The following is a 209,906-nucleotide window of genomic DNA, read 5'->3' as shown; positions in this document are numbered from 1 at the left end:
CGCGGCCCAGGGCAGGCAGGTGACAGTTCCACCTGCCCTTAGGGTGGCCAAGTGGCCTCTCCTGGCTGAACATCAAAGGTCCTGTGTCCCTGGAACCCCCTCAGTCCTGGGCAAACCACGAAGGTCACCCTCCCTGTAGTGGCCTCACAAGTAACCAGAGGACGTCCCAGCCGGACTGAGGCCCTGCCTTACCCACCTCCGGAATCTGGGCTCCCCTCACATTCCCTGGGCTCCCTTCTTTCGGCATGGCCGCAGCTCGTCATGAAGCACAGCCGTGCATGCTGGCACGAAGTACTGGAGAAGCCACAGCTCCATCCGTCTGGGCTAGCGTTTGCAAGACGTATTCCTCACAGCGAAGCTGAGGGTGACAAAGGACTCTACGGAGTCCTGCCCCAGGCGAGGGCACGCCCCAGGACAAGAGAACCCAGAGTCTGCCCACACACAGCTCCTGTGCAAGGCCACAGGCTGGTGGCTCTCACATTGCTCTGGTCACTTCGGTCATGACCCCCAAAACAGGCTTTTGCGGGAGCCGGAGCACGAGCTATCAATGGGACGGAGCTGAAGGAAGGGCTTCCCACGCTGCCTGAGCGGCCACCCCAACTCCTTTAACTGCCACCAGGCCACACGTCGGGATTCCCTCCCTCTGCTGTCCCACTGTCCAGACAAGAGCCACCAGCTGGGCCACCGGTCAAGTCCTCAGTGGGGGCCACTTTTCTGCAAGTGCCCCAAGAATGCGGTGGGGCTCTCTGTATCAGTGCTATCCAGAGAAACAAGATCCGGTATGGTGTGCAGACAGAGATACAGAAAAAGAGGAAGGGAGAGACTTTTTTATTTTTTCTTTTTTGAGACCAAGTCTTGCTCTGTCACCAGGCTGGAGTGCAGTGGCACAATCTTGGCTCATTGCAACCTCCGCCTCCTGAGTTCAAGTGATTATTCTGCCTCAGCCTCCAGAGTAGCTGCGACCACAGGCACGTGCCACCATGCCAGGCTATCTTTTGTATTTTTAGTAGAGACGGGGTTTCACCATGTTGGCCAGGATGGTCTCAATCTCTTTTTTTTTTTTTTGAGACAGAGTCTCACACTGTCGCCAGGCACCAGGTTGGAGGGCAGTGGCACAATCTCAGCTCACTGCAACCTCCACCTCCCAGGTTTAAGCAATTCTCCTGCCTCAGCCTCCCGAGTAGCTGGGACTACAGGCGCACACCGCCACGGCCAGCTAATTTTTGTATTTTTAGTAGAGATGGGGTTTCACCATGTTGGCCAGGGTGGTCTCGATCTCTTGACCTCGTGATCTGCCTGCCTCAGCCTCCCAAAGTGCTGGGATAACAAGTGTGAGCCACCACGCCCGGCCCTGGTCTCAATCTCTTGACCTTGTGATCCGCCCTCCTCGGCCTCCCAAAGTGCTGAGATTACAGGCGTGAGCCACTGTGCCCAGCCCAGGAGAGACTTATTTTAAGTGGGGGCCAGCAGGTCTGCATTCTACAGGGAGCACCCTGCTGGAGACCGAGGGAGAAGCTGACACCGCCCCTCACGTCAAAGCACCACGCTGGCAGCCTTCCCTCCTCCTCCAGAACCTCTGACTCTCCTCTCAAGGCCTTCAACTGCTCAGACGAGACCCACCTACACCATGAAAGGTCATCGGCCTCACGCACAGTTCCCTGACTGAAATGTTAACCTTATCTAAAAGATACCTTCACAGTGACATCTAGACTGGCACCAAGAAAACACTGAGAACCAGAGCCCAGCAGAGTTGACGGACACCAAGCATCGCGGCATCTCAGAGGCAGGGGCAGCACCAGGGCTCTGGCTTACCAGCCCTCCCTCCTTAACAGGCCCGGGAGCCCACAGGAGGGGCTGGCTGTTACCTCTGCCTCCCACTGGATAGTTTTGTTTTTTGGAGATAGGGTCTTGTTCTGTTGCCCAGGCTAGAGTGTAGCAGTGGGATCACAGCTCACTACAGCCTCGACTTCCCAGCCTCAAGCCATCCTCCTGCCTCAGCCTCCTGAGTAGCCGGGGACCCAGGCATGCACCACCTCGCCCAGCTAATGTTTTAATTTTCTGTAGAGACAGGGTCTTACTGTGTAGCCCAGACGGATCTCAAACTCCCGGGCTCCAGTCACACTCCCACCTTGGCCTCGGGAAGTGTTGATTACAGGTGTGCGCCCCCGTGCCAGCCCTCACTCAATGTGTCTTAATGTTTCCCGGAGGGCAGTGGGGTAGTTTAGGGAGCAGCTGAGCAGCCAGCACACACAAACGCACCCCCACACCCGCGCCCCCACCCTCCCCTCCGGGGCCCCCTGCTGGTGCCTCCCGTCAGCCAGGGTGAGCAGGGCTTCAGCCAGCCCAGCAGATTATCATACTGCCCCCAGCACCCAAGCCAGCAACCCAGCTCCCAAACCCCGGGGGGATGCTGTCAGCCAGTGCAGTCCTGTGCAGCTTCCTGCTTCGCCTGGCCCCTGGAACCCCGTCCCACCCGTGTCCCCGAACACCTGCTCTCTGAGGTTGGTGAGCCTGGCCCAGGGCAACCTCTTGCCTCTCTATCCAGATTCTGCTGGGATGCAACGAATCCCAGGGGGAAGGGGGTGGGCGTTGAAGTCTGAAAAAAAGGGAACGCTCCGCCTCTCAGGCTGCAGTCCAGGCTGCCTTCCACAGTGGCTTCCAAGTTTAATTCCATCTTTTCCTAGATGTCCCCACCCCACGCTTTGGGAGCCCACTCCTTCCCCACCTGTGCCCTGAACCTAGCAAGAGGGTTCACCCACCTGTGCCGCCCTTTCCACGAGGCCCTGCACCTGGCTCTTGCCCTGTCTGTCCCGAGGCTCTGAGAGGTGAGGAAAGCCTTCCGCGTGGGCACAGAGGTCTCCTCCAGGAGAGGCAGCAGCTAAAAGCCCTGTTCAGCTCTCTCAGTTGTTCCTGTTAGACCTGGACACTGTCTTCTACCACCCCGAGCCATGCCAAGATTCAGATGATGTGCCCTTGGGGGAAAAAGGTCACAGGCTCTTCCGTCTCACCCTTGCAGATCCAATGTTACAAGGGCAGATTTCACACAGTTTCTTCCTGAGGGGCAGGGAGTACACTGGGTCCCCAGGCCTGGTCGTGTCCATAGAGGGGAGGTGAGGGCTCCTGGTGATGTTGCCAGGTGCCCTTCACTTTAGAATCCACCCCTACCCACGTACCCACCAGCGTTTCTCCACATTGCTCCATTCCTCCAAGTTCCTGATCCTGACCCCTGCGTGCCACTCCCTGGGAGACGGAGGTCAGTGTCTCATCACCCCATCCCAAGGGGTCCCAGGCCTTCATCTGCCCTCTCTCCCAGGCTCCCAGCCATAAGCCTCTGCCGGGACCGTCTTGAAGCCCTGCTGGCCAGTGCTGCCTTGGGCAGGAATCAGTTTCCTGGGATGAGTGGATCTCTGCAGCTCTCCCACACCATTACAGGTAGATCACACGAACGTCTCCAGCTGTGGCTCACACACAGCCAGGCGTCCTATGTGGTTCGTCATTCACAGGTCATGTCCCTTCCAGTCTCAGCCCTTCCATGGCACCCCCAATATTCACAACTCCAGAGTAAGAGCTCCGCTGCAAGCCACACATACCACATGCCCAAATATGGGATAAATAAAAAGCTCATAAAACGTGAAATGAAATCTCTTCTATCCACCCACCTTGACAAACATTCCTTTAAAACAACAGAACTGAAAAATACAGCGAAAGCTATGGCTTCTCATTTAACCAAACAAAAGCAACGTGTCAAAACCGACAATGTTTGCGGCCGGTGCTTGGGGGATGGCAACCGTCAGCTGTGCCTGCCTGAGTAATAGCAGAGGGACGCACACTGTTCACAAACGATGACACTTTATTCCCCAAAAGAACTTTTCCTGCATTCATTTCAGCAACATCTCTAATTATGTTGTTATAATCCAGATTTCCATATAATTTATGTGCTATTTTCAATTTGGAGGAACTTTTCCCTGATGAAGCAAGAAGCAAACATAACTGTCAATACCACTTTTCAAGCAAATATTTATAGTTGGAAAAGAGACACAAATTTTGTGTATGAATTCTAACATTATTATGGTGCTGCCTATAATAGATTATTGTTGTCATAGAAAATATTGCAAACTCCTTACTTTTTTTTTTTTTTTTTGAGACAGGGTCTTGCTCTGTTGTCCAGGCTGGGGTTCAGGGGCACAGTCTCAACTCACTGCAGCCTCAACCTCCCAGGCTCAAGGGATTCTGCTGCCTCAACCTCCTGAGTAGCCGGGATTACAGGCGCCCGCCACCACACCCAGCTAATTTTTGTATTTTTAGCAGAAAGAGATGGAGTTTCACCATGTTGGCCAGGCTGGTGTTGAACTCCTAGCCTTAAGTGATCCAGCCATATGGCCTCCCAAAAAGCTGGGATTACGGGTGTGAGCCACTATGCCTGGCCCAAACTTCTTAAATCTCATCACGGAAATCACTGTGACGTATAGCAAGATTTTCATCATCTCTTAAAGCAACACTAGATTCATACAGTAGTTTTTTGTTGTTGTTGTTTTTTTTGAGACAGAGTCTCATTCCGTCGCCAGGCACCAGGCTGGAGTGCAGCGGCGTGATCTCGGCTCACTGCAACTCCGCCTCCTGGGTTCAAGCAATTCTCCTGCCTCAGCCTCCCTAGTAGCTGGGACTACAGGCACATACCACCACACCCACCTAATTTTTGTATTTTTAGTAGAGACAGGTTTCCACTATGTTGGCCAGGATGGTCTCAATCTCTTGACCTTGTGATCTACCTGCTTCGGCCTCCCAAAGTGCTGGGATTACCACAATGTTATTTTTATTGCTTATTTTACATGCAGTCTTTGTAGTAGACAAAAACTATTTTCTCTCCAATTAAAAAAATATTTTAAAAAATTTTAGGCCAAGCACAGTGGCTCATGCCTATAATCCCAGCACTTTGGGAGGCCAAGGCGGGCAGATCACCTGAGGTTGGGAGTTCAAGACCAGACTGACCAACATGGAGAAACCCCTTCTCTACTAAAAATACAAAATTAGCTGGGTGTGGAGGCACATGCCTGTAATCCCAGCTACTCAGGAGGCTGAGGCAGGAGAATCACTTGAACCCAGGAGGTGGAGGCTGCGGTGAGCTGAGATCACACTATTGCATTCCAGCCCAGGCAACAAGAGCGAAAATCCATCTCAAAAAAAAAGAATCTAAACATAAAATAGTCAACCTTCTTTCTTTCCTTTTTTGGGGGTAAGCTTTTGCTAATGTTATCAATAGCAATTAACATATCAAATGACTGGGACAGAGCATGTCTAAAATTAATTTCATTTTTCTCTGAAGACCACAGTTTATTTTTATCTGAGACTATTTTGCTATTTGCCTTAGCTCTTCTAATCCATTCTGAATACTGTATAAATTCAATCCAATTGCTTTAACAGCATTTAGTTGACATTCTTTTGTGGTTCTAAAGGTGATTATAAGGTCAAATATGAAACACATTGAATCAAGATGTTCCATCTTTGGGCAGATGCAGAAACTATCAAATATAGCCCTTGGAGTATTCCAAAGCACGTCCTCACTCTTGGCATCCTCAAAACCACGTCTCCTGACAACAGATTCAAACTCTGCGCTACACTTGGCCCAAAGGTGGCTTCCAGGCTTCTGGCCGCTCTGTTGGCTTGTGTACCTCTTCCTTCACCCATCATGATAGCGCCATTATCACAGCCTCCCCTTGACAATCTTTATAATATCTAACTAAATTGGCCAGGTACAGTGGCTCACGCCTGTAATCCCAGCACTTTGGGAAGCCAAGGTGGGCAAATGACCTGAAGTCAAGAGTTTGAGACCAGCCTGACCAACATGGTGAAGCCCTGTCTTTACTAAAAATGCAAAAATTAGCCAGGCGTAGTGGCACAGCGTGCCTGTATTCTCCACTACTCAGGAGGCTGAGGCAAAAGAATTGCTTGAACCCAGGAGATAGAGGTTGCAGTGAGCTGAGATGGCTCCATTGCACTCCGGCCTGGGCGACAGAGTCAGACTCCATCTTAAAAAAAGAAAAAGAACGAAGTAAATCTAAAATCGTTATTTGATTTTTGAAAATTTAATTGCATCTTGTTAAATTAAAGGGCTCACTTGCTGCCAGTGTGAAAGCGAGAAACTCTGTGCTGTGTGTGATGTGGCCCCGTCTCCAGATAAATGTAAGGACCCCCAATCTTACAAAACGCTCCTCCACCTCCACGCAGCCCTGTAGTGGCTGGTCTGCTAAGGCATGAGAGTCTCTGGAAACAATCACAAATAGTTATATGAAGAAAAGCAACATAAATAGACACTGGTGCTATTAGAAAACAGAATTTCATTATGTGAGACTCTGTGGCATTCATGCCACCTGAGGGGAAGAATGAGACTAGTTCATTAACTCTTCCTTTACCCTGACCTGAGCAGTTTCGACTATACATTTCTATGAGATTAGGACTCCAGGAGATGCCAGGACATTTTGGTGGCCTGAATTCCCAAGAGAGACCAGCCCTTCTTATAGAATAGAGGGTGGCGGCAACTTCCATCCCTGGAAGAGGAGGCTGGTCTGTATGTTAAAATAGCAGACGAAGGAGCAAGCCTGCCACAAAACGGGAGACCGAGAGGAGGAAGAGAAAGCAGCCCAGTCCTAGAGGATGCGTCACGCAGCCCAACCCGCCCGACCGCTCCCATCCAGCCTCCACTTCTGCCATGAAAGCAGTGATGGGGGAAAGGCTGGGAAGCGGGCAGAGATCACTCAGTCCTCCACATTCTCACAGTGCTGCAATTCCACTGCTGTGCCAGAGTTAACAGGTGAACCAAATATGCCTAAAGCCAACCCGTCCTAGCTCAAATACTGACAAGATCTAAAAAGGCTGCAGTGGAAGCCGGACGCAGTGGCTCATGCCTGTCGTCCCAACACTTTGGGAGGCCGAGGCGGGTGGATCACAAGGTCAGGAGATCGAGACCATCCTGACCAACGTGGTGAAACCTCATCTCTACTAAAAATACAAAAAAAATTAGCTGGGCGTGGTGGCGCACACCTGTAGTCCCAGCTACTGGGGAGGCCGAGGCAGGAGAATTGCTTGAACCCAGGAGGCAGAGATCGCAGAGATTGAGACACTGCACTCCAGCTGGGCACAGTGAGAGACTCCATCTCCAAACAAACAAACAAACAAAAGGCTGCAATGGAACGGGACATAGAGGGTTAGGCCAGACATGGGTAAACGCAATGTAGTTAATTTGTGGCCCGGCCCCAAAGATTGACTTTTAGAGGAATCTGAATGAAAAGCCCCTTACCCAAACTGAGAAAAGGGTTTACATTATGTCGGAAACATGGATAACAAAATCAAAACAGAACAAAATATTAGCTATCAGTTTCCACTGTTCATTTACATCTAATGTCTGGAATGAAATAAAAAATTACAAGACATGTTAAGAAGTAGGAAAGTCTGACCCATAATTAAAAGAAAACACAATCAAAAAAATGCAGGTCCAGATGATCCAGTAATGGGAATTAGCAGACACATAATGTAAAAAAGTATTATTAATACATAAAAGAATGTACAGATAAAGAGGCGTGAAGATGAAGAGATGGGGCATACCAGAAGATAAGTAGAAACTCTAATAAAATCTATTTTAAAAATTCCAGACCAAAACCCACAATATCATGATATCTGAAATAAAACATGTATTGGTGAGGCTTCTGTGCACTGCAAAAAAAAAAAAAGAAAGAAAAAGAAAATCCAACATAAATAAACCAAACCACAAAGCACAAAATGGAATAAATAAAATGAAAAGAGCATCTGTGACCTGTGGGATAATATCAAGTGGGGCAACATATGTGTAATTGGAGTTCCAGAGAAAGTACAGATAAAATGGGGAGAATCTAAAGAAATGGGTGGCCAAATTTTCTCAAGCTGGATTTTTAAAAAAAAATCATTCATAGATCCTCAAAGCTCAACAGATTCCAAGCGAGACAAGTACAAAGAAAATACACCCAGGGACAAATTGCTGAAAACAAAAACTAAAATCTCAGAAGCAGCCAGAGGGAAAAATGAGGTATTACATACATTAGCACAATAATACAAAGGATGGCAGAGTTCTTATCAGAAACAATGAAGCCCAGAAGACAAAAGAACATCTTTAAAGAACCAGGAGCATGGGAGGTGGGACTGTCAACTGAGAATTTCTATATCTAATGAACACATCCTCTAAAAATGAAAGCAAAATAAAGGTGTTTTCAGACAAACAAAAGCTGCCATGAATCCATTGCCAGTAGACACACACTATAAGAAATGCTGAAAGAAATTCTTTAGGCTGAAGAGAAATAAAGGCAGAGAGAAACTTGGAACTACACAAAAAAAAATGAAGAACAGTAGAAATGGTAAATATATGTGTCTACATAGATTTGTTTTCCCTTTCTTCATTTTTTAAAAGAAAAATTGAACATGTAAAGCAAAAATACTAACGATGTATCATGAGGCTTATAAAAACATGTAAATTATATGCAACAATAATAGCACAAAGGATGGGAGGGAAATGGAATTATATGTTGAAAGGACTTTACATTATACAACAAATAGCATAATATGATTTCAAAGGAGATTGAGGTAAATTAAGAAAATATATTAGGATCCCAAGAACAATTTCAAAAAGATAATACAAACAGTGTTGTAAATGTAAACCCAATAGAGGAAATAAAAGTTTTAGTGTTGAAAAGTCAATCAAAAAGAAGGCAGGGGCTGGGCACAGTGGCTCACCCCTGTAATCCCAGCACTTCGGGAGGCCAAAGCAGGAGGATCACCTGAGGTCAGGAGTTCGAGACCAGCCTGGCCAACATGGTGAAGCCCTGTCTCTACTAATAGTACAAAAAAATTAGCTGGATGTGGTGACAGGCACCTGTAACCATGGCTACTCAGGAGGCTAAGGCAGGAGAATCACTTGAACCTAGAGGTGGGGGGTGCAGTGAGCTGAGAACGTGTCATTGCTCTCCAGCCTGGGTGACAAGAGTGAAACTTCATCTCAAGAAAAAAAAAGCAGGAAAGGAGAAACAACAGTGTAAAGAACAAACATGAAAGATTGAAAACAATTATCAAGATTACAGGTAGTCTTAAACCCAGCTATATCAATAATTACACTAAATATAAATGGGCTACATAAGACAATTAAAAGACAGCATGTCAGACTGAATTTAAAAACCAAACTTCCCTATATTCTGCTTAAAAGAGACACAATTAAAATATAAGAATACATTTAGTTTAGAAGTAAAATAATTTAAAAAAAAAAAAAAAGGAAATACCATGGAAAAATACCATAAGAAAGCTGGGTGACGATATCTTCAAATATATGAGGCAAAAATTATAAGAACTAAAAAAAGAAAAATAATAAGAGGTAAAACCACCCTATAGCTGAATATTTAACATTATTCTATTATACATTGTTGGGAAAACCAGACAAAGTAATTAGTAAAATTGTGAAAGATTTTTAAAACACCATCAAACAATTTAACCTAATTAACACATATAGAAAATTACACCCATCAACTACAAAATAAATACTCTTTTCAAGTGCACATGGCACATTTACCAAGAAAGAATATTTACTGCACCATAAAATAATCTCAATTAAATGCTAAAGGACTGAAGTCATACAGCATATATTCTCTAACAGCAACAGAAATCAGTAACGATGTTTAGAAAAGCATTCACTTCTAACAACGAAGTCATATACTTCTAAGTAATTCATAGGTCAAAGAAGATACCACAAAGAAAATTAGAAAAATATTTTTAACTGAATAGTAAAGAAAAGGCAATATGGCAAAATTAGTGATACATAGCTAAAGTTCTTACAGAGATACTTACAATTTTAAAATGTTTATATTTAAAAACTAGTTTAGCCGGGCGCGGTGGCTCAAGCCTGTAATCCCAGCACTTTGGGAGGCCGAGGCGGGTGGATCACGAGGTCAAGAGATCGAGACCATCCTGGTCAACATGGTGAAACCCCGTCTCTACTAAAAGTGCAAAAAATTAGCTGGGCATGGTGGCACGTGCCTGTAATCCCAGCTACTCAGGAGGCTGAGGCAGGAGAATTGCCTGAGCCCAGGAGGCGGAGGTTGCGGTGAGCCGAGATCGCGCCATTGCACTCCAGCCTGGGTAACAAGGGCGAAACTCCGTCTCAAAAAAAAAAAAAAAAAACTAGTTTAAAGTAAATGATCTGAGCTTCCACATTAAAAAGCTAGAAAATAAAGAGCAAATTAAACTTAAATAGAAGGAAGGAAATGATAAAAATAAGAGTAGAAACCATTGATATGGAAAATAGTCAAACCACAGGAAAAAACAAGACAGCCAAACATTGGTTTTTCTTTTTTCTTTTTTCTTTTTTTTATCTTTTTTTCTTTGGAATCCTTTTCCTCATCGTTTCTCTGAACAAATATTGGTTTTCCAAAATGACTGATAGAATTTATCAACCCTTAGTAAGACTAATGAAAAATAGAGAGAAGCCTGGGCACCGTGGCTCACACCTGTAATCCCAGCACTTTGGGAGGCCGAAGTGGGTGGATCATGAGGTCAGGAGTTCAAGACCAGCCTGGCCAAGATAGTGAAACCCTGTCTCTACTAAAAATATTAAAAAATTAGCTGGGCATGGTGGCAGCTGCCTATAATCCCAGCTACTTGGAAGGCTGAGGCAGAGAATTGCTTGAACCAGGAGGCAGAAGTTGCAGTGGGCCAAGGTCACACCACTGTACTCCAGCCTGGGCAACAGAGTGAGACTCCATCTCAAAAAAAAAAGGAAAAAGAAAAATAGACGGAAAATTGCAAGTTACAAACATCATCAGGCTATCACACTGAGTCTACAGATATTATAATAAAAGGATAGATAGTAAGAGAATAGTACAAACAACTTTATAACAATAAATTTGACAACTGATATAAAATTTAAAAGATCCTTTTAAAAATACAAAAAAATTACACAAGAGAAAATAGAAAGTTTAAAGAGCTCTACTTCAATCAAAGAAATTGAATTAGGCCGGGCGCGGTGGCTCAAGCCTGTAATCCCAGCACTTTGGGAGGCCGAGGCGGGTCGAGAGATCGAGACCATCCTGGTCAACATGGTGAAACCCCGTCTCTACTAAAAATACAAAAAAAATTAGCTGGGCATGGTGGCACGTGCCTGTAATCCCAGCTACTCAGGAGGCTGAGGCAGGAGAATTGCCTGAACCCAGGAGGCGGAGGTTGCGGTGAGCCGAGATCGCGCCATTGCACTCCAGCCTGGGTAACAAGAGCTAAACTCCGTCTCAAAAAAAAAAAAAAAAAAAAAAAAAGAAATTGAATTAATAATTAAGAACTTTAAAGGAATGTATCAAAAATAAGATGGAATGAATAGATGGATAGATATGTGATAAGGAAAATAGAATAAAATGTCAATTTATGAAATGTGCATGACTATTCATTAAATAATTCTATTAATTTTTCTGAGTGGCTGAAATTCTTCATAATAAAAATGTTGGGGAAAAGCCAACATTTCCACAAAGAAACTGATCCAGAAATGAAACCCCAGGACCATGCGGTATTGGAATGGATCAAATCTTTAAGGAAGAGATAACACCATCCTTACACAATTTATTTTCCAGAAAATAGAGAAAAATGGAACACTAGAACTTATTGTATAAAACTATATAACCCTGATATCAAAACCTAACAATGACGTCATGAGGAAAAGAAATTGCCGCCCAATGACCCTCATGAACACAGACACAAAATCCTCAGCAGAATATTACTACGTTGAATCGCACATCATGAACAAGCGCAGTTTACCTAAGGAATGGAAGGTTGGTTTAACATTTGAAAAGCAATTCTTTAAAGTCACCACGTTAATAAAAATAAAGGAGAAAAATATTATGGTCATCTTAATAAATGCAGAGATACCATTTGTTAAAATTCAACATCCATTTATGATCAAAACTACATAAACTAAAATTTGAAGAGAACTTTCTCAATTTGTAAAGGGCATCTATGAAAAATCTACAGCTGGCCAGGTGTGAAGCTCATGCCTGTAATTCCAACTCACTTTGGCAGACGGAGGTGGGTCAATCACTTGAGGTCAGGAGTTCAAGACCAGCCTGGCCAACATGGTGAAACCCCATCTCTATTAAAAACACAAAAATTAGCCAAGCATGCTGGCAGGCGCCTATAATCCTAACTACTTGGGAGGCTGAGGCATGAGAATCACTTGCACCTGGGAGGCAGAGATTGCAGTGAGCTGAGATCGCACAACTGCACTCCAACCTGAGCAACAGAAAGAGACTCCATCTCCAAAAAAGAAAGAAAGAAAGAAAGAGAGAAAGAGAGAGAGACCTACCACTAATGTCATACTCACTGGCGAACAACTGAATACTTCCTCCCTAAGATCAGGAATAAGGCAGTGGTGCTGCTCTCAGAACTTCTTTTAAACATTGTACTGGAGCTCACAGCCAGAAAATAAGGCAAGAAAAAGAATTAAAAGACATATAGATAAGAAACTTGTGCTTATTCACATACAGAAAAGAAACTTGTCACCGGGAAGATGTTACTGTAAATATGGAAAGTCCTAAAGAATTACAAAAGAAAAAGCTTCTAGGATGAATAAGTGAATTTAGCAGGGTTGAGGCTACAGATGCAAAAATCACCTGTATTTCTAGATATTAGCAAAAAAAAATAGAAAATCAATATACTGGTGAATAAATTTAATAAAGGATGCATTAGCTCCAAGTGGTGAGATAAACCATGTTCATAAACTGTAAGACTCAATATTTTTAACACGTCAGTTCTTATCAAGTGGGGCTATGAATTCAATTCCATCTCAATCAAAATTTCAGCAGGCTTTTTGGGGATAGAAATCAACAAGCTGATTTAAAATTTATACAGACTGGCAAAATATACGAAATGGTAAAAACAATTTTGGAAAACAAGAAGTTTGGAAGACTTACACTATGTGACCTGAAAACTTTCTATAAAGCCACAGTAACCAAGACAACGTAGACACACAGACTAACAGGGCTGAATGGTGTCTCAAAATAGACACCTTTGGCGGGGTGTGGTGGCTCACACCTGTAATCCCAGCACTTTGGGAGGCTCAGGTGGGCAGATCACCTGGGGTCAGCAGTTCAAGACCAGCCTGGACAACATGGTGAAACCCCATATCTACTAAAAATACAAAACAAATTAGCCCGGCATGGTGGTGGACGCCTGTAATTGCAGCTACTTGGGAGGCTGAGGCAAGAGAATTGCTCGAACTCGGGAGGCAGAGGTTGCAGTGAGCTGAGATTGCACCACTGCACTCCAGCCTGGGCAACAGAGTGAGACTCCATCTCAAAACAACAGCAGCAAAAAAAGACCCACTTTTGTTCTATGAATTGTTTTTTCGACAAAGGCACACACAATAGGGAAAGGGAAGACTTTTTTCTTTTCTTTTTTTTTTTTTTGAGACGGAGTTTCGCTCTTGTTACCCAGGCTGGAGTGCAATGGCGCGATCTCGGCTCACCACAACCTCCGCCTCCTGGGTTCAGGCAATTCTCCTGCCTCAGCCTCCTGAGTAGCTGGGATTACAGGCACGCGCCACCATGCTCAGTTAATTTTTTTTGTATTTTCAGTAGAGACGGGGTTTCACCATGTTGACCAGGATGGTCTCGATCTCTTGACCTTATGATCCACCCGCCTCGGCCTCCCAAAGTGCTGGGATTACAGGCTTGAGCCACCGTGCCCGGCTGGAAAAGGAAGACTTTCTAATGAACCGTTCTGGAATCACAGAAGAATCATGTGGAAAAATGGCCCTGATATCCATTTCACTTCCCACAAAGCAACTGAGATGGACAGAGACCCACACGTAAGCCCTATGGGAAAATCTCTCCATGGCCTTGGTGAAGATTTCTTAGGACATAGAAAGTTTTAGCCATAAAAAAAATTAGCTAATTTTGATCTTATCAAAAGCAAAATCCGTCCAGTGGAAACAAACCATGAATTCCACTTTCCCCCAGATGAGCTCTGGACTCACCCCTCCCCCGTCCCTGCTTCGAATGACTGGAAAACTGAACACAACATGGAAACCACTGTCTTCAGGCCTTGGACTATAATTCCAAGAACAGGAGGCAGGAGTGAGGGCGCCTTCCTTCTGAGGGCCTGGGGCTCCCCAGACTTGCAGATGTGCCCAGACTGGAAGGTCGTGGTCAGCCCGGCTGCGGAGGCCCAGAGTGGGTGGGCTCCCCAGTGGGCGCCGTCTGAGGTCACAGGCTCAGCGCCAAGCCCTGAGGCTGTCGGGCGGGCGGACCTGGGGCTGCATTGCAGGGGGGACGGGCTGACCTTCGGGTCCAAAGTCCAGGACGGGGTCTCCTCCACCTGACCGGGCCAGTCCCACCTTCTCACTTACGGGGCCGCTGTGGAGGGGTCACCCAGGGCCTGCCTCCCACAGCACCCCCCCAGGTGCCCCGGCTCCCGGGCACAGCTCCGACAGGGAGGCTGGTGCCCACGCAGGGCCCTGGCTGCAGCCGCTCGCTGGAGCGCTGCTATTCTTAGCTGTAACCTAAGCAGCTGCCCATTAAAATTCCATTAGTTTCGAAGGCTGAGCGGCAGTTGATATTTCTAATTATTGTGAAATTAAAATTGTCCCTGTAATTTAATGATAATTACGCAAGATGCCAGCTGGCACCCTGGGGAGCCACACTGTTCCTGAGCAAAACTTGGAAAGTCTCTTGAAAGTTATTTGAACAGGAAAAGACAAAGGCGTTTCAGAAAACGAGGGAGGTGGGGGGTCAGGCCCGTGGTTGAATCCAAATTCTGAGCGTGAATGGGCTCCCTGAACTTGGGCCTCTGCCCCAGGCAGCCGGGCAGGGAGCAGGTGGGCTGTGGGGGGTGGCCGGACCCCAGACCCCACCCGCCCTGAGCTAAACAAGGGAATAAGTCAGGACTCGAACCCTGCAGGGGATTCAGGAACACATGATCAGTGCAGCACAGTGGGGAAGGTTCTAGAAGCTGCCAGAAGCCCTCTGTGGGGTGGAGGGACTGCGCCTGCAGGGGGAGGAGCAGGAGGAACCGCAGCCCCTGCGCCTCCCCTCCCCCACTCCTCTTACTCAGGTGGGAACAGGGCTCCCAGGTGCACCCTGGAGCTGCCTTGTCTCAAAGTCCCTCCCTGGGGAGCCAGGCTTCGAGGGGCTCAGTGGACAGAGCCCCAGACCCTGGATCCCAAGCAGTACGACAGAGCCAGCCCCAAAGAACCCTGCGTAGCTGGGCGCAGCCACCATGGCGCGGTGCCTGGCTCCACTCCTGGCCTCCTTCCTGCTGACTTGGAGACCCTGTGCAGGCATGAGGCGTGGGGTACGTGGCCACCGCCTGGGACCCTGCATCCCCCTGGGCGGCCCTGCCACTGTGGGGTCCTGACCTCATCCCACCACCCTACATCCCTGGGTGTAGGGTCAGAGCCCGTCTAGGGCTGTCCAGGGACCCAAGCCTTGCCCTCCCCTCTCCAGCCTTGGGGCCCTCCTCTTACCCCTGCTGCTAGGATCTACAACCGACGCCGTGCACCTGGGCTGCCCCTGCCCTCCTCACGGGCTCCACGACGCCACCTGCTGTCCCCAATCTTCCCCTCTCTGAGGGCCAGCCCACGGGCCCCTCCCCCACAGGCCCACTGCACCCAGAGCTGATCCAGGCTGGCTTGAAGGCAGGATGGGGTCAGATCTGACTCCGTGTCCTCAGAGTCCGTGGACTGGACAGTCCCCAGAGCTGGGGCTCCGTGGAGCTTACCGATGATGGTGTGTGCCTAGGACAGGACCCTCCTGCCTGCAGCCTGGGGACAGCCCTGCAGAGCTCTAAATCACACCTGCCTTCACAGCAGGCCAGGGACAGAGACAGTGCCCTAGCCCAGTGCCAGTTGTGCCACCCCCGCCACTGGCTCTGGCCCAAGGCCATTCCTTCTTGGGAACTTTGCTGACAGTGGCACCAGGTTCTGAAGGTTTTCCTGCCTTCCCCTGGCGCTGCCCTCTCGGCTTGTGAGTGGCCTGCTGGCCCAAGAGGCCCAGGTGACAGCATGGCCACCCGTTTGCCACCACATCGGCTTTCCAGCCCGCAGCGCGTGGACCCTGACCTCCACTCCACGCCCGTCGGGAGCCTCACTGCGCAGGCGCCACGACGCAGGAGCTGAATCTGTCATTTTTGGCACTAAATTTCCTCTTAAAAATTGCATTTGATGGCAAATATGGAACTAACACTGGTGCGGTTGGGATTTTTATTTCTCTCTCACACAGAAGCAGCCAGGCCCATGTGACGGCCCCAAAGTGCCCTCAGGTCCGAGTCAGCGGCCTCTGCTCTGGTGGGCATGGCTCGCATCCCCAGGACAGCCTCAGGGTCCTAGAAGACTGCTGGAGAACCAGCCATCTTCTCCACCTCTCCCGTTTTGAGTAAGAAGCAATATGGAAATGGTGAGGAAAAGGCTACCTACCTGCCCCTTGAAGGCAGTTTGCCAGGGTTTGCAGGAACTTCCTCAGGTGTCTCACTTGCCACCTGGGACCCTGCAGGCTCCTGGATAAGATCACTGGGTCCCTGCGGCTGCCACCTCTGCACGCTTCCCCGGGCGGCCTGAGGTCGGGGCTGGTCCGCAGGGCCGGTGGGAAGGAGGCTGTGCACAGCGGGAGACACACCAGGGCCTGCTGGACGCCTGCGTGCGCCCGTGTCCTGCTGCTCCTGACCATCAGTGGCCTCTCACGGCCATGGCCCTGACCTCCCACCCCCCAAATTCCCGCTGCCTCACCTTTGACCCTGGCCTCACCTTTGACCCACACTGGGAGGTGTGGGTCCCCTGCAGATGACGTCAGTGGAACACTCCAGAACGTGGCGTCAGAAATCGGCCTTGGGCACTCAGAGGCAGCAACTGCTTAGAGAAGGAAGAGCAGAGGCCCCTGGAAGGAGGGGCCGGGCAGGGGGAGGTGAGGGAGGGGTGCCCTGGAAGGGGAGGCACTGCCTGACTCTCGGGGTGGAGATGGAGGCCTCTCCTCCCAGGACGCGGGGGTGGCACAGCTCCAGCCCCCTTCAAACCCTGGCCCACGGATAACCGTCATCCAGACTGCGTGCTGTTCAAGTGCTGTCTCGCCCTTTTTTTTTCTTTTTTTGAGGCGGAGTTTCGCTCTTGTTACCCAGGCTGGAGTGCAATGGCGCGATCTCGGCTCACCGCAACCTCCGCCTCCCGGGTTCAGGCAATTCTCCTGCCTCAGCCTCCCGAGTAGCTGGGACGACAGGCACCTGCCACCACGCCCAGCTAATTTTTGTATTTTTAGTAGAGATGGGTTTCATCATGTTGGCCAGGCTGGTCTTAAACTCCTGATCTCAGGTGATCGACCCACCTCGGCCTCCCAAAGTGCTGGGATTACAGGCGTGAGCCACCGTGCCCGGCCTGTTTCACCTTTTTAAAGCCCTTTGCTATACAAAAATGTTTGGAATAGTGATCATGTTAGACGCGTTTTCACTGTGTGCAGTCAGAAAGGGCTCAGCCCCCGAGGCTGTGGCTCTCCACATTTCCTCTGGGAGATCTCCATTTTCCCATGTGAGTCTTCAATCCACCTGACGCCAACTCTGAATAAAGAGCCCATATGTAAGGCCACGTGTGAGGTCGAACGGGTCGTTATTTTTCGTGCCAGCACGCCTATGCACCGCTAGACGTGAGGGTGACCTCGCGGCAAGCTGGGCTGTCCCTCTGTGGCCACGCATGCCCCACGCTGTTTGTTCTGTAGCTGCCCCACGTGGCTCTGAGTGCCTGGAGGGGATACAAGTTTCGCTCCCTAGTGAACCGGCCCCGCGGCCCTGCTCCACTTTTCTGTCACTTTCTTCCACAAGAAGCTTAAAGTCGTTTCATCCCACTTCTGTTTAGGTTCAGCCTTTTCCTTTAAGTTAAGCCAAGCGTCCACACCTCCTTTTTCTGCTCCCCTCCCCTCGGGCCTCCCCCTCCGCAGGCCCCAGTGTGTCGCGCCCCTGTCCGTCCACACCTTCTCATTGTTCGGCTCCCGCTGCTGAGATGTGCCAGGCACTACTTGGAACGAGGTTTCCATCCTGCCGCAGGAGCTTGGCGTTGGCTTCCTGTCCTCCCACACAAGAACATGGCAAGTGTCCCTTTCTGTTTTGTTTTTTTGAGAATCAGTCTTACTCTGTCACCCAGGCTGGAGTGCAGTGGCACAATCTCAGCCCACTGCAGCCTTGATACCCCAGGCTCAGGTGATCCTCCCACCCCAGCCTCCAGAGTAGCTGGGACTACAGGCATGTGCCACCATGCACCGCTAATTTTTTGTACTTTTTGTAGAGATGGGTCACACTATGTTGCCCAGGCTGGTCTCGAACTCCTGGGCTCAAGTGATTCACCTACCTCAGTCTCCCAGAGTGCTCAGATTATAGGCTTGAGCCACCAAGCCTGGCCTGCTTTGTACTTTTTAAAAATCTGATTTTGGTATTAAGGCTTTGATTGGTTAGTAACACGAATGGGGACATTTTTCTCTTTTTTTAGGATCTGAAATTATTTAAATAGCATCTTAAGATGGCATTTGGACAAAATCTATTAAAAATCTAAATGCATCCTCCTTTGATCCAGAAATTCTCTATGTAGGAATAATACAAAAATATTTGCTACGGATTTCTCAAGAAGTTAAATGTGGATTTACCATATCACCCAGCAATTCTGCTTCCGGGTATTCCCAAAAGCACTGGACGTAGGGTCCCTAAGAGACTTTTGTACACAGCCCACGTCCACAACAGCACTATTTACAATAGCTCAAAGGCACAGCAACCCGCGTGTCCATCAAAAGACAAATCAAGGCTGGGTGCGGTGGCTCACACCTGTGATCCCAGCACTTCGGGAGGCTGAGGTGTGCAGGTCACTTGAGCCCAAGAGTTCCAGACAAGCCTGGGCAACATGGCGAAACCTCATCTCTACAAAAAATACACAAATTAACCGGTGTAGTGGTGAGTCCCTGTTGTCCTAGCTACTGAGGAGGCTGAGGTGGGAGGGTCACCTGAGCCGGGGAGGTCGCCACTGCAGTGAGCTGTGAATATGCCACCGCACTCCAGCCTGGGTGACAGTGAGACCTTGTCTCAAAAAAAAAAAAAAAAAAAAGGATAAACAAAGCGTGGTGTAATATTATTCCACCTTGAGAAGGAAGGAGGCATGGGGGGCATTATGCTGAGGGAAACAGGCAGCACGAAGGACAAATATCATGTGACTCCGCTTACATGAGGTCCCTAGAGTAGTCACATGCACAGAGACAGAAAGAATGGTGGGAGCCCGGGCTGGGGAGGTGGAGGATAATGGGACTTCGTGTTTCAGGGGCACAGTTTCCATTTGACAAGGTGAAAAGAATCCTGTGGGTGGTGGAGTTTCCGTGACAATGTGAATTTAATGCCACTGAATTGCTCTCTTCAAAATAATTAAGAGGCCAGGCGCAGTGGCTCACGCCTGCAATCCCAGCACTTTGGGAGGCCAGGGCGGGCGGATCATGAGGTCAGGAGTTTGAGACCAGCCTGGCCAACATGGTGAAACCCCGTCTCTACTAAAAATACAAAAAAATTAGCCTGGTGTGGTGGCACGCACCCGTAATCCCAGCAATTCGGGAGGCTGAGGCAGGAGAATCACGTCAACCCGGAGGGTGGAGGTTGCAGTGAGCCAAGATTGTGCCACTGTACTCCAACCTGGGCGACACAGCAAGACTCGGTCTCAAATAAATAAAATAATTAACATGGTAAATTGTATGTTGAGTGTATTTTACCACCACAAAAAGAATATGAGAACATGCTAAAGACATAAAATACCTACTTTCTAAAATGAAAGATTTATTAGACCAGGTTTCAAGATGTACAGTATTCGGCACAGTCTGTCCTGGATGAGAAACCTCATTATCAGGGGGCACAACGCAGACTCCAGAAGTGGCTCCCACAGCCACGCCATCCGTCTTCAAGAGTCCAGAGCCATTCCACGGCCGCAGGGCAGCCTCTCCTACAAACGGAGCTGAAACAAGGGAATTCTGTCTGGGAAGAATCGATCTCAACCCGCCCCACGCGTGGCTCTTCCTTTCCCGTACAACCTGTTGTTTCCCCTAGAGTTAGGAAGTGTTCTGTCTCATTTTTAAAACTTGCTGCTGTGCACAGCTTTGTACTGCCCCACTGTTTACCGCAGACAAAGCCTGGCACCACCTCTCCATCAGTGAGCGGCCCGTGGGACTGCCGGGCCACCACGCGCTGGAGTGAGGGTCTCCCGTTCGAAAGGAGGAGGCCGTCCTGCCCGCGTTAGCAGGAAGCAAACCTTTTTAATGCAGGGATGTTGCAGAAAACGACAAGGTTCAGAGCTGCACGGACCTGTGCGGAAAGAGCCTGGGCGGGGGAGAGACCCACACGGTGCCCGCGCTGGTTCTCAGCAGCAGACCAGGCGCACGGGCAGGAGCTGAGGGGGTCGGGAGGGTGCAGCCGCAGCGCGTGTCTCTGTGAGGTCGGACTCCGGCTGAGACGCGCACACCCTGATTCCTACGGAGACCTTCCCAGGGCTGGTGAGGCTTAGCTCCGCACTGCGGGGCCTGCTCTGTGCTCTCCTGGGAAGAGCTGTCCCAGACCCCAGACGTCGCCCACCCAGCACGGCTGGCACGGGCGTGCGCCGCTCAAGCCGCAAGGGTGGCCCAGAGCCCAGCGAAGCCCTCTCTCACCCAGGTGCACCCTGAGCTGTAGCCTGTGGGCCGCCTGGAAAAAGGATCAGGGAAAACACCCACATGAGGTCTGCGTGTGGCTCCAGCTCCGAAGCCAGTCCCCAAACGTCACACCCTTTCCCAGGGAGTGCAAGATGTGGGCGCCTGGCCCCCTGGGGAGGGCAGACCTGAGGCACTTGTGGGTTTTGTCACACTACTTGCACACCTCCCCCTCCTGTCCTCTAGGTCTTCCATGGGGTAAATATGACACTCGTGGGGGATGAGGGGCTCATGTCTGGACATGGTGGTGCGGAGCAGGAGAGGTTAGCCTTGACGGAAAGCAGTGACACTACGCCAGCGCCCTGAGAGGCCGCAGTACACAGAGGGCAGCAAAAGGCACCAGGCGGACCGCTGCGTGCCGGGAAGAGGCTGCACGGGGGTCCCACTTCCCTAAGCTGAGGGGGGCCCACGGCTGTCCCTGCACCAGCCACAGATGTGCCAGGAATCCACACGTGTACAATGTTCAAGGCAATGCTGGCCGTATCCCCCAAAGATGTGTCAGTTCTTGGCTTCTATTTTGGAAGGCAGGGTGGTCCCAGGGGCTTCCAACTGGCCTTTTCTACTGTAAAAGGCTCATGTTCTAGGGTTAGGGTGTCCCTCCCACCGGGGACGGGCGGAGATGAACTTGGCCCGGAACCGCCTCCCACGCGCTCCTCCTTGAGCGCCTCTGGCGTGTTCTGAGTCCTGGAGATTACCACCTGGAGATTACCCGCAGAGCCAGAGCAGAGAGGTCTGGGTGTTTCCCCATTCCCGGGCAACAGCAAAGGCCTGTGCCAGTCCGACCATCCTGTCCTCACCCAGGCCAGGATGCCTCCTGAGCACCCCTCACCCACCTCAGGGCTCCGCACCCCACCTCATCCCCTTCTCCAGGACCGTCTTGTCCCAGCAGAAAGCAGGGTGTTCCTGTCCAGGTCACTCCCCTCAGAGCCGGCTCCCTCCTTGACAGTGCCGTTCCCAGGGCCCAGGTGAGGGGACCCCTCCCATCCCATCTGCTCACATGACATTTTGGGGAGGCCTTCTGTTCCCGCACGGCCTGGATCCCCTGCAGCCTACCCCCCTGGAAAGCACTTCTCTCCTAACATACCGGACACTTACGTGTTTAGCTATGGTCTAGCCCCACCCTCAACTCAAAACACGTAAAGACAAAGATTTGTATTTGCTTTCCGCCTGACTCTGTATCCAGTGCCGAGGACATAGCAGGGGAATCCTCTGGGGCCTCTTGGGGGTACGGTTCCCACGCCTTGTCCGTGATGACCGCACTCAGCAGCATGGAGGGGCCTTCGTGTGGCAGCGCCCGGGCGTCCACCCACCACGCCAGCAAGCCAGCTCCAGGCGCCAGGCAAGGACAGACGAAGCTTGCTCGGGTCACCTGTCTGCATGCTCCAGCACTCAGCCAGGGGTGTTCCGATCTTGGCTGGTGGGCCCCCGAGGGTCCCTGAAGCTGCAGCTGCTTTCATCATAGTCTGATGATGACAGGGTCTTCCCGGAGCTGATGTGTGCACTGCGTGGCGGGTTCTGCGCAGGAACACAGGCAGGCCCCAGGCCCTGGCACCGCCCTGAGGCCTTCCCCACCCACAGCTGCAGTGCAAAACCCAGTCACTTCCAATGTCCTTGATGGAGCGAAATGTTGCATGTGTGAGACCTTGACCCCCGAGTCCACATCTCTTCGGCGTTCTGCCTGACCCATCGGAAGACGTGCCTGTGGAGCTTCTGCCCCAGGCCCACGTTGAGGAAACGCATTTATGCCATCGGTTGAGCTGCCGTACGGAACACACGTACGGAACACGCTTTTCACTGGAAAAAAGGATGTGCAAAAACTCAGTTGTTCAGCCTTGGGTGTCCTGGCGGACTTTTTTTTTTTTTTTTTTAATGAACAAAGCGAGCCTGTCACATTCAAAGAAAATAGCTGACAGCAAATAAAATTCAAGCTTTCATGCAAAAGTCAGGATTCTGAAAAACTTGTATCCACTACCTTGAGCTCACGCCCTTTCCAACTTAAAGACTTTTCTGCTAAGATTGGTGATATCGCCAAAAGTGATTTTAAAATACTGATTAAGGAACTGTCAGCATTTGGAAGATCTGCCTAACTTGGTGAACCAAACGCCCAGTGTGGGAGGTCACGAGAGCGCGGTGGACGGAGTCCTGGAAGCACGAGACGGACCAATGGCTTCTCCTGAAACGAGTGAAATCTCACTGATACCGTTTCAGATTCCACATCACAAGCAGCCTTTAAAAAAGCCACCGCCTGTCCAGCGTTGGAAGAGGATCAAGGAAGAATATCCCCATTATTTGCAAAGGTTGCTAACATGTTCCTTTTGTTTTCAAATACAGATCTGGGTAAGGCTGAGATTCTCCATTTACCCCTATACTTCCCGACCAAAACACCCCACAGCAGATGGACCCAGAGCTTGATGAGAGGCCAGCGGGCTTCTCTCAAGCCGGAGATTTACCACAATGTAAAACTATGTCACGCTTCTCCCTCAAACTTTTTGTTTGGGAAAACATATTTTTCGTACAATTGTTATTTTTGTTAACATGTCATGGGTTTATTGCTATTTTGAAATGAATACAGGTTTTCCAAACGTCTCAGGTTTAATTTCTAATAAGGTATTCTAATGCGTATTACTATCGGTCATTAGAACTCACACAAGCAAAAGCTCTTTGGCACTTTTCATGGTTTTTAAGAGTGTTGAGGGGTCCTCAGGCCAGTCTGAGAGGGGCTGCCCCAGGGTGACATGTCTGGGAGTGGTACCGCCCAGGGGAGGAATCTGGGTTTCTTCAGCTCCGGGAGGGGCCACCACATTGCCCCTGGCAGTGGCTGTTCCAGTTCACACTCCGCCAGGCACGCAGGAGTTTCCATTTCCTGACGTTCTTCCTGGTCCCCAGAAGCCCCGTGAGCTCAGTCTGCAGTTCCCCCTCCCCAACCCCGAGCGGGGCTCATCGGTCGTTTCATGCTGATTGGCCTTGGACCTTTGGCCCTGTTCTTTTTTCGTATGAATTTAAACATCATCGTGTTCATTTCAAAACAAAACAGAACAGAAAGCAGTGTTATTGAGAGTATGGTTGGAATCACATTCACAAAATGGCGACACGGTACTCTGGCGCTCCCGGGAGTACGTTGAGCCTCTCTGGTGCTCAGGTATTCTTTCCATGTTTCAGTAAGAGTGCATCGTGTCCTCCGGTGTAGATCCTCTCCCTTTGGGGGTAAATTCATTCCAACTCTGAATGGGATGTTTCTTCATTCACATTGTTAACAAGTTCAGGGTGGTTTAAGGAGCTCCCGAGCTTTCCTCGATTTGGCTTTCCGGATATACAAAAACGAGGTCTGAAAACAAAGGTAACTCTGCTTTCTTCCTCTCTTATCCTGCTTATTTTGCTTGTTTATCTCAATGCATTAGCATCAAAACAACACGGAACACTAGAGCCGAAGAACAAGCTCACCCGCCTGGCTCCTGGTTTGCGTTTTGAGTGCCAGCATGCTGCTTTGCGGAATCTCCTCAAATATTTTGGTATTAGGTGACATCATTTTTTCTCCTTAATGGACCAACAAACTAAGGAAGAAATCAGAACGTTGTTGAGGACATGCTGCCGACGAAAGGCACTGACCCCAGGAGGTTCTGCGGCTGGCCTCTGCTGGCCTGAGACGACGCTGCTGCAGGAGAAGGACTGGCATCCCGGCCCCTGCTGAGGTGGCAGAAAGGGCATGAGTCAGCAACGCCGGCTAGAGACGGTGAGAAGCCACTTCTAACCCAGCACAGCGGCGACCTGTGGCGTGCTCTAACGGATGCCTGGCGGTTACTGGAGCACAGCGCGTTGTGACTGCAACTCCAGAGAGGCTGCGAGGTGCAGAAGTTGCCACATCATTGAGAACCTCCATCTGTTACCTCTCGCGGAGTGTACAGCCCAATCACCTTCCTGCCAGGGCTGCAAGCACCCTCTGCTCTCGAGGGCTTGGGGCTGGCTCCCTGTTAGGAGGCTCGGGAACCCCACACTGGCCCCGTGGGAGCGGCTAGCCAGCCGCAGTGGTCAGCAGCTGGGGCAGGTGCCTGTGTTTCCAGCATCTAGGGTGGCACAGGTGCCCGGTGGGAGCCCAGTGCATTTGTAAGCAAATGTTTTCTTGGGTGGTGTCTTGCCTTCGAGGCAGGTGGGTACCTGAGCTGGAAACCCACCTGAGCAAACTCCCAAAACTCAGGTCTGCATCACTAGATGTGTCCACATCCTCTGTCCTCCTGGGGCAGCTTCCGCTTCTCAGCAGGTGCTGTGGCCGCCACACTGGCTTGCAACCTCTCTGCACCTCTTCCTGACTGCAGGGTCAGCAGCGTCACCTGGCAGCTGGAAACTAGATCACAGCACCGCTGCCACTCATGAAGCCCTGGCGACACTCTGCCTCTCATCCCACAGCCGCACGGCCCGAGTCCTCGACACACGGGCTCCAGGGAGATCACTGAGCAGGGCGGAATGCCCAAGACCCTCAGAGCGAAGTGAGTTCTGCTTGCCCAGCCCTCTGCTGGCCTCTCCTTCACACAGACAGGCCTGGGCCGTGTCTAGTGGAGCCCAAGCTGCTCCCGTGCCTGGCTGACCTCAAGACTCCTGAGAGGGTTGGGTGAGCTGCTGCTGCCTCTCGTGGGATGACCACAGCACTGCCTGGCAGGATGGCTGCCTCCATGCCTGCCTCCTGCCTGTCTCCATGGTCTGCCTCCATGCCTGCCTCCTGCCTGTCTCCATGGTCTGCCTCCACGCCTGTCTCCGTGGCCTGCCTCCACGCCTGCCTCTGTGGCCTGCCTCCTGCCTGTCTCCGTGGTCTGCCTCCACGCCTGTCTCCGTGGCCTGCCTCCACGCCTGCCTCCATGGCCTGCCTCCACGCCTGCCTCCTGCCTGTCTCCGTGGTCTGCCTGCATGCCTGTCTCCGTGGCCTGCTCACCCCATAGCCAGAGGGAGATTTCTGAACCCTGAGTCAAACCATGCTGCCTACCTGCTGACCCACCTGCCACAGAACCTTCCATGGGCAGCAACTTGTCTAATTCCAGGAGATGACTCACAGACACCTGGCCCCAGCCTCCTTAGCAGCCGGACAACCAAACGCCCAAGTCCCGGCCAGCGAGGCTTATAGAGAATTCAGCTTCTGGAACTCTGGAACTTCTGGAAAGAGTTAGCACCTGGTAGAAGGGCTGCAGTGAGGTGGGCTTGTAGCTGTGGCCGCTCCACCACGCGCCTCTCCCCCGTGGATGTCATGTCCAGAACTGCAGTAACACTCGCAGTAAGCTTGAAAAACACGAACACTCCTCCGCACCGGCTGCTCGGCCCTCTGTGGCCTGGCTGCTGGTGGCCGGCCCGCTGCTGCGCCTGGGGCTTGCTCCGGTGTCCTCTGCCTCTGGGCCTTCGCACTGGTGATTCCCTGCGTGGCTGCTGTTCCCAGCTCAGCTCCGTGTCTGTCTGGCTCCGGGTCCTCAGACCAATCCCCTCCCTTTCAGCACTTATCACAACCTGCAACCATTTCTCTATTGACTCATTTGTCTTCCCCCCACGGGAAGCGTCAGCTCCATGAGGCTGGCCTTTGTGCCATCCACCATGACGTCTCCAGGGCCTAGAACATTCAACAGGGCTGGGCACGTGAGCAGGTACGACTTTTATTGGAGTCATTGCTAAGGAGGAGCGGAAACACCTGATGTTCCAAACAGATGAATCAAAAGCCTCCCGGAAGTCCCCCTGGGGTTTCCATCAGGCCACTTAAGGACAGAGGCAGAGGTCCCAGTGAAGGAGGACACGGGGTTCCCTTTGGGAGGGAGTTCACCCCAGCTCCAGCCTGCCCCGGCCTGTTTCCATCTGCTTTCATTTTTGGGATCCATCCATCGGGACATCCTCACCGTGCTTTCCAGGCAAGAATGAGAAAGTATACACTTCCTATCAAAGCCGCTTCAAGTAACGACGCTGGAGAGTTGATCTCGGACGTCCTTACTCGGAGTGAACCCCAGAGGCCCCGGCCTGTGTCCGAGGAAGGGCATTCATGCTGGAGACTGGAGCCTCATGGTCCCCAGGGCCTGGAGGGTCCTCAAAACACCCCTCAGAAGGGATCCTGCCAGAGGCCGGGTGGAAGGCGGTCCCTGCTCACAGGGCAGCCCCCGTGCCCGCCTGCCTGAGTGGCCCGGCCTGGGTGGCCCCATCAGCGCCACCAGCCACCCGGCCCTGCCTGGCCCCGCCGCCGCCCGCCGGCCTAGACGCTGGACTTGGCAATGATCCTCTCCAGCAGACTCATCATGCGCTCCTGCAGCTGCAGGCTCTGCACCTGCAGGATGTGCTGCTGGTCCAGCACGCGGCGCACCTCGCGGCAGGTCTCCTCCACGGCGCGGCTCAGCCGGCGCTGCTCCTCCACCATCGCCTCCAGCAGCCGCAGCTGCTTCTTCTGCAGGTGGCAGCTCTGCACCTTGCGCTTCTTCACTGGCCGCTCCTCCGACCTGGAAGGACAGCAGGGCTGTGGATGTGCTGGCCACAGAGCCTGGGCACACAGGGGCCCCGCCGGACCCTCCCAACCATCCCACTAGGCAAGTGGGGAAACTGAGGCCCCAGGGAGTCAGGTCACTCACTATGTGCAAAGGAGGGGCCAGAACCCACCCCCTGCGACAGTAAGGAAGTAACGGGTGGCTGGGCGCAGTGGCTCACGCCTATAATCTCAGCACTTTGGGAAGATGAGGCAGGCAGATCAGGTCAGGAGTTCGAGGCCAGCCTGGCCAACATGGTGAAACCCCGTCTCTACTAAAAATACAAAAATCAGCCAGACATCTGCAATCCCAGCTACTCGGGAGGCTGAGGCAGGAGAATGCCTCGAACCTACGAGGCAGAAGTTGCAGTAAGCCGAGACTGCACCACTGCACTCCAGCCGGGGTGACAAGAGTGAGACTTCACCTCAAAAAAAAAAAAAAAAAAATGGCCAGGCACAGTGGCTTACGCCTGTAATCCCAGCACTTTGGAAGGCCAAGGTGGGTGGATCACGAGGTCAGGCGTTCAAGACCAGCCTGGCCAAGATGGTGAAACCCTATCTCTACTAAAAATACAAAAAAATTAGCTGGGCGTGGTGGCACACGCCTGTAATCCCAGGTACTCAGGAGGCTGAGGCAGGAGAATCACTTGAACCCGGGAGGCGGAAGTTGCAGTGAGCCAAGATCGTGCCACTGCACTCCAGCCTTATGACAGAGTGAGACTCTGTCTCAAAAGAGAGAGAGGGGAAGAAAGAAAGAAAAAGAAAGAAAGAAGGAAAGAGAGAGAGAGAAAGAGAAAGGAAGGAAGGAAGGAAGAAGGAGGAAGGAAGATAGGCCCACAGGCATTGCCGTCCTTTGCAATTAGCAGGTGACCCCAATGACCAAGGTCCCAGGACAACCTACACCCCTTCGGTCTGGAAAGCTGGGGTGTTCTGGGCTGCAGAGCGGCACATCCTGCTAGGAGTACCCCTCACCCACCAAGCCGGGCAGGCGGGGGCTTAGCCCCAATTGGGGTCCATGGGTGGAGAGGCCACCGCCAAGGAGAGACGAAGGCTGGGTCGGGGGTGCTGGGCAGTGTGGAGTACTCAGGACCCCTGCAGGGAAGCCAGAGGCCACCAGCCCCACCTGGCCTTAGGCAGATAGAGAAACTGTGGTCCCAGAAGGAAGGGCCTGGGATGTGAACCCCTTTATCTCCCGGTGGCCTAGAAATGGGGCCAGCACACCTTGGGGTAGAGAGGCGGAGGACAGGAACCCGGAGGGTGTGGGTCGACAAGAGGCCAAGGCTCTCTCCCAACAACCCTCGACCTCTGGTAGAGGTGGGCGGTGAGGGCAGCGCAGCCCTGAGACGTCTCCTAAGTGCTCTGCTGCTAGGGTAGGGGCCACCTGTGAGCTCAGCAGACCCCACTGAAGGGCAGGGAGCTGACAGACCCCAAGGCCCTGCTCCAGAGCCTGCTCGTCCCTGGCCCACACTCTGCTCTGAGCTGAGAGGGTGCAACCAACCCCAGGGGTGGGAGCAGCACTTTGGGCCTGACCAGGGAGGGCAGCCCCCACACCCCAGCCCTGTGCAAGGCCCCAGGCAGCTGAGTCTGGGAACTGGGCTCAGTCCACGGGAACAGCAGCCATCATCTCAGGCCTCCTGCTGGTTCCTTCCGGCTGCCAGCAAAGGCGTTTTTGTCTCAGGTCTTCAATGAGAAACCCCAAGTCAAGCAGCAGCCCCTGGCATGGGAGGTGTCGGCTGGGCGACCCTCCTCAGAGACGCCGTCCTCACCCACCTCCCATCGGAAAGACCTGAAGACCAGGGCGGGGAGAAGCTGTGACCAAATCCACAATCTTCCTGTTCTCTCCTCCAAATGGCCAACTTCTATTTTACCTTGAAAGCCTACCCCAGATGTCCCCTCCTCGAAAGTACCTTCTCTGGACTCCCCGGCCACCCCACAGGCGTCTGTCCTGCATGCTGCCTGGCTCCCAGCTGCCCCATGAGCATCTCCAGGCACGGTCATGCAGCCGGCACAGGCCAGGCCTGGGGTGAGGTGTGGGGTGGACGGCGGAGGGCCTGGGTCATGCCCACGGCACCGTGTGACAAGGCACAGCCTGACACCCTCCCCAGTGCCAAGAGGGCAGCCGGCCTGCGCGGGTGGGGCCTGTGTGGGGCGAGGGAGGCCAGGGCGTGCTCTTGGGTCTGGGGCTCGGTCTCCCTCCGTGTGCCGGGCCCCTGCTGCGTTCCCTCTCCCGCGAGGCTCCCAGCCACCCTCTGAGAAAGGTACTGATTTATCCCCATTTTGTAGGAGGGGGACTGAGGCCAGAGAAGTCAAGGAACTTTCGGTGCAGCTCAAAAGTGATGGAACTGGGAGACACACTCGGTCTGCCCGTGGACACTAAAGTCCTCCCTGGTCCGAGGCTGCCTGTCCCTGGAGGCGCCGCCCAGGGCCACGGCCACGGCCACGGCCTCCGCGACCACCGAAGCTGCCTCTGCGACCACCGAAGCTGCCGCCGCCCTCGCCACTCCCAGCCCTTCTCTCTGGAGGGTGGGGGCAGGCCGAGACACCCCAGGGCCGGGGAAGGGCGAGCGAACACACACTACCTGAACTTAAGGGACAGTAAGCTGGAGGAGCTGTCGGAGCGATCGTCCACAAAGCGGCCTTCGTAGGAGCACTGGTTATACGGGAAGTACAGAGGGGTGGACTTAGCGGGCGGCGACAGGGACGCCTCGGTCTGGGACGTGGAGGGCCCCGGCGGCTGGCTGTCCGGCAGTTTGCCATCACAGGACTCAGGGACCTTGGCCAGGATCCCGTCAATGGCTAGGTAATAGGGCCAGTCGGGCGGGGCGGACTCGCTATCTGTCATGCATTTTAATTTCCTGAAACGAGAGACACAAGAGCCAAGGGTGAGAAACAGCGAGTCCCAGCCCCTTGTCCTGCCCGGCCAGCGAGGGCCTCCCCTGCAAAATCAGCCAGGCTCCGGGTCAAGATGACAGTGGGCTTAGAAGGAAGCCAGGCTTCGGGATCCACACGGGCTGGGATGTGACAAGGAAGCACCCGCCCCGGTCTTGCTAAGGTGACCTGTGCGTGCTGGGACCTCGGGCCTGAGCCTGTCGCCCCCCTTTGCTTTTCTGTAGTTTCTAAACTCTCTGCAATGAGCAAACAACCGCTTTTTAAATAAGTCACTTTGAAAGGGAGAGTAATGAGGTCTGATTGTAATAATACGGTATCATAAGAGTTTGTAAAAGTACAGGGATACGACTTTGTCTACAATGACTGTGCTGTGCGGGAGAGAACGGCTCGGGGCGAGAACCCCTGGCGTGAGAGCACGGGCTTCGGCGTCCACAGCTCTGAGTCAGCATCTCACTCTACACCTGGCAGTGTGACCTTGGGCAGGTTCATTCACCTCTCTGAGCCTCTGTTTTTATATCAGTGACGTGGGGATGATCAAAGTGAGCCCCTCCCCCAGAGGCAAGGCAGGGGTCATAAAGCAGCAGCAGGCCGGGCTCCCACGCCACGGCCGGTTGAACCTACGGTCTGCGCAGGAGCCTGGACCCAGCACTGGAAACTGCAGCCTGCCTGGGGGCCCCGGCGCGGCCTGATGGGCCCCTTCCCACGCTGCCTGACCCTTCATTGCCCCTGAGGTTCCCCTGCGTCCACCTCCTCCCACAGACAGGTCCTGCCCTCTGAGAGACTGGGGGAGTCCCCAGGCCTCCCCTGGGCCTTGGCTGCCCTCTGGGAGGTCAAGGCAAGGGAAGAAGCTACAAGATGGGGGTGGGGTGGGGGGGTCTCTGCCTCATCAGACCCAGTACCCCATAAGGTCCAGAGCCCACCCCCCAACTCTGCCTTTGAGGGACAGATGGCCCCAAGGCCGGGCTCCAGACCCGCCCCGTGCCCAAAGAGGGCATGTCCTCTCTCCTACTCTTGTTACCTTCCGGTGTTGCCACCGGGCGCTGGAAACAATAAGCCGCTTCTGAGTGAGGTGCCCCCAGCAAGCAGGCACGGCCAGGGGGTGAGCAGGGGCCGAGAGAGGACGCCAGCACGGAGTGTCTAACGGCAGGCGACCTCTGCGCCAGGCTTCTCTCTCTGCCCTGCTCGAGCCAGCCCACTCTTTGGAGAAACAAGAAAAGGCCTATTCTCAGCATAGGACGTCCCCAGACTGTACTCCAACAGCCTCACTCCACAGAACCAGCCACCCTCTCAGACTTCTTCAGCCTGACAGCCTTAATATGTAAAGAGCTCTTGATTAAAAAAAAAAAAAAAAAAAAAAAAACCAAATAAGAAAAGCCTCTGCTATAGGGAGGCTGGGGGTATAAAGAAAGGACGAAGAATGAGTCACCTGGCCACAACTTCCTGTTAAGGACTATGTGGCCTTGGGCAAGTCCCTCTCATGCTCTGGGCCTCAGTTTCCCCCTAGGTGAACTAAGGTTGACTGTGGCAGCTGTGAGGGGCTGCGGTGCAGAAGTGCGTCATAAACCGTGAGGTGCTGTGCCCTTGGCGCCCCCAGACTGCGGGGTCGGGAGTGGAGGCCCCCACCCGACTGCACCCTCATCTCCCAGCCTCTAGGAATGGAGACAGAAACCCTCCCCTGGGACTCTGAAGAGGCTTTCAGGATAAATAATGAATAACCTGGCCAGACACCAACCAGAGGCAGCTGGTAGGCGGTGCCCGTGAATTCCTGAGTCAGAGGGGAGCCTGCTGGAACAGCCGCAGCCACCTCCCACAGCCCTCTGCGTCCCTTCCTCACCAGCTGCCTAAGCAGGGCCAGGAGGCTTCGGGGACAGTGGGGCCGCAGGGACAGTGGGGCCGTGGGGACAGTGGGGCTATAGGGACAGTGGGGCCGCGGGGACAGTGGGGCTGTGGGGACAGTGGGGCCGCGGGGACAGTGGGGCTATAGGGACAGTGGGGCCGTGGGGACAGTGGGGCCGTGGGGACAGTGGGGCTATAGGGACAGTGGGGCCGTGGGGACAGTGGGGCCGCAGGGACAGTGGGGCCGTGGGGACAGTGGGGCCGCGGGGACAGTGGGGCCGTGGGGACAGTGGGGCTATAGGGACAGTGGGGCCGCGGGGACAGTGGGGCCGCGGGGACAGTGGGGCCGTGGGGACAGTGGGGCCATGGGGACAGTGGGGCCGCGGGGACAGTGGGGCCGCGGGGACAGTGGGGCCGTGGGGACAGTGGGGCCGTGGGGACAGTGGGGCCGCGGAGATAGTGGGGCCGTGGGGACAGTGGGGCCGTGGGGACAGTGGGGCCGCGGGGACAGTGGGGCCGTGGGGACAGTGGGGCCGCGGGGACAGTGGGGCCGTGGGGACAGTGGGGCTATAGGGACAGTGGGGCCATGGGGACAGTGGGGCTGTGGGCAGCTGCCTGTGCCCACCAAGATTCTGCAGACACCCAGGCTCACACCTCAGCCCTCGTGTCGCAAGGTGGCAGCTCAAACCCAACATCGGTCATGCTCAGCACCCTAGGTCCCGGCTTTGGGGCCTGGCTGGGGACCCTGGGTAGGGCCAGGCCCTGGACCCCTCCTTCAAGGCTCATAAAAAGTCAAATCAACACAACTGAAAGCGGAGACCCCACGGCCTGGTGGTCAGTCCGGGGCCCTGCTGGGCCTCTTCCCTATTCCTGCCAGGGCTGGGGGCTGGGGCTCCCCTTCTGCTGTGCTGGAGGCGGGCTCCTCACCTGCTGGGGGAGTGGGGGTGGCCTTTCCCACGAGTGCTCAGGTGCTCCCAGCCTCCCTGCCCCGGGCTCACCTGCCTGACCTGGAGATGGAGCAGCTGAGTGAGGCACCCCCAGGACAGTCCCTCCCACCCTGGACACTGGAGGCTCCGGGCAGCCCCAGGCCCAGCCCTGCCAGGCTGCCCACAGGGCCATTCTCCCCCTGTGGCTTCCAGCTAGTGCTGCCACCCTTGCTCCAAGCAAGACCCTCCCCACACCCAAAACCACAACTCCACGCCTGTGACCTTCGCCCCAGGCCCATGACCTTCACTCTGCAAGACCCTCACCCCACCGGTGACCCCGCCTGTGCCTGTGACCTTCACCCCACCATGATCCCCACCCGTGACCCTGTCCTATAAAGTGCTGGATGTGTGGGACCACACCTGTCCCCTCCCCTCTGGCCTTCCCTGCAGGAAGGGCTGACCTGGAATATGGCAGGCGGCAGAGGTGGGGCCAGGCTGGGAGCCCCACACTGGCAGTCCTGGGCCAGGGCGGGGCTCCACCTCTTTCTTTTTCGCACAGTAAGCCCCGCCCACATGTTGACCAGTCCTGCACCTCTGACGATTTCTGGAAATACCCCTCTCTGACCCTAGGGCCAGCCCCAGCGGGGCTCTTAGGCTCATGGCAGGGGCTCAGTGGATGCTCAAAGTCTCAGAGCCTCCTCCTCACCTGCAGTCTCAGTTTCCCCCAGTGGCACAGGGGAAGCTTGAGGACTTGGTGGTGGGGAGGGCGCTGGCAGCCACAGCCTCCTGACGGGGAAGGAGAGTGTGAGGTCCGTGGGCACCACCGTGAGTGGGGCTGCTTCCACGGGACAGTGCCCAGACCGCCCAGACACCCCGGGAGCCATCCTGGTCTCTGCCCAGCACCAGCCCCAGCCCTGCTACCCCTCAGCTCTTTGACCAGCTTCCCGCCCTTGCTGGGCCTCAGTTTCCCTACTTCCCCAACAGAAGGCTGCACCCAGTTTCCGTGGGCCCTATCTCACCCAGTGGAGGACGACAGGCAGGCCAGGACCCACATGCCCTTCCAACTCAGCGCTCTAAGACAGCCGGGAGCGGCCGCCACGCCCGGGCCCACCAGCCCCGCGGGGCCCACGCCCAGGGCGCCCACCTGTACTGGAAGGTCATGTTGGTGATCTTGATCTTGATCTCCTCGCCCAGCCTGCGCTCGCCCGTCATCTCGAAGAGCTTGCTGGCCATCTTCTCGTACACCTTGGCGTTGCGCTTGGTCTGCTTGAGCTCGTCGAAGAACTCCTCCCAGACCAGCATGAGGCCGCGCATCTCGGCGTCCGTCCAGTTGCGGGCCCGCCGGTGCTTCTCCGCCTGGGGGGACACGAGGTAGCCGGGCCCCTCGGCCGCTGCCATGCCGGAGGCGCCTGCGGGGTGGGACAGCGCGCTCAGCGAGGCCCCCGGCCCGGCCCCACGCACCATGGGCGGAGGCGCCGCTCGCGCGCGCTCGAAGGCAGCTCCACGCTCAAAATGGGGCCTACATCTGACAGGCAGGAATTTAGTTAAAAGCTTTTAAACGGGAAACGTCATTTTGATGTCACGTTTCCATAGCAACAGAGCAACTGCATAAGCTACAACAACAGAAACCTTTTAACTGAAAGCACAGGAATCAGGGCCGCACTGACGGGCCATCAATATCGCAGCTCGGGGCCAGGCCCAAACCCGGCGCCCGGCTCCCGGCCCTGCCTCCCACCGCCGCCCAGGCGGATCGGCCCCCAGCCCAGAGCCACCCCGGCTCAGGCAGGCCAAGAGGGGGACTCGGGTGGGACCAGGCCGGCAGAAAGGGGGCAAGAGGTGGGAGAAACACAGAGGACAGGAGATGGGGAGACTGAGGCTCCAACGCTGGCCGCTGGCCTGGCTGGGGTCCCGGGAGTGGGACCCTCAAGCTCCCTCAGAGGGCCCCAGCCAGGCTACACCGGGGCTGGGCCCACACGAGAAGCCCACACCCTGCCCTTTGCTCCTTTTGCTTCTCTTGCTTCAGCCCCCGGGCACCCTGGGCCTCGGGTCTGTGGACACCGGGAGTGCAGGTTGGTCAGAGCCCAGCCCTGCCCAGAGTTGCAGATGCAGGGTACACAGACCCTGGCCTCTAGCACCGGCTGGCAGGGACAGCAGGGACAGCAGAGGCGAGCTCTGTTTGAGACACGGGAGGAATCAGTCCAGCAAGCCCAGGGGAGGCCACAGGGGAGTCCTAGGAAGAGCCACGGGCAGGGTAGGGCACAGCCTGGGTAGGCAGGGAGCTGACAGGCTGCCAGATTTGGCACAGTGTACAGAGACAGCTCTAGAGGCCCGGGCTGCAGAGCAGGCCCTGTGGGGCTGAGGGACTGAGATGCCCCAGGCTGGCCAGGGGTGGCAGCCTGCCAAGAGCCCCAGGTGCAGTGGAACAGGAGTGCGTGGCCTGGGGGTTCTGCCCGGAGAAGTGCTGCCCAAGGGCATCAGTGCCCAGAACGTAATACGTGCAAGTCAGGCAGGGCTCCGTGGAGCCCACGGCACCTGTGCAGGATGGGCCGTGCTGGGCATAGTGTTCCAGGCTCAATGCCACTGTGGTCAGCAGAGGGACAGTGGGCACCCACCTCCCCTCCTCAGGCCTGGCCAACTGCAAGAGAATCTCAGGTGTGGGCAGCACCTCAGCCTCTGCCCACTGCCCCTGTTGTTCTCTGAGGCACCTCAGAGGTGGGGCTGAGGTGTATCAGGGGAAGGAAAGGGCTGGGGCGTGGCAGGGGTGTCCGGCCCCACTGTGGGTGCCCAGCGTGGAGAGGCCGGCCTGGGGCTCCCTCTTGCCTGCAGTCAGGATAGGAAGTGTTCCGGGAGGACCCCAGGGATGTGTGAGGAACTCAGAGGGGGCTCTGCACCCCTACACCGGGCCCTTGTCAAGGTCAGCCCCATGAGACTAGTCCAGCCCCTTCCTTCTGGGCCTCAGGAGACACCATTCCTACTGCCTAGCACTGTGCCAAGGTCAGCCCTAGGTGCTGGGGGCTGGCACAGAGAGCCCCACAGAGTGGCTGCAGGTGAAGGAGTGAGTAGAAGGCCCACCTCCTCCAGGAAGCCCCAGCTCCTCAGGAACAGGGTTTGTCCTGCTCCAGTGAGGTTGGGGACCTGTCCAAATGCCCTCTCCAGAGCCATGACTCCAAGCACAGAGGTGGGGCTGGCTCCCAGCATCTCTTGGCATCTCCTGGCACATGGCACATGGGGTAGGCAGAAAGGCATGGGGGCCCGGCAGTGTGTTCTGGGTTGTAGCTTTAGGGACTCAGCGTGGACCCTAGTCATGTTCTCCCCGCTCGCCTCCGTTTCCTCACCTCTACAAGGGGAGTAACGGGATCTGACTCTATCACCCAGCATGGCAAACGCTGGGGTGCTCATGGGGCCCCTCCTTGACCCCTACAGCCTTCCACAAATCCGCCTTGGAGCTGCTGGGGACACAGCGTCAGGCCTGCTGTCCTAACTGAAGGGGCAGGTGCTGGGCAGTGGACACCACTACCAGGGCTGGGGGCCCCCACCTGGCAGCTCTAGAGGAGGCACCTAACTCCTGCATGCCCGAGTTCCATTGGGCACAGAGAAGCAGAGCCCTGGCTGGCAGGGTGCCACCCCACACCCACGCCACCCTCCAGGCAGCATTTCCAGGGCAAAAGGCTTAACTCCAACCCTCTCTTCCCAGGCTCCGTGCACACGGGAGGCCCTGGACAGGGCAAGCTCCGCAGCCTTTCCTGAGGCACAGCCTTCACAGTGACCTCCAATGACAGCAGATGGCAGCACCAGGCACCCAGCTGCCCCTGCCGGGGAGGGTCCCTGCATCTGTCCCCTGCTGGGGGGCAGGGCTCGTACCTTGGCACTGCTGCACGGCCTGCTGGGACCCTCGGTCGTTGCAGGGTCTCCTAGGGCCAGGGGCTGGCCACCCAGCAGCACCTGCGGGAGAAGGGATAGGTCAGGCCTCGGCAGGAGCTGTCCATGGTGGAGACCTGGGACACGGGCTGGGGCCCTGCTGTGCTCAGACAAGGAGCATGCTCCCGAGGTCTCTCCCCTGCTAAATAATGAGGCGGGGCCCAACCAGACTCATCCCACTCAGCATTTCTGGGTGGCGTCTCTGCCCCACTTGCAGGACACGGGGACTAAGTGACCAAAGGTGGGGGCAGGAGGGCTCCCCAACACAGTAGACTACAAAAGAGGTGGGCATCCCACCAAGGGGCACCTTCCAGGAGTAGCAATGGTGAGCACAGCCTGTGCAGATGGGTGGGGATCTGGCAGCTGAGGAGCTTGGAGCTTGGGTGAAGGCAGAGAAGCACATGGAGTCCTGGGTCCAAGTCAGGGGGGATTCTGGGCAGGCTGAGGGGCCTCGACTTCCCCAGAGCAACTGGGGCCAGGAGGTGAAGGATGTGGCCGGCACTGCCACCACTGAGGCAGGGTGGTAGGTCGGGTGGGTGGGCTCTCCGGGGGGTACAGGGGCCAGGAGCCACTTCAGGGCCAGCCTGTTCCAGCAGTTTTGGGGCCAGCTGCCTGACCAAGCACAGAGGGCAGGGGCCTGTGCACACAAGGGGAACCCAGACCCGCAACTTTCAGTCCTCCGCCTCCGAGGAGACCCTGACCCTGACCTGATGGCTCCATGGGGCCCACCCATGGCTCAGCCACCAGCAACCAGGATACATGGAGGCCTGGAGTAGGGTGGAGAAAGCCGGCCCCACCACAGGGACCCCAGAGGGTGTGGCTACAACAGGGCCGGGCCCTCTGGGTGGCGTGAGCCACTGGCCCAACAGGCAGCCAGGCTGCTGGGGCTGCAGAGCCCAGGGGAACCGCAAGGGATGCCCACAGGATTTCCCAAAAGAGGTCTTGGTGACGCCTTGGCACAGAGAGCCCCAGGGAGTGGCTGCAGGTGAAGGAGTGAGTAGAAGGCCCACCTCCTCCAGGAAGCCCCGGCTCCTCAGGAACAGGGTTTGGCCTGCTCCAGTGAGGTTGGGGACCTGTCCGAATGCCCTCTCCAGAGCCATGACTCCAAGCACAGAGGTGGGTCTGGGTCCACCTCTGTGCCCACGGGCACTGTCACGGTGCTCATGGACCAGACTTGTGGGCTCGCGGAGAATGCCTCTTCCCTCGGGCTCCACTGCAGGCTTCCCTGAGGGGTGTACCCCACACCACCAGGAGCAGGGCCTCCTCGGTCCTCGGCTGGCTGTCACCTCACGAGGAGGCAAGGCCCCTACCCAGTCCCTTCTGTTGTGGCTCCACCCGGTACTCATCTCGAGCTCGGTACTTCCCTCATCTGACGTCCGGCTCTCCACACTCCACACAGGGGAAGCGACTTCTAGATCCTCTTTGGAACAAAGCCAGTAGCAGCCAAAACCGAATACCACCGAAGGCACAGAGCACAGCCCTGGCAAGGGACAGGAGGGATCCTCAGCTCTGCAGCCTTGGAGCTGCCCGCACCGCTCGGGTGGGGACAGGGTGTGCTCTCCAAGGAGGAAGAGGGAGGCTGTGCGAGGACATCTCTGCCGTGACGCCAGGATTGCAAAGACCACTCACGAGGGGCTCACCACTCCTTCCCACTGGACCCAGCCCCTTTTCCTTCTGAAATTACCAGCCATGCCAGTGTGCTCAGTGTGCCAAGGGTCTGGCTGTCCACACCTGAACCAGGGAGATGGCGGTGCTCCATTTCCCTGAGGCGACCAGGTCTCAGAGGCCATTGGGGGGCCCTGGAGCAGTGTCACCTATGAGGAGACGGATTTAGGGAGCCCAAGTGGCATGCTCCACATCAAATGCTTTGAGCAACTGGGGAGAATTGTACTTGGCTGGGCCCGTCCACATCCTTCTGGCCAACTGGGCCCGGCTCTCCTGGCACACACAGCACAAGGGAGGAATGGGTGGAGATGGCCCCTGCCAGTTAGCCGCAACCAGACAGGACCTCAGCATATTGACTGAATGCCCTGCAGCAGAGGAAGCCACAGGGCTTTCATTCTTGCAGGTTAGTAAGATATGTGCGTCCCAAGATGACGACACCACCGACTACCAAGGCTCCCCAGAGGCTTGGCCAGAGCTCAGAAGGAGGCATCCCTGCTGAGCTGAGGCTTCTTGGAGTAGGTGCTGGTTCAGAAAGAAAGAACAAGCTATAACAGATGTGGCAGGCCCTGAGAACACACAGCAGCCCAGGCCACACCAGAGGTGGGACACCCAGCTGCGCTGGGGAGTAGCTGGGTGCCGCTGGGCCAGGGAGACAGGTGCCAATGGCCAAGGAGGTGGAAGGGGGTGACGGGCCCTGGGAGAACACAGCTCACCTCTGTGCCGGGCCTGGTGACCTGCTCCAGCGCCATGAGCCAAGTCCTGAGGCTTGTGTATGCCATGTTAAGCTTTTGATGTCTCGTGACCACGAAGGCTCCAGCAGCTCTGTGCGCAGGACAGGAAGACCACGTGCACCGTGGTTTGTGAAGGCCCTCGCTGCGGCATCTAGCCAGGCCCAAGCCCTGGGGCCCCTTCCTCATCTCTGGCTACAGGAAGCACAGGGCTTGTCCCTGCTAGCAGCTGCCTGGGGGGCCCTCCGTAACGTCAGGTGTTAGCTGGCGGGCCCGTTTCTGCCCCTGTTGGAGAAGTACTTAGGAGACTGTTTCCTAAGACTCCAGCTCAGCAAGGTCTAGGTTCTCATGAAGCAAAGCAAGCTGTACAGCAACTGGTTTAAATTCTTTCCTTTAATTTGGATGTACAATGTTTGCAGCAGTTAAAAAAAATTAAATATCCATCTCTCGTCCGTCCTTCCCTTTGCTCTCGGACGCAGTCAGGTCCGGGTGGGGCTCCGGGACTGGCCCATCACAGCCCTGCTGGCTCCAGGGGAGCTCACGCTCAGCTGAGTCCCTCTGGCCACAGTGCGAAGCAGGGAGACCTGGACAGGAGGCCCCTTGGGCCAGCGCCCACCCTCCATAGGCAGGTCCCTGTTGGCCACAATCCTCCAAGGCTGGCAGTCACCACCCAGATTGCGGCAGGAGACTCTGCTCCTGGAAAGAACTCAGGGAACGGTGTTCCTTCGACTGCACCAGAGCGTGGCGGCACCCGGGGGAAGAGTGGCCCCCCGGCCTTCAAGGTTGCCTTCCGCTGTCATCCTGCGCTCTGGGGGCTCCCTCCTTCCCAGGACCAGGACCGGCGAGCAAGTGTGCTCTTCTCGTCTGAGCCATTGCGAGCTCTCCAAGGCGCCTCGGCAGCTCTCGAGGGCTTCCTTCCTCTCACTCCCACACACGGTCCCCTGGAGGACAGCTCCAGTCTACCCTGGCCAGCAACTGCGGTCCCGGGTGCTCCCCGCAGAGCGGGGAAGGGAGGGAGGGAGGGAGGGAGGGCCAAGGCCCGGTGAGGATGTCTGCTGGGAAGGACACTCACAGGTAGCAAGAGGCAGCTGACTCCAACCCCCAGACACACAGAACTAACCTCACTCTGGCCCGCAATGCGGGGAGGTCCACCTGCCAGGCAGCCACAAACTGAGTTATTGCTGTTTACAATCCATCCGGAGCTCCACTCGGGGCTCATCTCAGCTCCAAGAGGAAGAGCTATTCACTGGCTCCGAGGGCTCTGAAACGACCCCTCCATGAAGAGGGGGCGAGGGGTGTCCTTCAGGGCACGGGGCCTTCACAGATGCTACATTCTGGGTGTCTGGAGGGGTTTCAGCTTCACACTTTCCTCCTGAAAGGACACACGTGCTGGCAGAAATGAGGGTAAACAGTAACAAAGGGCACTTGGCAGCTGGAAACGTCACCTACATAGACTTAGCCAGGCCCGCAGCAGAAGGGAGGCACAATTTGGGAAAGAAACACGCTTCAGTGCATTGCCAAACAATTCTACCCTGGTTTCATTAAAATCTCTCCTGCTATTACCAGCAGGAAAACAAAAGCAATCTCCCCACAGCCCATCACCAAAACTTGACAACCAAATAAATAACATTTTCAAAGAAATGTGGATAATATGATTGGTGCTTGCCATAGACTCTTAAGAACGTGATAGTCTCCCTCGCTTCTGCATAGAGTTGATACGGAGACCATTTCCTCCAGCGGGATCCTAGTGAGCAATGAATGAGCCCTGCTCTGACTGAGTCCCACGCCTGGATGTCCGTCACGCGGCTAGCTTTACCTGGCAGGTCTCAGGAAAGTCAGTTTCCAGGAAGAACCCACACGGGCACTCTCAGAGGCCAGGCAGCTCTGTCTTGAGATGTGTGTGTATAAAATTACAGGTATGTCTATATGCACGTGCACTTATACATGGGTATAGTCAGTATACTAGTGAGCTCATACTCATCTCCGGAGCACACAGGCAGGTCTTTGGGGTGGAGGACACCTACTGCCAGAGCGGGGTGTTGAGCCCCCTGCTAAGGACTGTTCTAGATCACAACGTGAACAAGAGGAGGACAACTCAACTCCACGTTGAGCCCGGCAATATGCATTCTCAGGGGAGTGGCTCCAAATTTTACATTCACAGTGTTATTTCTTACAAATGTAAACATCTAGCCAGGAACAACATCTGGCTGGTGACGCTTCTATCTCAGAGCTGTTGACATCACCCGCAGCGGAGGTGTGTGGGGAGCAGCAACAGTTCTAAGAACTTTCCCCTCATTCCCAAACCTTCTAGCAGCCTTTCCAGAAAAAGCTAGGATGAAACAGGAGCCCCCAGCCAAGAAGGAAGAATGGTGACTTTCTTGTTGTAATTCAGTGGCTTCCCTTCAGGGCCTCCTCAAACATCGGAGCCCTTTCTACCACTCCTGCTGCCCTGCCATGAGGACAAGGTGGTCCTAGCCGTGGGAGGCCTCTGCTGGGAGCTGGGGGGAAAAGTCTCATCCAGGCCTCGCAGAGGAGGGGCTTGCTGTTGGCCCCCCTCATGCACGTGGGCAGCACACAAGCCTGCATCCCAGCTGCTGTCCAGCTGCCACAGAGGACAGGGACAGGTGGAAGCTTGGGGGTCTCAAGGCAGCACCTGCAGAGACTCTGGAAAACAATTCCAACATTTCCTCCACTCACCATATTCAATACCCAAAACTTCCACGAGACAGCCGTCTACCTTGCCTGGCTCACCTCTGGGGCTCAGGAAGTGGAGCCCCTGCCCCATCTCACAGCCAAACGGCAAGCAGAGCTGCCACACCCAGCTCCCACGTCGCCGGCAGCCCGACGTCCAGGGTGCACTTGCACTTTCATGGCTGGCCTCCTCTGGGCCTGTAGACAGGAGGCTGGTCCAGGGACCTGGCCTGGGGACAGGAGTGGTGGCTCTGACTGTGTCATGGAGGGGTCTCCAGTGAGCACAGATCTGCCGTCTCCTGACTAAAAGGGGGCCCAGCACAAGATGTCAGCTGACACAGGGGCAGAAGAGCTGCTGGGCTCTGTCACTAACAGCACCAAGACACCAAGCTTTGCTCTTGACCAAGAGGGGCTCAGACAAAACATAGCTGAGTGACACTCTTGGAGCATGCGTCCATGGAGTGGCAGACCCCACCCCAGGGCCAGCAAGGAACAAGAGCGGGAGGCCCATGTCTCCAGACAGCAGAGGCTGCTCACAGTCAGGGAGGGCTGGCCTTGTCAGCTGAGTGACAGGGAGGCTGCTGTCCCTCACTGGTAGGTGGAGAATTCAGTCATCTGTGCCCAAGGAGGAGGGGCTCCAGGCACACATGCCCCTAGGACAGTGGCGCCTGTCCTCAGTCCTGCTGTGGCCACCTGCACAAGAATGCCTCTCCACATCCCAGTCACCTTGTGAATGCATAAACGGGCATGTGTACAATGGAAATGTCAGCAGGTGCTCAGGAGGGCTATGCCAGTGGCTACAGGAGAGGGAGCGTGGCCAAGGGGCCCTGCCCACCTCCATGGACGTTGCCGCATGCAGCACAGGCTTGCAATTCACATACTTTACACGGGCATAGAAAGAGTTACGTTAAAATTAATCTCTTTACTGATATAATTGAATTTTAAATCCTGAGAAGAAAGAAGGGAGATGGCGCTGGGTGTCTAGCGCCCCCAGCCACTGGCCCAGCGCACGCATGGCATCTGTGCGTCCAGACACCGGGCATGACATGCACACCCCGGCGGGGAGACGCAGGCCAGTGTTCCCAGAGCCTGCTTGTGGCTCCTTCTACTGCAGGACAGCAGGGGGCCAACAGCCAGCCTGCAGGAGGCGGGGACTTCGGCCCAGATGCAAGAGCAGCTGCAACCTGGCACCAACCAACAGGTGAGTGTGAGGAGAAAGGACACCAACTGGTCACCCACGTGGCGTGCAGCACAGCCGCTCCTGCACTCTGGAAGGCCTCAGGCTCGGCGCCCCCAGGACTGCAGACACTCCCTGCCTGGCCACTATGCCTCCAAGAGCACTTCTGCCATGTGGCAGAGACGCACGCGTTTCCTGGCCGCCCGCGGCATGTGCGGAAGCCCGCAGGGACCGAGCCAGCCCGGTGGAGGCAGGGTGCAGTGTGCAGACTTCCAGAAGCTCCGGCCCCAGCTGCCGCCTCACGGTCTCTCCCACCATGGCGCTCAGCAGGTGGAGACCTTATGGACATTTCGCAAACAAGTCAACAGCCGGTGGTATGGGCTTCCTGGAGCTGCAACCATCTCAAACACAGACTGGAAGGCCCTGCGGTCGAGCTCCTCCTCTATCTGGTGTCTGTAAAAGTCTGTGGCGACCAGGCAGAAGAGGTTCACGTCCACCTGCTCCAGCTTGCCCATCCTGCTGATGACATGTGGGAGGCTGGGGCAGGGGTTAAGGGAAAAGGCTGGCAAGTGAGGGAAGCTGCCTCCCCGTCCTCACCTGGGGTCCTCTCCTGAAACAGCCTAGAGGGGCCCGGGAGCTGCCGGGTGAGCAGAGAGCCCCGGAAGGGCCACCTGGACGGCTCCAGCTGCAGCATTGCCTCCACCGCCATTCCTGCAACCCTTGGCTGGCTGAGCACCCTGCTGTAAGGCCAGCTAGACGGCCAGCAGGGCGGAAGTGAGCTGGGCAGAGCTGGCCAAGGGAGCAGGAGCCCTGAGGGCAGGCACCCACTCGGCAGCACTCACCTGGCCTGGCTCCTGTGCAGTGCTGGTGGCCAGTGCTCCCGTTGGCCCCCGCTAGCCCTGCTCCAGTGCAGGGAGAGCAGAGCCGTGCCAGGCACGCTGGGCAAGAGTGTGCTGTCAGCACCAGGACAACCGTGCAGCGTGGCGGCTCTTGTGTCTGCCTTGGGAGAGGGCTGTGGAAAGGAAACTCCTGGCAGCCAGCATCTGGGGGTGGGAACTGGATCCTGACTGAAGCCTTTCCCCGAGAGGGTGATTGAGGCACAATGACCATATGGGGGTGGGAACTGGATCCTGACTGAAGCCTTTCCCCGAGAGGGCGATTAAGGCACAATGACCAAAGCTAATGAGAAGCAGTGTCAGGAGAAGCCCAGCCACACAGAGCCCGTGAGTGGGCGGGACGTCTGCAGAGACCACCGCCCTCCCGTGCTGCCCTCGTCCCGGCCCTCCACAGAAGGCCCCTCGGCTGCGACCCTCCGCCATACGGCAGCCCCTCTGAGAGGTCCTGGTCAGCAAAGGTCTGGCTGTTCTCCTTTCCGTGCCCCTGTCAGCATTTTACTCCCTTGGGGATGAGGGCCTGTCACCTTGGCATATGTGGGGTTTTTGCAAAGGTTAGGTTTCAAAACTTTATCATGAAACACAAGCCTGTGTTGACGAGGGAAATGGGGCAAGCACCAGGGACCCAGAGAGGATACATCGCCGCAACCCACGGGCTGGTGGACGCGCTGACGAAGAAGCAGGAGAGGCTCCATGTGGCCATGGCGACCGGGGTCCTCTGCGTGAAGTTGGAGAGGGACAGCATGACCCAGTCCCGGACCATGGACGACTGCCCGGTGCTGTGCAGAGTCTGAAACACCTGCAAGCGCGTGTCTGAGTGTCAGGACGGGTGGTCGGGGGAGAGCGGAGGAGGTGGCGGTGGGAAGCACTTGCTGTGCCTGGGCAGTGAGGCTGGGGTTGGGGCCAGGGGCATCGCTGCTTTAAAGGGATAAGCTGGGCCCTAATGGCGAATCTGCGGGGAAGTCAGGCGACTCCACCTCCGGGCTTCCCCATTCCCATCCCCACACCACACGCAGACCACCTCACCTTGTACACCACGGTGGCCATGAACTGGGGGTATGGCTGCTGGTTAGACAGAAACTCTCCGATGACTTTGTTCATGATGTCCTGGGGTGGGAAGAAGTCATCTAGAAACTGGGGCAGGATCCTCGCCACCACTCTGGCTTCACAAGGAAAACCCTTCCTGATCCTGTGGGAGGGGCACAGGTCAGAGCCTGGCGCCAGCTCCCACCGCTGCCCAGCCTGCCTGCAGAGCGCCCTGGCTCTAATACTGGGCAAAATGCTGATGTGAAATCAGGACTGGGAGGTACCCTTGGCTGCGAGGAACTTTCCAAGTGGGGTCAGAGGCTAAGCAACCGGAGTATGAATTTTGAGACCAAACACCCAAAGCCCAGCTCTTCCTCTGTCCAGCTCATGTGGGGCAGTGGGAAAGACATCACAAAAGAGACTTTAAAAATCGTAACTCAAGAACCCGTCCTCACAATGCTTTTGTTGCTTTCCATATCCGAACGCTCCACAGAGATTTCCACGTGCTCTAACAGCTTGTAGCACTGCTGTCAACCAGGACTTTTTCCTTGTTATCAAACCTGGACCCCATCTGTGCTCTCGCTGCTTCTCTCCTTACCAGATCCTAAAACCTGCCCCTTTAGCAGTATCCTGTCCCATCAGCGCACACGTGCCAGCGTGTGAGTGAGACGCATGAACAGCGGCCCAGAAACTGCACCGCACTTCTTCACGGGGCTCCTGGCTGCAGCTGCTCTGAGGAGGCTGCTCCACAGACAGTGATCTGTGGTCGACTCCGAGGTGTCCCTGCAGCGTCTGGACAGTAGCCGAGTGGACGGCATGTACCACTCTCCGGACCACTCACCGCCTAGCACTGGACCACTAGACTGCAAGCCCCGTGAAGGTCAGGACTGGTTGTGACGCCTCCCTGTGCCGTCTGCCGGCTGCTGTGGTGCTCAGTGAACATGTAGGGACTGAAGAATGATGCAGATGTACATTTTTAAATCGACATGGAGGCCAGGAGCGGTGGCTCACGCCTGTAATCCGGCACTTTGGGAGGCTGAGGTGGGCGGATCACTTGAGGTCAGGAGTTCGAGACCAGCCTGGCCAACATGGTGAAACCGCATCTCTGCTAAAAATATAAAAATTAGCTGGGCACAGTGGTGGGCAGCTTTAATCCCAGCTACTCGAGAGGCTGAGGCAGAAGAATCACTTGAACTTGGGAGGCGGAGGTTATAGTGGGCTGAAATCACACCACTGCACTCTCTAGGTGACAAGAGCAAAACTCTGTCTCAAAAAAAAAAAAAAAAAAAAAAATCAACATGGAAACATGGCTGACCAGAATACCTCATCTGGTCAAAGAATGGAGAGAGGCCCACTTGAGAATGCTCTTGAGAAAAAAGCCAAATGGCTCCCCACTGGCCACCCCAGTTGGAAATCACAGGCAAGGCAGTGCAGCAAGGCTCCAGATCCGCCAGGTGGCAAGGACTGAGGCCTGAGAGCAATCGGGGGGCCCTGTCCTTGAGAAAAAGCCCTACAAAGCTCCTAACCCATTTCCAGAGCAGGCGAGCAAAGCCAATTCTAAACACAAATGCACACACAGCGGAGGGACAGGGAGGCAAAGCCATCGACTACTGGGCTCTCAGAGACGTGTCTGTTTCACCTTCATTCTCCTGCCGCTGCTCCCCACACTGCTTACAGGCGCCACGGACCCCTCCCACGGCCCCACGGGCTCCCCTCTCACGACAGGCAGCCAGCCTGAGCCAGCTCCTCATCTCTGCACAGGCTTCTGTCTCACCCTCCCAGAGGCTGGTCATTCCTGCTCCCTGCCACACCGCCCAACTGCCAGGCACTGTCCCGAGCCCTCACGAGGGATGGGCAGGTGCTGGGACAACCTGGGATTTGGTCAACACTACACCTGAGTGCTGGGGGGTCCAAGGACCACCAGCTTGCCAGTGGAACCCTGAGCCAAGGCAGAGCACAGTCAGGCTGTGGTTGGGAATCGCTGGCAGGACCCCAGCGACAGGGCTGGGGGATCAGTAGACACACACAAAAACACAGCTTCAGGCCAAGTTCCTAGGGCAGCGAACAGCTGAGGATGGGGCTTCGTTTCTTACCTATCGAAAAGAACAGATACCCTTTCCATAGCAACAATCACTGACTCGCTGTCTGGGGCTACAGGATTAGGGTCTGAGGTTCTGCCAGGACTGATCTTCTCCTTTCCTGTAACAAAAGTGTTCGGTATGAAGCTGACATCATCCATACAATGCAAAAGGCTCTGTAGACAGTGCTTTGTACACAGAAGTCCAACGAGTCCCTGGAGAAGATCTGAAAGCCCATGATGTGAGCCCCTCGAAAGCCCAGGTCCCAGCCCAGCTTAGCCACATGGGATGAGTGACCAGAGGGGTGCCAACCCTGAGCAGGTGCTCCTGCCTGGGCTCCAGAGCCTTTCTTGCAAGGTGATGGGGCTAGCTTAGGGCAACAGCAAAGGTGCCACATCAGAGGGCGCCTGGTCTAGGTCCCTTGAGTGAGCATGTTTCTTCCCGTCTCCCTTGAACAGGACTTGGGCCGGCCCTGCGGGTACCATGTCCACACTCACCTGTGTACATGCAGGTGAGCATCAGGCCCAGGGCCGCCATAGCCCGGTGCGGGCTATGCACGTTCACTCTGTCCACACTCAGCTTGACCAGGGACTCTGCATCCAGGCGGGAGAGCTGCTCCGAGAGCAGGAGGCGCTCCAGGCCTCGGAGGGCACAGTGGTAAATGATGGAAGGGGTGGACTCCTCACTTCCGGACAGCATCACCCCACACATCTGCACAGGGCAAAAGGCTTCCGTGTCAAAGAATCACTGCATGGTCTCAGGTGCTCACGCCTCCTCCCCCCAAGTCACAACTGGCCCACTGCCACAATCCTGCAAGGAAAACAGAAGGGAAGCCCACTCCCGTGTGCAGAGGAAGACAGCGAGGGCCCACTCACCTGTATGATTGACGCTGAAAATTCTGGCCCTACGTCCAGAGGATAGTTCTCAATCAGGTAAAACGCAGTGGCACACATGACCAGTACGTGCTGCTGGCTGTGAGTGTTCACGCAGCTGAAAGCGGGAGACAGGCTCAGCCACTCCCAGCCATCGTGGAGAGAGCCCCACAGCACACCTGGCCCCACACGGGAGTACAGAGCTCTGGGCCAGGCTGGCTCCTGGGAGCGCCCGCCCTGTGTGGCTCCCCGGGCCCCTGCAACCTGGCCTGACCCTTCAGCCTCTGCCGGACCAACCACTCTCTGGGTGGCTGAGCCCGTCTACCACCCCCGATGCCTTGCCCTCTCAGCCTAGCCCACCATCCCCTGTGGCCACCACACATGTCCTCTCACTGTCCCTCAAAGAGGCCTTGGATTCGCACACCCCCAGCCAGTCCCCTCTACTTCCTGAGTGCCCATGCTTTTCCCTCGTGGCACATGCCACCATGATGTGCTGCCTGTGTGATCCCCATCAGTGCCTGCTTTTCCCACAGCACAGCAGGAACCCTAAGCCAGGGACTGAATGAGTGGCCACTGTCAGAGGAGCCAACATGATGCCCCCTCCTCCCACAGAAACAGGCCCAGGGATGCTTACATCCATCACCACCTGGTCCATCTCCACCTCGAAGGCACATGACACAGCCCCTCTGCCCATGGTGCTGAGGCCAGCCCCATGTGCCATCTCCACTGGATGCCACAAGCTCTCTGCATCCCAAATGCAACTCCTGGGCCATCTCAACTCTCCTTCCCTGTGTCCTCCGTGCCCAGAGCACCAAGAGCCACACAACAGCCCCAGATGTCAGCACAGCCAGGGCTTCTGCCTGCGTCTGGGGCCCGTTCTGGGCTGCCCCACAAAATCATGTTGCTAACCAACATATGTGCCTGATTTGCAGACCTGAGTCCCATGTGACCTGACCCTGTGCCAGGCTCCAGGGATGCAGAGATGGGTGCCAGCTGTCTGCCTGTCCTGCCAGCACAGCACCCACTGCCCAGCAAGGATGACAGGTGAGAAGGGCCCTCCAACGGGCTCCTGCCACTCTGGCCTGGTTGAGCAGTGTCCCTGCTCCAGCATGTCTCAAGCTCTGCTGACGGCCACTGGCACATGCCCTGGCTCACAGCTCCCTCCGGTCTCAGCTGTGCCCACCAAGACCTTCCCGTCTCACTGCAGGTCTCCCACTCAGCTCTGACCCAGCCCCCATCTCCTGCCCACTTGTCCAAGGGGATCACTGGCTGTTCCTCCCAGCCCCCTTCCCATCTTCCCCCATGTGGGTGGCTGCTGGAATTCCACCTTCTCTCTAAAGACAGCTCCTTGTGAGGCACCTGTGACTCAGAGAGGCTGGTCCCGTCTCCGCTACAAGCCTCTGTGACTTCTGGAGTGAGAAGGTGGGACCGGGTGTCACAGAGCCCTCCGGACTTGTGGGACATTGTTGGGAAGAGCTTGTCTTGCTCTCTAAGGGTTTGTGCCACCAGCCGCGCTCTGTCAAGGACACACCTGTGCAGAACCTACCATACGGCAGCTTTAAGATAAGGTGAGGTTGGGGCCAGGCGCGGTGGCTCATGCGTATAATCCTAGCACTTTGGGAGGCCGAGGTGGGCAGATCACAAGGTCAGGAGATGGGGACCATCCTGGCCAACATGATGAAAACCCCGCCTCTACTAAAATACAAAAAATTAGCCAGGCGTGTAGTCCCAGCTACTCAGGAGGCTGAGGCAGGAGAATCACTTGAACCCGGGAGGTGGAGGTTGCAGTGAGCCAAGACTGCACCACTGCACTCCAACCTGGCAACAGAGTAAGACTCCATCTCAAAAACAAAAGATAAGGTGAGGTCGGAATCCTAGTGGAAATAAGAGGGAGGTGAGGTGCTGGGCCAGGGCGGGGAAGGAGCAGAGAGGAGGCTGGGCCTGGGCAATGAGAACAAGCTTCTGGGAGCAGGGAACAAGTGCCACCGCTGGCCTTGCAAGCAGACTCAGGAAGACATGTGGGGGAGTATGCTAAGTGCCGCGTGACACAGCAGCAGAGGCGGGAGCTCCAGCTAGCTGGGGGTGCCCGACGAAGCCTCCAGGACGCAACTGTGCCCTTGCGACTCACTGACCTCAGCTCTGGTGCCCGCCTGGGTTCCCACTGGGCATTTGGAGAGGTGTGACACTGCTGCCCTCACAGCTCACTCCGAGACCCCCGCCCTACCCCCAGCCAGGCTCCCACTCACTGGGCGAGTCCTTTGAGGCTGGAGAGGAGATAGTCGCTGATGACCGGGATGAGCTGCTTCGCAGTGTCGTCCAGCAGGTCGCACTCCAGCACATAGAGGATGCCGTGCAGGGCTCCGACCCTGCTGGGTAGGTGGCTGCTCCTGAGCGTGCTCTCCAGCAGGCGGCTGACGGGCTCCGCCACGGCCTTGTCCTAGGCACACACACACAAAGGTTGCTGCACACCACCAGAGCTCATGTCCCAGTGGCTCCTCCCCACAGCCGGGGGGTGGGAGTGAGGGGTGCTGCCCTCATGCCAAGGAGTGCAGAAGCAGGCCCCAGACTGTATCCTGAGGGAGGCTTCGTGCAAAGCTGGCCCCTGGCTGGTGTCAGGACAGGGCCCACCACCATCACTGAGGAGGGGCTCCCTGTGCTCAGCTGCTTGTGTGGGCAATAGGGTTTATGCTGAGAACCTGCCTTCCCTTCCCTCTATGAGTCCAGAGTATGGGCGCGAGCCAAGCAGAGGGTGCCCATGTGCCCAGCCCTCAGTAAAAACCCTGGCACCAAGTCTCCAGTGGACTTCCCTGGTGATGACACCACATACGTGTTGTTACAGCTCACTGTAGGGGGATTTAAGCGCATCCTGCGCAACCCCACTGGGAGAAGATTCTGGAAGCTCGAGTCTGGTTTCCTCCAGATATCAGCCCCATGGCCTCTGCCCTTGCTGATTTTGTTCTGTGTACTTTTACTGTAATAAATCTTAGTAAAACCTCGGGTCATCTCAGGGATCCCTGATATCAGTTTACGCTAACTTTGACCAAAATGGCCTCAATTTCACTTAATGTTCCAAACCTAATGGGGTTAAGCATAGAGCTAAACTCTTGGCCCACATTCTTCACTTTCAATCTGCTCTTTAACAGTGAGGAGATCCCTGCAGAAGTCAGCAAGGAATGACACACTCCTTCAGTCCAAGACTAAGGGGACACAGAATTCCCATGGAGGGCTGGATGGTCAGGCGGCCTGTTTTTATGGAACGAGATGAGGTTCTCGGCAGTGGCAGGAGCCTCCCCGTGGGGGAAATGACTGGAAGACACAGAAGCCACTCCCACCCACCCCAGGAATGAAGACTGAGGGAGGAGCCCGTTCTTTGTCAATCACTTCCTTGGGCTCCCACCTTACCCTGTGCTATCCCCCTCATATGCACGATGCCACGCGGCACCTCCCTGAGGACTGTGTCTCCCGCGGCCCCAGGTCCCACATCTAAAAGTCCCACATCAAGACCCGGTCTCTGGTGGCACAGATTTCACAACGGTGGGCAAATATCTCAAAACAACATGCTCTGGATACGTCTGTACCAACACATGACACACTTAAAACCTTCACAGAGGATGATCATCTTTAAGGCATACATGGGCGCACAGAGCTGGGAATCGGTGTCCAAGCCCATCCTGCCTTAGGATCTGCTTTTCCAAATTATTAGTTCTCATCTGATTACTGACGACACAACACTTGCCTAGGGGGATCTGGGCCTGAGCACAAAACCACAGTTGCAATTCAAGTTAGCCCAGCAGCTGAAACACCCCACAAAGGAGAAGGGAGAAGGCCCCTTCCAAGAGCCACTTTGACATCGTGTGGGCAGCACCCAGAGGGTATGCGAAGTGAAGAGAGCTGTCCACACAGGGAACCCACGCACTCATTGTCTCCACTCCCTGGACGGCTGCCGACTCACCAGCACGGCACCAGCAAGGCCACCCACAACGGAAGACAATTGGTGTTTGGGCTCAGGGAGAACAGAGTCTAGGCGAGAACAGTCAAGACTTGCAGGGAGGGAGTCAGGCTCAGGTCACAGACAAGGGCTCACCCCGCCTCTGCTGCACCTTGTGTGACCTGGACAAGCCAGTTAACCTCTGACCTTGGCCACCTTAGACTGTCTGTGTCAGGTGGGGGTGCAGGAGCAAGAGCTCTGCACATGCTAGAGGCTGCAGTGATGGCAAACATCACCATCACGACAGCACCATCATTACTGACAGGCACACACACAGCACGGGCAGGCAGGCCCAGATGGGCACCACCATGCCATTCTCACCAAGGGCTCCAATGCCTGGCACACGGCAGCCACTCAGGTGCTTCTATTGTTATTATAACATGGATTACTGGGTAATGCCACAGGACAAAGAACCAGAGGTGCCAGCTCTGACATCTGACATCCTTGAATATGCATCACCAAATGTTGGGGCCCACGGGTAATGACTTCATGTGTACAGCTGAAGGATGCCTGGCAAATACCACGTGGTGATGTGCCCACAGAATATAGCTGCCACACACCTGGATCCTGATACACCAGAAGCACAGTAAGGAGGAGCTCCAGAGGATAGCACTCAACCCGTGCGATGGTCTGAACGTGGTTACCTCCCCAAAACTCCTCCAATGACACCTCATCTGCAGCGCCACAGTACTAGGTGAGGCCTGGGGAGGTGATTAGGTCATGGGGGTAGGGCCCTTGTGAATGGGATTGGTGCCCTTCTAAAAGACCCGAGGGAGCTTGTTCACTCCTTCCACTGTGTGAAGACCCAGCGAGAAGGCACCATCTGTGAAGCACAGAGCAGCCCTCACCAAACACCAAATCTGCTGGCACCCCGACCATGATCTTCCAGACCCCAGAAATGTGAGAATTCCCACTGTTTATAAATTACTCAGTCGAAGGTCTGTTTTAGCCAAAACAGACTAAGACAACTACCATGTGAAAAAGAGACTACAGCACCCAGATTTGGGACTGGAAATGCAGGGTCACTGTGACAAAACAGCCCCCAGGAGACAAGTTGTCCAGTCGGGAAGCTCAGAGGGCCTGGAACGTAACTGAGAAGGGGCGTGGGGCGGTCAGGCTGCAGGGCAGAGCACTGGGAAGCCAGGGGCATTTCACCATCTATGCTGCCTTGGCGCCCCCGTACACCATGGTTCTGTGGGGATGTGGTGCTGCACGGCTGTCAGGAGCCAAGGGATACGGGACCCCAAACTACAGCTTGGCCGCCAGGACACACATCACAGTGACCTGTGGATGGCACTGACCATCGCTGAACCCCCTCCAGCTGAGAAGCGCTGCAGCTCACATGGGCTGTGGAGTCTGGTTCCTCTAGCCAACACCAGGTCCCGAGGCAGATGGGCCCACGTGGCTTCAGCATAGAAACCTTTGTGTACCCTGTCACTTACCATCCCAAGGACGGCAGCTGCCTTGCAGGTGGCGGGCACCAGGTACTGAGCGAGGATCTCGTCTTCTGAAGGGTGCACCCTCCGCAGTTCTGTCAGCGTCACATACATCAGCTCAAACTGGCTGCGTTCAGTGAACAAGTCTGAAACTACCAGAAGCTGGAGACGTGGAACCCAGGAGAGCAAGGGAGAATCGTGCTGTGAGAATCGAGGCAGTGTATCCAGAATGCAGCTACAGGCAAGGTGTGTTCTCATGCCCAAGAAACATTATTGTGCGGGATACGTGTGTGTGTGTGTGTGTGTGTGTGTGTGTGTGTGTGTGTGTGTGTGGTGTATGCAGGTGGTGCATCTGTGAGTGTACATGGTACATAAGGTGCATGCTGTGTGGTGTGTAATTGTGCTGTATGTATGGTGTGCATGTGTGACGTCTGCATGTGGCATGTGTGGTGTGTGCATGTGTTGGGCATGTCTGTGTGTGGTGTGTGTGTGTGCATGTGGCATGCATGGTGTGTGCATGTGTGTGATGCATGTGGCATGTGTGTGTGCATGTGGCGTGTGGGGGGCATGTGTGTGGTGTGGTGTGGTGTGTAGTGTGTGTGGTGGGTGTGTGTGATGTGTGGTGTGTGCTTATGGTATGTGTGTGCATGTGTGTGGTATATAGGGTACATGTGTGTGTGTGGTGCATGTTGTGTGTGGGGTGTATGTGCCAGGTGTGTGATGTGTGTGGCGTGTGTGGGCTGTGGCATGTGTGCATGTGTGTGATGTGTGTGGCATGTGTGTGGGCTGTGTGGTGTGTGTGTGTGCATGTGTTTGTGTGTGGCATATGTATGTGTGGTGCATGTGGTGTGGCGTGTGTGCATGTGTGTGTGCATGTAGCATGTGTGGTATATGTGATGTGTGTGGTGTGGCGTGTGTGTGCGTACATGTGGTGTGTGTGGCATGTGTGTGTGGCATGTGTATGTGTGGTGCATGTGGTGCATGCGGTGTGTGCGGTGCGTGTGTGTGGTGTGCGTGGTGTGGCGTGTGTGTGCGTATGTGTGGGGCGTGGGATGTGTGTGCATGTGGCATGTGTGGTGCACGTGGTGTGGCGTGTGTGTGTGTGCATGTGGTGTGTGGGGCGTGGGGTGTGTGCATGCATGTGGTGTGTATGGTGCATGTGGCCCGTGCAGGTGTAGGGGGAATGGGAAGTCTCACTTACGGATCGAACCACCTCGCTGATCAGGATGGCTGGGGTCCTCCTGGCTGAGCTGGACGGCAGGATCCAGCGGCTGTACAACTCGAGCAAAAACTGTGAACAGGAGTGGATGTCAACTCCAGCCCGGTGCTTCCTGCAGAACATGTGAGGTGGGTATTTTCCGGGTATGTAAGGGGAGAGGCTCATTTCAAGAAGCACCTCAAACGAATCAAATGACTGATTGAAAATGGGCAAATTTCTGAAAACCTGGAGTTGACTGGAGACATGGGCGGTGACGAAGGTGCGGGGGTGTCGGCCTCCTCCTCCTCCTCCTCGCCCCATTCCTCCTCCCTCAGAGGTGTGATGCTGTTCCCCAGCCACACAGAGTGTATGGAAACCTGCCACAGAAACGGGGCACCAGCTCAGTGTTGCAGCCACGGTGTCAGGCTCCTGGCAGGCGGGCGTGCCCCTGGGACTCAGCACAAGCCTGCTGTGAGAACAACCCGTCCCTTAGCAAGGGTCGTTCAGACACCCCAGGTGACCAGCAAAGGAGCTCAGAGAGGGCGGGGCGGGGGCTAGACTGCTGCTGGTAAGCTCCAGCGCACACTGAAGGCCTGAAGCAGGTGCTGGCCAACCCCACCGCTGAGGAGGGCGACAGAAAGAGGCTCTAAGGAACACTTGCACTCCTAAGTGCCAGCTGAATGGAGTCCCTAAAACATGGAACCAACACGTGGGATTTCTTTTCCAGTCTCCCTCAGTGGTAGTCATTGTGGTAAACACCAGGCTGGAGCTCCCTCGTGCCTGTGACCCAAGCTCCAGATCACACTGCTACCACGCGGTCAGCACACCTCAGCTTTCCTCCTTTCTGCCTGGTTCTCTGGAAGCCTCGAGCACTTGGCGCAGTGCTGTGGGCTGTGTGCCCACAAAAAGGTGTTCTCCATCACCACTGGCACTAGCCCCAGTCACGCTCTTGGCACCAAGGGCCATTTCCCAGGGGACCCAACACCCTGCAGGGAGTGAGGAAGGCAGACTGGGAATCTGTTCGAACAACTCTCCGGCCAAGGAACGGCCCCTGCGCTCCCCACACCCAGACCCCCACCCCCGACCCCCCTCTTTCCCAAAAGTAAGTAGTGGCTCAGTCCAGTGGCATCTGGGGATGAATGTCCCAGACAGGGCAGGGGTGAGACTGTACTCGAGCCCCAGTGTGATCCCCTGACAGTCAGTTTGCAGATGCCTGACACGACGCAAACACTGAAGGATTTGGGCAAATGCAGCAGGCCAGGGGAACAGGGAATAGCTCACAGTTCAGGCCGGGCCAGTGTCCCTGGGCCCAGGACTAGGCCATAGGCACCCAGTGAGCACCAGGCCTCTCACTCTCAGCCTGCCCTTCAGAAACACTTCCACGAAAAATACAGTGCCTCCTAACCATCGCTCACTTATCCTGGGGTTGAAACATCTGTCAAAGCTGAAAGGACAGAACTATGTCTAGAAAAACACAGGCTGGTGCAGCAGCCCCCTGCTTCCTGTCACCGAAACCAGCAGGCACAGAACAGGACAGTACAGGTGGAGAGCAGAGAACAGAAACCAGGGGCGTGACATCATGGGGTTTCTGCTGTGAGGGCTACAAGCCAGGAACTCAGAAGAGGAAATCCTCAGAGCTTGTAAGTGTTTCTAAACGCTGTTCTGACCCATTTCTACTGAAACAAAAGCTAAAAAGAGAACTGTCCCGCACAACTAGTTTCACTAAACCGGAAACCCTGTGAGTGACAGACACAGCACAGGGTGGGGGAAAGGTGCAGGTCGGCCAGCACAGCCGGGCCCACTCCCGAGCACACACCTGTATGGCTCCATGCCCCGTGCCATCATACACAAATGGCCCTATGTTTCTATCCACATTTTTTTAAAAGTGACAGGGTATTGGTCTGTTGCACAGGCTGGAGTGCAGTGGTGCAATCATGCCTCACTGCAGCCTCAGCCTCCTGGGCTCAGGAGAGCCTCTTGCCTCAGCCTCCTAAAATGCTGTAGATTACAGGTATGGGCCACCATGCCTGGATCCTTGAATCCCCCTACTTATCTGAGGAGGGAAGAGAAGCACAGATCAACGTGACCTGCCAGGAAGTGGCTGAGCTGCCTGCCTGCACACTGGGTAGTGCTGAGGAACCTTCCCAGAGCTGGCCACAGGGACACTCAGGCCCAAGCCCATGGCCCCCACACCAGGGCCCGTCGTGGTGCGCACTTCCTTCTGAGCATCTCGGCTGACTGCACTCTGTCCTCACTGCCCTCTCGGCCTCTCATGGTCCTTGCCTGAGTCCAGCTCACACCCCCTTGCTGTCCCTTACATGTATCTCTACCACTACATGTGAGGTCTCTTAACTACGTTCTGGACTAAAGAACGTAAATAAAACAAAAGTAACACTTCCTCTCCTGCGGGACCTAAGAATAAAAAGGACAAAAACAATGACCATTAAATAATGTTTTTAAGGGAAACTTTCTTTCATTTAAAGAGTGCACTGAGCTTTTCTCCGGGTGTGCTCAGCGCTGGTCTGAGGACAGGCGTGGCCGAGGGTGGGCGGCGGGACTGACCTGGCCAAGTGTGTAGCTCATACTCCCCAGCTCCCGCTCGGGGTTGATCTGCAGCAGCAGCTTCTCGTGGCTGATGAGGGCACCTGTGAACACCAGCACCCTGAGTCCTGATCTGCAGAGGGGCATGGGGCCGCAGGTCCACCCATGCCAGCCCAGCATCTGCCCAGACAGGTACCCAGTCCTGAGCCACCTGCCCTCACTGCTGGCAGGAGGACCCAAGTTGTGCAGAGCCCTTTGAGTCTTAGGGGTTTGTCACTTTATAACCCATTAAGCTGGCAGGCCAGTGGGCAAGCTGTACTCTTATCATTTTTTCTCAATGACAAATAAGACTGCAGCATGCACCTGTCACCCCTCAGCTCCCACCTCTGTGAGTGGGAACTGGTTGTGGGCTGAGCTGCAAAAGCTTAGGAGTCAGCAGTTGTGGGCGAGCTGACAGTCCAAGCAGGCAAGCTCCCTGTGGGACCCAGATGAGCATTTTGGTAAACAGAGCCTTCCAGAACCCCACCTTGGTGCCCAGGCTGACCAGGCACAGCTGGTAGGAGTGGGAGTAGGATAATGCCCCACTCTACCTCACACACTCCCCAGGCCCCAGGCCCAACCACCTCCTCCTGTCTTTCTGCTGGGCATCCCCCACCAAATCCCAGGTGCCAGCCTCCAGCTGCATGTCCCCAGCTAACTTTCTGCCAGACCCAACATCAACTCACCCCATTTCAAGGGGCCTCCATCCATGCCCCCTTCTCTGGAAGCACCTGCTCCCCTCAAGCTCCAGGAGCTGCCTGTGTGTGCCCCCGCCTGCCCACCTCTGTGCCCCTCTTCTCTACCTTCTATGACAGGTCATTGCTCCTGGGTCCTCCTGACCTACGAGCTCCTTGAAGGCTGGACCCATGGCCTTCCAGGTGCTCGGTTTACTTCAGCGCCCTACATTTTTACAATGTTTACATTTGGGGGTCACAGACACTGCATAAACACATTGCGCTTCCACATACAACTTTCTGCAATTAAAGCCTTCAAGGTGCTTAAAATCCTAAATAACTTACTTAGGGAATCACAAAACTCTGTGCTACAATACTTGTTCAGTGAAAAACATGTATCCCCCAGTCCCCACAAAACTCCCTTCTTTTGAACCAGGTGACAAACTCCAGTGCCTGTGATGGGGCAGGCACGCAACCGGAAAGCTTGGTGGGAGTGCCGGCACCGACAGACAGGGCCCAGGGAGGGGAGAGGCGCAGGGAGCAGGGCGCTCGCGCCCAGCTGTGCCCACCCTGCAGGCACTGCCACACGTGGTTCCTTAGGAAAAGCCGGAGATTTGGCTTGTGTAAACGAATTCGATTGAGTTCTTAACATAAGCAACTAATTCAGCTTTTAAAACCTGCGGGTCTTACAGCCCACGAAAATTCCGTTGCTTCTCACATCTTGACTGCAAGGAGATAATGCTTCAAATTCATTTCCGATTTTATTTCCTGCCTGGGCCTGAATAAGCCTCCTGCTTATGAACGGGACAGCATATTTAGCTCAAGCCACACTCGGGTCTTCCTGCGTAGCTGGTGTGATGGTCATGCTGGCCTTTTCTCATTCCCGCCCAAGTACAACTGCCCCCGCTTCCCCTCAGGTACCTGTAGTAGCTGGAGACAGAGAAGGGACAGGATCCCATGCCTGGTATAAATGATGGGTGGCAATGTTCTCTCTCTTTGAAACCATTGCTTGAATCTCTTGCTCTACAATCCCTCTGATAATGCTCAGCTTCCTCCCAAACCTAAATTTCAAAACAAAGGTAAATAATGTTTTGTTTCCTTCAAAGTTTTACAAGTGAAAAATACCAGAATTTTTCCTCCACTTTGCCTAAAGCAACCTGGCATAATACCAACTGAAACCCACTTCCTACGTGAGCACCTGTCCGTGAGCCCTTACGTGGGTGTTCTACTGTTTGCTCGCTCATTCTTGCTCTGCTAACATCTACCCCTAAGCGCTCAATAACCCCCATGTTGGTTCCTATCATGTTTTCAGCCCCTCACCGGCCAAGAGGCCACCTTTGGGTCTGCACTTCCTGCACAGACCATATGCACATGCACAGTGTTTTCAAGTCTAGCAACAAAGAAAAACGGCCTGGGTGAAGCTGCTGGACATGTCAGCAGGGATCCCACTGTCCCCAGCACCTGCTATGTCCCGGAGACATGTGGGAACTCAAGCAAACCTGGTGTCGAGAGCTTTCAGAGGCTTGTTCCGGGGCTGCTGCTCCAAGCAGCTCACAGCTGGGTTGCCAGCCACAGGCACGGTCATTGCACTGAGCACCAGTGAGGTAATGGCCTGCACAGCCAGGACGTTTATCTGGGTCCTCTCTGTGTCTTCCTGGAAGGACAGTCCACACGTCAACAAGAGCAGCAAGACACCCCACAAGAAGCTCTGCCTGCACATGCCTGCAGAACCCAGAGTCCACTTGGCCCCGAAGGGAGGAAGAGGAGCCCTAAGTGCTACCAAGGGGCTTCTGCCAGGCTGAGCTCACAGGGCACAAGGCAAGGCCTCTACATATGTGCCCAGAGACCATCTGATGGCCAAATGTCCGTTCTTCAAATCAAGGACTCCTTTGGGCACAAAACGCCAAACATGAGTTCCTTTTTAATAAATTATCCTTGAATTCCCTCATACATTTGAGGGGCCCTGCATATGACAATCTGTTAGTTTCTATGGATGAATTTAAAGACAATCCTGATGATTTGTGACATATGTCTACCCTCCAAACTGTCATTTCTGCGAGTTCATACCACACCCTCTAACAGAATCAAGGACCTGCATCCCACAACTTCCCACCCTGCTGGCTTCACTTTACCAGAGCAGTTATTACTAACGTCATGTTAACGCAATGTATGAGAACACTTCAAGAGGCCTAATAACATCTCTGCAAGAAGTTAGAAAAATGAAACCAGGTACTACTCATGGCCTTTATAAAGTGCCTTTTCATTTCAATTCAAATAGAACTAGAAGATGTTTTCCAGAATGGACACAATCTTATTGATCCTTAACATGGAATGCACTGTAATAAAATGCATTTTTGCCATTGGTAATTGCAGCCCCCAAACCTCAGCAGGCTTTGTCCCTGCTCTGGAATATCAGTCAAATCACCATCTGGTTACTCTTTAAAAAATAAGGTAAGAGAAACAAACCAGCTTCCTGCCTTAATTTGTTCACCACCAAAGGCCTGCAAGCGGCCATAACTGCCCAGGTGCCAACCAGCACAGGGTGTGGCCTTACTTCTGGTGGGCTCTCCTCCTGCTCCATCACGAGGGGCTGGGTCACCAGGACACCAAGGAGAGTGGCCCAAGTTTCTTCAAACTGAGTACGGCTGGTCCAGCCTAGAAATATAAATGTTACATGAGACAGTGTCAAGCCTTCTCAAGCCTGCAACGGAGAGCTGACAGCTACGCCAGCACAGCCCAGCTCCTAGAGCAAGCTCCACACCGGGGGCAGTGAATCCCTTAAACCCCACACAGGTCTACGGTGTGGGGAACACTACTCCCTCCATTTCATCATTGAGGAAACCGAAGCACACAGACATCAGCTGCACCGTCTGAGGCACGTGAGAGGCAGGAAATACAGGCCCAGTTCGGCCCTAGCAGCATGGTCAACCCTCAGTGGCGCAGACACAGGGACAGGGCAGGGACACCCATGCAGGCGACCTCGTGCAGGGCCAGGGCCACTTCTGTCCCGCTCACCAGATGGGCCAAAATCTTCCCTGAAGTCCACTCCTGAGACTGCTGCTGGCTGCACACAGTGGATAAAACTAAAGGCCACCAAGCTGTCTGCTTGGAGTGAGTGAATTCTGTAGTACGTGAATTCTGCCTCAATAAAGCTGCTAAAAATTTAAAAGTCAAAGCAATGGTTCCTCTGACCTGTCTAGAAGAACAGATCAAAAAGAGTGTATCGAGGTAGGAACAGGGATTCAAGGAAAGCACATCCAATAGGCCCCGCTCGAGCATTCCTACTGGTGAGCTACATTCAAGTGTCTCTAACCAACAGCTGTGCTTCATGTCCCCATCATGACCGCTGAGGCAGCCACGCCACTCGTGGTAAGGCCACGGCAATGGCTTGGGGTGCTTGGGACAGAAGAACTAGAGCAATGGACATCGGGCTCCCTGGGATGAAAACAAGAGACAGAGGGGAACGGCACACAGGACTGATTCAGACATAGATACAGACACAGACCAATACAACAATTCACACTACAGGGAAAAAACGAACAAAGAAAAGGAGCACGAGCAAGGACCAGGGCTGCAGCAGTCTTGGGTCACGCACGTCTGAAGGGCAGCTCCAGAGTGAGGACACCCAAGTAAGCAAAGGAGCTCTGGTGAGGCAACAGGGAGAGACCAGGAGGCCACTGACATGGATCTTCACAGCCAGGAAAAGGAGGAGCTCTGTGAGGCAGCTGGCTTAAGTTCCCGCTCAGGGCTCCCTTTGGACACTGAATGGTCTAGTTAACCAAAGGAGAAACTAGAGGCGTGGTGTCTGCTGCCACAACCTTCTGGGATCAAAACAAGCCTCAAATCTGTATTAGCCTGAGGGACAGGGGAGAGGACTGGACAGTGGAGTCAGGGTGCCCCTGCCAGACTTTCTAGCACAAGACAGGAACTTTCCAGGAAACACCACAGCAGGGGTGCCCACTGAGAACTGACCAATTACAATCCCACCACAAGATCACACCTCTTGCCATAAAATAGGGGCAAAAGTGGTGACTTACTCAGTTAGGCACTTTTTTAGAAATAAGGAGTAATTAGAAATGTAGTTTCTAAATCTGCAACAATTCTATGAAATAGATATGACCCCCATCTTACAAATTTGACAAAACTTGAGGGTTTCTAGAGGTTAAAAGGACTTGCCCTGCGCTGCTCAGCTAGGAGGGCTGGAAGCAGACCAGGACCAACTGAGCCCAAGCCCGCTTTCTCCGCATGCTGCCTCTAGGCTCTGGGGAAGGCGAGTGCCAAGAGACCCGACTCCATCTGCTCCCGTCTGCTTGTTCCCATATGAGAAAAGGCACCAGTGAGACACAACAGGATCAGACCAGTGAACACGAGAAAACATTCTCATACAAGCGCTGCAACTGTTTAGCCTGAGTGCAAAATCTGAAGGCAGAATCTGGCCTCACATTGTCCATTACACATGAACCTTTCCTGACTTCAAACAAGCCCAGAATACAAAAGGCTGGGATTAAAGTCACATAAACACAGGAACTTGGATCTCTTTTCTCAGTATAAAAGGAGTTTTGCCGACACTGCGAAATGCATTCACATAGATTTGTATCATTATCATGCCCTAAATCTTTTCTGGAGTCAAATGAGAAGATCCCAGTTCTGGGGCTCTGGATTTTCTCCCAGTAACGTCGAGACAATGGTGACCTGAAGGAGAGGTCCCAAGGGTACCTAGCGTGTTGATGCGGTAGATAAACTCCTTAAAGACTTCCTTTTCCTGGAGGAACTCCACAGGGATCTCAGGGAATGCTGTGCCAAACTCCCCTCCTGGTTTGGGTGACCATCCAAGCTTCCACACCTAAGATGAAAAGGAGGTGACAACACCCAGATCGAGTCAGGACAGCCATGCTGAGAGCAAGCGGGAAGGCCCACTTCTCTCCACTGGGCTCCCTCCTCACTATCCCAATACTTTCCAAGAGCTGGCACCTTCTTCCCTAGAAAACAGCTCCAACTGCTTCCCAGGACTTCCCTCCCCATCAAGTGGCCCTCCCAAATCTGCTCTGCCCTCCCACTTCCTGTCCTCATCCTGAGGCTCAGAGAGTGCTGGGAGAGGCAAGCAGGAGTTAAAGACAGCACCCCAAGCCCACAAACAGCAGATGGTGTGTTAGAATAAAGGAAGGTGTTCAACGACATTCAGCTCAGATATGTTTATTGACAAGCAGGCACGAGAGTGAACCATACAGCTCATTTCCAGAAACTCTGAAGTTCAGTTCTCTGGGCATGAGATGCGCAAACAAGAGCCATCCACAGAAGAATCTGGAGGCAGGCTCGATGCTGTTCCAGTAGCAGGATCAGCCGAATGTCTGGCCAGCTCAGTGGACACGCCTTCAGTGAGGGGAGAGAGGACCCAACGGAACCCCAGGATTCCCACAGCCCATCTGCACAGTCAGTGGCTCTATGATAATGACCTGCAAAACTCTCTGGTATCCGCCCAGGGGGAGACTGCAGTGCCTGCCACAGCTGCCTTCCGGATCACTGCACTCAGGGCACTCCTCAACGCTGGTTCAGCGCTTGCTGAAGGGATTTTATCTACGGCGTGCAGCCCGTCCTGGCATATTCACAAGTATGTTCTGGATGGCAGGACATCTAGACTGTGCCCTCCTGCACGGTCTCCCCGAGCCCCTCCCAATGAGCAGTTATTGTCTCAGAACCAGATGCTACGGAACCCACAGTGACTCCTTGTGTGGGCCAAGAGCAAGCCCCGTGCAGCAAGGGTGGACTGCTTGTCCAGCACTCCTGCTGCTCTCCTCCCAGGAAGGCCTGCAACTCCCTGTTTTGCAACTGCCTCCAGCACCACCAGGCACGGGCCTTTTCTTTGGAATGAGTCCTCCATCTGCAATACCTTCATCCCCTGGGGCAGAACCTTCCTTATCTCTCAGGATCAAACACTGCATCCTTGGAGCAAGCCTCCCCAGACTCTCCAGCCACATACACACATGTGCATGCACACACAAGCAGGTACGCACCCTTCTCAGGCGGCCACAAGCCTCTTCCCTGGGACCTGGCTCCATTCTCACTGACCTACACCTGCTGGTTCATGCCTGCTGAGTCAACTTTTCTTTCCTGCCTGAGGATGCTGAAGTCCTTAAGGAACAGTTCCCATCATCTTATTTCAGCAGGCTGATGGTGGAGGATGATGCCATTTCACTGGGCAGAAGTCAGCCCACCTCCATCAAGCCTCACTCTCCTCAAGCTAAGCTCTTCGTGTTATCTGAAACAAGGATCTTGATCAATAGCACCTACTTTTATTTATTTATTTATTTTTGAGACCGAGTCTTGCTCTGTTGCCCAGGCTGGAGTGCAGTGGCATGATCTTGGCTCACTGCAACCTCTGCCTCCTGGGGTCAAGTGATTCTCCTGTCTCAGTCTCCTGAGTAGCTGGGATTGTAGGTGTGTGCCATCACGACTGGTTAATTTTTGTATTTTTAGCAGAGATGGGGTTTCACCATGTTGGTCAGGCTGGTCTCAAACTCCTGACCTAAGGCGATCTACCTAAGGCGATCTGCCTCCCAAAGTGTTGGGATTACAGGCGTGAGCTCCCAGTCTGGCAATAACACCTACTTCAAACTGATTCTGAAGACAACAGCAAAATTGTGTAGAAAAACATGGATTATCTCCGAAGGAAAATCTCGCTCAGTTGAGGGGGTGTGATTTCTGGTCTGCCATTAAGCACAGTAGTCTAGTTGCTCTAGAATCAGGTCGAACACTAATCCCTTAGTGATGTAGTGCCTCAGTTCCTTTCATAAAACCCAGTCTTTCTACTAACAGCCTCCACTGTGGTGCCTGAGGAAAGCAGCCTGGCATCACAACCACAGCAGACAGCATCTGGGCTGCAGGGACTCTGTCTTGCCCTCTCAAGTGTGCCCAGCCCAGGGCTTACCCGTGCGCTTCCCTGTACTTTGGTCTTCTGCAAAACCAGACTCACCAGTGGGGGCACACGTGTGTAGCTGTTGACAAGGGGCAGGCGGGCCAGGCTGACGATGATGTTCCTGAGCACTGACGTGAGAAACGCCGGCACGCTGCTATTCCTTTTATGACCCAAGGCCAACACCGACTGCAGAGACTCCACCATTTCTGCCACCATCTCACAGGCCGCAGTGATATACTTAGGATCTAAACAAGCAACCATGGTTAAGAGAGGACTTTAAAAACACATCCTGCCGGGCGCGGTGGCTCAAGCCTGTAATCCCAGCACTTTGGGAGGCTGAGGCGGGTGGATCGTGAGGTCAGGAGATCGAGACCATCCTGGTCAACATGGTGAAACCCCGTCTCTACTAAAAATACAAAAAATTAGCTGGGCATGGTGGTGTGTGCCTGTGGTCCCAGCTGCTCAGGAGGCTGAGGCAGGAGAATTGCCTGAACCCAGGAGGCGGAGGTTGCGGTGAGCCGAGATCGCGCCATTGCACTCCAGCCTGGGTAACAAGAGCGAAACTCCGTCTCAAAAAAAAAAAAAAAAAAAAACCACATCCTACATGCCCAGTGTAGAAAGCATGACCTACAGCCAGCTGCTTAAGCCGTAATTGTGTAATCTGCTTAGACTCTGAGTTGGCCACTGGAGGCCTGCAGATTTCTACCTCCTTCATATCTACCTGGACCATGTCATTTTCTTCATTTTCTGCTGGGACTGCTGGAATGGTCCTGAACCTCAGCTCTGGCCTTGGTCCCCAGCCCTCTGGCTCACCCTCTATGATGAGGCCAGCAGTAGTCTATGACAGCTGGAAAGTGCTGGAAGGAAGGGAGGGCTTCCCCAGCGGCATCCCAGCTGGTCTGTAGGGTCAGAGACAGCCACACGTGTAGGGATAAGGTGTTCACTGGGAAACAAAGGAGCGTGGCCAAGCAACGACTCAAGACTCGCGGGCAGTGAGGGAGGAGCCGCAGGACACAGCCTGGGCACTTCCAGGAGTGCACACTCACGTCGGTCCACAGCTCTGTGAGCAATTTATAAGTCCTGGAGGAACCACATGTAAGAAAAAAATGGTTCTTGAGACTTACTCTGTGTGTTTGCATCTACTTCCTCCTCCTCTCTGATGGCTTTTGGAGTATTCATCCTTCTTTCTGGACTAAGGAGCTGCTCTCCAGGCTGCACTGCAACTAAAATTACAACAGAACAAACAGAAGAATTTCCACACACTTCTATCCATGCTTTTTATTCAAAATTGTACGTTTGTGCAGCCTCACAAAAGTTCAAAGGGATAGATAGACTAGCCTAGATTTCTTAGAACCAATTTTAGACAGACAATATTAGACTGAGGGGCCAATCTCTTGGTAAGTGGTAAATGTATGAAGATTTGTACTTCAGATTTCATTCTGATTTCTAAGTCCCCTGACTGTCTCCTGTTGGCCATCTCTCACCCCGAGGCTATTATTAGACAGCTCAAGATTCATGACTGCCAAGAGCATTACTATAACCCCCAAGAAGTTTGGTGTTTAAGAAGTCTGGATCTTTGTTTTCAAGTTGGCTACAAATGCACAGATGAAAACAATTATGAAACATCAAAATACCACTCTATCATGTTTAATTTTAAAATACAAAGCTTCAAAATGCCCTCTAACATGTAAACTATGATGTCCAAATTTTTTAAAATTGTGGCTAATGACCCTTGCTGAGGATGCTGTTCCTTGAAAATAATAAGTTGCTTTTATTTTTTAGTATGTTAGTATTACAATGCAGTATAGAAACTCTTAACAAAAAACGAGTAGTATTCTGAATGCAATCTTATTAATCTTATGACCATTTAAGACTAAATGCATGAAACAGCTAAGACCAAAGATCACAGAGATAAAATTTAGAAGTACTTTTGATGAAAGCTAAAACTTTAAAATCTAAATAAAATGACTAAAAAGGCAAATTCAAGTTAAAGTCCAGTGTAGACTCCAATACACTGGAGATTAAGAGATGGGGCCCAGCTCTTCATAATGCATATTTTATCTACCTCTCCATTCTCAATTCCTAGCTTAGTACCTGGCAAACAGGCAGCACAAAATAAAAACATTGTGAACTAGACAGGAACTAGGGTAGGAACCTGTTCATGGACAGGGACTCACCGGCCTCCAGGATGAAGTGCACGCAGTGGATGAGGGAGCAGGCGTGGGTCACAAACTCCGTGGAGGAGATCACACTCCAGAGGCCGGGCAGCTGCAGGGCCAGGCAGCAGCAGTCCAGCCCTGCCTGGAGATCCAGACTCAGCGGGATCTGCTCATGGATCAAATGCCAGGACAGGGCCTAAAGGGAAGAACCGAGTCACAGAATGCCCACTCATGCACCTTCGTTCAGGGAAGCTATGCCAATCACAGGTGGAGCTGACCAACGCATCAAGGGGCAGTGGGTCCAGATGCCCTTGCCCTTCCAGAAGGACAGCTCTGACCTGGCTCCATTACGTTCGGTCCTGACCCACCTATTCCCCAAAGTTCCAGTCTCCTCTCTGCCAGAATTCCCGCTTACTCTGCTAACTCTCTCTCCTTCAGCACTGCGGGCTCCTGTGGAAATCTCTCCCGGGCTACACGAGACCAGAGGCTCTTCCTTGGGGTTCCCTCAGCACCAGGGCTTGCCTCTGTCATAGCCTCAGAGTTGAATTTGAGAACATAGGTTCTAGGGATAGCAGGCATTGGGTTCAAATGCCAGAACGGCTACACAGCAGCTACATGTGTACTTGCAGAGCGGGCCTGTCCGCTACACATAACATAATCGGCAGCAATCACCCTGTGCTGTAATCACACGCTGGCTTTCCCACCTCCCCACTAAGCTGAAACCTAAAGGACAGGGATCAGAAACCATCTGACTCCATGTGGTTTAGAATGGGGTGTATTCACCATTTCATGAGTGACGGCACCAATGCCCTTTGGACTCCTCCCTTTCTTTGGTGTGAGGTGGAGGCAGAGGCTGTGTGTGGGTCTACAGAGTGTGTCCTTGCTGAGGGTGAGCAACACAGTGCTGGCCCTTTAAGGATACAGGCCAAAATTTAAGGCATCCAGAATGTGTACACACTTTGGGGGCTAATTACACAAACCAAGTGTTCCTTGGCTGACATGCCCAGGCCAACTTAAGATATAAAATACCTCTAGATGGTTATTGTTCAAGTCTCTAAAATCAGGATCCATGGGACACTGCAGGTGCAGATGAGAAGGGGACCTTGCTGACCTCAAGGGTCATCGTGGGGAGTGGTGAGGTGAGGATGAAGGATGGCCCCGATAACTTGACAGTGATGAGACTTACTGCTAGGCTGAGATGGAAGAGTGACTGGACTGGTCAGAGCTCTTGCTTTTCAAATAAAACGGCTTTACTCTCTCTAGTGCCAGCCCCGTGTGCCCTCCCCACAGAAACACTGAGCTCCCCAGTTGCTGCCTCCTACCTCAAGGGTTGCCACCACAAATTTCACGGTGTCCTGCTCTTTCTCAGGAGGAAGGTGCAAGTGAGTGGGCAGTTTGGAGATAACCACCAGGTACTGTGCCAGGGCCCGGGCCAGAGTGGTCAGGGACTGATACAGCGCTGCGTCCCCTGAAACAGAAGGCCCTCGTGGGTGGGTGCACCCATGAACATGGAAGCACATCACCTTCAAAAGGCAGTCAAGCTGTTCTTTGAGAATCTGATGAAAGTTCAAGACAGTGTTCCTCAAGGGCACACCTGCACACATGTCCACACGACTGCATGTGATGTGGGCTGCGTCTGCCCTGAGCCTTCCTTTAGCCCAGCCTTCCCAAGGGCTTAGAGCCCTCTGTCCATCACCATGTCAGTGAATAGCAAAGTGGCAAACGCACAGGAAGAAATTCTGAGCTGAGGACAGCAGTGCTGCTCTTCAGCCACCTCTGTGAACACTTGCAATGTATTAACTAGATCAACTGCCTTTATTGTATACTTACTTGGTGCAAAGTACTATAATGGCCCTGCCAACGTTTTTGTTTTAACTTTAATTACCAAATAGATCATTCAGCTTGCTCCAGTAGGCGGACGGCTCTGCAGGCAGGTGGGGCTGGAAGACGTGATGGACAGCAGGGAGCTGCTGCGCGGTGCCGCCCACGCGGGCCAGAGTCACCTCACGGGCTGCTTCAAAAAGGGGACTCTTCTGGCCACTGGAAATTTCACTCATCCCAAGGCTTAAGCACGGAGCTAATAGGCTTATGTTGAACTCCTGAAATCAGAGCATTAAAGGTTAAACAGTAACAACAGATTATGAATATTCAACCAGGCAAGAAAAACACAACAGAAAAAAGGATAAGGCAAATGTTTCTGAGAAAATACAGATTAGCACACCGTCAAAACTACTTTTAAGAATATTCTATTCTATGCCTGTTATAAATATTTGAACAATTCCATTCAATATATGCTTGGTAAAATATATTTCTGTTCTCTTTTGGTACTTTAATTTTAAGGAATATTTTAATTTTTATGCTCTTGGATTTGCCTGAAATAAAAATTTTGGTATGACAATTTTAATTCATAAAACAGAAAATCAAAATAAAAGCTAAAGTGTCATCTAAGACATCAGTGATACACCAGTAATTCCTAAAGTTTGAAAAAGATGTTCAAATGTAGCTGAAATAAGTAAAAGCAGCCATGTGAATACCAAAATTTTGGTTGGAAAAATGGTATTTCCTATGACAATTTGTATTATGTTTTACCAACCTTTTTGTTTAGCCATTTCAGGATTGGGGGCCAATTTTTCAGGTAAAACGTCAATCTTAAGTTTAATACTCAGAAAAGCATCATTAACGCCAAAAGTTGAAGCTTTCTTTTACAGCCAGAACTTTTACAGCTGTTCAAAGTCCAAAGAGCAAATTTGAAAAACCTAATAAGCCAATTACTAAGCAAATTTATCACTCAGTAAGTTAGCTTTCACTGCATGAATCTTTTTTTTTTCTTTTTTTTTTTTTTGTTTTTTTTTTCCACTGCATAAATCTTAACACAAACACTTTTAGCAAACCGATTTTGGGTGAGTTCTCCTGTTTTCAGTTTAGCTCTTCAGTACGTCAGAACACTGCTGTGCTGCCTTCCCCGAAAGGTGTCTTCATGAACACCTGCAGCCACTCCAGTTCCACATGCCTTTGCCCTCCCAGGTGCCTACTTCCCTTCCATTTGCTGCATACCAACGCAGGGCTAACACACCGGGAAGTTTCTCCCGTCCCAGCAGTTCTGAGAGGAATCCCTGCTCAGGCCATGGCTGCACCACACCCAAGGTGCTCGCAGGACCTGCCCATGGGCGGAGGACAGGGACACCAAGGCCTCCTGGACTGGCTCTGTGCAGGGTGCCCTCTGACAACTGGGACTGAAGGGCGAAGAACCTCACTACATCTAACAGAGCTATGGGGAGAGGAAATCTCACTGCATCCGAGGCTCCTTGACTACTAAAGATCAACTTCCAGAATAAACATGTTATTGAAGGCATGCATGACATTGTGTCAAAGTCTATGGCAAATATGCAACCTCGACTTCCATTCTGTGTTGGCCATGGAGCGTAGGTGATAAAATCCTGTGTTTGCTCCTCTGGTGGAGGCCAAATAGTTCTCATCCCAAACCATACACCCAGCCTTGGGGCCAGCTGAATTTCAAAACAATACCTCCTCTTGAGAGAGGGTTCCCATCAACTTGTTTCAAATTCCACAGTTGCCTGCTTCCAATTGCCATCCAGTTTCTTCCCTGTTCCCCTGCCGCTCATGTTCCCCACCACAGATGCCAATCAGAGTGCCCAGGGTGACCCTTCATTCCCTCACATGCTCCCCGACCTGTGTTGGGGGGGCCTCTAGGCATGCCATGTCCCGCCAGAACCTATACGTAACAAAACCTTCATTTCCATATTGTGTTTCTCCTAATCCCCGAGGGAGCACTCTCCAACATCTCAAAGATCCTGAATCAAGACAGACACCAATCCAATACCCTTCCTCACTGCCATGAGAACAAAGAAGTAAAACTGACTATAACACAAGATCACCTGCTTTTTTTTTTTTTTTTTTTTTTTTTTTCTGAGACAGAGTTTCGCTTTTGTTGCCCAGGCTGGAGTGCAATGGCACAATCTCGGCTCACCGCAACCTCTGCCTCCCGGGTTCAAGCAATTCTGGTGCCTCAGTCTCCCAAGCAGCTGGGATTATAGGCATGCACCACCATGCCCAGCTAATTTTTGTATTGTCAGTAGAGATGGGGTTTCTCCATGTTGGTCAGGCTGGTTTCGAACTCCTGACCTCAGGTGATCCGCCTGCCTTGGACTCCCAAAGTGCTGGGATTACAGGCATGAGCCACCACACCTGGCCACCATCTCCATTTTCTTTAAATGCATGAAAGGTTGAGTGAAATCAACTTGCCTTCTTGGATTCTAACGTGGCTGAAATAATGTGCTTTCCCGTCTGGATCAGCATATTCCCCACGTCCCGGCCCCATCTGAAACGGAGTCCTTCCCACTTCCCAGCCCCATTCAGAGGAGAGTCTCCCCAGCATTCTGTCCCTATCCAGAGTGGAGTTCCCAACAGGTGCTGTCAACAAGTGGGTCATATGATGATGAGACAAATCCCACTTGGAAGTCACAAGTAAAAGTTGAGGGTTCCTTGCCTCCACTGCTCCCCCCGTACCGAGTTCATCATGAAGGCACTCATATCTTCAGCAGGAATCCGATTCACCAACTCTGCACCTTCCAGCAGTGCAGAGTCTGACCTGGTCCAACACTGGGATTTGACAAGATGGATGTACCAGTCCTGGGAAGAAAAAATGGATACAGGGAACATGATGGGCGGCATTCAGGGGTCTTCACATCCTGGAGCTATGGGCCTAGGCCAGTGCTTGGGAACACTGCACTGGGCTAACCGAGAGGGCCAACAGCCAGCATGCTGCGGCCCTATGGCTCCCCACACCACATGTCCTCCCCTTTGGACTTCTGTTACCTGCCTGGGCACCCTTGCAGTCTCCCTGTCACCTCGTGAACTTCCAATAGTCCTTCCAAATACAGCTGAAGCACTAAGGGTTAGCAGCCCCTTTACCATCCTCCCCTGGGCTTTGCTTTGCTCATCTCTCCCCAGCAACCAGGGCAGGGCAGGTGCTTAGCAACAGACCCTAAGAAGGCAGGACTGAACATTTGCTTTCCTATTCTTGGGCTGCTGGTTTTTGAAATCTAAATTCATATTCATAAGCTGAACTCTCTCCAGGAAAGTAGAGTACCAAGGCTCTACCAAGGCTCCACGCGGTCCCTAATTAACCCTGAGGTGCCAGCAGTGGAGGTGCTGACAACATACCAGAATGGCTGGCAGTGGTGGTGCAACTAGCAGGAGGCCAGAAGGCGTAAGGAGATGGAAACAGGCTAAACGCATTGACAGGTACTTGAAGGACTGTGCAGTCAGGGTCCTGCAAGCCCTGGCCAACTTTCCCTTGATTCACCCACTAACTACTGGGCCCCATACTCCTAACAAACTGGTCCCACATCAGCACTGCTTTTCTCCGTAGGACCTTAGTGGCACCCCACATCTCTAACCACAGCTGTTACTGAGCCGAGCCGAGCACCAGAACTCCTTGGGTTCACTGCACCTTCTCTGCACACTCTGTATCTGCTAGAGGTCATGTGACAGTGGCACTAGCACCACCCTGCATGTGCCCTGTGCTTCCCAGGCAGACATGCTGGACACTTACTTTGTCTGGACTCACTGTTTCCAGTGACACATGCCCATCCCCGTCCAGCGGGTGGGAAGAGACTGGAGGAGAGGGACTGAGTGAGTCTTGCATGGTGGAGAGACGGAACCTGTCCAGCAGGGAATAGAGCCTTTGGTGTCTAAAATACAAACAAAAATAAAATTATAACACAATTTTTTTTTTTTTTTTTTTAGTCTTAGTCTAAACTCTGCAAACTAGGATTCTAGAAATATACACTAAAAGGACTCACTCTTAGTGGCTTCTCAAAGGAAAATGCAAATTGTTTAAAACCTTTTCTTTACAGCTATTTTCTCATCAACACTACAACAGGTCATGATACAAATGCAGGCCCTAGTTTACTTTTAAGTATCACAGTTTGTATTCTATTAATATTTTCCAGAAATTTCATTTATACTCAAACATTGCAACAGGCAATACGTGGTATAAAAGCTAATAAAGGCATTCTTAATAAACGTAAAACAGATCATCGATTCTAAAACTCAGGTGTACAAACTCCACTATCAAATATCCTGGTAAAAACATTGATACGAATTTATGGTCATCTCAAGATAAAATCACCTCATCTGGTGCAAGATATTTATAATCTTTTAATCTTCCTCATCTGGACTGAAGACTAAGTCTAAGGTTAAGAAGTCGGCCGGGCGCGGTGGCTCAAGCCTGTAATCCCAGCACTCTGGGAGGCCGAGGCGGGTGGATCACAAGGTCAAGAGATCGAGACCGTCCTGGTCAACATGGTGAAACCCCGTCTCTACTAAAAATACAAAAAAAAATAGCTGGGCATGGTGGTGCGTGCCTGTAATCCCAGCTACTCAGGAGGCTGAGGCAGGAGAATTGCCTGAACCCAGGAGGTGGAGGTTGCGGTGAGCCGAGATCGCGCCATTGCACTCCAGCCTGGGTAACAAGAGCGAAACTCCGTCTCAAAAAAAAAAAAAAAAAAAAAAAAAAAAAAAAAAAGAAGTAATAATAGTTTATCTCCCACCATCTTCTATGAGAGTGACAACTTCATAATGCAAATTACAAAATAGCTTGGCCCTACAGACTGAAATATCATCCCAAACTGACTGTCCACCAAACTGTGCCCAATCCCATTTAAAAACACCATCAACAAGGTACTCTTAAGACTGAAATCAAAGCATAATAATTTCTGTGTGTGCATGTGCATGTGTGTGTTTTGGCAGTTTTAGCTCAAAGGACACAGCATAGTAATGATATCCTCCTCCTCTGCTCCTCTGTCTCTCTCTCTCCCCCTCTCACAAACACAATTTTCCCCAACCCAGGGAAAAAAAAAGAGTAAAAGTTTAACTGGTTTTGCAGTCATGGAAACACTCACATAGGAGATGTAAGGATTTCTGATAAAGGCTTCTCAGAGACTCTGCAAACATAACTGATTAAATGCTACAAAGAGATAAAATGGCAACAGGGTGCAGATACAACTCCTGCATGCCAAGGTTTGAGCAGTGTCTTTCAGATGTGTCAGCTCTTATTTAGCAATTAGATGACGTGCTTTGATTTTGCTGAGATGAAGCTGATGACCTATTTTCCAGCTCATCACAGGACAAATGAATACAGGCATTATAGCTACTGCCTCTCAAACAGCCAACAGGAGCGCAGACTGCGCCCACCCACGCCATAGACGTGATCCTGCTGGTCGCTGTCCTTTACTCCTTATATAGCGAGATCTGGTTGTTTTAAAAGTAGAAAGCCTTTCTATCATGGCACTTCTGCAGCAAACCCACCTATAAGGCACATCAATTTCTTGTTCCATGAATTAATCCCACACAAATCCATATCCTTTGCATCCTGGGTTACCCTAGGATAAGGATGGCCTGTGTTTCCGGCATTACCTCTGAGCGAGCCCGCTGCTCTGAAGGTATTCCTGGATTCTGTTTAGTTCTTCCATGGGCAACTGGGCCATGCTGCTCTAAATAGACAGAAACACATTAGTGTGTTTGTAACAACTAACAACCCCAAATAACCTCGTGCTCATTTTAAAAGGATAAACTGATGTGTATAGTTCATCCTAGTAAGGGCAGATTAGAAAAAAAATACAAGAAATGGTCAGATCAGACACACGAGGAACAGCAAGTTTGCAGATGCTTCCACATTTATATCAGTGACCACATTAAGACCACACCTATGGAAGAAAATACCAGCTACCTGTTCTGCTTGCCCTGCTAAATTTTCAATATAAATCAGTATCAGGGTTTCTTTTCCCAATACCTGTAAATTTGCAGCGAGAAGCATTTCTACCCGGCGACAAGCAAGGATGTCGACCATGCGAGCCAGCACACGGAAAGGGGTACACAGAAGCCTGTCCACGTACAGCATGAGCACAGCTCCCGACTGGCTCAGATGGATCCCTTCCAAGCACTGAAGAGTTTTCTTTAGAGTGGTTGGCTTATAGCGAGAAGGAAAAGAACAACAGATGACTATTTTGCCAATCGGAAATTGAAGTTAAAAATTTCAATATTCCACTTTTAAGGCAGAGAAAACTGCAACTGGCAATAATTGGCAGAATGAAGACGTACAGTTGAAAGGTTTTCACAACGAGACTGAATTGCCTGGATGAACAGGCCGCTGGCGGCAGAGTTCCGATGAACGGCACTGATGAAGTCCTGGACTGGAGGCTCATGGGAAAGGCTGATCAGATCTTGAATGTGATTTACGATGAGCCATGTTAAGTGCTCAGAGTCATGGAGGTTCTGACACTAAGGAAAAATACAATCAAAGATTCATTTTCAAGTACACAAGAAGAGACCAGATATTAATGCCATAGAAAGGCCAGATAGGTTAGGAAGGAGAAAACACAGCCCAAAGATAAACATCACTAAAAATATACAGTATATGAAAACAAATAATTGAGGAGGCAGGAAACTCGATTTACTGAGGCTGTGAACTCCAACCACGCACTGCGGCAGAGGCTGTGTGAAGAGGCTTCTCAGACCTCCCCTGGGAAAGCAGGTGCAGCAGCCCAGCTCTCAGAGACAAGAACAAATGGCCAAGGGTCAAAGGACAAAGGCGGGCCTCAGCAATACCCATGGGTAGCAGGGGCACCATGGTGCCGGGACACTCTCATCACAGCACTGCTGGCCCTCTCCTGGGCTTCAGGCTGGCTGAGCCAGTGGGGTTCTCCAATTACTCTTTTTCCAATTTTGTGATAGTTCAGTGGAAAAAAAGGAATTCTCCATCACTGCCACAGTTTTGATAAAATTGCTGAATCCAAAATATGAATGGATCCCACAAATCAAATAAATCTTAAGTGTACATATTTCATTTAAGATTTAGAAGAAAATAGAAAATATATATATTTAAACATGCAGAGCCTTTTCATCTTGATTCATAATCCTAGGCAGAAACCGTAAAATGTGATCAATTCTTTGACATCTGGTTAATAATTAACATTTTTCATTTGGGATCATTTGACAGTACAGGTTGAATAACCCTTATCTGAAATATTTGCAATCATAAGTATTCTCAATTTAGGATTTTTTTTCAGGTTTTGGAATATGTGCATTATACTTATTGGTTGAGCCTCCCAAATCAAAAACTCTGAATTCTTCCAACGAACATTTCCTTTGAACATAATGACAGCATTCAAGAAGTTTCAGAATTTTGGATTTCAGATTTTTGGATTTGGGATGCTCAACCTTCATTAACTTATAAAAATAATATATTTTTTCTGACATATCTGTGAAAAACAGCATTATGCAATTATATTATCCTTAAAAGAAGAACAAAATCAGAAAAACTATTTCAATAGAGAATGTAAAACAAAAAGTGAATATTAATAAATTGCCATCACCAGAAAAAGTCTCTAGGATAATACCTCTTTCAGTTGTAGAGTCAGCTTCCTTTTCTAATTTGGAATATTTAACACTGTTTTGCTATGTGACAGCAGTATCTGTATCATGTTTGTAACAAAGAAATGCATACATTTTAAATATTTTTAATATAAATATAGAAAAAGTATTAAATCTAGACCAAAATCTAACAGCACGTTACCTCTGAGTAATACAATTACCAGAGGTCTTATTTTCTTCTGTTTATTTGTTTTCTGTAAATTCTCCACGGTAAACATGTGATGCTAGTTTTATGGTTAAAAACTCCCACAAGTTATTATTATTATTTTTTAAAGAGAATGGCATTTAAACAGGAATCCATCTTAAAATGCAACAATGAACATCTAACACCTTTTCTGCAAATTAACTTAAAAAATTTTTTTTTCGAGCAGAGGTCTCGCCCTGTCACCCAGGCTGGAGTGCAGTGGCACAGTCATGGCTCACGGCAGCCTCAAACTCCTGGGCTCAAGCCATCCTTCCGTCTCAGTCTCTCAGGTAGCTGGGACCACATGCATGTACCACCACGCCAAGCTCATTATTTATTTTTTTTTGAGATGGAGTCACACACCATAGCTCAGGCTTGTCTCAAACTCCTGGGCTCAAGAGATCTTCCCACCTCAGCCTCTTGAGTTACTGGAATTTAGCCGTAAGCCATTGCTCTTGGTATTTTTTTTTTTTTTTTAATTAAAATCAGAACCCCACTACAGTCAATGTATTTAACTTGTTTTTTTAAATCATTATTTATTAATTATTATTCCATTGCTTCCCTCAAATGAACAAATATACCCAGCATCATGTAGGCATAAGGCAATAGCTAGGCATTTGATAAATGAGTCAGCTGCATGAACTCTCACAGACCAACTTAGAATCTGGTGACTGGAAGGCCAGGCCTGGTCTCCAATTATATATCAGAGCAGGAGAAAACATTAATTCCAGACTGAGTTGTGATGGCACTGGCAGAACACTGGGCAGTCTGGTTTCCAGAGGGTCCGTGCGAGTGCCATCTACATGGGATGTTCTCTGGTTCCCCACATCCCTCAACCCTGTTTACAGGCATTTTCAAACTTACAACATAATCACAGAAGAGAATGAGAGCCCCTCTTCGTACTATTTCTCTATTGCACATTCCAAGTTTGGCTGCCAAGTCAGAATCCTCCTCTTCTCCAGACATCTGAGGACTAAGTAACTTCGTGCTGGACAGACTGTGTCTTCTAGAAGGAGCAACAGATGCATTGACAATATTTCTGGATGGAAGTGAGCTTATTTGCAAAATACTGAAGATGATTATGTTTAATTCTAGTTCTAAAACAGACAAGTTGTTTTAAATATTGCCACATCAGAACGTGTTATGTGTTAATATATACTTGCAGTTATCTATTCCTAGGCTACAATAAACCACACAGGAAAAACTAAAAGAAACAGAGAATTTAACAGGCAGAAAATTAAAATGCTTGCCTGAATGGCAAAATCCACCATAAAGCTGCACATTCAACCAGCACCTTTATTTCAGAACTCACACTGGCTATGTTTGATAATTGAGCAATTGCTTTTGAAACTCTCCATCTGCCATGAAAGTTGTCAACTGCCAGAAAGAAAACCTCCCTGCTTTCATGTTTTACTGTTCATTTTCCGATGAAACATCAGCACTCTAAACATGCTCAGGAACATGCTTACGTTCTGGAAACCCTGTTTAAAAACACTTCTTCCCCAATGACAACGTTTATTTCACTTTACATTTACTACTTCTCACTATATGTTTTTTTCTTTTTGAATAGGTGGGAATTACCAACCTTAAGACTCTTGGCTCTAGTCCATACACTTAAAATGTTGACATACTCCCAAACTGCCCCTCTGACCTTCAGAGTCTCACCTAGGATGACATCCTTCCCATTGCAGTAAAGAGCCTTAACAGGGATAGAGGTCACGTCAAGCTAAGAATATTCTGAAATACAACTTTTCCTGTAATCCCTAAGGATTTAGAAGAGAACAGGTAAAAAATAAAATTCTACAGATTTAAACTTTTTACTAACTGCCTTTTCTCTGTTTCCCAACAGGTGAACTGAAGGTAAACTAGGGCACAGCCATACAAGCTCAGCAGCCGCAAGGAGCGAGCCACTGTGCAGTGCGTGACGGAAATTTGCAGACACTGCTCACAGAAAGGGGCCAGATTCAAAAGGCTGCATGCTGCGTGCTTCCATTTCTTTCTTAATTTTTTTCCCCAGAGACAAGGTCTTGCTCTGTCACCAGGCTGGAGCACAGTGGAACGATCAAAGCTCACTGTAACCTCAAATTCTTAAACTCCAGTGAGCCTCCTGCCTCAGCCTCCCAAGTAGCTGGAACTATAGTGATGCGCTCGTAATTTTAAAGTTTTTTTTCCTGGAGATGTGGTCTTGCTAGGCCACCCAGCCTAGTCTCGAACTCCTAGCCTCAAGTGATCCTTCCACTTTAGCCTCTCAAAACACTGGGATTACAGGCATGAGCCACTACACCCAGCCTATAGGTTCTATTTTTATGGCCTTCTGCAATGTGGGCTGAACAGAGGGACAGAGCACAGATTGGTGGTTAGACCTGGGGAGAGGTGGGACATGGCAGAGGAAGAGGGAACTGTTTGAAGTGACAGCACTGCTCTCTATCTTGATGTGGTCAGGGGCAGGGAGGGTTACTGACTACAGTTGGACAAAAGTACATTTTACTGTATTGTAAATTACGTGTCAAGGTGAAAACTACCAACAGGAAACCTGCCCTTTTTCAGTCGGCCATCCTACCAGCCCCAGTGTGACTTACACTCAAGCTATAATTGTACACTTTGCAGTAATATAGCTATAGGGTAATGAGCCTCTTAAAGAGAAGAGGCAGCATTTGCAATTCAAATATTAGCAGTAGACGTAAAAAAGGTCCAGTGTCAACTCAAATTCAGCCCCAATTTGTAGCAGCATAACCCCAAATCCCAGGCCATACACCACCAGGTGCCAGTGGCGAATGTCCCAAATCCAGGGTGACTCAGAACAAGATGAGCTGGGAAGTGATCAACATGCCATGTGTACCACAGCACACCCACGAGTGCAGAAGTATAGGCAGGACTCTAACAATTCACCAAAAGGTAAGACAGATCCAGAGCGAATCATAAACCCACAGTGACAGAGTCCCTCAGAAAGGGGCTAGGCCAGGGCAGAGCCCAGACAGGGATCTCCTGGAGCAGAGCACCCAGTGTCGCCTGGAGCCAGCTCCCCTCTCGGAGCCAGCCTGGGAGGACATGCGCACAAACCAAGAGGGGGTCAAGAGTAAGCAGCAGGAATGTCTGCAACTGGATAGAGCAATTTTATAGCTGCTGAGTCTACAGGTAAAAAGAGCAGCTGTGTTCTGTGTTTCATACTTCTAGTGACTCATTTTTCTCATCTTATGAAAATAAAAATATACTCATCCCCACCCCCCACAGCTGGAAAAACATGGTCCTAAGGGCAGGGGTTTAAGCCAGAACACCTCTGCTCTCTGTGGGCATCCTGGACATTTATGGGGATCTTCCCTTTTCACCATAGGGAGACCCTAGACACTCGCATTCTAAACTGCTTATTACATATTATCTTAATTTTACCTTTACATTACCATTAAAAAACAATATGTATTTTTTTAAATTTAAGTATTAGGTTGAAAATCAATTGATCCATTATTATATTATTATTATTATTATCTGGAGATGGAGGCTCACTCTGTCCCCCAGGCTAGAGTGCAGTGGCGCAGTCTCAGCTCACTGTTACCTTTGCCTCCTCGGCTCAGGCGATTCTCCTGCCTCAGCCTTCTGAGCAGCTGGGAGTACAGGCACCCGCCACCAGGGTCAGTTAATGTTTGTGTTTTTAGTAGAGACAGGGTTTCACCATGTTGGCCAGGCTGGTCTCGAACTCCTGGCCTCAGATGATCCGCCTGCCTTGGCCTCCCAAGGTGCTGGGATTACAGGCATGAGCCACCGCGCCCAGCCTGATCCATTAATGTTATTTCAGGACAACAGAAGGAACAATACAGAAGGTTATAAAGGAAAACACGCTCAGAGGGGGTGAAGAAACAGTCACAGAATTTACAAAAAGCGGTAGTTTGCCCTCAGAGGGCTGAATGAAGACGCCTGCCGAATTCCAAACTAAATTTACCTTTGGTTTATTTCTTTTAAACACTGACTATCTAGTTAAGCATTTCTGCTATTTCGACTCAGGGGACACAATTCCCAGACCCGGAGCTTTCTGATATAGCATCAGAGTAAGCGGGCACATCCGTCAGAAAAGGAGCAAGCTGCTGACTCGGCAGCTGATTTCCATGCACGCTAAAGCAGAACAGAACTGGAAGACCCTGATTTTCTCTCTCCTGCCCCCACAGTGCCCAGTCATCAATGACAGGCCTAAGACATCCTCCACACATTTCAAATGTCATCACAGTTCTGTCTCTTCCAACAGAACGATCAGACCCCATGATACGGAGCACAGAGTGGATGGCTGAGAAGGCCTCCCAGCAGTGGGCTTCCAGCTGAGTGCTATGGACTGGCGCTACTGGGAGCCCTGGCCTCACATGGCCCCGTATCCACACTGAGCAGACAGGCACTGTAGCACCTGCACTCTTTTCTCTCTGGAACTTCTTCTCCCCAGCGTGGGGTCTTGAGCCTTCCAGAAAACACTATGCTGAAGATCCAGCTCAGGGGCGAGGGGGTGGTCACAGCTCTTATTCCCATGCATACACAAATAACTGAGTGATGGAACATCTAGAAATGGAGCTTAAGCCTGAAAACTGTTTGCAAAAAGAGGGCCACCCATAAAGAGAAACTTAGTAATCCTTTTTGAATAGTAAGATAATATTTCCAAGCAGTTTTGAAATTTACTAAATAGTTACTTCATTATCTAAGAATACCCAGAACCCCATTTAATTCATAATGAAGTTAAGACAGTGCAACCCGCCTGGCTACGAAACCAACTTACAGACTAGAACTTAGTAGGAGCCACACAGCATGACAAGAATATCCCATAAGATGGAACGGTGTCAGAGAACTTGCCAATGAAAATCGCATTTCGAAAGCAGCTGCTATTCTGAATGCCTGTAGCTGGACTGCATGTTTGTCCCTACAATGTGCTGCCCATGAAAGGAAGATTAATATGCAGCAGACATTTTACAAGCCCTCAAAAAATGGAAAATGGAAATGCCTTAACGGCGGCCAAAGCTCAGGTTACTAGGAGTCTCAGGACAGTGCTGGGCTGGCGCCCTGGACTACGGGGCACTGGAAACCTACTTCGGGGTCTGCTGCACTTCTGCCCACCAGCGGTAGTCGGTGTGATTGACAAGCAGCAGGATCTGACACCAGAGCAGCACCAGGGTCGGGTGGGTGGTGATCATGGAACGCGCCCGTAAGTTCAAGCTCTCCAGGGTGTAGAAACTGCCACCACAGCCATCACTGCGGAACAGTCTAGTGGCAGCCGCTGTGATTCTCCGGAACATTCCTAGAACCAAATAAAGTTAAGACTAATTAGGAGAAACCTCTTTGCTTTCATCTCGGTCCAGTGCCACAAGGCTATGTGAAGATTTTTACTTAGAACAGACACAGGCCGAGCCATTTCCCGTACTTACATATTAAAAGCATCTGGCATTTAGAAAATTCTGATTTTTCTAAGCAGAAACACTTATTTAATGGACTGGTCAAGAAAGCTAGCATTCCTCCTCTCCCACTGTCTACCCCTGCACTGGTTGGCAATGCCGAGCCCTCCAGGACCTCCAGGCCAAAGTCTGAACACAGCTCCCAGACAAGGAGGCAGGAACACTCAGCGCCTTGAATCACCACACTTGGGCCACAGCGGGGTCCCCACAGGACTGAGCCACAGCTACACAGGCAGGAGTGGCACCCTGTACCTGCCAAACTGAACAGCTCCTGCGCTTGCTAAGAACTGAGGATCAGAAATGCTGTAAGAGGCCAGGTGAGCAGGCAGGGCAGGCGCTGAAAGAACATGGTAGCCCCCTGCGGTCTAGGCTCTGTGTGTTCTCTGCAGGTTCCTGACACCTCATAGCCATGTGGTCTCTGTGCCTGGCCATGGAACATCCTGGGCCCGGGCAGGCCAAGCGTCAGCCTGCCCACACGCACTGCTCAGTTACAAGTCTACTCACAGGTTTCTCCACAGCATCCTTCTCAGGCTCCAGGTATCATGACTTCATTCTATCCTCTCCTTTGGACAAACACAGAGTCAAAGGCACAGGCTGCAAAGCACAGCAGGGAGAGGCAGCAAGACCCAGGAAACAGAGAAAGGCCCATCTGGCTAAGGTTGCCCTCTCCCCAGAGCTGGGCTTCCTGGCATCACTGTTGGCTCACAATTTTATTTCTGATTTAAATTTCAGGCCAGGGGCAGTGGCTCATTCCTATAATCCCAGCACTTTGTAAGACTAAGGCTGGGGGACTCACTTGAAGTCAGGAGTTCAAGACTATCCTGGCCAACATGGTAAAACCCTGTCTCTACTAAAAATACATAGATTGGCTGGGTGTGGTGGCGGGTGCCTGTAATCCCAGCTACTCAGGAGGCTGAGGCATGGGAATTGCTTGAACCCGGGAGGCGAAAGTTGCAGAGAGCCAAGATCATGCCACTGCACTCTGGCCTGGGCAGTGGAGCAAGACTCTACCTCAAAAAAGGAAAAAAAAAAAAACAAAAAACCCTCAAAACTTCCCCAAAGTGAAAGGGTCCTAAAACAGGCAACAATGGAGTATAGGCTTTTTAGGGCTCCACAATGCCTTAAACTACAACCTGAGACCAAGGAAGACTGCTAACAAAAGCAGCACACTCAGAGAATACAGGCCCAGTCACAACGAGGAGTTCTAATGCCCTGTCTCTGGCTCCTCTAGGGTTCCCAGGATTTCTCTACACTTGCTTCAGTCAGTATCGTCCCCACCAGCCCACTCTGCAGTGGCCTCATCCTTCTGTGGGGCCCTCTGTTCCTGCATGGGCCCCTTGAGTGAAGAGGCATGCACTGTCTTTAAGGAAGACTGCAGCCAGGCCACGGAGCACGTGTAGGGACAGAGCTGGGAGGTGGGGGTTTTGAACAGGTCATAGAAACCCACAATCCGAGCTGTGTTCTAGATGGCTGAGTGTAAACACAGGCTCTGAATCAGACTGCCTGGTCAGACCATGGCTCTACTGTTTACTACCTGGGTGACCTTGGATGCACCTCACCCAGGGCCTCAGCTTCCTCAGGTGTAAGTTGGAATTAAGAGCAGTATCTGTTTGCAGGGCTGCAATAAGGAGCAAACAGGAGAACCCATGTAAAGGGCTCAGCACTGCACAGGGCAAGGAGGAAGTCCTCAGTCCCTGGGGCGCCATCGGTGGCTGCTAGAGCCAATTAGGGAAATTCAGGTGGAAGATGAGACAGACTCTGAGGGCCACCTCCCAGTAGATGGAGAGGAGGAGGTCAGGTCAGGGTCCCTGGGGTAGGGGGAGGAGGAGCTGATGATGCTGGGATTCTGAACATCCCAAATGATCTAATAAACAAGAAAAGTCCCTGGAGAGTGACAGTGGTGCTAGTTCCATTTTAAGAGCAAGCAAGTCTGAGGTACTGGCAGGACAAGTCCCATGTCGAGAAGCTGGAGGCCAGGACTGCATGGACCAGCAAGAGAGTCGTCCATGAGGGCAACAGCCAAGGTCACAAAGGGGATGGACCTACAAAGACCAAGGAGCAAGAGGAGAGGGGCAGAGACACAGAGAGAACAGTGACGAGAGACCATGGACAGCAACTCAGGGAACACAATCAATTAAGTGGCTGGACAGAGAGAACCCTGCAGAGGCACACAGAGGGAAACAAACCAGCAGGGGCAGCGAGAATGGAGTGAACACAGAGGGAGGGACCCCTAAGGAAGGAAGCAGGAGAGCACAGAAAGTGCTGGTTTGTTTTAAGGCTGGCTTAGTGTGGCTGTAAGCGTGCAAGAGAACAGCTACAGCCACAAAGACAGGACATACATGTTTTGCTATGCTAAATATGCATGGTTTTTTCTTTTCTTTTTTTTTTTTTTTTGAGACAGGGTCTCACTCTGTTGCCCAGACTGGAGTACAGTGACACGATCACAGCCCCCTGTAGTCTTGGCCTCCGGGACTTAATCCATCCTCCTGCCTCAGGCTCCTGAGTAACTGGGAGTATAGGTGTGCACCACCATGCCCAGCTAATTTTTGTATTTCTGTAGAAACAGGATTTCACCATGTTACTCGGGCTAATCTCGAACCCTTGGGCTCAAGCAATCTGCCCGCCTTGGCTTCCCAAAGTGCACAGGATTACAGGTGTGAGCCACCACACCTGGCCTGCAATGCATGTTTTTAAATAAGCATCAAAGGCAAAATTCAATCCCAGAGAACCCAGAGGATGTGGTGTAAGGAAGCAGACAAAAGAGGAGCGAGGAAGCTGACAGGAGTGAGGTTGAGCTTGGGGAAAGAACAGAAGTCCCCTGTTCCCTCGGGACGTTACAAGGAACCCAGGGCCCCTTCCAGGTGGAGAGCAGGCAAAGCTGGACAGAGGCTCATGAAAAGGGTTTGTGACTCTCCTGCGGAGAGTGAAGCAAACCCCTGCTGGGCATGGTGTGGACACAGCAGAATAGCAAAGGCTGTAGAAGGCACTGCACTCTCAGCGGCTCATTCCAAAGGCACCACTAATCCAATGGTAACACCCGCCTGGTCCCCTCCTTCCAAGGGTCCTCTGACTTTCCTCATCCTGGAATTGCCTGTTTTTATCCTCACAGAAAACACATCAGAGACCATGGTGCTGCTGCTGGGCAGCAGCAGGATGACATTTCCCAGTCCCTCTGTACAGGGTGGGGCTGTGACCCGCCACCACCAGAGAACACCAGCAAAGGCACGCATGTCGCTTTAAGTCCAAGGCCACAAAGCCTTCTTCTCTACCTTCCTCTCCTTGTCACCAACCAGACACAGGGGATGTGGAGGCCTGGAGAGCAGAACCAGAAGAAGGAAAGGAGCCTGGGTGTCCAAATTCCCACATGGAGGAAAACCACCTGTGAGCCAGTAACACCCTCAATGCGCTGTCATAAAACCAAGAAACAACCTTCCATGGTGTGAAGCCATGGAAATGTTGGTTTATTTGTTACGGTAGCTAACAGTACCTAACAAAGGCAACAGCAGCATTGAGAACATGGCTGAGATCAGAAGATGCATCTTGGTGGAACCTCCCTTCCTAGGGTCCCGGGCAGTGATGACCAGCAGTCTAAGATAGAAAGAAGGCAGAGCCTGTGGATCACAAGGGTGACACAGGGAAGCCAAAGGGCCTCGGGGGAGGAGAAAGGGGCCAAGTGCCCGGAGACCACAGTGGCAGTGCAGGAAAGCAGGGGGCGGGAAAGCAGACCCAGGCTGTGCCCAGAGAAGCAGCTACAGCTACACCCAGCAAATCTCCAGGCTGTTTTTGTGAGCTAAACAAAGAAATACAAAAGGAACAATGGAAGCAGGACTTAGAAATAAAGAATGCTGTTTTCACAACAGGCAGGATGTGGGATCGCATCTCAACTCCAGCATCGAAGACTCCTCGGGCAGTGACCTCTCTGGGCTGAGCTTGTTCAGCTATGACATGGAGAGAACCATCTCTTCTCCATGCCACACAGTGACTGGGCCCATGGTGGGTATTCTGCAAGTGCCACCAGCTACACTCACTGCTATCAACCCAAGAAGTGGTCTGATGAGAGAAAGAATGACAGGCAAGAAAAAAATGCTTGGGTTTTCATTCTCGGTTTTGGCATAGGATCTTTTCGAACCTAAGCAGAAAGGGTGAACTTCACAGAGCTGTTCCAAGAATTAACTGGGATAATGAAAATTAAAGTACTGCATACCCATGAAAGAATTCCATTGCTCCCAGCATCATAACTGTTAGTAGCCCTGTCCTTGCACAAGCATCAACTTGAATCAGTGTCAACTTTATTACTATAGAAAGAACCACCTTCCCTCTCTTCCAGTGTTTCTGCTTGCCCCATAAAGTGGAGCCACTGATCCTTTTGAAGGGACAGGGAAAAGGGCTGCTGTGCAGCCATCCCCTCTGCCACAAAGGAAGGGGTGGGCATGCTTCCATGAGGGTCATAGGAAGTGGTGGGTGCACTTCCGTGAAGGTCACAGGAAGGGGTGGGCATGCTTCCATGAGGGTCACAGGAAGCGGTGGGTGCACTTCCGTGAAGGTCATAGGAAGGGGTGGGTGTGCTTCCGTGAGGGTCATAGGAAGGGGTGGGTGTGCTTCCGTGAAGGTCATAGGAAGGGGTGGGTGCACTTCCGTGAAGGTCATAGGAAGCAGTGGGTGTGCTTCCGTGAGGGTCATAGGAAGGGGTGGGTGTGCGTCCGTGAGGGTCATAGGAAGGGGTGAGCAAACTTCCGTGAGGGTCATAGGAAGGGGTGAGCGAACTTCCGTTGAGGGTCATAGCATGTCTCCACCACCCACCAGTAATCAGAGAGGAAGGGGCAGCATCTCCTGCCACCTTGACTGGGTAAGGTCTGGATGGCAGGCTGTGTTGAGGGTACAGGCCGGACAGCTGTAATCCAGCTTCATGGACAACAAAGCTGACGCTTCCACTCCCTGGGCCTCCAGTTCTGTTTCTAACAGTCCATCTTGGACCAAAAGAGAAGGATACTGGTTACCCCAAATGCTGTACACAGGAGGACAGGCATCTTTCTTAGCCATTCTGCTTATCCTAGATGGAATCTGAAATAGGCAAACAACTTTGGGATAAATATCTTCTTCCCCCAAGAAGAAGAAACACAGGAAAACTAAAAGAGAAGGGTGCCATTCAGACTAGTTCTTGAACTAGGTATTATTTAAGAAGTAATAGCTGAACTGGACAAATTTAAAAGCCTCCATTTTCAGTGTATGGGTGGAATTCATAGCCTTTGTTTAAGCAGTACATAAATACAAATGACCGATTTTACATGTCAAACACAACTTATATAAAAACACAAGATGAATTACTTCAACTCTTATCTTAAAACCAACCAAATATAGTAATTCTGCCACCTAGCGTCTTTCAAAGAAATGCAGTCAAACGAAACAAGAAGACAGAAGACAGACATTTACGTATACACACAGACAACTTACTTGCAAATGCTGGACCAAATAAATAAGGTCCAAAGACACCAGCAAGAAACCCATGTGCCCTCTCCAAGCTCTCCATTCTCTCCAGTAAAGCTGCTTCTCAACAGACCTGCACTGTCTCACACAGGAACCACTATCCACACAGAGCTGTTTAAATGTAGGTTAATTGAAATGAAATAAAATTATAAATTACGCTCCCCAATCAGACCAGCCACATTTCAGGTATGGACACCACACGTGGCTAAAGGTGGCTAAATGAGACAGTGCAGACGTCCTGTCTTTGCTGGAAGTTGTACTGGACAACAATAGTAAAAATATTTTGCCTGAATTTGGGGATGGAAGGAGAGGAAATCAGTGCAAAGAGACGGTAACCACCCTTGAGCTGTACAGAAATCGCTTGGACATGCAGAAGGACACAGAACACACAACCCTTGTCCCACAAAGGCAAGACTAGTTCTTAGAAATGAAGCCACCTCCTCCTGGCATCAGATCCAACCAATCAGCAAAACACAAAAATGACCAACATACTAAAACTGACTATATTTCCTCAACTTTAAACTTATTACAGTGGGCAGTGAAGCAGAATCCAAAGATCTTCAAAAAGAAACAAGAAAATTATTTCAATAATAGCAAAGAAGGCTCAAAAACTAGAGTCCATTATCAAAATTAAATTTTGGCCGTGGCCTGTGCGGAGGGTGACAGCAGCTGAATCAGTGGCCATGAAGAGGCCTCTTTCTCCGGAACTCTGTGGCGCCAGGCGGCTGGGCCCCACCTGCTTCCTGCCTGCCTGCACTCTCAGCTACTCTCGGGTGCCGGAACACATCTCTGCAAAAAGCTAGCTACTTCTCTCCCTCAGAAATCCTGCCTCTGCCTGCCCACCCATTTTGTCTGTCACGGCACTACTGTTCTTCTTCATAGGAAATATCAAGACTTGTGATACTGACTCACTGACTGTAAGTTCCATGCAGGCACGAACCAGGATGCTCAACCGGCCCTGGCAGACCCAGAGCCCGCTAGCCTGGAGGCAGTGCCATGCAGGAGTCTCGTCAAATGAAGCAAGGCTGAAAACGCTAACTACCTTTTACTCTGAGGGTATGTACGCAAAATGTATACAAAAATCCAGTATGAGAAAGGAGCTGCTGATCACAAAAGCACCTTCCTCATTTCTTTTTAAGGCAACTACTTGTTAGCATTTCTGTTTTCGGTTCTGGCAGTTACCTCCAAAATTCTAACTGATGCGCTGTTATCCCTTGCAGCAGACCATCAGTTACTGTTTGCAGTCCTCTCCCTTACTCCCAGAGACTAGCCCGCCTCATCATCAATGGAATGCTGTCCAGTCTCTCATTTGGCCCAGGCAGACCAGAGTGTTCAGGGGTCCATGATCACCAATATGACTCACGCAGGGCCAATCACATGCCTACCTGAGGGGCTGAGAACACAACCTGCTAGAGGCCATCTTCTGCCATGTGAAAAGAGCCCACCAGAGAACAAAACTAGCACAGAAAGCAGAGATGAGACTGGGCACGGCAGCTCAAACCTATAATCTCAGCACTCTGGGAGGCTGACGCGGGAGGACTGCTTGAAGCTAGGAATTAAAGACCAGCTGGGCAACATAGCAAGACCTCCATTTCTACAAAAAAAATTTAAAAACTAGCCAGGCATGGTGGTGCATGCCTATAGTCTCAGCTACACAGAAGGCTGAGGAAGAAGGAACTCTAGAACCCAGAAATTTGAGGCCAGAGTGAGCCATGATCGCACCACTGCACCTCAGTCTGGGCGACAAAGTGAGACTGTATCTTTAAAATTCAAAAAATATATATAAATTAAAATACATTTAAAAGAAGAAAGCAGAGCTAAGATGCATAAATATACAAGGCAGACCCCAGAATGAAAGCATTAGATGCAGTCCTACTTACCTAAAGAGAGCCAACGACTACCTTTGTCTGTACTTTCTAGGCGGTCAAACCAATCAATTCTTTCTCTTACTCTAGTTTAAACTGGAGTTTTATCCCTGCAACTGAAAGACTGTTGAATACAATAACCACATCATGACTTGTCATGATTTTTAGACTTCAAACAACTTTAGACATTACCCATTAATTCCATCATAAAAAAGATGAGATTTCACTCATTTATACTACCTCCTACCAATCGGAGTTACATTTTTAGTTCTATTTGGATACCTTAGTAGCCTGTTTTGGTCTGTCAACTTTAGTTGATGTAATCACATAACCTCAGCAATGCTAGATGCGGATTTTAGTGCCCATCCATTCCCCACCCCATCTCTACCATCTACTTCCCAAATCAACTTGGCTAATTTTCCTTTTATATTCATCAGAAATGAAAATTTTTCATTCTGTTCTGAAACTATAATTAGGTCAGTAAGTCTTCAGCGTTTCAGTCACACATTGATTCCAAAAATGAAAGCTCAAGCAGTATTTACATTATGGCTATGTAAATACAGTTTCCACCAGAGCCAAAGATCCTAGAAGGGTGGCATGTCTTTCTACAGGTCTTTGATTGCGACCCCGAAGCCACTTAAAGGAGAAGCTTTTTAATATTAAGGGCTCCCAACAGATCAACTGTTGAAAATCAAACCACATTTTGGCTTGCTTCATATTTAAACCATGACTTAATGCTGTTTGCTTTTCCTAGAGATTAGAATTGCCTTTCTTTTTTCTGTTGAGAGAAGAAAGACGTGCCTATCCCCTGTAACTAGTTTTCCAGCTTTTCACTTGCCTGTGTAAAGCAAAGCATTCTCATTACAGTCGTTCTTCTTGGAAAACACACTGTTCTAATTTGGAGTGGTCTGTTTCTATGCTTGCTGCACATCTGGCATCTTGTGACTTTCTCTCTTGGGTTCACTGTCCTTGTCATCTTCTTTCTTTAGAGACAGGGTCTCAATCTCTTGATTGAGACTCCAGGCTGGAGTGCAGGGGGCACAACCATAGCACACTACAGCTTGACCACCTGGGCTCAGGCTTATACCATTATGCCCAGCTAATTTTTTTTTTTTTTATCTTTGTGGAAATGGGATCTCTTGCTATGTTGTCCAGGCTGGTCTCAAGCTCAAGCAATCTTCCCACCTTAGCGTCCCAAAGTGCTGGGATTTCAGGTGTGAGCTACCATGCCCAACCTTCATGACCTTGATCATTTGTAAAAGTAAAAACATGTTGGCCCTTTAAATCTTTAAAACAGGAGGAAGCTCTCAGGTTTACTTTTTTTGGGTAAGAGGCAAGGTCTCATTCTGTAGCCCAGGCTGGAGTGCAATAATAGCTCCCTGCAGCCTTGAACTCTTGAGCTCAAGAAATCCTCCCACCTTAACCTCCCAAGTGGCTGGGACCACAGGCACATGCCATCATACCTAGCTAGTTTTTAACTTTCTTTGTAAAGATGGGGGTCTTGCTATGTTGCTCAGGCTGGTCTCAACCTCCTGGCCTCAACTGATCCACCCACCTTGACCCCCCAAACTATTGGGATTACAGGCGTAAGCCACTGCGATTAGCCCATCTTAACCATTTTTAGGTCTTGTTTTGTTTTTTTGAGGCAGGGTCTTACTCTATAGCCAAGGCTGGTGTGCAGTAGCATGAACACACCTCCTGGGCTCAAGCGATCCTCCCGCCTCAGTCTCCTGAGTAGCTGGGACCACAGCCATAACACCATCCCCGGCTAGTTTATTTGTACAGATGGAGTCTTGCCATGTTGCTGAAGCTGGTCTCAAATTCCTTGTCTCAAGCAATCCTCCTGCCTTGCCCTCTCAAAGTGCTCGGATTACAGGCATGAGCCATTACACCTGGCCCATCTTAACCATTTTTAAGAGCACAGGTCAGTAGCATTAAGCACATTTATAATGTTATATAACCGTCACTACCATTCATTTCTAGAATAACTCCTTTCATCTTGCAAAACGGAAATAATATAACCATTAAAAAATAACTCCCCGGCTGGGTGCGGTGGCTCACGCCTGTAATCCCAGCACTTTGGGAGGCCGAGGTGGGTGGATCACGAGGTCTAGAGATCGAGACCATCCTGGTCAACATGGTGAAACCCCGTCTCTACTAAAAATACAAAAAATTAGCTGGGCATGGTGGCGTGTGCCTGTAATCCCAGCTACTCAGGAGGCTGAGGCAGGAGAATTGCCAGAACCCAGGAGGCGGAGGTTGCAGTGAGCCGAGATCGCGCCATTGAACACCAGCCTGGGTAACAAGAGCGAAACTCTGTCTCAAAAAAATAAATAAATAAATAAAAATAACTCCCCCTCCCCACAGCCCCTGAAAACCACCATTCTACTTTCTGTATCTATGAATTAACTACTCTAGGACCCTCATATAAGTGGAATCACACAGTATTTGTCATTTTGTGACTGGCTTATTTCACTTAGCATAATGTCCTCAAGGGTCACCCGCATTGTAGCATGTGTCAGAACGTCCTTCTTATTTAAGGCTGCATAATATTCCAGTGTAAGTATATACCAAGTTTTGCCTATCCATTCAGCCATCAATGGACACTTCAGTGGCTTCCACATTTTAGCTACTGTGAATAATGCTGCTATGAATGCTGGCATACAAATATCTTTTTTTTTTCTTCTGGGTATATACCCAAGAGTGGAACTGCTGGGTCATATGGTATCAAGTCCACTCTTTTCTTTAAAGATGGAGTTCCGCTCTTACTGCCCAGGCTGGAGTGCGATGGCGCAATCTCGGTTCACCGCAACATCTGTCTCCCAGGTGCAAGCGATTCTCCTGCCTCAGCCTCCCAAGTAGCACGCGCCACCACGCCCAGCTAATTTTGTATTTTTAGTAGAGTTGGGGTTTCTCCATGTTGGTCAGGCTGGTCTCAAACTCCCAACCTCAAGTAATCTGCCTGCCTCGGCCTCCTAAAGTGCTGGGATCATAGGCGTGAGCAACAGCACCTGGCCGGTATCGGGTTTACTCTTATCAGCAACAAACATTTTCAACTGGCACACTGGGCAAGGCAGAGTTTCTACTAGGCAGCACAGCTCCTACACTCTGAGTGTATAGCGCAGAACGAGGATGAGATACTCCGGGAAGACTAATGTGATTCACCTACCAGACTTGAAGATGTGGATCAGACACATGAGCAGCGTGCCTAGTTCTTGGCAATAGAAAGTGTGTTGCTGTTCACTCATTTCCACTTTCAGCTGCTTTGTAACAATGTCCTCTAAAAGAATACCAACCAGTTGTAAGAGAAACCTTCCAAGAAACAGAAAAGGATGACAATGAATTAGGTGACTACTATACAGCACTTATGCCAAGTATTTTTGAAAATATATATATGGTAGATGTAAGGGAAGTAAAAATCCAGGTAAAAGTACAATCAACAGCTAAAGTGAAATGCATAATGCCATTGCTGTGGGTTCAGTCACTTTGCCTCTCTGTGCACCACCTTCCTCGCTGAGGATAAAATGGCAAGCAGTATTTTTTTTAAGCTTTATAAACTGTACAGCATTACACAAATACAAGCTGATCATCTGTCATAGAAATTTAACATATCATCAGTTGTAGCCGGCTGCTTCAATGTGACAGAGGAAAAACCATGGGCTGCTGCTGAACCTGCAAACAGAAAGACGCCCAGCAGGCTTACTGGGCTCATCTCCATCAACAACACAGGGCCTCCCCGCCGATGACAGACCAAATGACGGCTGCATGAACTCAGTGAGTGCTCAGAACCCATCAGAGGTGGACAGAGACCCATCTGGTCAACCAGCATTTACGAATGCTTGATCACTGTCCTCAGGGAGCTTCCAAGCAAGGTATGAGGGAAGACAGGATTTGATACTACAGATATTCAGTGGAGGCAATCCGCCTTGCAGGGAGAAGTATTTCATTACTGACAGTGCCTAAACTGCCAGCACATGGTGAGAATAAATATAAGACTCACTTTTAGTGGCTTCTCTAAAGTTTTACCTTCCCTGAAGGCAATGCACCCATACTGTCTGCCCCAAGCACAGCCACCCCACTGCCCTGCCCTGCCTGAGGTGAGCCACTGCTGTAGCATCTCCAATGAGGACAAGAGACAGAACGTGACAGAACCTCAGGAGAGGTATGAACTAACAGCCACAGATAAGGACGGATTCGAAAATTACACTAATACAAACTACTTTACCCAACTCAGAACTGAAGTGAGACCAAGTGTTATTCCAGACTTACTGATCACAAAACACCACGTGAGCTCCCAAAAGGCATGGATTAGTTATAGGCTCAGATATAAAGCATACCTTGAAAATGTTTCTTCTGGCAAATTCTTTATTTGTTTCCCTTCACTGTGTTCTTCTAGTGTTGAATTATTGTCCCCATCTCTTAACCTATTAATTACTGGACAGGAGATTAAATATGGAGAGAAGGAGAGCTCCTGAATACGGGAAAGGACAATATCTTCAGTTGACTGGGAAATCAGAACCCTCAAAATGGCTAGGATTCCTGATATCCACAGTTGAACGGTGCTCACAGATGCCTAAAATAAACAAAATACTAAGTCAAAGCTGAAGAAAAATGGAAGATTAAATTTCCCCCAATTGCCAATTTTGTGAAAGAAAACTGCCCCTATTTTACCATCCTACTATCTATTACTGAATCTCAAAGTGTGGTCCCAGAGAAGCAGCTTTAGTATCACCTGGGAACTTGTTAAAAATGTGAACTCTCAAGCTCCACCCAAACTGACTGACTCAGATATTCCGAGGGTGGTCCCAGCAATCGCTGCATGAACAAGCCCTCCAGGTTCATCTGCTGAGCCAGGTGAGACTCACCATTGTGTTTGGAGTGACAAACATACTCCGTAAAAGCATGTCCACTGGACGGAGAGAGGAAGGGGCCAAAATCTCAAATAAAGTATTTAACACTCCAAGGGCTTCATGAGAGTCAATGTGCATCTGTGGAGTTAAACACCACAAACATTTCTATGTTAGCCAAAAGAAACAGCTTCCTATACCATCAGTTATGTAACTCAAGTGCAAATTACCGTAATCATCTCATCATTACCTTCCCTCATTTAAAAGCATTTTAAGTTTAGTGATGAATGAAGCAAACATTTTTTAGAACAACACTGTATCCGCTATATTTTTCCCACGATGGAAATCTTTTCATTTAGATTTAGTTTTCGGGTTTTTTTTGAGACAGAGTTTCACTCTTGTTGCCCAAGCTGGAGCGCAATAGCGCAATTTTGGCTCATCACAACCTCCGCCTCCTGGGTTCAAGTGATTCTCCTGCCTCAGCCTCCCGAGTAGCTGGGATTACTTTCCATAAAAGACTCAAATATACAAAAGTGTGAAAACAAATCAACGACACAATCATGACCGACATTTTGGGAACCAGCCCTCCGGGCAGCCCTTTGTACACACACGGGATAGTGTGCACTCTCTTTCTTTCCTCTTTTTCTGCACTCCATCCGCCCCCCAACAGCTGTAACAAATGCTAACAAACTGGCATGTTACCCTTTTCTAAAGTTTCCCCACCTTCCTACAACCATCTCCTTGCCCCTCACACAGAGGTTTTGTTTCAGTTCTTCTGAAAAATCATAAACGTCCCTGCTTTTCTCACTCAACCCTGCGATGGAAAACTCCCAAGGCAACTGGCTGAACTTCATTCCTCCCTCCCATTTCTTCCATTTCTTTTATTTCTTTGAGACAGGGTCTTGCTCTGTCCCCCAGGAGTGCAGCGGCGCACTCATAGGCTCAAGTGATCCTCCCACCTCAGCCTCCTGAGTTAGCTGGGAATACAGGCACATGCCACCACACCTAGCTAGGTTTTGTATTTCTAGTAGAGACAGGGTTTCACCATGTTGCCCAAACTGGTCTCAAACTCCTGAGCTCAAGCAATCTGCCTCCTTTGGCCTCCCAAAGGGAGATTACAGGCATGAGCCACCGCACTGGCCAGAACATTTTTAATGATGCGAAACAGCCCAAGCTAAAATAGTCTAAGCTTACACCACAGTGTGTTCAACCATTCCTTATCGATGGTGGGCACTGTTTCCAATTTTTGTTACTACTGAGTGTGTATACACATAGTAAACAACTCTGCAAAGAGATGTGTTTTTCAAGGCACAGATGTGAAGCTCACAGCACTGGCCACATCTTACAACAAGGGAACAACCGAGCTCCTGAGCTCCAGGATTCCTGCAACCTGGACCCTCACGTGTGCCCACCAATTCTGCCTCCTCTCCAGCTGCTCTGAGAACCCACAGTGCTCTGTCATCCATGAAGCCAATTCTGACCGGTGTCTGTGAACACCACGATGGCAATTTGTGTGTCCTGCGCCATGAACTGATACTCCCGGTTTGCTTCTGCCCTCGGTGCGTAAACGGGCCCTCATTTCTGCCAACTTAACCCCTTGCCAACTCGTCTCCTCCTGGGGCTACCCCCCTATTTCTCTGTCCCCTCTTCCAGTAAAACCTCTTTCCAGGTCTCTCCTGTCCTTTTAGGAACACGCTCCTGTCGGGGTTTGGCTCCTTCTGCTCCTCCAAAACTACTCACCAGTGCCCTCGGCGCTGCCAAATCTGGACCATATTCCCAGGGTGCTCACAGCAAATGTTGCCCTCTCCACAAAACGCCTTAACAAATCTTGGCGTTAGGAACCTGCAGCTGCCTGCTCCTCCTGCCCCAGCACTGGCTCCCCTCACCTCCCTGACCTCGGAGCTGGCACTCAGCAAGCCCAGTACTCAAGCTTCTCCTGCTCTCCCGCCAGGCCGGGTCTACTGTGAGTGGATCTCAGATGCTGACTTCCTGCCCCAGTCTCTCAACAACTCTGGGCTCATACACCTGATGCTGACCTCGACTTACTAGGGACCTATTGGGTCTCAACTGCTATGTCCAGATAGGCTCTGACCTCCTGCTGCCTCCAATGTCTGCCCCACCTCATCCACAGCCACCCTGTCCTCACCCTGAAATCACCCCCGATGCCCTGTTCTCTTCACATCCCACATCTAAGCCACAGGCAAACCTTGCTGGTTCTGCCTTCATGCTGCCAAGGGATGCCCACTCAGGCCACTCCACTCCACTTCCGGGCCTCACACAGGTGGCCCTGCTCTGCCCTCACCTCCTCCTCAACGCTATTCTCAACTCAGGAGTAAGAATGATCTTGCTAACGCTTACATCACATGACGGTAAACTCTCTCAAAGCTCCTCCACGCCGGCCTTACCCCACCAGGCCTCACTCCCCTCCCTCCCCACAGCGGCCCCATCCCTAGCCCCACTGCTGGTATCCTAACAGCATGTTTCCCCCCAGGGCCTTTGCATTGCTGCTTGCTCTGCCTGGAATGCTCCTTCCCCAGGTATCTCCTAGGCTCGGCTCTTTTCTTTCTGCAAATTCACTTGAGGGTCACCAGATGGCCAGAGCTTTTTCTCATCACCAGCTGAACAATGTCACTCCCCACACCAACACTACCTCCCTCTGTTCCCTCCTGGATTCTTTCGTACAGTGTTCCTGATCATCCAACATGGTACAGGCGTCACTGATTTGTTTTTTAATGTCTGTCCCCTCATCCTCATCCCAACAAAATCTTTACTCCAAGAAGGCAGGGGTGTTTTCTTTCATGTGCTTTGATCTCTGATGTATGTACTGCCAGTAAGGGAACAGTAGCTAGCACTACTTCTTTTTTTTTGAGACGGAGTTTCGCTCTTGTTACCCAGGCTGGAGTACAATGGCACAATCTCGGCTCACCGCAACCTCCGCCTCCTGGGTTCAGGCAATTCTCCTGCCTCAGCCTCCTGAGTAGCTGGGATTACAGGCGTGCGCCACCACGCCCAGCTAATTTTTTGTATTTTTAGTAGAGACGGGGTTTCACCATGTTGACCAGGATGGTCTCGATCTCTTGACCTCGTGATCCACCCACCTCGGCCTCCCAAAGTGCTGGGATTACAGGCTTGAGCCACCGCACCCAGCCTTCTAGCACTACTTCTGAATGCAATGTGCATCTGTGCTGAGCCACTTGGCAGGGGCTGTGCTAAGTGTTTCATAAATGTTTTATCACACAATTTCCACTGTGGCAGAAACAAAATCAGATATTGGACTATGCATGCAGGCCTTCAATCTCCATGCTACTCAGATTATGCACAGAAGAGAAGAGAAAAGCTTCCAGAGCATCACTCTAAAACCAGCTGTAGGCAGGGAGACCCTGACCACACTAAAACTGCTGCCAATCTCACCAGAAGCCAGGTTCCCTGTCCCACTGTCTAACTGGTCTCAGGATAATACTCCGTTATGGAATCAGAATGGGGGTGCAGGCACCAAGGCAGTAGTCATCAACATCACATGGCTCTAAGTTTAAATCAAATGCCAAAAACCACAGACTACCTGCATATACAGAGTAGCTGTTTAGTCAAGATGAACCAACATGCATTTGTTGAGTCCATTTAAAAGGCAGCTTCGAGCTTTGCCAGGCAGCTCATGGGATTTTCTGGCAAAGCTGCCTCGAGGAGGTCCCCACCGCCCTTCTCTGTGAGCTACAAAGATGCCGCTGCACTGGGGGAGAGTGGCCTGTGCCTGACTGGGGGCACGCTGCTTCTGAAACCGAGGGTAGAAGGCACTGCCAGCCCATTTCCTTCCACTGCATTTGTGGAAACAACGATTCATGCCATTTGATCATAGAAATTCTGATTAATGACAGATTGGCCAGGCGAAGTGGCTCGCACCTGTAATCCCAGCACTTAGGGAGGCCAAGGGTGGTGGATCACTTGTGCCCAGGAGTTCAAAACCAGCCTGGGCAACACAGAGAGACTTCATCTCTACTAAAATTACAAAAAATTAGCCAGGCATAGTGGTGCACACCTGGGAGGCTGAGGTGGATGAATCACTTGAACCTGGGAGGCAGAGGTTGCCGTGAGATTACACTACTGCACTCCAGCCTGGGTGACAGAGTGAGACCCTGTCTTAAAAAAAAAAAGAAAGGGAAAGGAAAGGAATGGAAAACAGCTAAATTACAAGTAGAGAGGTAACAAAAACAAAAATCTACCCACCAAATAAAACACTGGGTTGAGCAGAATGCAGGAGGCAGTGTAGGAGGTAAGGGCACGGGCTTCATAGTCAGCCTTGGCCCGCCCTCACCCCAGCACTCTAAACCTGTGTGCTGCCTCATCACCTCCAGAACCTCTCTGAGCTGTGGGTTCCCCCTGTAAAGCAGGTGGGCAATACCAAGCTGAGATGGCATTGTGAGAAGAAATGAAGTCAGCTGCCCCATGAACAGCATGGAGAACTGCCGTCAAAGCACAGCTCTATTAGGACTGAAGACAGAGCTGATTCCAGCCACCCACCTTTCACAAGGACCTTAAGTTACCATCACTATGCAACCGTGAGCCAAGGCTGTGCGGACAAACCTGCTGTTTAGCTAACATTGGGAGGATGATGTCAGCTATCTGTCGAGACAGTCGTTTCCACTTGTCTTCATTCTCCTTGTGGCACTGCTGCAGGACAAGAATGAACATCTCCAACACCTGCAAGAGTGTTTGTGCACAATTAGAAAGTCAGCTGCCAGGAGGTGCCTCTCCACCCCCCACGCGTCCATCTGTCACACTTGTCCCAGCTCAGCTGGAAGACTCTAGGATCCAAGCAGATGTGAGCCCAATGAGGACGGGGGACACTGATGTAATCCCCACTCTACGACATGAGAAACGCTGGGGAATCAGAACGAAACACTCTCCGCGAAGCACGCCCAGAGCTCACTGAACATATGCCAGATGAGCTCCTCTCCAGGATACCCACCCACCCAGCCAGCTCTGCCTGTCACGACGGGCTTGCCAGTCGCTCACTTTTAGACCTCTTTATGATACATGGACTTTTTCATTGCAATTATGTGACTTAATTGGGCATTAAGTATTTAATTAAATACTACAGAGATCAATTAAAATACGAATGAACAAAGAAAGTGCTGCTGCTTATGAGAAAAGCTTATGGCTTCATAAAGATTCAAAGACAAACAGCTAAAAAGAATTGACAAAATAAGCCAGGGCTAGACAACTGTCCAAGTTAAACGAAAGGAAAAGTCATTAAAAAAAGTTGGGTTTCTGCACTCAGCCTGCCTTGAAACGTCTTTGAATTCCTATGCCATCTTAAAAAAACAAAAGCAGAAGTCAGCTCACAGAAAAAGACCTTAGCCCTATGTCAAAATAGTGGTAAATAAATTTACAAATAAAGTTTTTATTTCAGAGTTGAGATTTCTATCATTTTTCAGATCTCTACCATCTTGACCAACATTGTCAATTGATTTTTTGGTCCTTGTTTTGGAAAAGAGGGCCTCACCATCTTGAATGATCTCGTGACTCAGACTAGGAGTCAGGTGGCCCCCGTGGCTGTGCCCACTTTGAAGATAAACAACCACCACACCTTCTGCCCATCCCCCGGCATCTCCCAAGGCCCCAGAAAGCTCAACGCTGGTTCAAACTCACACTGTTAACAGTGAGTGCTACTCTGAACTGGTTAGCAAACAACTGGACCACATGGCACTTCCTTCCGTCTGCATGGAGACAATCAAGTGTCCACGACAGTTCCACCCCACATTTCTCTCACCTGATGGTACTGGATGAGTCTCAGTAACATTGAAACCACCACCTCCTTTTGGGTTTCAAGCTCTTTCCCTGCATCAGCTTTATTCGTTCCTCTTAATACAAACAGGTCATGGACTATGGGCTGCAGAGCCGGTATGGCTGTGGGCACAAAAGGGCACCCTCATCAGGCACTTCATGGAAATTACATTGGGAAAACTGCTCTCAACATTTACAAAATGCTTTCAAGAAATAAATAAAACCCTTATACAAACTTGGTTTATGATAAGAGATGAATTAAGGTTATCAATTAATCATTATACCATTGTGGAAGGTCAAGGCTCTTCCTCTGAGCACTGATCATTTTGTGATGCCTTCTAAAAAAAAACACAAACCTAGGGCTCCTGTAATTTAACACCACTTCTGAAAAAAGGTAACTCAAATTAAAAAGTCAATCTGAAAATGACAAAACTTTCCAAACAACCAAAACAGCAACATTCCTGGTCTCAAAATTAATCTGCTTGATTCATCTGAAAAGACAATACAAACTTCCACATAATATATTTAATCAAAGCCATCGGATGATGATGCTTTTCTCAGTAAACTCACTTTCTCATTAGATAAGGGATTTTCCCCCAGGTCTTGTTTTGGTCTAAACCAGGAGTCAAAATAATTGGCCTACTATGACCACATATTAAAAAATCTAAGAAACCCATTTCATTGGCACACAGGAGCCCTCTGACCCTCAATGGCATGCACACACAGAACACTGAACCCTCAGTGACACACCTGCACACACACAGAGGCACACTCTGACCCCTCAGTGTCACATGCACGTAGAAACACTGGCTGACCCCAGTGACACATACACACACACACACACAGAGACACGCTCTGATCCTTCAGAGTCACATACACACTGGAACACTCACTGACCCCTCAGTGACACGTACTCACACATGCACACACACACAGAGGCACACTCTGACCCCTCAGTGACACACGTACACAGCAACACTCACTGACCTCTCGGTGACACGTACTCACACACGCACACACACACAGAGGCACACTCTGACCCCTCAGTGACACACGCACACAGCAACACTCACTGACCTCTCAGTGACACGTACTCACACACACACACACACACACACACACACACAGAGGCACACTCTGACACCACAGTGTCACACACACAGGAATACTCACTGACCTTTCAGTGACACGTACTCACACATGCACACACACACAGAGGCACACTCTGACCTCTGTCACACACACATAGGAACACTCACTGACCTCTCAGTGACACAAACTCACACATGCACACACACACAGAGGCACACTCTGACCCCACAGTGTCACATGCACACAGGAACACTCACTGACCCCTCAGTGACACGTACTCACACATACACATACACACAGAGGCACACTCTGACCCCTCAGTGACACATGCACACAGGAACACTCACTGATCCCTCAGTAGCACGCACTCACACATGCACACACACACACACACACACACTCTGACCCCTCAGTGTCACACAAACACAGGAACATTGACCCCCAGTGACACGTACTCACACACGAGCACACAGAGACACACTCTGACCCCTCAGTGACACGCACATACAAGAATACTCACTGACCCTGTCAGTGACATGCACACACGTACACACACGGCACACTCTCACGCCTCAATGACATGCACATACAAAATACTGACACTGTCAGTGACACACATGCACATACACACACGGCACACCCTGACCCCTCAGTCAAGGGCACACTGCAACCCTCTTGGACGCGCATGCACACACTCTGACGTGTCAGTGACATACACACTCTGGCCCTAAGACATGCACACACAGGAATACTCACGGACCCTTCAGAGGCACGCATGGAGGGACACACTTTCTGATGCTCTCACAGATGACCAAGCTTCCCAGCAGAAAGTGCCGGGTTTGGCTGCCTGCTGATTCTCTGCCAGAAGACCCTCCAAATCCAGGAGAGCAAAACACCTATGCCTTGAATAATCTATACTGTGGCTGTGTGAATCTGAAGCCCTGGTGAGGCCATGGCAAAGACTAACCGGCTTAGCGATGTAAAGAGTGAGAGGTCAGCCAAGGCCCTGCCTCAAAACACAGCGCGGGGAATGCTCTCCTGCACACACGCTGAGTGGAAAGGACTGGGCAATAGTGCTATTCTCACATCTAGGGGTCTGCAAGGGTCTCAGGATGTGTCCCTGTCAAAGTTCAAAAGCCGACGGATTCCAGCAAAGGAGTCAGGGAGGGGTCAGTAGGGCAATGCTGGAAGACCAGTTCAAAAACCTCAAAGAAAGATTTACGACTCATTCATAAAACCACACAAGCTCCTTCCACAGGCTGGGAGCTTACACAGCTGGCCATCTCCTGGGGTTCTTATTTAAGCTCCAGCAAAACCATCAGGCAAAACAGAAAGCCCGAACCAAGTTAAACTATATCTCTAATACCACTGGGTGAGAAATCAAAATTTAATTTATGGCAATTTTGGATTTAAGAACTTTAAGTGTTTTATCGCTTCTCGGTCTTTTGGCTGAGATCAAACAAAGAATTTTTAGTGTTTCATGTGAATGAACAGGAACTTTATATTCAGAATCTATTTGTACCTTAGGCTGTCTTACTGTTTCTTCTATTTTTTTTTTTTTTTTTCCCTGAGAAGATTACAAACTGCTGAGAGCAAAGAACATTTTCTCTTCGCTTTTGAAACATCTCTAATCGGTACATTCATTTACAAAGACACAGACATGCAAGCAGAGGCTGGGAGGCACACAGCTGCCATTTACAAAGCTGAAAGTGGGTGTATGAAAACGAACACTGCCAAGCATGTCGGATCACAGAAGATGACAGTGAAAGGTGTGTTCCATTACCGTGTGTCACAGCCTTCCTTCCGCTGGCCATGATGCCATCACAGAGCTGAATGATTTTAGGAATTCCAATAATCTGCTTCGAATGATAGCGTTCATAAGACAGTAATACCAAGAAGAAAAAGATGTTTGGTATGATTGCCTCTGATTCCCTAGAAATGAAAATATCAACTTAGACTTTTCTGTTAAAATGAAGACACATGACTAAAAGCAACATAAAATAACTTACGATTCAGCCGCGAGAGCAAGTGCACATTAAGCTAACAGCTATCAGTGATCTACTCTCACCCTGTGCCTGCACAGTGCCTCCCGTCAGCTGTCAGGGATCTACTCTCACCCTGTGCCTGCACAGTGCCTCCCGTCGGCTGTCAGGGATCTACTCTCACCCTGTGCCTGCACAGTGCCTCCCGTCGGCTGTCAGGGATCTACTCTCACCCTGTGCCTGCACAGTGCCTCCCGTCGGCTGTCAGGGATCTACTCTCACCCTGTGCCTGCACAGTGCCTCCCGTCGGCTGTCAGGGATGTACTCTCACCCTGTGCCTGCACAGTGCCTCCCGTCAGCTGTCAGGGATCTACTCTCACCCACCCCTGCACAGTGCCTCCTGTCAGTTGTAAGTGATCTGCTCTCACCCCATGCCTGCACAGTGCCTCCTGTCAGTTGTAAGTGATCTACTCTCACCCTATGCCTACCACAGTACATCCCATTTGTGCCCTCATGCAGAGCCAGGACAGGTAAAAGGGTTCAGAGGGAGCAGGTAGAAGGCTGCTGATGCCACAGGGGCACAGCAGCTATGATCTTCCCTTTGCTGCTGAAGAAACTGAGACCCAAAGGGGAAAAAGCAACTTGCCCCAAAACACAGTGGAGGTGTCACGTAATCAGAATAAACTCTGCATCTCCAGACCCCAGCAAATCTGAGAGCACTTTCCTTCTGCACTAAGTTTTCCTAACTACAGTATTTGTTAGGTATTTCAGGAATTAAAGAATTTTACTTTTTAATAATTATAAACCTGTAATGGATGTAGCAAGAAGTATTAAAACCTCAACATCTAGCAACAAAATAGCTGCAGTTATAAGTGCATAATTACTAAAGACATCCTTATATAAAAGCTGCTTTCTCTAAGAAGATTTAAAAACTAACGCTCCACCACCTGAGATTTCATTCTGCCATCTGTCAACACAATTACATGCTTTGAAATGCGTAATGAGAACTGACAACATATGGAACATAACTACTTCCAAACAAGTCTTGAGATATACATTAATTTTTAAGATAAGCAAAAATGCACAGCATGTTAATCAGATTTCCACTTAAAGAAAACAGCAAAAATGCCTAACAGTACTTTACACATTCATCTTAATAACCCAAATGACATGTGAGTACACAAGAAGGAGGAAAAAGTATAAAATAATAAAATGTTATTACCTGAACTGACCCACTTCGATGTATTCAAACTGTTTCAACACAAAGCCAATAAACACCTAAGGGAAGGAAGACAGAATTTCACGTCAGCAGTAGGATTACAATGTAAAAACCAGGTTTCTATTCCTCCTGCATAAATTTTAAATTTCTTGAGAGCTGATAAATGTGACTATAAGCATAACTCTACTCTGAAATCATCCTAGATAACTGTGGAGCACATCCAGGAATCCCCTCAACAGCAACTTTACTACACACTGAGGTGAAACCTTACTGGAAAAACAAGTACTAAATTCCAAGAGACATCAGGGATTACCCAAAAGTACATCCTGGGGACTCATCTGTTCCAGTTAATGGCAGACAGAGTAGAACAGATTCCCTGAAACGGGTTTAGTAAGAAGATACCCAGAGGAGTCGACATTCTTCCTCCCAGCACCCGAGAGGCAGCGCACCAGGGCTGCACGAGCCGATTCTGAGTCACACTCGTATTCCACGCAGCCGCCAGCTTTCCCAACCTGATGGGGAGCTTCCACGGATAAAGCGTGGAGCATATGGCCCTGGCTTTCTCAGGGCCTCTGGGCAGAATGCAAACATACAGCAGGCGCTCAATAAACCATTATCAGCATAGAGTTCAATGGTGTGTCTGTTAGTAGTGTTCTACTCTTGTTCATAAAACCATCACTGCATTGAATCTTAAGAACTGGGAGAAAGGTGCAGGGACTGGCTGATGAAAGGCAATCAGAACAAACAGGAAACCAGAGCGCTCACAGCAGGAACGACCTCACACCACCACGAAGGGCAGCTGGGCATGAGCCTCGCTGGTTGGGGGGGCAGGGGGCAGCGGGACCCAGAGGGAAGCACATGCCAGAGATGAACTCCACATGCCTGCAGAGCGCGTTCAGCATGGGGAAGCCCCAACACGGAAGAGTTGCATGGGGATTGCAGACAGATAAAGCAACAGAAAGTATTCTACGCTGAAGAAAAAGCTCTAGTAGAATGACTAAAGAATCTGATACAACACTCAAGTCTCCCTCTGTTATGTTAGAGTGGGGAGTTCCTTTTTTTTCCTACTAAAGACAGCCCCAAAGAGACCATAGTCTGTAATTATCATATGAGAAAATCAGTTTCTACCTATGATGAGTCACAACCACAAGTTATTATTATTATTATTGTTGTTGTTATTTAGACAGAGTCTTGCTCTGTCTCATCCAGGCTGGAGGGCAGTGGTGCAACCTCGGCTCACTGCAACCTCCATCTCCCGGGTTCAAGTGATTCTCCTGCCTCAGCCTCCCGAGTAACTGGGATTACAAGCACCCACCAACTATGTCCAGCTAATTTTTTTTTCTTTTTTGTATTTTTAGTAAAGATGGGGTTTCATCATGTTGGTCAGGCTGTTTTCAAACTCCTGACCTCAAATGATCTACCCGCCTTGGCCTCCCAGAGTGCTGGGAATACAGGCATGAGCCACTGTACCCTGCCAGAGATAGGAATAATTATTATTACTATTATTTTAGAGACAGGTGTTGCCATGTTGCCCAGGCTGAATTCAAACTCCCAGTCTCAAGTGATCCTCCCGCCTCAGCCTCCTCAGTAACTAGGACTACAGAGGTGTGCCACCATGCCCAGCTGGTACTGGGACATTTTGAAGAAAAGGTAGACTACACTCTTTGTTCTTACCAGAACGGAACAAATCAGGGCTCTGGCTTCTCAAACTGGTTTAGTTTCAGAACTAAACGAGTTGGGGCGCCCCTGCCCTCTTGAGATCCTGATCCTCTCAGCCCTTGCTGCCCACAACCACAGACCAGGGCTTCTCCCCAGGCAGCCTCCTAGTGTCAAAGGAAAGGAAGGTTCCCAATGCATGCTTCCTGAGGAGAGCGATGGCCCATTTAGATGGATTTTCTTGGGATAGGTTTTGTGAAAGAAGGGTCAAAGCATCAGGCCAAGGCAAAGCCCACCCCTTGATGCCTCTTTCATTACGGGCAGACCCTGCCCCAATACCCACTGCGGGAAATCAGTGTTGACCGTGTGCCCTCAGTTCTCCAAAGGAAACAGACCCTTTCAGGTGAATAAAAGGGCTGACAGGATCAACAGATAGATGTATGTCTAGAAGGAAATAGAGAAGTGTAATATTTCTATCTCAAAAAAATTCCTACCCCACGTAAGAAAGTAGGCCAAGATCATGGCTCAAAAATGACAGTTAAACTTTGACAATGGAAAGGCAGTTTCATCTGCAGAGATTTAACTGGCATGAATCTTGAGAATGTGCATCTTGAAGGACATGACAGGAAACTGCCTGCTCAGCCCAGTCCTTAGGACCCTAACGTGAGTGCTTGTGAGTACGCCACTGCAGGAGGAAGGCCACACCGCCGAGAGGGAAGGAGGGCAAATGTCTGTGCAGAGCTACACGACGCCCACGTGAACTCCAGGAGCGCGGGTCTCACTTGCTGTCCTTCTATATTCCATTCCTTTTTAAAGAGGCAAGCTAACCCGTTAGATAGCTTGAAATAGAAGACCATAACTGATAATCCATTTAAACTAAGTCTCTAGATTTTGCAAAACATGTTCCCCAAACAATAAATCTTAACTATATCTTACAATTTAAACTCAAACTTATTGGGGGTGGGGGGAGGCGAGTGGATGGGACAAACCTTTGGCAAATCCCTAAACGCTAACCCCTTTAGTCCAGCTCCCCGGACTCAGGTTAGCTTTGAGTCCGCAGAGCTGGGGCAAGGGCGCCGACTTGTGGAGGCTAGCTGTGCCCCGGGCCTTGTGCACTAGCTAAGTGCATGAAATAGATAAGCAGCAGCAACTGATGGGGGAAAACACAGTTCACATTTCTTTAAGGTAGATTTCAGTGTCTTTTAGGGCCATTTATACTACATTAGGAACCGGTATGATGGATAAAAGATAAAAGTGACAAACCTGATCTGAATCCAGAAGACAATAATTAACCCGTAACTGAACCAGCTGCGCCAGCAAATCTAAAACCTGCTTCTGTAACTGCACAGACGTTGTTGTCGTGTACTGTTTTAAAGCTTTTATAACAAGAGGCTCAAATAAACGAATGTGATTATGAATAGCATTCTATAAAAAAAAAAAAAGAAAGAAAAAATCCGTAAGTCTTCAACTAAAAGCTTCACACAAAATACCTAGAAAGTCTCAGCTCTAGTTTCATCTCTAGCATTGCCATGCCTGAGTTCACATGCCGCACATGGTACCAATTACCTTATCTGCACGGTTCTTTGTGACACTTGTGAGGTTTGTCTTCAACTGGGTAGACACTTTCTGGAGGACATCAAACCATCTGCCAAATGGGAATAAAAGGGAAGCAGAGAATGAGAATATCCTTAAATAATCTCCTGTGTACTCAGATATACTCCTGCTCAAACCAATTTCACATTCACTTGATCAGAACGTGTCAGACTGAGAAACAACTTGAAAGGCCACTCAATGTGGCAGCATCACCCTCTTGAAATAATGACTAGAGTTTACAGCTGCCTGAGAGCCATCAAGTCTCATCACCCGTAGAAGGCTCCTCAAGTCTGAGCTTTTTTTCTGCTACAGGAAACTGACTACTCAGCCCAGTCTCTAGTGATACTTGAGCGAAAGGTGAAGGTCATTGGAAAGATCCAATAATTTAGAATAAATCACATGGTTTTGTTGGAGGAAAAGCCTTTAAAGTATGCGTCCCCAAACTATGGCCCGCGGGTCACATGCGGCCCCCTGAGGCCATTTATCCGGCCCCCGCCACACTTCAGGAAGGGGCACCTCTTTCATTGGTGGTCAGTGAGAGGAGCACAGTATGTGGCGGCCCTCCATCGGTCTGAAGGACAGTGAACCGGCCCCCTGTGTAAAAAGTTTGGGGACACCTGCTTTAAAGTATTTACATCAATTATATCCTTTCTAAGAAACAATATGAAATTAACTCAAACATGCACACACTTACATGCTGATTAATACCCCAAATGGCTACATAAAGCATTTAAACAGACTTACTCCTGAAACTCGAATATACAGTGAGTACATCACCAACCTACAGCCTGGAACATGGATATTTTCCTTGACACCTGACTCTACTGTTTTAATTGTAGCTATTGAATCGCTACATTTATAAAAAGAAAAACAAGGGATCTATTATTGCTACTACATAGATTGGCAACTCAAATACCTTTCATACTTATGGCAATTTAAGAAGTCCTGTATTCCAGGCATTAAAAACACAAACAGGCCGGGCACAGTGGCTCAAGCCTGTAATCCCAGCACTTTGGGAGGCCGAGGCGGGTGGATCACGAGGTCGAGAGATCGAGACCATCCTGGTCAACATGGTGAAACCCCGTCTCTACTAAAAATACAAAAAACTAGCTGGGCATGATGGCACATGCCTGTAATCCCAGCTACTCAGGAGGCTGAGGCAGGAGAATTGCCTGAGCCCAGGAGGCGGAGGTTGCGGTGAGCCGAGATCGCGCCATTGCACTCCAGCCTGGGTAACAAGAGCGAAACTCCGTCTCAAAAAAACAAAAAAAAAAAAAACAAAAAAAAAACACAAACATAAATTTAAGTGAAAAGACACTTCTAGTCATAAAGTTTATATAACACAAGGTAATATATCCAAGACCCTATGCCCTTCACACACCTCTGAACACCAGCACTACTGTGCGGCAATGAGGCTGTCATTTCATCCTGTTACAGGCCTGACACAAGTGCCATCAACACGTGCCACACCACTCTCAAGGGCCTGTGCTTTGAATGGGTGGCAGTTCTGGTTTGCTGACACAATCTGGCAATGAAAGCTGGCTGCTTTGCAGCCACTCAATGTTCCTCCTTCTCTACCCCCACCTCTGAGATGCGTAAGTCCCAAGCCCATCTCACTCACTGGCCACACACTTCTTGGAAGGCTGGGCTATGCCTTAAATCATCTTTGCATCAACCATATTTCCTAGAGTTCTTTGAATACAGCAGACTATAAGAAGATGTTGGCTACCATTTTTCGTTTTTATTCTTTTACAAAGTATTTCCTGCTTGCTCTTTCGTGTTTCCACCAACGACAGCATTCTTGCCACAACTGTTACCCCGAGGTGTCGTGATCCTGCTCCGCCTGCACCATGTTCCTCAGGCTGGCGTCAGCGAGGGCCTGGGTGAAGTGGGTGTACGGGGCCATGAAGCAGTAGTGGTACAAGCCTGGCCTCACACTAGAGGAGCCAAGGCGCTGTACTCGGCCTTGCGACTTGCTGGGGTTGGAAGATAAGCCGTCAAACTGGGAGGCCAAGTTTGTCCCAAACAGAGTCTTCAATAACTAGAGTGAAGAAATCGAAGCATCAACAATGTGGCATGAAGAACAAACACTTTAAGAATCTCCCACACAAATACCAAATCCATCTATAAATAACTGGATATGTCAGCAAAGATTCAGACTGTGAAATTCTTCCCGTGAATCACCATTAATACCTCACGAGATACTGTATGAAGTGCTGTTTGTACCTTAAACGAGTTTTGGGTCTCCCTGTGATTCTACAGGAGACTGTGCACTCTAAACAAAAACCCCCGAGGGATGGAAAGTTAACTAGCACGGTTGCAGGGGAGCTTCTGATGCCCTTTGCCCTCCACAGTGACAGACCCTGTCTTGGGAAGCGAAGGGAAGGAGGCCCTCCTGGCTCAATCATGGAGTAAGCCAAGGAGTACTACGCTGGACCTCTCATTCCTTCCAGCTGATCACACCACCAGCACCTGCTTCTTAAGGAGTAGCAGTGTTTTGTTGTCATACCCGAAAGTCTTAACAGATAGAGGAAAAGAAATGAAGCTCTTACTTGTTGAACACAAACAGTTGCCATCATTGGTTCTCTGCTAAAGCAGGATTTCAGGTATCCTAGGATCTCTTCAACACACTGTGGAAACAAAGTGAGACATTAAGAGACTCAGAGATGACCCATTATTGCACGAATCCTGGACAGAAACCAAAAGCACAACACAGCTTCCATTTAAATCATGTCAACAGTAGAGCAAAATCAGAGGGAAGTTTTCCATTTCTTATTTTGAAGAGTCCGTAAAAAGTCTTTTTTTTTTTTTAAGTTTAATTCCCATATAATACTCAAATCATGGAGAGTGTTTGCTAAAAATACAAATTCTCTGTGCTATCCTCAGAACTACCTAGCACCCTGTATCGTTCTTAAGAGCAGGCAGTTTAGAAGACTGGAAAATAACGAATTCTCTTTCTGGATGATCTAACCTCCAATTTGGTTTCATATCAGAAAAAGAATAACAAGAAATTTAATTCCTTTTTTTTTTTTTGAGGAGATGTTTTCCATTTAGACCAGAGGCTGGGAGGACATTCTGAGCAGAGGGAAGAGGTTGGACAAGAGTGGTACGAGTAATTCATTATTATTTTCAAATAACGTTATGTTACCTTGTGCATGGTGCAAGAATTTTATAATAACAAAATATTCCTAATTCCTCCCTCCCGTCCCTTGTATCATTGATGTCATTTATCTCACTAATACATAAGCTATAGTCATTAAATACAACATTATTAGTATGAACAAATTGTTATCTGTTACATCAAGTGAGACTAAGAAAAATAAAAGTTTTTCTTATATGCAATATGCAATTGTCCTTAATAATGGAGACATGAAAGAAAAATGAGGGAAGAGAATAACAAACAAGGAGCCAACCAACATTTCGTTTAAACTTCTAAGTTGATATGATGTGGTACTGATAAAAGAGTGCATATTTTGTGTAAAGTGGAGAGTTCCATACATGTTAATTACGTTTACTTGTTCCAGATCTGAGTTCAAGTCCTGGATATCATTGTTAATTTTCTGTCTCATTGATCTGTCTAATATTAATGTTGAAGTCTCCCATTATTATTGTGTGGGAGTCTAAGTCTCTTTATAAGTCTTGTATGTCTGGGTATTCCTGTATTGGGTGCGTATATATTTAGGATCTTTAACTCTTCTTGTTGTTGCGTTGATTCTTTTATCATTATATAATGTCTTTCTTTGCTTCTTTTGATCTTTGTTGCTTTAAAGACTATTTTATCAGAGGCAAAAATTGTAACTTCTGCTTTTTATTTATTTATTTTTGCTCTCTGTTTGGTTGGTAAATCTATCTCCATCCCTTGTTTTGAGTCTTTGTGTATCCTTGAATGTGAGATGGGTCTGGATGCAGCATACCGATGGGTTTTAGTTTTTTGTCCAAATTGCCTGTCTGTCTTTGAATTGGGGAATTTAGTCAATTTAAATTTAGAATTAATAATGATATATGTGAGTTTAATACTGCCAGTTAATATTAGCTGGCTATTTTGCCCATTAGTTGATGTAAATTCTTCATTATATTGATGTTCTTTACTTTTTGGTATTTTTTAGAAAGGCTGATACTGTTTGTTCCTTTCTATGTGTAGTGGTTCTTTCAGAAGCTCTTGTAAAGCAGGCCTGGTGGTGATGAATTCTCTGAGTGCTTGCTTATTCACAAAAAACTTTACTTTTCCTTCACTTATGAAGCTTAGTTTGGCTGGATGTGAAATTCTGGGTTGAAAGTTCTTTTCTTTAAGGATATTGAATATTGGTCCCCACTCTCTTCTGGCTTATAGGGTTTCTGCTGAGAGATCTGCTGTAAGTCTGACAGGCTTCCCTTTGTGGGTAACCTGACCTTTCTCTCTGGCTGCCCTTAGTATTTTCTCCTTCATTTCTACCCTGGTGAATCTGACGATTACGTGCCTTGGAGTTGCTCTTCTTGAGGAATATCTTTGTGGTGTTCTCTGTATTACCTGGAGTTGAATATTATCCTGCATTACTAAGTTGGGAAAATTTTCCCGAATAATATCCTGAAGCATATTTTCCAACTTGGATTCATTCTCTTCATCACATTCAGGTACACCTATCAAGCGTAGATTAGGTCTTTTCACATAGTCCCATATTTCTTGGAGACTTTGCTCGTTCCTTTTTATCCTTTTTTCTCTAATCTTGTCTTCTAGTTTTATTTCATTGAGTTGGTCTTCGACCTCTGATATCCTTTCTTCTGCTTGATCAATTCGGCTGTTAAAACTTGTGCATACTTCACGTAGTTCTCGTATTGTGTTTTTCAGCTCCATCAATTCACTTATTTTCCTTTCTAAATTTTGTATTCTTGTTGACATTTCATCAAACCTTTTTTCAAAGTTCTTCGTTTCTTTAGATTGTGTTAGAACTAGTTCTTTTAATTCACAGAAGTTTCTTATTATCCACGTTTTGAAGCCTGCTTCTGTAATTGGAACACACTCGTTCTCCATCAAGCCTTGTTCCGTTGCTGATGAGGAACTGGGATCCCCCGCTAAGGGGGAGGCATTCTGATCTTGGGTATTCTCAGCCTTTTTTGACTGTTTCCTTCCCTTCGTTGTAGATTTATCCATCTGTGGTCTTTATAATTACCGTCTTTGTAATTGGGTTTCTGAGTGGACGTCCAACTTATTGATTCTCAGCGCCGAAATCCGAGCAACCCACTGCGCCGACTAAATCAGCAGCGTTAAGATTGATGGTGCTTTTCTGACTCTGCACCAAGAACCGACGCTCTGAGGCACCGGCAAAACAGCCTCGCCGGTCACAAGAGTCGCGCTGGCGACCCGTGGGGCTCCTCCGCTGGGAATCTCCTAAAAGTCTTGAAGTCTATGTTATCCCATTCTTTCAGGCATCTATGTATCCCTTCATTAACTCATTCATTCAATAAACTGTCATCAAGTACCTCTTGTCTACTAGGTATCCAGTACTATTCTCAGGGCAGGAATTCAGAAGTGTGCAAAGCGGCTAAGAGCTCTGCCTCCATAGAGGCCCTGAATATGTCCAATAAAGACAACACATAATACAGCAATGTGTGGTTTACCACAAATTAGCCCTAGAATTGTCTTACAGTGATCTGCAAAATGACCAAAATAACTACCTTAATGTTATTACTCTCACAACCTATTTTTATCAACATCTATAACAATGTGTACGGCACCCAATTTCCTTTTCAAAAATCAAGAAGAGGCCAGGCAGGGTAGTTCATACCAGTAATCCAAGCATTTTCAGAGGCTGAAACAGGTGGATTACTTGAGGTCAGGAGTTCAAGACCAGCCTGACCAACACGGTGAAAGCCCATCTCTACTAAAAATACAAAATTAGCCAGACGTGGTGGCGCACACCTGTAATCCCAGCTACGTCAGAGGCTGAGGCAGGAGAATCACTTGAACCCAGGAGGCAGAGGTTGCAGTGAGCCGAGATGGTGCCACTGCACTCCAGCCTGGACAACAACAGCGCAACTCCAACTCAAAGAATCAAGACAGAAGAAGATACCAACTCAAAGAGTGCCACCAACCCAGGCATTTGGAATGCACAGCCTGTTTTGCCAATGCCTGGCTAATCATAAACTGGTTTCTATCAGCTGCTAAAAGCCAACACCAATTAGATTGAAAATGCTTCCCTCTCCCATTGTTCGACAAAATACCTCTACTAATAAGCAATAGATTCTTGTTGGTTTCAAATACTCAAGGGCCATACGTTTTTAAAATTCCGATGTACTCAAGTTATATTCTAAATGTGTATGGTTGTTCTCAGAATTGAATTTGTCACACGTCACTTTTTGTTTCTACTAGCTCCCAGCAGATAGCTAATACATGCTAACTGAAAACATGACAAATAGAGCCTGTGAATCACAATTTGCCTAACAAAGGACCTTAACGAATGTGTATGGAATGCTTGATGTGCACAAGAAACCGAAGCCCTGGAAAGGGGGGAGGAAGCACGCTGTTTCTGGCCTTTGGAGAGCTCCTAGAGTCCCAGGAACCAAATCCTAGTATCCAATGTAAAATATGAGACTTCCACTACTGAGCACAATGAAGGTGACAAACTGGGTTTACCATCCTGCCTGAAACAACCCAAGAAAACCAAAACCAAAACAGACAAAACCCACAGTCCTCAAGACACTGGACATCAGCAATGAAGGACAGTGATCCCTGTGCGACGAGAGACAAAGTGGGCCCTACGACCACCCCAGCTCACCGCTCTGAGAGAGTTTCTAGGCTGTGGCACAAGGAGGAGGGACAGGCAACTCCCTGAACTGAAGAGGCTCTGTGAATCTAAGGAGACCAACACAGCCACGGTTCGTAAGACAGAGTACCAGAGAAGACAGAACAAGACGGAGAGCGCCCTGGAGATCTGGGGAATGTCCCCCTCGAGTACTCAGCGAAGCTGTGTGTGTGAAGAAAACTACCTGATGCCAGGGAGAGAACCATCTGCAAGGATTAGAGGGAGCAGTGCTCGGTGCTTACACAGGGCTGGAAACAGTCACTGTTGTCAGCAGGCACACTGGAAAACCCGAACTTTCTGGGTCATTAGGCAGAGTACTCAGGAAGGTCTTGCCTCCTGAGTACTCCTAGAGGAATAATTAGTCCTAGACTAAGCACTGCTCCAACCCATCTGACAAATTATAAAGCAAGACCCGAAAGAGTACCATCTATATGTAACTCAACTAACCTCAAAACAAAGTTCAAGAAGATTTATGGGAACACAAAACTATCTAGCAACCAACAAAGTAAAATTCACATTGGGCATCCAATAGAAAGCCAGCAGGCATGCAAAGAGGTAGGAAAGCAAAATCCATGCAGAGTATCAAGCAACCAAAAACACCGAGAACTGAGACGTTATATTATAAGATCTTAGAACTAGCAGAGAAGGACATTAAAGCAGCTATTACAACTGTGTTCACAAAGCTAAGCAGAGACACATGGAGAAGTTTTTACAAACTTCTAATATAAAAACACAATTAGTGACATACACTGAACAGGTGCCAGACACAGTGGCTCACACCTACAGTCCCAGCACTTTGGGAGGCTGAGGCAGGTAAATCATGAGATCAGGAGAGCAAGACCATTCCTGGCCAACACGGTGAAATCCCGTCTCTACTAAAATACAAAAATTAGCTGGGCATGGTGGCACATGCCTGTAGTCCCAGCTACTTGGGAGACTGAGGCAGGAGAATCACTTGAACCCGGGAGATGGAGGTTGCAGTGAGCCAAGATCATGACACTGCACTCCAGCCTGGAGACAGAGCAAGACTCCGTCTCAAAAACCACACAAAAAAAAAAAAGGACTGGTGAGCAAATCTACCTTTACCTGTAAAGACACAGGACAGAGGATAAAATGGTTAATTATCTGGTAATTCTTATGCCAAATGTAAACATTTTCAGAGATAAAATTATTATCTATATGCACCTTTAAAAATATGTACACAAACACAACCATATGGCTGATTTCAGGAATATAAATATCAGCTAACGTCAATCTTCATTAAATTGTGACTTGTTAATAATTTATTCTTTGGATAAGGCAGCATTTGATACATTCACTGACTGTAACTGAAAACAACCACTTCTATATATGACAGTCATAATAAAAAGGTTAAAAAAATCCTACATACAAAAAAGAAAATCTTATTTAAAAACTCTCATTTAGATGATTTTTATTTCAGTATAACTCACATTCAAATTTAAAACATCTAGTATTTTCCATTTTGCTAAAATGTGTGACACAGGGAGACTGTCAGCCACTAAAGAGGTCTTATTAAGCACAGTGGTTTAGGGCAAAGAGAGGGATCTCTGAAAATCCATGAGACTTGACTCAGGCTCTGCCACTGACTTATCTGGCCCTGAGAATGGTCACATCTTTCAGTTTCAAGCTATGGTGTCAAATGGGCTAATATGGCTCCATCACAGTGTGGATATAAGATAAAGCGACACTCAAACTAATCGTTAACAAGAACATCTCTTCATTCAACAGATGTTCACCGAACGACACAATCTTTCCAGTACTGCTATAGGCACTGAAGAACCAAGAAGTAGAATAAATAAACAGAATGTTTTGTGAAAGTTGCAGATACAGGAATGAAATCACTTTGTCAGACCCAGACAGAATTGGGCCAGGAAGGCACAAAGGAGATGGGGTTCATGCTTATGTGTCCAAGGTAAGAACTGTTTCCAAAGACTTTCCAACAACCCCACAAGAAACCCTTCACGTGCATCCTTTACACACCTGCTGTGCGCAGCTTGCACGTTCCGCATGAATACATATGTTCTATGACCAGATTTATCACTAGCCATTCTTGAGGACTGCAGCCATTCAGCTAAAATCCTCCCCAGTGAACACCTGCCCAGTGCCTACAATTCCACCAGTGAAAGACAACAACTCTGGCTTTCAGCCTCTGGAGCCAATGAACTCGGCTTCCAGGGAGCTTCTGTGACTCTCTCCCTTTCCGACGGTAAGAGACCCCCTTACCCTTCCCTCACCAGGGAGCTTCTGTGACTCTCTCCCTTTCCGACGGTAAGAGACCCCCTTACCCTTCCCTCACCAGGGAGCTTCTGTGACTCTCTCCCTTTCCGACGGTAAGAGACCCCCTTACCCTTCCCTCACCAGAGGCATTGGTGGCCGGCCATGCCATGCATCCCAAATCATAATCCTCATTTCTCATCCTAAATTGACCACATGTATTCGGACATTTCTCTAATGCCTTTTTTTTAAGATTGACTGTTAGATGATGCAATGGGTCAAAGAGAAAAATGAAGAGGAAAAGAGAATACAGAGTACAGAGAGAAGCAAGTTTTGAAAGGATGGCCAGGAAAGCCTCACCACCAAGGTGACATTACTAAAGTCTCAGCAAGTTTTACTCTGAGGGAACGACAAAATATCAACACAGCAGGACACTAGATAGCCATTAAAAATGACAAGTGCAGCCGGGCGCGGTGGCTCACGCCTGTAATCCCAGCACTTTGGGAGGCTGAGGTGGGTGGATCACGAGGTCGAGAGATCGAGACCATCCTGGTCAACATGGTGAAACCCCGTCTCTACTAAAAATACAAAAAACTAGCTGGGCATGGTGGCGCGTGCCTGTAATCCCAGCTACTCAGGAGGCTGAGGCAGGAGAATTGCCTGAACCCGGGAGGCGGAGGTTGCGGTGAGCCGAGATCGCGCCATTGCACTCCAGCCTGGGTAACAAGAGCGAAACTCCGTCTCAAAAAAAAAAAAAAATGACAAGTGCACACACTAAATTTACATATGGGTTAAAACATGAGGACTAACAGAGAAGACACACTAACATGTGTAATGATTAAAACTAGATAACCTGGTGTGCATGTCCAGATAAAAAGATTCAGAGACATAAAAACAAAGGAAGTAACATTAGACATACTGTATTTCACTTGGAGACACACGTTTGAAGGGGGGCGCGTGTCACTCCTTTCAAAATGCATTAGAAAGTAAGCTGTACTGGTGAATGGAGAGACGGTTACATACACAGAAAGCAAATCTAGCCAAACATGAACAACTGCAGAAGCTGTATTGTGGGTACACAGTAGAGTGTTTACCAAGGAATTCTCATTTTCCTATAGTTTTGAGCAGTAGGGGAAATTACTGGACATAAAGCCAAAGACTATGACTGTCAACCCCAGCTCTGTTACTTCCTCAGGCACAAAAGAGCAAGTCACACCACCCCAGACCCCTGTTGTTTTTTTTTTTTCTTTATGTTTCTTTATTGGAGCAAGATTCCTGATCAGTATACAGTGATGTATTTACTAAGAACAGAGACCTGTGCAGAAATTATACACTATCCATCTAGACAGGTGGTTACACTTTTGCCTATTGACGGAATAGTTCCATTCACCAAGTTTTACACTTCAAAAAGCTTTTGAATTTCACCAGACTGTCCATTAATTCACCTCTGAAAAAAGTGGCATTTAATTTCAGCTACTATATTTTATAGCATTAAAATGCTTATGCACTAGGGTGCTTCTCTACACAATGGCATTGAGCAGACAGAGCTGAGTCCATTATCCCACACAGATTCACATAGTCACATGTGAGAGCTTTATACCAGAGAGCAGGGACAGTTACTGCTAACCATGAGAGCCTATCTCTTTGGCCACATTTTATATAGCTAATGAAGACATGCCAGCAACTGTCCCATGTATAACTTGGTATTAGAGCACCAGGTCTGTGGGATGGTGGTGGCAGGCACTATTATTTTATAACCAGGTAAAAGGCCAGTTTTAAAAACTGCCACTTGGAGATAAAAATCAAGGGCACAATATACTCAGAAAGTATTGAGCAATCTGGTATTCCAAATGATGTGAATACTTTCAGAAGCCAATGGCAAATTGTACCCACATTTCCCCGCTACGGAGATATCAATACATCGATTCAGATCCCGTTACTCAATCCACATAGCCCTGAGGACGTCATGCAAAGTGTGTATCAAAAAATACGAAGTTAGGGTGACAAAGTGTGACAGTGATGTTATACAAGTCAACCTTGGAAGGTCATAGTAAGCATACCTATGCTGAGAGAAAAGCAACAAATCCTTGTATACACATTTAGTTTTATTGTAACAAAGCAACTCGCACACTTTTAACATTTAAAACTGGCATCATCTTACTTTCCAGTGAAACAAAAAGAATACTTAAAAATAAACAGGAACAAGATTACAATCAATTCCAATAAGATTCTACAAGTTCTGCTGATTCTCCCAATGAGTGGCAGGGCTCAAGTCATCATTGGGAGAGAGTTTATTTTAAAAGTGTCGTCTTAAACTGCAAGGATGTCTGTCAAATGCCACAATTCAACATGCCAAAGGAGAAGCCATGCTGTCACAGTGCTCACTTACCCCACCCAAACTTCTCAAACTTACCCTCTGCTGACCTTCTATAACCCCATTTTTTAAAGTTTTTTTTTTTCTTTCTTTAAACAAGAGAAAGTAGACAGATACATGTTGGCAAATGCTAACTGTCCATATTCACAGAGACACAGTGTACTCTCTGAGCCCAGTATACAGAGAAAGGAGGAAAAGCGAGAATTCCATGCACTACTCCACAGGGGCCTAGCACCTTCTGATTCCAGCAGAGCGAAGGGGGCAGGTTTTTCTTTTTCCCACAGAGCTCGGTGGTATTGATTCCACAGTTTTTGCTCAGACAGAAAGGGATAAAAATGAATTTCAAACAGAAAGGGGTAGAGACTCTTTCCATTGTATTCTGCTCAAGATATTTCCCCAAAAATAAGTTGAGAACCATGGTGTAGAGAAAGGAGACCTCAAAATTTTTAAACCCACTAATTTTCTAAACTAAACTGGGTCTAAGCTAATACATGATAACAAATGAAAATAGAATACAAATAGACCTTTATCCCAAACTTCATGGCTAAGGCAGAGTCAGACTTGGGTCCCGTGACACGAAGCATGTGGGGCAGGGAGAAGCCTCCCAGAGCCACCCTGAAGAACCAGGCTCCATCCTAGATGCACTTGGCCCAGAGGACGCACATCAAGTGTGCCAGCCACGACCCAAGGAGAAAAAACAAGACACAAACCTTCCCGATGTCCTGCAGTGTTGCCAGCTCCAGAATCTGAGAGAGAACATCCAAGGCTGAGCGGAGAAACCCCCCAAACTTTTCCGTGCTGTTCTGAAGATCCAAAGTGACCTTGGGAAGGTGAAGGAGAGACACGCAGTTACTGGCCGTCAGTCTTGTCATGCACAGCCAAGACACAACCCTCGGCCGCTGCGGCAGATGCCCCCGCTGTGCAGCCTGTACACTCGCCTCTCAGGCTGAGTCTGTGTGTTTGTCTCCAGCACTGGGGAAATATCTTGGAAAAAAGTTCCTTTCAGACAGCTGTACAAAAACTATTCTTTCAAAGGCACCTTTCAAGTTACACTGACACTACTGAAACGAGTAATTCCTAAGCTTTCATAATGAGAAAAAGGTGGTTAAGTGTCCATCATAATCAGTGTCTGGTATGTGGTATATGAAAAAATAGACAATACGAAGTCCTATTCCTTACACGTTAGGATCCCTGGGAGAAATCACTATCAAATTCACACATGGTTGTTCAATTTGACTATAATAAAATATTAAATCAGGTGTAAGTGTGTTAAGATTCTAAAAGATTTTGTGTAATTAAATTGTACAGCAATTCTATTTTACAGACTCAGAGAATGGGTCAGGACAAAAGACATCATGTATAACAGGAAGGGTGAGGTGAGACTGACTAGGAAAATAAATATTGGCAAAAACATTACTTCAGAAAAGAAGGTGCTCAGTGAACACAAATCTAAGAACCCTGCGAAAGAGAAGCTTTCTCTGGGCAAAGTCAGAAGCAGACAAGAGACAGACACAGAAACTGAAAATGTGAGTGGATCTAAATACCATGACTACACTAGGATCAACCTGGGTGTGCCCTCGACTGTCCAAGGGATGAGGTGACATGGTGATGTCATGTGAGATGAAGAGCCCAGGGAAGAAAGGGTTCTCCCCTAATCGGCACGGCAATCTGACTTCTCCTGGACAGCAGGCAAGCGGAAGAGGAGGCATGGAATTCTGGAGGGAGAAACTCACCCTGGGAAAGTCTAGCTCTCAAATAAGGGAAAGGAGGTCATGAGATGAGAATTAAGATGAAAGAGACAGCCTCCGGGTTTTCAGAAGAGCCATAAACATTCTGTGGAGACTCAAAACCAAATCAAGAAACCAGGGAAGACAAAAGGAATCAGAGGGGAGCAAGAAGGCCCATACAAAAAACGGGGAGTGCAGACGCTGAGCAACTCAGGAGAAGGAACCAAGGAAACCAGAGGTGATACTCAAAGATCCAGCAAGACATGCCAGCCACTCCGAACACGCATCAGCTGAGAAGCTGCACGGGAGGAGCTGACCACGGGGGTGACGGAGCAAAGGAAACAGGAGTCCAAGATGCCAGGGAGGCCAGAATTACAGCAGAGCATGCTGGAGTCCAGGGTATTCAGGAAGGAAAATAATAAACGGAGAGCAAGCACTGGGAACACAGAAAGGTACCCCGAAATTCAAGATAATATGAGTTGAAAACAGGTAGAAAAGAAGTATCTTCTCTCTATGGCATTTTTCAGCATGCTCTCTGCTACTTTGGGAGCTGACCGAGAACCATGCACCTTAGGACTCCAAATCTTGTAAAATATGAAGGCTTTGATCTTTCTTTTTTTTTTTTTTTTTTTTTAATAGAGATGGGGTTTCACCATGTTGGCCAGGCTGGTCTCGAACACCTGACCTCAGGTAATCCACCCGCCTTGGCCTTCCAAAGTGCTGGGATTACAGGCATGAGCCATCTCTCCCGGCCAGACTTTGATCTTTTAAAATTATCAAACATCCTTCAGAAAAGAAGCCACGTAAGTTTGAAAAATGATTTCCAGGAAAAATACCCATGAGAAGTATCTACTAGTAACAAAAACAGAGGAATACCTGAGGATTCATTTACCAAGAAATGTGCAAGAGGTATGTGAAGGTATGTGAAATAATCTTTAAAGTTTTTTTATTTTAATAATTTAAATTTCATGTGCTTGAGATGATTTAAAAAGCTTTGAACAAATAGAAAAGCATCCCACATCCTGGACAGCGTGACTTATCATCTACGGTATAAGTTCTCCCTAAATTAATTTATAAATAAGTTGATTCTATTGCTCACATGCCAAAATCAACAAAAAAGAAGAATATCTGGAAAATTCTAAAGAACAACAGGGGAACTGATCCCCTCATAAATACCATGAAGCTACAATAATTAAGAGGTATACTTCTGGCCAGGTGCAGTTGCTCACGCATGTAATCCCAGCAGGTTGGGAGGCCAAGGAGGGAGACCTGCTTAAACCCAGGAGCTTGAGACCAGCCCAGGCAACTTAGGGAGACCCTGTCTCTACAAAAAATCTAAAAATTAGCTGGATATGGTGACACATGTCTGTAGTCCCAGGTACTCAGGAGGCTGAGGTGGGAGGATCATTTGAGCCCCAGAGGTCAAGACTGCAGTGAGCAATGCTTGCACCACTGCACTCCAGCCTGGGGACAGAGCAAGACTCTGTCTGGAAAAAAAAAAAAGGATGCTTCTAAAAGATGACCAGATAGATCAATATAACAAAATAATAAATGAGACTAATGAAACTAGAGAACTATGAGAATGTAAGTAACCCAATTAGTGCAGAAAAATTATTCTGTAAACAGCATCGGGGACAACCAAAACCAAAAATTAAATTAGATACATACTTCATATCTACCAAATTGCAGATGAACAGAAAATTTTAAAGTAAAAAAAAAAGAGAGACCTGAAAAACGGAAACATCGTATACAGAAAGGCTGGCTCTTGGGGGTATCTGGTGAACAGTTCTTTACCCTGAGGTAAACTTTCCCTAGCTGGTAACAAGTGGCTCACCATTCCCAGATTATTTGAAATGCATGGTTTATACTGAATGCTTGCTTTCCTTCTGCGAGTCTGGAATTCTGGCTCATGTTAGGCAGGGGTTGCCTGCATGGCCAGCATGCTGCTGTAGTTTCGTGTAGTTTCACGGGAGGGGAGGAAGCCTGTACACAGATCCTTCCAGACTCCACCAGGACCACTTCCCTGTATAACCTGGCGGCACATCCTCACTCTGTCACTGTCATAAATCTTAGCTGTGAGTACAAACAATATGAAAATCCAAAATATCTGTATGGTAGAAGCTATCATAAACAAAGCTGAAAGACAAACTTGAAAAAACTAATTGTAACTCATATCTCAAAGGGCTAATACGTTCTACAAATCATAGGAAAAACATCAACAATCCCTTAGACATAAGGATGTGTGCATAGATATTTACAAAAGAGGCAGAGCCCGTACCTTGTAGTTAGCATGCGTAGCTTTCAGGACATCATGCAGCTTGAGGTATGAAGGAAGGTGATAGAAACTCCCCAGTGATGAGGATTTACTTGTTGTAACAGGCCCCGAGGTATCAGATTGTCTAGAGGCTTTAAAAATACACGCACAAAAGATAAACTTTTAGATCAAAATAACTTGCCAAGTTTTAAAGAGATTACTGGAAATAATAAATTTTTTTAAAGCATCGTAGTATGAAAATATTCAAATATTTCCTCTGAACTTTTGATTAACTAGAAGTAATGAGAAATTCACTAACAAACCTAAGTAGAGCCTAAGTACTAAAAAAAATAAATAAATAAGAAGAAGAGCAGTGTGCACAGTTGCTTTATTGTGGTTGTTTGTTTGCTTTGTGAGAAATCAGTTTGAGAATCATGGGAGCAGTTAATTCAAGGACCACTGGCCAATTCCAGAGCTGCTCTGAGCCTAAGATTCCTTAGTGGCCAACAACTTCATGAGCTCACCAAGTAATCAAACACGGATGATGTAAAAATATTTTAAAGATGGTAAAGGGACAAACATTATCATTAAACCAATAGTAAATCTTAATGTGCCAAGCACTTTATACAATTATTCTACTCCAGTTTGAAGACTTTGACTTGGAGTCCTTAGTGTATTTAATTCATCAGAAAGATGACAGACATACTGATAATTTTGCACTTGTAAAGGCTGAGGCTTTTCAATAGGTAAATCTTTCATCTGTACTACAGCCAACCCTTAGAAAAGAACCCCTTTTAAAACACTTTAGGCCAGGTGCAGTGGCTCACATCTGTAATCCTAGGATTTTGGGAGGTTGAGGCAGGTGGATCACTTGAGGTCAGGAGTTCAAAACCAGCCTGGCCAACATGGTAAAACTCCGTCTCTACTAAACATACAAAGATCAGCTGGGTGTGGTGGCACATGCCTATAATCCCAGCTACTGGGGAGAGCGGGGCAGAAGAATTGCTTGAACCCACCAAGTGGAGGGTGCAGTGAGCTGAGATTGCGGCACTGTACTCCAGCCTTCTGAGCAAAGAAGCAAGACTCCGTTTAATGTCTTGGTCAAGGATACGAAATTTCATTTATAGACAGGAGGAATGAGTTCAAGAGATCTGTAAAGCATGGTGACTGCAGTTAAGAACAACATACCACATACAGGAGAATCACCGAAAGAGTGGATTTTAAGTGTTCTCACCACAAAACAATCTCACCAGGTGAGGTGATGCATAGGTTAACTAGCCATTCCACAAAGCATATGTATTTCTTTTCCTGTTTTTTTTCTGAGACGGAGTCTCGCTTTGTTGCCCAGGCTGGAATGTAGTGGCATGATCTCGGCTCATTCCACTTGCCAGGTTCAAGCATTTCTGGGACTACAGGTATGCACCACCATGCCCGGCTAGTTGTTTTTTTTTTTTTAAGTAGAGAAAGGATTTCACCATGATGGCCAGGCTAATCTCGAACTCCTGACCTCATGATCCGCCTGCCTCAGCCTCCCAAAGTTCTGGGATTACAGGTGTGAGCTAGCACACCCAACCAATGCATACATATTTCCAACATCATGTTGTACATCACAGCTATTTATAACTTTGTCAATTATAAATAAACAGCCTTAATATAAATACTATACCCACAAAACAAATGGGAGAATCATCACTGGCCCTTAGGTGCCAAGAGACAGCGTGAGAATGGGTTTGGAGGGAGACTGCATAGACAGGCGGACAGGCGTCCAGGACAGCAGAGGCAGCAGTCACTTCATGCTTTGCCGGGCTCCTCTCCTGCCCCTGCCAGTACCCACCAAGAGCAGTATGGGTGGGAATTCGATAAAGTGCAGTCATACCTAAACCGTTCTGACATTTTCATGGGTGAAAAAAGGTCCTCCAAACTTGTGAATGGTTTAGGCTCCTCCAACTCAGATTAATTAATCTCTACTTTAACTCTCCTTTAGCTCTTCCAAATGTAAATATTTCATTGCCAATCAGAATTTTTGACATATGAGAATCAATTTTTTCACTCACTACATCTATTCCAAAGCATCTATACCACTTCACTTACTGAGTATCAGGAGGCCTCTCCAGCCATCGCCTGCGACAGGGAAGCACAGGAGAGAGAGGCTCCTTGCTAGGGCTGGAAGCCTGGAGGCTGCAGGTGCTGCAGGTGGCTCTTACAGATGCTTCAGACCAAAAAGTGGTCTGTGTACACTAGTCATTAGTTTCTAATATCTTGATCCATACCTGGGAAACATTCTCTCACCTTACTGATATGTATTATATTTCTATAAAATACCAAGTTACTGAAATCCTACATTTCTACATGACAGATGCTGCACTCCTGCCCCTCCCTTCCCCACATGTCTCCTACCTGCACTGGCCTCACTGCCTTTCTTGGGACTCAATGGTACCGATGCTTGTTCTCCTGGTTCTTTCTCCTTCCCCTTTCGTCGGATGGGACTTAGAGAAGGGGGGTTTGTTAGAGAAGGCAAGGCTGCCTAAAACAGAAAAACAAAAACAAGTGATGGAAGTACAACAATACAGAAACTGAAAATTAGAATATATGGTTTTACCATTTATCAGAAAGAGCTAACCCATGTCATTCATTTTGTTCTTGGACCCCTATTTTTACAGCTCAGACACTGTACACATTTTATTGACTTTTACCCACACAACGGTACATGGTAGGGACTGGCCCACAACTTCCAAACAGGAGCACAGAGAACAAGTTGGAAGGAGCCCTCAGGCCCATACCCTCCAACAGCAAACAAGCAAGGCATTCGGTGTTAGCCATGACATGAAAAGGGTACAAAGCAGCATTTTTTTTCTTTTTGTTTTCTTGAGACAGGGTCTCACTCATCACCCAGGATGGGGTACAATCATAGTTCACTGCAGCCTCAACCTCCCAGGCTCAAGCAATCCTCTTCAGCCTCCAGAGTAGATGGGACCACAGGCACACGCCACCTCACTCAGCTAATGTTTTAATTTCTTGAAGAGACAGGACCTCACTCTATGATGGCCAGGCTGGTCTTGAACTCCAAGCTCAAGTGATTCTCCCATCTCAGCCTCCCAAACTGCTAGAATTACAGGCATGAGCCGCCGTGCCCAGCCCAAAGCAGCAATTTAAACTCCCTTTTCTAAAACAGGAAACAGGCTCGGAGAGGAAGTAACTTATTCAAGGTCACAGCTGGTTAGCAGCAAAGCTAGAAGCCAACAAGTCTAGATGTATTCATAAAGCCCGAACTCTCTCCAATACACAACACATGAGAGAATGCAGAACATCCAGGCTCCCAACATTAATCATTTGAACCCGGGAGGTGGAAGTTGCAGTGAGCCGAGACCGTGCCATTGCACTCCAGCCTGGGCTATGAAAGCAAAACTCCGTCTCAAAAAAACAAAAAACAAACAAAAAAACAAAAAAAACAGTAAGTGAACTGGTCTATCTTAAATCCATTGTGCAAAGAGTTAACATTTGTTTTGAAGCTTTTATTGCTTCACAGAAAAGCAACACTGTCCCTGAGGTTAGCAGAACTTTCTACAACCATGGAAATGCTCTACAACTATGCCAGCTAGGACAGTAGCCACTAACCAAGATTTAAGGAGATATCAATGAGGTACTTAGCCAGGAACATCAATTCTGAGCTTTCTTGGCTAATGCTGGAAACCTAAAGCTAAGGCTAGCTATTTCCCTCTTAGGGGTAACAGTGATTGATGATACTAAAAGAGCTACAAAACACATGGTCACTTTTTTTGAGACAAAGACTGACTGTCATCCAGGCTGGAGTGCAGTGGCATAATCAAGGCTCACCACAAACTCTGCCTCCCAGGTTCAAGCGATTCTCCTGCCTCACCCTCCTGAGGAGCTGGGATTACAGGCATGCAGCACCATGCCCATCTAATTTTTTGTATTTTTAGCAGAGATGGGGTTTCATGATGTTAGCCAGGCTGGTCTCGAACTCTTGGCCTCAAGTGCTCCACCTGCCTCAGCCTCCCAAAGTGCTAGAATAATAGGCCTGTACCACTGCACCCAACCATGTGGTCACATTTTGATGTTAAATTTAGTGTCACAATCTGAGCAATTTTGTTCATTTAAAGCAAAAGAGAATAAAGAAGGGACAGATTACTAAACAAAGGTATTCCGGAAGCCCACAGTCGTTAGGGCTGTATTAATCCAACACCTGAGTGGGGTATTACCTTTATTGCAGGTCCAGGAGCCACGTCGTCCAGGACGTGAGCACAAATGTTAATCACCTTCAGCAGGTGGGAGAAGAGCTGCTCCACCATGGGCACCAGGGCCCGGTCCCCAAGGGCTGGCCAGACCTCCTCTTGCTTGGTGGCTGCTGGGTTGGCTTCTTCTTCAGAGGTCCATGAACTTCTCAGAGATTTGGGAGCACTGGCTGTGATAGGGGCATAGACATTACCTCCCCACCCTGATAGCACGAGAAGGACAAACTGCTTGGGGAACTGAAGTCATTTAAGATCCTACCTATTTAGGCCTGTCTTAATAAAAAATAAAAATAAAAGACCCTATCTGTGTTGAGAGCTGGTCGGACATCTGTGCCTGATATTCTACTGACAGGCCAAACTCAGACTGAAACCGATGCTTCCCCTGCAAATATGTGTTCCCAACATCCACAACTGTTACTACCACACACCTGCCCAGGATGTGCAGTCATCCTGGGTTTCTTGGTCCTGAAAACCAAAGTCCAGTTGGTGACCCAGGCCTGGTGATTCTGCCTCCCTCATTCTCTTACAATCAGTGTCTTCCCTACAATCCCAAAGCAATTATCTTGGTTTAGACTTCCCGTCTCTTGCCTTAGCATCAACATTCATCTCCTGAGTCTCCCTGCCTTCTCCTCCAGCCCACATTCAAGTTGGCTGAATGATCTTATTAAAATACTCATCTACTAGTCCCTTTCACAAAACTCTCCTATAGCCTCCTGAAGCAAAGGGTACAGGTCCCAATTCTTTCATGGAGACTGGCAGCTTCTCCCCCAATCAGTTTCAACGGACCCCACCTTCCTTGCTGCCCACATGCTCCATGTTCATCGCCAAGCTGTTGCACCACCTCCCTGCTGTGCCCTTTCCCACCAGCCCATAAATCTGCACAAGGAGAGTGATCACGGCCACTCTGTGTGACCACTGCACTTTTGTCTACATGTCTCCCCCTCTAATCTAAAACCAGCTTGAGAATGGAGTCCATTTATTATACTTTCTTATCACCCCAGTGCCTGAGGCAGTGCTGGCATATGGTGCCCACTAAAATGAAATTCAGAATGAGTTTATTTGTAGTTAACTGAGGCGCTAGATTGGGAAGAGGCTACTTTAAAATACTCAGCATGGAACAGCTGCCAACCATGCATTTATGCATATAGGTACCATCTGAAATTTGACTAAATGGACAAGCCATCACTGGCAATGACCTTTTAATAGTTTTCCCTCATTTGCTCACCACCCCCATTCCCCATAAGAAAATCAAAATCCAAGTCCTGGAGTCCCTGTTTCAAGTCAGTACCAGTACCTGCAAGCAAGTTTCCGGCCAAAATCAAAGCATCTTGATGGGCTGAGAGATCCAGTGGGAACCAAGCTGACGAGAGCAGGGTCAGAATCATCGTGGCCATCCCAATGGTACAGCTCTTCCTACACTCATCTGAGGCACTCAGCGGGGGCACTCTGGAAGCAGACATTGGCAAGGTCAAATTAGAGACAATTTTCAAGCAAACAATAGTCTTTCTTTCTCTTGCCATTCCAAGAGGAAGGCATGTCACAATATATTTCATACCAGCTCAGAAACTGCTTTCACTATTGTTAATCAACTAACATCTTTCCTATAAATCAAAGCTCCATAAAAATCAAGACAGAAATGAAATCAGGTAGTAGATCTGATGAAAAGTATTGGGGCCTAAGTGTCCAATGAAGAATGCTTCCACTAGGGCATATAACGATGGTTCTGCTAAACTGGAGCTGAGACAGCTACCCAGACATTTGGGCATCATAGTGTCATTGGGTAAACAGGCACAAAATAAAAGGGAACTGGCCTGGGTAAGCTCTTAATCAACATGGAAAAATAGTGTACTTGATACACAATGGGGCAGGTTTGACATGGTTAGTTTTCCTGATATTAATATTACACTGGATCCCCAATGGCGTCCTTTAATACCCCATATCTCCTAATAAAAATTATAGGGGGACAAATTGCAATGTCATATAAGCAGGACTACTCAGGGCTCAATCCCCTGGAAAGACAATGTAAGTTAAACTACCAGCGGCCGAACCCCAACCACCTGAGGTGCTGACTGAGGATGAAGAGAACATGAAATGGGTAGGGGAGAAGAGAAATCATCAACATCAATCCCTTGTGAACAGATGCAGAAATGAGATTACGTTATCTACCCATTTTTTAAAAATTTTATCATTTAAACCTGTTTTAAATTTTAAAAAGTATTAGAACTGTATGTTTACTTTGATGGACTTTTAACTTTCTTTAAATTAAAACATTCTACTCCAATGCCAAAGTTGCTCAGAAGTCAAGTTTAGTGCTGGACCTACGACCACACACGTTGGTTGCGCAGTCGGCATGTGTGCAAGGCGCGAAAGCAATCATTCTAGAGCAGAGGATGTAATCTACTTCTAGCAAATGTCAGTTGTTCATTCACTGACACAGGAGAAATCTGCAGGTTTACTTCCCAATGTGATGTGAGTCACCAAAATCATTCTCAGTAACTGATAAACAAAATGAAAGCTTATTCCTGAATGCTGGAGAAGACCTGAAATTATTTTGCAGATGCTAGACTAGGGCCATCTACTGGAGGAAAGTGATTTTTAAATGAAAGCTGTTAATGTAAGTATAGTAGTTCCTACATCATCACCATTTCATATGCTAGGTCACATTTAAGTGAAAAAAGGTTCCTAACCTTCTAATACACAGTGAAGAATTCAAGAAAGAATCAAGCTGACAAGAAAAGTCTTTTGCCAGCATATGAAAACTCTCTTAAATGAACTTGAAGATCAAACCCTCAAATGCCCAAATATGCCTAAGAACATTTGGCGTTCAATTCCCACAGCTCCTGTCACTAGTTTCACACAACTAATACAGCAGAAACGAGTATTCCATCAGACATTTTTCCAAAAAGCCAAATTGATAAAAGACTTAAAAAGAAAGAAAAAGGGGAATCCTAATAACTACGTATCACATTGTCACAGACAACCATGAATATATACTGAGGAAAATACGTACCCGCAGTGCCAACCCAGACTCCAAATGCAAGCTGGGAAGGCAGTGGAAAGAAGACACAAGGCTTCACAGCACCCAAACTGCGGAAGGAAGAGGCGACACAATCACACCCAAGCCCCACAGAGGGTTACGGAATTTAGTCTTTTACCCATCATAAAAAGTATGAACACTGAGAAGAAATCCGAGATCTGTATATGACCACAGGACATCCATCCCACCACAGTACAACTTCCAACTTTAAACAACTGAAATACGTGTATTTGAAATGGCAACTACATTCCAACGAAGAGAGGCTCCTGTGCTACCCACGCCCTAGAATGCTCTCCCCAACTTCCACCCCTCAGCTGCCCCTGCACATCCTTAGAAGCTGAGCTCCAGATGATTATGCCATACCCCTGCCAGCCTGCAGAGACCGTAAGGGCAGGAATCCCGCTGCTACATCCCAAGCCTACAACAGTGTCTGACACACGTCAGCCACAATAAAAATAAATAAGCAAAGTTTACAATATTTTGAGCAAATCCAGGGAAGACCATACTACAGACAGCCCAAACAATATTTAGCTTTCTATGACATGAAAGTATTTCTTTTGTCACATAAAAAGGTTTAACCTAGTCACCAGCAAATTAACATTAATTTTCTATATTATTCTTTCTGATAACAAAAGTTACACTTGCACATTTTAGAAAATTTGAGAGTATCTGAAAAAATATAAAGAAAAAGACAAAAATCATCCACAATCCCATCTTGGGGATTATCTGCCAATGTGAGAAATACATATATGTACTTTTTTTTTTTTTTTGGAGATGGAGTCTTGCTCTGTGTCCCAGGCTGGAGTGCAGTGGCACAATCTTGGCTCACTGCAACCTCCGCCTCCCAGGTTCAAGCAATTCTCCGGCCTCAGCCTCCCGAGTAGCTGGGATTACAGGCGCATGCCACCATGCCTGGCTAATTTTTGCATTTTTAGTAGAGACGAGGTTTCACCACGTTGGCCATGATGGTCTCAATCTCTTGACCTCATGACCTGCCCACCTCAACCTCCCAAAGTGCTGGGATTACAAGCATGAGCCATCACGCCCACTTTATTTTCAATTTTATGCCTTTCTAAATTAGCTGTATTTTTTTGAGTGTGTATTACTTTAATAATCAGGAAAAAATAGTTGTTTACATTCCTTTTGGAGTAGGGCCAAGATTCTTTTCACAGAAGCACAATTTCTTAGCAAGCCCCACAGATAAGAGCTCTAATACAAACACCTCACCATAAGATGACCATATAACTAACTGGCCATACAAACTACCGAAAATTACTAAATTTCATTAACACCAATTGAGAAAGAGACTTACTGTGAGTGCTCTTGTGGTTGATGTGATTAGTTCATGAGAAACTGCCGCAATAACTCTTGAAAGGTTATTTTCCATAGTGACATCTGTTATACTTGGTAGTAGGTTATAGCCTCTATATATTCTAATAAGAAAAATACAGAGACTTAAAATCTACTAGTAGAATATGTATTTTTAAAGATCAAATGGCATTTAAAAGCTTAAGACTGAAGATTAAAAGAAGTTACGCAGCCTCAACTTTTAAGTGAAGGAGGGACTGGAAATAAATTCGATTGCTGTTCCATAACGAAGGCTGAATGCACTCCCTCCCTTCGCCCAAGTCTGCCCCAAACACTTGGCACTGCAGCCAGACTCCCCTCACAGCACTGCCTACAATCTCTTTAAGTTGAAATAAATGCTTCATGAAGTTATTCTTGCTTCCAGGAAAAAAGAAATTCCTTTCTCCACTTCTGAGCTCCCATGGCACTTCTTTGTATTCCATTCGTGGCACCTATCAATTTCTATCCCCCATTATAGTTCTATACAAACTCTAATTCCTTTAGAACACGTGGAAAAAGGCAAAAAGTAAAACAAATTATAACACCCCAACTGTTTGAAAAAAGCCAATCTGATCTTGTAGCCCTCACAGAGACACTCAACAAAACTAAAGAGAGTATGATTTTAAGTTAACACATGAATACTAACAGAACAGGTAGCTCAGCAGCACACACTGCTGCTCTACAATTGGTAATTGTGTCTATCACGCAAGACCCAATTAAGCACAGCTGAATTGTCAAGGGCCTGCTAAAGTTTGGAACTGGGAAACTCTTCAAAGTAGTAGTTATGATATTAACTTTAAGTTATCAATGTTAATGATATCTGAGTTGGCATCTATTAATAAAGATTCATCAGCAGGGAGGGGGTGGCTCACGCCTGTAATCCCAGCACTTTGGGAGGCCAAGGCAGGCAGATCACAAGGTCAAGAGATAGAGACCATCCTAGCCAACAACCCTGTCTCCACTAAAAATACAAAAATTAGTTGGGCATAGGGGTGCCCGCCTGTAGTCCGAAGTTGCAGTGAGCTGAGATCGAGCCATTGCACTCCAAACTGGCCACAGAGTAAGACTCCGTCTCAAAAAACAAATCATCTTCTGAAATGACATTTAGAAGCAACAATTTATTATAACTTATCAAATTCCTGATAATCAAATACTCTCTGCTTCTACTTCTCTTAAAAGAGTATTTTTTATCCTGAATCTTTTCAAAGAGAGAAAATGCCAGTTCTGAGGTTAAACAAAGGAAATTATCTGACAGGAAAATATTAAGGTGGTCAAAGAAAATATTTTCATGTGTTTTTTGGGTTTTTGAGACAGCGTCTCACTCTGTAGCCCAAGCTGGAGCACAGTGGCGCGATCCCTCTGCCTCCAGGGCTCAAGTGATTCTCATGCCTTTGCCTCCTGAGTAGCTGGGATTACAGGCGGATGCCACCACACTCGGCTAATTTTTCGTGTTTTAGTAGAGGTGGGGTTTCGCCATGTTGCCCAGAGTGGTCTCGAACTCTGGAGCTCAGGCAATCTGCCCGCCTGGGCCTCCCAAAATGCTGGGATTACAGGCTTGAGCCACCACGCCCAGTCTTCTATGTGTTTTTTTAAAGCAGTCTTTATATGAGAAAAGTTGCTATTTATTTAGGAATTACGACTTTGAAATATGATAAGCTGAGTTTCAAATTAAGGGAAAAAAGCATCAAGTGATCATTTAAGCTTAGAATTCATTCAGTCCAAGTTTTGTAAAACACTGTTACTCAAAAGAAAAAAGAGCATCATATAAAGTCAATTTTTAAAATAACATTTAAAAGACAAAATTAAAAAGCACAAGTCTTACCGCTTCTGCAATCTCCTCTGCAAGCTAGAATTCTAAAGATTATAATTTCATTAAAGCACTCTGTCCTACTCACCTAAGAATGAGATGTGGTCATTTGACACTATATTCAAAATGTCCACAACGAATGAGAATGATAATCACTGCAAATCACTGAACTAGTGGATAACCCTAAATAGCACTGACTTTAACACCCTGCTCACCTAAAAATCAATGGGCATGACAGAATACCATCCTCTTTAAGGGTAACACAACTAAAGTGAAAATTTTTAACAGATAATATGTGTCACACACAAAAATACAACTGTGAGCACATAGAATGTAATAAACTCATCAAAAGATTCGCCATGTCACAGCTGTGTGATTGCGGCAGGGCTTCAATACAGAGGTGGTGTGGTCAATCCTCAAAAGAATAACATCCTATCAAAGAACTGACCTACATTCAAACATTCTGAGCTAAAGCTCTTTTCTAGAAAATAAAATGTTTTCAATTAAAGCCTAAAGAAAGGCATCAGGAAGGGCATTTTCCCGACAACATCAGGACGCCACCGGGTGAGCGTACCTGGTTATTGTGCTGACGGAGAAATGAGATGGAGGCTGCGTCTCATGCATGAGAAGTTTCAGGTAAACACTGCTTTGATCTCTTGCCACGGCCACTACTGGATCAGCTTGTCCTTGGTCACATTTATAAAACAGTTTTGGGACGAGCCTAACACAAAAGTAAGGTTGATTTGCTTAAGAAAGTAGCTGAAACTCACCTGTGACAGACCACCTCCTCCCTCCAGGTGGCTAGGCCAACACCTCTGGTTGCCAGCAGACACCACTTCCCACCCCCTTTCTCAGGTGGCATTCTTCAAACACACGACAGCAGTGTCGCCAATCTCAGGGTCACTCTCTCACACAGCCACTCTGACACAACTGGCTGCTGTACTTTTTTTTTTTTTTTCTAGGACAGAGTGTCACTCTGCCGCCCAGGCTGGAGTGCAATGGTGCGATCTCTGCTCAGTGCAACCTCCGCCGCCCAGGTTTGAGCAATTCTCCTGCTTCAGTCTCCCAAAGTAGCTGGGACTACAGGCACTTGCCACTTTGCCAAGCTAATTTTTGTGGCTTTAGTAGAGACGGAGTTTCACCACATTGGCCAGGCTGATCTTGAACTCCTCACCTCATGATCCACCCACCTCGGCCCTCCAAAGTGCTGGGATTACAGGCATAAGCCACCACGCCCAGCCGGGTGCTGTACTTTCCTTTTTCTGTCATAAAATTAAGTCCCTTTCTATTCACACTATTAAATACTTTAATTAAAAACCAACTTTGAAAGCTCTCTTTCTAAACCTTTTGATCAATACCAGCAAGTGCTAAACACCTGTCCACAGAGTACTGAGCACAGAGCAGGTCTGAATGCCAGCCACATGCCTTAGGCACTTTCGCAATTTTGTCTGCAAAACTGTCCGAAACACTCCCAGTTGCCAAAGCTTCAGCTGAGAGATTCCTAACAAATCTAAACTGAATTCAAATGCAGAATACTGGCAACATTTTCCTACAAAAACAGAAGGGCTCATATCTGCCATCAGTACTCAGTAATACTTTTAGAAACAATCAACTATTTTATCATATTGGTTTGCAAACCCCAGTATCTTTAATTAAACTCTCTTTCCTCTATGGAGACTTGATCAGGAGTATAGTTTTTTTCTAGAATATAAGAAGAAATTGTATGTTGCGTACCATGGCTCATGCCTGTAATCCCAGCACTTTGGGAGGTTGAGGCAGGAGCAGGGGGAAACACCACTTGAAGCCAAGAGTTCAAGACCAGCCTGGCCAATGTGGCAAAACCCCATCTCTATTAAAGATACAAAAATTAGCCAGGCATGGTGGCACACTTCTGTAATCCGAGCTACTCGGGAGGCTGAGGCAGGAAAATCACTTCAGGAAGCAAAAGTTGCAGTAAGCCGAGATTGCGCCACTGTGCTCCATCCTGAGTGACAGAGTGAAACTCTGTCTCAATAAACAAAAAAGAAGTTGCTATCATTTACAGAAAATGGTAAAGCTGCAAAATCTCTGAATAGGCAAGTCATACAAACCCATTAAGTAAATGAAAAGTGTGTCTCACAAGTAATTAAAGAAATGCAAATTACAATGACGAAAATGAAAAAGAATATATACACCAAAATGTAACTTTCATTTTCTTTCGCTAGCTTATTTCCTTTTTAAATTTTCCTTAAATTTTGTTCATTAAATATGTATTATTTTCAAAAGAAGGTAAGTTATTTTAAAAAGAAGTATCACCCACATGTGGTGGCTCATGCCTGTAATCCCAGCACTCTGGGAGGCCAAGGTGGGTGGAACACTTGAGGTCAGGAGTTTGAGACCACCTGGCCAACATGGTGAAAGCCCATCTCTACCAAAAAATACAAAAATTAGCTGGCAGTGGTAGAATTCCTGGAATTCCTGGAAGAGCCACCAGCAAGAGCCACCTGTAATTCCAGCTTCTTGGGAGGCTGAGGTGGGAGAATCACTTGATACTGGGAGTCAGAGGTTGCAGTGAGCCAAGATCGCACCACTGCACTCCAGCCTGGGCATCACAAAGTGAGATCCTATCTCAAAAAATAAAAAATGAAAAATGAAAAGAAGTATCAATTTCTGCCTTAAACACGGATACATATTGAACTTTTTTTGAAATATTTGTATTGGTGAGAAGAATCAGACACAATCACATTCTGGTATGTTTCTGCTGTATGTTCTCAGAAGTGAGAACTGAGCTATGGGTATGCAGGGGCGCACACAGAGGGGTATAATGGACACTGGAGACTCACAAGGCAGGAGGCTGGAAGGAAGGTGAAGGACAAAAAAACTACATTTGGCTACAAAGTACACTACTCAGGTGACAGGTGTACTAAAATCTGACTTCACCATGTAACCAGAATTCACCCATGTCACCAAAAATTCAGCCATGTAACAAAAAACCACCTGTACCCCAAAAGCTATTGAAATTTTAAATATATATACAAACACATACACATATCTATAATATAAAGACAGAAGAATGATATGTTTCAAGAAAAAGAAATTTAAAAAAAGAAAAATGGTATGTTTCTGAAGAGCAGTTTTACAGTAAGTACCAAAAATTATTATTATTATTATTATTTTTTTTTTTTTTTGAGACAGAGTGTCGCTCTTGTTACCCAGGCTGGAGTGCAATGGCGCGATCTCGGCTCACCGCAACCTCCGCCTCCTGGGTTCAAGCAATTCTCCTGCCTCAGCCTCCTGAGTAGCTGGGATTACAGGCACGCGCCACCATGCCCAGCTAATGTTTTGTATTTTTAGTAGAGACGGGGTTTCACCACATTGACCAGGATGGTCTCGATCTCTCGACCTCGTGATCCACCCGCCTCGGCCTCCCAAAGTGCTGGGATTACAGGCTTGAGCCACCGCGCCCGGCCCCAAAAATTATTTACAAGTCCACTTCTAGGCTATCTACTCAAGAGAAATGAAAATACGTCTACACAAACTCTTGTAGGCAAATGTTCACAGTAGCATAATTCATAAATTAGCCAAAACGTGAACTCAATAATAACCATCTGATGGACAGATAAAATATGGTATTATTCATTTAATAGAATACTTTCGGCAATAAAAATGAAACAATTACTGATACATGCTACAACACGAACAAATCTCAAAAATTAAGTGAAAGAAACCAAATGCAAAATTCCATCTACAGTATGACCCCAGTTCTATAAAATTTCCAGAAAACACAAATCTTTGTGTTGGTTTGTTTTGAGACAGAGTCTCTCTCTCTGTTGCCCAGGCTGGAGGGCAATGGCACGATCTCTGCTCACTGCAACCTCTGCCTCCAGGGTTCAAGTGATTCTCCTGCCTCAGCCTCCTGAGTAAGCTGGGATTACAAGCGTGTGCCACCATACCAGGCTAATTTTTGTATTTTTAGTATAGACGGTGTTTCACCACATTGGCCAGACTGGTCTCAATCTCGTGACCTCAAGTGATCCGCCCAACGCAGGCGTGAGTCACTGAACCTGGCAAAAATACCAATCTTAAGGGACAGAAAATAGATGAATGACTGCCTAGGAGTGGGGATGGGAACCAGAGGTTACTGCAAATGTGCACAAAGGATACATCTGGGGTGACAGAAATGTAATAAAATTGGAGTTTACTATATACTCAAAATGAGTAAGTTTCAAGGAATGTAAATTATACCTCCACAAAGCTATTAGAAAATTTGTTTTAAATTCAAAGCCTGGCCTTGTAACTCAACTTCCAAGAATTTTCAGAAAAAGAAAATTGCACATAAACATTTATATAAAATAGTTAACTGCCAAAAAAATTTATATAAAATTTTATCACAACCACACACACAATAAGACAACGACCCATAACTAAAATTACTGTTTCATAAGATAACAGGAAAACACCAATAAAATCTTCAGTGAAAATTGTCAGATTACAAAATTGCATGTAATTTTGACCCAATTTTGAATAAGAAACTCATAGAGTATACAGCAAAATATTAACAGTGATTACCTCCAGGGAGCAGCAGAACTGAAGGTGATTTTTTATTCTTCTTAGTGCTATTCTCTATAGTCCAAAATTTTTACAATAAAAGTGCATTACTTTTACAATGGAAAGTGAGTATTCTGTTGTTTTTTAACTATAATTGTAGACTCATGGTAACGGATTTTTCTTCTTGATAGTTTAAGAGTAGAATGGCTGGAATGAGCTCAGATTCAGGAATACTGCCCTACATCCTTTGAATTCTTCCCTCTCTTTCCATTCTCATACCTTTTAGTACTTCAACCCAAAAAGTAAAAGAGAAAAAATACTTGTAAATACCTAATTAATGATGCTGCAGCCACATGTCGCACCCTGGGGTCTTCATCCCCAAGCAAATGGATGACAACATTATTGAGCACTCGTTCTTGCAGTTTTAAAAGCTTGAGAGAGAAGGATAATAAAAATAAACATAATCTTGTATTTAACTAAATTTTAGTAAGATACTTTGGAAAGCTCATGAGAAAACTCAAGATTACTAGACTTAAATCCATATCACACAATTACAACTTTCAGGATATAAACTGTGAAATAAACAGATCTAAAACATGATGAAAGCATTCGGAGAAATTCCACACCACAAGGAAAGCCTCACTTTCACCTCCCTGCAGATAAAACAGCATCTCACAAAAGTAAGCCACTTACCCCTGTGTAATGATGAGCCCCTCTGTGTAAGTTTTCTGCTTTTGCCTCCAAAAAGCTCACCAGCCTAACAAAAAAGCACATTTAACAATGAAATCATTTAGTGACCCAGTCAACACTGCCAGCTGGCTCCAGAGCGGGCTCACCCAGGTGCCCTGGAAGGCCCTTGGGCAGTACTTACTACTCAAAACAACAGAAAAGGCCGATGGCTTTAAATAAACAGATGTGCCATTCCTTTCACAATTCCAGACTCAATACGACAGTACTCGGCAAATTGCTTTTCTTTTTCTTCAAAATAAACACTATTTCAAAAGACTCTAGAAGTGCCCTCTAGAATTAGCTCAAACCACAGAAGGGGCAAGCTGGGCCCTCCATAACCTGCCACCTTGCTCACTCACCCATGCTCAGCGTCCCTATCTGTGGGTGGAGGCGAGAACAATCCCAGATTTACAGACATTCTAAGGATTAAATGAAATAACCCACGAGGGCTCTATAAAAGGTGGCTTGGCGGGGGGAAAAAAAAAACATGAATTATAAAGGGAAATTTCCCTTCTAAACGAAAGTACTGAAAGAAAACTTGTCCAGCAAAAACTTTACTCTTAGAAAATGAAAGTTCCAACACAGCTCAAGTTTTTGTTGTGGTTGTTTGTTTGGTTGTTGTTTTTTGTTTGTTTCTTTGTTTTGAGACAGAGTCTCTCTCTATCACCCAGGCTGGAGTGCAATGGCGTGATTTCAGCTCACTGCAACTTCCACCTCCCAGGTTCAAGTGATTCTCCTGCCTCAGCCTCCTGGGTAACTGGGATTACAGGTGGGTGCCAAGAACGCCGGGCTAATTTTTGTATTTTTAGTAAAGATGGAGTTTCACCATGTTTGCCAGGCTGGTCTTGAACTTCTGACCTCATGATCCACCCACCTCAGCCTCCCAAAGTGCTAGGGTTACAAACGTGAGCCATCACACCCAGCCTCAAGTTATTTTTTAATTGTAACAAAATACAAACCAGCTGTCTTACCTAGGTTCAGTATGATGACTATATTCTTTTTCAACGAGCAGAATATAAGCTACAGTTTTTAAAAGTTTAAGACAAAGATGAAAAATTCTAAGCTCTTTTATTCCCACCATCCAGAACACTTAAATGACTAGGAGTATCAAAAAAATAAATCTACTCTTCTACTTATATTTTATTTACTTTTCTTCTCTACGTATATTTTAAAATTCTAGGCCAGGCACAGGGGTTCATGCCTATAATACCAGCACTTTGGGAGGCCAAGAGTGGAGGGAGGATCAATTGAACCCAGGAGTTTGAGACCAGCCTGGGCAACATAGCAAGACCCCATCTCTACAAAAAATAAATATTAGCCAGTGTAGAGACACACACCTATTGTCCTAGCAATCAGGAGGGTGAGGCAGGAAGATCGTTTGAGTCTGGGAGTTCAAAGCTACAGGGAGCTATGACTGTGCTCCTGTACTCAGCCTGGGCAACAGGGCAAGATCATGTCTCAAATCAGTTAATTAAAATAAAACTCCAAGAGCAGGGCAAAGTTCAGCAAAAAGCCACTGGGAGGAGAAAATCATTGCCCTCTACCTAAATCACTAGATTTCTGATGGACAGGGAACTTGGTAACATCATTCCTCACATCAAGTGACCCCAGGACTTTCAATTGAGCTTGGTGCATGCAATCTAGCGGGCGTAACTCACTTACCTGAAGTCAATCTCAGCAAGGGTTTCCAGAAGCTCTGTCCTCACTAGCCAATAGGAACTGTTCCTCAGCGTCAGCACGTCGATGATCAGCTGCAGTCCTAATTCACTGTAGCTGCTGCTGCAGAGACTCATGACACAATGCTGGAACACAAGGTCCGAGGCAAGAGAGCAGCAGGTTAGCCCCACTCAGTAGCCACATCTTGACGGTTTGAGAACCACCACTCTCAGACACACAATGTTCTGGTTTTAACTGCAACCAGAATGTTGTGCTTTTCCCACACCTCAAGAACATTCATGGTATATAATTTATCTCAATAAATACAACCTTAAAAGTAAATGTGTCCCTTTCACATAACTGTTTCTCTCTTAATTCCATTTCTGCTATGTCATGGCTTCAACTCACAAAGGGCAACTTCACAAACATAGATCAGTGTTACAGAGGGGCCGGCCACATGGCCCTAACACTACTTCTAAATAAATCTCAGACCCAAGGTAGGAACAAGGGGCCTACACCAAGGACCATCCCACTATGTCACTATGTACTCCAAGGCACAGGAGAACAGAACAGGCCCCGACTGCTGTACCCCTCCCCTGCAGCCCCAAGCACCCAGAGGCACCATCACACACATGGCTGACACACAAGCCCCCTGCTAGCCACAAGACTGAGCTGTTAGCACATTTTCTTCCACTCAAGAAAGATACAACTGACGGAAACAAAACCTGGAAACCAGAGAAAATTACTCTCAGGTATGACATTTTAAAAAGGGGAGGTATCCCACAAATTTGACAACTGTAGGTTTTTTGTTTTGATTTTTACTGGTTAATTTTTATTTTTGTTGACTGGTCAGTTGTGACTTACGAGCCAGCTGGTATGGAAAGGTTCAACAAGCTATCACTTAAATTGAGGCTGTGTCACTTTGTATAATAACAGAGGTTGGGCCGGGCGCAGTGGCTCAAGCCTGTAATCCCAGCACTTTGGGAGGCCGAGGCGGGTGGATCACAAGGTCAAGAGATCGAGACCGTCCTGGTCAACATGGTGAAACCCCGTCTCTACTAAAAATACAAAAAAAAAATTAGCTGGGCATGGTAGCACATGCCTGTAATCCCAGCTACTCAGGAAGCTGAGGCAGGAGAATTGCCTGAACCCAGGAGGCGGAGGTTGCGGTGAGCCGAGATCGCGCCATTGCACTCCAGCCTGGGTAACAAGAGCGAAACTCCGCCTCAAAAAAAAAAAAATAACAGAGGTTGATTAAATAATCCCTAAGGCTCACTTTAACTCTTACCATTCTACAGGCCTAATAGAGTGGTTTTTTTTTTACATTCAACAGATTATTATTACTATTATTATTTTTGAGACAGTCTCTCCATTGCCCAGGCTAGAGGCCAGTGGTGCAATCACGCCTCACTGCAGCCTTGATCTCCAGGGCTCAAGCAATCCAGGCTCAAGCTTCCCAAGGAGCTGAGAGTAGGTATGCACCACCACACCTGGCTAATTGTGTTTTTTGGTTTGTTTTTTTTTTTTTATTTTCTGTAGAGACAGGGTCCAACTACATTGCCCATAGTCTTGAACTCCTGGGCTCAAGCAATCCTTCCACCTTGGCCTCCCAAAGTGCTCAGATTACAAGCGTAAGTCACTGTGCCCAGCATATTCAAAAGACTTTAGACTTAATGACAGGTTATTTGTAAATATATCCTTTAAGAAAAGGTCTATTTCAAACAAATATTCTGAGAATTAAGACTTAAACAAGTTTATTGAGCATTAACTTTACTGGCAATGTTTTCTTTCTAAAGCTGAGAGATGGATACATGGTGGGTATTACTGTGTACCACTTTAGAGTATATGAAAATATTTCCTATTAAGCTCCAATTTTAATTGTAGTGATGATAAAATGTCCACTAACTGAAGAAATAGTTTCCACAGAAGATTATGCTCACCCTCACAGCTGTACAAGCTAACTTGCAAGTAACAGAAGACTCATCCTTCAATGTTTTCCGCAGCAAAGGAATGCAATCCGCCAAAGAAAACGTATTTCCTAAGCAGAAACAAGGAACAAACATCGTCATGTAAACTTAATACTTGGTAATGATATTTAGAAGAAACACAGCTGAAAAACTGGCCGTTACCTGTCAGGGTTCTAATGGTGCCCATCCAGTCTCCCACGTGGAAGCGGGATCTGCTGAGGATGGAGCAGATGAGGGTCCCACAGAGAATGGCAGTGGCTCCTCGGACCTGTGGGTCTCCATGATCAATGTAGTTCAAGATGTCTGAGACATACTGTTCCTCTGTGGAGACAGATTACCCCACCATGGAACAATTCTCTACCATCAACTTTCTAACTCAAAACAAAAGCTTGATTCTCAGTAAAGAGAAAAAGAGGTGTGAAGAGAAGATCCAAATTCAGAAATGACTTCACTATAATAACCACAAGTGATGAAAAAAAAAGTTTCAGGATTTAAGGATTACAGATTCACCATATTGCCAATACATCCTCAATACTACAGACTCTCTGGATTATAATTCTAGGTTGTCAGAAAATAATCAAAATTCCAGATTTCACTTTAAAAAGATTAGTAAAAACCTTACACACTTACCAAATATAAATTCAAAAGCCCAAGTGTACCTTCTCATCCAAAGAAAAAGAGAGAAAGATAAGGCAGGAGGATGATGTCTGCTCCATAATGAGCATGCGTGCGGCAGAGACACGGGTCCATCGTTACCTCAGCCCATCTTGGTTGCCACCCCCCCCAAGTGTGAATGCTTGGCCTGGCTCAGTATGACCCAGCACAGCTGTGACCATGCACAATTTGTGCTTTAGATTTAAACCCTATGTATATATAAACTGGCTCTTACATGCCCAGGTTTCTATATTTTTCTCTATGGGTTTCATCTAAAGGGAACCAATGAAACTAAGAACTTACTATTTATACGTTTTTGGAAGAGCTACAACGCAGGTTCAAATATCCCAAATAAACTCAAAACACCTACTGCTCTAAAACCAAAATAGTCGATATTGAAATAGTTTTTACAATGATGATTAAATCTGAGAAAAAGATGTAAACTTTTAACATACCAGGGTATTCCGTGGTGTCAAGAGGAACTTTATAGAGTTTGCTGAAGAAAGACTCCGGGTGGAGGGCCACAGCCGCTCCCACACAGCTGAGGGCCAGGGCCTTCACACTGACCCTCACGTCCCTGTCTGGAACCAGCACTGCCAAGAAATCACCCAAGCCACCTTCAGCCTCAAACAACAGATAGTTTTCAGATGAGCAAAGCTAGACCCAATAACCCACCTGCTCCCATCATTTCTTCCTTTCCCCTCAGTTAGTGAAAACCAAACTCACCCCAGTTTCTACTGCCTCTGGGGCACACAAGGCAAAATCAGGCCACGAAGTTGACCCCTGAAACCTGGTTATTTCCTCCAACTCTGCACTTGCCCTATTTTACTCACCATTTTTTCCCCCCGTTAGCAAAAACGAAGCAGATAAAAGGCGGACACAATGGACAAGAGGTGCAGAATCATCGTCGGTGGACTGACCGACGTCACCTTTGATGCGGCAAGGCTAGAAAGGAAACAGCAACACTTGTTTGTCTCATACTCAACCAATACATTCACGCATGAGTTCATTCAACAAATAGTTCTCGAGCAGCACTTACGCTGGGTGCTGGGGATAAAGCAATGCCCTGGTCTGTGCCCATATGCACACCTGATCTCACAGAGACCACGGCAGGACACTGGGTCACAGGGCTGTGGCAGGGGATGAACACAGCATGCAGGGGAGGGCGGGCATGGTAAGAAGGCAGCCAAGACCAGGCATTCAGGAAAGCCTGCTCTGAAGGCAAAGCGTGACTGGTCTTCTACGGGACAAGCAGAAACTACTCGGGGAAAGAAAACAGCCTGGGAAAGCCCAAAGGTAAGATGAAGTGGGCCTGGTAGATGGGACTAACTGTGAAACCCTAGTTCTTGCCCTTGAGGAATTAAAAGTGAAGACCATTACATGTACATGTAAAAAGATAATATAAAGAGAGACTTTTAAAACAGTTCAATAGAACCAAAACAAGAAACGTTGCAAGGCCATACACAACGATCAAATGAATGGTCCAAGAAATCAGACAAGGAAACGTTCAGTACAGAACCGATTTCTCTGGGGTACACTCTCAAAGGAGGTGGAACTCAGGCAACTTTGAAGGCTGTGGGTAGTACCTGGAGAGGCGGAAAATAACAGGCCTGGGAAGAGCTGGTATTTAAAGGGGAAATTTTAAATCCCAGGGATGGGAAAGCAGTGAAGTAGACAGTAGCCAGGGCGACTTTAAATCCTCACGCAAGCTCAGAAACACCCAAGTGTCTCGAGCCTACGTCCCTCACCTTGTTTTCTTGATCACCCGATTCAGTAGCTTCATCTCTTGACACAAATTTATCAACACTGCTGTCGGAAGGCTGCCTGCTGTGACTCATGTTTTTCAATAAATGTGCTTGTTGAAGGGCTTTAAAAACAGAGAAATCAAGATTAAGTGACAAATTTCCACATACAATGCAATTATACATTTATGCTAAGATAACTCCAAAGTACAGGATTTAGATCAAGAAAAAGTATGGTGATTCCTCATTTGTCATTTTCATCAGCTATTCAGAACTCGGTAGGCAATATCAAAGGATTTCTTCTTGGAAGCAAAGACACAATAAAGATGTCCAGAGCTGAATACGAGGCCGCTTTGTAGCACATCACCTGCAGTCCACATACCCATGGAAGAGTTCCTGAAGGCCTCCGAGGCTTCATCAGGAAGAACACCTGTGGCTTCCTCATCTTCATCCTGGGGCTGTCCAATCTGCAGGCCCAAATACTGGTTGTCAGCACCGTCTAACACCTAAACAGTTCAAGGGGGGGCTGTGAGAATTCTGAAGTGTGATCACCAAGGGACAAGCCCTCCAACATGGAAAGGCAAGATGAAAGAGCACATTTTACACACAGAACACAGGTGCGCTCATCTGTCATCTATTCAAATGGACAGATATGCAAGAGTGGAAACTGCTTATGATCACTCATTACCACAACATTATGAAAAGCTTTGACAGCTCTAAAAATTCCAAAGAAATTCCAATGTGGAAATTTCTTTTTAATATAAAAAAGAAAAATCCCATACAAAAACACTTGTCTTCACAAATTTTACAGCAAGCTGGAAATATGAGGACAAAGCTTTTAGACAAAAACCTAAGAATGTAACAGGTTATCTCCTAAATTGCAGAGACTAAATCTACTAAATTTCGGGCATGGTATTTCACATGTTTAGCCATCAGTTTGGGGCATGAGTATACATCACAGATGTTTCACATCCACTTTAAATGTCCTGTGTAATTTACCTTAAAAAACTGAGCGACGGACTCTAAAACTACCAGCAAATTACCAAAATATTGTTTTATTAAGTTTGTTAACTACTATACTATTAGGTAAAACACTCGATACAAATTTTTAAATTAAAATTGGGATGTAAAAGCAACTCCATTTCTGGGTATTTCGCCACAAAAATGGAAAGCTGAGTCTCCAACAAATATCGTATACCCACATTCGTAACAGCATGATTCACAACAGCTAAAATGTGAAAGCAATACAAGTGCCCAAGGACAGAGGAACACAGAAGCAAAACGTGGTCTATCCATACAACAGAAGAGTAGTTGGCCTGAAACACCAGGAAGTTCTGACACAAGCCACAACATGGATGAGCTTTGGGACATTATGCTAAGTGAAACAAGTCAGTAACAAAAGCACAAAAACTGTGTGACTCCTAAAGCATATGAGAACCTAAAGGAGTCAAATTCAGAAGACAGAAAGAATGGTGGTTGCCAGGGATGTGGCAGGGACAGAAAAATACAGAGTTCAACAGGAACAGAGTTTTGGTGTTACATGATCAAAAGGTTACAGAGATGGATGGTAGTGATGATTCCAGATCATTATTTAAATGTATCGAATACCACCAAACTGTATACGTAAACAATGGTTAAGAAGATAAATTTGATGTTATTCCTATTTAACCATAATTTTTAAAACTGAAAAAAAAATGAAGTATAAAACTCAATACAGACTTGTACCAAACTTTATTAGAGTATCCATGAGGGTTTCTTGTCCATTAACTCAGAGATCAGAGGTGCTTAAACCCATGCTGCTATAAAATGGGGCATGTTGTAAAAGTTTTTTGAAAAGTCAAAAGTGCTTAAAATAATGCACACTATTAATCACATTTCATTAAGACCACAGATCTGTTCATAACAGGCTCCTTAAGGATTTTTTAAAATAATTATTTAACCAGGGCCCAACAAGGCCTTAAAGAATGTAAAATGCATTCAATTTTAGCAGAGTTCATATAATTAACTAATCCAAATTTTTACCTCAGTGTTCAACACAAAAGACACTACGCTGTTTCCTTCAGTGAAGGTACCAGATGAGGTCAAGCTCTCCATTAATGGTCTAGGCTGCACTATCATTAGGGGTATCAGACAAGAAGAGAACAAGTAGGAGGGTTCAGGTCTGGGTCTCCAGGGAAGATCTCAAAAGACAGCAGATGTCAGGGCCGGGCATGGTGGCTCACAGCCGTAATCCCAGCACTTTGTGAGGCCAAGATGGGTGGATCACTTGTGGTCAGGAGCTCGAGACCAGCCTGGCCAACATACTGAAACCCCATCTCTACTAAAAATACAAAAATTAGCTAGGTGTGATGGTGCACACTTGTAATCCTAGCCACTCAGAAGGCTGAGGCAGGAGAATCGCTTGAGCCTGGGAGGCAAAGGTTGCAGTGAGCCAAGATCATGCCACTGCACTTCATTATTTATTTATTTATTTATTTTTATTTTTATTTCTGAGACAGAGTCTTGCTCTGTTGCCCAGGCTGGAGTGCAGTGGCACAATCCTGGCTTACTGCAACCTCCACCTCCTGGGCTCAAGCAATCCTCCTGCCTCAGCCTCTCTAATAGCTGGGATTATAGGCACATGCCACCATGCCCAGCTAATTTTTGTATTTTCAGTACAGACAGGATTTCACCATGTTGGCCAGGCTGGTCTCAAACTTCTGACCTCAAATGATCCACCTGTCTCCGCCTCACAAAGTGCTGGCATTATAGGCATGAGCCATCCTGCCCAGCCTCCACCGCGCTATAGAATGAGACTGTCTCAAAAAAAAAAAAAAAAAAAAAAAAAAATGATGGCAGGCCCCTGTGCCCACTTACAATTTCAGAACTGTCTGAAGGGGTGACAGCTGAATCAGGCCCTTCTGTGGTGGTCTGGGAGCTGTCGCTGATGGGCGAGGAGGCCTGGGTCCCGTCATTCAGGTCCATGGCAGGGTCAGATGGGACGGCGCTGACCTGGCTGGAGCTGTGGCTCAAGATATCCTCCTCATCCCCATCAGTCGCGGAGCTTGTCAAGTCACAGCCAGCCAGATCCACCGAGTCTGCCTGCAGCGTGTGTTGTGACCGTGGCTGCTCTGTGATGATGTCATGACCTGCTGACCCTGGAGTGGAAACCCCTGAAGAAGCAGTCAGCTCTCCACTGATCTCATCTTTCACTGAGGCTGAAGACAGAGAAGCACTCATTTGTCAAATGGTGAGAAAACATTCCATAGGGAATCAAAGGCTTGCAAAATAACAAAAAGTGCCACAGTCATCAAATGCTGCAGCTGCACCGAATCCTGAAGACAGTGAAACACAGGACAGCAGTGCATCGAGCACCATTCACACTGCCTCTCGCTACGGTACCCATCTCAATAAAACAAGGCTTACCAGAAGATAATATTCTCATATGGTGTTTCACTGCAAAAACTCAACTTCAAGTTCCTAACCAACTACTCCAAGCCTTCGCTGGAGCAACGTATAAAGACGTTTGTAATTAAGGGGCAGCCTAGTCAGGGGCACAGACCTGCAGGTCCTCTAAGCAAGCAGTGGTCAGAAATAACTGTAAACTCATCATCTCTCTGGGGTAGGCTTGCCTTCTTCCAAGCCATGTTCAAGATCTCTACTACAGTCCTGTCCTCCTGCAAGATAAACCTGTAACACATTTTCCTAATTCACTCTTTAAATTCCCACTTAAAACAAAGAAGACTATATAAAAATCATGGCAAAAAGGCAAGCATGAACCTGTTGACAGTGGTCTCTCCTGGGGGCAGTTGGGTTGGTGAGCATGTGAGCTTTATACTAGTCCAGATCGTTGTGATATTTTATTGCTGTTTAATTTGTATAACCAGAAAAAAAAAATCTATTTTTATTTTGTAAAATAATTACCACTAGAATTATTTAGATTTTCCTCCCTAAATATTTAAGCCTTACTTTCACTTATAGCTAAAATACTCTTTCAGATAGGATTATACAACCAAAACCATCCTCATATAATCCAGTTATTAGTACCTTAAGTTAATCCTCATCTTGCATAAAGTATACACAGAATCACATTAGATAACTATCTGTAACTGGCTAGATGCAGTGGCTCACACCTGTAATCCCAGCATTGTGGGAGGCCAAGGCAGGCGGATCACTTGAGGTCAGGAGTTCAAGACCAGCCTGGTCAACATGGTGAAACCCTGTCTCTACAAAAAAAAATTAGCCTGGCATGGTGGCAGGCACCTGTAGTCCCAGCTACCCAAGAGGCTGAGGCAGGAGAGTCGCTTGAACCTGGGAGGCGGAGGCTGCAATGAGCCGGGAGCACGCCACTGCACTCCAGTGACACGGGTGACTGCACTGGGTGACAAGAGTGAGACTCCATCTCAAAAAACTAAATAAATAAAAATAATTATCTGTAAACAAAGGCAGATTCTTTCAAGTTATACTATCCATAGGCAATCTTTTATCCCATTTTTCCAGCCCCCAGCATAACCCATCCAACTCATGAGACACTTCTACCTGCCATACCCTACTCACAAAGCCCGATGCTCAAGGAGGATAAACCTAATTTTAAAACAGCCTGAACCAAGGAAAAGAGCAAATATCTGATGCAAACACCAGAGGCACACAAGCTTCAGAGTAAGTATTATAAAAGAAGCCCAAACAGCCCCCATTTGAGCAACCTGGCTCCACTGCTGCCCCGAGCCGTGCTGGGGGAGGGACAGGAAGGGCAAGGGGTAGACAGCAGACAGTCAAGGTCCACACCAGCAGCTAACCAGTGAGAACTACCTGCAAAGGCGGAGCTGCTGACGTCCGACCTCGATTCAGAGTCATCTTCCAAGGCTTCTTCTTCTCCTAAGAGCACTTTGCCTGGTAAATAAGGTAGCAACATTCCTCTTAAGTTTGCTAAAAATCAGGACTTCAAAATTAAGTAAATGCACTCAAAAATGAAACTCATACATGTATCTAATTTACTCTAATATAGTTTATCTTCATATAAGTATTTTTATACCTCTACAGTGTTAAACACAAAGAATGTAGAGATGTTTTGTTTAGAATGCTATTAAAGTCAATAAACCCATATGGAAAAAAGTTAAAAGCAATGATTCTCAAACTATACCATAAAACATTTTAATAATTAATATTTACTGCTTTCTATTAAATAATTTATATTGCTACTTAAACTTAAAAATGGTGTAAGTTACAACTGTAAAGATCCAATCCTATTGCCCTTTGAAATATTCATGTCATAGCTCCAATGGCATAGGAGAATTTATAGATAAAACTCCTATACCTAAAGGTCACTTTCATTTTATTATCTTTTAATTTTCTGGACTTCATGAGATTAACAATCAGATCTCAAGCATTATATGGTCTGGAAGGATGAAATAATATCTCATTTGTAAAGTTCTAAAACACATTTTATTGTTCATCTTCAGAATTACATTAATGAGAACAAATGAAACCAAGAGTCTTAATATGATTTAACTGAACTCATTAAATCTTTGTGGCTACATTACATATGAATGTTATTAAATGACACTATCAAAATAATTATTGGAAATTTCTAATTTCTGCTCTTCAAAGAATAAGTCAGAAGTATGATAACTTCCATAAGCTTACAATGATGTGACATTAAAGGTGAAAAAAAATTAGCAAAGGAAACCCAAAAGCTAGATGAAATTAACACAGCAACTTGGCCTATCTACTAAATAATAGGGACCTTTATTACAAAATAAGTTATTTACCTTGAGAAATCAAGTAAAATGCCAAAAAGGTGAATTTGGATGTTAACAAAAGCCATCTCTAGCCTCCAAATCAGTGGTTTGCAAATATGTTCCATAGCGCCATCCCCAGGATAATTTCCTCAAAGATGCAGGAGCTAGGCTGCCACCAGAAGAGAGGCTCCAGGCCACCCCACCACTTTTACTCTAATGCTATAGCCAACACAACTCTACTTTCATCTGTCTTCTAATATTGGCAGATTTCACTTTTTAAAAAAGGATTTTCCAGCTATAACAAAACAGTTTAAAGTCCACAACTGTAAATGGAGGGGAAAAAAAAACCACAAAAAAAAAACACACACACACACACAAAAAAATCAGGTCTCACTCTGTTGCCTAGGCTGGAGTACAGTGGCATGATCATAGCTCACTGTGACCTCAAACTCCTGGGCTCAAACAATTCTCTTGCCTCAGCCTCCTGAGCAGCAGCTGAGACTACAGGCACAGGCCACCATGCCACCATGCCTGGCTGTTTTTTGTTTTGTTTTGTTGGAGACCGGGTCTCACTATGCTGCCCAGGATGGAAAAGAAGCTATTTAATAATATTCCTGACTAATACTAAACAAAATTCACTGGGAAGGTAAGTTACCTTCATAAGACATAACAATACATTCCCTAAGGCAGGTATGGGCAAACCACAGCCTGCCTATTTCTGTAAGTAAAGTTCTATTGGAACACAGCTGGCCGGGTATTGTCTACAGCTACGTTCCTGCCACAGGGCAGGGCTGAATGGTTGCCAAAGAGACCATATGGCCCATAAAGCTAAGATGTTTATTATACTCTGTCCCTTTACAGAAAAAGTCTGCTAACCCCTGAACATTAGAAATTTATGATGCATTCAAAATTTATGACAAAGCAATTCTGATATGAAAGCAATTTTTAAAAGCCACCCTACAGAACTATTGAGGCTTGATTATCAGATTCCAGCAACATTCACAGATATAATCATTCTACTGAGAGGAGATATACACAGAGTCCAATACATTACAGAAATATAAGAAAATCAATAGGATTCAACACAAGACTCTTATTTCTGAAATAATCACCTTTTTGTTTTCTTGAAAGGACAGGGCTGCATGAGGAACCCCCTCCAGCTGTAAATCACAGAAAGTGACAGATAAAGTAACAAGCTGATAAGATCTAGAAGAAATGTGAAAATCTTCAAACAGCTTGATTCAACTTTAAAGGTAGGGAAAATGTGAATGTATTTCCACAGGAAGCACTTAACATCACAGTTCAATATTTTAATTTCAGTATGAAAATTACATTAACATTCAAATATATAGTTCTAAAGATATGACCTAAGAAGTCAAAAAAAGCTAAGATAATTTTTATTTCAAAAGCCAAATTAAAAGCATTAGAAATCTCAGATTTTTTAGTCAACTAACAATCAAGTGTAACTTTTCACTAGTGATGAGTATTTCCACGCATTATTTGTAAGGCATGCATTCCATAGAGAAAGAGATTCCTCAGTGCAAAGGACAGAGAACAAGGCAGATGAACGTTTCCTGCTCATGGTTCCGGCAAACATTTATGTTCACAAGAGGCAGCAATGAGACTTCACTTGGATTTTCTCTAATGTGGAGGCTGTGAGGAAAGGCCATGCTGCACACACAGTGCCCTACACCAACCACACTGCAGTGGACTAGGAGAGGCTAGAGTCAGCAAAAGCTTATCCACAGCCTGCTAAGCACCAGACCCAGCAGACGAGGCTGGGATTCAGGGATTCCAGTGCACTCCAGCTCCCAAAGGCAGCTCTCATGCAAGACGGGGGCCCCTAAGCTCACTGCTCCAGGGCAGCACTATGTGGTGGGATAGGACCCAGCCCCCAAGAGCATGGAGAGGAGCAGATTGGGCAGTGGAGGCATACACAGAGCTGGGACAGAGGGATTTTCTGAAGTCAGGACAGGAAGGAACTCTCAGATCCCTCTGATGACTTGAAGATGCCATTTCTGGCAAATTAACACAAGGATCCTAGAACTACTTTCCCTACTGTTTTTATTTCTTTGCACCTGAAACGCAACAGGAGGCAGCCAAGGCAGAGAAAGAATCAGGAGGGGCTTTAAATGTGTGGCCTCATTGTGCTACCTAACTTTCTAAACTTTAATTCTCCTATTTATTTTATTTTTAAATTTATTTTGAGACAGCACCTTGCTCTGTCACCAGGCTGCAGTGTAGTGCTGCCATCATGACTCATTGCAGCCTCAACCTCTTGGGCTTAAGCAATCCTGCTACGTCAGTCTCCAAAGCAGCTGGGACTAAAGGCATGTGCCACCAAGCCCAGCTAGTTTTTTTTTGTTGTTTTTTTTTTTTTTTTTTTTTTTTTGTAGAGACAGGGTCTCATTTGGCCAAGCTGTCTGAAACTCCTGGGCACAAGTGATCCTTCCAAAGTATTAAAATTACAGGCGTGAGCCACCACACCCAGCCTAACTCCCCTATTTATAAAATAAAGATGAAATTTGTATTTTAAGTTTTGGCAAGGAAGATGCAATGCAGACTGCTTAGCAAAGGGTAGGCCCCTAATCAACAGAGGGTAACTAGTACTACTGCCAAGTTAATTGTAAGAGTAGACCTTGCTAATAACTTGCCTATAAGTTCCACTATACTCCCACTACGGCTTCGGACACCAGACTCATCCTTGGCCTCGGTGAGCTGCCCGATGCCCCCCACAGTGGTCAGGGCTTGCAGAAGCTCAGGTGGAGGTGTTCTGAAGAGCTGCTGCAGCAGCTCCAGGGCTCCAGTCACAACATTGTGGTCTTGGTGCTGTGTATGATGTAATGTTAGTTCATAAACCTAGAAACACAGAAACACAGACGTTCTGGTCAGAGTTTATAAAATTCATCCTAAGCTCCACCTTTTTTTTTTTTTTGGTTTTTAATAAGACTTTGCTGGCAAAGTTTATACCTTAGTTTCTCCCCCTAAAAATTTCCCTATCACTTCTGCCAATGTGATTATTAGCTTCCATGTTGTTTTCTAAGTTTCCATGATTTTTTTCATTGTTATATTAATTCCTTGCAAATAAATAGAGCACTTCCACTAGAGCAGTAGCATGAGAATGAAGATCTCTATTTCCCAAAACTGGTGACTTGGAAAGGGAAAATAAAGCAAGCATATACTGAGCGAGGAGCCAGCCTGACATACATTTAAAAAGCAAAAGACACTATAATGAGTGCCACTGAGAAAGAGCTACCAAACATTTTAAAGGCAGTATGCCATATTTTCTTAGCACTTTTAATACTGTATCACAATGCTCCCCAACCTTTCTGGCACCAGAGACCGGTTTCATGGAACACAATTTTTCCACAGGGCCAGGGGATGGTTTCAAGATGGAACTGTTCCACCTCCGATCACCAGGCATTAGATTCTCCTAAGAAGCATGCAACCTAGATCCCTAACATGCGCAGTTCACAACAGGGTCTGTGCTCCCATGAGAATCTAATTCTGCAGCTGATCTGAGAGCTCAGGTGGGAATGCCAGCTCACCTGCCGCTCACCTCCTGCTGTGCGGCCTGCTTCCTAACTGGTCCACAGCCTGGGGGCTGGGATCCCCTGCTGTACCACATTATATGAACATAACAAATTTATTCCTTTTCCTTTTAGTCAGAGTTGCCAGATAAAATACAGGGCACCCGTTTAAATTTAAATTGTAGACAAACAACAAGTAATTTTGTACCGCAAGTATGTCCTACATGATTTAAGATACTCACACCGTAAAATCACTCGTTATTTATTTGCCAAGGTCAAATTTCTCTGGCATCCTGTATTTTTATTTGCTATTTGCCAGCCCTATCTTTAATATTATAAAATACGTATGTTTCTTTTTTAAAAACTCAGACAGTGTAGAAGAATATAAGGCAAAAAGTCTCACTTTCAGCTCTTCGATGGTTACTTCTATACCCCTGAATCCCAGGTCAGCAAACCGCAGTGCACAGGTCAGGTCTGGCCCGCCCTGCTTTTGCACAAAATGTTTCACTGGAACACAGCCACATTTATGGGCTGCCTAGTGCTACAGTGGCTGCTCCAGTGCTACAAAAGTAGTGCTGAGTAGCTGCAAGAGACTTGGTATGGCCTGCAAGACTGAAAATATTTACTTCCTGGCCCCTTACACAAAACACTTGTGGGCACCTAGAGTACCTGCTGTAAGGGGCCAGAAATCAGCTTATACCTTAACTTCTTAAGCCATCTATTTTGGACAAAGAATCTCCTGACTCCTCTCAATGTAGTAAGGAAACCAGCACCCACATTTCCTTCACCTCATCTGCCCCCTCCTAACTTCTGTTAGCAAAAGCACTGCTTTTGTACTGTGGAGATTTCCCTTTACATGCTACTAGGTAACACTACATTTAATATTCTCTGCCTGGAAGTTAAGCCAAAAAACTTAATTAAAAATAAACAGTATGCATCTTACATATCATGTGTTCAAGTTATTCACTGCATAATTTATGAACAACAGTGTTTATAAATGTTATTCACTGCAATAATGCAATACTTCCTTCTTTCTGAGTCTAGTCGCATTAATAACCTAGATTGAGAAAGAAAGAAACATTTCATTATTACTCCCTGTCGTTTGAAAGAGAATGTCCCACAGTTAATGGTCAAACGGACTCTCTTACTGTCATCTATTACCTGCTTAAGTTTACTCTGTGTCTTCTCTTGCATCATACTTGGATCACAGATTTCCTTTACAAATCTTGCTGGCTTTCCTATGGTTACTAATTGCCTTTTTTCTCCCTCCTTGTTAATAATATATGCATATGCATATGCATTAGAAAGAGAAGTTTCAACATTTTCTTCTGAGACCCCCAAAGGACCACACCCTACCTCCCTGAGTGAGCATACCACCCTGCCTATACCACTGGGCTAGGCCCAGCTTCTTAAGTGTACTATTTATTCAGGAAGAATGGTTTCTAACAGGAATTACACACCGAACAACAATCATCCTGGAACTGCTTTTATCGCATGTCTAGGTTAGAGAGTTTGTTTCTTGGATTTCAGGGCTTCCTCTATATTCCAATTTACTTCTTTTTCAAAAAGCACACACTGAAAGCAAACTGAGTTCCTGCATATCTAATATTATCAATATTTTGCCCACACTTGTTTAATAGTTTGCCCAGGCCAAGGATAATAGTAAATTCTAATTAAATATGGTTAGCCAAACTACATTTGCTGAATTGAACTTCTCACAGTAATTTAATAAACAGTTGTTAGTCAAAACAAGATGGGGTAAGACATGTTATAGAGGTAATCATATCTAGAGCTTGTTAGTTCAAAAAGGTGCCATATCATTTATTTACTTTAGAGAAAGGTATTCAGAAAATGAGCAATTAAGTAAGTCTCACATCCATACCCCCTTTTTCCCTTTCACTCTCCATCCCTGGCCTTCCAGAATTACTGCAATCCCAATTTAACGCAGTTTCGACCTCCTTCTAACCTCCATAACCAGCACTGTTGCTAACCTCAAGAAAGCCCGGAGGCCTTTTCAGGACCCATCGTTGCTCTGTCTATGCACCCACACTCACCCTGTGAGCATTCTCTCACCCTTTCACTCCTGGGACTTGGCAAAGACCAATTTTCTGTCTATAAAACTCCTTTCTTCTCCCAACTCCCTGTGCCGTGTCAGATCCCATGTGCCCATAAGTGACGGCTCAGGACTAACCTTCCCCAGGCCCCACCATGTGCACCTCAACCTTACTAAACTGTTTAGTCATTATTTGCTTCTCTCAACAGACCAATGGTCTCTGAACTTTTATGATCAAGCATTTTTTAAAAGCATCAGTTAAAAAAAAAAGAAACTGAGCATATAGTCTCAATACTTTTTAAAATATCTTAGAATATGTAAGAAATACTGAACTCAGATATAATGTACATTATAAAATATACATTAAATCTGACAAGACTTTTACAATGATTGATTTACAGGAAATATACAGAGAACAGAAAAAGATGTTAATTTACACAATGGAGTTGTATGCAGTAAATCAGACCACAGAAAAACTTAGAAGACAAATAATCTGATTTCTCAATAAATGAACTCTAAGGGAAAAAAAACTGGGATGGAAGGGAACCAGCTAATCAAAGAGACTTTTAATCCTTCTCAACCAGTTTTATTTAGATGCTGATTCCAAGAGTAGAGAGAAAAATTGACGACCAATTAGTGGGTGTTCAATGTAGGAAATGTTTAATATTTTCAGTTATAACAATGGCATTATTTTGTGATGTTATTTTGGGGTTTTGTTTTGGTTTACTTTAAGACAGAATCTTGCTCCATCACCCAGGCTGGAGTGCAGTGGGGCAAACATGGTTCACTGCAGCCTGGACTTTCCAGGCTCATGTGATCCTCCCATCTCAGGCTCCCAAGTAGCTGAGTCTACAGGCATGCATCACCACACTTGGCCGATTATTTTTTTTTTTTTAAGACATGGTGTTTCGCTATGTTGCGAAACAGGCTGGTCTCAAACCCCTGGGTTCAAGTGATCCACCCACCTTGGCCTCCCAAGGTGCTAGGATTACAGGCGTGAACCACTGCACCTGACCATCATTAAGTTTTAAAAGTAAAGAGTCCTCATCTATAGAGACACTGAAATACTTATAAATAAAATAAGAGGAGACTGGAGTTTGTGTCCAAATAATTAAAAAAAGGGAGAAGTAGGATTATAAATGAAATATAACTGATCATGAGCTGATACTTTTGTATGTTTGGAATTCTCCTTAATTAAAAGCTAAAAAAAAAGAAAAAAAAACAAGGTATGGTAAAGATGAAATAAACTATATTCTAAATGTTTTATTACTATGGCAATACCCTTCTTACTCAATAAAACATTCAGCAATGCTTTTTTGAAGGCAACACAATTAAATGTCATATCCCATGAGACTCTGCTCTTATTCTATAAAATTACCAAAGGGCAGCTGGTCAGAATAGAACTCTCAGCCCCAGTACTTTCTAGAGTCTACTCTTGCTCAGCTGTCTATCAATAATCAGCACTCACATGGCCTTAACATGTGCCAGGAAGCATTCTAAGCACTTTATAAACACTACCTAACGCAGTGCTTAAATTATTAGCATTATCTTCAATTCATGATTCTATGTAAGAATCATTTTAAGCCACTGACAATTTTGTACCCTAAAAAATGTAGCTAAATGGCACATATATTAAGCACGGTACAAAATCTGACATAACATTTTAAGTAAAGTTCAAAAAATCCAACTGCATAAAATGAGGATGCATGGTTACACAGTTAATGAAATGACCTGAGTAAGCATGCCACAAATAACTGAAGTCAACTGCCAGTCACAGTACATTAGAATTACTGCAGGGTTTCTCTGCATTGGAAAGAGAATTTCAACATTTTCTTCTGACACCCCAAAGGACCACGCCCTACCTCCTTGAGTGAGCATTCCACCCTGCCCACACCAGTGTGCATGGCCACAGGCTCCACAGGGCAGAAGCAACATCTGAAATACTCACCATTGTATTCCCAGACCCTGGCACACAGTGGGTGCTCAATCAATATTTACTGGGTGGGTGAACACATAATGTGACCTCTGGTTTTAGAAACAGGGTAGCAGTAATCTCTGAGGGGCTTAGGTAACACAGCACCTGAGGAGGCATCACCTGCATCTGACTCACAGTGACACTGACATACAGAGGGAAGGCAGCTAGGAGTCAGCACCGCGGGCTGGAACTGAGCAGTGCAGCTCCAGAATCCACACCTCTAACCCTCAGTTCTGCCGCTTCTCTTCCAAATTAATTAATTGAATGTTGGTCATTTACATGCAGGGTCTAGAGTAAACACTGTGCTCCTACCTGGACGAGCTGCTCTGCAGAGGGAGAGACTTCCATTTCTTTTCGTGTCACCCCGAAGCTGCCTTTCAGACTTGTGTCCTTGACCTGCTGCTGCAGCAAGGGCACCAAATACCTCAGGGTGAGCAGGACACCAAGAATCAAAAGGGTGGAATGTTCATCCTCGACAGGAACCAGTAAGCCTGTGGGGGCAGCAGCAAGGTGTCTTAACATCTGACTCACTGTTTGGAGATTCTCGGCTTAATTTGTTAAAAAAGAAGAGATCTTGAGAGATAAAGATGGCATGAACATGACCATGAATGAGTATACCATGAGGCCCACTGGGAGTGGCTTCACACCCATGCTCCTGGCTTAGCAGGCTCCTTTCCTGTGAGCTTCACTGTCTTTGAAAGTCGGGTGGTCATTTCATTTCGCACATCCACGTGCTCACTTGAGCACTTGCCAGTGATGATTTCCACAGTTACCCAAACAACAGGAGAAACTATCAGCTGACCTACAGAGAACCCACAGGGACCCGAGGCACAGTCTCAAGCCTCACAGACTCACCTTAGTCAGGGCTGGCACAGATGGAGGGCCAGGTCCTGGGTGGCAGGCAAGGCTCACCCCAGCCCACACCCACTGCACAGCTAGGTGTCCTTGGGCGCAGCTGCATCTGCAGGGTCACAGAGACCCATGTGGGCTCACAGCAGACCCAACGCAGTTCACATTCTTTCGGCCAGTGCCAAATAGCCTGGTCCAGAAGCTGAGGGATCATCCGATTTTCACGATTTCAAAGGTCTACCTTTCGTGCATGCTGGAGACTCTACAACTCGTATGCCTCTGCCTTACCTAAGAGCACATTTAGCAGCCAGCTGTAGAAATACTGCGTCCTTCTTGAGTGCTGGCAGATGCTCACTGCTGACCCAGCTGCTGTCCGCCGAATGGTAGGGGAGCTTGACTTCAGGTTCGCTATGAAAGCCTTTAACAAAACCTATGGGAGCAGAAGTCCAGGCAGATAAAAGATGAAGCTCCCATGAAGCTTATCAGGTATTACATAAAACTTAACTTGAATTAGAAGTTTCCAATTCTTGCAAAGTATAAACAGTTTGAGGCTTTTCCTGTAGCTCTACTTGAAGCACCCCAACTCTGGGACACTCAAGAGCGGTTTATAGACACATGCAGTCTATTTGCTTCTTTATAACCTTCACTCAGGGGACTGCTCAGCATCCATGTCCTCTCTGCAAGGGTGGAGGCCTCAATTCTAGATACATTCTACCCACAGCATTTGGGGACAGTCAAGAACAAAATCAACAAATGACAAAGTTAAGAAGAAAAACATACTGGCCAATTACAGTAATGTCCCACCCTAAGAGATGGCTTGTCAAAGTCCTGCTAATGTCATAAAGTTCTCAGGACTGGAACATCTTCAACCAGAAACATGTGCAATTTAACTGGATATGACAGCATACTTCCCACAACTGTTCTCCTAAGAAATTAGAGAATACTTTCCCACTGGGCCTCTAGGACAATCCAAAGGAGAAAGTGCTAGAATTCTAATGATGGCCTTTAAGACTTGACAAAAATATCCTAAGAATGAAAAGGGATGACCCATCTAGTTGCATCATCTTGGTGACTATGGTACTTAGGAACATCCATTTCCCATTATTCAAAACCATGCTCTGAGCCATGACTTCATTCCAATCACTGTTCAGCATGCACTGACCAACTACTATGAGTCAGGGACTCTGTCAGAGCTATGCCTGGGCAAACAATCAGTAAACGAGTAACTGGCATCTGATTTATAAATAAGTTTCTATTCCACAGCATGGTTAGCCTATACTGCTTCTCAGAGGCTTATTACTTCCAGGGAATGTACACATCAGACCCCTGGACACCGTTCTGCAAAGGATGAGACCCCCAAGACTCCCCCCTGGCTTCTTGCCTCGAATTTCTCCTGAAAAACCACCTGGAGAATAAAGTAGAATTATCTCTGACAAACTTTCTTAGCTGCAAGAAAAGATATTCACATCTTTATAAAATACTTTGGCCAGGTACAGTGGCTCATGCCTGTAATCCCAACACTTTGGGAGGCTGATGCGGGCAGATCACTTCAGGTTGAGAGTTTGAGGCCAGGAGTTCATTAGTTCAACATGGTGAAACTGTGTCTCTACTAAAAACACAAACATTAGCCAGGCATGGTGGTATGCACCTGGAGTCCTAGCTACTCGGAAGCTGAGGCACAAGAATCGCTTGAACACAGGAGGCAGAGGCTGCAGTGAGCTGAGATTGCGTCACTGCACTCCAGCCTGGGCAACAGAGCAAGACTCTGTCTCAAAAAAGAAAAAAAAAATCATTCTATTAGTCCAAACTTACAAGCACAATGAAAGCTACTCATTATTATGAAGAGTCAGAACATGGTGAGCTTAAATAGTCTGGAATAATAAAGAATAAAACTTAGTCTGAGAGCTCCAAGGGGCCTCCTCAGATCTACTCTCCACAATGCCAAGAATCCCTTCTCCAAGGCAGCTAACAGGAGGCCCAAGGCATGCTACAACTCTTCTCACAGCGAGAAGGTACACTGTATTTTAGAACAGATAGCTCCACTTTCCAAAACACATGCACAACATACCTTTCAGAGTACTTCAAAAGGGAAGACACACATTAATCATTAAAACTTCAAAGCCAAGGGTACTTTAAGGAGTGGAAGTTAAAATCATAATATGATTCCAGAACATACCCACCAGGAGGGCTAAAAGTAAAAGCATCAGCAATTCCAAGTGCTAGCGAGGACCAGATCTCCTGGAGTCCCCATACACAGTGACAGAAGGGTGAGATGGTACAAGTACTGAGAAGAGCTATTTAGCAGTTTTGGGGTTTCTTTGAGACAAATCTCATGGTATTACCCAGGCTGGAGTGCAGTAGCACAACCTCGGCTCACTGCAATCTGCCTCCCAGGTTCAAGCGATCCTCCTGCCTCAGCCTCCCGAGTAGGTAGGACTACAGGCGCATGCCACCAAGCCCAGCTAATTTTATTTGTAATAGCGACAGGGTTTCACCGTGTTGGCCAGGTTGGTCTTGAACTCCTGACCTCAGGTGACCCGGTTGCCTCGGCCTCCCAAAGTGCTGAGATTATAGGCATGAGTCACTGTGCCTGGTTTCTTTTCTTTTCTTTTTTCTTTTTTTTTTTTTTTTTGAGATAGAGCTTCGCTCTTGCTGACCAGGCTGGAGTGCAATGGCGCAATCTCGGCTCACCACAATCTTGGCTCTCTGCAACCTCCACCTCCTGGGTTCAAGCGATTCTCCCGCCTCAGCCTCCTGAATAGCTGGGATTACAGGCATGTGCCACCATACCCTGCTAATTTTGGATTTTTAGTAGAAATGGGGTTTCTCCATGTTGGTCAGGCTGGTCTTGAACTCCTGATCTCAGGTGATCTGCCTGCCCTGGCCTCCCAATGTGTTGGGATTACAGGCGCGAGTCACCTTACCCGCCTCCTATCCTTTTTTTTTTTGAGACAAAGTCTTGCTCTGTCACCCTGGCTGGAGCGCAGTAGTGCAATATCAGCTCACTGCAACCTCCGCCTCCCAGGTTCAAGTGATTCTCCTGCCTCAGCCTCTGAGTAGCTGGGATTACAGGTGCACACCACCATGCCCGGCTAATTTTTGTATTTTAATTAGAGACAGGGTTTCACCATGTTGTCCAGGCTGGTCTCGAGCTCCTGACCTCAGATGATCCACCCACCTAGACCTCCCAAAGTGCCAGGATTACAGATGTGAGCCACCACGCCTGGACACTATTTGGCAGTTTCTACTGCAGCTGAGATGCACACACCCTATTACCCAACAACTCTACCTCTAGCTGTGCACGATGGAAAGCTGCACACATGCTCCAAAAGACAAACCTAAGAGTGGTGACAGCAGTACTGCTCGTAATAGCCAAGAACCAGAAACAACCCAGCAATAATACAATGAATAAACTGTGGTATAGTCCTACAATGGAATGCTATGAAGTTACTAAAACTACAGGAACTACTAATACACACAATAATATAGAACTCTCATGAACTAAATGCTGAGCAAAAGAAACCAGACAAAAAGAATACATACTATATGGTCTATGCACACAGAATTTAAAAACAGACTCTGGCATTAGAAGCCAAGACAGTGATGACCATGGGGAGGAAGGAAGGAGTAGTGATGGTGGGATGGGGTAGGGCTACAAGGCAGCTTCTGAGTGCTGGTTATATTCTGTGTCTTGACCTGGGTGGTGGTTACAAGGGTAAATTCACTTTGTGGTTAGGAAGAATACACTAATGATTTCTGTCCTGTCTGGAACATACATTTCATGTCAGAAAAAGGAAAAACAAGGGAGTATCAGTGTTTGGCAGGTAATCTTGAGAATGAGAATACACCAGGCCAGGTGCGGCGGCTCACACCTGTAATCCCAACACTTTGGGAGGCCAGGCGGGTGGATCACAAGGTTAGGAGTTCGAGACCAGCCTGGCCAACACAGTGAAACCCCATCTCTAAAAAAAATAAAATAAAAATAAAAAGAATGAGAATATACCAGAGGATGGGAGACTTTTTTTCTGAGACAGAGTCTCACTCTGTCGCCCAGGCTGAAGTGTAGTGGAGCAATCTCAGCTCACTGCAACCTTCTGCCTCCTAGGCTAAAATGATTCTCCTGCCACAGGCAAGTACCACCATACCCAGATAATTTCTGTATTTTTAGTAGAGACAGGGTTTCATCATGTTGGTCAGGATGGTCTCGATCTCTTGACCTCATGATCCACTCGCCTTTAGCTCCCAAAGTGCTGGGATTACAGGCGTGAGCCACCGTGCCCGGCCAAGGTTGGGAGACTTCTAATCCAACATGCTGGATTGAACATGTGAAGCTCTGCTACCCAGAAGCCCCACAAAAGTCATGTAAAGAAGTTGTATAAAGCGTAAGTGTACAAGGACAGAAAGAACAGAACAGGGGCAACAGCAGACTATGGGGGTCAACAAAACTTCAGAAGCTAAAAAGTAACAAGGGTTATGTAACTGATTTGTCAGCCTACAGAAAGAAGGACAAATACAAGCTTTGCTGGGAGATGGGGGAGAAGGTACAAGGGATACCAGCAAAAAGCAAGCTCACTCAAGCCACAGAACTCCAAGAAGAGTTCGGGCTTTGGAGGCACCACATACATCTGAAAGTGGAAGAATGGAGGGGGTCAAACAGTGGCTTGACTCATTGCTCCTTGGGCAAATTCCTACCCACTCGCCTGAGGTCTCCTCTGTGATCCAAGGCAGCTCAGGAAGCAGCCCACCTCCCTATCTCTGGCAAAGATTGAGAGGGATAATCTCAAGAGGTGTTAGCATAGCTGAGGACACACGTGAGATGCATACAGAAAACTAAAAGAGGGCGCCCTGACCAGTAACACTGTGAATCCCTTTCCAGTCCAGGATTGAGGACAAACGCAGCCAAGCTTATATCTCCAATTAGGAAAATGAGGAATTTCCTTCCAGGGATACTGGCTGACTCAAGAGGAAAGACTTGCAGATACTGGTATTTAAAGACCTATGATGGGGCCAGGCGAGATGGCTCACCCCTGTAATCCCAGCACTTTGGGAGACTGAGGAGGGAGGATCACCTGAGGTCAGGCACTTGAGACCAGCCTGGCCAACACAGCAAAACCCCATCCCTACTAAAAATACAAAAATTAGCCAGGCATGGTGGCGTGTGCCTGTAGTCCCAGATACTCGGGAGGCTGAGGCAGGAGAATCACTTGAACCTGGGAGGCAGAGGCTTCAGTGAGCCAAAATCATGCCACTGCACTCCAGCCTGGACAGCAGAGCAGGACTTCATCTCAAAAAAAGAAAAAGAAAAGAAAAGAAAATAGCTGGGTAATGGTGGCACATACCTGTAGTCCTAACTACTTAGGAGGCTGAGGCAGAATGGCTGCTTGAACCCAGGAGTTTGAGGCTGCAGTGAGCTATGATTGCACCACTGTACCTCAACCTGGGCAACAGAGCAAGACCCCACCAAGAGAGAAAGAAAAGAAAGAAGTTAAAAATATAACACTGAATAGAAGAGTTTGAGATGGATATCTAAAAAGTACAGAAAAAGAAAAGAAAAGGGTAAGATGTGAATTAATCCAGGAGGACCAACATCCAACTAACGAATTTCAGAAAGAGAAAGGACAAGAACTTCTCAGAGAAATGTGAGAAAATCTTCCCAGAACTGAAATGATAAATGTTTCCAAATTGGAAGGCCTACTAAGTACCTAGTACCTAAGTACCTAGTACCAAAGAAAGCTTCTAGAGAAAAGCACATTGTAGGTTAAGGAATAGGGTCATGTTGGAGACTTTAAGACAAAGGGACAAAGACTTTGCATTTCTGAGGGAAAATGATTTCTAGCCCAGAACACTATACGCAGCCAAGTGTATGGGAGAAAAAAATTGCATTTTTATGAATGCAAACCCTCATACAATTTACCTCTCATTCATCTTAGGAAGTTACTAGGAGGATAGAAAGATAAACATATGGCATCTAGAAACTGGGCATCCAACAGAACGGCAAAGGAAATTGCAGGATGACAGCAAAGAGACGTCCTAGGATACAAGGGTGCAACAGCCCTGAAGAGCAACCTGCCCAGGAGCAGAGAGCTGGAGAACTCCGTAGGGATGACCCCACTGGGGAAAAACTGACTCAGTACATTACCTATCATGAAAAACTGTACTAAACACATTTTACAAAGCAGTTGGAAGGTATAAGACAAAAAGGCCAAAGAATAATAAGCAAGCAACACAGAGGTAATGATTAACTCCAGGAAAACAAAAAGTTATACAGAGACATATAATCAAGGCACAAGCCAGCAAAGAGCAAGGCAGCAGCAATGGCCTCTGAGATACAAGGATTAAGCAGGAAGGGAACTACTATCTTTACTTATAATCCTGTTGGTACTACTGAATTTTACTGATAATACCTTCCATTTTAAGAAATGGCATCTCATTTTGTCACCCATGCTGGAGTGTGGTAGCACAATCACAGCTCAGTGTAGCCTCAAACTCAAACTCCTGGGCTCAAGCGATCCTCCTGCCTCTGCCTCCTGAGTAGCTGGGACTACAGGCAAGTGCCATCATGCCCAGCTAATTTTTTTTTTCATTTTTTTAGAAATAGAGTCTCACTATATTGACCAAGCTGATCTCAAACTCCTGGCCTCAAACAATCCACCTACCTCAGCCCCCTGAGCAGCTGCAATTATAGACACAAGCCATTGTACCAGGTTCTTGATAATAATTTTGATAATAAATTTGAATAACCATAAATGAGCAGAGAGGTAGCAGAATAGATTTTTTTAAATGCCAAAGGTTCAGGAAGGAAGTAATTAATGGACTCTGTGTTCAACAAAGTGTTAGCAGCATCATACTCAGATGGTGATTTACATCATGAAAATGATAAGAACAAAGACTACAAAAATATCATCTGTCATCTGACTCTGACAGTCAGAGATATCACAAAGGGAACTGCCTTCAACAGACCCCAGTGTACAGATGGGCGGAGTGGCGCTGTTGGGGCTCTCACAGCTTCTGACCGCAAAGGAGCACCTACTCCCATTCCAAAGAGATGGTAATAAAAATAACAGTAGCGCCGGGCGCGGTGGCTCAAACCTGTAATCCCAGCACTTTGGGAGACCGAGGTGGGTGGATCACAAGGTCAAGAGATCGAGACCATTCTGGTCAACATGGCGAAACCCCGTCTCTACTAAAAAAATACAAAAAATTAGCTGGGCATGGTGGTGCGTGCCTGTAATCCCAGCTACTCAGGAGGCTGAGGCAGGAGAATTGCCTGAACCCAGGAGGCGGAGGTTGCGGTGAGCCGAGATCGCGCCATTGCACTCCAGCCTGGGTAACAAGAGCGAAACTCTGTCTCAAAAAAAAAAAAAAAAAAAAAAAAGCAGCAGCAGCTACCCTTTACTGAGCATGATGAATTAATTATTACACTAAATTCTTTAGATTCATGATCTCCCTTTGTCATTCCAAAACCCCATGACTAGTTTGAATATCTCCTTAGTATTAACAAGAAAACTTCAAAGCTCAGAGAAAAAACGTGAGAGGTTAATAGTTTATTCCAAGTCATTCAGCTAATAAGAGCAGCAGCCGCTCCCATGGGAGCCCTTCCTGTTGGCTACTATGCTACACTCTAACACGTATTCATTTACTTACTCTTAGAATTGTCCTATATAGGTCCCATTAAGGCTTTGTTTTTTGTTTTTGTTTTTGTTTTTTGAGATGGAGTTTTGCTCTTTTTGCAGTGCAATGGCGTGATCTCAGCTCACTACAACCTCCGCCTCCTGGGGCCAAGTGATTCTCCTACCTCAGCCTCCTGCATAGCTGGGATTACAGGCATGCGCCTCCATGCCCAGCTAATTTTGTATTTTTAGTAAAGTCAGGGTTTCTCCATGTTGGTCAGGCTGGTCTCAAACTCCCAACCTCAGGTGATCCGCCCGCCTCGGCCTCCCAAAGTGCCAGGATTACAGGCGTGAGCCACCGCGCCCAGCCAGGCTTATCTTTCAGAGTATGAAGGAAACAGCTTTGAGCTGTTGGGTAGTTTGCCTAGAGGAAAAGAACTAACAAAGAGGACAGAATTCTAATCCAAGTCCATCTGATTCCAAAAGGAGTACTCTACCCACTGTGTAACACCTCCTCCCAGGAGGGCCACTTGGGCTCAAACCCAGGACCGACCCACCAAAAAGGAAGAGGCTAAGAATCCTGTAAACTGCAGACCATGTGACAGGGCCACTATTTCTGGACATTACAAACAAAACACTGAAGTGGGTTTGCAGGGGGTTTGTTGGAATGCTCAACAGGAATCCAACTGGCCCAGACAGATGTAGGACGCTCAGACCCACAGGGCTGCGCCAGTGACCCTTCTCCGACCTGCAGTCCTGACACTCATCTTTCCTCAGCTAGGTGAGAGTCACTCTAGTACACCGAAAACCAACCTGCTCTGGAAAAATCCCTTTTGAATTTGCATCTATAAACCATCTCCCTATTCAACTCTTCACCCCACAATAAGAACTCAGAAGTGAAAAGAAGTCCTTAGGGTGCCTCGAAAATAGCACAAATGGTGGTAGTCTAAATTACAACACACAACCTACCCCAACAGGCACTCCCAAGTGACTGCCTGTTCAGAAGCCCTGACCCTCCAGACTCGCTCACAGCGTCACTCGCATGTTTGTGATCTGAGGCAACAATCATACCTTAATTTCGTTGTCATTTGCAAAATTGCCGAAAGAAGCCATAATTTTGGGAACAGCTGCAGCCAAGGTCTCCTGGACTGATTCCTCGGGTCTCTTGCTTGTTCGAGTCAGGCACGGCAGAAGGTTCACCAGGTAAGGCCTGCGGATGCAAAAGAACACAAGTCATTCTTCCAAGTCTCCTTCAGGAGAAATAGAAGCAATTCATTCCGTTAGGGAAAAGCCAGTTTTATATGCAAAACAGTCCCTAACAGAGATGAGTAAAACTCAGCTAAAAGAACAGGAGGAAGAAATGTGGGTGAAGCTCAAGTGTCGGGAGGCATCCTTCATTTCTCTTATGATCACAGAATATCCAAAAGGCTGGGTTTAAAAATTATTTGCAGTAAATCATAGTACTTATTAAAGCACTCATTTTTAACTGGAAAATAATAGATAACGGTAAAAAAAATACCATTTTAAAAAACAAAACTTTTTTTTTTTTTTTGAGACAGAGTTTCGCTCTTGTTATCCAGGCTGGAGTGCAATGGCGCGATCTTGGCTCACCGCAACCTCTGCCTCCTGGGTTCAGGCAATTCTCCTGCCTCAGCCTCCTGAAGAGCTGGGATTACAGACACGCACCACCATGCCCAGCTAATTTTTTGTATTTTTAGTAGAGACGAGGTTTCACCATGTTGACCAGGATGGTCTCGATCTCTTGACCTCGTGATCCACCCACCTCGGCCTCCCAAAGTACTGGGATTACAGGCTTGAGCCACCGTGCCCGGCCAAAACAAAACTTTTTAAATACGAATAAAGCTTTCCTGAAAAAGGAGAATTATAAAATGGGATTGTTGGTTAAGACGAAAAGCAGAACGTGTAGGACACAAAGCAGTGAGTCACAGACTCCAGGAATTCACCCAACACACACAGTGACAGGGCAGGCCAGGTGCCAGGCACCAGGAGTAGCATAGCCCCGCCCTCTGGTGGCACAGCTGGGCAACAAGCAGGGCCTCAGAAGGCAGCACCCACACCACAGGGCTTGGGGGACAGGGCAAGACAGGGAGGCTCGGGGAACCTCCCTAAGGAAGTGACTGTTTTGCTGAGAACTGAGGGGAGGGGGAGGAACCCAACCATCAGAAGGAAGAAACACCCGAGTCTCTGAAGAACTAATCAGGCCAATGAATCAATGCAGTGTCTGAGGAGACAGAGCCAGTGACGGGTCTGGAATCTATCTAGATGGCACTAGATACAAGAGTTTATGGGTACAAGAGTTTAAATAAGGGAATGACAAGACCCAATTATATTCTTTAAGGTCACTTTGGCTGCTATGCAGAGAACCTGGGATATGTTGCTTCGGAAATATATCACATTTTTTGAAATGATAGTAAAAGAAAAAAGATTATACAAAAAGAAATTTCCTTAGTGATTATACCTCTGCAGCTAAACAAGTTTTTTGGTTTTTTGTTTTTCTGAAACAGGTCTCACTCTGTCGCCCAGGCTGGATTGCAGTGACGCAATCTTGGCTCAACATGACCTCCACCTCCCAGACTCAAGTGATCCTCCTACATCAGCCTCTCAAGTAGCAGTGACTACAGGCACGCACCACCGTGACTGGCTAATTTTGTATTTTTTATGAAGGCAGGTTTCACCATGTTGCCCAGTTTGGCTTAAGCAATCCACTGGCCGCAGGCTGCCAAAGTGCTGGGGTTACAGGTATGAGTCACTATACCCGACCCCTAAAGATTCGTATTGAAACTCAGTTCATACTAATAGTGAGGGTTTAGACCACTCTCCCAGTGACTCAGGATGGAGCTGAGGGTCTATGGGACATCAGCAAGTATTGCAGGTTAAGGAGAAGGAAAGAGCTGATGAAAAGTGGTTCTGCTTTTGTTTCTCAATCCATTTAGATACAACTGTTTTGACTAGACACAACTATTGACAGTACAACAATCACATTTTTGACTCATGTAATAGACAAATGGATATTTTGCTATAAGTCCCATAGTCAGCAATAATGAAGTTGGTACCTCAGCCTTCAACAATTTGGCAAGTATCTCTCAAGCAAGTACTACATGCAGACACTGTTACTGGTGTTGGGCTGCAACAGAGAACAGGACACTAAGACCCCTGCTGTCCTGGGGAACACATCCCATAAGTCTCTTGGGGGAGGGTGGGAGAGAAAATGAACAAGCACCCAGATAGACTACACGTGACAATTTTTGACACGAATTAGTGCTATGAGAGAAACATACACAAGGCAAAGTTGACTGCAATTTGGAGGAGGCAGAATAGACTTCTGAAACGACATGAGCTGAGACATAAAGGAGTAGCAGCTGGCCCCTGACAAACATCATCATCCAGAGTGTACAGCTTACCTGCACTTCTGAGGCCGAACCAGGTGAGCCAGCTCAGCAAACCTCCACAGGGCAGCACGCAAACTCCGAGGGGCACCATTCTGAGGGGTGCAATGAGTGATGCATTAGGAGGCATGCACTAGTCACCAAGAAACAAAGCATTTCCTTTCACTGTTACTTCCTATGTTTAGAGAAAAGGCCATTTAAATGCATAAAACATCTGGTAACTAAGGTCTAGTGGGCTTCAATTATAAAGATATCAAGTAAGTTACCATTTTTAATTCCCATCTCATCTAATAAAGAGTAACCTCTTGAAGAAAAGTAAAGCATTCGTCTACCAAACAGCAATTCCTTCTAACACTGTTAATTATTGAATAAATGCTGTTTAATAGAGTGAAGCTTGTTCAGTGCTGGAAATAAGGCCCAAAACCTGGTATTCGATAGCACAGCAGAGGGATTATACTCAATAATATATAGTCAATAGTAATTTTTTTTTTTTTTAGACAGAATCTCACTTGGTTGCCCAGGCTGGAGGGCAGTGGCACAATCTCAGCTCATTGTAGATTCAACCTCCCAGGCTCAATTAATCTTCCCACCTCAATCTCCTGAGTAGCTCGGACTACAGCGGTGCACCACCACGCCCAGCTAATTTCTGTACAGACAGTGTTTCGCCATGTTGCCTATGCTGGTCTCAAATTCCTGGACTCAAGCAATCCACCCACCTCAGCCTCCCAAAGTGCTAGGACTACAGGTATGAGCTACAACACCCGGACTGATTTCATTTTTATTTGTATTTTTGGAGATGGAGTCTCACTCTGTCACTCAGACTGGAGTGCAGTGGTATGATCTTGACTCTATGCAACCTCTGCCCTACCAGGTTCAAGTGATTCTCCCACCTCAGCCTCTCAAGTAGCTGGGATTATAGGCACCCGCCATCATGCCTGGCTAATTTTTGTGTTTTTAGTAGAAACGAGGTTTCTCCATGTTGGCCAGGCTGGTCTCGAACTCCTGACCTCAGCTGATCTGCCTACCTTAGCCTCCCAAAGTGCTGGGATTAAAGGTGTGAGTCACCGTGCTCTGACTCTTTTATTTATTTTTAAATGTATAATAGGCCCAGCACAGTGCCTCACACTTTTAATCCCAGCCCTTTGGGAGGCTGAGGCAGGCAGATCAGCTGAGGTCAGGAGTTCAAAACCAGCCCAAAGTTCGCTTGAACCTGGGAGGCAGGCAGAAGTTGCAATGAGCCAAGATCGCACCACTGCATTCCAGTCTGCTTGACAGAGCGAGACTCTGTCTCTAAATTAAAATAAAATGAAATCATTAAAAGAATATAATTGGATTATTAGTAACACAAAGGATAGATGCTTCAGGGGACGGATACCCAACCTTCCATAATGTGATTATTATGTATTATCTACCTGTATCAAAATACCTCATGTACCCCATAAATATATACACTTACATTTACCTACAAAATACATGTACCTATAAAAATTAAAAATGTACACCGGGCATGGTGGCTCACGCCTGGGAGGCTGAGGCAGGCAGATCATGAGGTCAGGAGATCAAGACCATCCTGACCATGGTGAAACCCTGTCTCTACTAAAATACAAAAAATTAGCACGGCATGGTGGTACATGCCTGTAGTCCCAGCCACTGAGGAGGCTGAGGCAGGGGAATCACTTGAATCCGGGAGATGGAGGTTGCAGTGAGCCAGGATCGTGCCACTAAACTCCAGCCTGGCAAAAGAGCAAGACTCAGTCTCAAAAATAAATAAATAAATAAAAATTTAAAACATTTTTTAAAAAGAAAAGAAGAGCCCACCTTTTTAATCTCCTTGTAGAGCTCGAGCTGTAACCTTGGAAGATTAGAATCCATCAAAGCCTACAACAAAACACATGAGATTTATTTTTGGAAGACACATTCCATCAGCAGTTCTAAAGTAAGCTAAAAGGGAACTAAGATTTCAATTTTGGGGCAAAGTAAAACATAATAGCAACTAAATTAAGAATATATTCATTAAGAAAGAAAAGCAAATATATGCAGGAAGTTACTGAATACACTACAAAATACATGTCATTCACTTGAACAGAAAAATGGAACAACAATTTAATTTTCATTATCATCAAATACTACATAATATCAAAACTTAAATGGTAGGTGGTTCATATATAATAAATCCTAAAGCCCCTGGAGTAAATCTTTAACCTTCACTGGGAGAATATTCTGTTGGATGACACACGCTCAGACAGTGCCCTGGACATCTGCAGGGTCCCGGGCGCTGAGGGTGTACTAATAAAACCTTAGGACCCTTGCCCCAGCCCAGAACGCTTCTTGAGGCTGAGTCCTGCTTCCTTTCTGCAGGTGTGGGACCCCAGAGCTTACTGCCAGCTGGGAGCCCCACGTTCCTCACAGCACCTCTTAACCTTCCTTGCTCACTGGTGAGGCTAAACCAGACATGATGGCCACATGGTCAACTTCACAAAGTCCACATTAGAGATTGGCTTCTCAAGCTAGGGGACGGGACAGGGAAGACTTTGGTGCCTGATTCTCATCCACGGGAGCCTTCTCTTCCAAATGCCTGCCCACCCAGGAGGGAGGAAGCTGGGCCAAGCCTCAGTCGAAGCTCTCTTTCTTTGACCATGGTGTGCGCAGTTGATGTAAATGGACTGAGGTAGTCTTAGTAAAACTTATGGGTTAATCTACTGGGTCAGCAAACTTGAAAATCAAAAGCAGATCACCTTCTGGGAAATTCTGAGGGGCAATAATGCCTCAGAAATTTTTAAATCCTGATTCTGCTGTTGCAGTTTGTACTGAGAGTCCTTAAATGAGCAAACCAAACTGGACAAACATTTATTTAAACATTACTCCTTAAATAAAACTAGAAGCCTTATCAAAGCTTGATTTAGCTTTACAAGTGTTTTGTAAACAAATACAAAGCTTATTTTATAACAAGAGAAAACTAAAACTCCGCCCCTCCTAAGAGCAGGGAATGGGCTCTCACAGTCTACGCCAGTCTTCTCTCTTGCCCCTGCTTCCACAGACACACAGGTGGCTGCCTCCCCTCACAGCCCGGCCACCACCCCGGCTCGAAGCCCCACGCTCCTGCTGGGCCTACTCACTTCTACCTGTACTCCCTCCCACCTCTGTCCTCCTTCACCCACGTCCTCGCCAGATCACTCTTCCCAAATGATACATTCCCCTGACCGCACAGACAGTCTTTAAAAGCCCCTCATTCTCTACCAAACAAGGTAAAACCTCTTGACTTGACCCCCATGGTGTCCCACTCTCTGGCAGCATAAGATGGGTTCCCCCTCCTCTCAGCCTCCACAGCGTCCTGGCATCCCTCCACCCAAGATGCGGTTATGGTTAACAAGGTCTCCAATCTACTCTTTCACCTATTGGCTCCTGCCTCCAGTGAGCCTTCCCTGCCTCCCGAGACAGAAATCACTTCAGCCTCCTGATGGTCACAGCAATTTGCCAACACCTCGCAGAACAGAGACTTTATGCCACATACCAAGCTCTTGCTGGACACGCATGCTTCACCACCTGAAACTAACCTACCTGAGGGAGACATGCTGCCAGGCTATGTCAGATTCCAGTGCATTTCTCTACGTAAACCACAAGCAAAACACATACAGCCATATTCATGAGAAGACAAAGTCAGGACCTGAAGGCCAAGTGACCATGCCTGTGCTCCCTACCCCTGGTCTGGGGCCGCACGTGCTCTCCCAAACCTGCCGCTCCTCTGCCACAGCGAGAGCAAACCTAGCCGGATCCTGACCCCACTGCCAGCTGCTGGGCCTGCCAACTACAGCATCTGAGGATGCAGGGACCTGCGAGCAGCCAAACCTGCTGCACCAAACTTACGCGGAAGGGAGGAATGGCTAGGAGCAAAGAAGAGCAAGTGGGAGAGAAGCTCAGCCAGGAAGAGCACCTGAGTCCTAAACCCACAACCCAGGGCCGTGGCCTACAGCCCTCAGACACACACCAAGCCCATGGAACTCCTGGGAAAAACTGAAGAAGGAGGTTTAAAAAATAACAATACTTACATGCTAAATGACCAATATTGGAACACTTTTTGGTCATATTATTCTCTTGCCCTCTCAATGTCCCATTCGCCATGAACCAAGGCAACCTAGGATAATCCTCTTTTCAGATTTTCAGACTCTGAGGATCAAATATCAAGAATTGGAACAGCAAGGGCCAGGCTGAGTGGCTCACACCTGTGATCCCAGCACTTCGGGAAGCCAAAGAGGGAGGATCACTTGAGCCCAGGCATTCAAGACCAGCCTGGGCAACATGGTGAGATCCCATATCTACAAATAACTTTAAAAATTAGTTGGGCATAGTGGTGCACACCTGTAGTACCAGCTACTCAAGGAGCCAAAGCAGGAAGACAGCTTGAGCCCAATAGGTCAAGGCTGGGCTCATCCACTGCACTCCAGCCTGGGTGACTGAGCGAGATCCTGTTTCATCTAAAAAATGCCAGCCTGGTCCTGCCTGTGGGAATAACAGACGCAAGCAAGGATATTTAGGACTGTGGAGAAGCAAGCTTAAGCAGAAGCAGGCCCTCTGCAAATATGCTACGGGATGCCATCCACACACAAGTGGCACCAAAGACCAGCAGGTACAAAGAACAAGATGAAACTGATACAGGTCACCACAGGAGTGAGATGCGTGCAAAGCAGGAAGTGCCAGCAGAGAGAGGAGACAGGGACCACTCTAGGGACAACAGAGGGGGCTAGAATCCCATGGCTCCAGAGAAGCCAGTGTCCTGACCAGAGAACGCGTGATTAGCCAACAAAGGGCTAGCCAGAAGGGAAAGATTTCCTGGGCAAAAAGATTTCCTGGGAGTCCATGTGACAGAAAAAGAGAAGCAGAGAAAAAAGAGAAAAACCCATCGAGCTTGCTAGGTAAGAGTGTGAGGATGTCGTTATGCAAAAGTATTAATATTCTACCCTTTGAGGGGCCAGTAGCGGCAATGAGTGCATTTAACCCGCATACACACACAGACGCACTCACACACACGCCACAAAAACTCTGATCCCACTTTATAGTGAAGGAAACTGAGACTTGTGGAAATGTGGGCACAGCTCCGGCTTCTCTGGCACCTGCAGTGACATTTTCCCAGGAGCATCCAGGGGCCTCCATCAGTTCCCTTCACCGACCTAGGCACCGAGCAGGCACAAGGGTCAACACAGCTCCTTCTGACCAGGCAGGTGTGGCAAGCAACACGGACAGATACCAGAGCACCTCCAAACCACACACCAGAAAGGAAAAAAGTGCAGACATCCTCAGGGACCCCAAACAGCAGCATGCTCAGCGACGGCTTCTTCTCTTAGCCTACAATGATGACTCCTCGGAGGGGAACACCGTCCACACGGTTCTTACTTTGATGACTTTGTTGAGGCATTCGTCAGCTACCATCCTGACATCTGACTCTGCGTCATCACTGCACAGCAGAAAAAGTTCCATAGCGATGCCCAGAAGTTTCTGAAATTCTGGAGAATTTCTAAGCAAAAAAGAAGAGAAACTGTCAAGAGGGGCCTAAGGTGACATGACGATGAAATGTAATGAAGTATCCAGTGTCCTGCATGGAACTCTGGAACAGAAAAAGGACATTACATACAAACCAAGAAAATCTGAACAAAGTCTGGACTTTAGTTAATAGTATATTAATATTGATTCATTAAACATGAAAATGTCTTACACTAATATAATATAATAATTGGAGTAACTGGATGTAGGATATATGAATACTCTCTACCTTATCTTTGCAATTTTTTTCTATAAATCTAAAACTATTCCAAAATAAAATTTTTTTAAAAAACAGAGAGATTATACTTGTAAGGCAGTTCTCATTTTTCTTTTTAAATTTTTGTTTAAAAACTTCAAATGATACTTCAATCCCAGACAACCCACCACTTTCTGCCAGAAGTTTATTTTTACTCTTACCCTGCAATATCCTTGGAACCTTGACAATCAGTAGAGCAGTATATCTCTCTTGCCCCTTTTTAATCTTGCTTTCAACACATACAAAAGTATAACCCTATTTCACCCTAAGATGCCAGATGATCGTGATCAGATTGTGTTTTTGTTGTGCTAGATAGAATATCAAAGAGTCACAAAAACTGGAGTTTGTGTACCATTTGTAAACTATTCTTAAATGTTTAATTGAAAGACACTATTTAGGTCATCATGATCCAACTGCCTAAACAAAGCCAAGAGAGAGCTAAACTGATGAGCCATGTACATGAAACTGCCTTCACAGCATTTGGAAGCATCCAAACCAGTAACACAAAGATGTTCTTGAAGTAATCCCAAGAAGAGTAAATCCCAGTAATGCGGGGGATGTGCTATTTTTGAAGCATCAAAATCAGATTGCTCTTTCATGATCTCAATCTAACATACTCTGAAACCGAATCTCTCTTCCTCTTTATCTCTAGATAAAAATTCCAAACAATGGTTGAAAGGTAGCCATGAGCCTAAGTACCATGGGACCACATCGGTAATGATCACCAAACTTACAAAAGTATAAAACAAAACATCCCACTTAGCAATATTTCAGACTTTATCCATGCGGAATACAGCCATGAATAACAAACTGAGGGAAGGTCTTTGGAATACTAGATCATTCAAACACTGTGCTCAAAAGCACAACTGTCAACAGAAACAGAATGTGAACTATAATTTTATATTTCCTAGCTGACACATCAAAATTAAAAAGAAAACAGGCAAGATTTTCATAATGTTTCATTTAACCCAATACATCCAAATTATTTCAACATGTGATTATTATGAAGAAATGATTAAGATATATAACTACATTTTTTAAAGCACTTCTCAATTCAGACACTAAATTTTCATCAGAAAAACTTTACCTATGTTTAGACTTGGTAAAGTTTTTTAAAATTCAGTCGAAAAAGTTCATATCCCTTTCCAACCACACTTTAACTAAAATTGATTTTTACATTTAAATGTGATAAAATAGATACAGGGCTAATCAGCTTACCTATATCTTCTTGAGAGAGCTTTAATAGTTTGTGTCTTTCAAGGAACTTACCCATTTCATCTATAAGCAGTCAAATTTATTGGCATAAAGTTGTTCATAATATTCCCATATAGTCCTTTTTTTATTTTTTTGAGATGGGGTCTTGCTCTGTCGCCCAAGATGAAGTGCAATGGTGCGATCTCAGTCACTGCAACCTCCGCCTCCTGGGTTCAAGCAATTCTCCTGCCTCAGCCTCCCAAGTAGCTGGGACTACAGGCATGTGCCACCACTCCAAGCTAAATTTTTTTTTTTTTTTTGGTATTTTTAGTAGAGGCAGGGTTTCACCATGTTGGTCAGGACGGTCTCCACCTCCTGGAGACCACCCACCTCAGCCTCCCAAAGTGCTGGGATTACAGGTGTGAGCTACTGCACCTGGCTTAATTTTTATATTTTTAGTAGAGACAGGGTTTCACCATGTTGGCCAGGCTGGTCTCAAACCCCTGACCTCAGGTGATCTGTCTGCCTTGGCCTCCCAAAGTGCTGGGATTACAGGTATGAGCCACTGCACCTGGCCTCATATGGTCCTTTTAATATCTATATAATCTGTACTACTGTCATCTCCCTCATTCCTGATATTGATAATTTGTGACTTCACTTTTTTTCCTATTAGCCTTACCAATTTATTGATGTCCTCGATCAACCAGCTTTTGGTTTTATTGATTTTCTATGTATTTTTGTTTCCTATTTTACTGACTTCTGCTGTTATCTTTATGATGTCCATTCTTCTAGTAACTTTGTTTTTGTTTTTGAGACAAGGTCTCATTCTGTTGCCCAGGGTAGAGCACAGTGGCACAATCACTGTTCACTGCAGCCTCAACCTCCCAGCCTCAAGCAATTCTCCCACCTTAGACTCCTGGTTAGCTGGCATAGCTGGCTACTTTTTTGTATTTTTTTGTAGATATGGGGCTCCCTATGCTTCCCAGGCTGGTCTCGAACTGCCTGTCTCTAACAAGCTGCCTGCCTTGGTCTCCCAAAGTGCCAGAATTACAGGCGTGAGCCACCACACTTGGCCCTTCTGGTAACTCTGGATTCCATCTCCTTGACATTTAAAAGTTCCCAAAGGTGGAAGCTGAGGTCATTGATTTGAAATCTTCCTTTCCTAAAACAGGCATTTAATGCTAGAAATTTCCCTTTAATATGCTATAACAGCACCCCGCAAGTTTAGAAATGTCTTGTTTTTATATTAGTCAATTCAAAAGAAATGTCTTGTTTTTATATTAGTCAATTCAAAAGACTTTCAAATTTCCCTTTTGACCTACTTCTAACTCATGGGCCACATGGAAATGAGTTTTTCCATATATCTGAGGCTTTTCCAGATTATCTTCCTATAATATATTCCAACTTAATGACATTGGGGTCAGAAAACATACTCTGAATAATTTGAATGCTTCTAATTTAGAGACTTATTTTATGGCCCAGCATCTGATTTATCTTGGCAGACATTCTGTGGCACTTGGGAAACTGTGTCTTCTGCTAGAGCTAGGTGGAGTGTCCTGTAAATGCCAATCAGGTCGCATAGGGGGACAGTGTTGTTCAAGTTTTCTAGATCCAGATATTACAGCTACATGTTCTACAAATCATTAAGAGAGGTTACTGCAATCTCTCTCTCTCTGTGGATCTGTCTGTGTCTACTTACAGTTCTGTCAGGCTTAGCTTCAAAATTTCAGTTCTGCAGCCAGGTGCATAAACATTTCAGCTTGTTATGCCGGGCTGATGAACAAATGACTCCCCTTCATCATTATGAAACCACCATCTCATCCTGGGCAATAGCCTTTGCTTTGAAATCCACTGTGTCTGCTATTAACAGAACCAGTCTAGCTTTCATCTCATTCTTGTGAGCATGGTGAACTTCTTTCCGTTCTGTTACTTGTAAGCTGTTTTTGCCTTTATATTTAGAATGGGTTTCTTGCAGGCAGCAGCATACACTGAGTCTTACTTTTCCATTCAATCTGAAAAATCTCTGCCTTTTACATTTACTGTCCTTTTTGACGTAACTAGGTTTAAATCTACCATCAAGCTCACTCTTTACTCTTTGTCCCATAGGCTCTTTATTTGCCTTTTCCCCTATTTCTGGCTTCTCTGGGATTCACTATTTTTATGATTCTATTTAATCTTCTTTTCTGGTTCCTTAGCTGTAACTCCTTGTTGTGCTTTTGGTTGTCGCTTAATTGCTTATAATATGTATCTTCACCACAATCTACCTTAATGATAATATACCATTTCACATGCAGCATAAAATTAGTTTTCTGCAGCTGCTATAACAGATTAACACAAACTATGTGGCTTAAAACAAACAAAAAATTTATTCTTTCATAGTTTTGGAGGTCACGGTCCAAAATTACTATCACCGAGCTGAAATTAAGGAACTGGCGGCACCACGTTCCCTCTGGTGCAGGCTCCAAAGGGGAATTGGTCCATGCCTCTTCCAGCTTTGGTGGCTGCTTCATTCCTTGGCTTGTAGCAACATCACTCCAATTTTCAAGGCCAGCACCTTCAAATCTTTCTGTTGCATCTTCACATGGCCTTCTCTGTGTGTGTAAAATCTCCCTCTGCCTCCTTTTTATAAGCATACATGTGATTGCATGTAATGCCTACCCAGATCATCCAAGATAGCCCCCCTGTCTCAACATCCTGAATTTAATCACACCATAAAACAATTTTCCTTATAAAGTAATATTTACAGGTTCTAGGGATTAGGACCTGATATCCTTTTTTTTTTTTCTTTTTTTTTTTTTTTGGCGGTGGGGAATGGAGTCTCACTTCTCACCCAGGCTGGAGTGCAGTGGCTCGATCTCTGTTCACTGCAACCGCTGCCTCCCGGGTTCAGGCAATTCTCCTATCTCAGCCTCCTGAGTAGCTGGGACTACAGGTGTGTCCACCATTACACCCAGCTAACTTTTAGCAGAGACGGGGTTTCACCTTGTTGTTCAGGCTGGTCTTGAACTCCTGCCCTCCAATGATCCACCTGCCTCGGCCTCCCAAAGTGCTGGGATTACAGCTGTGAGCCACCGCACCCAGCCAGGACCTGATATATTTTAGGGAAAGAGGGGAGCACTATTCTGCCTAGCACAAATATATTTCAATTTCTGCTCTTCCAGCCTTTATGCTATTGTCATACAATTCACTTCTACATGTTATAAACCCTAAAATATATTATTTTTGTTGCAAACAAATTAATCTCTTTTTAATATTAGGCGGGATCAGAGTAACAAAACTTAGTCTGGGGCTGGGTGGGCAAACCTTTCTAAGTACCCTACCTGCTCTATGAGAGCTGAGGTTTTCCACTCCAACCGGTGTGATTAGAAATTCTTCCCGGCCCTGTGTGAGTTTCAGCAATGGCTCCTTCTAATCCTTTTAGGTGATCCTACCTCCAGCCCTGGGTCATTTCCTCACAAGCCTGCGCTCATCAATACTCAGCTACACACCTGAGAGCGCACTATGCAGTTCTCCAGAACTCCCTCTGCAGCTCTCTTCTCTGCTATTCTTCCATATGGGCTCTAACCACTGTAGCCTCTCTAGACTCCCAGTTCTGCCTCCTCAACGCAGCAAACCACTAGCTCAGCCTCAGCTTCTTCTCGGTTCTTCTTCTTGTCACGGCCAGATGGCCAGGAAGTAACGTAAGGAAATTATAGGACTATCCACATTCATTTTCCTGGAATAACTATTCTTTGCCTGATGCCCAATAACTTGAAAACCTCTGTTATGTATATTTCATCCATTTTAAACTATTTCAAGGCAAAAAGATAAATGCTGTCCTTGTTATTCTACCTTAGCCAGAAGCAGAAACCTTCCATGATTTTTTAACTGAATTTTTTTAACACATTGTTAATATATTTTCCAGTCACAAATGTAAATATCTATTGGTCAGAAGTGGTGGCTCATGCCTGTAATCTCAGTGCTTTGAGAGGCCAAGGTGGGAGGATCACTTGGGCACAGGAATTCTAGACCAGCCTCAGCAGCATAGCGAGAACCCGTCTATAAAACATTTAAAAATTAGCCAGGTGCTGTAGCACTGCCTTAAGTCCCACAGCTACTCAAAAACGGAGGCAGAAGGATCACTTGAGCCCAGGAGTTTAGGTTGCAGTGGGCTGTGATTATGCAACTGCATCCAGCCTAGGTGACAGAGAAAGACCCTGCCTCTAGAAAAAAAAAAAAAAAAAAAAGTAAACAAAATATAAGCATCTATGAAAGTTAACTAACATTCCCTTGTATAAATGTATCTAGCCGGGCACAGTAGCTCATGCCTATAATCCCAGCACTTTGGGAGGCTGAGGTGAGCGGATCTCGAGGTCAGGAGTTCAAGACCAGTCTGGCCAACATAGTGAAACCCCATCTTTGCCAAAATACAAAAAATTAGCCAGGTGTGGTGGTGTGTGCCTGTGATGCCAGCTACTCGGGAGGCTGAGGCAGGAGAATCACTTGAACCCAGGAGGCAAGAGGTTACAGTGAGCCAAGATTGCGTGCGTCATTGCACTCCAGCCCGGGCGACAGTGCAAGACTCCATCTCAATAAATGAATACATAAATAAAAACAATAAATGTATCTTAATTTTTCAATTCCCTTTTTGGTGATATGTCATTACGTTTATTTTTAATTTTCTAATGGGATGAACAGCACTGCACCCATATCATTACATACTTTCCTAGGGCTAAGTGCCCTAGAGGTAAAACCGCTAGGTTAGACATAACCTATGTCTAAGAAGACAATTTGGTAAAATATACAACAAAGGTTGTTATCACCTCTGACAAAAATCTGAATAATCTAAATGTTTGCCAATTTGACAGGTAAAAAAGGTTCTTATTTTTGTTTTAGTCTCATTCTACTGATTTTACTAGTGTCCTAATCAGCTTGAGTTGCTATAACAAAATACCACATACAGACTGGGTGGTTTAAACAACAGGCATTTACTCATCACTGTTCTGGAGGCTGGGAGTCCAAGAACAAGGTGCCAACAGGTTGACAGTCTTTATCTTAATGATTTATAATTGCTCTTTACACAAGCTAGCACCAAGTTCAATTTACTTTCAATTTTGTTTAAGGTGGATTTTGACATACTGAACTATATTCCCATCAAAACGGTTCTTTCCTTTATAATGTTAGCCTTCTTCAATCTAAGATTAAACTTTTTGGAAGAAATTATTTCATTTTTTCACATTTGGGTGAAAATCTGAACTTTATGTTTGTTTGCAATATGAGATAAAGACATAATGTTCTCCCAAATAGATAAATGTATTATTTCCCCTCTACTACAAACATGTTACACCCATCATAAATTCACACAGATACACACATACACTCTTTTAACTTTTTGTTCTATACCTGATTTAATGTCCAGTCACGATTTTAATGTCACATACAACAGGTCTCACCATATTAGTGATGATTTCTTTTTTCTTTTTTTTTCTTTTTATTTTTGAGACAAAATTTTGCTCTTGTCACCCAGGCTGGAGTGCAGTGGCATGATCTCGGCTCACCGCAACCTCCGCCTCCTGGGTTCAAGCAATTCTCCTGCCTCAGCCTCCTGAGTAGCTGGGACTACAGGCATGCGCCACCACATCCAGCTAATTTTTGTATTTTTAGTAGAGACGGGGTTTCACCACATTGATCAGGATGGTCTCGAACTTCTTTTTTTTTTTTTTTTTTGAGACGGAGTTTCACTCTTGTTACCCAGGCTGGAGTGCAATGGCGCGATCTCGGTTCACCGCAACCTCCGCCTCCTGGGTTCAGGCAATTCTCCTGCCTCAGCCTCCCGAGTAGCTGGGATTACAGGCACGTGCCACCATGCCCAGCTAATTTTTTTGTATTTTTAGTAGAGACGGGGTTTCACCATGTTGACCAGGATGGTCTTGATCTCTCGACCTCGTGATCCACCCGCCTCGGCCTCCCAAAGTGCTGGGATTACAGGCGTGAGCCACCGCGCCCGGCCTGGTCTCGAACTTCTGACCTCAGGTGATCCACCTGCCTCAGCCTCCCAAAGTGCTGGGATTACAGGCATGGGCCACCACACTGGGCCTAGTGATGATTTCGAGATATTCTTTGCAATTACGTATTTATTCTTGCAGTAAACAAGTTCAAAAATAACTTCAGTAGAATTTTGATCAAGATTATTTTAAATTTCTGCGTTAATTTAGAGAAAATTCAACTTAGTGATGTGAAATATTCCTGTCTAGAGAGTGGTCACCTGTCTCTTTCAGAAACATTAATAGAAGTCTATAAAGTTTCTGCATATTTCTTATCAATCCCTTAGAATTCGATACGTTGGTGCTACTGTGAAGTAGATCTTTAAGCATTATATTTTCTAGCTGATTTATGCTAATACATGAAAACTCTATGGATTTTTATATTATCTATTTTTACCTAGCAACCTTATCAAAGTATATATTAGTAAGAGGTTGCTCAAGTGAGCATTCCTGGGTATTCCCAAGAGGATACTTGTGAAAAATGCCTAGGCCCTACCGAAACAGAATGCAGAAGTGTGTCTGGGAAAACGGACAGTGAGGTACCTTCATTACTATATTTTAAACAAAATTTCCAGATGATTTTGATGCTCATCCATACTTGGGAACCAATAACTTAGACCACTTTAGAGCACTTAAAGCAGACTACATTTTCACAATATACACAAAGTTTTAGATGACTTCCTACACTGAAAACCTCAGAAGCTGCCATTTATACAACCTCAACGGAGACAAATAACAGTTCCAAAGGTTTAATTATATTCTAGGATAATGGGAAACAGTGATCATCAATAAGTTTCCATAAAACATATTTATATAAAATATCAACTTCAGCTATATACTCTGAAATCCCTGCAAAGTATAGAGCACATCCTGTGAAACTGGGGATAACCTCTGACTCCAAAAAAAATCCTTTTAACATGCTCTTCTGTAGAACAAGAAACATAATGAACTCTGAGCATTACTCCATAAAAACAAGAGACAGACTGATGTGAAAACCATTAGCAGCTATTATTTTGATTTAATATGGCAAATAGAACCATAAATCAATCTTAAGATATCTCAACATACTTTATTAATATGCAAATATGAGCCACCATTCCATGAATTCCATTTGAAAATTCTCAAAAAACAAAATGCCTAGAATAAAGCCTGCTCCACTCATATTGGAAGAGATCTTGTTTCCTGGGTCGATAAGCTTTCAGAGAGAAATTATGTTTCCTGAGACCTGGATGGTGGAGATCAGATGAACAACAACCAAATGTCTGCCAAGTATTTAAAGTCATTTCACAAAAAAAGTAAAGATAACCTACAGCTTTGGATGAGCATCGCAACGGGATATGCTTCCCACTCAGGTGGCTAATGAACACATCTAGCAGTTACTTCTTCACAGTGTTTCACATGCATCATCTGATCCACAAGTACTGTGTAACTAGGGATTACATTTCAAAAACGAGCCAGTGAAGGCTCAAACACATTAAAACTTATCTAAAGTCACCCGACTTACACAGGCAGCAGAGACAGAATTCAAACCTTTTTTTTCCCCTGCTTTTATCATAGTATTGTGTTCTACAACAGCATGCTAACTTAGAATTTTTATGTTTTTATTTCCAGGACATATGCTCATTTGTTATTTCATTTTCTTCCCACAACATTTCTACAAATTAGAAACAGAACAGAATCATACACAGTATTTCACACACAATAGAAATGGGTTAACCTAAAATGAAATGGTTTTATGAAATCACTTTGAAAGTATAAAATACAAATGTACAGTGGCATTAAAAATAAGCAGATCGAAAATATAAATAAATTAATTAATTAAATAAGCAGATCACCAAAAAGAAGGCAAATCCTGTAGGATTCCACTTATATGAAGTCTCTAGAGTAGTGACACTCACAGAGACAGAAATAGAAAGGCACTACAGGAAAGGGTGGAAAATGGGGAGTTCAGTGAAGACAGATGCTCAGTTCTGGGACGTGAAAAACTTATGAAGTGGATGGCAGTGATGGCTATACGACATTATGAATACATATACTGAACTGTACACCTAAAAACGGTTAAGATGGTAAATATTACATGTATTTTACCACAATAAAAAGAAAATAGTAGGCCGGGCGCGGTGGCTCAAGCCTGTAATCCCAGCACTTTGGGAGGCCGAGGCGGGTGGATCACGAGGTCGAGAGATCGAGACCATCCTGGTCAACATGGTGAAACCCCGTCTCTACTAAAAATACAATAATTAGCTGGGCACGGTGGCGCGTGCCTGTAATCCCAGCTACTCAGGAGGCTGAGGCAGGAGAATTGCCTGAACCCAGGAGGCGGAGGTTGCGGTGAGCCGAGATCGCGCCATTGCACTCCAGCCTGGGTAACAAGAGCGAAACTCCATCTCAAAAAAAAAAAAAAAAAAAAAAGAAAATAGTAAAAAGCAATGGCCAAGAGGAAAATTTTTTTAAAAACAAATAAACCACCACGCGTTTTTGTCAGTACTAAAATCAAGATTATTTGTCTAAAAATCTTTTTCTAACCAATTATAAAGAGCTTTTTCTAGCTTCCAGCAGGAGAATAATATGAATTATATATTCCAAGGGAAAGTAAAGCAAGGCAAGTTATTTCACACATGTCCATCTGGGTAACAGAATTCAGTTATCATAGGTACATATGCCTCTTACTCAGCCATTGGAAACAGGCCTAAATATATTTACCATCTACAGCTACTTGGAATAACGGTCAGAAAGAGAGTCAAAAGCAAAGCAGCTACAATAGAAGGTGCTGCTAGTTCACCCCGTTGAGAAAGATCATGCAAGGAAAGCTGACCTATAATCAATGCCCCACGACCCCACTAATCCCAAAGCAGAGAGGAGCAGGCTCCAGCCACTGCTAGGAGCACAGGTACCCCAACAGGGAAGAACAAACAGCAGCAAACTGCTGAAGGAAAGCAAATGCCAGAGACAAACTGTATGGTCTTGTGCTGTTCCTACTATTGCAACAAATGCAAAAATATCAAACCACAGATGATTTTAAAATAACTATAGTTGCTAGGGGTGCTAATTAAACATAAACATGTTGTTGAATTATCCATAATGGTTACAATTTTTGCATAAAAGATTATAAAAAGGGAACATTATTCATTGTAGTGTCTGGATATCCTTGCATATAGCCAGAAATATGGGAAAGGGGTCCTTCTTTATTTTAAATGGATTTCTGAATCCTTAAAATAACTGGGACACAAAGAATATTCTAGCCCATTAAGACTGAAAATATACAAAGTTCTTATTTTCTCTAGACAGTTCAAAGTGCAATTACCTGACAGACTGTGCCACTATGTTTTCACATATTGTCAGACAATGATTCACACGGTCTTTCTTGGTGGCTGAAAGTTCTTTCTTTCTAAAAATAAAAAAAAGAAGGAAATTAGTATGTGTTGAATTATCCATCCCGCTTACTTCTACACATCATTCATTCATTCAATGAGTGCTTCTTGACTACTATGAATAAATCATAATACTCGACACTGGGGGCCAAATGGGGATCAGGACAGGGAAGCACAGGACGTGAGTTCACCAACAGCTTTCAAGCTACACTGCTCACAGAAAAAACAGATGATGCTACTAAAGCAGCTCATTTTCCCCATTTTATTTTATTTTACTTTTTTTTAGAGTTAGGATCTTGCTCTGCTGCCCAGGCTGGAATACAGTAGTATAATCATGGCTCACTTTAGCCTTAAACTCTTGGGCTGAAAGGATTCTCCCATCTTAGACTCCTGAGTGGCGGGGACCACAGGCATGCACCACCGGGCCTGGCTAATTTTTTTTTTTTTAATTTTTTGTAGCATAGGGGTCTCACTATGTTACCCAATTGCTCAAACTCCTGGTCTCAAGCAATCTTCCCGTCCTGGCCTCCCAAACGGCTGGGATTATAGGCATGAGTCATCATGACTAGCCTCACTTCCCCCATTACAGAGAGAAGACATTCAAGTGCCAACCACGACATGCCCAAGATCACACAAATATGAAGTCATACAGCCAGCATTCAAACCCAGGTCTTCTGGCTTTAAATCTACTCTGTATTTCACCAATTCTCAATCAATTTCACGTTTGTATCGTGTTAGCATCACTAAAACCGAACTGCATCTTACAACCAATGGCCTGTTATAGTTTGATTAGAAACTTTTTTTCTTTCTCAGCAGTATAGATGATGGCATAGATTACAACAGATGGGTAATTCAATTCAAAGAAACACAATACCTACTCTATATACCAGCTGCCTTCAGTTCTTAAAATCACATCATTAACTGACAGTACTCAACATACCACACAGACCTCAGTAAAAGATAAACAATGGCTAACCACTTCCATGTCCCCAAATAGCTGGGAATAAGCCTCCTATTAAGAATTCTCAGGGCCAGGCACGGTGGCTCAAGCCCATAATTCCAGCACTTTGGGAGGCCGAGGCAGGTGGATCACGAGGTCAAGAGATCAAGACCATCCTGGTCAATATGGTGAAACCCCGTCTCTATTAAAAAATACAAAACATTAGCTGGGCATGGTGGTGTGTGCCTGTAATCCCAGCTACTCAGGAGGCTGAGGCAGGAGAATTGCCTGAACCCAGGAGGCGGAGGTTGCGGTGAGCCGAGATCGCGCCATTGCACTCCAGCCTGGGTAACAAGAGCGAAACTCCATCTCAAAAAAAAAAAAAAAAAAGAATTCTCAGGCCAGGCACAGTGGCTTATACCTGTAATCCGAACATTTTGAGAGGCCAAGGCAGGCAGATCACCTGAGATCAGGAGTTTGAGACCAGCCTGACCAACATGGAGAAATCCCATCTCTACTAATAATACAAAAATTAGCCAGGCGTGGTGGTGCATGTAATCCCAGCTTACTCGGGAGGCTGAGGCATAAAAATCACTTGAACCTGGAAGGCAGAGGTTGCAGTGAACCGAGATCGCACCATTGCACTCCAGCCTAGGCAACAAGAGCAAAACTCCATCTCAAAAAAAAAAAAAAAAGACTTCTCAGCCAAGAAAAAGGAGATAAACAGCCTGGCCAAAGATGATCAGGTTAAAGGTGACTCCTTCCCACCCAAACTATCTATGGCTTCAGATGTCTTCACGGTTGGCACTATCAAAATATAGTAGAGAGGGGTAATCCAAAACATAGTACCAACCAAAAACAATTAAACTAAAAGACTACTAAGTTTGTGAGAAAATTATATCACCAAAGAAATAAAAAAATCTAACTTAAAAACACTATCTTTCTATCTCATTTTGTCCAATAAGCAAACTTGAAAGTTTAGGAAAACTAAAACTAATTCCTTCCCCCATGGAATTTAATTAGATGATGAACTGATAACTCGAACTGACTTGTTGTACATGAAAAGTAAGTATGGTAATTAAAGTGAAAAAGAAACCACCTTGCTCTGAGCAAGAAGTGGAAAAACAGGGTAAGAACAGTCTTGGCTTTTCAACCACTTTTAGTAAATGTAGTCACTTTAACTTCGCCTTCAAAATTAAAACAAACAGCCTGGTGTGGTGGTTCACGCCTGTAATCCCAAACGCTTTGGGAGGCCAAGGCAGCAGATGACCTGTGGTCAGGAGTTCGTGACCTGCCTGGCCAACAGGGTGAAATCCTGTCTCTACTAAAAATACCAAAAATTAGCTGCACATGGTGGCAGGCACCTGCAAGACTCTGCCTCAAAAAAAAATTAAAACGAACCTCAGTCAGCCTCTTCTAATTGTGTAATCAAGCAACCTGCACAGGCACACAAGTGTGAGGAGGAACATGTAAACTCATGGACACTATGGTGTTCTATAATCACATCTTACAAATTATCAACGAAGTCATTCTAAAAATGGTGAATTTTATGGTATGTGAATTATAATCTCTTTTTTTTTTTAAAGAATCTGCAAATCCTGTCAGATCCTCCTTCACGAGATCCAGAATCTGACCACTTACCACCACCACTGCTACCAGTCACAAGCCACCGGTATGTCTGGCTTTGATGACTTAAGTAGCCTCCCAGCTATAGACCAGGCAGACTTTTTTTTAATTCAAGTTTTTGTTAAGATAATTATTGATTCACATGCAGGTGTAAGAAATAACAGAGATCCAGCATACCCTTTACCCAGTTTTCCCCAATGGTAACATTTTGCAAAACTATTTAATGTAGTAAGAACACTATTAGAACCAGCACATTGACAGGGATGCAATCCAGTGATCTTAGATTTTCGAGGAGCTTTATTTTTGCTCATTTGTGTATTTAGTTCTATACAATTTCTATATGCCACAGTCAAGGCAAAGCATCTCTTTCCTTGGCCGAGCACAGTGGCTCAACGCCTGTAATCCCATCACTTTGGGAGGCCGAGGCAGGTGGATCACAGGAGGTCAGGAGTTCAAGGCCAGCCTGGCAACACGGTGAAACCCCCGTCTTTGCGAAAAACACAAAAATCAGCCAAGCATGGCGGTGTGCACCTGTAGTCCCAGCTACTCGAGACACTGAGACACAAGAATCACTTGAACCCCTTAACCCAAGAAGCAGAGGTTGCAGCGAGCCAAGATCACACCACTGCACTCCAGCCTGGGTGACAGAGCAAGAACTCTGCCTCCAAAAAAAGACAAAGCATTTCCACTACAAGTATCCCCTGTGTTGTCCTTTTATAACCACACTCCCCTCTCTTCTCTTCTCTTTCCTCTGCCACCCCTACTCTACTACCCAGCTCTACCCGCAGGCAACCACTAAGCTATTCTCCATTGCTAAAACTGTGTCATTTCAAAATGTTATATACATAGGATCACAATACGTAACCTTTTGGGATTGGCTTTTTTCATTAGCATAACTTCATCTAAACTATTGCATGCTATCAGTAGATCATTCCTTTTTATTGCTAAGTAGTTTAACCACATACCTGCTGAAGGACATCTGAGCTGATTCCAGTTTTTAGATATTAATGGTAAAGCTGCTATGCATACTTGAGTATAGGTTTTTATGTGAACATTAAGTTTCATTTCTCTCGGATTAATGCCTAGGAGTGCTGCTGTTGGTTGCATGTTCAGTTTTATAAGAAACCTCCAGAGTGGCCGTATGATATGATATTTCCAACAGCAATGATTAAGTGACCTAGTTTTTCTAAATCCTCACCAGCATGTGGTGCTGTCAAAGTGATCTTTTCTGTTTTATAGATTTTTTTTTTTTAGAGACAGGGTCTCACTCTCTTCCCCAAGCTGTAGTGCAGTGGCACAATCACAGCTCACTGCAGCCTCAAACTCCTGGACTCAAGCAATACTCCAGCCTTCTCAGCCTCCTGAGTAGGTGGGACTACAGGCATATACCACTATGCCCAGCTAATTTTTTAAAGATTTTTGTAGAGACCTCGTAGGTGTTGCTATGTTGGCTACACTGGTCCCCGGCCTCAAGCAATCCTCCCACCTCGACTCCTCAAAGTACTGATATTACAGGCATGAGCCATTGCGCCCAGGCAAAGTGATCTCTTAAAAACTTACATTAAACTACCTGTTTGACCACACAAGTTTATCTTGGTGCACAAGACCCTCGTCCCTAACCTCTCATCTCTCCTAGCCTCATTCCCTATTTCTGCCCTTCATCTTACTTCAACCACTGGCCTCCTGTCCCAGTTCTCAAACATGGAAAGCATTCCTGCCTTCCATTAACTCTGCCTGGACCTCTCTACTCCCGCTTTCCACATGGCTTGTCCCCTTCTTTCCACTCAACTCACCTCTAACCACAGCTCTCCTTTGTACCGTAAATAAAATTGCACATTGCCTCTCCCTTCGTTCAGTTGTTTTTTCCCATAGTGGGCCCAGTGAAAGGGTCCTTCCAGTTCATCTAGGTGAATCCCACTACCAATGGCTGGGAGCTCTCCGCAGGCTCACCTCAGCTCACTCATCACAGCTACACAAATGCTCAATGGCCCTAGAGCAGATAAGCAGGGTCACCTCAGCTACACCTGGACACATATGAGCAACACAGGTCCTCCTCTCAAATGCTTACGTTGTTATTAGCAACAACAAAGGTAAGGTCTAAGCACCTACAGTGGCACTTCCCAAAGTCCAATGGGCATGTAAGTCACTCACTGAACCTGTTAAAACGCAGACTCTGACTTGTTAGGTCACACAGAGTCTGCTTCTTATGAGCTCCCAAATGATACTGAACTGCTGTCCCTGAGACCTGTGATAGCAAGGACCTATGGCATGGCATGTCTCTAACATATACTCTAGCACCCACATTGATCTGATTTAATACAATATTAAACAGTGCTTTATAAGGTATTTTATTTTTCCTCCTTGTTGTCTGAATAAGACTAAATGTTTTGAGTGTGGCTCCATTCAAATGTAGTTTACCAGGTGGTTGACTCATGTAACAGGAAATGGAGGTGATGGGGATAGGGACCTCTTAAGGTAGAAAGAATAAGTCACCAGCACATTCTGTAGCCAGAATAATGTGAGAGCTTTACCTTTACATCTCCACAAGTCCTCTTTTAAAAAGAAATTCTACTGTATTATATAGCAATTCATTATACGTACTGCTATCAAACAACATCTATGACACATTGTTAAGTGAAAAAATACACATGTAATGTGATCTCAGTCATGCGAACAAAAATAACATATTTAAATGCTTGTACATGCATACAAAAATCTAAAAACAAAAGAAACACTTTTGTTCTCAGGAAGTGAGACAGAGATGACAGACTGGAAGAAGGGCTTTGTTCTTCATCTTCTGTATTGCTTGAAGATGTTTTTATAATGTCTATGTGTAACTTTTATAATTTTTAAAACTACTTAATAAAAGAAAACAGTCAAAAAAGAAATGTTTTCCAAAGGTGGTCCTATCATATTTTAATCTAGAGGTGGGCAAACTATAACCTGCATGTTTCTGGCCAGTTTACAAGCTAAGAAATGTTTTTACATTTTTAAATGGTTGACCAAAAAAAAAAAAAAAAAAATCAAAGAATAGTAATATTTCATGAAAAGTGAAAATTACATGAAACTCAAATTTCACTGTCATTAATAAAATTCTGTTGGAACACAGACACACTCATGCATATTGCCTATGGCTACTGTCATGCTACAATGGCAGGGCTGAGTAGCTGTGACAGAGATATTGTGCCCACAGTCGGAAATACTTACAATCTGACCATTTACAAAGTTTGCGTATGTTCATAGATCAAAGACAGTATCGTTAAGATGGTACTACTCCCCAAGTTGATCTACAGATTCAACAGAACCCCTCCGAGAATCCTACATGGTTTCTTTGTAGAAATTGAGAAGCTGATCCTACAATTTATATGGAAATACAAGGGACCCAGCATGGCCAAATCAATCTTGTAAAAGAATAAAGCTGGAGAACTCAGATTTCATGAATTTAAACTGTGACACAAACTTCAGTAATCAAGACTGAATGGTACTGGCACAGGATCAACATAAAGACCAACAGGTAGAACTGAGAGTCTAGAAATAAATCTATACAATTAAAGACAATTAATTTTCTACTAGGGTGCTCAGACAATTCCATGGGCAAAGAATAGTCTCTTCAACAAATAGTGCTGGGACAACTGAATAACCACATGCAGCAGAATAAAGCTGGACTTCTACCTGAACCATATATAAAAAGCAACTCAAAGTGGATCAGACCTAAATGTAATACTCTAAAATTCTTAGAAGAAAACATAGGAGTAAACCTTTTTGACTCTGGATTAGACAATGATTTCTTAGATGTGACACTTAAAGCACAGCAACCAAAGACAGAATAGATAAACTAGAATTCATCAAAATTAAAAACTTCTGTGCTTCAAAAGAGGCCATCAAGTAAGTAAAAAGACAATCCACAGAAGGGGGAAAGTTTTTACAAATCATCTATCTGATAAGAATCCAGTATCCAGAATATATAAAGAACTGTTACAATTCAACAATAAAAATACAAAGGGAGGCCGGGCGCGGTGGCTCAAGCCTGTAATCCCAGCACTTTGGGAGGCCGAGGCGGGTGGATCACAAGGTCAAGAGATCGAGACCATCCTGGTCAACATGGTGAAACCCCATCTCTACTAAAAATACAAAAAATTAGCTGGGCATGGTGGCGCGTGCCTATAATCCCAGCTACTCAGGAGGCTGAGGCAGGAGAATTGCCTGAACCCAGGGGGCGGAGGTTGCAGTGAGCCGAGATCGCGCCATTGCACTCCAGCCTGGGTAACAAGAGCGAAACTCTGTCTCAAAAAAAAAAAAGGAAAGAGCCTGGGTTCTGGCCAGGCACAGTGGCTCACACCTGTAATCCCAGCACTTTGGGAGGCCAAGGCAGGTGGATCACCTGAGGTCAGGAGTTCAAGACCAGACTGGCCAACATGGTAAAACCCTGACTCTATTAAAAATACAAAATACAAAAATTAGCTGGGCATGGTGGTGTGCACCTGTAATCCCTGCTACTTGGGAGGCTGAGACAGGATAATCACTTGAACCCAGGAGGCAGAGGCTGCAGTGAGCCGAGATCGCACCATCGCACTCCAGCCTGGGCAACAAGAGTAAAACTCTGTTTCAAAAAAAAAAAAGAAAGAAAGCCTGGGTTCCTTAACTTACTGTTGAATTTCCCTAAACAGACGTATTTTTGCCTTCTGATGAACTCTTGCTTATCAGTTTAAACCACTGTAGCAGCATTTTCTGCTACTTGCAGTTGAACACAATCCTAACTGATAACACCAGCTACTGCTAAATTGTTATACTTAGCAGAGTTCAACAAGTACAGTTGGTTCTGCATTCAAAATCCAGTCATTCCTCACATTGACCAGAGCTGGTACCCTGACAGAACCCACCATGCTTATCTGAGCACTGCAGCGGCTTCCTAACTCACTTCTGCTTCTGCCCACGTTCCCCTTCACTCTGTGGTCAGCCAGAGTTCACCTAAGAATGAAATTTAGATCATGCTGCTCCTCTGCCCTAATCCTCCAGTGACATCCCATCTCACTCACGTAAATGCCAATATCTTTACTCCATCTACAAGGCAAGTAGTATTGGTCAGATATGGCCCCCCCTTGACCTCTTGGACCTTATCTCTTACTACAAATGTCCCCCTCACTCAATTCACCCAGCTAAAATGACATCCTTGCTCTTCCTCAAACAGGAAGACTGTGGACCTGTTTCCCCTATCTGGAATATCCCTACTCCATACACCCTTACACTAGACTCTTAACTCGCTTGAGGTCTTTACTCAAAAGCCTTCATCTGGCCAGGCATGGTGGCTCACACCTGTAAGTCCCAACACACTGGGGGGGGCTGAGGCGGGAGGATCAGTTGAGCCCAGGAGTTCAAGGCTGAAGTGAGCTAGGATCGTGATATTGTATTCCAGTCTGGGTTAAAGAGCAAGACCCTGCCCCCTCCAAAAAAAAGATGTCATCTCAATGGACCTTCCCTGAACACCCTATTTAAAATGTCAACACTGGCCAGGCGCAATGGCTCATGCCTGTAACCCCAGCACTTCGGGAGGCTGAGACAGGCAGATCACATGAGGCCAGGAGTTCGAGACCAGCCTGGCCATCGTGGCGAAACCCCATCTCTACTAAAACTACAGAAATTGCCTGGGCATGGTGGCGCCATGTCTGTAATCCCAGCTACTCAGGAGGAGGCTGAGTCAGGAGAATCGCTTGAACTCAGGAGACAGAGGTTGCAGTGAGCTGAGATCACACTAGTGCACTCCAGCCTGGCCGGAAGAACAAGACTGTCTCAAAAAATAAAACAAAAATAAAATGTCATCACCAAGACTTAATGCTACAGCTCTTTTGGAATTTATCTAGCAGGCTTTCTGGTTTTTGCTGGAAAGCCCTTAAAAAAAAAAACTTATTAAAAATAAGTCAGCACTTGATTAACCCTGACATTTCCCAATCCCCTTCCCTGCTTTGAAGTTCCTCCTCCACTATTAACATACTGCATATTTTACTTATCTAACTTGCTTATTGTCTATGTCCCTCATTAGAATGAAAGCTTCATGAGGGCAGAACTTTGTCTGCTCACTCCTGAGCCCTGCACTGCCAGGCATACAGTGCATGTTTAGTAAATATTTACTGACGAATGAATAAAGTCAGGGAAACACCAGATAGGAATCTGAAGGAGAGTAAGTGCCAAAAGCAGTATCAATTGCCCCTCATTACTGCGAGGACCCTCCCAAGCATGCTAGACTTGCTGAGATTGCAGCCAGCAGCCCACACGGAAGCCCTGCATCCTGTATCCTGAGCAGAGCACATACACTCATATTTAAACTGAAGCCCATGCATGGCGTGACACCGCAGTTCCACACAAAAGATCAAGAGCCATAAAAACAGAACAGATACTTTTTTTTCTGAGATGGAGTTTCGCTCTTATTGCCCAGACTGGAGCGTGATGGTGCGATCTCAGCTCACTGCAACCTCCACCTCTCGGGTTCCAGTGATTCTCCTGCCTCAGCCTCCTGAGTAGCTGGGATTACAGGCATATGCCACCATGCCCAGCTAATTTAGTATTTTTAGTAGAGATGGGGCTTCTCCATGTCAATCAGGCTAGTCTCCAACTCCCAAACTCAGGTGATCCGCCTGCCTCAGCCTCCCAAAGTGCTGCAATTACAGGCACCCAGCCAGAACAGATACTTTCTAAATTGCTTTAGTCAGTCTTACTTTGGGAAGATGATTTTTTGGCTGAAGCATATGAACAGAAATACCAAAATCCAAACTTCGGGGAAAAAAAAAAAATCCAAACTTTGTGAGCAGTGTTTATTACTCAAAATTAGCGAATACCTCCTTTCACAATAGCAAAATACATAGAAATATGACAAATATGCATTTTATTTAAAAATAACTATAATTAAGCCTAATGCAGTTGATTTCAGAGCATGCTAAGAACCTTTAAAAATCATTATTCTCGCCAGGTGCGGTGGCTCACTCCAGTAATTCCAGCACTTTGGAAGGCTGAGAGTGGATCACAAAGTTGGGAGTTCAAGACCATGCTGGTCAATGTGGTGAAACCCCCATTTCTACTAAAAATACAAAAATTAGCTGGGCATGGCGGTGGGCACCTGTAATCCCAGCTACTCGGGACAGGAGGCTGAGGCAGGAGAATCATTTGAACCCAGGAGGTGGAGTTTGCAGTGAGCCAAGATCATACCACTGCACTCCAGCCTAGGTGACAGTGCAAGACATCTCAAAAGTAAATAAATAAAAAGTTGTTATTCTAAACTACTTTTGGGTTTTAACATCATTTTAAATCCATCTTACAATATGTACAGATTATACATGAGGAACTGTAATAGTGCTTGCTCTTGGGGACAAAGTTAGGTACTCAGAGGAAAGGGATGGAAGGAAGTATCTTAATTATTGCGTTTTTGTAATTATAGAATTTGTGTCAGTCAATGCATTACATATGCAAAAATAATAGCTTAATTTTTTTCTTTGAGACAAAGTCTCACTCTGTCGCCCAGGCTGGAATGCAGTGGCTCGATCTCAGCTCACTGCAGCCTCTGCCTCCTGGGTTCCAGAGATTTTCCTGCCTCAGTCTCCCAGGTAGCTGGGATTACAGGCAAGTGCCACCATACCTGGCTAATTTTTGTATTTTTAGTAGAGATGGGGTTTCACCACATTAGCCAGGCTGGTCTCAAACTCCTTACCTCAAGTGACTCGCCAGCCTCGGCCTCCCAAAGTGCTGGGATTACAGGCATGATCCACCTTGTCAGGCCTGATTGAATTTTTTAAATAAGGTAATCATATATTACTTTAAAATAAAGTAATGAAACAAAATCTATCTCCTTTGTCAAGGCAGCAAAGAAATTTCCTGATACCCGTATTTTGAAGATAAGAAAATGCAGGTTGTGCCAAATCAGCATAAGAAAGAGAAGGCATATTTTTAGAACGATCAAGTGTCTGAAGCAGCCCAGCTGAAAGGTCTTCCTTCCCTTCCCACCAAGAGCCTTCCCTGTTTAGTGTTTACCCAAGACACATGCAACGTGTGAACCTCTATGACACCTACCTCCTTGAAAGGCTCTACAGTAAATTTCTGAAGGGATGATTCCTTACGAAAGAGGTAAGTCAGATTGTTTAAAAATTTCTCAAAATATCCAAAAAGGTTTTTCATCCTTTAGAAGAATATTCCTAAATTTTATCCTAACAAATAAGCTAATACTGATCTCCAAATCCTCATTTTCTAATTAAACTTTCAAGACAAGGCAAGGATCTTAACAGAAACAAAGAACAAGAAACATTACTAACAGGTCGGGCACGGTGGCTCAAGCCTGTAATTCCAGCACTTTGGGAGGCCGAGGCGGGTGGATCACGAGGTCAAGAGATCGAGACCATCCTGGTCAACATGGTGAAACCCCGTCTCTACTAAAAATACAAAAAAATTAGCTGGGCATGGTGGCGCGTGCCTGTAATCCCAGCTACTCAGGAGGCTGAGGCAGGAGAATTGCCTGAACCCAAGAGGCGGAGGTTGCGGTGAGCCGAGATCGCGCCATTGCACTCCAGCCTGGGTGACAAGAGCGAAACTCCGTCTCAAAAAAAAAAAAAAAAAAAAAAAAAAAAAAAAAAAAAAGAATTGCTTGAACCCAGGAGGCGGAGGTTGCGGTGAGCCGAAATCGCGCCATTGCACTCCAGCCTGGGTAACAAGAGCGAAAAACTCCGTCTCAAAAAAAAAAAAAAAAAAAAAAAAAGAAATATTACTAACAATTAATCAGTCTTAATAGAGATATTCTTATCAAATGCCATCTGGTACACATCCAGATCGGAAATGGAATACTGTGAGGTAAGAGAAAGGCCTGAACTGCAGCAGAGTATTTCCTAACTCCTGCTGAACACGCACCACAGGGCTTCCAGGGAAAGTCCTAGGGTTCCAGTAGACGTTTTAAAGGTCTTTTTCTGTTTCAAAAATTACCCCCAAGCAACATAAACCCCTAGCTTCCAAAAAGTAACAAGGTGTCAGCAATGAAGCAAACAGAAACCCTTTTACTGGCACATCTGAGATGTCCCTGGAGTCTGCAGACCCCCCCATATTCTGGCAAGCTTGACTGCAGTACTGGCAAAATGTATACCTCATTCATCCCTCGGCAATTAACCTCCCCCTCAGCAACGTGTTGGTTTTATTCCCAACACAAACAGGCAATAAACTTCAATCAACTCTTCCTAATATTTAAGATAATTTTATTAATCACCAAGTAAGTTCACCACTTACTTGGCAACCACAACTCATTCAAATGCCTGCAGACCAACTTGCGCTTAGATGAGCAGGTCTCTTAAGTGGTGCTTAAAATCGTGTTACTACCACCGCGATTATGAACTAAATGAAATGCCATGAGAATGTAGGAAGAACCTCAAATCTCAGGCTGCTTTAAGTGCCACTTGGAAGAGGAATCTCCCATTGGACGCGCCCTCGCTCCCCGCCCCCAGAGCCACTCCCGCCGAGACGTCCTAAAAGCATTATGTCATCCACTACCCCCACATTCCTCCCGCTCCAAACCCCGGCTCCTCTCGATGTGTCCCGCGCCCCCAGCCGTCTTCCCTCTCAGACTAGAAGAGAGAAGTGGCCCAGAGCACATCTCAGCGCGTCCAAGTTCTCTTCACAACACAGTTAAGAGCACCCCCGCCCCGGTTTCTCGCAAATCCAAAGAAGCAAGTTATCTCCCCAACTCTTCGCATCCCGGGAAGGGCGAGAGGGCTGAAACCATGACGCCCCTCGCTGAATTCAGGACAGGCTCCCACGAGGCTCTGCCTCTCCTCGCGGGAGGACGAGGGAAGACCCAAGCGCGGGACCGGGGCCGAAGTGGGGGGCGGGCCTCGCCGCAGGACGGGGCGGGTGTCCCCACGGGTTTGGGGCTGCCGGGTCGCCCTGTCGCCGCGGGGCCGGGGGTCCGCGTCGCCGGCCCGCAGGCTGCAGGGCTGCCGCCACCCCCGCCGTCACCGGGGATCCACCGGGACAGGGAGCTGCAGCGGGCCCAAACTCACGGTCGGTGCAGCGGCTCCTCAGCCACAGCCGGGCCGGGCGGCGGTGGGGGCGGCGGCGGGGGCGGCTGCGGCGGAGGCAGCAGAGGCTGTGCCTGCGGCGGCGGCTGAGGAAGCTGAGGAGGCGGCGGCGGCGGCGGCGGCGGCGGCGGTGGCGGCGGCGGCTGTTGCTGCTGCTGCTGCTGCTGCTGCTGCTGCTGGAAGGACTTGAGGGACTCAAAGGCCTTCATCAGCTTTTCCAGGGTCGCCATGGTGGTCTCTCCCCCGGCAGGGCAGTCCCCGGAGGCCTCGGGCCGGCTCGCGGTGCTGCTCAGCACCCAGGCAATGAATGGGGCTCCGGGCCGCAGGTAGAAGCGGAACCGAAGCGGCCGTCCATATTGGACCCGTCCCGGCAAACCCCGCGGCCCCCTGCGTCCCACGACGCTGCGCCGACGGAGGCGGGGCGACGCCGGCCGACATGATTGACAGCTCCAGGCTGCGGACTCTGCCAATGGCCGGCCAGGGCGCCAGCCCGCCTCCGCGCCCGCAGTTTCTCCCTCACAGAGCCACCGAGGCCGCTGACAGCGCAGCGCCCCACGCGGGCGAAGGCGCAGGGCTCCGCGAAGAAGGGGCGGGGTGGGGCGGGGCGAGATTGTTATGGGGTGGGGCGAAGCTGTGAAGGGGCGGGCAAAGGAGGGACGAGGCAGAGACGGGGCGGGACTACATGGTGAGGGGGGCAGGGGAGGAGCGTGGCAAGGAAGGGGCGGGGCACAGCAGGCGGGGCGGCTGAGGGGCCGGGTGGGGCATGTCGAGGCTGGGGGCGGGGCGAGGCTGGGATGGTGATATTAGGCAGGGGGCTGAGGGGCGGGGCGGAGCGAGGCGCCGAGAGGCGGGGCGGGGCGGCTGAGGAGTGGGGCGGGGCGAGACGCTGGGAGGCGGGGCGGATGGAGAGGGGGCGGGGCGCCTGGGGGCGGAGCAGGAAGGTGAGGGGCGGGGCGCGGCGGGGCGCGGCGGGGCGGATGGGGAGCGGAGCGCGGGGAGTCGGCCAAGCAGCTTGGAGCGGGGCGGGAGCCTGCTGTGGGCTCTCAGCCGAGGCCGTCGCGGGGCTTGCCCGCCCGCCGCGCTGACCTGCGGCCCGAGCGGGACTCACCTGGACAGCTCCGCGGGGAGCCTGCTGGGGGCTCTCTGCACGGGGAGAAGGTGGGCCAGCCCCTGCGCGTAGTGGCGCCACCTGAGGACCCCAAGTGTGACCCCCCAGCGAGCTGGAGCGGCCCCTGCAGGGCTGTGCTCGCTGGCCTGGAGCCCCCCGTCGGTCCCAGCGCAGCGCCCCGGAAGGGAGGAGAGGGTGTAGGGCAGGCCCGGGTGGTCAGCGCCTGCTGCCGACAGAGGCACTGTGGTTAGTGCAGCGAGAAGCAGCTGGGGCCACAAGACGCCCCCCGACAAGAATGAGTCCCTACCTGGGGCGTCCCTTTATGGGAGAGCACCCCTGTTCTGGCCTTCCGGCAGTACCCCCAAGGGGTACCATTCAGGAGCAGCTCAGCAAAGGTCTGCAGGGCACCCCCCTCACTCCTGGTGCACAGGCTGGCGCGGGCAGAGTCCTGGTCTCCAGAGCCTCCCGCCTTACGTACGGGTTGTAGAGGGACAAGCAGGGAGACCAGCTGTCCGGTCTGCCCAGCAGGGAGTGGGGTTGGCCTCAGAGACAGCCGCCCAGCCTGGGGGTGGTGCAGGCAGAGAGGAGCCCACTAAAGCCTACTCAAGGCAGGCCACACCTGCAACCCTGAGTCACCTGCTCTGTGACCACAAGCAACACCTCCACCTATCTCAGAGCCTGTCCCAAAGGGAAACGTGGCATTGTCTCCAGGAGGGTAGCAGCAGCCTCCCTTCTCTTGAAAAGGTCAGCAGAGAAACAGCGTTCGCTCCCAGTTCTTGGGAGGCTGATGTGGGAGGATCACCGGAACCCAGGAATTTGAGGCTGCAGTGAGCTATGATCGCACCACTGCACTCCAGCTTGGGCGATAGAGTGACACTGTCTATAAAAAAAAAAAAATTAAGTTCCAGCCGAGCACGGTGGCTTCTACCTGTAATCCCAGCACTTTGAGAGGCTGAGGCAGGCAGATCACCAGAGGTCAGGAGTTCAAGACCAGCCTGGCCAAAATGGCGAAACCCCATCTCTACTAAAAATACAAAAATTAGCCAGGCATGGTGGTGTGTGCCTGTAATTCCAGCAACTCTGGAGCCTGAGACAGGAGAATTGGTTGAACCTGGGAGGTGGAGGTTGTAGTGGGCTGAGATCCTGCCATTGCACTCCAGCCTGGAAGACAAGAGTGAGACTGTGTCTCAAAAATAAAGTTCCCAGTTCTCTGCTGTTAATGAGGGCCTTTTTCCACTGTGCCAGGCCTCAAGCTGTTAGTTACCTCCATGGGCAGACTCGTAAGATGGCCCCAGTGCCCTTCGCCTCCTGGTATTGACGCCGTTGTATGACCCCTCCCCCTGAGTACAGGCTGTACCTATCGGCCTGCTTCTAACCAATGTAACATGGCAAAGGTGGTGGAATGTCACCCATGACTAGATCACAAAAGGGTGTGACAGTCTCCCCAGCACTCTGTCACCTTCTTGGCATGGACACTCTGATGAAGCCAGCTGCCATGTTTGAGAGATCCACATGGTGAGGACATAAGGGCGGCCTCTGGCCAACAGGTGGTAAGAACTGAGGCTCTGTGGGAAGTGAAAGTTCCTCATCAAAGTTTCCTTCCTTGTTAAAGAATAAATCATAAGTGTGCTAATAACTCTTTGTTAAGCATTATCCTATGTAGCTGTTTGTCATGCCATGCTTACAGACACATAGTATATTCTATGTCCTTGTACTTTAACCAAGTTTAACCAAGAGATCTGTGCTGGATGTGCTCACAGGCGTGTCCCAGCTCGCAGCCTATGCCCCTTACCTGTTTAGAAAAGTTTTAAGTTATTAGCCAATCGGGTTTTAGTTTAGATGGTGGGATCTGGTTCCAACCAACAGAGATCAAACACAGCAGTAAGGACAACTGCTTTTCCTTTGTTTATTGTACCCTTGTGGCAAGATGGCTAGCAAGAGTACCCCTCCTACCAGAAGTAAAAATTGCTACACGAATGTTCATTACAGCACTGTTTACAATAGCAAAGCCTTGGAACCAACCCAAATGCCCATCGACGATAGACTGGACAGGGAAAATGTGGCACATATACACCATGGAATACTATGCAGCCATAAAAAACGATGAGTTCGTGTCCTTTGTAGGGACATGGATGAACCTGGAAACCATCATTCTCAGCAAACTGACACAAGAACAGAAAATCAAATACCGCCTGTTCTCACTCATAGGTGGGTGTAGAACAATGAGAACACATGAACATAGCGAGGGGAACATCACACTGGGGTCTGTTGGGGGGAAATAGGGGAGGGACAGCAGGGGGTGGGGAGTTGGGGAGAGATAGCATGGGGAGAAATGCGATATAGGTGACGGGGAGGAAGGCAGCAAATCACGCTGCCACGTGTGTACCTATGCAACAGTCTTGCATGTTCTTCACATGTGCCCCAAAACCTAAAATGCAATTAAAAAAAAAAAAGGAAAGAAAAAAAATTGCTTGCTGAGAGATCCTTTGTCTCAGTGCTGATTTTTCTCTGCGGCACCAAGCATCTGTTTCCAACAGGCTCTCAGTCCAGCAGCCCACGAGGAACTGGATCTTGCCAACACCGTGTGAAATCGGAAGGGGACCCTTCCCTGGGCAAGCTCTCACATGGGACAGCTGGTACTTGACTGAACTGTGGCGGGAGGCGGAGCTGGTTAAGCTGGGCCCAGATTCCTGACCCACAGAACTGTGTGACCATATGTATGACTCTATGGGTAGCTATATGACTTACATGTGTGCTGCTAAGCCACCAGGCAGGGGCGATTTGCCCCAGCGGCAGATGAGTATATTCATTTGCTTGGGCTGCCATAGCAAAGTGCCACAGACCGGGCACCTTAAACAACAGAAATTTATCTTTCTCATGGTCCTGGATGGAGGCTGGAAGTCTGAGATCAAGGTGTCGGCAGGGCTGGTTTCTCCTGAGCCCTGTCCTTGACCTGCAGAGGGCCGCCTTTTCCCAGTGTCCTCACGTGGCCGTCCCTCTGTGCCTGTCCTTGTCCTAATCTCTCTTGTAAGACATCAGATTGGATTATGGCCCACCCTCATGATCCCATTTTAGCCTCTTTACCTCCTTAAAGAACCAGTCTCCAAATACAGTCCCATTCTGAGGTTCTGGGGGCCAGGACTTCAACCTGAATGAGGAACACAGTTCATCCCATGACAGTAAGAGAGTTGCACCCTAACAGCTGCTCTGACCTTCTTTAAAGACCTTTTTATCTGAGCAGTTTGCCACTCAGCTAGTGTACGACAGACCCCGTGCTTCCCTTCAGCTAGCTATGGCCATAGAACTAAGTGCTAGCCTGGAGATGCAAGCAGAAGTCAGGAGTAGTACCTCTATCTAGAAGTACATAAAAGGAAGGGACACACCCACCTTTTTCCTGCTCCCTGGAATGGGATGTATTGGCTGGGTTTGAGCAGCCATTTTGGATTGTGAGCATGAGAGCCACATCCTGGGGTGATGGGGGGTGGAAAGAGGGGGGCCCAGATGACTGTGTGCAGCTCTCATTCTAGCCTGGCCTGGAATTCTTTCATCTGTAAGAGAAAAATACACTTCTGTCTGAGCTGCTGTGATTCCAGGTCATTCTGTTATGTTCTCCTAAACCAAATTATTCCAACCAGTCCAGGGAGGTGATGGGTCATCGGAAACTTTACATGGCCACAGCAATTCATAACTGCTTCAGCCATGGCTGAACGAACATCATCAGCCTAGAATTTACTATCATCCTGACAGGAAATCTAATGTGAAAGTCTACAGAAAGGGACTGTCAAGACATAGGTTTAAAGTTCACAGAAAAGTTCGGCATCATCTAAAAAGAGTAATTAAAGATCAATACTGGGCAGTCTGCCATGATGTCTCCAAAGCCTAAAAATGGGCACAGGCCCCGAACAGCAGAAACACTTCCAGTAATTCATCCCATGCAGACAGTCAGGCGTGTGTGGTCAATGATTTATTACAGCAACACTCGGGACAAAAGATGGAAAAAAGAGGGCCGGGCACAGTGGCTCACGCCTGTAATCCTAGCCCTTTGGGAGGCCAAGGTGGGTGGATCACCTGAGGTCAGGAGTTCAAGACCAGCTTGGCCATCATCGTGAAACCGCATCTCTGAAAATAATTTTTAAAAAATTTTTTAAAAGGTGGAAAAAAGATAGATGCTGGGCAGAAGGAGCCTAGTTACGTGAATCTCCCGACAGAGCCACAGGCAGCCACGAGAACCCGGTTCCAGATGAGCATGTGTGATACAGGGAAAGGCTTCTAACACGTTAGCCGATTACACACCGTGTACGGCATGGTAACTTCCCTCTTTTTTAAGAAACAGCATACACATAGGCAGAAAAGAGATGAGGGCCAGGCGTGGTGACTCACTCCTGTAATCCCAGTACTTTGGGAGGCCAAGGCAGACGGATCACCTGAGGTCAGGAGTTTGAGACCAGCCTGACCAACACGGTGAAACCCTGTGTCTACTAAACATAAATTTTTTTAAAAAAAATTAGCTGGGTATGGTGGTGGGTGCCTGTGATCCAAGCTACTGAGGAGGCCCAGGTGGGAAGATGGCCTGAACCCGGGAGGCAGAAGTTGCAGTGAGCCAGATCGTACCACTACACTCTAGCCTGGGTGACAGAGTGAGACTCCGTCTCAAAAAAAAAAAAAAAAAGTCATACACCAGAAATTACAACATTCATCCTCCAGGTATCAAAATCTAACATAAATCTATTCTGTCCTTGATCACACAGGGAGCTTACAACATTTAAATGTTATTTTTGGTTTCTCCTAATTTGGAGGGCATTATTGTCATGTGTTTTAATTCCATATAAACACACAGATAGGCCAGGCGCAGCGGCTCACGCCTGTAATCCTAGCACTTGGGAGGCCAAGGTGGGTGGATCACCTGAGATCAAGAGTTCAAGACCAGCCTGGCCAACATGGTGAAACTCCATCTCTACTAAAAATACAAAAAGTAACTGGGCATGGTGGCCGATGCCTGTAATCCCAGCTACTCTGGAGGCTAAGGCAGGAGAGTCTCTTGAACCTGAGGGGCAGGGGTCGCAGTGAGCGGAGATTGCATCACTTCACTCCTGCATGGGCAAAAAAGTGAGGGTCCGTCTCAAAACAAACAAAAACACACATACACGTCAAAAAGATATAGACACAACAGTTGTAGAGTAGTTAGCTTTTATTTAAATTGATGCCCGTATTTTCCATTTTTCTCACTCTCCGTTTCTTTCCTGGATCTCTGATCTTCCTCTAGGGTCATTTTCTTCTGCCTGGAAAACATCCTTTAGAATTCCTCAGACAGTGAGTCTTGTATTGCTGAAATTTTTCTGTTTCAGTTTATCAGGAAGTGTCTTTCTTTTGCTTTCCTTCTTAATGGATTTTGGTGGGGTATACAATCAAAGGCAGCCGTTCCTTTCTTTCAGCAGAGTGAAGCCTGGTCACTGTCTGCCACTTTTTGTTCTTGCTGCAGAGACATCAGCTGTCAGTTTCATGGCTGCTGCTTTGAAACTAATGTGCCTTTTTTCATGTGGCTGCTTTTAAGACTTTGTCTTTGGTTTTCTGTAGTTTGGCAGTGATATGTCTGGGTGTGTAAGGAGAGACAAGTCAGCTTGGCAGCCAGATGGTCCTGGAGGTCCCCTTTGGTAACCTAGCAACAGGCTGGCTCAGCAGGAAAGCTCAGAGCCTTACTGATACCAGTTCCAGAAGTTCTGGAACACAGATCCCCCAGGTGAAAGATGTCTAAGGTCAGGATGTTCTTTTCACCAGCACAGACATTCCCCACAGCCTGAAATCTCCCATTGCTACATGACTGGCTAGGTGCTCCCGGTTCCCTTCCAATTTCCCTACAAATACACAGAATGACAAGAAGCCAGATCCCTCTCCTAGTGAACTCCCTATGATGTGATGGGCTGGCCCTGGCCCTGGCCCTGGGATGATGAGAACTTGGGAGAGAGGTGCCTCCTTCTGATGACCTTCTGCCTCTGAGTGTCCCCATTAAATCCATCTTCTGCCTATCCTGTGTATTGTTGACGGGGTTTGTCATTATCTGGACTTGATTTAAGAGTCTGGATTTCTTTTTTCTCCTTGGAATTCACTGGGCTTTGAATTTCTTCACTGATGGCTTTCATCAGCTTTAAAGCCTCTCACTCACTGTCCTTGAAAGGCTGCTTCTGATCTTCACCTTCTGTCTCTCCCTAGCACTGCAGATAAATGTATATTAGATCGTCTCACCACGTCCTTTCCTCTGCATTTTCCATTCTTTTGCCTCTCAGTGCTTTATTCGGGATAGTGTCATCTGACTTATTCCTAGTTCTCTCTTTGGCTGTTTCTATTCTGCTGATAAACCCTTGCTCTACCGTTAAGTTCTGGAATGCTGCAGTGTTCAGGACCATAATTTTTTTTTTTTTTTTTTTTTGAGACAGTGTCTCATTCTGTCACCAGGCTGGAGTGCAGTGGTGCGATCTTGGCTCACTGCAACCTCCAACTCCCTGGTTCAAGCGATTCTCCTGCCTCAGCCTCCCAAGTAGCTGGGACTACAGGGATGCACCGTCACACCCAGCTAATTTTTTATATTTTTAGTAGAGACAGGGTTTCACCATGTTGGCCAGGATGGTCTTGATCTCCTGACCTCGCCATCCACCCTCCTCAGCCTCCCAAAGTGCTGGTATTACAGGCGTGAGCCACTGCACCTGGCCTCAGGACCGTAATTTATACTCACTCCAGAGTATGCTGCTGTCACATTTTATAGTTTCTGGTTTCCTGCCAACACTTCCAAGTTTTGCAGATTTTCTCCTTGAACATGGGAAGCACAATTGTTTAAGTGTCTGTCTCTCATATCTCCATTATCTAGACACTAGATGGATTCCAGGCCTCTGCGGGTCTGTTTCTTAGGCCTGACGTTCTGCTAATTCCCATCCATCGGGCCTCATCTCAGGTTCCCGGTAATTTGTGTTCGTGTACTGGATGCTGTGTTTGAAATCTGTTAGAGAGTCATTTGAAGCTTAAGGTATTATCTTCTTCCAGAGAGGATTTTTGTTTGCAATTCTAGGCTCCTGGGGACACTACATGTCCTAGGCCTTCATAATCCAAGTTCCAGTTTTGAGAACTTGATGTGGTTGATAGGAAGGAATTGGTATGGTCCCAGACGACCATCCGCATTTGCGAGCTGGTTTTCTTCCAAGTCATCCTTATTCTTGGGTGGGCTGGACCCGGAAGTGGAAAGTGACTTGCCTGGGTCCCCAAACTTGGCAGTACTAGATTTCATTTTTGTCCCCTGTGCTCAGGAGGCTTAGCTGAGCCTTCCAGGTATCTTGTCCAGATTGCAAACACCACAGAGCAGAAGGAGCCTGGCATTTGGCTTCTCTCCCCGCGTCGCCACCCTCTTCTGGCCTTCAGGCCCGAAAGCTGCTTACTCTGTTGATGTTTAAGTTTGTGCGCCTTTATTCATTACGTTCACCAGGATGACAGATCCAGATTCTATAACCCCTCATCAATGTACATGGAAGGTCCTCCTAAAAATAAAGACGGTCCCCAACTTAGGATAGTTTGACTAAAATTTTTTCACTTGATGATGGTGCAAAAGCAATACACATTCAGTGGAAACCACACTTCAAATTTCAACTATGATGTGTTCCCAGGCTAGTGTTGCGCTGTACAATACTGTCCTGTGAAGCTGGGAAGCTCCCAGGCAGCGACACAGTCACAGGGGCAAACAACAGATGCTCTGCAGTGGACTGTGCTGCTGTATGATTTTGCCAAGTGTAGGCTGACATCCGTGTCTGAGCATAGCTAAGGTGGGCTAGGCTCAGCTGTCATGTTTGGTAGGTTAGGCGTTTTGTTTGTTTGTTTGTTTTTGTTTTTTTGAGACGGAGTTTCCTCTTGTTACCTAGGCTGGAGTTCAATGGCGCAATCTTGGCCCACTGCAGCCTCCGCCTCCTGGGTTCAAGCAATTCTCCTGCCTCAGCCTCCCAAGTAGCTGGGACTACAGGCACGCACCGCCATGCCCAGCTAATTTTTTCATATTTTTAGTAGAGATGGGGTTTCACCATGTTGACCAGGATGGTCTCGATCTCTTGACCTCGTGATCCACCTGCCTCGGCCTCCCAAAGTGCTGGGATTATAGGCGTGAGCCACCGCACCCCGCCGGTTAGGCATATTAAATGCATTTTTTGATTTATGTTTTCAACTAACTATGGATTTATCCAGAGGTAACCCCATAGTGAGTCAAGAAGCATCAGTATTAAGAATAAAGTTGAAAGTGGTTATCTTCTTATTCCTCATTTTAACATTATTCCCTCTAGTGTGTGCCCTTGTCGGGTAAAATGGTGCCTTCTGGGCTAATAGATATATTTTTATCATGCTAAAGAAGTAGTAACTAATTTATTTTATTGACAGCATAAAAAATGGGTGTTGAATTTGATCAAATGCCTTTACAGCATGTATGAAAATGATCTATTTTTTCTTTGGGTCTATTCACATAATCTATTATATTACGTTACTGAATTTCCTTGTATTGAACCATCCATGCATTATTGAAATAAACTCCACTGTTATGGTGTAATTTTTTGATGCGCTGTTGGGTTTTGTTTGGTAACTATTAGGGTTTTGTATTAATTTTCATAAAAGAGATTGGTAGGGGTTTTGTATAAGGTCTTTATAAGATATGGTATCAATTTATACTTGCTTTATAAAAAAAATTGGGAATTTTTGTTTTTCTAGAGTCTGGAACATTTCAAGCCATTCAAACTTTTATTTGCTCTTTCAGGTGCGCTAACATTCCCATGTCAAATCATTTGAGCCTGGTGTTTTTTTGAAGGGTAGCACTTTGACAACTTTATTTCTTCTCTTGAAAATAGCCTACTTAGGCTTCTATTTTACTTGTGGTTAGTTTTGATACATTATGTTTTCCTAGGAATGCAAGTTTTATGTTTCTTTTCATAAATTTCTGCAAAGAATTCATTATCTTTAATTCTCTCTTTACATGGTTTTTCTCCCTGTGAAATTAATTTTTGTGTATTTTTATTTTCTTAATTAGGTTAGATTTTTATTTATTTGGTTAGTTGATTCTTTTAAGAACAAACATCACCGGGCGCAATGGCTCACACCTGTAATCCCAGCTCTTTAGGAGGCTGAGATGGACGGTTCACCTGAGGTCGGGAGTTCGAGACCAGCCTGACCAACATAGAGAAACCCTGTCTCTACTAAAAATACAAAATTAGCTGGGCAAGGTGGTACATGCCTGTAATCGCAGCTACTTGGGAGGCTGAGGAAGGAGAATCGCTTGAACCCGGGAGTCGGAGGTTGCGGTGAGCCGAGATTGCACCACTGCATTCCAGCCTGGGCAACAAGAGTGAAACTCTGTCTCAAAAAAAAAAGAAAGAAAGAAAGAAAGAAAGAAACATAATACATAAGCGAGAGCCCTCCCCACTAAGCACCTGCCTTTCTTTGTAGCACTTACTTCAACTTACCCTTACAGGGCTTGTGTAACTAGACTAAGAATGTCACGAAGGCTACGCTGTGTCTCTGATCCTCTACTAAAGGCTCCAACTCCAGGGAGGACCCGTCCCTTGGCCTGGGGAGGAGGGTCAGGAAGACTTCTTTAGTAAAAGATCTGGTTGGACTGGGACATTCCTCCCAGTAGGAGAGCTCTGTTCTTTCCTGAGCAAGAACTCTAAAGCCCACTTGTTTCTTTACTAGAAGATCAAGGTTAGAAACATTCTTTCCTACTTAAAACCATGGCTTGCAATGCTGCTGACCCAGAAGCACAGCCCGCATGCCACACAACACAGGATTTCCACAGGCTCATCTTCCAGGTGAGAAGTGAAAGGGAACATCGTGGGAAACCACAAGAGTCTGTTCTAATGATAAGGCAGAGGTCCAGAGAACCGCACTGACCCTCAGCAGTGCACGGTGAAGATGAACAACACACCAAGAGACGAGAAAGGGGCCAGGACCTTGGATGGGGGCTGAATTCAGAATCAGTGCATAGAAGTGAAGTCTGAGACTTCAAAGACTGAGCCAAAGGGAGACCTTTCTCATTGTAGAGACGGCAAGGCATGGGTCCCAGAGGGGAGGGGTTTGACCTGGGGGCGTTCATCACATGCCATGCCTTGAATCAAAGTCCAGGCTCTGATGAAGCCTCC

General features: G+C 47.4%; 3 protein-coding genes and 1 non-coding gene across 7 annotated transcripts; 1 reads left to right on the top strand and 3 right to left on the bottom strand.

Annotated features, from left to right (window-relative positions):
- Nucleotides 1–20,210: 20,210 nt before the first annotated feature.
- MSANTD1 (Myb/SANT DNA binding domain containing 1) lies at nucleotides 20,211–39,221 on the bottom strand. Of its 3 annotated transcripts, none has more exons than XM_010345228.3 (5): nucleotides 39,155–39,221; nucleotides 36,720–36,800; nucleotides 34,003–34,267; nucleotides 29,787–30,062; nucleotides 20,211–27,184 (listed from the first exon to the last, which is right to left on the bottom strand). In XM_010345228.3, the coding sequence occupies exons 3-5, from the start codon at nucleotides 34,254–34,256 to the stop codon at nucleotides 26,944–26,946; spliced, it is 771 nt and encodes a 256-aa protein (XP_010343530.1). In that variant the 5' UTR covers nucleotides 34,257–34,267; nucleotides 36,720–36,800; nucleotides 39,155–39,221; the 3' UTR covers nucleotides 20,211–26,943. The 3 variants fall into 3 exon arrangements, with proteins under 3 accessions (XP_010343530.1, XP_074251914.1, XP_003934685.1); XM_074395813.1 differs by lacking the exon at nucleotides 39,155–39,221 and adding an exon at nucleotides 38,087–38,125; XM_003934636.3 differs by lacking the exons at nucleotides 36,720–36,800; nucleotides 39,155–39,221 and having other exon boundaries at nucleotides 34,003–34,499.
- On the bottom strand, nucleotides 36,748–39,158 carry LOC141583967 (uncharacterized). The gene is made up of 2 exons (XM_074395812.1): nucleotides 38,461–39,158; nucleotides 36,748–38,256 (listed from the first exon to the last, which is right to left on the bottom strand). Exons 1-2 carry the CDS (start codon nucleotides 38,564–38,566, stop codon nucleotides 37,448–37,450), a joined length of 915 nt encoding a protein of 304 aa, XP_074251913.1. The 5' UTR covers nucleotides 38,567–39,158; the 3' UTR covers nucleotides 36,748–37,447.
- A 323-nt stretch (nucleotides 39,222–39,544) lies between the features above and the next one.
- On the bottom strand, nucleotides 39,545–199,020 carry HTT (huntingtin). 2 transcript variants are annotated; one of them, XM_039468122.2, is made up of 67 exons: nucleotides 198,630–199,020; nucleotides 185,975–186,058; nucleotides 175,051–175,171; nucleotides 171,481–171,540; nucleotides 169,678–169,757; nucleotides 167,327–167,465; nucleotides 158,934–159,075; nucleotides 158,109–158,287; nucleotides 152,893–153,097; nucleotides 151,351–151,398; nucleotides 149,310–149,390; nucleotides 147,378–147,718; nucleotides 144,904–145,027; nucleotides 144,528–144,646; nucleotides 143,613–143,724; nucleotides 143,235–143,372; nucleotides 142,288–142,446; nucleotides 142,099–142,196; nucleotides 140,165–140,304; nucleotides 138,467–138,530; nucleotides 138,104–138,204; nucleotides 133,821–133,967; nucleotides 131,405–131,525; nucleotides 130,066–130,142; nucleotides 128,350–128,501; nucleotides 127,023–127,225; nucleotides 125,200–125,326; nucleotides 122,827–122,954; nucleotides 119,532–119,642; nucleotides 109,986–110,063; nucleotides 109,251–109,474; nucleotides 107,407–107,485; nucleotides 107,104–107,265; nucleotides 104,188–104,243; nucleotides 102,767–102,915; nucleotides 99,878–100,014; nucleotides 98,689–98,805; nucleotides 94,129–94,251; nucleotides 93,601–93,836; nucleotides 92,433–92,575; nucleotides 81,553–81,760; nucleotides 77,359–77,500; nucleotides 74,979–75,158; nucleotides 74,671–74,847; nucleotides 74,295–74,371; nucleotides 72,430–72,568; nucleotides 71,382–71,504; nucleotides 68,740–68,953; nucleotides 68,177–68,322; nucleotides 66,873–67,050; nucleotides 65,820–65,918; nucleotides 64,753–64,940; nucleotides 62,499–62,625; nucleotides 60,337–60,437; nucleotides 59,282–59,436; nucleotides 58,704–58,843; nucleotides 57,091–57,173; nucleotides 54,775–54,905; nucleotides 54,532–54,661; nucleotides 53,337–53,492; nucleotides 50,153–50,343; nucleotides 47,910–48,024; nucleotides 47,532–47,745; nucleotides 47,050–47,155; nucleotides 44,957–45,119; nucleotides 44,569–44,729; nucleotides 39,545–43,574 (listed from the first exon to the last, which is right to left on the bottom strand). In XM_039468122.2, exons 1-67 carry the CDS (start codon nucleotides 198,875–198,877, stop codon nucleotides 43,361–43,363), a joined length of 9,411 nt encoding a protein of 3,136 aa, XP_039324056.1. In that variant the 5' UTR covers nucleotides 198,878–199,020; the 3' UTR covers nucleotides 39,545–43,360. The 2 variants fall into 2 exon arrangements, with proteins under 2 accessions (XP_039324056.1, XP_074251912.1); XM_074395811.1 differs by lacking the exon at nucleotides 151,351–151,398.
- On the top strand, nucleotides 194,435–194,496 carry LOC120363792 (U7 small nuclear RNA). Its single transcript, XR_005579231.1, has one exon. It is a non-coding gene; the product is annotated as a U7 small nuclear RNA (small nuclear RNA).
- Nucleotides 199,021–209,906: the final 10,886 nt, after the last annotated feature.

This window comes from Saimiri boliviensis, chromosome 3 (genome assembly GCF_048565385.1).
Source record: "Saimiri boliviensis isolate mSaiBol1 chromosome 3, mSaiBol1.pri, whole genome shotgun sequence".
Classification (NCBI taxonomy): Eukaryota; Metazoa; Chordata; class Mammalia; order Primates; family Cebidae; genus Saimiri; species Saimiri boliviensis.
This window is presented reverse-complemented; position numbering and strand designations above follow the sequence as displayed.

Excerpts from the sequence above, each read along its gene's own strand:
- MSANTD1 (XM_003934636.3), bottom strand. The coding sequence starts at position 34,322 with ATGGTGCGTGGGGCCGGGCCGGGGGCCTCGCTGAGCGCGCTGTCCCAC. Across the intron at positions 30,063-34,002 it reads AACATGACCTTCCAGTACAG|GAAATTAAAATGCATGACAG; the intron begins GTGGGCGCCCTG and ends CTCTCGTTTCAG. Across the intron at positions 27,185-29,786 it reads TTACTGTCCCTTAAGTTCAG|GTCGGAGGAGCGGCCAGTGA; the intron begins GTAGTGTGTGTT and ends CTGTCCTTCCAG.
- LOC141583967 (XM_074395812.1), bottom strand. The coding sequence starts at position 38,566 with ATGGCCTCTGAGACCTGGTCGCCTCAGGGAAATGGAGCACCGCCATCT. Across the intron at positions 38,257-38,460 it reads TGAGCACACTGGCATGGCTG|GGCTGTGCTCTGTGCCTTCG; the intron begins GTAATTTCAGAA and ends GTCCCTTGCCAG.
- HTT (XM_039468122.2), bottom strand. The coding sequence starts at position 198,877 with ATGGCGACCCTGGAAAAGCTGATGAAGGCCTTTGAGTCCCTCAAGTCC. Across the intron at positions 142,447-143,234 it reads TGACACCACGGAATACCCTG|AGGAACAGTATGTCTCAGAC; the intron begins GTATGTTAAAAG and ends CTGTCTCCACAG. Across the intron at positions 128,502-130,065 it reads AGTCTGGGTTGGCACTGCGG|AGTGCCCCCGCTGAGTGCCT; the intron begins GTACGTATTTTC and ends GTCTGCTTCCAG.